The sequence below is a fragment of the Budorcas taxicolor genome, chromosome 22, assembly GCF_023091745.1.
Source record: "Budorcas taxicolor isolate Tak-1 chromosome 22, Takin1.1, whole genome shotgun sequence".
Taxonomy (NCBI): Eukaryota; Metazoa; Chordata; class Mammalia; order Artiodactyla; family Bovidae; genus Budorcas; species Budorcas taxicolor.
The window spans coordinates 28,856,899-29,145,256 of NC_068931.1; the positions used below are offsets into that span (position 1 = coordinate 28,856,899).

Here is a 288,358-nt window from a genome sequence, read left to right on the forward strand (position 1 = left end):
GTTTTCCTCCCAACCTTGCTCTCTTCACCATGGAGACAATTCTTCCAGAACAATAGATCCTCAGTGGCTGTTCATCACATCAGTATCACAAGCACCACTCTAAACACCTTTTTATCTTATTTTTTTTTTTACATTTTTTTTAAATTTTTTTACTTTACAATACATTGACATGAATCCATTACAGGTGTACATGAGTTCCCAACCCTGAACCCCCCTCCCACCACCTTCCCCATATCATCTCTCTAGGTCATCTCAGTGCACCAACCCCAAGCATCCTGTATCCTGCATCGAACCTAGACTAGCGATTCATTTCTTACATGATATTATACATGTTTCAATGCCATTCTCCCAAATCATCCCACCTTCTCCCTCTCCCACAGAGTCCAAAAGTCTGTTCTTTACATCTGTATCTCTTTTGCTGTCTCACATACAGGGTTATCATTACCATCTTTGTAAATTCCATATATATGTGTTAGTATACTGTATTGATGTTTTGCTTTCTGGCTGACTTCACTCTGTATAATAGGCTCCAGTTTCATCCACCTCATTAGAACTGATTCAAATGTATTCTTTTTAATGGCTGAGTAATACTCCATTGTGTATATGTACTGCCACTTTCTTATCCATTCGTCTACTGATGGACATCTAGGTTGCTTCCATGTCCTGGCTATTATAAACAGTGCTGAGATGAACATTGGGGTATACAAAGCAATCTTGAGAAAAAAGAATGGAACTGGAGGAATCAACCTGCCTGACTTCAGGCTCTACTACAAAGCCACAGTCATCAAGACAGTATGGTACTGGCACAAAGACAGAAATACAAATCAATGGAACAAAATAGAAAGCCCAGAGATAAATCCACACACCTATGGACACCTTATCTTTGACAAAGGAGGCAAGAATATACAATGGATTAAAGACAATCTCTTTAACAAGTGGTCCTGGGAAAACTGGTCAGTCACTTGTAAAAGAATGAAACTAGAACTTTTTCTAACACCATTCACAAAAATAAACTCAAAATGGATTAAAAATCTAAACGTAAGACCAGAAACTATAAAACTCCTAAAGGGGAACATAGGCAAAACACTCTCCGACATAAATCACAGCAGGATCCTCTATGATCCACCTCCCAGAATACTGGAAACAAAAACAAAAATAAACAAATAGGATCTAATTAAAATTAAAAGCTTCTGCACAACAAAGGAAACTATAAGCAAGGTGAAAAGACAGCCTTCTGAATGGGAGAAAATAATAGCAAATGAAGCAACTGACAAACAACTAATCTCAAAAATATACAAGCAACTTATGCAGCTCAATTTCAGAAAAATAAATGACCCAATTAAAAAATGGGCCAAAGGACTAAATAGACATTTCTCCAAAGAAGACATATGGATGGCTAACAAACACACGAAAAGATGCTCAACATCACTCATTATCAGAGAAATGCAAATCAAGACCATAATGAGGTGCCATTTCATACCAGTCAGAATGGCTGCGATCCAAAAGTCTACAAGAATAAATGCTGGAGAGGGTGTGGAGAAAAGGAACCCTCTTACACTGTTGGTGAGGATGCAAACTAGTACAGCCACTATGGAGAACAGTGTGGAAATTCCTTAAAAAACTGGAAATAGAACTGCCTTATGACCCAGCAATCCCACTGCTGGGCATACACACTGAGGAAACCAGAATTGAAATAAACACCATTTTAAAATCACCTTTTAAATGTAATTGAAGAAAAAAAAAGTGAAGATTGAAGTAATCATCAGAAAAATAAGAATATCATATCAAAATGAAGGCTCTGTACATTCAGTTAACAAGAAAAATTAATCTATCCAAATTGCAGAAAATCTAGAATTAACAAAATCATTTATATTTGTATGGACTTGGAGATCTATGGACAGATTCTACTTTAAACAAATATGTAATTATTCTTATCAGACTGAGAATTATACTTAAGCCACAGCATGATGACATTTAACCATGTTATTATGTCTGTGTCCTTTTTTGACATGTGGGTACAAATGAAAAATATTTAATAGTCTCCACCATGATATGCTTTACAAAAGAGGGCTTATTTTAAGAATCTGTGTCCAACACAAAATCTGACATAGAAATTACATTAGTAAACTTCATAGATGGCATGAAACTGTGGTGTCTGATTCTGGAGACCATGCTATTGAATACCAGGACACTAGCTTTTCATCAGAGAATGAACAGGAGGTTAGAGGCCCAGGAAGAATCCATTTCAAAGGAAGACTGGCATCTCAATTATATAGAAAGTGACACTAACTGAGGTTATTATTACTTTTCTCTTGGGTTTTATTATAGCTTTTTTTCCCTTTCCCTCCTATGCTGTGCTCAGTTGTGTCTGACTCTTTGCGACCCTCATGGGCTATAGCTTGCCAGGCTTCTTTGTCCATGGAATTCTGCAGGCAAGAATACTAGAGTGGAATCCCATTTCCTACTCCAGAGGATCTTCCCAACCCAGGGGTCAAACCTGAGTCTCTTGTAACTCCTGCATTGGTAGGCAGATTCTGTACTACTAGTGGCACCTGGGAAACCCATTTAATTCCATCTTCATCTCATGACCACACTGATTTTCCATAGAGCATATCTCCAATCATTTAACTTCATTTAAAAAAATTGAGTGTCACCTGTATAGCATTATTTCAATATATCTCCCTGGTTTCAAATATGCAAATACATTCAGCTATCAAGCCAATTTAAATGATTTATTTTATTTCATTTTGTTCCATTCCTCTCACCCACCCATTCTAGAATGAATTTTCTGAGTCCCATTTTCACTGAGTAAAATTATATGGAAAGTATAAAAATGTACCTCGTTGTGTGGTTTTCAGTGTTGGACACACTGGAGATCAAATAGAGATTCCATCTTATTATCTTCTTTTCATCTTGGAGATAAAATTACACGAAAGTCTCTAGTACTTCCTGAAAGCATGAAACTGGGCTAGTAATACCCTTTTTGCATCTATGTATCCGGGAGAATAATTTAGATTATCAGCTTGTAGGGAAGATTAATGAGCTGTTTCTTGCAGTGCTCTTAGTCTAATTCCAAGCACATAGTACGTTCTCTATAGATGTCAACCCTTAATAATGTTATTATTACTAGAATTATTTGTTTTGAACCCCCAAAGAATACCTTCTTCATTCACAATACCTAATTTACCCTTCCCTATCTCAAAGCAATGTGTAAACCTGTATGTCCTGAGAGGGAAGTAAAGAAGCATGGTTGTCAGTTTTAAGAGTTTAAATCTTTTATTTGATGGTATGTAACTGAGTAAACAGAAAGATGGGGGAAGGGATAGTTGCGGAGTTTGGGACAGATATGTACGTGTGTGCTAAGTGGCTTCAGTCATGTCTGACTCGGTGCAATCCTATGGATTGTAGCCCACCAGGCTCTTCTGTCCATGGGATTCTCCACACAAGAATACTGGAGTGGGTTACTGTGCTCTTCTCCAGGAGATCTTCCCCACCCAGGGATCAAACCAGGTCTCCCACACTGCAGGCAGATTCTTTACCAGCTGAGCTACAAGGGAAACCCAAGAATATTGGAGTGTGTAGCCTATCCCTTCTCCAGCAGATCTTCCTGACCCAGGAGTCAAAGCGGGGCCTCCTGCACTGCAGATGGATTCCTTATCAACTGAGCTATCAGGGACGCCTAATAGATCTGGTATCCCTCCCCAACCTGAGGCCTTTTAAAATCTTATGTAGACAGTACAGCTTGATAGTTTCACTCCAGGAATCCTTAGTCACTCCACAAATATTTATTGAACGTCTACCATGTGTTAGTAGTGTAAATATAAGTGGGAGAGAAAAAAAGCTAATAAGGAAACAAGTGAATAATTATAGATTACAAATGCTGTGAATGAAATGATCTGTTAAAGAAAGAGGAGAAGATGCAGTATGGGGAAAGATGATTTTTTATTCTACACACCATCCTATATCTAGACTATTTTCACTTATAAATTGATAAAGTATGAAAAAGGACAGGTGAAGCTGTAATCATTTCAATAATTATTTCTCCAAAGTTATATCATGTGTGTGTGTGCACTAAGTTGTTTCAGTCGTGTCCAGATCTTTTCGACTCTATAGACTGAGGCCACTAAGCTCCTCTGTCCATGGGAATCTCCAGGAGAAATAGTGGAGTGAGTTGCCATTCCCTCCTCCAGGGGATCTTTCCAATCCAGGGATTGAACCCATGTCTCTTATGTCTCCTTACTTGGAAGGCAAGTTCTTTATCACTAGTACTACCTGAGAAGCATAAAGTTATACAATATTGGCCATTTATCCTAATTTCTGACATCATGTTTATGGCAAATTTAATTTCAATTAGACCATGTTCCAAAGCCTATAGAGTTTCAGAAAAATAAAATAAACCATTAGTTTTGCAGTGTTTTAATGAGGTATCTTGATAGATTCTATTAAGGTGCTATTCCATTCAAGCAAGTTAACAGCTTTAAAAATTTTGTTTTGAGAACATATATTTAAATTACATGTATGTACACACATGCATATATAATATAAACATGAGTATATATAAATATTTAGTAATGAATTTATAAGTCATGTAACAACATGGCTTGGGCTGTTATTTAGCATCCTTTGTTTATCTTCATGAAGAACTTCTTTCAAAGTGTCATAACAATAACTCTTTTTCAAGTATTATACCTTGCTCTCAACATATGTGTGTTTCTGAGAAAATTCTTAAAAGAGTCTGTTTCCCAGAACATTTTTTTACTTCATTTGCAGAAATAAATTATGAGAGATAAATCACCACAAAGACAGAAAATAAGAAATAAATAATATCCTATGTGTGATTGATTTACTTTTTATCTCTAGAAGCACAATTTTTCCTTTATCTCCTGTGATGCTATGGTCAAATGGCCAGTAATATAAAGTGTTTATGGTTTTCTGGACTGGAATTACAGTTTCTTGACCTATCTGATTCAGGTTAGGGCCCTGTCACAGTTTTTCATTTTAATGAAGAGAGAAAACTTCTGAAGATGCTTAGACTCTGATTTTCTTTTTACACTGGAACCTCAGAGAGTTCAAAACAAAATTCCTCTTCCAAACATAACTACAATTTCACAGATTGTATTCATTTCCATAAAAGAACACAGAACATTTTTCAAAGTAGCCTCTGGTTCTCAATGGAATAAAATAATGAGTTATTTTCATAATGTCTTCCATTTTTAATATCATAAACTTTACTTCCTTACTCATTCTTCCAAAATAACACATAAAGAACTGAAGATATAAACAACTTCATCTAATCTTTTCTCTTTCCCACAAGAATTTTTGCCTTGATTTCCAAATTTTGTATTTGAAGAAAGTAAGCCATTCCAAATTTATTTGCTTTTACTACATTTATCATTCTCATTTATATACAAGTTCTTAAAATAATGTTATTTCACTTTGTTCTCTTGTTTGCTGTCATTTTGGTCTCCTCTAGGACTAATTGTATATTTCACAAAATGACAGACATAAGAAAAATAGACTGAAATGAAGATTACCACCAAATCTTAGGCCCCAAAATGGTATATTATTATATTTTGCCTTAAAAAAAAGTTTAACTGAGACACCAAAAAGAAAGATTAATGATAAAGATGGCAGTCATAAATTTTAATAAAATATCATGTTGAAATCAAATATTATGTTCTTATTAGTAGCACCTTAAATTATTTTCTAGCAATTCTGGAATAGTATGTATGTATATATGTGTGTGTGTATATATGTGTGTGTGTATATATGGGCTTCCCTGGTGGCTCAGATGGTAAAGAATCTGTCTGCAATGTGTGAGACCCAAGTTTGATCCCTGGGTTGGGAAGATCCCGTGAAGAACGGCATGGCAACCCACCCCAGTATTCTGGCCTGGAGAATTCCATGGACAGAGGAGCCTGGCCAGCTACAGTCCGTGGGGTCGCGAAAAGTCGGACACAACTAAGCAATTTACACACATACATATATATAATTAGAAATAATATATATAATATCAATATATAAGCTATATATGTATATGCAAACATATATCTGATAAAATTCCTACAAGCTTTTCCTTAGGGAAAATCAGGAGCCATTACACACAGAATCCTAAAAACAGACAAGGCACTGTCTTATTGCAACCCTTGTCATTTGAGGCATGACAGAAAACAGAATTTGAAGTGGAGATGGACACACATAGTGAAATTTCTTTTCATCACATTTCCGCATTCACTGACCTATCCTTATTGAGGTCTATAAGTTGGAGTTAAAAAGTATTTCATTAACTGCTCAGCATGTATGATAAAGAAATAGAATGCATATTTAAAAATAAAATACTGGAAGCCATTTAAGTTCTTGCCTATATTGGATGACGACTAGATCACCATTAAGAAGATACCTCACCCATACTCCCCACTTCTGTCCTTCCCTGCTTTCTTACTTAGGAATGCAACATCCATCTTTTTAGTCAATAAAATATTAACCAGATTGAAATGAGCTTCCATGTTTAAACTTGTCTTTTTGTCATTACTGTGAAAAGAATATGCCCCATATAGCTTGCTGGTTCCTGAGTTTTAAGAGGTGTTTAGAACAAATCTAAATCTGATCCATAGCCTAATACCAAGCAGTTGAGCCCAGCCTAGATCAGTTGAACCACAGCCAATCTGCAGATACATGGGTGAGAAAGTGTCTACATTAAGACTTTGGCATTAGCTAATGAACACAAGCAGTAGCTACTGAATAAACATTTAGGAAAAGGTGACTGACTCATACATTTCAAAATGGAAGTAAATAGGCAAACCTGTTAGTACTGATCTTCTAAGATAAGAAATTTTCTTTCAAGTTTCTCTTCTGAACATTTTTGTTTCTCATACATGTCACCATCTCTATGAAGAGGAATAATATTATTACATATGTCATCTCTAATCTTCACAAGGATACTTCATACAAGAAGGCATGACTCCCATTTTACAGAAAAGAAAACTGGCCCAGTAAAGTTAAGGGAGTTTTCATTGTCCACACAGGTGATATAACATACTCTACTGCCTCAGTTGATGCAGAACCCCATGGAAATGCACTTTAAGAAGTTGAAAAGAGAGATCTAGGTAAGATATGCAGTGAGGAAAGCAAAACTCTTCTGGATAATTATTGTAAAACAGTAGAGACCAGACAAACATCTGTAATCTGATATTCATCTTTAAGTCTAAGATGACAAAAAAGAAAGTTTACTCAGATCACTTCAGGGTTCATCATGCAACCATGTTCATGATATTCTCTATATAATGATATTTGAGTTCATTAAAATGTAAATCATGGAATGAACAATAAGAAAAATGATACCACTGCAAAGATACATAAGGGGCAGAAAGCTGTAAACACATAAGACTGTTCTAGAATCCAGTATTTTCATAATCTCATTTGAACTGTGCATCCAATTTTATCTGAAACTTTATTCCTGGTTCCCAACCATCCAATCCATCTTGAATTCTCTAGTGAAAATTATGGACAATAATTACTAATTTGCCTTAGTAAATTGCTACTGTTTCAGAGATCAGAATTATTTCTTATTGTCTTAGAGAGCAGAATTTAGAGCAGAGAATTACTGTGCTAGGCTATTTTACAAATGAGAGACCATGGGGTCAAGTCAGGTCCACTTAACAGCAACTGTTGATCAAAGAATAATCTAAGCTGTCTGTCCAAACAGGATGCTGTGAACAATGCAACCAAGGTCTACGGGACACCCCAGATGCTGAACTAAGTCTATTTGTCAGTGACAGTGATGCTGAAGAACAGACTGTTTTGTAGAAGAACACATGCATTTATTTCCTCACACCTAAGTGGGTTCAGGTCTAAGCAGTTTCTTCTAGCTTTTAGTACTCTCGATATTTCTAAATACAGGACAGCATAGAGAAAAAAATAAATGTCTGATTTTTTTTTTTTACTTTTATTGACGTATAGTTGATTCGCAATGTAGTGTTTCTTAGTTAAAGTCACTCAGTCGTGTCTGACTGACTCTTTGCGACCCCATGGACTATGCAGTCCAGGGAATCTCCAGGACAGAATACTGGAATGTGTAGCCTTTCCCTTCTCTAGGGGATCTTCCCAACCCAGGGCTCAAATCCAGGTCTCCCTCATTGCAGAAAAGTTCTTTACCAGCTGAGCCATAAAGAAAACCCAAGAATATTGGAGTGGGTAGCCTATCCCTTCTCCAACAGATTTTCCTGACCCAGGAATCGAACCAGCATCTCCTGCATTGCAGCAGATTCTTTACCAACTGAGCTATCAGGGAAGTTGTCTTACTCTTAATTATAACTTAATTATAACAAGATGCACCATATATAAATCTTACCATCTATAAAGCAGGAATTTCATAACAGAATAATTGGTACTCCCTTCTAATTTCTAACAGCTTCCAAAATATGCACATCCCTCCCCCCAGAATCAAGACATTTTTTTCAACCACTATGACACTTTGACAGGAAGAATCACCAGCGTGTAGGAAAGATTCTGTACACCAGTGACGTCAGCAATTCTGCTGCTGTTACTTTAAGCCTTCTTCAGGTGCTCCAAGATTAATTTGCCATCAGAGCAACTGACAAGCATTCATTTACCGAATAACGATCTTCTAAATCCATAATTTATCATGTTATATGATGTCACTAATTAGGTAAAACTATAATTTACAATGGTGGAAATTTTTTTCAGAATCACTCTCATTCGCTTGAGGAGTTGGAAAGGGAAATGAGTATTTCTCTATACAATGCATTCTAGAATTTGAAGCCTGGACTAAAATGAAAGCCAGGGTCACAACTGTTCTGCCCCCATCATCATATAAATCGCATTATGAAGAACTTATCTATAAATATGAGTCTGCAAGGAATATTAAGGGAAGTAGAAATGTGACCCATATGGCTGTTAGGAGAGCATGCATAAATGTTGTAAAATATTCTCTAAGAAGGCAAGATATATAAGAACAAAAATAATAAAACAAAGAATGTCGTGAAAAGCCAGTTCAGAAAAAGAATTGGAATGGGGTTTTATCTAAAAGCGTTTTAATATGTCCATAGCCCTTGGTTCATCATATTCATAGTCTGCCTTTTAAAACCACAAAGAAAGGCAGTATGCTAAGAAATCTAATAACCAGTGCTATAAAAGTAAATCTCAACCCAGGCTGAGGGTGGCCTTTACACAGTCTAAAAGTTTTAGTTTTAGAAAGTTTTGTCTTCAATATAGTAGTTTTATGTAAGAATATAATCAAAAGATGCTACCTCCAAGGAACATACATTGAGCTTATGCTTCAGACATCATGGAAAGAAATGATTATGTTGGTAGCAATGTTAGATTTCTGCAAAAGCAGTCAAGGAACACTACTACAAGATGTTTGGAAGCATTTTATAGAACAAGTGAAAAAATATAATTGGTAATTGAACAAAATGATCCTTATTATTTCATTTATGGATATTAAATTCTCATTAAGGGAAGAAAAGGCACTATATAGTTCTTCCAAAATTGCTGGAAATTTTTTTAACCTGCTACATTAAGACTTGTATGGACGTTTCCTGACTAATAAACTCCGAAGTCATGACATTCACATCAATATATAGATCAGGGCAAGTGAGTATTGTTAAATTCAATCATAATATTATATAATTAATTTGATTCTTTAGAAAAGCTTTTTTATATTCTTGGTGACATTTTTTTCAGAGAAATACTTTGCAACTTTGTTAATTAGTTCTGTTTTATGGGACCTTAATATACCCCCAAAATGGGCATGAGCTTTATGTTGCTGTTTCTTGCTCTTTTATAGCTATTGCACCTTTTAATATCTTTACTTAAGGTAGGATAATAACCTCAGATATGCAGATGACACCACCGTTACGGCAGAAAGTGAAGAGGAACTAAAAAGCTTCTTGATGAAAGTGAAAGAGGAGAGTGAAAAGTTGGCTTAAAGCTCAACATTCAGAAAATGAAGATCATGGCATCTGGTCCCATCACATCATGGCAAATAGATGGGGAAACAGTAGAAACAGTGTCAGACTTTGTTTTTTTGCTCCAAAACCACTGCATATGGTGACTGCAGCCATGAACTTAAAAGACACTTACTTCTTGGAAGAAAAGTTATGACCAACCTAGATAGCATATTAAAAAGCAGAGACATTACTTTGCCAACAAAGGTCTGTCTAGTCAAGGCTATGGTTTTTCCAGTGGTCACATATGGATGCGAGAGTTGGACTGGGGAAGAAAGCTGAGCGCTGAAGAATTGATGCTTTTGAACTGTGGTGTTGGAGAAAACTCTTGAGTCCCTTGGACTGCAAGGAGATCCAATCAGTCCATTCTAAAGGAGTTCAGTCCTGGGTGTTCTTTGGAAGGAATGATGCTAAAGCTGAAACTCCAGTACTTTGGCCACCTCATGCAAAGAGTTGACTCATTGGAAAAGACTTTGATGCTGGAAGGGATTGGGGGCAGCAGGAGAAGGGGACAATAGAGGATGAGATGGCTGGATGGCATCACCAACACGATGGATGTTGAGTCTGAGCGAACTCCAGAAGTTGGTGATGCACAGGGAGGCCTGGTGTGCTGCAGTTCACGAGGTTGCAAAGAGTCGAACATGACTGAGCGACTGAACTGAACTGAATACATAGGTGGTGCTAGTGGTAAAGAACCTGGGTGTCCGCCAGTGCAGAAGACTAAGAGACACAGGTTCGATTACTGGGTCAGGAAGATTCCTTGGAGAAGGGCATGGCAACCCACCCCAGTATTCTTCTTGGAGAATCCCATGGACAGAGGAGCCTGGCAGGCTATAGTCCATAGGGTTGCAAAGAGTCAGACACAACTGAAGTGACTTAGCACACACATAAACCTTGAGAACTATTTTGTAAGTCAACATATTAGAGACCTTCCCCTGCTTAAAAAAATATGCTTACCATTTATATTCTCTAATTAGTATTCAGAAAACAGTATTTTCCCAAATCCAATTCATACTAATAAATTGGCCAAGCTGCATGTGTTACTGGTATTCTGATATTCTATTTCCTCCAAGGAGAGAACTTAACTTCACAGCTGAAAATAACTGCTAGCAGCATGGTGCAGTGTTGAAGGTCCATCTGACTGAAGAGCATTTATGCAGATCACTTCTAGATTCTTAAACTTTTAGAAGTTAAATTATATCCCATTAGTGAATAAATTAACCACAGAATGTTTCTGGATGCAAGCACTGTGGTAAGTTTTATGAAAACAAAACACAACGCAGGGAGATGTACCATCCTTTAAATCTGGTAAGGAAAACAAGATGACTAAATAAATCATTATTGTAGGATATAATATATTTTACAGACAGTAGATAAAAGGAATTGTAGAGCCCAAATTTGGGAGCCTTTATCTGGTGAGATGGAAATCAGAGATGCTTAGGGGAGCTGCACAGAAAATGGCATTTTAGCTGAGTTGAGAAGGGTAATTGTAGTTTATTAGACAGATAAAAAGTAGGGAGGAAGAAATTCTGAGCAAAGAGAACAGCCTACAGAAAAGCACAAAGACATGGGGGATAAAAGTATAAGCTTTGGCTGAGGAAGATTTGAATTTTATTCTACTTTCATCCACCTATTCTTTCTGCCACATTGGGCAGCTTATGTAGCCTCTCAAAGCCTCTATTTTTTGCTTTTAAAATGGGGATAATGATTATACTTCCCTCTTAAAGCTGAGCAAAGATTAAATGAGATAAAAATGTAAAATATGTGATCCATCCTCCTATGAGTCTACCTCCCAAATACTCCTTCCAGTCCCCATGGAGGCACTGAAGCAGGTAATGTAACTAGATAACTGCAGGGCAGTGAGGGGGTTGCAAGAAATGAGCCTGAATGATAACTGGTATTTGGATGTTTGTGGTCACAGACAGGAGGGCCAGTATAAACTCCAAGCAGGGAAGAGCTGTGATCAGGCTTTTGTTCCAGAAATCTCACTCTGGCAGTGTGAATGATGAACACGTGAGGGAGGTGAGCGAAGGGAAAGACACCACAGAAATAAGGAGGGAAGTGAATGAAGGACATATGCATCAGGGCAGAGTGAGGTCGGATCTTCTCGAAACTTAGTAAATGATTGCCTGGAGAGAGAGAAATGAGGAGAGACAGCAGGGCACAGAGAGTGGGAGTCCAGAAAATCTCCCAGATGTCTGAATCCAGCACCGCAATAAAATGGGAAGCAGATAGTTATAAAAAGTAGAGTATAATAAACTACGAAATGTAATGAAGGTCTACCTGGTAAGACTATAGGACCCAGGCCTGGAAGTGGTTACTGGAAGCTAGAACCATAAGAGGGACGACCTCACAGAAGAAGACAGTCTGAATCAAATTCAGAGTTGAATTTGATATATGAATACGATGCACATGGGTGACGGGAGAAATGAAGTCGTGAAACAGATTTATGATATAAATATGTTAGGCAGGACTGACATGACTGCAGGTGGAACATGTGCTTATTTGTATATTTAATTATGAAGTTATATTTAATTATTTTGCTCTTGATTTCATAGAAAACAACCAGTGGTTTCTATATACCAAACCTTAATTGAAAGCATTAAGGATAACCTAACACACTCTGTGGAAAAGATAAATTAAAATACAAGTGTCAAATAATATAGTACAGCAGTACTTAGTTTACTAGCAGTTGCGAAACAACTTATTTGGCATTGGTTACTTGGAATAAGGATAGTTGGCAATCGGGAGGTAACCAAGCAAAGCTTCAGGTAGGAATCAAGTCTAGGAATAACAGTTTCACTTAGTCAGTCAGTTCTATCATACTCAAATTATAAGCATATATCTATTATCTAAGAAAAAATTAATACAGACACTATTTTCCATGTGTTGTCTTTGACATGACAGTGGTCATTAAAGAACATTTTATTAAAAGTCCTACTTCTTTGCTACTTTTCAGATTAAATCGTATTCTGTGCTTACTAATGGAGATTCTATATGGAACTAGAGTACTTGGGCTGTGCTAAGTTGCTTCAGTCATGTTTGACTCTTTGCAACCCCATGGATCATAGCCTGCCAGGCTCCTCTGTCCATGGAATTCTCCTCTGTGCATGGGCAAGAATACTAGAGTGTGTACTGCCATACTTAGCAGAAGTTAAATGTGAACTGATTAAATAAATAAGCAACCCAGCCAATCACAATGAAAGAAGTAAGATTTTAGTCTACATCAGGAAAACTAGAAATGTGAGGGACTCAGGTCACGTAATATAGTGAACGATGAAGCAGCTAGAGACATTACACCCAAGCAGGAGAATTTTTATAAGGGGACATATTAGTTGACAGACTTCCCTATAGCTCAAACTGTAAAGAATCTGCCTGTGAGGCAGGAGACCAGGGTTCAATCCCTGGGTTAGGAATTTCCTCTGGAGAAGGGAATAGCAACCCACTCCAATATTCTTGCCTGGAGAATTTCATGGACAGAGAAGCCCAGCGGGCTACAGTCCATGGGGTCACAAAGAATTGGACACGACTGAGCGACTAACACACGCACACACACACAGACACACACACAGATTAGTTGACCGAACATTCTTGAAATGATTTAATCAGAAATTGGGACTGTATGCATTATGCAACCACGAAGAGTAAAATAATTTTGTGGTTGGTATTACACATTGGTTTGTTTCAATAAAAATATAGATAAGAACTTCTAAAGAAATGTCACCTATGAATGAAATGATTACATCTTATGGCACTTAGGTCCATTTTTGAAAGTTCAAGAAAAGCTGTTGTTGTTGTTTAGTTGCTAAGTCATGTCTGACTCTTTGCAAGCCCTGTAGCCTTCCACACTCTTCTGTTCATAGTATTTCACAGGCAAGAATACTGGAGTGGGTTGCCATTTTCTTCTCCGTGGGATCTTCCTGACCCAGGGATTGAACCCACATCTGTGGCATGCAGGCAGTTTCTTTAAAGTTGAATCACCTCTTTTCTGTATGTTATAGAAGGAACACATTCCAACCCAAACTGACCACTCACCACTCCACCACTCACCAGCAGGAGCTGAACCACTCACCAGCAGGGACACCTTAAACACCGTCTATTTCTTTTGAGCTTCTTAGTGAAATTCAAAGTGAAGTCCTTCAGTCGTGTTGGATTCTTTGTCCATGGAATTTTCCAGGTAAGAATAGTGGATCTGGGCGGCCATTTCCTTCTCCAGGGGATCTTCCCAACCGAAGGATCACACCCAGGTCTCCTGCATTGTAGGCAGACACTTTACCATCTGAGCCACTAGGGAAGTGGCTCACAGTAAAACTGCAAAAATACCACATATCCTGCAGGGTCATTGTGAGGATTATAATTGATTAAGCATCAGAAGTTTCCTAATACATAATGGGCCCTGAATATGAATGTTAGCTGAATATGAATCTGAAATATTCAACCAAGTTTGTGTCAACCACTGGTTAGAAGATAACTCGAGGAACAAAGCAAAGTTTTTAACAGGACCTATTAAAACGTTTGCAGGTGGAGAAATCTGTATGTGCCTATTTTATCTAAGTCTTTTGTATCTTTCATTAAGCTCTGCAGTTTTGTCATTACATATATGTATATAAAAGGTGCAGGACAAATATTTCTTGCCACAGCTCAACAGAAATCTAGAGCAGGAACTGGACAGATCCAGTAGGAGTTAAGTTCACCAGCGTCAGCAGGTGGCGCTAGTGGTAAATAACTCGCCTGCCAATGCAAGAGGGTTCGATCCCTGGATAGGGAAGATCTCCTGGAGAAGGAAGTGGCAACCCACTTCAGTATTCTTGCCTGGAGAATTCCATAGATAGAGGAGCTTTATGGGCTACAGTCCATAGGGTCGCAAAGAGTCGGACACGACTGAAGTGACTGAGTATGCTGCTGCTGCTAAGTCGCTTCAGTTGTGTCCGACTCTGTGCGACCCCATAGACGGCAGCCCACCAGGCTCCCCAGTCCCTGGGATTCTCCAGGCAAGAACACTGGAGTGGGTTGCCATTTCCTTCTCCAATGCATGAAAGTGAAAAGTGAAAGTGAGGTCGCTCAGTCGTGTTCGATTCTTAACGACCCCATGGACTGCAGCCCATCAGGCTCCTCCGTCCATGGGATTTTCCAGGCAAGAGTACTGGAGTGGGGTGCCATTGCCTTCTCCCATAAGACTGTAAAAAAAGAAAAAAAACCCAAACTCATAGTTAATTAAACCGTAGAAATTTCTTTCTCTGTTAGAGAAAAGAAACTCCTATTAGACAGTCTGGTATTAGTGTGGCAACTCTCTTTTCATTGGGCTCCCAAGTTATTCTGACCACTTATAGTGTATTATCTCATTTTCTGGTCATAAATTTTGCATTTTAGTCATTGAGAAGGAATAATAAAAGGGTCCAAGAAGTAAATATTTTAGAAGTTACACACAATATCTCCAATTACAACTCAATGGCCAAATCTTGGTCATTGGCTATATTTATCCATGAGGTGAGGTGAAGTCGCTCAGTCATGTCCAACTCTTTGCGACCCCGTGGACTGTAACCTACTAGGCTTCTCCGTCCATGGGATTCTCCAGGCAAGAATGCTGGAGTGGATTGCCATTTCCTTCTCCAGGGGATCTTCCTGACCCAGGGATTGAACCCGGGTCTCCCACATTGGAAGTAGACGCTTTAACCTCTGAGACATAAGTGCTTCTAAGAAATAAAATAATTTTGCTCATGGGCAAAATGCCCACTAAAATATTAAGGGTCTTATTGTAATAAGGGGGCAAAGAATATTGGATTAGCACTTCTGCCATGAGCAAAATCTCAACTGTAGGCTTTCCTTTAGGAAGGAACTTTGGACCTGTTTTAACGTCTGAACAAATGTGGACAAATTCCCAGTTTCCTACCAGGAGGTATGCTGCTAAGTCACCTCAGTCGTGTCCAGCTCTGTGCAACCCCATAGACGGCAGCCCGCCAGGCTCCCCCGTCCCTGAGATTCTCCAGGCAAGAATACTGGAGTGGGTTGCCATTTCCTCCTACAATGCATGAAAGTGAAAAGTAAAGTGAGGTCGCTCAGTCATGTCTGACTCTTAGCAACCCCATGGACTGCAGCCCACCAGGCTCCTCCATCCATGGGATTTTCCAGGCAAGAGCACTGGAGTGGGGTGCCATTGCCTTCTCCACCAGGAAGTATGGTCAGCATTATTTTCTCCTGGAAAACTTTCAAAACAAGAGTGATAACTAATCCAAGGAGATACCAGAAAGTGTCCAGTCTCTCAGTTTACCTGGGTTTCCCAAGTGGCTCAGATAGTAAAGAATCGGCCTGCAATACAGGAGATAAGCGCTTGACCCTTGGGTAGGGAAGATTCCCATGGAGAAGGAAATGGCAACCCACTCCTGTATTCTTGCCTGAAGAATCCCATGGACAGAGGAGCCTGGTGGGCTAAAGTCCATGGGGTTACGAAGAGTCAGACATGACTGACAAACATGTACCTCAGTTTACATGATGCTCAGAAATCTGACTTGACACCATACTTACTAAGATCCAAATATCCTCTACTTCCAATGAAACTGAAATTAAAAGATTTGTTATGTGGAGTTATTAGATATAAATCACTTTGAGGATTATGAAACTATCAAATACAAGTCTCATAGTTTTGGAAAAGTAAGTTATTTTTTCCTTAGCAGGCTATAATAAAATCAAATATTTCTATGTAATTCATTCCTTATGTTTAATGGCCTTGTTGAAATAATTTTAATAAAATGATTCTTTAATTTTATTAATATCTCCTATAAGTTTATGGCATGATTTTATGCCATAAGCTTTTAAAAGACATTTATTCTTACTTGTTTGGAGAGTTTGTTTAAAAATGATTTCAATTGAAGCAGTTGAACTGTAGGGGAGGAAAAAATAATTTTCCTTCTACCTTCTAAATTTTCTGTGGGGAGCCCTGTAATAAAAGACAGACTCAAAAGAAAAGCAAACAGAAGTTTACTAACGTGTATACATAATGTATACATGGGAGATATTCAGGGGAAAATCAGTAACTCTCAAAGTTGGCTTAGAATACTTGGAAAGTGAAAGTCAACTCAGCTGTGTCCAACTCTTTGTGACCCTGGAATTCTCCAGGCCAGAATACTGGAGTGGGTAGCTGTTCCCTTCTCCAGGGGATCTTCCCAACCTAGGGATCAAACCCAGATCTCCCGCATGGCTGGCCGATTCCTTACCAGCTGAGCCACCAGGGAAGCCCTTAGAATACCAGGCTTAAATCCATCTTTGGCCAAAGAGAGGGAAATATATAGGAGGCCAGTTGTGGGAAAGCAACCAGGAGTGTGTAGTAAACAAGAGTAAGACATACTACGTGCTCAGTCGTGTCCAAATCTTTGTGACCCCATGGACTGATCACACCAGGCTCCTCTTGTCCATGAATTTTTCAGGCAAGAGTACTGGAGTGGGTTGCCACTTGCCTATTCCAGGGGATCTTCCCCACCCAGGCATCTGGCCCATGTCTCTTGAGTCTCCTGCACTGGCAGGCAGATTCCTTACCACCAGTGCCACCTGCGAAGTTTACTGTAAGTAAAATAAAGTGTTAGTTGCTCAGTCATGTCTGACTGTTTGCAACCTCATGGCCTATAGCCTGTCCATGGGATTCTCCAGGCATGAATACTGGAATGAGTAGCCATGCCCTTCTCCAGGGAATCTTCCAGACCCAGGGATTGAACTCAAGTCTCTTGCATCTCCTGCATTGGCAGAATTCTTTACCACTAGGGCCACCCGTGGAGAAGGCCATGGCACCCCACTCCAGTACTCTTGCCTGGAGAAATCCATGGGCGGAGGAGCCTGGTGGGCTGCAGTCCATGGGGTCGCTAAGAGTCGGACATGACTGAGTGACTTCACTTTCACTTTTCACTTTTCACTTTCATGCACTGGAGAAGGAAATGGCAACCCACTCCAGTGTTCTTCCTGGAGAATGCCAGGGACACATTCTGGTGGGCTGCCGTCTATGGGGTTGCACAGAGTCAGACATGACCGAAGCAACTTAGCAGCAGCAGCAGAGTCACCTGGGAAGGTTTATTAAATGGATTTAAGTTGTGGCCTTCTCCACTGAGAAGCTTCCTTGTAGCCTATTCATTCTTCTCTTCCTGGTACAGAGATGGAGACATTTACAAATGGAGATTTCCTTTATAAATGGAAATTTTCTCTACCAAAAAATAATCATTATTTTTAAAGTTTCTCCTGTGTCTGCTGCTTTTGTAATTATCAGCTCAAAACAACCCTGTCAATGAGATATTCTCTAGGTGGCATATTCTTACCACCCTTCATTCACAGGAACAATCATCTATTTTAAAATACAGCATTATTTTACAGGACTCAGAGTAGCCTTCTTATCTCTTCAGCTAAAATTTCTCTCTACTGTGATTCTTCTGTTAGTGTTTACATACAATGAAGCCATATCCATACTATCGAGGAAAAAATATAACTTTAATCCCTATCTTCCAAAAGTAAACATTATGTGCATCTGTTTTAAAAAAATTTAGTATTTTCAAATAAAGACATTTTTTAATAATTCACAACCATTTAGAAGACATCGGTCACCTAAAATTTTAACAAAGAAATCAAGTCTTGATCTTTCCTTTTTGTATTACACACATCATGAATTATTCTCAAAAAATAGATTTACAGTATACTATAAGTCTCCTTCCCAACACATTTTAAGAATTATTTAATGAAATTAACTTTAAAATGATAAACATTTTAAACTTCACTCAAACTAATAAGGCACACCTGCCTTTGAAATATTACCATCCTATATACTAAAAAGGAATGAGCTATGAAGTCATGAAAAGACATAGAGGAACCCTAAATGTAGGTTACCAAGTGAAATAATCTGCAAAAGGCTACATACTGCCTCAGTCCAACTATACAACATTCTTGAAAAGGCAAAACTATGGAAACAGTAAAAGGATCAGGGCTTGCCAGGGTTGAGGAAAGGAATAGAAGCATAGAGTGTTTTTAGGGTAGTGAAAATGCCAGATAGATGGATACATGTCATTATACATTTGTGCAGACCTATGGGATGAACCACATAGAGAGGGAACTGTTATGTAAACTATGGACTTCTGGTGATGATGACACATCAGGAAAGGTTCCTCAATGGTAACAAATGTACATCTCTGATGACGGATGTTGATAACAGGGGAGGCTATGCACCTGTAAGGGCAGGGGTTGTTTAGGACATCTTTACTGTGAACCTAAAACTGTTTCAGAAAAATAAAATCTTAATTAAAAAAAAATCCACATTGACACACAGTAGTTTTGGATTATCTGTCCAATTCTCTCCTTCAATGGAACAGAAATTTATTTGGGATAGATATTTTCATAATATAAAAAGAACTTTCAAGGAGCTTGAAAGACACCCATTATCTGAGACATGAAAAAAATTTTAAGACAAAAGCATATTTGAAAAGAACCTTTAGAAACATGTTTAGCATAAATGGATATTAAATCTGCATTGAACTCAGTGTCATTAGCGAATGATAAACCTCTAAAATTAACTATCCTGTCATCTGCTTAAAATGTGAGAGAACTCATAAACACTCAAAAATTTCATTCTTTGACTTTAATGTAATACAGTGAAAATTGCATTATAATGTAATGTTCAAAACATTCCTGAGATAGAGAAACTACATTTACTTTAAAGAAACTACACGTACTTGAAAAAATTAATTTTGCTATTAAGCTGACATTACAGGTTTGATCCCTGGATCAGAAAGATCCCCTGGAGAATGAAATGGCAACCCACTCCAGTGTTCTCGCCTGGGAAATCCCATCAACAGAGGAGCCTGGTGGGTTACAGTCCATGGAGTCACAAAGAGTCAGACACAACTGAGCAATCAACACACACACAGTTGGTAAACAATTTCAGATAGGAGTTACTGAAGTTTTTAATGGTTTCCTTCTTCAAAACATGTTGGTTCATTTCACTGAAAGTGTATTATATTTCAAACTCCAAAGTTGAAATTGAAAAGTTCAATTGAAAATATTTAAAATTAACCATGTTTACAATGAACAATTATAAATAAACCACCTTAATAGTTATCTTTCCAGAAGATTTCCATAACAGCTCAAACTCAATCTCCCATCTCAAGCTCCCTGAAAGTGATAACGAAAAGGATCTGACAGGACAAAATTTGGGGACATTTTAGAGTAAATTTCATTCAAATATATCAAATTAGCCAATACAATTTTTTGATTTATGTGTAAACTACTGAAAGAGAAGGTTTTGTTTTTGTTTTTGTTTTTTTCTGTATACATCTTTATTGACTATATTGAAATTCCAAGTTGAGAAAATAACAATCACCATCAATTGCAGAGCACATATTAAATTCTGCTTTCTGTATTAATTGCTACATCATTTCACCTTATTCTTATATCACCAAAAGAAAGCCATTGCTCTTCTAAAACAGAAGCTTTCAGAAGTTACTAAACTGGACTTAGCTTTTGTTGTTAATAATTAATGGGTGACTGTGAGTCAAAGCCAAATACATAATTCCAAATGATGTTTTCTTAACCATTATATTCTGTTTGTGTGTGAGCACGTGTCCAACTCTTAGAACCAACTCAGTCATGTCCAGCTCTTTAGAACCCCATGGACTGTAGCCCACCAGGCTCCTCTGTCCATGGGATTCTCCAGGCAAGAATACTGGGGTGGTTCGCCATTTCCTTCTCCAGGGGATCTTCTTGACCCAGGGATCAAACCTGTGTCTCTCGTGTTTCCTGCCCTGGTAGGCATATTCTTTACCACTGCCCTATCTGGGACACTCCCTTATATTCTACTTAGCTATTTTTAACAAATATAAGGATTAAAAGTTAGTTTAATGTATCTGCATAATCTGTTTAATAACAAGATTTTTTTTTAATTTTACATTTAATATTTCTAACCATTAGAGACTTTTAAGGTACACATGAAAGGGAAGTAAATTTGAAACTGTTTCCCTTGAAGCGACTAAGTTTAACATGGTTAGGTGTTAAGAGATGAGTTCTCAAAATAAGACTCTTCAGAAATATACTAAACAAATAAAGATGATATAATCTCATTTTAATAATCTGAACTGTTCTCATTTCAAGGTTGCTTCCTCTTATAGATATATTTTGTATTGATTCTACATCAGAGAGTATCTATCCCATCTCTTATTCTTCAAACTTTGGAATATTATGAAAGTTACTAAGATTTTAGCGATTTGCCACTTCCAATGAGAAGACTGGGTGGGTTTAGAGTCCCCTGGGGCCTCACCAAACATCTGGGTTTATTGTGGTCCTCACTGTTTTACTCTTATGGCAAGAGGTTGCACTTCTTTCTTATGCATAAATTTGAAGTGCTGGTCCCCACCTGTTTTTATTAACTGGGAGAAAAAAATGGATGAAAAAGATTCTGTGCTTTCACTTTATTTTACCACCCTTTACTAAGCAGTGTGTTAACTGCATTTTAAACATGATGAAATAGGAAGAATTTATATTACATGTGGTTGACAATAGGGGAGAGAGCAAGCTGTAGGCACAGCTAAGATCCCATTTCTGTTTTTTCAGCTGCTTCAAAGCAATGGTCCAATTGATCACTGCCCAGGAGCAAGAAGGCTTAGGTTCCAGTGACTCTGCTATTAATTGGTTATATGTCTTGTAATAGTGGGTCAATCTATTTGGATCTTATGTTCTTTAATTAGAGATGACAGAGTTGCATAACTGACATATGAGGTATCTTACTTTGGAAATCATACTGATAAAATTAATTTCATGCTTAAGAATAAAATGATATTCAGTATATTTCCTTTACAGGTTTACTTTCATTTCTGTTCAGTAAATGCATGTAGATCACTAGCCATTTCACCAGGCATAATGGAGAAGACAAAGATATGGAACTAGAATTCAAAGCTTTCCTTAAATTGAAGTATTTGTTTCAAGTAACAAAACACAGTGATTCAACCTTTTATTTGTTCTTATATTTTTTGATAAAATTAGAGAGATCTATAGGAAATATTGGCCAAAATAGTTACAATTTCTACACATTCTTTGTTAGTTTTAATAAACAAGTCAAAATAAGTTGAATATCTTGTCAAATGAGCATTCAAAGTATGATCCTATTTAATAACATTTTCTATCCATATCAAATGATCTCTTTATGTATCTCCTCTTCTAACTGCACATATGAAGAGAATAACATCTGAAAGTTAATACTAACAATAGTTATTTTAGGAATGTTTTTTCTTTGTATTCTAGTCTATTGTGTGAATTCTTCATAATGAAGATGAATCATATATAACTTTAATGTTAAAACTTAAAGAAAAGGAAAAGAAAAACTAGTAACAAAAAGTTGTCTCAAAGGAGAACAAAAGGAAAAACACAAATACTTATTCATGTCAATAAGGAGAACATAGTCCAAATTTTTTGTTGTACAGTTGGCAGATTTTTTCCAGAATATCTGAAATCCATGACTATATCCTCAGATTAGTGTGAGTTAGGCCCCTGAGCTGTTTATCACAAATGTTATCATCTTGTTCTCCCTCTGCTCATTCTTGATGCAACAGGAAGACTGTGGTCAAGTCTGATAAACATCATGTCTATATCTTGTACCCTTGAACTCCATCTTCTCAAGACGCTTTAACATCTTATTCCCCTCACTTGATTTCTCAGTATCAGCTGGCGTGCCAGATCTCACTGTAGGTCCAGAGTGGTCCAGGCAATTTATGTTTATCCACTTCCATTAAAATTTCCAATGTTTATCCAGTCAAGCTCAGCATGCCCCTTCCATTGCACTGTATCTTTGCCCTGGTCTTTTCTAGATTTCTGTCTCTCACCCCACATCTCACAATTGCCTTGTTAAACTGCAGGTTAACTTCTGATCGTGTCCTAAGGTCTCCTTTGCTTTGATAAGCGGTTCGATGTGATTCTCAGCATGCACTGTGGGCTTGGTTCTGGTGTCTGCCTACTTCTGGGCCCTGGTACGGCTAGACAGCTCTACTACTTCTGCCCGAGGTCCCACTGGCATAAGGCACAGAGGGCAATTCCTGAGGGATCTGTGTGATAAATAAAGATGAAACAAAGTGTTACTCAAAAGTGTTTATAGAATTAATCTGTGTGTACGAGCTCAGTTGTGTCCGACTCTTTGCAGTCTTTGCAATCTGATGGGCTATAGCCCACCAGGCTCCACTGTCCATGGAATTCTACAGGCAAGAATACTTGGGTGGGTTGCCATGTCATCCTCCAGGGGATCTTCCCAACCCAGAGATCAAACTCAGGTTTCCTGTGTCTCCTACAAAGGCAGCTGGGTTCTCTACTACTGCTCAACCCAAGAAGCCCTTGTAGAATTAATAATCAAAGACAGAAAGAGTAGCCAAGAAAAAGAACTAAAGCAGCAGACCACATAAAAAACCATTAAGCCATTGGAGTGAGAAGACATAAACAGATGAATGGACAGGTCACTAATAGAAATGATATAAGAAATGAATGAAAAATAATTTTAGAGTGGCAGTGAATTTAGGTGGTTAAGAATCAAAATTGGAGGATTATTTTAAGCCTTGCATATGTGCATCCTAAGTCACTTCAGTCATGTCTGACTCTTTGTGACCCTATGTAGACTGTGGCCCACCAGGCTCCTCTGTCCATGGGGATCTCCAGGTGGAGGAGTTGAATCTGTACTTATAGGAAAAAGTGCACAATCCTTGGCACATTTAGGATAGACTATGTGAACCAGTTTAAAGTTTGGCTCCTGCAGCTCTGGGTCTGGCTTAAGATGCTGGAATCCATATATGCAACCAAGTCTGATGTCCAGTAGGACTTCTAAAATGCACAAGATATTTGGTGTAGAATGAAGCATATTAGAAAAAGCGTGGTGCATATCCATCAGCCTTTGATCCACTAAATGAGATCTCAGAGCGCCTGTGTCATCTAAAATGGGGCAGCTGAGGGTCTAATTCCAGGTCTTTTAGTCAGTTTACTCTTTTCAGTAAGTTCCCATCTAGAGAAGTCCAAGGTTTCCTCTCAACCTTGCTCGTCAGATGGGTGCAGGTGTAATTGGGGCAGCTCTAAAGAGCAGTACACCCGCCTCTCATAGACTCTTGGGCGTTGCTCGCAATTGGCTCCTGACACTGAAAGCAGCACATGAAAACTTTTTCTCTAGCAAGAAGGGACTGTTTCCAATGTTTATTACATGGAAGATCACAATCAAGACAGCAGGTGGAACTTCTTTCCTCAGGGTGATTGTTGAACTGTCTCCTTGGCAGCTCTTCTAAATTCATCTAACAGACACCTGGTACCCAAGTCAACCTCTCGATAGCTAGTTAGCTAGCTAGCTAGCTAGCTAGCTAGACAGATCTGAATGCAGACAAGTGAGGAAGGGTCTTCAACTGCCAGGTGACATGAAAACCACCCCTCCAAACATAAGTGGTACTTTGTGAGAACTGCTTTCCAGATTTTATGTGTGGATATGATATTCTTGTTCCCCCATTCAAAAGACTGCTGCATCCCACCTGCAGTCTATTTGTGGCATTTCCTGGGATGCTTCCCAGATTTCTGGAAGCAGGGGATGAACAAACCCTTCCTGGTGGCAGGGAAGAGATCTCTGAAAGACAGAAGGCTTGGGGGAACTAGATAAATAGCAGGCAGTCAAGGACAGCGTTCCCAAGCAAATGCAGCAACCACCCATCTCTGAGGCAAAGAGCAGGCTGGTATCTGAGATAGCAGGACGGAGACTAAGCAGCCAAAGCAAAGGGAATCTTTCCTGATGCCACTGCTCACCTTACGGTACAGGATTTTGCTTAGCAGTTAAGAGCACATCCTCTGAAATCAAGCTCGGAAACAAGGACAACTCTACCACTTTCTGGCTGTGTGAACGTGGGCAAATTAAACTCCCTGTGCCAGTTTCTCCATCTGTAAAAAGAGGCTAATCTTAGTACCCACCTCTAGGTATCAAAGAATGTTAAATTAGAAATTTGTACAGAAAGAAGTGAATTTCAATCAAAAAGAATAATCAGGAGAATCACAGAGAACCTGACATTGCATCTTATGAGCTTTATACACCAACCAGACTCGGAGAGCACAAAGCCAGTACTGGGGAAGCAGTTGTTGCTGCTGTTCATTCGCTAAGTCATGCCGATTCTTTGCGACCCCATGGACTGTAGCCCACCAGGATCCTCTGTCCATGGATTTCTCCAGGTAAGAATACTGGAGTAGGTGGCCATTTCCTTCTCCAGGGGATCTTCCCCTTCCAGGGATTGAACCCACGTCTCCTGTTGGCAGGCAGATTCTTTACTGCTGAGCCATTCACTGAAGCCTTTGGGGGAAGCAGGAACCATCCTAAACTCCTGTCTCACTACCCACCCCAACCAAGGAAGGGTCAGAAAGGCAGCTTAGAGAGTAATGAAGATAAATGAGAATCAGAGGAAATCCAGTTGCACCCCCTTCCTGAAGGCAGGCAACTCACCTGAGAAAGGCCATAGTGGGGAAGTAAAGAGGTTGCCTTCACTTTCATTGATAAATGAAGTGTTAATATAATGGAACTGCCATCCTATGTCCAATAGAGATGATATTCTGAGACTTAAATAGCCAAATGATTTTACAGTCTGAGAATCACCAGAAAAATGATGGGCCTTTCTGAGTTTTTATTCAGTGTGAAACCGCTCTCAAGGGAGACTTAATGGATTGTATGAACAGACAGGTAGCTTCTGGTTTCCTTCCATAGGTCCTGCTTGCTCCCTATCCAAAAAGCATGCTATGAAGACTAAATTAGCTGATTCATGTGAGTTGCTTAGAACAGTACCAGGCACTAATAGCGCAGAAAGCTGAGAAATAGCATCATCATCATAGCAACTAAGGCTTATTGTAATAAGACATGTTTATGCTATGCATTACAAAGCTTAGGTTCTGTGACTTTTCTCCTCACCAACCAAAGTCCTGCCCAACAAAAATGACATGTTTTCCAAGGTAGACAATGAAGGTAGATGGTTTTCTCTACCTTCCTTAAATCTAAGCACCTCCTCCTTTCTTTTCCTCTTAGTTCAAGTTCAGGTTTGAAGCTTGGTTATGCCGTCTTTGAGCTGAGAAAGACTTTCATGAGGTCACTTTACCTCTCTGAGCCTTGGTTTCCTCTTCTCTAAAATGGATGCATTAATATATAATTTTACAGTGGAGTTAACAGTTGAGTTACTGTGTTTTAAATGCACACTGCCTGATAAAATGCTACTGTTTCTCATTTTGTTTCTTTAATGTGCTCAGATCTCTTAGCTTAGCTTTTACTGAATTCATGAATGAAACAAGCGTGTTTAATAATAATGAAAAAATACCGGCATTTCAATGGCCTAAAGACCCGCGGGGGAGACATGGCCCCTGTGAACACATATTCTTCCTGCTCATTCTTCTATAACCACTAAAGAATGTTGAAATTATGTCACTCTCCTGCTCAAAATCATCCTGTGTTTTTCTGTCTCACTCTGAATTAAAGCTAAAATTCTTCTAGTGGCCTATGAGGCCCCATGGGATTTGACATTGCTTCACATGATCTATAAATCATTCCCTCCTATGCAGGTTCAACCCCCTTGACCTTCTCCCTTCACGGTACTAACTAGGTCAACATCAAACTTGGGAAAAGTTGGTTCTCTATTAACCCTTGCCAGTACCTGGACAATTGAAAATGGCTATTTAAAACACGGTCATGGCGACCATAATACAAACCTTAAAGGCCTGTTCTCATCATTCTTCATAGATAGACTGTAGTCAATTTTCTTTCCCTTTCTTTAAACATCTTTGTCACACTTCTCTCCTCAAAACATCAACAACCTTTGGCCCCCTCATCACTTTCAGTAATCAAAAATGCGCTTCCTTTTCTATTCAGTTCAGTTCAGTCACTCGGTCATGTCTGACTCTTTGTAACCCCGTGGACTGCAGCACTCCGGGTTTCCCTGTCCATCGCCAACTCCTGAAGCTTACTCAAACTCACGTCCTTCGAGTCAGTGATGCCATTCAACCATCTCATGTTCTATCGTCCCCTTCTCCTCCCACCTTCAAACTTTCCTGGTATCAGGGTCTTTTCCAATGAGTCAGTTCTTTGCATCAGGTGGCCAGAGTATTGGGGTTTCAGCTTAGCATCAGTACTTCCAATGAATATTCAGGACTGATTTCCTTTAGGTTAGATTGGTTGGATCTCCTTGCAGTCCAAGGGAGTCTCAAGAGTCTTCTCCAACATCACAGTTCAAAAATATCAATTCTTCGGCATTCAGCTTTCTTTATAGTCCAACTCTCACATCCATACATGACTTCTGTCCATCAAATCCACCAGTCTATATATGTATCTATAAGTGCTTTCTTTTAGCTGTAGCAGATGAATGCCCTGTGTCCTAAGATCCACTTTTCTACTGAAATCCAACCTCAAGGACTTTGCCCCTTTAATTATGGACAATCACCTTGGCTTCATTTCCATCAATATAAACTCTTACTGTAATTTCTCCTACATTAAACAAGAAGTCTCGGAGCCCACATCCCCATCTAGCTCTGAAATCTATTTACATTCTAATACAGGAAATGCTTCATAAGAATTGTTTGCACAGACAGGAATGATCTCGTCTTCCATTCCTTCTTGAGTCTAATCGACTGAGGCTTTGTTTTCAAATCTCCACAGATAGCATTTTCATTGAGGCCATCCACACATTCACACTGGCAAACACAATAGTCAAGGGACTCAATCATTCATTTTGAGACTTCCATGTGAAGTCTTTTAGGTGAAATTTGCTGTGAACAGTGCCCTTAGAAGGGTTTCCCAGGTTGCTCAGTTGTAACGAATTCACCTGCAGGAGATGCAGGTTTGATCCCTGGGTCAGAAAGATCCCCTAGAAAAGGAAATGGCTACCCACTGCATATGCTTGCCTGGGAAACACCAAGGACAGAGGAGCCTGGTGGGCTATATCTATAGGGTTGCAAAAGAGTCGGACACAACTTAGCAGCTAAACAACAACAACAAAGCCCTGGGATAATTTTTTAGGACTTAATTTTTAGGATCAACATTATTCTGTTCCATTTCATATTGCTTCACATAGCTAAGTGTATTTATTACACTGTTGAATAATATTTGGCTGTCTGAATATATCTGTTTACTTACTCTTTTATTGACTGAATTTTTTCTTATTTTTCTGTGCTGTCTGAATATATCTGTTTATTTTTTATTGACTGCATTTCCCCTAGTTTTTCTATTAAAGACATTGATAAATGTCTAATAAAACATTCTTGAATATGACTTCTTGTATGTATGTGCAGTGTTTTCACTTAGGCATATCTTAGGAGTCCAACCATATAGTCATTTGGCATGTGAACATTTACCTTTACAAGATAGTGACAATGAGTTTTCCAAAATGATTGTTTATAGCAATTAATAAAGCATATTTTAAAGGTAGAGCTTCTCCAACATTTTTGTAACATCAAACTTTTTTTTTTTTTGGCAAATGGAATGAATATAAAATAGCATCTATTTATAGTCTTGATCTGGGTGGCTTCTCTGATGGCTCAGCAGTAAAAAAAAAAAAAAAAAAAAAATTGCCTGCAATGTAGGAGATTCAGGAGATATGGATTCAATCCCTGGGTCAGGAAGATCCCCTGGAGAAGGAAATGACAACCCACTCCAGTATTCTTCACATGGACATGGGAGCCAGGCTACAGTCCATGGGGTCACAAAAGTGTCAGACACGAATAGATGACTGAGCACATGTAATCTTGACTTACATTTCTCTGATCCTCAGAACATACCCCACCTCTTGACTGACCAAATGCAATTTATCTTTTGTGAAACTTTTTGCCCATTTCTCTAGTGAGCTGAAGATTTTTTCCATTAATTTAAATTTTTTATTTATAAATACTTGACATGAAGTTTTATCAGTGATATAAGTTGTAAACATATTATCTTGGGCTTCCCTGATAGCTCAGTTGGTAAAGAATTCGCCTGCAATGCAGGGACCCAGTTCAATTCCTGGTTTGGAAAGATTCGCTGGAAAAGGGATAGGCTACCCACTCCAGTATTATTGGGCTTTCCTTGTGGCTCAGCTGACATGAAGTTTTATCAATGGTATAAGTTATAAATATATTATCTCAGCTTGTAAATTATTTTTCTTTTTTACTTTCTTTAAGCTGTTATGATAAATTGTCCACATTTTAAAAGTAAGGCTAAAATATGGGCAGCATAACCTTCTGAAATCTTTCAGGGGTAAGGACCATCCAGTGATTACCAGGAGAATATATACTTAGTTAAACTCACTAGTTGTTGTTATTTAGTCGCTAAGTCATGTCAGACTCTTTGTGCCCCACAGACTGTAGCCCACCATGTTCCTCTGTGGGCTGAACCCTGGAGTAAGTTAACATTCCCTTCTCCAGGGGATCTTCCCAACCCAGGGATTGAACTCACTCCTCCTGCATGGCAGGTGAATTCTTTACCATTGAGCCACCTGGGAAGCTGTAAGCTCACTACTTACCATTATTTAAATACCAGAGATTTTGAGAAGTTTCAAATTAACTTGTGGATGCTGGTCTTGTAGAGATGAAGATAATTTGATGAGTTGATGATGCCATCCAACCATCTCATCCTCTGTCATCCCCTTCTCCTCCCATCTTCCAATGAGTCTTTTCCAATGAGTCAGTTCTTCACATCAGGTGACCAAAGTATTGGAGCTTCAGCTTCAGCATCAGTCCAGGACTATTCAGGAATAGTTCAGGACTGATTTCCTTTAGGACTGACTGTTTTGAATGTATATACAATAAGTATAATTATTGACTGGTATAGAAATATTGACTGGCAGGGAAGTGTATATATATATATATACTTATTATATCATACATATAATACTTACACATAGACATACCAACACATATTTTAAAAGTCTTTTTGATTGGTTTTAACATTATAATGCTTTAGTCATTATTTAATAAGGTGAATAAAATTTTTGAATGTGTTCATTTTATATTTGAATAAAAATAATGATATTACTATTTTAAAAGTTATACTTCACTGGGTTTTGAAACTTCCACTAAGAGGCCCAAGTATTAAGAAGACCCACCTGATGCAGCCCAGTAAACTCTTGCTAAAGAAGTTGTTGTTCAGTCACCAGTCATGTCTGACTCTGCGATCCCATAGACTGCAGCACATCAGATTCCCATGTCCTTCATCATCTCCCAGAATTGCTTAAAACTCTTGTGCATTGGGTCAGTGATGACTGAAGGCAGGAGGAGGAGACAACGGAGGATGAGATGTTTGTATCACCATCATCGTCACCAAAGAAGTGTTCACATACAAAGAGCAAATGGGTATTTTCTTGCCTTTCAGGGTAAACTCTGGGGATTTTAATTATGCGTTTTAATTTTGTTTTTATTCTGCCTGTGATTCTGTGTCTTATTTATGCTTTTGATTCAAACAGGTGATAAATTATTCCACATCTGTGATAACAATAACTAAGGATTTGGTTTTATAGGTGACCATTTGGTGAACTGTTGGATAGATGTTTGCAACCATATTCCTTAGAGTGAGAGAAGACAGAGAATCTAGTTTGTTAGTCATTTTGTTTATATATCTATTTATAATTTCAAACTGAATGAAAATTTATGTTCACTAGAAACAGCCATCTTTGAGATCTCGACTGGAGATTTTTTGTGAGTTTATGTTTACTTGTAATTTGTGGCTAATGTGGTAGAACATACATGGTCTTTTCTATAATTTAGAAAAGGCTTCACATGTCTGTGAAAGTGTAAAACATTTTTCTACATCTGGAAAGTTCTAATAAAATAGATGATTTATAATAGCTTTTAAATTGAAGGAGCTCTTTTGAAATTGCCTTGTAGAGGTTAAATAAGTGCTTATATAAATCAAATATACCAAAAATTCACAGAAAATACTGGAACTAGTCTATTATTTTCAGCATGCTAGCTTTTTTTTTTTTAAGAATTGGTTAGGGCATTTTTAGTTTTACAGCAAAGTTAAGGAGGAGGTACCGAGATTTCCTATATATCCCAAGCTCCCATACATGCATAGCCTCCCCTATTATCAACATAATTCACCAGAATGGTACATTTTTTACCAAGAATGAACCTACATTAACATATCATAATCATTCAAAGTCCACAGCTTACACAAAAATTCATTCTTGGTGTTGTATGTTCCTTGGTTTGGACAAATGTGTAATGATAAATGTTCATCATTATAATATCATAGAGACCGTTTTCATTGCCCTATCGATCTTTGCTCCATCTATTCATCTCTATCCCTGATCCTCTAGCAATCATTGATCTTTTTATGGTCTTCATAGTTTTATCTTTTCCAGAATGTCATGTTGTTGGAATCATACAATATGTAGCCTTTTCAGTTTGGCTTCTTTCCCTGGTAACATGCATTGAAGGTTCCCTCGTGTTTTTCCATGGCTGGGTTGTCCATTTTAGTGTTGAATAATATTGCATTGTTTGAATGTGTTATACTATATTCATCCATTCGTTTACTGAAGAACATTTGATTGCTTCCAAATTTTGGCATTTATGAATAAAGTTGCTATAAACATCTGTGTGCTAGTTTTTTTAATTTTCAACTCCTTTGAGTAAATACCAAGGAGTGTGACTGGTGGATCATATAGTAAGAGTATGTTTGGTCTTGTAAGAAACTGTCAAACTGTCTTCCAACGTGTCTGTACTATTTTTTCATTCTTGCCAGCAGTTTATAAGAGTTCCTGTTGCTTCACCTCCTTGCCAGCATTTGGTGTTGTCAGTGTTTCAGATTTTGGCCACTTTGATAGCTGTGTATTGATTTCCCATTTTCATTTTAATTTGCATTTCCCGGATGACATGAGGAGGGCTTCTTTTCATATGCTTATTTGCCATCTGTATCTCTTCTCTGGTGAGATATCTGTTACAAGTCTTTGGCCTATTTTATAATACAGTTATATGCTTCCTTACCGTTTCGTTTTAAGAGTGTTTGGTATATTATGGATACCAGTCCTTGATGAGATGTATCCTTTACAAATATCTATCACATTTGTGTCATCTCATTGTCTTGACATTCTCTTTTGCAGAACAGAAGTTTTTAATTTTAATGAAGTCCGCTTATCAGTTATGGCTTTCATGGATTGTGTCTTTGGTATTGTAGCTAAAAAGGCATCACCATCCCAGGTCATACAGGTTTTTCTTTTAAGAGTGTTATAGATTTGCATTTTACACTTAGGCTTCTGATTCCTTTTGATTTAATTGTTTTCTGTCTCTCCCATCTTCAGGGGAGTGCTGTGCCCTGCATCTTCCCTTTCTTATGGATCCAAAATAAGATCTTGATTTTTCAGTCTGTTCAGCTTTTCACTTGCAGTTAGGATGGAGTAGAGACTTCCAAGCTCCTTCCTTGCTATGCTAGTCTTTTAAGAGGCATGGGTTGGGGGCGGGGGGGGGGGGGGGGGGTGTGGTGGCGGCGGGTAGGAAGCTATCTTATAGAACCTCTGTCTTAGAAACATCTTAAGTATTTCCCTGCATTCTTAGTTACTCACTCATGTCTGACTCTTTGTGATCCCATGAGCTATAGCCAGCCAGGTTCCTCTGTCCATGGAATTTCCAGGCAAGAATATTGGAACGGGTGGCCATTTTTTCTCCAGGGGAAACTTCCAAACCCAGGGATCAAAACTGTGTCTCCTATGCCTCTTGTATTGCAGGCAGATTCTTTACCCATTTAAGTTCACACAATTAGGGCAAGTCTTTGAATTAATTAGTTAATCTATGCTTACTAAATTTCTTATATTCATTGATGGATTAAAAGAGATAGCATTATTTCTCAACGATGTTTAAGATTATGAAAACATAATTGAATCATATTTCTGATCAATATTTTTATAAAATCAATTGTTTTCTGTCAACCTAAACATAATTTCTAAGATCCTTAGAAAATCTTGAAACTTGAATCTCCTTTTTTTCTTGTTTTATTTTTATTTTATTTATTTTAAAATTATTTTTCTTTCCCATAGTATATTTTTTTATTTTACTGTTAGAATATATGGCTTCCCAGGTGACACTAGTGGTAAAGAACCCACATGTCAATGCAGGAGACATAAAGAGACATGAGTTTGATCGCTGGGTCGGAAAGAATCCCTGGAGAAGGAAATGGCAACCTACTCCAGAATTCTTGCCTGGAGAATCCCCTGGATAGAGGAGGAGCCTGGCGGGCTACAGTCCATGGGGTCACAAAGAGTAGGATACGACTGAAGTGACTTACCACATTAGAGTATAATTGCTTTACAATGGTGTGTTAGTTTCTGCTGTACAACAACATGAATCAGCTGTATGTACAAATATATCCCCTCCCTCTAGAGCCTCCCTCACACGCCCCATCCCACCCCTCTAGGTCATCACAGAGCACTGAGCTGAGCTCCTTGTGCTATACAGAAGCTTCCCACTAGCTGCCTATTTTACACATGGTAGGTACATAGATCAATGCTATTTTCCTAATTCATCAGCCCCTCCCCTTCCCCTCTGTGTCCACTGAGTTACATATGAATAAAGTTAAATAATAAATAAGCTTTGGATATTTGGATGATTTTTAAAGAAAAACAAAGCTATGAAATAATGACAACTAAGCAGAATTCGATCTTGTATGATACTTTCTGTGCTTATACTGCTTACATGCTATAGAGGGTTATATCTTTAGTCATGTTAATAAAAGTATTTATATCTGTCATTTTAAGAAGGCATAAAAAGAATGCTATCACCTGTGGAAAGTATTCATATGTGTCATTTTAAGAAGGCATGAAAAGAATGCTATCACCTGTGGAAAATATTCATATCTGTCATTTTAAGAAGGCATAAAAAGAATGCTATCACCTGTGGAAAGTCTTGATAAGAGTCTCCTGAGTTTTGCTAATCTGTGAAAATGTTTGTATCTGAAACTATTCTCCATGACCTATCTTCTAGCTTTTATCCATGTAACAGAAATTATTATTTAGATTAAAACTAAAAATTAACATAGGTTAAAAGTAAAAATTAACATAGTTGGTTGTGACTATACTAAAATCTATTTGGTTCAGTGCAGTTCAATCACTCAGTCGTGTCCGACTCTTTGTGACCCCATCAACCGCAGCACACCAGGCCTCCCTATCCATCACCAACTCCTGGAGTTTACTTAAACTCCTGTCCATCGAGTCGGTGATGCCATCCAGCCATCTCATCCTCTGTCATCCCCTTCTCCTCCTGCCCCCAATCCCTCCCAGCATCAGAGTCTTTTCCAATGAGTCAACTCTTTGCATGAGGTGGCCAAAGTATTGAAGTTTCAGCTTTAGCATCAGTCCTTCCAAAGAACACCCAGGACTGATCTCCCTTAGAATGGACTGGTTCCATCTTCTTGCAGTCCAAGAGACTCTCAAGAGTCTTCTCCAACACCACAGCTCAAAAGCAAAGCTCAATTCTTCAGCGCTCAGCTTTCTTCACAGTCCAACTTTCACATCCATACATGACCACTGGAAAAACCATAGCCTTGACTAGACAGACCTTTGTTGGCAAAGTAATGTCTCTGTTTTTTAATATGCTGTCTAGGTTGATCATAACTTTCCTTCCAAGGAGTAAGTGTCTTTTAATTTCATGGCTGCAATCACCATCTGCAGTGATTTTAGAGCCCCCCAAAATAAAGTCTGACACTGTTTCCACTGTTTCCCCATCTATTTCCCATGAAGTGATGGGACCAGGTGCCATGATCTTGGTTTTCTGAATGTTGAGCTTTTTTTTGGCCAACTTTTTCACTCTCCTCTTTCACTTTCATCAAGAGGCTCTTTAGTTCCTCTTTACTTTCTGTCATAAGGGTGGTGTCATCTGCATATCTGAGGTTATTGATAATTCTCCCGGCAATCTTGATTCCAGCTTGTGCTTCTTCCAGCCCAGCGTTTCTCATGATATACTCTGCATAGAAGTTAAAAAAGCAGGGGACAATATACAGCCTTGACATACTCCTTTTTCTATTGAGACATAAAAATGTGTGCAATAGATAATAAGACGGTTTTATTTTTCAAGGGGAAAAGAGAGTTATTATACTACAGTGAAGTGTTAGTTTGTCCCACAATATGAAAAAAAAATGCTGAACAACAAAACTTCAGAAAACTTTAGAAACTTTAGAAGGTCTTAGAAGGATTGAGTATAGGGAATTCTTTGTGCCTTAGTTTGTATTCACTGAGCCTGAAAAGAAGCTATGAAAAGTATTAAAAATTTAGCAGAATTCTCTCCATATTAAAGGCCCATTTAGAAAATAATTTTTAAGAGAAACTCTTAAACTTATAATGCCAAATAATATAGCCATGCAAAACTAGAATTTGTATTTTTCTTTGTTGAGAATATAAACTGATTTTAGAATTCTCAATAAAAGATAGTAAAAGGTTATTTTTTAACATGCAATATAATTTGCTCAGAGAGCAGTTTCCATATTTTACCAGAATAATGTTTGCTGCTTCTTACTCATTTTATCATACTCATGCTTAATAAAAAAACAAATAGTTCCTTACTTACATAAGAGCTAAAGTTTCTCACAATTGTGCTTCTTTCTTCTGTGTTTAGTTTTAAAATTTAACACACTTTAATCATTACATATTGTTTTCCCAACATCCATGAACTTGACTTCATCAAGTGATCTAGTCTGACAGGTGTTTTAGATTTTGACTTTTCAAGATTGGATCACAGAAAAAGAGAAAGTGAAATTGTAGGATAGCTTTCATATCTCAAATTATTTTTGATATCTCCCCTAGAAGCCATTGAAAAAAATCACAATGATTTGTTATAAAAGGAATAAGGCTAGAAATAATTAAGATTTTTTTTCTACATATTTCTTCATTAGCTGAGAGTATTGTCAAAACAAACTCAGATTTCCCAAGATTAAGTTTGTATATTTAATGGGCAGGCATAGGAGATTTGGGGAGATTTGTTAACATCCTTGTTTCAATAAATTCTTAAAGAAGATATTGATCCAGCTGTTATGAAATAATTATGTATTTTATCTCAATAGAGGTTTTAGTCTCCTCAATTCTAGGTTACTGTTATAACTTGTCAACTTTTAGTCTTACTATGAAATATATTTGCTCCTCTCTGAGTTTACTTGAAGGATCCGCTAAAGGTTATAGGATAGACTTATGTGTGTGTGTCTGTGTGTGTGCTTGATCATGTCCAGCTCTTGCAACCCCATGCTGCTGCTGCTGCTGCTGCTAAGTCACTTCAGTCGTGTCTGACTCTGTGCGACCCCAGAGACGGCAGCCTACCAGGCTCCGCTGTCCCTGGGATTCTCCAGGCAAGAACAGTGGAGTGGGTTGCCTTTTCCTTCTCCAAAGTATGAAAGTGAAAAGTGAAAGTGAAGTCGCTCAGTCATGTCTGACTCGTAGTGACTCCATGGACTGCAGCCCACCAGGCTCCTCCATCCATGGGATTTTCCAGGCAAGAGTACTGGAGTGGGGTGCCATTGCGACCCCATGGACTGTAGCATATGAGGCTCCTCTGTCCATGGAATTTTCCAGGCAAGAATACTGGAGCGGGTTGCCATTTCTTAGTCCTGGGGATCTTTTTGACCCAGAGATTGAACCATGTCTCTTGTATCTCCTGCACTGGCAGGTGGATTCTTTGCCATTGGGCCTCCTGGTATATCAAGCTTCAAAAAAAGATTATGCTAGGTCTTAATACCATGAAAGTATTAATGCTTCAAAAAAGAGACTGTTGGAAAATCAGCCATAATTATACATATATCACCTCCCTCTTGAGCATCCCTTTCCTTCCCACATCCTAACCCTCTAAATCATCACGGAGTGCTGAAACTGACACAACGTTGTAAAGCAATTATCCTTGGATTAAAACAGAAATTTAAAAAAATAGGCTTTTGTTAAAAGCTCACAAATTGACATACCTTAGATAACTTTCACACCATATCAGCAGACTGATTAAAAGTTTCTTGATTTATTTTTAGTTTACAAGGAGTCATTTAAATTTTAGTTATTTTAATAGATATGTAGTGGTATCTCATGTTTTCAATTTGCATTTATTCTAATGAATAACTAATGATGTTGAGCAATTTTTCATGTGCTAATTTACTATCCATGAATCTTCTCTGAAGTGTTTATTTAAAGCTTTTGCCTTTTTTAGTTGTATTTTTTATAATTGAGTTTTTTAATTCCTATAAATATTACCAGATCCAGGTAATTTGTCAAAGATAGGACTTACAAATATTTTCCTAAATGTGATGCTAGTCTTGCTGTTCTGTTAACAGTGATTCTGTTTGACTTAATGAAATCCAATTTATTTTTTTTTCTTTATGGATTGTGCTATTAGTATATATATATACTAATATATATACTATAGTATATAGTATTATACTATAGTATACTATTATTATATATAGTATATTATTATAGTATATAGTATATACTATATATTATATATAGTATATAGTATATTATTATAGTATTATACTATAGTATACTATTAGTATATATATATACTTCATATACAAGAAATGTCTAATCCAAAATTACAAAAATCTTGTTTGTTTTTGCTTTTAAGTTTTAAGTTTTACATTTAGGTTTATGACCCATTTTGAGCCAGCTTTTATATTGCACATGATGGATCAATGTCAGTTTTTTTGCACATAGTTGTTTAATTGTTTCAGCACCATTTACTGAAAATTAACTTTTTCTCACTGAATTGAATTTGAATTCTCCTTAGTTTAGACTGTAGTAAGATCAGGTATGATGAAATAATATAATTTGAATGCAAGCCTTATTAAGAAAGAATGCCATGGAATATTTTTAAAAGATTCTTTATCTTCTTTTGCTGGAAAGGTAGGGTATTTTTATCTGACTTTCATTATAACCAACAGATAGAACTCCTGGAAGAACAACTTACAAAAGTAAGGGGGTCGCTCCATGATGGGTCCCCTGAAATTTTTGACTCAAAGTTTGTCACAGGCTCCCCAATTATAGTTCAGATCTTCCTAACCCCTTACAAGTTTCTGGGAGACTCCTCCTTGTGGGTTTCTGTTCCAGTGAGTTGTGATTCTCTGCACTTAAATGTCTGTCTCTCTAGTTTGAGGGGTAGTGGCTTCCCTGTTACCTAACTTCTCTGATGGATCTTAGCAGAGTTCTTGATTTTTCCGTTTGTTCAGCTTTTTAAGTATTAGCAGGGAGTGCAACTTATAAATTCTTCATATGCTGGACCAGAAATGGGAAGCCTTTTTTAAATTGTATCATCTCTATTATCTGTAGTGTTGTCGCTGCTCCCATTCTTGATATTGGTCATTTTTATGTTGCCGCCTTTCTTCATAGAGCTTCCCTGATAGCTCAGTTGGTAAAGAATCCACCTGCAGTGCAGGAAACCCTGGTTCGATTCTTGGGTTAGGAAGATCTGCTGGAGAAGGGATAGTCTACCCACTCTGGTATTCTTGGGCTTCCCCTGTGGCTCAGCTGGTAAAGAATCTGCCTGCAATGCAGGAGACCTGGGTTCTATCCCTGGGTTGGGAAGATCCCCTGGAGAAAGGAAAGGCTACCCATTTCAGTATTCTGGCTCATGGACTGTACAGTCCATGGGGTCCCAAAGAGTAGGACACAACTGAGTGACTTTCACTTTTGCTTTCTTCATAATCAACCTGGCCATAATTTTATTGCTTCATTGATCTTGAAAATTTAGGTTTAGTTTCAGTAATTTTCTCTACTTTTTCTATTTCATTGATTTTTACTCTGCTCTTTATTATTTCCTTTTATCTGCTTATTTTGGGTTTTGTTTGCTCCTTTTATTCTAACTAGCTTTTTATTCTAACTAACTAGCAAGTAAGTCCTTGCTGATTTTACAGCGTACCACTTAGCCAAAGATTTGTTCTACATTTTGTGTTAAGTATGATTCAAATTCTCTGCTTCCATGCTAGTAGCTTCCTCAGTTTTTTTGACCTAATTAGAAGTAACGTGGGGCTTCCCAAGTGGTGCTATTGGTAAACAATCTGCCTTCCAATGTGGGAGATCCAAGAGACACAGGTTCAGTCTCTGGGTTGACCTCTGGGAAGATCCCCTGGAGGAGGAAATGGCACCCTACTGTAGTATTCTTGCTTGGAAATTTCCATGGACAGAGGAGCTACAGTCCATGGGACTGCAAAGAGTTGAACAAGACCAAGTATGCACATATACACAGAAGTAACAGGAAAACCAGCTAACTCTTAAATGAAAACTATGCTTTCTCAGTTTGGAAGGTAAACATTTCCCTTCTATAGGTACAGTTAAAGCCTTAGATAAATTTCGTCCCATTTGAAATGAAGGTGAAAGAAAATTTTAAACATCACATTTACCACCTCCTCTCTCCTGAATGCATTCTTCTATTGATATTTTAAGTCCTTCAGTTCAATTCAGTTCAGTCGCTCAGTCGTGTCTGACTCTTTGCGACTCCATGAATCACAGCACGCCAGGCCTCCTTGTCCATCACCAACTCCCGGAGTTCACTCAGACTCACATCCATCGAGTCGGTGATGCCATCCCGCCATCTCATCCTTGGTCGCCCCCTTCTCCTCCTGCCTAAATAGTAATTTTAGCCAATCTGGATCTCTTGTTTTCTTAATAGGCTTAAATTGATAAGCTAGAAGTTTGAAATCAAATTCTAAAATTATCTAATTCATTTTATATAATGAAACAATGAAGAAATACATAATTGTATAAGACAAAAATCCTTGACATCACATTATTTTTAACAAATTAAAATTCAAATACACTTGTATCACAAGTTATGAAATAATGAATAATATAATGAATGAGTACTATAGTACCTATTAGACTGAACATTTGCACACCTCAAAATTTATACATTGAAATCTAATCCTAAAGGAATAATAATTGACAGAATGAATTAACCAAGATTACTTGGCAAACCATTCAACACCACAGTAATCCAAGTCTATGCCCCAACAACGGATGCCAAAGAAGTTGAAGCTGACTGGTTCTATGAAGACCTAGAACACTTTTTAGAACTAACACCAGAAAAAAAAAGATGTCTTTTTTATCATAAGGGATTTGAATGCAAAAGCAGGAAGTCAAGAGATACCCAGAATAACAGGCAAGTTTTGCCTTACAGTAGAAAATGAAGCAGGAAAAAGGATAACAGTTTTATCAAGAGAACATGCTGATCATAGCAAACACTCTTTTCAAACAACCCAAGAGATAAGACTACACATGGACATCACCAGATGGCCAATACAGAAATCAGATACGTTCTTTGCAGCTGAAGATAGAGAAGCTCTATAAAGTCAGCAAAAATAACACCTGGAGCTGACTGTGACTCAGATCATGAGCTCCTCATAGCAAAATTCAGAATTAAGTTGAAAGAAATAGGGAAAACCAGTAGGCCATTCAGGTATGACCTAAATCAGATCCTTTATGATTCTACAGTGAAGGTGACAAATAGAGTCAAGTGATTAGACCTGGTAGACAGAATGCCTGAAGAACTGTGGATGAAGGTTTGTAACATTGTACAGGAGGCAGTGATCAAAACCATCCCAAAGAAAAGGAAATGCAAGAAGTGAAATGGTTGTCTGAGGAGGCTTTACAAATAGTTGAAGAAAAAAGAAAAATAAAAGGCAAGGAAGAAAAGGAAAAATACACCCAACTGAATGCAGAGTTCCAGAAAATAGCAAGGAGAGATAACAAGGCCTTCTTAAGTGAACAATACAAAGAAATAGAAGAAAACAATAGAATGGGAAAGACTAGAGATCTCTTCAAGAAAATTGGAGACATCAAGTGAATATTTCATGCAAGGATGGGCATGATAAAGGACAGAAACAGTAATAACCTAACAGAAGAAGAAGATATTAAGAAGAGGTGGCAAGAATACACAGAAGAACTGTACAAGAAAGGTCTTAATGACCTAGATAATCATGACGGTGTGATCACTCATCTAAAGCCAGACATCCTGGAGGGAGAAGCAAAGTGGGCCTTAGGAAGCATTACTAGGAACAAAGCTAGTGAATGTGATGGAATCTCAGCTGAGCTATTTAAAATCCCAAAAGATGATACTGTTAAAATGCTGCACTTCATATGTCAGCAAATTTGGAAAACTCAGCAGTAGCCACAGAGCTGGAAAAGGTCAGTTTTAATTCCAATCCCAAAGAAGGGCAATGCCGAAGAACGTTCAAACTATCATACAATTGTGCTCATTTCACATGCTAGCAAAGTCATGCTCAAAATCCTTCAAGCTAGGCTTTAGCAGTATGTGAACTGAGAAATTCCAGGTGTACAGCTGGATTTAGAAACGGTAGAGGAATCAGAGATTGAATTGCCAATATTTGTTGGATCATGGGGAAAGCAATGGAATTCCAGAAAAATATCTGCTTCATTGATTACACTAACGCCTTTGACAACGTGGATCCAAACAAACTGTGGAAAATTCTTAAAGAGAGAAGGGAATGCCAGACTACTTTACCTGTCTCCTGAGAAACCTGCATGCGGGTCAAGAAGCAGCAGTTAGAACTGGACATGGAACAACTCACTGGCTCAAAATTGGGAAAGGTGTATGATGAGGCTGTATATTGTTACCCTGCTTATTTAACTTATATGCAGAGTACATCATGCAAAATGCCAGGCTGGATGAATCACAAGCTATAATCAAGATTTCTGGGTGAAATATCAATAACCCCAGATATGCAGATGATACTACTCTAACGGCAGAAAGTCAAGAGGAACTAAAGAGCCTCTTGATGAGGGTGAAAGACAAGAGTGAAAAAGCTGACTTGAAACTCAACACTAAAAAACTAAGATTATGTCATCTGGTCCCATCACTTCATGGCAAATAGAAAAGTGGAAGCAGTGACAGATTGTACTTCCTTTGTCTGCAAAATCTTTGCAGATGGTTACTGAAGCCGTGAAATTAAAGGATGCTTGCTACTCGCAAGTAAAGCTATGACAAACCTAGACAGAGTATTAAAAAGCAGAGAGCTTGTTTTGCCAAGAAAGGTCCGTATAGTTAAAGCTATGGTTTTTACAGTAGTCACATATAGATATGAGAGTCGCAACATAAAGAAAGCTGAGTGCCGAAGAATTGAAGCTTTCAAATTGTGGTGCTGGAGAAGACTCTTGAGAGTCCTTTGAACTGCAAGGAGATAAAACCAGTCAGTTGTAAAGGAAATCAACCCTGAATATTCACTGGAAGGACTGATGCTGAAGCTGAAGCTCCAATATATTGGCTACCTGGATGGAAGAACCAACTCATTGAGAAAAAAAAAAAAAACACCCTCATGCTGGGAAGCATTGAGAGGAGGAAATGGTTAGATAGCATCACCAACTCAATGGACATGAGTTTCAGCAAACTCTGCGGGGTAGTGAAGGATGGTGAAGCCTGGTGTGCTGCAGTTCATGGAGTGGCAGAGTCGGACATGACTTATCAACTGAACGACAATCCTGGAGTTGAAGGTATTAATATTTGGATGTTAGGATCTTTGGAAGATGCTTAGTTCATAAAAGTGAAGCACTCATGAATGGGATTAGTGACCTTATAAAAGACATTCCAGAGAGCTCCTCTGCTCCTTCCACTTTTTGAGGACAAGAATATGGATGTCGATGAACCAGAAAACAGGCCTTCACCAGACACTGAATCTACCAAAGCCTTGATCTTGGACTTTCCAGCCTCCAGAACTGTGAAAAATGAATGTTTGTTGTTTAAGATATTCAGTATATGGTATTTCAGTTTCAGCAGCCCCAACTACTCAAACAATAAGTTAAGGCCAAGAAGTTAAGGCTTATTATTTAGTGTTCCCCTCATGTGAAAAAAAAAATTCCTCAAGAAGGGGGAAAGAGGTTGGGATACACTGGGAGACTGGAATTAATATACGAGCACTGCCATGTGTAAAACAGATAGCTAATGGGAACCTGTTGTACAGGGCAGTGAGCTCAGCTTGGTGCTCTTTGGCAACCTAAATGGGTGTGATGGGGATGGTAGGAGGGAGGTCCAAGGGAAAGGGGAAAGTTATGTATATACATAACTGATTTCACTTTGTTGCACAGCAGAAACCAACACAATATTTTAAAGCAATTATGCCCCAAGTTTAAAAAAAAAATCCCCAAAAAAACCTGCTCTGGGAAATTTGGTAATCTGCAGAAGTATTTTCTTCCTAACATAGTTATGTTTATTCTAATTTTCTATAATTTTGTTTCATCATAGAAACCATGAAGTTCTAAAATTCTTAGGGAGTTTGCAGTTCTTACATGTGCCTTCCTTCTGTCTACCAACTCCTGCTTCCTTCAACCAAGAGCTCCGTAAATAGGCTATGATAACTAGTTTCTAACAGTAGCTCCCAACAATGCTTCCGCTTCTTGTATGTGATGACCACTCCTGACTTCAGGTGGTATAGGATGTGTTTGCTCCCCCTTGACTCTGGATTGGCTGCAAAACTTGCTCCAGCAAGTAGAATGCAATGGAAGTGATATTTGGGACATCCAGGCTTTGGTCTTAAGAAAAGGGAAGCTTCCACTTTCTGCTTTTTGGAACCCAGTTGGAAATTCACAAAGAAATAACAAGGGAAAGGGAACCAAGGTCCTTCTATTTACAGAACACCACCACCAACTGCCAGCCATGTGACGTGCCATCTTGGACCTCCTAACTCAGTTCATTCCCCTCATGACTTGGGGCAGAAAAGCCATCCAGTTGAGCCCAGTCAATCACAGAATGAGAAGAGATAAGAAAGTGCTTGTCATTTTAAGCCACTTGAGTGTTAGAATTGCTATCCAACAGTAGAAAACTAAAATATAGGCTGACTGAATATAGAATTTTAAATTTATCATTAGAAAGACTTCAAATAGAAATTCTAAAAGCTCTGCTTCCTTCTCCACAAAAACATAAGTTAAACATAAGAGTTCTCTTAAGATTTTTGTTTTGAGCATGAATAAATGTGAGAATTTTTATGAACAGGCTAATATTTGTGTCATAGTTATCTGTGCATTGCCAGGACTGTAAGACATAACATGCAAAAGAGAAAAAAAAAAAAGTCTACAAAATAAGATTAAAATTTTGTCTGCTTGAAAGTAGTTTTATTGCCTAAGAAAGTATTGATACATAAATATTTATATGTGTTAAGTAACAAAATACATTCAAGGCTTTGGTTTCTTTTCTATTATAATTTCCATGCTTATCAGTAAAATGAATCAAAGTTATATGTCCAAACTCACTTGTGTTTCATCTTTTTTTAGTCACAGAATAATGAGAAAACTTAAAATTAGAATGGCCTGCATTCTTGACTCAAAATTACATACAAATAAAGTCTGATTCAAAATTTATAGTTACTTATTATATTTATAATTACAGCTGTTTTATAAGAAAACAAGTAGGAAGAAGCTGTGCTATATAGAGTACAGAACGCTTTGAAAAAAGATTGTATAACAGGCCAACATCAAGTAATTAGAACTAAAAAATTACTAAAAAATATAAAAAATTACTAAAAAATATATATCTAATTCTGATATACTATGTATGGTAATATAAAATAAAATGATTTTTGAAAAATTGATTTTTAAGAGATTGAGAGATTTAGTATTAAATTGATAACAGGTCCATAAAAAAGGAACAGGGTCTAAACTTGCCTTAAAATGATTTCCTTTATGCTTTTCGTAGACATTACTTACTTGAGCAATTCCATCAGTCTCACACATGAATCATTTCTGACCTCGACTGGCAGCATATGGTCATGAAACATCCCACTCTAAAATCTTTTAGCTCCTAGTTCTGGAAGAGAGGTAAGTGAAGGCTACCAAAGCAGTAAATTATGTTTAAGCAAGAGGGGATATGATTCTAAACAAAAAAAAGCATATTCACCCTGAGTAGAGTGGAGCATTTTAAGGTATATATGAAACAGGTTAGGAAAAATAAACAGCAGGCCCATTCATTTGGACAATATTACATTTAGAGAAAATTTCAAAAAGCGTGGGAGAACAACTGGCAGGTTTGTACAAAGTGCCTGTAAGTCCCTCTTCAGCTTAAGTATAAAATGAAAGCTTGTTGTTTAGCTCTGCTGGTCAAAAGTTTGTGGCGGATTCATGTTGATGTATGGCAAAACCAATACAGTATTGTAAAGTAAAATAAAGTAAAAAAAAAAAAAAAATAGAATGCACATACGCTTTGACCTACATATTCCATTTCAAGGAATTTACTCCAAGAATATACACACAAAAGTTTTTCAAGATGTTTTTATAAGGATGTTTACTGCAACATAATAGTATTTTGTAATAGTGTTTATTAATACTATTTATTAACACTATGAAATAAAGTTTTCATCAAGAAGGGACTTTTTAAAATAAACTGTCATCCATACAATGGAATAATATGCAATCATAAAGTACGGTGGGATAGATCTATCTGTAAAAATATGGAAAATTATCAATATACCAAAATCTAAGGGGAAAAGCAAAATGTAGGAACAAAGCAATAGTGTAATTCTTTAGGGGAAATGTAAAACAATTCTTGAATAGATACATGTATGTAGGTATATGCATTTATTTTATAACAGAAAATGACTAAAAAATTCCTAATGACAGTTACTTTTAGGAAGACAAGGTAGAATGGAGAGGATATATAATTTACATATTATACTTTTGGATATGGGTCCAATGTTTGAACATTTATTTGTATTGTTATTAATTAATAAAATTATATGGTGGGGAAATAGAAGGCTACGTTTCTTCTTTGAGATTATCTATGTTAAAAATATTTTTCTAAATTAAATATACAAATAATACTTCATATTTAAAGTCATCTCAATCACATTTGAGTTTCCTTGGTGTCTCAGTAAAAAATCTACCCACAATGTGGGAGACACAGGTTCAGTCTCTGGGTCAGGAAGATCCCCTGGAGAAGGGAATGCCACCTCACTCCAGTATTCTTGCCTGAAGAATCCCATGGACAGAGGAGCTTGGGGGGCTAGAGTTCATGGGGTCACAAAGAGTTGAATCTCACTGTGCAACTAACACCTACACTTTCAATTTCATTTTCATCCTCAATTTTGACTTTTCCTATGAAAATATCAAGTATTTGGTTGAGCCAGCCTCAGGATGTGTGGTTTCTTTAATGTGTTTCCACTTGACATGGCTCTGCATCAAGACATTGAAGACGGTTTCAGTTAAAAATGTCTTCTATCTTTCAAAAAACATTTATTAACCATCTACTACGGATTAAGCGCTAGATAAGCATTGTACGAGACATTTAACCTAGGTTTTTAAGATACAATGCATTTTCTAGGAGGTAATTGTGAGACAGATCATTCCGAAGAGAAGGGATGCAATATGCACAAAATACATGTCATGAAAGAGGTTACATGTTCAAAGAACAGCACATTTCATAAAACTGCATGAAGTAAAATCGTAAGTGAGAAAATCACTAAGATAGCTTGAGGTCATACTGTTCAGTATTGACAATACTTGGACTACCTTATTTCTCTGTTAACTCATTCATTCAATAAATACTTATTGTGTGTTCATCTCAATTTTGGTTTCCAAAAATAGACCTGGAGACAACACTTTGGGTAAAAGCAAATATATTTGGGACATGATTCCAGGGGACACTGTGAATGAATGGGAAAGCAGACAGAGAAGGGAAGGAAGCCAGAAAGCATGTGATGACAATTTTGAACCTGGAGCTCAGTTTCTCTTAGGAATCTTCTGACACTTTGTGGACCTCACCTCAGAACTGTCTCACAGAGGGTCAGAAAGCTGGGAACTTAACCAAATACTGAGTGAGCGGGTGAGTGAAAGTCATTCAGTCGTGTCCGACTCTTTGCGACCCCATGGACTATACAGTCTATGGAATTCTCCAGGCCAGAATACTGGAGTGGGTTGCCTTTCCCTTCTCTAGGGGATCTTCACAACCCAGGGATCGAACCCAGGCCTCCCACATTGCAGGGGGATTCTTTACCAGCTGAGCAACAAGGTGAAGTCTCTCAGTCATGTCCGACTCTTTGTGACCCCATGGACTGTGGCCTACCAGTCTTCTCTCTCCATGGGATTTTCCAGGCAAGAATACTGGAGTGGGTTGCCATTTCCTTCTCCAGGGGATCTTCCCTGACCCAGGGATTGAACCCAGGTCTCCCACAGGGGAAGCCCAAAATAGAAATATGATTGTTATTTTCAAATTAGATATATGTGTCTATAAGCTGAAAGTGAAAGTCACTCAGTCACATCTGACTCTGTGACACCATGGGTTATACAGTTCATGGAATTCTCCAGGGCAGAATACTGGAGTGGGTACCCTTTCCCTTCTCCAGGGGATCGTCCCAACCAAGGGATCGAACCCAGGTCTCCTGCATTGCAGGCAGATTCTTTAGCAGCTGAGCCACAAGGGAAGCCCAACCAAATATTGATTTTCATTATAAACAGAAGACATAAATGAATCATGAATAATGTGGATAATGAATAAACAGGTGGGAACATTTAGTCCCTGAGAGAAAGAAAACTGAAAAATAAGAGAAGCAATAATAGAGTTCCCGGGAATACTGAAGTTTATGGGACATACTAGGGAGAGAGTGACAGTGAAGGGGTATGCGTGTGCATGCAGGCTAAGTTGCTTTAGTCGTGTCAGACTCTTAGTGACCTTATGGAGCCAGGCTCCTCTGTCCATGGGATTCTCCAGGCAAGAACACTGGAGTGGGTTACCATGCCCTCCTTCAGGGAATCTTCCAGACCCAGGGATCAACCCCTCCTGCATTGCAGGAGGATTCTTTACCACTGAGCCACCTGGGAAGCTGGAAAGGGTTGAAAGCATTTGTATAAACATGGAAGAACATGGAAAAAGCTGAGTTCTGGAAGTCTGGGTGAATTTTTAGACGAATTGGATCAATAACAATCAACATAAATTTAAATGTTTATGAAATGGCCACTATGGCCTAGCTTCTGTGGGGTCAGCTGTGGATATAGTCAAAAATGTTATGTCCCCTCCACTACTATAGGTTTTACTGGCAAGATGCACCAGAAATGCAGGTATATAAAGAATCACAGATGTTGGTGTAAAGTGTCTCAGAAGACCAAACAGTGAATCCAACCACTATAGGGAAAGTTAATGACCACTACACAGCCAATAGATTGAAGGAAAAAAAGGGACTGAAGGTCTGAATGTCATTATGAGATAAAACAGCAATTGAATTTTGAGTGTTAAGACAATCACAAGCAGTAACCTAAGACATCCATTCATTAATGGTTCAAATAACAGAATATCTTCTATAAACCAAGAACCATATTAAGCACTGAGTAAAGACTACAGCAAAGATTGGCAACACTTACTTTCTGCCCTCAGAATGCTTTCTTGGCACTGTCAGAATTATCTTACCTCTGCCTCATGCTATCCTGTGACGTAGAAACTATTAAAACCTTGTAGTATAAACCTTGGCTAATCAGTGGAAGCAACTTGCTCAGTGTCCCTGTTGTTTGTATTTCAAAAGGTTGTTCTGACCCCAGCATCCAAGCTTCTAAACACAGGAGAGACTGCCCATTAAAAATACAAATGCACAAAATGATTTCAATCTGATATTTTTAACTTATTGTTTGGTTTGCTTCCTGGATCCCACATCTGGATAATCCTATCATCTGTCATGAAAAATTATCTGTAATTTTATCAATCACAAGTTGGCAGTTAACCATGATAACATTATGTAAATAGCAAACATTTAGCAATCAGAGTACTAAATAAAATGTAAGAACCCAAAATAGAATTAAGAAAGTGTATTTTGACTTTCAAAGTAATGCTTTGGATTGTAGAAAACTAAGATTGTGTTTTGATATTTCAGTGACGCCTTTGAAAGAATATAGTAAGTGATATTTTGGGGAAATATACATAGCTATTTTACTATTAGTTGGACTTCATACAGCGGATTTCTATTTACCTCCAGACGACATCTTAGCTTCTTTTCTCATTCATTACCAGTTCTTTATTCAACATCCTTTTGATAAAAATGTCTCTTCTTTTAATTCATACTCAGTTACCTAACTGCAGAAGTCAGACTGACTCATTTGTGCAATACTGCACGGCACAGTTTTGCATCTAGAAACGCTCTTACCAGCTGTGTGCCTGGGAGTTCATCTCCCCTACAATTCATGTGTTTATTTGGACTTTCTCCAAAATCCTACTACCCCCATGGCTTTATGCAGCATCCAGGGACAAGTCACAGGTCTGGGTTATTGCCTGGCACCCTGTGGCTTAGGAATGGGATACCCCATTCAAAACACTAATTTATCTTCTAGAGAATACACTTTCAGATGTGTGTCTTAAGTGTTTTTATAGCCTGCATATATTTTTAAAGTGTCTACTTTTTAAAATTTTCCATGTTAAATCAAGTCAGCCAGTTGCTTTAGAAAATTTTAAGTCCTTTGGGAGATATTTTTAAATTAACAGTTAAAAGAATAGCCAGACCAGAACTGTAATTTACAGACCTTACCTGCATGCGCAGATTATTGGGTGGCAAAAATAGTTATTTACCTCCCTTATCGAGCAGTTCAAGGTTCCTCATGATTACTTCAATCTTAGTGATTAGAATTGATTGTGAAACAGCTAAAATTTCTCAGTCATTCTGCCTACAACTGGGCCTACGAGTTGTTATTGCAGTTGTAAATACCATAGGTCCAAGCAGTTTCAGAAATAATCAACTGTTTCTTCAGTAGTTTATATTTTCTGACTGCCCACGGTATACAGAACACCAGAGGAGACACTGCTATGCAAATATTCAAAAGATGAGTGAGAAAAACATGAAAATGGCAAGACCCCCATCCTTACGGTTTCATCCCATTGACAACTGGCTGATTCAGGACATTTTCTCAAATGATCTAGAAACTATTTATCTATCTTTTTGACACTATCTGCCATGATTCAAAAGTTTCACCCAGGGACTGGAGTCACTGAGGCTACAGTAAAGGAGTAGAATAAATTAAACAAAAGCAATGTTCAAAAATCCAGGTATTTATATTATTCATGCCATTTCCTCAGTCTCCAACACAAGAGCTAATATGTGAAGTATGATGGATACCACTTCCATACGTACTATCTCCCATCTCTTCTTTCCTATTAAGACAAGAGACTGATCCTGACAAGGTGGGAGATACTACTGCCCAGGTACTGCCCTTTCATTTCCATTTAGCTAATGCTGTATCTGAGCTCTTAGATCCACAGGATACTGAGAATCTGCACAGTATGACTGTGTCTTAACAATTTTCTGCCGGCTGGACCTGCCAATGACTGAGAGAGGAGTATTGGAATCTTCATGTCAGAGGGCATATATGTTGAGGATTGTTTTGTCTTCTTGAAGAATTGTGCCCATTATCATTGCATAATGTCCCTCTTTATTCCTGATGATTTTCTTTGCTCTGAGTTGCTTTTGTGTCTGAAATTAAGTTACTCTTTGCTCAGCCACTTCAGTCATATCCTACTCTTTGCAACCCTAATAATTGTAGCCCAGCAGGTTCCTCTGTCCATGGCATTCTCCAGGAAGAATACTGTAGTGGGCTGCCCTGCCTTTCTCCAGGGGGTTTTCCCAATCCAGGGATCGAATCCACATCTCCTATGTTTCCTGTATTGCAGGCGGATTCTTTACCCATTAAGCCACCTGGGTAGCTTTGTTTTTATTGATGTTAGCATGGGATCACTTTTTCCACTAAATATGGGTTACCTGTAGACAACATATAGTTAGGTCATATTTTTCATCCACTTTGACAGGCTCTGTTTTAGTTGAAATGATTTGACCTTCACATTGAAAGTGATTATTTATATAGTTGGATTAACATCAACCATTATTCCCATTGCTTTGTAGTCATTGCACTTATTCTTTTTTCTTTTTAAAATTTTTACCTTCTTTTGCTTTCTTCTCTGATTTTAATTGAGCATTTTATATGATTCAATTTCTTTTTCTCTTAGCATATTAAATTTTTAGTTTTATTAGTGATCACCTGGAGCTTGCAACATACATTTACAACGAATCTAAGTTTGCTTAGAGATACTGCTTCATGGGTAGCCCATGTACCTTATGAGTGTAGTCTTAATTCCTCCCTCCCATTTTTTGTAGGAAGGGAAATTTCCCACATAAACCCCTACTAGCGTTCCTGGATTACCAAAGGGATGAGATGAAGCTGAAAAATATTGAAAAAGTGAAGGTTAAAACTCAGGGGTACAAACATTATAAGACCGAGATCTAATTTTTCCCTAGTGGCTCACATGGTAAAAAATGTGCCTGCAATGCAGGAGACCTAGGTTCCATCCCTGGGTCAGGAAGATCTTCCAGAGAAGGGAATGGCTACCCACTCCAGTATTCTTGCTTAGAGAATTCCATGGACAGAGGAGCCTGGCAGGACTATATAGAGGAGCAGGACTATAGTCCATGGGGTCACAAAGAGTTGGACACAACTGAATGACTAACACCATACCAACCTATTGAAAGACTGAAATCCAATCCCCCCCTACACTTTGTAACATCACATAAGCCGGGCTCCTCAATAGCAACAAGGGATCATAGCCAAACGAACTGAGAGGCTCAGATTTTGTTTAAGAATAAGAAATCTAAAAATAAACCCAAAGACAATAGGGGAGATGAAAACAAGGACTTTAGAGGAACTAGTCTCTGACATATACAGCTACAGTAAATGGTAAATGCAGTCTGACTCCTAGTCAGACACACAGGAAGCCTCACTTTAAAAGCCTAGATACTTCAGTTCCTATTAGTCAATGAAATATGTCTGTTTCCAACAACAACAAATGACAAGGCTTCCTAAAAGGTAAGAAAAGGGAATTCTAAAGAGACAAAGCAAACATGAGAACCAGACTCAGACAAGACGAGTATTTTAGAATCACCAGGCCAAGACTTTAGAACTATCACTAATATGCTAAGAGCAATAATAGAAAAAACAGACAACGGGTAAGAACCAACAGACAATATAAGCAGAGAGATGGAAATTCTAACAAAGAATCAAAAGGAAAAATTAGAAATCAAAAACATGGTAGGAGACATGAAGCATACTTTCGACGGATTCCTCGGTATACTCAACACAGCTGAGAAAAGAAACAATGAGCTGGAAGTTAATGTCACTAGAAATGGACAAAACAGAAATGCAAAAAGAAAGACAAATGACAAAAATAAAGAAGTAATTAAAACATAATATGCAAGAAGTATGGGACAATTCCAAAAAGTACAACATACATGTAATGGGGATATCAAGGGTAGACACACAAGAGAAAGGACCAGAAAATATTCTTAAAATGACAGGAACTCTGATGTAGCTTTTATCTGTGTTCCTCTTTAGATAAGCTGTTTCTATCCTCTGGACTTTCTGAATAAATCCTCTTTGTTTGAACGTGATATGCCTAAATTTCGATTTCTGGCATTTAACCTACTGAGTATTCTCTTAGCCTCTTGATAGGTGGTTTGGTTGCTGTTATTAATTTTGGCAAACTCACAGCCATTGTTTCATGATGACAGTAGGTAAACTACCCATATAAAATGCATACCAGCTCTCTATTTCAAACACTGCTATATTGCTCAAATAAATTAACATTTTCATTCAGGGAAAGTTCATCAGAGTTAGCAAAACACAATTTTACTTTGTAATTTAAATGAGAGCTTATCCCTAATTATAAATTTTATTTTTATTTCTATTTCAGGTTTCTAATACCTACACAAATGAAATCCCTTACTGTTATACAGTGGGAGTGACAAATAGATACAATGGATTAGATGTGATAGATAGAGTGCCTAAAGAATTATGGATGGAGGTTCATGACATTGTGCAGGAGGCAGTGATCAAGACCATCCCCAAGATAAAGAAATGATAAAAGGTAAAATCCTGTCTGAGGAGGCCTTACAAATAGCTGAGAATAAAAGAGAAGCTAAAGACAAAAGAGAAAAGGAAAGATACACCCGTTGAATGAAGAGTTCCAAAGAGTAACAAGGAGATAAAAGAAAACCTTCTTCAGTGATCAATGAAAAGAAAAGAAGAAAACAATAGAATGGGAAAGACTAGAGATCTCTTCAAGAAAATTAGAGACACCAAGGGAATATTTCATACAAAGATGGGCACAATAATGGACAGAAATGATATGGACCTAACAGAAGAAGATATTAGGAGATGTGGCAGGAATACACAGAAGAACTATACAAAAAAGATCTTCCTGACCCAGATATCCACAATGGTGTGATCACACTCCTAGAGCCAGACATTCTGGAATGCCAAGTAAAGTGGGCCATAGGAAACATCACTACGAACAAAGCTAGTGGAGGTGATGGAATTCCAGTTGAGCTATCTCAAATCCTAAAAGATGATGTTAAGAATGTGCTGCACTCAATATGCCAGCACATTTGGAAAACTCAGCAGTGGCCACAGGACTGGAAAAAGTCAGTTTTTATTCTAATCCCAAAGACACACAATACCAAAGAATCTTCAAACTACTGCACAACTGCACACATCTCACACACTAACAAAGTAATGCTCAAAATTCTCCAAGCCAGGCTTCAACAGTACATGAACCGTGAACTTCCAGATGTTCAAGACAGATTTAGAAAAGGCAGAGGAAACAGAGATCAAATTCCCAACATCCGTTGGATCATCAAAGAGCAAGAGAGTTTCAGAAAAATGTCTACTTCTGCTTTATCGACTATGCCAAAGCCTTGGACTATGTGGATCACAACAAACTGTAGAAAATTGTTAAAGAGATGGGAATACCAGACCACCTGACCTGCCTCCTGAGAAATCTGCATGCAGGTCAGGAAGCAACAGTTAGAACTGGACATGGAACAGACTGGTTCCATATCAGGAAAATAGTACATCAAGGCTGTATACTGTCATCCTGCTTATTTAGATGCAGAGTACATCATGCCAAAAGCAGGGCTAATGAAGCCCAGATTGGAATCAAGATTGCCAGGAGAAATATCAATAACATCAGATATGCAGATGACCCCACCCTTATGGCAGAAAGCATAGAAGAACTAAAGAGCCTCTTGATGAAAGTGAAAGAGGAAAGTGAAAAAGTTGGCTTAAGACTCAACCAGTCCATCCCAAAGGAAATCAATCCTGAATATCCATTGGAAGGGCTGATGCTGAAGCTGAAACTGCAATACTTTGGCCACCTGATGTGAAGAACTGACTCATTTGAAAAGATCCTGATGCTGGGAAAGATTGAAGGTAGGAGGAGAAGGGGACGACAGAGGATGAGATGGTTAGATGGTATCACTGACTCGATAGACATGAGTTTGAGTAAGCTCCAGGAGTTGGTGATGGACAGGGAGGCCTGAAGTGCTGCAATCCATGGTGTCACAGTCAGACACAACTGAGTGACTGAACTGACTGAATACCTACACAAGCAACTTTTTATCACAAGCACACCAAATCTTACTGATCTTAATTTTCATATGATGGGAATTGAGAAGGAAGGGATTGAGTGTTAACAGGTGACCTGGCATGTAAGTTTCCATCATTGGCTCCTATTTTGGGTACTATTGCTGCCCATGAGAAATAATTCCAAACAATGAAAAAGAATAAAAAAGTACCCTCTTTTAGAGCAACCTTCACAACTATTTGTAACAGTAAAAATAATTTATTTTATTTTATTCTAATTATTTGCAGTCTCCATTATAATCAAATTCTGTCAGTGGTGAACATGAAATAACCAGTCATAGAGAGATATCTAAATATCCAGAACTTAAGCAAGGCTACTCCTTGTCATTTGAACTATAGGACTAAAAGATAACAAATGTAGTTAACACAAATTGTTTAAATTGTTGAAATGTTAGTTATTCTGTGGCAGCAGGAACTTTCTTTTAATCTAGGCATGGCAAAAATTTTGTGAATTCTGTTATTTCAGTGGATAACCTTTTCTTGCTGTTCATGGGGTCCTCAAGGCAAGAATACTGAAGCGGTTTCCCATTCTGTATGCCTGTCAGGAAGCAACAGTTAGAACTGGACAGGGAACAAGAGACTGCTTCCAAATCGGTAAAGGAGTAAGTCAAGGCTGCATATTGTCACCCTGCTTATTTAATTTATATGCAGAGTACATCATGAGAAATGCTGGGATGGATGAAGCACAAGCTGGAATCAAGATTGCCGGGAGAAACATCAATAAATTCAGATACGCAGATGACATCACCCTTATGGCAGAAAATGAAGAACTAAAGAGTCTCTTGATAAAAGTGAAAGAGGAGAGTGAAAAAGTTGGCTTAAAGCTCAACATTCAGAAAATGAAGATCATGGCATCTGGTCCCATCACTTCATGGCAAAGAGATGGGGAAACAGTGGAAACAGTGAGAGACTTTATTTTGGGAGGCTCCAAAATCAGATGGTGACTGCATCCATGAAATTAAAAGGTGCTTGCTCCTTGGAAGAAAAGTTATATACAATCTAGAAACCATATTAATAAGCAGAGACATTACTTTGCCAACGAAGGTCTATCTAGTTAAATCAATGGTTTTTCCAATAGTCATATATGGATGTGAAGTTGGACTAGCAAGAATGCTGAGCACTGAAGAATTGATGTTTTTGAACTGTGGTGTTGGAGAAGACTCTTGAGAGTCCCCTGGATTGCAAGCAGATCCAACCAGTCCATCCTAAAGGAAATCAGTCCTGAATATTCATGCTGAAGCTGAAACTCTGATACTTTGGCCACCTGATGGGAAGAACTGACTGACTCAATGAAAAACACCCTGATGCTGGGAAAGATTGAAGGCAAGAAGAGAAGGGGAAGACAGAGGATGAGATGGTTGGATGGCATCCCTGACATGATGGACATGAGTCTGAGTGAACTCCGGGAGTTGGTGATGGACAGGGAGGCCTGGTGTGCTACAGTCCATGAGGTCACAAAAAGTCAGACAAAACTGAGAGAATGAACTGAACTGAACTGAAGTGGATAGCACAATTCATCAGAGCTAGTTCAATGACTAGCTTTAAAGTTGGTTATCTATAGAGGGCTTCCCTGGTGGCTCAGCGGTAAAGAAATTGACTGCAATGCAGGAGACTCAGGTTCAACCCCTGGATCAGGAAGATTCCCTGCAGAAGGAAAGGGCAATCCATTCCAATATTCTTGCTGGGAAATTTCACAGACCAAGGAGCCTGGTGGGTTACAGTCCATGGGGCCACAAAAACTGGACATGACTTACCAAGTGCTGATGCTGCTGCTGCTGCTAAATCGCTTCAGTCGTGTCTGACTCTGTGCGACCCCATAGACGGCAGCACACCAAGCTCCACCGTCCCTGGGATTCTCCGGGCAAGAACACTGGAGTGGGTTGTCATTTCCTTCTCCAATGCGAGAAAGTGAAAAGTGAAAGGGAAGTCGCTCAGTCGTGTCCGACTCTTAGGGACCCCATGGACTGCAGCCCACCAGGCTCCTCCGTCCATGGGACTTTCCAGGCAAGAGTACTGGAGTGGGTTGCCATTGCCTTCTCCAGCCTTAGCAAACTAAAAAACAACAAAAAGCTTATCTAGACAGTAATTAGAAATAAATGGCAACCCACTCCAGTGTTCTTGCCTGGAGAATCCCAGGGACGGGGGAGCCTGGTTGGCTGCCGTCTATGGGGTTGCACAGAATCGGACACGACTGAAGCGACTCAGCAGCAGCAGCAGTAGCAGCAATGTGGAAGAATGCAATATCCCCAAAGAATGCCATAATATTTTCTTTTTCAAGTTATAATATGTATACTTAATGATTAAGCGATTCATTAGAATTTTTAATAGACAATAAAATAATTAGTGAATGCTGCAGAAATTTCAGTCACACATTTATACAATATTAGTATATCAAGGCTCAATGGTACTCCATGAGTTGAATATCATATAGCTATTTTTGAATGGTATAATCATGCTTTTATAAGATAGAGTCTATTGACACTAATCAATTGTGTGCCTGCTAGTTGGATTAGTTTAAGGAACTATGAAAAGTACACATATACCCACAATTCAGGGAAATGAAGTGTGGTTAATATGAAAGGCCTGGAAAACCTCAAAAAAGACAAGCTATTCTAAGATTAAGCTAAAATTCTGGGCATTGCTCCATTTATGACTCCTCTAAGTTTTAACTCTAAAATTGGTTTACAGTGGTATAAAGTAGGAAATATTTTTGTTCACTTTTTTCCTACAATATTTGCTATATAACTTATTATATTCTGTGGCAATACACACACACACACACACACACACACACACCCTAAATTGTCACAACTATGTTGTTTTTAAAATTGAGACATAATTGACATACAACATGGTATACAATATAATGATTTGATATTTGTATATATTTCAAATGGTTACTATAATAAGTATAGTTAACATCCATTACCACACATAGCTATAACTATTTTTCTTGTGATAAGAACCCCTAAAATTTACTTTCTTAGCAACTTTCAAATATCAAATCCAGTGTTATTAATTATAGCCACCATGCTGTGTGGCTTTATATTTTAAACAACATGCCATTAATCAATACAGTTTACCGAATTTACTTGAAACATAAATGGAAGTATCTTACTAACTAACAAATATGGATATATCTAATCTTCCTGCTCCCATATGTGGACAAATCCAAAGCTATCAAAATTTGACTTTAATTATTTTTTTATAAAATATAGACAATGAATAGTTACAGCCTCTCTATTTAATTTTAGAGTGTATGTGTTGTGTGCTAAATCACTGAGTTGTGTCCAACTTTTTGCAACCCCATGGACTGTAGCCCACCAGGCTCCTCTGTCCAGGGGATTTCAAGAATACTAGAGTGGGTTGCCATTTCCTACTCCTGGGCATCTTCCCCACCCAGGGATCAAATCTGCCTCTCTTGTTTCTTCTGCATTGGCAGGCAAATTCTTTATCACCAGGGAAGCATTAGACTTTGCACATGAATCAAATACAGTCCATTTTAACCTTGGAATTTTAACTGTAAAATGGCTTTAATGAACCATTAAAAGGATTTTAACCATTATAGTTTAAGGAACCCATGCCCCTAAACCAACAATGTAAACTAAGCACTTTTACTGGAAAATACCTGTGATAAGATTGTACAATAAATTTTCCCTGAATTTTATTTTCATAACCTTAACATAACTTGATTCTGTTGAATAAATAGTATAGCAAAATCATCTGATAACTAATACTCAGGTTATAGAATTAGCCAAACACACAATTCTTAATAATTCTTAGAGAGTGACATTAGCAATAAGAGCTCTCTTACAGACCTGGTTTCTTCATCAGTAAACTAGGGTTAATAATAGAATTCAATTCATGTGGCTCTCATAAGGGCTATTTACGTATAATAGTGCCTATAAAGTACTTAGCACGGTGACTGGTAGTCAGCTATTATCGCCTATTATTTGCTTTTGACTGGAGGAGGACATGGCAACCCACTCTAGTATTCTTACCTAGAGAATTGGACAGAGGAGCCTGCGGGCTGCTGTCCGTGGGGTCACAAAGAGTCATACCTGACGGAGCAGCTAAGCACCCATGCTCTTGACACTGTTATCCACAGACAGTAAAGAGCTGAGCAAGTAAAGTGAGGTAATATTGAAGGAAAATGCACAAGAGTCTTTTTTAGCAAACATGGTCAGTCTTATACAAGGATGAGTCAAGGGACTCTCAAGACTCTTCTCCAACACCACAGTTCAAAAGCATCAGTTCTTCAGTGCTCAGCTATTTCACCTGTCACATCCATATATGACTACTGGAAAAAAAAACCATTGCTTTGACTAGAGGGATCTTTGTTGCAAAGTAATGTCTCTGCTTTTTAATATGTTGTCCAGGTTGGTCATAGCTTTTCTTCCAAGAAGCAAGTGTCTTTTAATTTCATGGCTGCAGTCACCATCTGCTTTGATTTTGGAGCCCCCCAAAATAAAGTCTCACTGTTTCCAATGTTTCCCCATCTATTTGCCATGAAGTTAGGGGACCGGATGCCAAGATCTTGCCTGAAACATAATTTATTATGCCCACATGTGGATTCCCTGACTTCATGGTGGTACCAGTCAGATGACTGAATTCACATCCTGGGTCCAAGAGAGGAAGCATGCATTGTAACTATGAACTCTTACACTTAGCCTCTTATGCAGGCTCATTGCATCTCTTTGTCTTCCCATAGAGTGGAAATGCAGTCACTTCTATGTTTCAACGTGCTTTCTCCTGAGGCTACCCTTCATTATTCCTGGCAGGAACCATGGGGCCTAAACGTGCTCTGGCAGTACGCTTGGATGAGAGATGTAAATCTCCACTGCTAAGTTTGGGAAAGTCTACTTAGAGAAGGGGCACACATCACACCTAGAACAACAGTAGGAATTCAAAAGCTAATAGGTGGGAAGAGAAGGCTTCATGTAGGGGTACTATTGTGAATAATGGAATGAAGGCTGCATGTGTGCAGAAGGTGGAAACAGCTTCAATGCAGTTGAAAACTGAAAATGATGACTGCTGCTGCTGATGATGCTGCTGAGTTACTTCAGTCGTGTCCAACTCTGTGTGATCCCATGGATGGCAGCCCATCCGGCTCCTGCGTCCCTGGGATTATCCAGGCAAGAACACCGGAGTGGGTTGCCATTTCCTTCTCCAATGCATGAAAGTGAGAAGTGAAAGTGAAGTCACTCAGTCGTGTCTGACTGCTAGTGACCCCATGGACTGCAGCCTACCAGGCTCCTCCGCCCATGGGATTTTCCAGGCAAGAGTACTGGAGTGGATGGCCATTGCCTTCTCCAAATGATGACTGAGTGGAGTAATAAAGTCTAGAAAAGTAAGTTCAAGGATATTTGAGCAATATACTAAGATTGTTCCAGGCTGCCTGGAGTGATATCCATCAGCAAAGGTAAGTGATCACATTTCCCTTGGATACTAGGAGACCCTCAGTCACCTTTCTCCACCAGAACTTACTCTACACACACACAAAAATAAACACTAGTAAATTTCTACCCCAGAGTGAATGAATTCAATATACTACTTCTCTAATTAGGGAACAAAAGCTTCATTTGCCAGTTAAGATTAAACAGAGATTTTTTTGTTCAACCGAATACCTTCACAAACTAATAGCCAATATTTGTGAGATTTGTATGCAATTTGTGAATTATCTTGTAAGAAGAGTTTTTACACATATTATTTTATTTTGTCCTTTCAGTAACCCCGTGAAGTGTTCATTCTATCTAGAGTTGAATCACCTGAAGTTTAGAGAAGTAATGTAACATTCCCAAAGTTATCAACTAATATTGGCAAAATCATAGTTGGATCACTGACTTATCAGAGGCCAGAGCCCATTGACCCATTATGTTTATTACCTGCAATCTGGTAAAGATTTTCCATTAGTGCTTTTTTAAAAAAGTGTATCATAGAGTTTGATTTTAGAATTAATATCACTAATCTTTTGTTTCAGAGCCAAGAATCTGGCAATTTTCATCAACTGACATTTGGTATCTAAAAATAAATTCATTACTATTCTCATTCTTCTATCTGTATATATACTTTATATTCAGTATTTCGTGTCTAAGGCACAGTGGTGTATCTCTAACTTTACTTGAGTGGATTTTTCAAAATTGCCTCCAAAAAGGATTACTAAGACAAGTTTATGGTTTATGTTGAAATCCATTTTCCACATACAGCCAATTATCATTTTAAAAGTTAAAAAAAAAAAATGACTCTCTTGGAAAATCTCATTTGTTAACATTTAGGAAACAGCAGGGGGGGAGGAACTCTTATTGAAAGCACATTCCCAAGGCTTATAATATTTTCATTTGATGATGAGTTAATTTCCATTCATTTTTGTCCATTTTTTTCTCTAATATACAAGTATCAATTAGTCACATTGAGGTATGTCCCTCTTTTAAATAGTTCATTTCATTTGCGCTGCCGCTTGTGCTGGAATATCTTAGCGTGTGATTTTGGCTGTCTTCTCAGCTTCTTTTCCATCACATTCCCTTCTCATCCTTACAGCCCCTTTCTATTTTATGTGTGCAGGTACTTTGGGAGTTTCAGAGTTGGCTTATCACATCATCAAGGGTGGGAGATTGAATATAAAATGGAAAACAATTAATCATAATCAGCATTAACCGATGCCAGTACTCATCCAAATAGTCTTCAATTAAGAAATAATATTTTTTTCTAAAATGTGTTTATTGCTAGTATACGTTTTCATTTGCCTTCAGCCTTTTTTTCTTTTGAATCTCAGTAAATGCTACTAAGCTTTACACATCCTTCTTCAAAGCATAATAAAAAAAAGCCAAAAATGTAGAAATAATGTAATCTTACAGAAAATTGAAAAACACTGCCCAAAACTCCCTTACCAACTTTATCAGGATTCCTCTACTGTAAACATTTCACTTCATTTATTCTTTCTCTCTGTCTCTCTTTCCCTCCCCGATCTCTATTACTAGTAGTAATAGTAATTGTGGTAGTATAAGTCTTTTCTGAAAAAAAAAATGAGAGCAAGCCATATATATGAAGCATTATCGCTTCACGTATATATACATCCCCAAAGCAAAGACACTCTTTTTTATCCTCATAAAACCCTTGAAGCCAAAAAAATCAACCGTGATACATCACCATCCAATAGATAGACTCCATTCAAAGTTCTATAATGTTCACGAAAATGTCTTATCTTCCTTTCTGTCCTGGGAACCCATCCAAGAAAATGCATATCATGTTGATTTTGTTTCCTCCAATCTGGCAGTTTCACAGTTTTCCCCTGTTTTTCTTGTCCTTGACTGTTTGAAAGAGCACAGGCCACACATTTTATAGAATGACCTCTATTCTTTCTGAGCACCCTGACAGTACAGTGATTCTCACCTGGGATAAATTTGCTCCCCATGGGTGAGTTGGTTTGTCTGGAGTAATTTCTGGACTATTAAAACTAGAGGATGGGGGAAGGAACTACTGACCTTTTCTGGTAGAGTCCAGGGTTCTACTAACATCTACAATGTACAGAATATCTCTCAGTAACAAAGAATTATCTGATTCAGATGGTCAATAGTTCAGAGGTTCAGAAAACCTGTCCAGCACACTGTTTATTGACAAATGTTCAAGGGAAGTAGAAGAAAGAAAAATTATAATACAATATCACAAGGAACATAGATGTGAAAGTTGAAATAAAATATTAGTAAATCAAATTCAAGAATAGACAAAATTGTTACAGCTTCATGAACAAGTTGGGTTTCTCCTAGGAGAGTAAGATTGTTTAACTTCAGAAAATATACAATTTCAAAACTTATAAAGAAGTATAAATATTTTTAGACAAGATTAACACCAGATTAAACCCACTTAAAGAACATAGTAATGAATTCTTAATATAACTCAGAAGAAATGATCCAAAACTCAGCACACACAGAGTCAAAAGCTGGAAAATATTGAGATATTTACATTTAGAGAGATCAGGGATGGAATGATAGGGTCTAACACATCAAATAATTTTCAAAAATAGAGAAAAGTTTATATTTGAATATGTAGTGTCTGAACATTTTCCAGAAGTTATGAAAGACACTCAGATTCAAGAAGCCAAACAAATTCCAGAAAGGTTAAGTGAAAAGAAATTTGCAACCAGATCTTGCAGAACACCAAATTTAAAAAGCCTCTAACAGCATCTTGAGGGAGAGAAGAGATAATGTTTCAAGGAACAACAATTAGACCAACACCTGACTTCTCAATGACAACAACAGAAGCCAGATAGAGAAAATTATTGTCAACCAAGAATTCTTTAGTTAGAAAAACAATCTTTTAGTATTAGGGCATTGAAAAAAAGGACATTTTATAGTCAAACAAAAACCTGAAAATTTCAACATTCCCATGAAAAGGAAATTAAAATGCCCAAAAACATATGAAAAGAGGCTCAGACTCATTAGTAATCAGGAAAATATAAGCCTAGAACAAAATGAGAGAAATACTGCATATGTACCAGTCTGAAATAAATTTCAAAAATTTATATATCAATGAAGATACAAAAAGCTTTAAAAACAGGACATTTATACACATGTGGTGAGGATTGAAAGTATCCAAACACTTTGGAAAATATTTTAGCATTATTTTATATAAATGAAAGTGAAAATACTATATGACCCTGCAATTCAATCCCTTATGTCAATAAATTAGAGACAATTTTGCATGTGAGCAGCGAGAGATAGGTATTTTCATAGGTGTGCTATTGATAAGAGGAAAAAACTTAAAAATACTCCTACTGAAAATGAATAATTCAACAAGCAAGTTCTGAGATATTCCTCAATGAAATAACAAACTGGTGAAAATGGCTTCCCTGGTGGCTCAGTGAAGAATTTGTCTGCAATGCAAGAGGTCTGAGTTTGATCCCTGGGTTGGGAAGATCCCCTAAGGAGGGCACGGCAACCCACTCCAGTATTCTTGCCTGGAGAATCTCCATGGACAGAGGAGACTGGCGGGCTATGATCAGTGGAGTCACGATGAGTTGGACATGACTGAGTGACTAAGCGCAGCACAGCACAGAGCTACACACATGACTGAGTCTTAGAAAAAATCATGGAGAAAAGAAAAACATGTTCCAAAAAAATACATAAGCATGATTCCATTTAAATAAAGTTTAAAACCTCCCAAAGTTACCCAATACATTACTAGGAATACAAATATATGTGAAAAAAAAAAAAAAAACTTTTTTTTTTTTTAAGTAAAGTGACAAAAAAGACAAGATCAGGATAGTACTTATCTCTCACCACACCAGGATGGGCTAAAGAATGAGGTAAGGATGAGAACAATTAACAGCTTCAAAATGAATGGCAATAGTCCTTTTTCACAGAACTGCAGTGTGTATTTAGGTATTCATTGTACTATAATACATTTTCCCAAGCACATATATTATAAATATCATTTTTATTTATTTAACACCTAATTTATACATCAAATAGCTAGTAATTATTAAGCAATCTCTGGGCCAGGCACTGCATGTGTAGAATCCAATTTGATTTTCATAACTCTATCATTGTTCTCCCTTCATAAAACTTTCTAGGTCAAAAGCTTTTTTCCTAATCCAGATAGACAAGAGAAATATCTTCTCAAATTTCATTAAAAAATTTTGTTCACATTACGAATCGGATTTCATTGAATAGACTGATATTGGGGAAAATGTCATTCTAACAATACTATTAATCTTTTTCAGAAAAAGTCTGCTTTCATCCTTCTATTCAAATAAATGTACCGATACACATCCTCTGAAAAACTTCCCACCTTTTGGCTCTAATTCTCAAACAGATGGATAGGAAAGGCATGGAGCCCTGCCATAGTTTTGTTACTTAAAAAAAGATGCTGCAACTTAGTAAGTATTGAAACTCTCTTTGCTTTGATCTTATGGCACTCTCACTTAAGAAGGACAAATTCTTTGATCTTACTGGGGAACAGAAAAATAGTCTGAATTTCCTCTTTAGTGTGGGCCCCAAAGATTTTCCATCCTGAGGACAATGCTGCAGAGGAAGATTCAGGGTTAAGCGTTATGGTTTCTACAGCCAGCTCCTCATGCCTCACCTATTCTTCAGTTTACAGGAATTTTACAAGTCAGTTATTAAACACAACCACTATAAAAAAAAAGTTATAAAAAATAATTCTTTTTTTGAAAGATGATTTTTCAAAACTATAATTTTAAATTATTTTACATTTTGCAATTATCTGTGCTCTTGAGATTATCTATGCTCATTGTATTGCATGGTAGAAATGCTTTGCAATTCTGTGTTCAGTGACTTCATTATATTGGTAACAAATTTACGTACTCCCAAATCTCTATCATTTATCCTACCTCAGTCTATTGGATCTTTCAGGTTATAAAAGGTGCACCTTGATTTTTCACAACATGACTGTCATCATATATTCCTCATATCATTTTCAGTTTGCTGTATATATTTTGATGTTGTTTTGTGAATAATGACTGTTGTTTAGTCACTAGGTTGTGTCCAACTCTTTTGTGACCTCATGGACTAGAGCCCGTCAGGCTCCTCCTCTCTCCATGGGATTTCCCAGGCAAGAATACTGGAATGAGTTGCCATTTCCTTCTCACAGTCTCCTGCATTGGCAGGCAAATTTTTTACCACGGAGCTACCAGGGAAGCCTAAATAATGTTTGAAGTAAAGTGAAGTGAAGTGAAGTCGCTCAGTCGTTTCCAACTCTTTGCAACCCCATGGACTGTAGCCTACTAGGCTCCTCTGTCCATGGCATTTTCAGGCAATAGTACTAGAGTGGATTGCCATTTCCTTCTCCAGGGGAAAATGTTTAATGATGGGTAAATCTTTTTGGTTAATTGTAGTTAGCTTGAATGGAGAAGGAAATGGCAACCCACTCCAGTATTCTTGCCTCGAGAATCCCACAGACAGGGGAGCCTGGTGGCCACAGTCCATGGGGTCACAAAGAGTCAAACACGACTGAGTGACTAAGCAGCAGCGGTTAGCTTGAAACTGCCTTATTTAATATTTTGCCTTATTTTTTACTTTCTCCAATATTAATATTTCTATGTTTAATATTTCTCTTAAATATCATGTGACAGTTTTGTCTGTCACATACAGCTAGATTTACTTTTTCTTAATATGAACTGTGGTGTTGCAGAAGACTCTTGAGAGTCCCTCAGACGGCAAGGAGATCCAACCAGTCCATTCTAAAGGAGATCAGTCCTGGGTGTTCTTTGGAAGGAATGATGCTAAAGCTGAAACTCCAGTACTTTGGCCACCTCATGTGAAGAGTTGACTCATTGGAAAAGATTCTGATGCTGGGAGGGGTTGGGGGCAGGAGGAGAAGGGGACGACAGAGGATGAGATGGCTGGATGGCATCACCGACTCAATGGACATGAGTTTGAGTGAACTCTGGGAGATAGTGATGGACAGGGAGGCCTGGCCTGCTGTGATTCATGGGGTCACAAAGAGTCGGACATGACTGAGCGACTGAACTGAACTGAACTGAACTGAATATGAGATTGTCCATTTTTTTCAAAGAAAAATGTAACACTTTTACATATAGTTTTTATCCTAATACATTTGATATAATTCATACATCTGTAATTTTGCTGTAGTACATTTTCAGATGATTATTTTCAGGTTCTTTCTCTAGAATATGTCAAAGTAGGGTAAGATTCCTCATTATACATTAATTATCACTGGGGAAGAAAAACATGGAGATTTTCTAAACTTGAAAACACATGTTGAAGTAGAATGACATTTTTAATTAGCAGCAGAGACCAAATATCAATAATTCTCAAGAAACTCCTTTAGTCTCCACTATAATTGCTACCAAGAGAGTAACTGCTTAGGTTAGCATTATGGCTTAGGTCAATTTGGAACTCTGATGGCCATCTAAAAGCTGGCAATATTGAAATCCAAGTGTAGCTCTCTACAGGATCTTTCATCACTCATGAAAACCTTTCAGAGACATTGTACTGAAGATACCATTAAAACAGTAATATCCTTAATCATCTGAACTGCCATGGCACATATGTTTCAAGGATATTGTCACTCCTTTGAGCTTTCCTGTAGTTTAATATGTAATCTATATTCTGAGTCTCAAAGACACATTTTCTTCCTCTAAACACGAGGTTAATCTCACTGCTTTCTGTAGATGTATTATAACTGGCAGCATGGATTGTATATTTAATCCTGTGATCCAGTAGTATTAATTAGCATTACATTTTAATTCACATATCAGGAAAATACCTGTACTGTGAAAAGCTTTTTGCCTAGGGTGAAAGCAAAGTCTATTCTTCATAAACTAAATCTAGCTGAACACTGCAAGATGATTTTTCCCTTATACACTATAAATATGCTGCAAGGCATATAGTTTCTTACTGTTGCATTTCCACATAGATCCCTTTGTGATAGGAACTTACACAATTAACAATTCAGTGGATTTATAACAATTAACTGGGTGTCAGAAATCCTGACATTTAGCACCCATTCTGGCATCCATCAAGGCTGGAGGAAGCACAAGCTGAAATCAAGATTGCCAGGAGAAATATCAATAACCTCAGATATGCAGATGACACCACCCTTATGGCAGAAAGTGAAGAATAACTAAAGAGCCTCTTGATGAAAGTGAAAGAGGAGAGTGAAAAAGTTGGCTTAAAGCTCAACACTCAAAAAACGAAGATCATGGCATCCGGTCCCATTACTTCATGGCAAATAGATGGGGAAACAGTGGAAAGAGTGGCTGACTTTATTTTTGGGGGCTCCAAAATCACTGCAGATGATGATTGCAGCCATGAAATTAAAAGACGCTTACTCCTTGGAAGGAAAGTTATGACCAACATAGACAGTATATTAAAAAGCAGAGACATTACTTTGCCGACTAAGGTCTGTCTAGTCAAGGCTATGGTTTTTCCAGTGGTCATGTATGGATGTGAAAGTTGGACTACAAAGAAGGCTGAGCACTGAAGAATTGACACTTTTGAACTGTGGTTGTTGGAGAATACTCTTAAGAGTCCCTTGGACTAAAAGGAGATCCAATCAGTCCATCCTGAGGGAGATCGGTCCTGAATATTCATTGGAAGGACTGATATTGAAGCTGAAACTCCAATACTTTGGCCACCTTATGTGAAGAGCTGACTCATTTGAAAAGACCCTAATGCTGGGAAAGATTGAGGGCAGGAGGAGAAGGGGACAACCGAGGATGAGATGGTTGGATGGCATTACCGACTCAATGGACATGGGTTTGGGTGGACTCCGGGAGTTGGTGATGGACAGGGAGGCCTGCCATGCTGTGGTTCATGGGGTAACAAAGAGTTGGACATGACTGAGCAACTGAACTGAACTGAACTGAACTGGCATCAATAACCACATAACTTCAGAGAAATTACTTACAGTGCACACCCACACTCTAAAATGGATTGACTCTTCAGTGATATTTAGGTTTCCAGGACTGGATGCACTTTTTCTGTCCAGAACCTTCTTGCATTCTTCTCTCCCTTTAGGCACAACCTTTAACGCCTTATCAATTTGGACAACTACAGTTGTTGTCTTGAGCCTCCAATCAAATATTTGCCTTCTCTTGCAAGCCCTTCCTTGTTTATCCAGGAAGGGTCTGACTGTGGATAAGCTGAAAATTCCCTAAGAGTAGATACTGTGGATTCTCATTTTTACATAGTTGGGACCTAGCCTAACAGAACATGGTACACTTAAAAGTATTTAATGACAAATCAATGAACATATGAATATAAACATCTTGTATTATTAGATGCTATGTGACTAGGAAATCATTTTGGTTAAATCTAGCTTTTCTATTTACAGAAGGTAGTCCAGTGGGCAACAAGGGTTCAGCTTGCATTTATCAACGTTTGAGAGCTCCCACCTTCGTAATGCTCACACACTGGCTTTGGTTTAACCAGCTAAATGAAGTTCTCATAGCAACTCCAAAATGGGTGTGGAGGCTTCCCCACACCAACAAGCAATTCTCTGACACCAGCAGGGTGTCTAAGAATTCAACCCAGTTCTAACAGTCTCTACCTGGAGATATCAGATTTCCACAGGTAAAGGGCTCAGTCCTATAAGACCACCTTCTATTTGACACACCAGTTGAAAGCCTACATTATTACCTATGTTTCTCACCAACTGAATTCAGACTGAAAGGTCTGTTAAGTCCTTCCAAGTCAGGATGCCAGCTGCAAGTCCAGGTTGTTAACTGACTTCTGACCAACTGGCTGTACATCAGAGGTTCTCACAATAGCCTTCTTGTGTTCAACTAATTTGCTAGAACAGCTCACAGAACTCAAGAAAATCTGTTTATATTCACAAAATAACTGGTTTTTGTGGGGACATGAATCAATAGCCAGATTAAGAGATACCTAGGGAAAGGCATCAGAGAAGGCAATGGCACCCCACTCCAGTACTCTTGCCTGGAAAATCCCATGGGCAGAGGAGCCTGATAGGCTGCAGTCCATGGGGTCGCGAAGAGTCGGACATGACTGAGAGACTTCACTTTCACTTTTCACTTTCATGCATTGGAGAAGGAAATGGCAACCCACTCCAGTATTCTTGCTGGAGAATCCCAGGGACGGGGGAGCCTGGTTGGCTGCCGTCTGTGGGGTTGCAGAGTCAGACACGACTGAAGCAACTTAGCAGCAGCAGCAGCAGGGAAAGGCATGGAGAAAAGCACACCACTCCCCTCAATCTCAACGTGTTCATTCATCAACCCAGAAGCTCTCCAAACCCTGTCTTTTGGGGGTTTGTGGACAATTCACTACATAAGTTTGATTGATTAAATCACTGGCCATTCACAACGGATTCAACCATCAGCCTCCCTCCCCTCCCCCGAGGTGGGAGCCATGGGGAGGACTTCTAATCCTCTAACCACAAAGTTGGTTCTCCTAGCAACCAGCGTCCACCTCTGAGTGGGGTCCAAAAGCCACCGTCCCTGAAGCGTTTTCAGGAATTGAGGACAGAAGATCAAATATTATCCCATTGCTCTTTTGCTCAGGAAATTCCAAGGGTTTGGTAGCTGTGAGACAGGAACTTTGAGTGAAGACCAAATATACAAGAGAAATTCATATGTTGGTCATTAGAATGACCATATATATACATATATATTTCTTATAAATCACGGTATCACACTAGTTAAACATTAAATTAGTGCCAGTGGTGGAGAAAACATTGTTTTAAATAAATAAGCAACAGTGGGTCCAGCACTTAGAAAGCTGAAAAGAAGACTAAGCTTGGATCTACACACTGAGAGCTTTTCTTTCTCTTGCTTATGATAAGAACTATAATGCATGGCCAATAGTTTCCCAATCTCAAATTAAGTTCTTTAGTGCAAAGAGGTTGAGATGAGGGCTTTTACATTTTAATTAGCAAATGACCTAAAGCCTTCAGTATTCAAAGGAATGGCATGATAATGGAGAAATGACAGCTACCAGGTTATTATTTTGTATCAGGGACCTTGCCAGAAACACGTCACAACTGAACACTGAGTCTGGTTGACTCAGTGCAAAGTGGCATCCAACATAGCCACAGGTGGCCAACTATCATTATCTTAGGAACTCTCCAGGGAGAGAAATGTTCCATGTATTATTTGACAACAATATGATATACTTAATTCTATGGGGTCGCACAGAGTCGGACACGACTGAAGCGACTTAGTAGCAGCAGCAGCGGCAGCGGCAATAATATATATGCCATTTTCATGTCCATAATAAGGGATAGATATAAAAAAATGCACTTTACCCAAGTAAAACTTTCCTTAGTTTTGTTATTTTTATTATAGATATGATCTCTCTTGATAAGTTATAACACAAAGAAATTATATATTGGGTAATTAAAATAATTTTAAAAGTATCACTTGTGACCATTTTCAATGCATGTATGCAGAACAGCTTTAATTAGCAGCAATATATTCAACTTGATGTTTATAAGACATGTTAAAAGATAAAAGTGATATGTTCAGAGTAGATTTTTGATTGTTGTATAACCTTTTTTGGATAATAAAGAGGTTCATTACTTTAATAAATGAATATGTATATTAATAAATACATTGATAAAGTAAGAAAAATGTACATGCAAAGAAAATGTGATTATCAAGTTGACAGATCCAACATACTTAGATGATCCTAAGTATTTCCACAGCATTATAAATTCTGATTGTTATTCAGAAGCATATTAATATTGTCATTAGAATCACAGTCTGACAGCCCCAGGAGAGGAGAAAATTATACAGACTAACAATGGTAATAGAAAAAGCTATTGTCATGTTGATATCAATGGCAATATCAAATTAAAGTCACTTCTGAAATTTACAATTAATACATTGTTCACCTTTTTGACAATTAGAATTCCAATTAACTGATGTTAATAATTTAATATTGAAATACTCAACACAGTTTATTAATTACAAGCTGAGAACTCAAACCTTTGCTTGAGGGGTCTATTAAGAGGAAAAAAATTAATGACATTTTTATATAAAAAGGATAAAATTGGTGCTACAAAGGAATGTTTGTTCCCAATTTTTTTAATATTTCTTTAAGTTTTTCTTCAAATTCTATCATGGTATTTGTGTAACCATATAAACAGCAAGTTAAAGAACAAACAGCAAATGGTTCACTGTCATCCTTTGAATATTGATTGTGATTATGGATTATCTCTATGTCTTTAATTATTTTGAGGAAGTTATCTTTTTCTATAATGACCATACACTGTCTTACCATATGTCTTAAACATTTTCAAAATGTTTTTTGAATCTTGGAAAGCTGTGTGCTTTTGGAATATTTTCCTCTTAGTTTTGTATGATGGAGTAGATGAGGAAAGCCTCTCTCTGGGCACTTTCGGGGCTGACAATCCCACTTAATGAGAAAGCAAAGGTGCCAGAAGGTACCATGACTCTGGTCAACTCTTGTCTTTCTATACTCAGCCTATTTACATTTTAATTACATTATGTATGTACTCATCTAGACATAAATGATCCATGTGACTCTCTTAGCTTTTCAGAGTCCCATGATAAGACAACAAATTAAACTTTAAATCAAATTAAGCGTAGACTTACTGGCTGTTGCTATTTTCCTAACAGGTTGGCATCTACCTAACCAAGCCAGCAGTCTTGCTGTTGCTTTCATTCCATCACAAGAAGGAACAGCAAATACTAGGGGTCCAATCCTTTTTGTCCAGCTGAACCAGCAGGTCCACTATTTTTAAGGGCCAGGGTCGAAGTTCTTAGAGGTTGTGTTTTGCAGCCTCAGGCTTTCAGAGGACAAATGCAAATCATAACCAAGAAAAAAGTCAAATATTATATCCATAAGGCCAAGCCAAAGAAGCCACTACCTTATTAGGTAAGGGCAAGAAATTTTCAGGGAAGGGAACAGGGAAAGATCTGGAATTAAAGGGCAAAAGGAAAAAATCCAGTACATCAGCTATAAAATATGAGAGGTACTGGGAACTCTTTCTTGCTAAATGCCGACCTTGTTACCTGGGGGAAGTACCTCATAACTATAGGTACAGAATCAGGAAGAAAATAGACAGGTTAACCTAAGTCTGCCTGCATTCCTAGAGTGGTCCAAATCAATTTCAATGATGATTTTTATATTGGTGTATGAAGCACAGCATTTAATTATGTAGACTTTCAGATGAGACCTTCAAAATCTTTTAGTGATCTATTTATTTTTCACGAGTCCCATTTCATATATAAAATACATTTAGTGACAGGCAAGAGTGTAAGAAATGAGATGTTGTTTAATAGAACAACCTGCACTATGAAATAATGTTATAATCCTTACAATAAATTCCTGCAGCTGCCCAAGAATCTACTATATGTTGAAGAATGTCTTGAGTGAAGTAAAACTTCCAGAAATTAAAAACATATCCTGGGGAAACATACTTTAAACAAAAAAAAAAAGATAGAGTCCATCCATGTTACTACAAATGACGTAATTTCATTCTTTGTTTGTGGCTAAGCAATATTCCACTGTTTGTGTACCACATTTTCTTTATCCACTTATCTGTTGATGGACACTCAGGTAACTTCCATGTGTAAACAGTGCTGCCAAGAACATCAGGATGCATGTATCTTTTCTAATTAGAGTAGATGGACTTACAGAGTTTCATATTAAGAAGCCAGACAGAGAAGACCAAATATCATATGATATGGCTTATTTGTGGAATCTTAAAAAATATATGTATACAAATGAATCTATATACCAAACAGAAAACAGATTTACAGACAGAGCAAACAATCATGGCTACCAAAGGGAGAAGCGGGGGGATAAATTAGAAGTTTGGAATTAGCAGATATAACCTACTATGTATAAAACAAATAAACAACAAGGGCCTACTATATACAGCACAGAGAATTATACTCAGTATTCTCTAATAACTTACACAAGAAAAGAATATGGAATAGAATGGATGTATGTTTACATATACTTGAATCTCTTTGTTGCACACCTGAAACTAATACCACAGTGTAAATAAACTCTATTTCAATAGAAAAAAAAAATTAAAGGTAGAAAACGAAGAGTACAGAATCAGGTTTGTACACAACCTATATATCACATAAGCAATATATCAAACACCGTGCACTGCTTCTGGGTTCTCAGAAAGAAACCTTAGAGAAGCACTCAGATCCACTAGGGATGGAATACGGGGACGCGATTCTAGAAACATATGCTGTGCTAACAGGAGAATGCCGGACACTCAGCTCATATGACATTTTTTCCAGTGTACTCTTTTCCTCTGTAATTACTGCACCAGTTTCCGTGGCTTAGTTACAAAGATTATTTGTGGCAAGTGTATATGTAACAACACGATGCAAGTGTACTGTGATTATTTGCTGTGGTTTCATTTGTTTCGGGACAAAATAGATATGATCAAACTCATGCTTCAAACCAACATACAGTGTATCCACACAATGCCAATTTGGGGGAGTCACTCCTAGGTTTTGGTATAAATAAATTAAAATATAATCTATTTTCATTCTATTTATTACTCACTAATAGGATCACAAGTGGAATAAAATGCCTCCGTGTTTCTCACACTGGGATTTTTGTTTTAAGTCCCCATCTACTCAAGGGTGAGATTGAGACTCGAGTGGGAACAATCTCTGATATTCTCTTCTCAGAAGGGTTTTGTTTCCCTTCCCTCATCCACGGTAATAACCTCTGATTCTATTTCATAATGAGATTGAAAGGAAGCAACTATATAAGCTGAAAGCGAATAATTGTATTATTCTTTAAATGAGCCCATTGAAATGGCAAGGAAGGGACATTATAAATATTTTTTTACTGGGATATATATTGAACTTTTAAAGGCCTAAGTCTGTGAAATGCTCCACCTTATTACCATTTTCAAGATCCCACTGAGGGCTACCACAGTAATAGTAATCACAATAATTATAGGCGTAGACAGCAACTATCTCCTAATCAGTCAGCTGTCTCTAAGCAACCAGGTTTAACAAGACTAACAATTGCCACCTCATAGATTCATGTAAAATTAAGACTCTCCGAATTCAGTCATTACAGAACAAATGCCTTAAACCTTCTGACCTCTAATGGATTTGTCATTTACCTCCAATGCCTGAGATTTAAACCAGCTCTTCCAATTCATAGTGATGATCATTTGTTCCCTTTGTGCCAAACACTTGATGGTTAATTCAGATGTAATTTTTTACTAAAAGTCAGACATGAGGCTTATTAAATCCATAATAAACTATTCTTCCCAAACAGAAGATTCCTGCTGGGAGTTAGGATGTATATAACCATATGCCATAGCACAGTTATCATATGATGCAATCAATGTGCCTGCCAGTTCTAAGTCATGGGGATCTATTCTTCAGGCCACATCTCTGTATTCAGGAGTTTGGACTAAACTAGCAGGATACTTAATCACAAAATTTAAAGGTTGCCGTGAGAAAGTTGGTAGCCTCTTGCTGGCCAAGCACCTTCTGTCCTTTGTTGTTGTTCAGTCACTTAGTCGTGTCCAACTCTTTGTGACTGCAGCACGCCAGGCTTCCCTGTCCTTCACTATCTTTCAGAGTTTGCTTAAACTCATGTCCATTGAGTCAGTGATGCCATACAGCCATCTCATCGTCTGCCGTCCCCTTCTCCTCCTGCCTTCAATCTTTCCCAGTATCAGGGTCTTTTCCAATGAGTTGACTGTTCACATCCAGTAACCATTGGAGCTTCAGCTTCAGTGTCAGTCCTTACAATGAATATTTAGGGTTAATTTCCTTTAAAATTAGCTAGTTTGATCTTGTTGTCCAAGGACTCTCAAGAGTCTTCTCCAGCACCACAGCTCGAAAGCATCAATTCTTCAGTGCTCAGCCGTCTTTATGGTCCAACTCTCACATCTGTACGTGACTACTGGAACATCATGGATCAGAATATTTAACCCTAGAAACCATAAGCATATTTTTAAATATCAGTGGAACCTGTATTTGTATAACACTTTATTTCTTTTTTGGGCTTTTTCACATATGGAATCTCACTTGATTCTTAATCAACCCTGTAAATTAAGCAAGGCAAGATCTTTACTCTGAATTTACAGGTAAGAAAAATAAGATGCTAAAAGGTCATATGTCTATCTAATGGCATATAGTCTACCCAGGGTCAGCATAGCAGAGTTAGAATGAATACCCACGGGACCTGAATCCTGCTCATTCCTTTTTCAGAAATACCACACTGATTCATTTGCTATACAACAAGGGGCTGGGCATTGGAGAGGGGAAGGGGAAGTCTATACTCTGAGTTCACCAAGCAGACAGAATTCCTTTCTTCCTTCTGTGTTCACATACAATCTCATCTGGTTCCAGAAGCTGAATGTCAGATTGAAAAACTCACGCTTTTCTCCTAATACCATGCCTGCCTTTTGGTTACAGGAAGTCAATCCACTATTGCATTAAATAGTGTCTATGAAATCTTCCTTTGTTTACATAATCTGGACAGTTCTGCAGGGACTTCCTTCTTATTCCATGGCTCACTCACTGGGAAACTCTGTGTGACTGTGCTGTACTTTCATGGTCTATTTAAGTAATAGCAACATTTGTCAAAAGAAAAGCCCTCCCTTTGACCACTCTTCATTCTGTCAATACAACTGCGTACACACAAGGGAAGCCAGACTGGGACCTGTGCTCTCCTCCACACTCCCTTTTTACTGTTGGAAATATTTCAAACAGAATAGCTGCAAGTGGTCATAAGTGCAGTCATACCCAGCATTTGTCTTCATAATTAAATCTACTCAGTCTGGTACCGTAGATATGTGCTGAAGGTCAACTTTATGTTAGCAAAGCTACAACAGGTCCCAGGACAACAATGACCGTGAGTCTATCTGCAGTACTTTCCCTTTTCTGGATCTCTGCTCTGCTTAAACAGGCTTCCCTGGCAACCAGTGCTGTTGGATCCCTGCTAATCTATTATGGCAGATGGAGAATTTCAGAGGGATTTATTAGAGTCTGCTAATTTAACTAATTCTCACTGAAGTGTTAATGATAGCTCTAGTGACGCATTTGAGTTTTAACAGTGGTTTTGGAGCTTTATCATAAGATATGATTTGGGGTGATAGAATATTTAGTAATCTGTCACAGAGATGTCACATATGTTGGGGCACAGTTGGAATTTCATCCCTCACATAAAATCCTTAATGCTCTTATAATGAGTCATGTTAAAATACTCAGCCATAAAAAAGAACAAAATTGTGCCATTTGCAGAGACATGGATGGACCTAGAGACTGTCATACACAGTGAAGAAAGTCAGAAATAGAAAAGCAAATACCATATATTAACACATATATGTGAAATGTAGGAAAATGGTACAGTTGAACTTATTTGCAAAACAAAAAATAGAGACATACATAGAGAACAAATGTATGGACACCAAGGAGGGAAGGGGAGATGGAATGAATCGGGAGATTGGGATTGACATATATATATGTCAGTACTATGACATATATATATATGTCATGTATATAAATTGACATATATACCTATATATATATATATATATATATATATATACTGCTCTTGTGCATGCTAAATCTCTTCAGTTTTGTCCAACTCTTTGCAACCCCATGGACTATAGCCTGCAGGCTCTTCTGTCCATGGCATTCTCTAGGCAAGAGTACTGGAGTGGGTTGCCATGTCCTTCTCCAGGGGATTTTACTGACACACAATCGAACCCGTGCCTCATGTGGCTTCGGTATTGCAGGCAGATTCCTTGCATGGAGCCACCAGGGAAGCCTGTATAAACACTACTGTGTATGAAGTAGATGACTAATGAGAACCTACTGTTTAGCACAGGGAACTCCACTCAGTGCTCTATGGTGACTTAAATGGGAAGGAAATCCAGAAAAAGAGGGGTATATTTATCCATATAACTAATTGTTTTGCTGTAGAGCAGAAACTAACACAACACTGTAAATCAACTATACTCCAATAAAACTTTTTTTAAAAAATTCTGCACTGTTTTAAAACAAAAGATTCTTATGGCATGGGAGAGCCACACATATGTTCTAGCTGAATGCTGCTCAGAAAATGATATAGACACTATTATTTCCCCTGATGAAACTTTATTCTGTTTTACATCTGCTTCCTAAATTACTTTTTCTGAAATGGATATTTTTGGCTTCAAAATTTGGGCAAAATTAACTCACCCTCTGTTTTTCTAACTCTACTTCTTTTTGTCAGATGTGCCTAGTAATTAATATAAGTTTCCTCTGAAAGGAGGCAGCTATGGTAGTCAGATGCCTTCACACATTCTGTGACTACCAATGCAGATTACATACCTACACCTTACAGGACCCCTAGGTCAGGCTTGCTGGCCTCAGGTTGATTTTTTGTTGTTGTTTACTCGCCATGTCCTGTCCCCTTTTGCAACCTCATGGACTGTAACCTACCAGCCTACTCTGTCCATGGAATTCTCCAGGCAATAATACTGGTGTAGGTTGCCATTTCCTTCTCCAGGGGATCTTCTAGACCCTGGGATAGAACTTACATCTCTTGTGTCTCCTGCAATGGCAGGCAGATTCTTTACCACTTAGCCACTAGGGAAGGTTTGCATACTAACATTATGTAGATGCAGCCTGCACTTCCCACACAAATAAGAAGGTTTACTATCTTCTTCTTGGTTGTTGACTCTTGCCTTCCATCTTCTTCCATTGCATCTTCTCCAGGGCTGTACATCTAGCATTTAATCTTTTTTTGATTTTTTCCCCAGTAACCACTTGAGGTAACTTGGTATGGAAGTTCCTTCTAGTATAAAATAGGCACACAGGATCTACTTGGTCTTCTAATATCGGGATCCCCAACCTGAAAGATCTAATGTCTGATGATCTGAGTTGGAACAGATACATTAATAACAGAAATAAAGAGCACAATGAAAGTAATGCGCTTGAATCATTCTAAAACTATCCACCCCTATCCCATTCATGGAAAAACTGTCTTCCACGAAACCAGTTCCTGGTGCCAAAAAAGGTTGGGGACCACCGTTCTAACAGTTTAAACATTTAGTATTCACATGGAGCAACCATAATGAAATATGAAAGTGAATTATGCATGTGATTGTCCTAGATCATGGCACAGAAGAATGTCTACAATTTCATCTTAAGGAGAAAGCAAATGAGAAAAACAGGCAAAAAAGTGTAGAATAAGGAAAAAGCATGGAAACACTAAAGTGCATTAAAAGTGCAGTGGTGCTCGAACCTGGAATCCATTCAAATTACCCAAGGAGATTTTTAAAAATTCTATTTCTGGGCTCTACCGAAAAAACAGTGAATCAAGACCTTAGAAAGGTGAGACCTGAAAATCCATATTTTATAGTAATGGTCCTGCTGGCCTGGCCACCTTTTGAGAACCGATGGTCTAGTTTGTTGGATACATTCATCTTTTCAGAAATTATTTACTAACCTCCTAAGATGCATCAGACATGGTTTGAGATGCCTAGACGAATAGAACAAGAGCCTATGTAAGAGAGATCCAATTCCCTGTGCAATACATGGATTAACTAAATTCTTCTATACTAAAACCCTATCAAGTCTTCATTTCCCGTATGAGCAAAGCTAAGGCACAAAGAGTTTAAATAATTAATCTAAGGTTACATAACTAGCAGAAAGGGGACCTGGAATTCTCAAATGCGATCTTACTCCAGTGCTCTCATGCATGGCCAGCTACATAATTTGCAGAACCTAGTGAAAAATGATAACGTCAAACCACTTGTTCAAAATGCAAGAAACACTGCTGTTAAAGGTAGTAAAATATTAAGCGTTTTACTTTCTTTCATGGCCTCTCTTGCAACTTGTGTTTTTTTTTGTTTTTTGGGTTTTTTTGGATATATAAAACGTCATTCTAAGAAAGCAAAATTAAATTGTAAATGATTATCTGACTGTTACCATTCATCTTTATATTGTTCAATGCCAGTTTTAAATGCAAAAATAAGAGCACTTAACTCACACACAGGATCACAGAAATGACAGTTTGTATTTCGTAGCTTATACATTCTTGCCAGAAGAGCAGAAATGTTGGCATGGAACCAAGTCAACTATTTTTATTTTTCTTCTTGATAGATACACATATTCTACTAACACTCTTTACCTTGGAGCTGCTGCTGCTGCTAAGTCGCATCAGTTGTGTCCGACTCTGTGCAACCACAGAGACTGCAGCCCATCAGGCTTCCCTTGGGATTCCCCAGGCAAGAACATTGGAGTGGGTTGCCATTTCCTTCTCCAATGAATGAAAGTGAAAAGTGAAAGTGAAGTCGCTCAGTCGTGTCCGACCCTCAGCGACTCCATGGACTGCAGCCCACCAGGCTCCTCCGTCCATGGGATTTTCCAGGCAAGAGTACTGGAGTGGGGTGCCATTGCCTTCTCCACCTTTGAGTTAGGAATGAGTAATGAAGGACTGAAAGAAACTATGGGTGGTTCTTTTTTCCCTTTGCTACTAAATGGTTATTTTCAGTGTAAGTGGCCTGCTAACACAAGGCCACTAGTACAAAAATAAAGGAATGGGACTTCCCTGGTGATCCAGTGATTAAGAATCAACCTTCCAGTGCTGGACACATGGGTTTGATCCCTGGTCCAGGAAGATTCCACGTGACATGGGGCAACTGAGATCTATGTGCCACAACTATTGAGCCACCCACCTAGAATCCATGCTCTGAAATAAGAGAAGCCACCTTACTGAGGAGCCCACACATGACAACAAAAAGTAGCTCCCACTAGCCATGACCAGAGAAAGCCCTCGCTGCAATAAAGACCCAGCACAGCCAAAAATAAGTAAATGAAATGATTTGACAGATTCCTTTGTCATTCATGAGTTTTTGAGTCATTACCTTCTTCAGTGTTTGAAAAATTCTGGTTCAGATAGAAGGAAAGCCTCTCTTGGTTGTCAGCACACAGATTTAGTCATTGCAGACATAAGTAGCATGCTTACCTCTAACTCACGTGGGGTTTGGTTGAACTTTCACACATGGTGGGCCCACCAGGTTTCTGTGCTCATGGTGCCTCATGACTATTTGGGAAATGATGGAAAGGAACAACAGACATGTGTATCTTGCGTAACTTCTCTACTCACACACATGCTCTATTATCCACCAGGACCTCAACAGAATACCAGTGGAAAGATGAAATTATGCAAAATTTCAAGATGGCAGAGCATTAAACCAAGCATGGCCCTTCTGAACTTTTCTATCACATATGCACGTTGACTACGGCTAAGTACCCATGAGGCCAGACCTACCTAACCTTAACCATCGCTTTATACAGCAAGGCCTCTACATATGAACCTTCAAGCTGTAAACTTTCGAAGATGGGAACTTCCCCTGTATCCAGCTGTTGTACTGTACTACTGTACTTTTCAAGGTGCTGTTCTGTAAGATTACAAATATTGTCTTTGTTGTGTGTGTTTGTTTTTTATGTATTATTTGTGTGAAAAGTATTATAAACCTCTTATAGTATAGTACTATATAGCCTTTTGTGTTAGTTGCATACCCAGGCTAACTATGTTGGACTTACAAACAGATTGGGCTGAACAAATGCATTCTCACTTGTATGTAGGGGACTTACTGTACTGCGTTCCACAAGTAACACCATCATTCTTGTCTTTCTTGCCTAGGCTAATTCTTGTTTGAAAATATCCCTTTGAAGTATAACAACTGGAATTGAACAGAATACTCTAGTTCTCCTGTTCTCAGAATGCAAAGCATTTTTATTTCCTTTCTTAGACCCTCACACTAAATGCCTCCCAAGTTTTCTAACTTAAACAGCTGAAGTGTTTCACCCCATTCTCCACCATTCATCCCCTCTACTCATCATACTACTGTGGTTGTTGCTGTTTGGTTGATCAGTCATGTCCAACTCTTTGTGACCCCAGGGACTGTAGCACCCCAAGCTCCTCTGTCCATGGGATTTCCCAGGCAAGAATACTAGAGTGGGTTGCTATTTCCTTCTCCAGAGGATCGTCCTAACCCAGGGATCAAACTCAAGTCTCTTGCGTAGCAGGCAGATTCTTTACCACTGAGCCACCTGAGAGCAGAAACTTTTCGAAGTTCTTCACATAATGCTTCTTTTAATCCATACAGCAATGCTATGAGGTATATACTATTTGTAGTAGATAGAATAATGCTTTCTCCTACAATGTTCTTTTTCCATTCTATTATTATCCTCTATTTCTTTGCACTGATCACTGAGGAAGGCTTTCTTATCTCTCTGTGCTTTTCTTTGGAACTCTGCATTCGTATGGGTATATCTTTCCTTTCCCCCTTTGCCTTTAGCTTCTCTTCTTTTCTCAGCTAATTTGTAAGGCCTCCTCAGACAACCATTTTGCCTTTTTTTCATTTCTTTTTCTTGGGGATGGTCTTGATCACTGCCTCATGTACAATGTCATGAACCTCCATCCATAGTTCTTCAGGCACTCTGTCTATCAGATCTAATTCCTTGAATCTATTTATCACTTTCACTGTATAATCATAAGGGATTTGACTTAGGTCATATCTGAATGGTCTAGTGGTTTTCCCTACTTTCTTCAATTTAAGTCTGAAATTTGCAATAAGAAGCTCAAGATCTGAGCCACAGTCAGCTCCCAGTCTTGTTTCTGCTGACTGTATAGAGCTTTTCCATCTTTGGCTCCAAAGAATATAATCAATCTGATTTCAGTATTGACCATCTGGTGATGTCCCTGTGTAGAGTCTTCTCTTATGTTGTTGGAAGAGGGTATTTGCTATGACCAGTGCGTTCTCTTGGCAAAACTCTGTTAGCCTTTGCCCTGCTTCATTTTTGAACTCCAAGGCCGAATTTGCCTGTTACTCCAAGTATCTCTTGACTTCCGACTTTTGCATTCCAGTCCCCTATAATGAAAATGATATCTGTTTTGGGTGTTAGTTCTAGAAGGTTTTGTAGGTCTTCATAGAACTGTTCAACTTCAGCTTCTTCAGCATTACTGGTTGGGGCATAGACTTGGATTACTGTGATATTGAATGGTTTGCTTGGAAACAAACTGAGATCATTCTGTTGTTTTTGAGATTGTATCCAAGTACCACATTTCAGATTCTTTTGTTTACTATGATGGCTATTCCAGTTCTTCTAAAGGATTCTTGCCCACAGTTGTAGATACAATGGTCATCTGAGTTAAAGCCACCCATTCCAGTCCATCTTAGTTAACTGATTCCTAAAATGTCTATGTTGACTCTTGCCATCTCCTGTTTAACCACTTCCGATTTGCCTTGATTCATGGACCTAACATTACAGGTTCCTATGCGATAATGCTGTTTACAGCATCGGAATTTACTTCCATCATCAATCACATCCAAAACTGGGTGTTGTTTTTGCTTTGGCTCCATCTCTTCATTCTTTCTGGAGTTATTTTTCCGATGATCTCCTGTAGCATATTGGGCACCTACCGACCTGCAGAGTTCATCTTTCAATGTCCTATCTTTTTGCCTTTGCATGCTGTTCAAGGGGTTTTCAAGGCAAGAATACTGAGGTGGTTTGGCACTCGGTGATCAATGCAAAGAAATAGAGGAAAATAATAGAATGAGAAAGACTAGACATCTCTACCAGAAAATTGGAGCTACCAGGGGAACATTTCATGCTAAGATGGGCACAATAAAGGACAAAAATGATATGGACCTAACAGAAGAAGACATTAAGAAGAAGTGGCAAGAATATACAGAAGAATTATACAAAAAAGATCTTCATGACCCAGATAGCCACAATGGTGTGATCATTGTCCTAGAGCCAGACATCCTGGAATGTGAAGTCAAGTAGGCCTTAGAAAGCATTACTATGAACAAAGCTAGTGGAGGTGATGGAATTCCAGTTGAGCTATCTCAAATCCTGAAAGATGATGCTGTGAAAGTGCTGCACTCAATATGCCAGCAAATTTGGAAAACTCAGCAGTGGCCACAAGACTGGAAAAGATCAGTTCTCATCCCAATCCAAAAGAAAGGCAATGCCAGAGAATGTTCAAACTACTGCACGACTGCACTCATCTCACACACTAGCAAAGTAATGCTCAAAATTCTCCAAGCCAGGCTTCAACAATACATGAACCGTGAACTTCCAGATGTTCAAGACAGATTTAGAAAAGGCAGAGGAACCAGAGATAAAATTGCCAACATCCACTGGATCATTGAAAAAGGAAGAGAGTTCCAGAAAAACATCTACTTCTGCTTTATTGTCCACATCAAAGTCTTGTACTGTGTGGATCACAACGACCTGTGGAAAATTCTGAAAGAGATGGGAATTCCGGACTATCCAATCTATCTCCTGAGAAATCTGTATGCAGGTAAAGAAGCAATAGTTAGAACTGGACATGGAACAACAGACTGGTTCCAAATAAGGAAAGGAATACCTCAAAGCTATATATTGTCACGTTGCTTATTTAACTTATATGCAGAGCACATCATGAAAAATGCCAGGCTGGATGAAGCACAAGCTGGAATCAAGATTGCCGGGAGAAATATCAATAACCTCAGATATGCAGATGACACCACCCTTATGGCAAAAAGTGAAAAAGAACTAAAGGGCCTCTTGATGAAAGAGGAGAGTGAAAAAGTTGGCTTAAAACTCAACATTCAGAAAAATAAGATCATGGCATCTGGTCCCATCACTTCATGGCAGATAGGTGGGGAAACAATGGAAACAGTGACAGACTTTATTTTTTTGGGCTCCAAAATCACTGCAACATGGTTGCAGATGGTGACTGAAAACATTAAATTAAAAGACACTTTATCCTTGGAAGAAAAGCTATGACCAACCTAAACAGCATATTAAAAATCAGAGACATTACTTTACCAACAAAGGTCCATCTAGTCAAAGCTATGGTTTTTTCATTAGTCAGGTACGGATTTGAGAGTTGGACTATAAAAGAAAGCTGAGTCCTGAAGAATTGATGTTTTTGGACTGTGGTGCTCAAGAAGACTCTTGAGAGTCCCTTGGACTGCAAGGAGATCCAATCAGTCCAACCTAAAGGAAATCAGTCCTGAATGTTCATTGGAAGGACTGATGATAAAGCTGAAGCTCCAATACTTTGGCCACCTGATGCGAAGAACTGACTCATTGGAAAAGACCCTAATGCTTGGAAAGATTGACGGTGGGAGGAGAAGGGGATGACAGAGGCTGAGATGGTTGGATGGCAGCACCAACTTGATGGACATGAATTTGAGTAAGCTCTGGGAGTTGGTAATGGACAGGGAATCCTGGCGCTTGCAGCCCATGGGGTAGCAAAGAGTCAGACACAACTGAGGGACTGAACTGAACTGAAGATGTTTCTGTCCTAAACCCTGGAACCTGTAAATATGTTACATTACATAGCAAGAGGTAATTAATATTACTGATGGAACTAAACTTACCAGTCAGCAGATCTTAAAATAGGGAGATTATTCTGGATTATCTGGGTGGACCCAAAGTAATCACAAGGGTCCTTGAAAAGTATAAAGGGAGAGAGAAGAGAAAGTTGGAGTGATTCAATGTAAGAAATACTCAACCTGTCATAGCTGCTTTTGAAGATGGGAGGCAGTCATGAGCCAAGAAATGTTGATGGCCCCTAGAAGCTAGAAAGTCAAAGGTATGGATTCTCCCCTAGAGCCTCCAGGAAGAAACGCAGACTTGACAACACGTAGATTTTATCCCAGTGATGCCTGTAGCAAACATCTGCCTTACCAAACAAAGGCCTTGCATTGATGGTTCTCATCATTATATTTATAATCCTATTGGATAAAACTGATATGGAACATTGCTTATAAATAGGAGCTGAATAAATGTTTTTAAATAAATGATCACTTTCAGCAAAGAATAGTCTTGCCTGTGAAATATTTATAATGTAATGATATTACACTATATATCAATACTTAACATATGCCTCTACTCCACTAATGAAGAGCAATTGAACATTATGAATTAAATTGCATTTTTGTGTAAAAAAAAAAAAGTAAAAAACACAGCAATAACCACAGGCAAAACATTTTTTGCATTCTTCATCTTTTTTGTTTGTTTTTCAAATTATGCTTCAAGAAGATATTGCATTCATCATTCTAAAATGTGAAAAATACATGCCACAACAACTGTCAAGGGGGCATGAAGATATATATTTGCCAGTGTGCTATACACTATTGCCTTTCTGATGGACTGCTGGGAAATGTTTTAAAGAAAGAAAATAAAGGATATAAGTAAGACTTTTGGTGCTTGCAAAGGAAACATCAACCAAGAGTTGTCCATTTTGTTGTGAACCAAGCAATTAGCTGAAGTTGGTAATTATTTAAGAAGCTTCTTATTGTACCTGCCAGCACAGTAGTCTCAACCCCAGGTTAAATGAATGCCTCTCTCTTCCAAGTCTGGCTTTTAGACTGTATGTTTAGAATTTTAGTCTCCCAGTATCCTGTGCAATCCACACAATTTTTTTTTTATGTCTCTTGTTGCTTTATTGCATGCTCCCTCCTTCCTCCCAACACTGCTCTAGTTTCTGCCAACGCCTGGGAGCAAATAGCCAGTTTTCACTATAAAGAAGCAACCAATCCAATATTTTCTGCATAATTTATATGGGCAGCAGGGGGAAATTAACAGCATAATTCCATTGTGTCATTTCCACAGTTTTACTCAGTTGCTCTTCCCTAAAGGCACCAGTATTTTCATTTCTAAACACTGCCTTTTCTTCCTCTGCCTTCCATTCCCTACTTATGTGCTGGGTTGTGTTCCTATATCCAGGACGGTCACTTGAAAACCTTTCTGAACTGGTCTCTGATATTCAGTCTCAGCTTGTTGTGACATCACAGGCTAGCATGAGGCACCAAAGAAACATGGTCTTTGCTTTTTCTGAAGAATCACAAAATAGGCAAGCTCTAGGTTGCTCTGTTGCTGCGCTTAGTCATGTCTCTTTTGCAACCCCAGGGACTGTAGCCTGCCAGGCTCCTCTGTCCATACGATTTTCCAGCCAAGAATACTGGAGTGGGTTTACTGCTGCTGCTGCTAAGTCACTTCAGTCGTGTCCGACTCTGTGCGACCCCATAGATGGCAGCCCACCAGGCTCCGCCATCCCTGGGATTCTCCAGGCAAGAACGCTGGAGTGGGTTGCCATTTCCTTCTCCAATGCATGAAAGTGAAAAGTGAAAGTGAAGTCGCTCAGTCGTGTCCGACTTACTGAAGTTAAATTTTCTAAAGATAATTTTCTTTTTATCCATCTACAGTGTTGACTTTAGACTTTAGCTTTAAAAATAAAATCCTCTTGCTAATTACCATTTTATGCTTGGATTTAAGTTAAATCTGATTTATGAAGCTGATCACATTGTCACGGCCTATTCAAATCCTCCACCTGTAAACACCCTTCTCCACGGTCCTTCTGAGACTCCCCCGACCAGGTCCTCTCTCTTCCCTCGGCCTTCCTGTTATCCTTTGGGTTTTCTTACTTTACCTTCACCATAGCCATAAGTGCGTGCATGCTAAGTCGATTCAGTTGTGTCCAACTCTTCGTGACCCCACAGACTGTGGCCCACCAGGTTCCTCTATCCATGGGATTCTGTGGGCAAGAATACTGAAGTGGGTTGCCATTTCCTGCAATACTCCCATCTCAGGGATCAAACTCATGTCTTTTATGTCTCTCATACTGGCAGGCGGTTCTTTACCACTAGAGCCACCTGGGAAGCCCATAGCCATAAGCATACTCAAGTAGTTATATTTATTGAGAAAGTTCAATCTTTGGGTTCACATACATTAAGCTGTGGAGGAGGCAATGGCAACCCACTCCAGTACTCTTGCCTGGAAAGTCCCATGGAGGAGCCCGGTAGGCTGCAGTTCATGGGTTCAAGAAGAGTCGGACCCGACTGAGCAACTTCACTTTCACTTTCATGCACTGGAGAAGGAAATGGCAACCCACTCCAGTGTTTTTGCCTGGAGAATCTCAGGGATGATGGAGCCTGGTGGGCTACCATCTATGGGGTCGCACAGAGTCGGACACGACTGCAGCGACTTAGCAGCAGCAGCAGCAGCATATGAAGCTGTATTGTTTCTTCCTGTGGTCCAACTCAACTTTCTTCTATTAAATTCCCCTTTCCCATTAATTAGTGGGTCAGCTTCCTTCATTTTGCCAGCTGCCATACCTTTTCAGTGACTATAATTGCTAGCATAGGTGCATTTTATTATTTAAGACTCAGTTCTGTCCATTTATTTAATAAAAACCTCTACCTCAAGCAATGGTCCAAGTTCATTTTCTTCTTAATACATCAGGCTAATGCACTGACCCCCCACTTCCTGATGAAGAGAAAGAGACAGGCATGGTTTGGCTCTGAGAAAATTTCCTCTCCTTTCCTCTCTTGGGCAGTAATCATTCTAATGTTGAAGACTAGGGGAATGGATAAAGAGGGGTCACAGAGAGGTACTTACTTGACCACAGGCACTTACTGAAGGAGAGATATTCATGCCCTAATTCTGTTTCTGGCATATCAATTTCATACAGGTGGTTTCTGCTAACGTGCAGATTTGTGGCAGGGTAACTCCCTGGAAAGGTGACCTGTGCAGTTGTACAAAGCCTCGTAGTCAGGCAGGTTTAGCACTTGATTGAATGGTCTTTGGTTACCATCTTGAAATTCTCAATTTTTGAACAAGGATCTCCATATTTTTCACTGGCCCCCCTGAATTTTGTAGCTGGTCTCTTGCTTTGCTCTGAAAGCTATTCAACGCTATTGGGCACCTTGTTTTATTAAGAATCCCCCTCAGAGGGGAAACCTTCTCCCTCTGCCTATGTCAGTTATAAGAGCCCATTAACCACACTCTGAGCTAAGGTTCCCATCTCTTGACCGAGGTAGCCATGAAGCTATAACCCCCAGGAATTCTTCACATTAGCCTTTGGAACTAATCAGATCATTTTCTATAATTACTAAGGACTCTCAAGAACTGGGATAGATGAGGGCTGCCTCCATCTTTGTTCCAGACCTAATATAATGCATTTCCTTCATTTCAATAAGAAATAAGAAGCTTAATCAACACAGACGAGTGTTTAGTAATAAAAAGATTTTTATTATGGCAATTTTAGCAATTTATTTAAATGCCTTCCTAGTTATATGTCAAAAATCACCCCAATGCTCTATCAGCCATAATTATTTAATAATCTATCAGATGACAACTTGTTTAGGTTCTTTTTCCATTCATTAAAAGTGAAGAATTAGAAACAATCTAACTTGGGGATGTATGGGTTAGCTGTTCATCAGAATCATTCACTTTCTTTTTAACTTCTTCACAAATACATTTTTTCCCCTTGGTGTTGCATAAGATTGGGTACCATAAGCCATGAATGCACAATAAAAAATGCGAATATATGAAATATATGATTTTCTTTGGTAAATTTGGAACAGATAACTGTAAAAAGGGTGAAAGAATAGGATGACATTAACTTAGGAAACAATGCCATTGGTATATTTCTGAGTATTAGATCATGCTCTGAGATATAAAACAAAAACTCAGGTCCATAAATAGTAAGATACTTCTAAAGATTCCACAGCTATTTGATTCTTCTAACATGAAAACAACAGTTCAATTCAGTCATTCAGTTGTGTCTGACTATTTGTGACCCCATGAATCGCAGCACGCCAGGCCTCCCTGTCCATCACCAAATCCCAGAGTTCACTCAGATTCACGTCCATCGAGTCAGTGATGCCATCCAGCCATCTCATCCTCTGTCGTCCCCTTCTCCTCCTGCCCCCAAGTCCTCCTAGCATCAGAGTCTTTTCCAATGAGTCAACTCTTCACATGAGGTGGCCAAAGTACTGGATTTTCAGCTTTAGCATCTTTCCTTCCAAAGAACACCCAGGACTGATCTCCTTTAGAATGGACTGGTTGGATCTCCTTGCAGTCCAAGGGACTCTCAAGAGTCTTCTCCAACATCACAGTTCAAAAGCATCAATTCTTCAGCACTCAGCCTTCTTCACAGTCCAACTCTCACATCCATACATGACCACTGGAAAAACCATTGCCTTGACTAGACGGACCTTTGTTGGCAAAGTAATGTCTCTGCTTTTCAATATGCTATGTAGGTTGGTCATAACTTTTCTTCCAAGGAGTAAGCGTCTTTTAATTTCATGGCTGCAGTCACCGTCTGCAGTGATTTTGGAGCCCAAAAAAATAAAGTCTGACACTGTTTCCACTGTTTCCCCATCTATTTGCCATGAAGTGATGGGACCAGATGCCATGATCTTTGTACTTTATACACCAAGAGATGAGGATTTTGAGATGAATACAATATATTTCCACATTCACAGAATTTAGAGTCTGGTGGCAGATATTGATTTTTTACCCTGAACCTTCCACTTTTCCATGAAATTCAAGCAGAATATATAATTTCTGCTTGTTTCAGTATATGCAAAATGGAGACGCTGAATGGATACAAAAGACAATCAGAGTAATAAAATCAGAGTACCTTAAAAAAGTTGTGTGAGCATCCTACTTATTATTTCCAGGTTACAAATGAAGGTACACAACTCAGACCCAAGAAAAGTAAGTGATTTTCCCAAGAACTCTCAGTAAAATCGTCTCCATGGTTTTTGTCTACCCAGAGTTCACAGTTCCTCCTTCATTTGCTAATGGCGTCCCTATTTTACTTTGAGGAATTGGTTCTTGCGCACTGACTATAATCACGTGGTCACTGCCAATCAAGGAAAAAACTGCCCTCCTTAGACAAGCACAAGTATGCATTCCAGGCCAAGACAAGCAACATTTTACCACAATTGGGAAAAACTGGAGGTAACTCCTCTCACAGTTTTCCTGAAGAAACTCTCTACTGTTCATGTGATAGACTAAGAGGGACCACTTACAACCCGTCCCAATAAGAATCAGCCATGTCTTCACCCTTTGAATCTGGCTGGCCTTTTGATTTGTTTTGACCCATAGTATGTTGCTGAAATGATGAAGGTCAACTTACAGACCTAGTCACCACAGAACCTGGGATCTTCCTCTCATCATTTTGGAGTTCTGTTGTCATGTGAAAAAATGCAGGCTGTTCTCCTTTAAGAAAAACTACATGGAAAGGGAGGCCCAGTTGACAGTCACCGCCACCACCAGACGTGATCGAGGCCATCTTTTACCCAACACATGCAGAAATTAGCTTCAGCCACTTCTGAGTTTTAAAAACTCATACAAGTTTTTAAAAAGTGAACGATTCTAATGAACAGCTAATAAATCCATTTCCAAGTTGAAAGTGAAAGTCACTCAGTCGTGTTCAACTCTTTGAGATCCCATAGACTTGTAGCCTGCCAGGCTCCTCTGTTTTTGGAATTTCCAAGCCAGAATATAGGTAGCCATTCCCTTCTCCAGTGGATCTTCCCAACCCAGGTATCAAAACCAGGTCTCCTGCATTACAGGTGGATTCATTACTGTCTGAGCCGCAAGAGATTTCCAAGTTAGATTGTTTCTAATTCTTACTCTTAACTAAATGAAAGAAGAATCTAATCGAGTTATCATCTGAGAGATTATGAAATATCTGTGACTGATATTATGAATTTTGGCATATAACTAGCAAGCAATTTAAGTGACTGGAGTGTAATCCAAATTACTGTCCCGTAGAATCATGAACAAATAAAATCATTCTTGTTTTAAGCCACTAACTTTTGGTAACATTTCTAACCTGTCTGAAATGTTGTTCAATTATTCTTTTTAGTCTGTTATCTACTCTACTTCTGCAATAAACTTCTTTTTTGGCTACAGCGCCAGAGTCAGATTTTCTTGCTCACTATCAAATAACCCTCAAGGTACACTCTGATTAAAAGGAATTATTTCCTGGGTTTCCTGGCTGACAACCCAGAATTCTCTCACATGTTTTCTGTTGATTTTCCCAAAATGCACAAGTTATGCAGAAATCAAATACATATAACAGAAAGTTCTTTGGGAACAAAGTAAGAAGTCAGTGAGAACTGAAAGAGGAGCAAATTAACATAACTCAGAGACATACTATGTTAGTCCTCATGTCAACATGATCGTCCCAGGACTCCAACCTGTTTGTTTAACTCTAAGTGCCTCTGCATAAATACAACCTCATTTTAATTAGATTCATTTTTTGGTGCATCCTAATATCTGGTAGGATGAATCTCTTAGCCTCATTCTTTCTTTTGATAGCTGTCCCTTTAGTTTTACATAGGAAATTTAGAATCAGATTGTAGAATTTACTAAATAACTAGTTACAGTGTTGGTTGAGAAGTTTTTTAATTTATAAATTAAACTTTGGAAGCTTTATATATTTACAATATTGAGGCTTCTTACCCATGAAAATTATCTACCTCTTTTTAATTTAGATCTTCTTGAAATCTTATAAAAGAGTTTTGTAATTTCTTTTTTACATTAAGTGTTTGCACATTTATTACAGATTTATTCCTGTGTATCTTAGAGTTGCTAATGTCATTTTTGCTGCACTGTCATAAATGTACTATCATATTAATTTTCTTGGATCATTCGTTGACAATTACCTTCTTGTAAAGACAATTTTGCCTTTTTTGTTTTAATTCTTTGCCTCTAATGTTTTAACTCTACTGCTTTTTCTTATCTTATTTTGCTGCCTAAGAAGTCTGGAACAACACTGAATGGGATTATTATCAGAGAGCATTCTTGTCTTTTTCCTGAAGTTAATAAGAAGGTTTATAATATTTCTCCATGAAATATTACCTGTGCCTAATATTTCTAACTCGGTATTGTTTTTGCTATGGCTCCATCCCTTCATTCTTTCTGGTGTTATTTCTCCACTGATCTCCAGTAGCATATTGGGCATCTAACAACCTGCAGAGTTCCTCTTTCAGTATCCTATCATTTTGCCTTTTCATACTGTTCATGGGGTTCTCAAGGCAAGAATAATGAAGTGGTTTGCCATTCCCTTCTCCAGTGGACCACATTCTGTCAGACCTCTCCACTATGACCCACCCATCTTGGGTGGCCCCACAGGGCATGGTTTAGTTTCATTGATTTAGACAAAGCTGTGGTCCTAGTGTGATTAAACTGACTACTCTTCTGTGATTATGGTTTCAGTGTGTCTGCCCTCTGATGCCCTCTTGCAACACCTACCATCTTACTTGGGTTTCTCTTACCTTGGACGTGGGGTATCTCTTTATCCCACCCCAAAGCGCAGCCACTGCCCCTTACCTTGGATGAGAGGTATCTCCTCACCGCTGCCCCTCATGACCTTGAACGTGGAGTAGCTCCTCTAGGCCTTCCTGCACCAAATCTGCTGGTGTATTTATCTTGAACTTTTAGCTTCCAGCCAGTTGGCCCTTCATATCTTCAAGTTATCCAAGGAAGGAAAATATTCATGGAAAAAATTTCCAAAAAGTTTCCTAAAGCGAAACTTGAATTTGCCCTGTGCAAAGACTTCCCTGGTGACTCAAACAGTAAAGAATCTGTCTACAATGAGGGACATCTAGGTTCAATCCTTGAGTCAGGAGGATACCCTGGAGAAGGAAATGGCAACCCACTCCAGTACTATTGAATCCCATAGAAGAAATGGACTAGCCATCATGGTCAACAAAAGAGTCCAAAATGCAGTACATGGATGCAGTCTCAAAAACGACAGAATGATCTCTGTTCGTTTCCAAGGCAAACCATTCAATACCACAGTAATCCAAGTCTATGCCCCAACTCAGTAACACTGAAGAAGCTGAAGTTGAACAGTTTTATGAAGACCTACAAGACCTTTTAGAACTAACACCCCAAAAAGATGTCCTTTTCATTATAGGGGACTGGAATGCAAAAGTAAGAAGTCAAGAAACACCTGGAATAACAGGCAAATTTGGCCTTGGAATACGGAATGAAGTAGGGCAAAGGCTAATAGAGTCTTGCCAAGAGAACGCACTGGTCATAGCAAACACCCTCTTCCAACAACACTAGAGAAGACTCTACACATCTACCAGATGGTCAACACCGAAATCATATTGATTATATTCTTTGCAACCAAAGATGGAGAAGCTTTATACAGTCAGCAGAAACAAGGCCAGGACCTGACTGTGGCTCAGATCATGAGCTCCTTATTGCCAAATTCAGACTTAAATTAAAGAAAGTAGGGAAAACCACTACTTCAGGTATGACCTAAATCAAATCCCTTATGATTATACAGTGGAAGTGAGAAATAGATTTAAGGGACTAGATCTGATACATAGAGTGCCTGATGAACTATTGACTGAGGTTCATGACATTGTACAGGAGACAGGGATCAAGACCATCGCCATGGAAAAGAAATGCAAAAAAGTAAAATGGCTGTCTGGGGAGGACTTACAAATAGCTGTCAAAAGAAGAGAAGCAAAAAGCAAAGGAGAAAAGGAAAGATATAAGCATCTGAATGCAGAGTTCCAAAGAATAGCAAGGAAATATAAGAAAGCCTTCCTCAGCGATCAGTGCAAAAAAATAGAGGAAAATAACAGAATGGGAAAGACTAGAGATTCTTCAAGAAAATGAGAGATACCAAGGAAACATTTCATGCAAAATGGGCTTGATAAAGGACAGAAATGGTGTGGACCTAACGAAAGCAGAAGATATTAAGAAAAGGTGGCAAGAATACACAGAAGAACTGTACAAAAAAAAACTTCACAACCAAGATAATCACGGTGGTATGATCACTCACCTAGAGCCAGACATCCTGGAATGTGAAGTCAAGTGGGCCTTAGAAAGCATCACTATGAACAAAGCCAGTGGAGGTGATGGAATTCCAGTTGAGCTATTTCAAATCCTGAAAGATGATGCTGTGAAAGTGCTGCACTCAATATGCCAGCACATTTGGAAAACTCAGCAGTGGCCACAGGTCTGGAAAAGGTCCGTTTTCATTCCAATCCCAAAGAAAGGCAATGCCAAAGAATGCTCAAACTACCACACAATTGCACTCATCTCACACGCTAGTAAAATAATGCTCAAAATTCTCTAAGCCAGGCTTCAGCAATAAGTGAACCATGAACTTCCAGATGTTCAAGCTGGTTTTAGAAAACGCAGAGAAACCAGAGATCAAATTGCCCACATCTGCTGGATCATGGAAAAAGCAAGAGAGTTCCAGGAAAACATCTATTTCTGCTTTATTGACTATGCCAAAGACTTTGACTGTGTGGATCACAATAAACTGTGGAAAATTCTGAAAGAGATGGGAATATCAGACCACCTGACCTGCCTCTTGAGAAACCTATATGCAGGTCTGGAAGCAACAGTTAGAAGTGGACATGGAACAACAGACTGGTTCCAAATAGGAAAAGGAGTACATCAAGGCTGCATATTGTCACCCTGCTCATTTAACTTATATGCAGAGTACATCATGAGAAACGCTGGGCTGGAAGAAGCACAAGCTGGAATCAAGATTGCTTGAAGAAATATCAAAAACCTCAGATATGCAGATGACACTACCCTTATGGTAGAAAGTAAAGAGGAACTAAAAAGTCTCTTGATGAAAGTGAAAGAGGAGACAGAAAAAAGTTGGCTTAAAGCTCAACATTCAGAAAACTAAGATCATGGGATATGATCCCATCACGTCATGAGAAATAGATGGGGAAACAGTGGAAACAGTGTCAGCCTTTATTTTGGGGGGCTCCAAAATCACTGCAGATGGTGATTATAGCCATGAAATTAAAAGATGCTTACTCCTTGGAAGAAAAGTTATGACCAACCTAGATAGCATATTGAAAAGCAGAGACGTTACTTTGCCAACAAAGGTCCGTCTGGTAAGGCTATGGTTTTTCCAGTCGTCATGTATGGATGTGAGAGTTGAACTGTGAAGAAGGCTGAATGCCAAAGAATTGATGCTTTTGAACTGTGGTGTTGGAGAAGACTCTTGAGAGTCCCTTGGACTGCAAGGAGATCCAACCAGTCCATTCTAAAGGAGATCAGTCCTGGGTGTTCATTGGAAGGAATGATGCTAAAGGTGAAACTCCAGTACTTTGGCCACTTCATGCAAAGAGTTGACTCCTTGGAAAAACTCTGATGCTGGGAGGGATTGGGGGCAGGAGGAAAAGGGGAGGACAGAGGATGAGATGGCTGGATAGCATCACCGACTTGATGGACATGAGTTTGAGTGAACTCTGGGAGATGGTGATGGACAGGGAGGCCTGGCGTGCTGTGGTCCACGGGGTCGCAAAGAGTTGGACAAGACTGAGCAACTGAACTGACTGAATATTTCTAAAATAGATACTCTATCAGATTATGGAGGATTTCCTTTTTCCTTGTTTTCTCAGTCTTAATATATTTTTGAAATATCTGTTGCATGTATGCACGTATCTATTTATGTTATGCCCTAATTGTCATTAAATATTGTATTAAGTGAGCCATGACATGAAGTCAATCCTGATGTTATCTATGAAGGCACTACTCTCAGAAACTATAATTACAACTGGGAAGGCAATCATCCTTGTTATTCATTGCCCACTGCAAGGATGAAAATCCTGCTAACTGACCTAAGGAAAGTGCCCGATCATTTGCAAACTTAAATATGATCCTGATCATAATTTACCTTCAGTATTATCAATACAGCTTTGTAAAATATTTTGCTTCCAGGAACATTCTATGGCTTATGTAGGAGTTTCTGTGAAGTATAAGTAAATATTTTTTCCCAGTTTAAATCATGTTCAAGTTAGAAATTATTGGAGAAATAATGGCTTAAAACTGAATTCATTAGGAAAATTTTAATGCATCTCAGTCACTAAAAGGACTGAGAATTAGCAACTTAGCATCATCCAATAACTATAATTTATTATATAAGTAACTAAAAAAATATAATTATTGCCCTAATGAAAAAAAAACTGGTGAAAACAGCATACTATTAACAGTAAACTGTCATTATGAAATTATCCCATATCTTCTTATAAACAAGGAGTACTAGTACAGGAGTCTTTTATCTCAGTCAGGCTAAAATGCTAATTTATATTTTATCAATAAAGCAGTAATTTGATTCCTTAAATTAATAAAGGGATTTTATATTTTATATTCATATAGTTCTGCAATATTTCTTTTAGGAGACTCTCTGCAGATTGCAAAAGAACTTTATTTGAGTAAACTGAGTATGTGAATACCCTATGGAGCCATCATTGAAGAAGGAGTAATTTCCCTTTGCCCTTTTCCACTACTTTTATTATAGCTTTATGGAATGTTATAATATTCCTAGAGACAGAGAAGGATGCTTTGAATAGCTAAAATTACTGAACACATAAAGATTTAAAGGTTAGCCTTGAGGGACATTATTATACTTCAGGTCAATAATACCTACTAACCTTTCCCATATCTACTGTGGATAAATAAAAGTTCCATAATACTGAATTTTGCACGAACTAAAAATTTCTAGAAAATCAGCTTTGAGGTTAGGAACTTAAGCAAGTGTTCCTAAGAGAATTTTATATAAGGAGACCAAGCACATATGGAAAGCCAGCCGTCTCCCCTCACGACGTCTCTGCCTTTAATTTAGAAAGAAAGCGATGATGGCACTATTTGCTCCCAGTAAAACTTTTTGAGACAAATCGGCTGCCAGACTGGTTCCTATCGTCTTTTAAAGTGGTCCATTTTGGAACACGCTGTTGATAAAATTGCTTATTTTATGAGTTTTTTTTTTAATTGGTTTAGTAAGAAGGAGTGTGATAGCTCCTACAAGCTACTCTCTTCTCTATGCGAAGAGGCTAGCAAAACAGCCATGTCCGGTTTCACTACAAGCTGACTTCGCTTTATTAATTGTGAAATCACATCAGGCCCAGCAGAAGCTGTGTGAAGACCACACGGGAGATCTCGATGCTGCCCAAAGGTGGCAGCACTGAGCAGGGGACGATTAGAGACTGCCCGCACCTCCCTTCCACCACCAACTGCAGGCCACTCTGAGCCTCAGTCTTTTCATTGGTAGGTTGCTGGATAAGAAGTAGTTTGAAGATACTTCGTGTTCTAAATTATTACTATGTGTTCACTTTTTCAGGTTTTAGTATTCTGACATGCATGCCAGTAATTAATACAGCAATTCAGTGTGATGGGCAAACTACAGTCCAGGGAACAAATCTGGCCTGTGGTCTGTTTTCCTACTGCTTGGGAGCTAATAAACATTTTTACATTTATATATATAATGTTCTTATTTTTATTATTGTTTTATTTTTTGCCGCATGTATTCTGTAATTAATATAGTAGCTCCATGTTATGAGCAAACTCTAGTTCAGGCAACAAATCTGGCCTATGGTCTGTTGTTTTACTGCTTGTGAGCTAAGGATGGTTTTTACATTTACGACAGAGGATGAGATGGCTGGATGGCATCACTAACTCGATGGACATGAGTCTGAGTGAACTCCAGGAGCTGGTGATGGACAGGGAGGCCTGGCGTGCTGCAATTCATGGGGTCACAAAGAGTCAGACACGACTGAGCGACTGAACTAAATTGATAGATATAAAATATATATATAGTATTTTTATTCTTCTTTTATTTTTTGCCACATTGCACATTTTTAACCACTGTATACACACACATACATAAAGTATGTTACAGAGATCATATGTGACTCACAAAATGCTAAAATATTTTCTATCTGGCCATTTACGAGAAAAGTCTGATGACTCTTGCTAGGTAATCACAGTTTAGTTACCTTCTAATTTATCCGTTTATGCCTTCTTGTTATTTTGGTCAACTTGCAATATTTAGATATTCTTTTTAAAAATGGATATAATTTTTCACTCTCTGGTTTTTCTTTTATTCCCCATTTTGTGTCCCTTGGTGATAGACTGTGTATGTTTATTTCCTTTACACTGTTCACTTTTTTCTCTCAAGAAATGTTCTTTCCCTGAGGGAATAGAACTATTCCTATATGGTTTTCCAACATTTTTATAATTTTGCTTTTGACATCTAAGTCTTGAATCCACCTGGAAATGATATTTGGTTTTGGAAGGAAGTAGGGATTGGGATCCAGTCTGTTTTTTTCTCGCTGTGGTGAACGAATTACCCTGTACCTTTTATTGATCTGCAATGCCTTAACTCTCATAAATCAAGTTCCTATGTTCACACAGATTATTTTTCTGAACTTTTTGTTCAATTAGTCTGTGTATTCTTTGCCAGTACAAAGTCTTTAAGTATTATTGCTCTGTGGGACTATAAATAGGCACTGTCATGTTGGAATATAATTTGGTATTATCTAGAAAAGCTGAAAAAGTACCTATTTTAAAACCCAGAAGTTTCATTCAAGAAATATATCCTAGGAAACATCTATCAGTTATTTTTATATTTAAAATAAACTATAAATAAATGTACAGTAAATTATATGCAGACATATGAAATTCGCCAACTCCAAATGCAACACACTCACCATTAGATTGATTTAAGTATATTAAACTTCAGAGATTATCAAAATACAAAATATTTTCTTTCCATTAAACCACCATAATATTATACTAATTAGCATATCTTCTGCCTGTATTATATACCATGCACAATAGAAAAGGTTTTATAAATATCAACTCTAATCTTATTACTATCCAGATATGCAAAGCAAGGATTATTACATACATTTGGTAAATGACAAAATCACAACTCAGAAAAATTAAGAACTTGCTCCAGATGCAAATTTAAATAGTAAATGGTATAATTGTCTTCTGTCCTGCATATATTTGGTTCTCAATAATGTGCTCTACACAGTTCAAATGTACAGTTCTGATGCATTATAAGACACAAAGTATAAGATTTGCATAATACTATAAAGCTTAATTTGAAATATCAACACAACTGGGTGGGCCACGAGGATTTGAGAAAAAAAAAAAATGGATTGAGATTGGAGTCCAAAACTTGGAGATGTTTGTTCTGATCTGGTCTCAGTTTGTTCACTGTAAAGGGCTTTTTAATTATCTCTACTTACTCAGGTGAAGTAAATGCAAACAATCTGAAATAACTAATGTTTGGCTGCAGAATATAACCTTAATTTGTGGTAATGTCAGCTGCTCTACAAATTCCATCCAACGAAAAACTTACATGTAGTTGGGAAAGTTTATCAATTCCATAGTCCCACTCTCTTTTGGCCACTCCTGATGACCTAAACAATGGGATAAACTCAGACTGAATATATATTTATGAGACTAAATGTGTCCTCATCTCCAGTCTCTTCGAGAAGTCTTCATGGTTAAACTTTTGGGTTTCAAAGGATGTTCTTATAGGAACATATCTATGAGCAAAAGAGGCAAAAAGTAGAGAACTGACCGATTGTCTTTTGATGCCCTACCACGTGTCAGGTCATCTGTCAAATCTTTTCCATCAAATACTAAATTACCCCCCCCCCAGCTTTATGGGTTAAGGACTATCACCCAATCTTTACATTTGAGAGAAAAAGATTCAAGTTAAGCTCTTGTCCAGTAAGCTTCACATGGCAGTGACAGGGCCAGGGACCAACTTAACTTTTGCCTTTTTAATGTTGCTCCATAACTTTATTTGTAACCAAATATGTAGTATCAGTATAGTAGCCAGCAACCACTGGTGGCTCTTGACACTAGAAATGTGTCTAGACCAAACCGAGTTGTCTTATATTTAATGCACACTGGAGTTCAAATCTTAGTAAGAAAAAGAAAAGCAAAATACCTCATGAATATTTTGCATTGATTACATGTTGAAATGATAATTTTAGGATATACTGGATTAAGTGAAAAATATTATGATAACTATTTTTATTGAGTTCTTGTTACTTTTTAAATATAGTTACCGGAAAGATTTTAAATTACATAGGGGTACGGAGAGGGCAATGGCACCCCACTCCAGTACTCTTACTTGGAAAATCCCATGGACGGAGGAGCCTGGTAGGCAGCAGTCTATGGGGTCGCTAAGAGTTGGACACGACTGAAGCAACTTAGCAGCAGCAGCACATACATTTATTTCTTTGGGGCAATGTTGCTATAAACTTTTCCATAAGGAGCCAGGAAAATTTAGTTTGGGGAAACATGCTTCTTGCTGGTCAGAAAACCTTGAGCAAAATCTTACTTTAACTGAGACTTGCTTTTTCATGTAACAAATATGGATAATAATATACGCTCTATATAACAGGGTTAATGCTAGTATTGGAGGCAAATTTTATAAGGCATTCTCCAAGTATCTGGAACATGATAGGCACTTGGGAAAAGGTAATAGTTTTATGTTAGTGAATTTTATAGAATATCAAAATTTTAATAATAACAATCTGTATGAAACTTTAAATACTGTATTTTGCAGCCTGTTGGATTTCAAACTTCTTTCATTTCTCACATTGGTTCCTGATAAAAAAAAAGACTTGACTGTGTACCTTTAGCATCATGAGACCTCAAGAGGAAAGAGAAAGATGAGGATATCAACATTTCAAATAAGCAAATGGTTATGAAATGCAGATGCTCAAAAATGAAACATAACAATAAAGGAAACTTTGAGTTTGCTAGGTAGACCTTGACGCTAGCCACCTGTGGTTCTTCAGCCCTTGAAATGAGGCTAGACCAAACTGAGCTGTGTTATAAATCTCAAGTGCACATGGGAATTCTCCAAGTTCTCAGTGGGTATTTGTTGCTGACAATAAACCTTTCATCGCTGTTTACCAGAGATAATCTGTCCACAGATAGTCACTAGTTAACATTTCCCACATATGCTTTGTTCACTTAGATTATATGCAAAATTATTCAAATAGTGGTTCTAAACTTGCTAATGAGATATATAGCTATATGTTACATAGCAATTCAAAGTCAACTCAGGCAGAACAACACAAGTATCTTGCCTGAAGGAGCCAACGGGGGCTATCACCATTCTTGTAATGGTCCTTGAAATTTAGGATTTGTGGTATAAATTTAAACCCTTTCTGATGTGGATGATTATATGTACATTTCAGGGTTTTCCTGGTAAAGAATCCACCTGCCAATGCAGGAGACACATGTTCCATCCCTGGGTCAAGAAGATTGCCAGGAGAAGGAAATGTCCACCCACTCCTGTATTCTTGCCTAGAGAATCCATGGACAGAGGAGGCTGGCAGGCTACAGTCCAGAGGGTTGCAAAGAGTCAGACACAACTGAGTGACCAACACTTTATATGTATAAACTGAAGAAAGTAGGGAAAACAACTAGACCATTCAGGTATGACCTAAATCAAATCCCTTATACAGTGGAGGTGAGAAATAGATTTAAGGGACTAGATCTGAAGGATAGAGTGCCTGAAGAACTATGGATGGAGGTTCATGACATTGTACAAGAAACAGGGATCAAGACCATCCCCATGGAAAAGAAATGCAAAAAAGCAAAATGCCTGCTGGGGAGGCCTTACAAATAGCTGTGAAAAGAAGAGATGTGAAAAGCAAAGGAGAAAAGGAAAGATATAAGCATCTGAATGCAGAGTTCCAAAGAATAGCAAGGAAATATAAGAAAGCCTTCCTCACCGATCAATGCAAAGAAATAGAGGAAAACAACAGAATGGGAAAGATTAAAGATCTCTTCAAGAATATTAGAGATACCAATGGAACATTTCATGCAAAATGGGCTCAATAAAGGACAGAAATGGTGTGGACCTAACGGAAGCAGAGATATTAAGAAGAGGTGGCAAGAATACACAGAAGAACTGTTTAAAACAGATCTTCACAACCAAGATAATCACAATGTTGTGATCACTCATCTAGAGCCAGACATCTTGGAATGTGAAGTCAAGTGGGCCTTAGAAAGCATCACTATGAACAAAGCCAGTGGAGGTGATGAAATTCCAGTTGAGCTATTTCAAATCCTGAAAGATGATGCTGTGAAAGTGCTGCACTCAATATGCCAGTAAATTTGGAAAACTCAGCAGTGGCCACAGGACTGGAAAAGGTCCGTTTTCATTCCAATCCCAAAGAAAGGCAATGCCAAAGAATGCTCAAACTACCGCACAATTGCACTCATCTCACACGCTAGTAAAGTAATGCTCAAAATTCTCTAAGCCAGGCTTAAGCAATACATGAACCATGAACTTCCAGATGTTCAAGCTGGTTTTAGAAAAGGCAGAGGAACCAGAGATCAAATTGCCAACATCCACTGGATCATGGAAAAAGCAAGAGAATTCCAGAAAAACCTCTTTCTGCTTCATTGACTATGCCAAAGACTTTGACTGTGTGGATCACAATAAATTCTGGAAAATTCTGAAAGAGATGGGAATACCAGACCACCTGACCTGCCTCTTGAGAAACCTATATGCAGGTCAGGAAGCAACAGTTTAGAAGTGGACATGGAACAACAGACTTGTTCCAAATAGGAAAAGGAGTACGTCAAGGCTACATATAGTCACCCTGCTCATTTAACTTATATGCAGAGTACATCATGAGAAACGCTGGGCTGGAAGAAGCACAAGCTGGAATCAGGATTGCCAGGAGAAATATCAATAACCTCAGATATGAGGATGACACCACCCTTATGTCATAAAGTGAAGAGGAACTCAAAGCCTCTTGATGAAACTGAGAGAGGAGAGTGAAAAAGTTGGCTTAAAGCTCAACATTCAGAAAACTAAGATCATGGCATCTGGTCCCATCACTTCATGGCAAAGAGATGGGGAAACAGTGGAAACAGTATCAGACTTTATTTTTTGGGGCTCCAAAATCACTGCAGATGGTGACTGCAGCCCAGAAATTAAAAGACACTTACTCCTTGGAAGAAAAGTTATGACCAACCTACATAGCATATTCAAAAACAGAGACATTACTTTGCAACAAAGGTCCTTCTAGTCAAGGCTATGGTTTTTCCAGTGGTTATGTATGGGTGTGAGAGTTGGACTGAAGAAGGCTGAGTGCCGAAGAATTGATGCTTTTGAACTGTGGTGCTTTTGAACTGTGAAGAAGACTCCTGAGAGTCCCTTGGACTGTAAGGAGATCCAACCAGTCCATTCTAAAGGAGATCAGTCCTGGGTGTTCTTTGGAAGGAAAGATGCTAAAGCTGAAAATCCAGTACTTTGGCTACCTCATGCAAAGAGTTGACTCATTGGAAAAAACTCTGATGCTGGGAGGGATTGGGGGCAGGAGGAGAAGGGGACGACAGAGGATGAGATGGCTGGATGGCATCACCGACTCGATGGATATGAGTTTGAGTGAACTCCAGGAGTTGGTGATGGACAGGGAAGCCTGGTGTGCTGTGATTCATGGGGTTGCAAAGAGTTGGACATGACTTAGTGACTGAACTGACCTGAACTGAACTTACATTTATATAGAGGAAAGGAAAGTTTGCCTCTAATATGTAAGCTCAGGTAAGATAAGTTCAGCCTCTAATAAGCTCTTGTGACAGCAGACAGGATACCTCAGCTGTTGTGGCTGCCTGCTTTCTCCTGCCTGTGTAGAAAGCAAAGATGTTTCTCTCTGCTTTGGCATGGATTCCCAAAACTAACACCTCAGTACTCTGCCTCCTGCCTGTGAATGAATACAAGGTTCCGTTATGGAGTGCCAAAGGCTTGACAATGGTTAATCTCTTAAAAGAAGCAGGTGGTCCTTGCCACTACTATTTCTATGATTGTCTGCTTTCCCCCTGAGCTTCTGCCAATTGCTCGCCTGTCAGATTTGGCAGAAATCGGAGACTGAATGACTTCGTTTTTTTCTCTTTCATAATTCTTTTTAGTGTTCATCTTTTTCCATGTTGTTTTTCACTGTCAGTGTCCAAAAATATCCTTGAATAATGGAAGCTCAAGTTTGAAAAGCACGTCTCATGCTTTTATTTTTTCCTTTTACTCCATTAGCCTCACTCCAGGACCCATATCCCCACTCCTCTCAGGGGGCAGGCCAGCTTCCTCCTGTATCCACATATACCCGCTTTGAATGTATTCTTATCTTCATGGAAAAGTGAAGATCCATGTTGACCATGCGATACAAACTCCCCGGTCTCAGCTTTTCATTGGAGGCAAGAAGGTATCACAATAGTATTTTCTCCATTAGCCATTCTCTCTCTGATAAAACATATGGATTGCCTTCTATTTTCTTCTCTGGCAAACAAAACCTCAATGAACACACTTTCATATGCCTTCTTGAATCTAGAGATTTTGAGGTAATTTACCCAATAAAGAATTGTAGGATAATGAGGTATACACATTTTCTGGATATTGTCAAGAGATAATAGACCAAATTTACACCCCCCCAACCAGCTGTATCATTCACTTTTACCAATAGTTAATAGTCTTTTTAACTTTTATCAATCTGCTGCTGCTGCTGCTAAGTCGCTTCAGTCATGTCTGACTCTGTGTGACCCCATAGACGGCAGCCCACCAGGCTCCCCCATCTCAGAGATTCGCCAGGCAAGAACACTGGAGTGGATTGCCATTTCCTTCTCCAATGCATGAAAGTGAAAAGTGAAAATGAAGTCGCTCAGTCATGTCTGACTCTTAGCGACCCCATGGACTGCAGCCTACCAGGCTACTCCATCCATGGGATTTTCCAGGCAAGACTACTGGAGTGGAGTGCCATTGCCTTCTCCAGCTGATAGCTACAGACACAGGCAAAAAATAATTTTAGAAAATGATATACTCTTTGCCTTCAAAGAGCTCATGGTCTAGTTAGGCAGACAGACACTGTTTGGCAAACATAAAAGTGTTCAAAATACAGATGCAGCAAAGAACCAGGATTTATTAATACTCACCTCAGTTCAGTTGCTCAGTTGTGTCCGACTCTGTGACCTCATGAACTGCAGCACACGAGGCAGTCATCTCCATCACCAACTCCCAAAGGTTGTTCAAACTCAGGTCCACTGATGCCATCCAACCATCTCATCATCTGCCATCTCCTTCTCCTCCTGCTTTCAATCTTTCCCAGCATCAGGGTCTTTTCAAATGAGTCAGTTCTTCACATCAAGTGGCCAAAGTATTGGAGTCTCAGCTTCAGCATCAGCCCTTCCAATGAATATTCAGGATAGATTTCCATTAGGATTGACCAGTTTGATCTCCTTGTAGTCCAAGGGACTCTCAAGAGTCTTCTTCAACACAACAATTCAAAAGCATCAATTCTTTGGTATCAATTTATTTATGGCCCAACTCTTATATCCATACATGACTACTGGAAAAATCATAGCTTTGACTAGATGGACCTTTGTCAGCAAAGTAATGTCTCTGCTTTTTAATATGCTATCTAGGTTGGTCATAGTTTTTTTTCCAAGGAGCAAATGTCTTTTAATTTCATGGCTACAGTCACCATCTGCAGTAATTTTGGAGCCCAAGAAAATAAAGTCTGTCACTTTTTCCTTTGTTTCCCCATCTATTTGCCATGAAGTGATGGGACCAGATGACATGATCTTTGTTTTTTGAATGTTGAGTTTTAAACCAGCTTTTCACTCTCCTCTCACTTTCATCAAGAGACTCTTGAGTTCCTCTTCGCTTTCTGCCATAAGGGTGGTGTCATCTGCATATCTGAGGTTACTGATATTTCTCACAGCACTCTTGATTCCAGCTTTTGCTGATCAAGAGGAAGCTGATCATGATAGCCTGTTACAAGTTCCCCATGTAACTACAATGAACATGGCTGCACGCTCTCCTGGCAATGCTAGATGACAGCTCCATGACATTATAGGTGGACCAATGCTTTCTGGTTCATCAAGCATTTTAAAATTATTATTAACTTATCATTCTATATGCTCAGTGAAGGAAATGAGTCTCATAAAAATTTAAGTTGTCTAGAGTCATAGAACTAAGATATAAAACTCATCCTTCATAGAAGTCCTTCCATTTTCCTTCTTCTAGAACTTACTTCTCAATGCAAATATTTGCCCATAAATTATACAATACAGACATATGATACAGCTAGTAGGAGTGTAAATTTTATCCCATACATAGACACACATACACACACACATATAATTAATAAGGGATTCTTGATTATCCATTGACTATCCATTCTTCTATGGCAAGCATATTAGAGAAGTATGAAAGCGATACAACTTCAGAGGTACACCTTTATACATACTGTTCTCTCCATTACATTTTGTATTTATCTTCACGTTGGCTATTTGGGGTATATAGTTAAAGCTTAGAATTGTTGTTTGTGTTGTTCAGTTGCTAAGTCGTGTCTGACTCTGCAACACCACACTCAGCACTCCAGGCTTCCCTGTCCTTCACTATCTCCTGGAGTTTGCTCAAACTCATGTCCATTGAGTCAATGATGCCATTCAACCTAGAGCTTAGAACTGTAAATTACATTTAATAAAGTTGATGATTGGCCAAAAACATTTCAGCCAGGAAGGGGCTATAACCGAATTAATAAAAGTGAGCCGGGAGAAAAAAATGTCCAAAATGTCATTTTTATTTTTCCTTGTAATGAACAGTGATTTAATGATGCAATCTGACAAAGAGACATGTCTATGCATCCATCCAACAAATATTTTTTGAGAATTCACTATATCCCAGTCAGAGTTAAGTATTTTTCATAAATTATCTCATGCTAATTTCAATAGCAGCTCTATGATATTGGTATTTTTAACTCTTAAGAAAATGAAACTGGAGGTAAGGAGATCAAATAATTTAATCAAGGTTATACATCTTTTAAGGGAAAGAATTAACCCCAAAGCTTATTTCTGATCCAACATGTTGTACACTAGAATATATTTTCTGACATTTTAACAATAATTTTCAGCTCCATGGACTTCAAAATCATAGATCTCTAGAGAATAATAAAGATATTCAAATATCTACATTTCTACATCATAAAATCCTAAATGATATCATTGATGAATAATTACTAACAATTCAAATATTTAAAAACATGGTAGAAGAATTCACATATTTTAAAATGAGGAAATGATTTTGTATGTACAATATTGGTTCTTGCCAAGTAACTGTTTGTATTATTTTACAGTTTTCAAAGCATCAAAGCAATAAGAGTAATAAACAATATTGACACTAGAATGTGGTGTAAGTATTATTTTGTGTTTATTTCCATGAAATCAAACCAACCTGCATATGATGAAATGGAAATGTGTTGTAAAACGTTGTAGATTTACTTCCTAAAGTGGTGTTTATTTGATTTCTGTGTTCATTTGAAATATTCTACATATGCACCTTATAATTTTTGCATTAAAAAAAAAAAATAAAGCCACTGGTTATTGTAAAAGGTCACCTTTCTAATTGGTGTAATAAAGTCCAGCTGGTGAGCCAATCTCCGGAATAACTCGGGGCTAGCACAGCAGTGGGAGAGTGAAGAATGCACTTGGTGAGAGGGAAGTGATGTTAGCATGTGTCCTTTATTTGGCATATTTGTGACTGCCAGTTACCAATATCAAATTTTATTTAAGGTAAAGCATCTTTGAAGGTTCAAGTAGTCTAAACTGCAAACTATGCCCTCATGCTAAACATAGAAAGGTAGACTTATCATGATGAATATAGAAAGGAAAGTAATTGATTCCTTGGTCTGAATTTTTCTCTCATTTAATAGATTGCCCCTTTAGCAACAACAAGGCAAGCAATAAGGAAGCATAGCAGATAACTACAGTACATCTAGCTCCAGCCCTGCTAGTCACTAAAAGCTTATCTAGTATTTCCAGCTCTCTTCATGAATGCTCCTTCTGCTCTGTGTTTAGAATAATAAAATCTTGTAGCTCCATAAATGTTAACTTCATCTTGTAGAAAAAATAATAAATATGCATTTGGCACGATGCATGATTCTCTATTTTGCCTCTTGACATTTAAGAAAATCGTTACAATGATATCTATTCAGATAGAGACATGCTGCCTCCTTTTAAAATGTGATAATGCTTAACAATTATCAATATAATTCAGAATCCATACGAAATACAGACTAGGACTTTTCCACTGTAATATATTTTTTAAAATACCTCAAAGGAGTCCTGGATATTTCATCAACCTTGAAAATACTGCCAAAATGTTTTTACAATATCAAAAATGCTTTAAGATGACATTACGATATTTTTATGGAAAGTTTGATTTTTTTTGGTTTGTTTTCAAAAGTTTTTTTAAACTATTTCAATGCTACAGACAAAATGAATTTGTGTATAAATACACTGAAAATCTAAGAAAACTGGAAGCAAATATAAACTGAAAAAAGAGCTATGATCATAGGCTTGCAGATAACATTTCTTTAATTCATTGTATATTAGCTATCCTGTATTTGTAGCAATTTAAGCAAAGCTATGTACATGATTAAAAAAATAAAATAAAAAATAAATCATGTAGAGTGAGGCTGAACAGAAGCATAGCTCACTGTACAAACATAGAAAGTAAACACTGAAAGACTAAGTTCCAAATTACTCAATTCTCTTGAATATCTCATGTGGTTCTCTATTCCTTTACCTCTTAATCAAAATTATAAAGTATTATTTCATTTACTACTCAAGTGGTATCTTTATTCCAAATCAACATTCGCATCAACTATACTTTTTAACATGGAAGGATCCCAATGCAAAGTCAACTAGATCAGCCATTTCCCACAATATTCATATGAATGGAGTATACCACACAATATAGACACACAGTGGAGAAAGAAAGAGATTTGTAATCCATACTAATTTTATCTGGATAGTTAAGTTTTGGTGATTTCTCTACATTCAGCTGAACTTTTTAATACTTTTTATTACATCTAAAACTTTTTATAATTCTTGCATTTTTATAATGAAGATACAGTTTTGAAAAAAAATCATCTCTGAAAATTTTACTCCAATATTTCCTCAATACATCAAAACCCTGAGGTGACAGGTTGTGAATATTGCAACAATGGTAGTGGGAAATTTCAAAAAGTAATTTTCTTTTTGAAAAAACTCATATAACTTCTGTTTGATAAATACAAACAGAAGGCATTTTTTTTTTAAGAAGGAACTTTTAAGTATCGAGAATTGTAAGAGAAATCCCTGGTGGTCTAGTGGTTAGGACTTGGCACTTTTACTACCTGCAACTGGGTTCAATCCCTGGTTGGGGAACTAAGATCCCATAAACCACATGGTTCAGCCAAAAAATATATGCAGAGAACTGTAGCATGTACTTAGATGAATGAAAAACTATTCCAGATGAGGCTGGAGAATATTCTAGTTATTCCAGTCATTTACAACCATAACATTTTATGAATCTGTAAGTAACACCTTACAGTAAGTTATAACATCTTATAGCTACAATGAATATCTGGGTACCAGTGATTGGAAATCCATCTGTAAGATATTTAGGGATACTGTAAAAACAGATTTATGTTCTATATTTCTTGGCAAGCAGGGCAAATTCAGGCAAGAATGTGGAGGAGGCAGTTGCTCTTTCCTCAAGACAATCTCTCTTTTATACTCATTCACTCACACTATCTCCCATCTAGTCTTAGGCATTTCCATCAAATAATTAAAGTCTTCACTTATTTGTACCCAAGATGTTTTGCTGTGATATGTTGTAGAACAATGATTATAAGCTCTTGTGGTATTCACAAATATTTTCCCAAGTTTAAAGTATAAGATAATCATAGTTTCTTTATCACAAATAAAAATTACATAATATTCTGGTGGTTTCCTAAGAAGGCAGAGAGCTCACTGATAAATCCCTTGTATTGCACATTATAGAAAGGATCATCCCATGATGGAGAAAGGCCATATCTCCCCTTTATTTCCATGAACTATTTCAGCAAGTTATCTCTTACGACCCCTCCTTCCATCCACAGAAGATCCAAGGAAAGGTCATCGAGTTTCAAGTGTGATACATATTTTTATCCCTATGTAATAATTTCCTCTAAACCATATTTCTGTACCTCTGAGCTTCTCAAGGTGAAAAAACAAAAGCAAAAAATGTGCCCTGTTTTTTCTGAAAATCTCATTGTTTTAAATTTTATGCTATTAACTAATAGAAATAGCAAAGGGGTGACAAATGGTAGAGCAAATCAACCCTCGTTTTGAAAAAATCCATTTTCATAATTACACAATTGTCAAATCAGTATTACAGTTAAAATGCTCTTGCATTTTTCATGAATATAATCACTTATGCAAATTAGAAAAATCGAAATCAACAGATCCTCTGACATGTCCAGATAAAGGAAATGTTCTGGAATGTACTTTAATAGTAGCCACAGCAGAGCTCAGATAGGGATGAAAGGAGGAAGGGGATGAATATAGAAAAGGGGAGAGGGGTGCCCTGGATTTATCTCTTTGGTAGCAGTTGTCAGAGGCACGGACTTCTCGATACAAGAGAAATTTCCTCCCTAATTGCTACCTTTAGGCTTGAGAATTATGACAGGTAGAATCTGATGGTTTGATTAACTTTAAACCTGATAACATGGGCTCAACCAAATTTACTATTACAATTGGGAAATGTAGACCAGCAGAAAGATCACTGGTTTCGGCCAGAGAGCCCAGTATTCAAAACCTAGCTCTTCATTTACTTTAAATCCTCTAAGTTACTGAATTATAGTTTCACCTTCAATAATATATGAATAATAAGATTTCTCAGTTAATTGTCATAAATAGTATTTTGAATTGGTTGGCCCTGTGCTTAACGCAAAGAAAGCACTTATTAAAGAATCCAATATCATCACTGCTATTGTTGTCTTGTGACTATGTAGTTGACTCTCGTTGCTCACCATATATGAACTCAATGAAGCCACCACGCCTACCACAAATACTAAATGAGTGAATACTGATTATTAATCTATGGGAAATAACAGAGTTAAGTTCCTCCAGGCATCTGGTCACTTTTTTTTTTTTTTGGTCAACCAAAATGTTATTTTTATTATATAAATTCATTTGCCAACATCCTTGTAAAACAAGCCAGTCTGATCAATGTTGAAAACATTCCTTATATACCTTTTCCTGTGTAACATAGAAGATACAGTCTATGGCCATTCTTCAAGGATTTCATATTGGCTAGCCAAAAACTTTGTTCCAGTTTTTCATACCATCTCATGGAAAAATCAGAACAAACTTTTTGGCCAACTTAATACTTGAAAATTTGCCTATTCACTAAAATTTATTCTGAACTCCAAAGTCAATCATGACAGTACATTTTCTGTTATTTGAAGACATGGAATAATAAACAGTGGTGAAAAACCTGGCATGTGATGTGTTCATTCCCAGGTTGTGAGGTTGAACGAAGTGACACCTGCCTTCTTGTCTCAGCTCTCCTGCTGTAAACAAATGTCTTTCTGGCTATTTAGTGCCAAGCTTTTTGCTTTTCTGTGCTTTTTGTTAGTGAGTTCACTCTTTCAGATGTGCTCCAAACACAGGGCCAAAGTGTAGTCTAGTATTCCCAAGCACAAGAAAACTGCAATGTGCCTTATACAGAAAACATGTGTATAAGAGTCTTCCTTTTGGCTGTTTGTTGACCACTCAACATTTTCTTGCTTCCTGCAAGAAAGAAGTAAGGAAAGAGGAAAGGGAAGATAAAAGGAAAGAAAAGAGGACAAAAGGGTGGGAAGACAGGAGAAAGGGAAGGAAGACGGAAGAAAGATAATCTAAAATGTATACTGCCAAGTGGGAAAACTATGCAATATATTTTATAAAAGTAGGTAGACATAACGTATAAGGACTTTAGTACATCAATACTTCTTCCATGCCCACACAAAATAGAAAGATGATCAAGGATGGTGAATATCTGCTGGCTTAGAGGGTAAAGAATTTGCCTGAAATGCAGGAGACCCAGTTTCGATCACCAAGTTGGGAAGATCCCTCAGGGAAGGGAATTGCAACCCACTCCAGTATTCTTGCCTGGGAATTTCCATGGACAGGGCAGCCTGGCAGGCTAAGTCCATGAGGTCACAAAGAGTCAGACCTGACTGAGCAACTAACTAATGAGGGCTCTAAGATGGCTCCCAATAATTCCAACTTCTGTTATTCATGCCCTTAGGTTATCCTCTCCGAATATGGACTGTACATAATGAATGAAATACAGCAAAAGTGATAGAGCTCATTTCCAAAATAAATTAGAAAAAGATAGTGACTTTCAGCCTTCACTCTCTAACTCACTCACCCTTGAGAAAGCCAACCACCATGTCATGAGACAAACCTGTGGAGTACACATATCACAGGGCTGAGGCCTGGCAGAGCTTGGGTGCAGAACACAGATGAGAATTCATATTACATTGTAGCCTTCCTGCAAACCTTATGAAGGACCTTGAGTGAAAGCTCTCGTACAACCTGTACCTGTAATTATCATCCATAGATTCTCTGAGATCATTAAGTCTTATTTTTAGCTAAATTTGGGAGTGATTTGTTACACAACAGTAGATAACTAATAAAGGATATTAGTGGTGAGGTGATTTACCAAAAATATAACTCATCAATGATTTATGAAAATATGTTCAACATCATTAGGAAATTAATAAAAACAAATTAAAAAGGCAATGTCCACTTTTTCACCTTAAATTGAATAGATATAAAAACTTTACAGAGTGAAGTAAGTCAGAAAGAAAAACACCAATACAGTATAATAACACATATAAATAGAATTTAGAAAGATGATAAAATGACCCTATATGCAAGACAGCAAAAGAGACACAGATGTAAAGAACAGACTTTTGCACTCTGTGGGAGAAGGTGAAGGTGGGATGATTTGAGAGAATAGCACTGAAACATGTATATTATCATATGTGAAATAGATCACCAGTCCAGGCTCAGTGCATGAGACAGGGTGCTCTGGGCCGCTCCACTGGGACAACCCTGAGGGATGGGATGGGGAGGGAGGTGGGAAGGGGGTTCAGGATGAGGGACCCATGTATACCCATGGCTGATTCATGTCAATGTATGGCAAAAACCACTATAATACTGTAAAGTAATTAGCCTCCAATTAAAATAAATAAATTAATTTATAAAAAATATTGAAATTTTGTATTCATTAGGTTTTTAACATTTGTGTTTTCAGAATGACTCTGCATGTGTGTTCTAAAGATATAAAAATTGAAAATTTTGATTTATTAAATTTCTAAAGGGAAGAGGACTGGTGTACATATGGATGTGGATGTGCAATTGTATTGGAGGTTGGATGTGTTATAATAACAATGCACTCTGTCTCATAAGAATAACTTAGAAATATTTCAAAATTTACTTGCTACACTGTCACTCTGGATTCTCTCTCTTCCATGTGGTAGGCTGGAATAAAAAAATTAAGTTGTGAGTTCAAAACTTCACTTGTACCACTCTTTAACTTTGTGAACCTGTATACAAAAGTTATCCTGAGCCTTAGTTTAATTTGTATGTGAAGTTAGCATGAAAGTGAAAGAAAGTGAAAGTGAAGTTGCTCAGTCGTGTCCGACTCTTTGCGACCCCATGGACTGTAGCCTACCAGGCTCCTCCCTCTATGGGATTCTCCGGGCAAGAGTACTGGAGTGGGGTGCCATTTTCTTCTCCAGAGGATCTTCCCCACCCAGGGATCAAACCCAGGTCTCCCGCATTCCAGGCAGACGCTTTAACCTCTGAGCCACCAGGGAAGCCCATAATATCCAAAGTTTCTGCACAAGGTCATAAAAGTGAGTAAGATAATATAAGTAAGAATGCACTGTAAATAACAAAGTGATATGTACCCAGGAGGTGTTACCATACTCTAAGGTCTTATCTTCCAAACTACTGTTGATTCTCAGATAAAACCATAATCAGTGAAGGTAAGCAACTTGGCTTCCCTGGCAATGAGTTCTAATATTAGTCAATTACTATTCTTGAGCACTTCTAATTTTGAATGAGCAGAAAACCCTAAAACTCATTAAAATTTAAAGATCCATGCCCACATGTCCAGATAAATATCTTATACTCACAATAAGCTTAAAGATTTATTCTAGTGATAAATTATATCAGTAAATCACAGTCTTTAAAGATAGTCACACATTGCTACATATTGGATCTTCACCATAACTCTGGTAAAGGCAAGAACCACTGTTTTTGTTTAGACATGTTTAAATTTTGTTTAGACATTGTTTAATTAAGGGGATTAAGTGAGTTGTTCAATGTCACATCCTCATAAAAATTAATTTGAGTGAAAAATTGTGACATCTAAGAAAGTGTTCACCGCTGTGTTTTTCATAATAGTGCTTACAGTTATGAATGATTGGAAGCAACTCTCCGTCCAGGAATAGGGAACTGGGTAAACAATTTGTGGTATATCAATAAAGCAAAATTTGGTGTAGATATCCAAAATAACAACAAAGAATGACACAGTCAATTGCATGTTAGGTACCTTCATAATTATTTTATGGTAATTATTCCTTCAGGAAACTAGCTGCAAATCAAAAGGAAAAAGAAAACCAGAAAATGATACTATAACACTTTCTTTCTTTTCTTTTCTTTTTCATTTCCCAGCCTTATTAGAATGACTCTAATATTTATACCATAAGTTTCCAAATTAGATGTTTTCTTGAAAATGCCTATTCTTGGCTCACTTTAAATTTTATGTGAACCATCTCTCTATTCCACCTGTGCTTTGGCATTTAGAAAGAAAACACTTCTCAGAAGAAGCCTTGCAGGAAATATTTCTCCAAGACAGCACAGTTCCCAGAAAAAAATAAGGTGGTCTGAAATTAGTCTTCTGAGAACACATAAATGAAAGGATATTATTAGGGGAGAAATAGTCTTTTCATGGTTAATCAGGTTGTTTCAATAGCTGAATACAATACAGATTTCACTGAAGAAATCTAAAATCTTGTTCTTAAACATTTATTATTTGGTTTCACCACAGATCATCCTTAATGGGTCTTTATTTTCCCTAGAAAGGTTATTCACACCGAGATAGATTTCTGAATATATCTAATTAGGAGACATCACTTCTTTCTACCTTTGTCATCTCTTTTCATACTAAGAGGGTAGTTCCCTCACCTGAAAATTTGTGACCTACAGTATAAACAAATAATTTACCTTAGTATGGGGTGACTGGTGAAAAGATTTCTAAAGAAAATGGGGGAAGAAAATGTTGGGTGTTTGGGGAGCAATTTTATCTGTATGCTGTATTTAAGATGTTCATTTCATTGACTGTATTTCCTTGACTTCTAAAACACTTACTTGGTATGGTGACATGCAAGAGGAAAGAGAAAAGCAAGCACAGACAGCTTCTCATGTCCTTGAAATAGATATGCCTTGATTCTGCAGCTCACATAATAACTGATAGCAGAGAACACTTTGCTTTTTGAATTAAAATAAAAAATGAAGCAAGTCCTTAAAAAAAAACAACTCTGAATATAAATGTTCATCCAATTAAGAAAGTGCATTCACTTTCAGGCCACAATGTGGTAAGGGACAGATAATTACAGCTGTCTATGTCAAGCTTGTACAGAGCTTTCTAAAATCATTAAGCATTTAGAAATTTTATTCAGCTTGCAGGATTGTTCTTAGCTGTACTCACACTTATTAAAACCACTCCCTGACCATTTCCACCCACTCTTAGAGCCCTCCATATCATTAAGTTTAGACCTGGCAACCATTTTCCCACACCAGATAATGGTATTTTTCTCACCAACATAAATTTCCATCAGGATCGGAAATGAAGGACACTAGAAAGATGTCTCCGAGAATGTTAAATTTCCCTCAGGACTAGATCATGATGGTATTAAAATAGCCTTATTTTAAATATATTTTTCATTTTGTATTACATATGCCATGTAACTGAGTCTATACAGATTTTCATGGAAATGATAATTTGCTGTGGTGTCAGACAGATACAGGATGAGATGGCTGGATAGCATCACCGATTTAATGGATATGAGTTTGGGCAAACTCTAGGAGACAGTGAAGGACACGGAAGCCTGGTGTGCTGTAGTTAATGGGGCAAAGAGTTGGACATGGCTTAGCGACTGAACAACATATAGATACAATGCACATTTCCTATCAGGTTTCTATTTTAGTTCTGTTTTCTGAGTGATATGTCATGTCCATGTGGTCTAAAGTTTATTTTTCATGGTGAAGCCATATAGAGGGCACATTAGGAAGATGGCATAGAAAATAACTAAAGAAACAAATAGTTTCCCTTATTGCCTGCTGTGCCTTTTCCACTCCATCCTGACATCCCATGTCAGTAGCTCTTTATTCTGTGCTTGTTCTGGTGAGGTTGTTTCTCATCATGGGAGTTTCCTGTATTTTCTCCCTCTGGCAATACCACTATCCTGAACAAATATCTATTGTTAAAATCGAAAGTTGCAGACTTCTATTCATTGCCAGTTGTTATTCTGAAAGACATTTCCCTCCTAATCCAGTATTCTCATTTGTATTTCCCACATCAATTTGGTAATTAAAGTGAGCCAGAAAACACTAGAATTCCTCTTACTACAAATTATAAACTTTAAAAACAACCAGGACACATCCCAGTGGCCTCCAGACTGCCCGAGGTTCAGTTGCCACTGTGTGCATTTTGCTATCCAACATTCACTGCCAAGCCAACTCCTGCTGGACCTTGACTGCATCCTCTGGGTATGTGAGTGAGTAGCAACATTTAAAATCCGCATGCTGTATTACCCAGCCATGGCCATTGCTGGAGATTCTGTTTTTAGACCAGAAAATGCAGCATACTAGAATAACAAGACATTTTCTCCTACTTCTGAACTGGAAATGAAATCTGAAAGGAACTTTGTTTCTCATTTTCCAATGAGATTTTAAGAATAGGGCATTTCTAAGACTTCTTAGCAATTCATTTTGTTGTCTGCGACAAATCCCAGACAACAAAAGTCAGACTTTCAGCAGATGGTACCCGGAGATGTGGTCAAAAATCCTTCCAGTGCAACACTGTGGGTAATTTCTGAGATGAGAAGGGTGATGGCGGGAGTGATGGTGATAATAGTCTCTGAAATGTTTATTGATTTTTTTTTTTAGACATAACAGTTAAGTAAAGAGAGCACCTCTGTTTGACATTTGGTCAGAATTCCCTCCACATATGACTTTCAGAAAGAAATAATACATTGTACTGCTTACACGTAGTCTATTTTGAAGCACAAAGTTTCCATTAATCATTTTCCATAATAGCTGTGCAGCATCTTATAAAATAGCTTATAGATCAAATATAAACATAAAGCACAGTCCAAGACAGATGAGAATGAAAACCTGGCCAGTATGTTTTAAAGATGATAAGCCAAAAGGTTTTGGTTATCTTTTGGGGAGATCCAATTGCCTGAATTCCTCTGAAACTCAGTTTCATTTGTCATATGCATAGAGTTAAACTGGAGCACAGTGAAGGGTCAAGAGATTTAAAAAAATTTTTTTTCACCTTTACATCCCCAAATATAAACATTCATTTTGAAGATTCTCTGTTTTATGTCTAGAAATCAGCGAAAATTAGTTTCCCAGTCTGACTTCACCTACACTAGCTCAATTTAGTTCAGTTCAGTCGCTTAGTCGTGTCCAACTATTTGCGATCCATGAACTGCAGCACGCCAGGGCTGCCTGTCCATCACCAACTCCCGGAGTCTACTCAGACTCATGTCCATCAAGTCAGTGATGCCATCCAACCATCTCATCCTCTGCCATCCCCTTCTCCTCCTGCCTTCAATCTTTCCCAACATGAGGGTCTTTTCCAATGAGTCAGTTCTTCGCATCAGGAGGCGAAAGTATTGGAGGTTCAGCTTCAGCATCAGTCCTTCAAATGAATATTCAGGACTGATTTCCTTTGGGATGGACTGCTTGCATCTCTTTGCTGTCCAAAGGACTCTCAAGAGTCTTCTCCAACTCCATAGTCCAAAAGCATCAATTCTTTGGCACTCAGCTTTCTCTATAGTGCAAATCTCACATCCATACACAACTACTGGGAAAACCATAGCTTTAACTTAGCTGGACGTTTGTTGGCAAAGTAATGTCTCTGCTTTTCAATAGGCTGTCTAGGTTGGTCATAGCTTTTCTTCCAAGGAGTAAGCGTCCTTGAATTTCATAGCTGCAGTCACCATCTGCAGTGATTTTGGAGCCCCAAGAGAACAAAGTTTGTCACTGTTTTCACTGTTTCCCCATTTATTTGCCATGAAGTGATGGGACCAGATGCCATGAACTTAGTTTTCTGAATGTTGAGTTTTAAGCCAACTTTTTCACTCTCCTCTTTCATCAAGAGGCTCTTTAGTTCTTCTTCACTTTCTGCCATAAGGGCGGTGTCATCTGCATATCTGAGGTTATTGATATTTATCCCAGCAGTCTTGATTCCAGCTTATGCTTCATCCAGTCCAGCATTTCTCATGATGTACTCTGCATATAAGTTAAACAAGTAAGGCAAAAATATACAGCCTTGACGTACTCCTTTTCTGATTTGGTACCATTCTGTTGTTCCATGTCTAGTTCTAACTGTTGCTTCCTGACCTGCATACAGCTTTCTCAAGAGGCAGGTCAGGTGATCTGGTATTCCCATCTCCTTAAGAATTTTCCACAGTTTGTTGTGATCCATACAGTCAAAGTCTTTGGGATAGTCAATAAAGCAAAAGAACATGTTATTCTGGAACTTACTTGCTTTTTCAATGATCCAACATATGTTGGTAATTTGAACTCTGGTTCCTCTGCCTTTTCTAAAACCAGCTTGAACATCTGGAAGTTCACAGTTCACGTATTGCTGAAGACTGGCTTGGAGAATTTTGAGCATTACTTTACTAGCGTGTGAGATGACTGCAATTGTGCAGTAGTTTGAGCATTCTTTGGTATTGCCTTTCTTAGGGATTGGAACGAAAATTGACCTTTTCCAGTCCTGTGGCCACTGCTGAGTTTTCCAAATTTGCTGGCATATTGAGTGCAGCACTTTCACAGCATCATCTTTCAGAACTCGAAATAGCTCAACTGGAATTCCATCACCTTCACTAGCTTTCTTCATAGTAATGCTTCCTAAGGCCCACTTGACTTCACATTCTAGGATGTCTAGCTCTAGATGAGTGATCACACCATTGTGCTTATCTGATTGTGAAGATCTTTTTTGTATAGTTCTGAGTATTCTTGCCACCTCTTCTGAATATCTTCTGCTTCTATTAGGTCCATACCATTTATGTCCTTTATTGTGTCCATCTTGCATGAAAATTTCCCTTGGTATCTCTAATTTTCTTGAAGAGATCTCTAGTCTTTCCCATTCTGTTGTTTTCCTCTATTTCTTTGCATTGATCACCGAGGAAGTCTTTCTTATCTCTCCTTGCTATTCTTTGGGACTTTGCATTCAAATGGTTGTATCTTTCCTTTTCTCCTTTGCCTTTCACATCTCTTCTTTTCATAGCTATTTGTAAGGCCTCTTCAGACAACCACTTTGCATTTTTGCATTTCTTTTCCTTGGGGATGGTCTTGATCCCTGTCTCCTGTACAATGTCATGAACCTCTGTCCATAGTTCTTCAGGAACTCTATCATATCTAACCCTTGAATCTATTTGTCACTTCCACTGTATAATCATAAGGGATTTGATTTAGGTCATACTGAATGGTCTACTGGTTTTCCCTACTTTCTTCAATTTAAGTCTGAATTTGGCAATAAGGAGCTCATGATCTGAGCCATAGTCAGCTCCCAGTCTTGTTTTTGCTAACTGCATAGAGTTTTTCCATTTTTGGCCGCAAAGAATATAATCAATCTGATTTCAGTATTGACCATCTGGTGATGTCCATGTGTAGAGTCTTCTCTTGTGTTGTTAGAAGAGGGTGTTTGCTATGACCAGTGCATTCTCTTGGCAAAACTCTGTTAGCTTTTGCCCTGCTTCATTTTGTACTCCAAGGCCAAACTTGCCTGTTACTCCAGGTATTTCTTGACTTCCTACTTTTGCATTCCAGTCCCATATGATGAAAAGGATATCTTTTTTGGATGTTAGTTCTAGAAGGTCTTGTAGGTCTTCACAGAACCATTTAACTTCAGCTTCTTCATCATTACTGGTCGGGGCAAAGACTTGGATTACTGTGATACTGAATGGTTTGCCTTGGAAATGAACAGAGCATTCTGTCATTTTTGAGATTGCATGCAATTACTGCATTTCGGACTCTTTTGTTGGCGATGAGTCCACAGTAATTTTTACAGATGAACTGTGATGTTCATTACCACTTCTTGGAGCCAAAAAGAGCTCAAAAACTGTTCTTTAGAATGTTTTGGGGGCCAGTTTCAGCTGATTGGGCTTTGGACCAAGTACAGGTTCCTGGTGTCACATGACCCCCTCCTGCATGACTAGAGGCTGCTGGAACGATGTCTTCTACCTACAGGATAGATGTCATACGGCAAAACCATCAGTAGTCTTGTTCCTCAGAGACAAGCTGTTGAGTGGGCTATTTCTGGTAGCAGCATGGAACAGGAGGCAGGCAGTCCCAGAAATCATTAGAGAAGGGAAGTGCCAAGAGAAGCCACACACAACAGCTGGAAAATGTGTGGAGGCTTTCAGACTCAGTACTCAAAATCATTTGTAGAGCACTATAATCAAAACTCCTAGCCAAGCTTGGAACCCTAAGAGGAATGAAGGAATAAAAGGTCCTTGGCAACCATTCAACGTCCCTTTCAGGTAATATGGCAAAGAGACCCATTAAGAAGTAGAAGATATTGGAAGACAAGGTTGATTGTCTACTTTCAAGATCTCCTGCGACTGTAAACTGGGTGTTCTCACACTGTTATGGGGGGAACCCAATTGTCTCCCTCCAGAAAGAGTGAAGTCAGCTGCCTTTAGTGTGAAAGCAGCAGATACCCGAGAACCTCAAGTGAGGAAGCTGGTGAAGAGAAGAGTCACAGGGTGTGCATGCAGTCACACACACACACACACACACACACACACACACACACACACGAAATAGGAAATGCAATGGGGTCTCATCAGTGGAGCACCCATAGCGGGCAGTGAAGCCAGAATACAAATATATATCTGTATCTCAGCTTGAAGTTGAGATCCCCGAAGGGACAAGAGGGAGAGGAAGAAAAAACAAAAAAAGCTTAAAACACTGTAATATAGCTCTAGTTTACATTTTACATTTTATTTATTATATTTATTGCTAAAAAACATGGCCTCAACATTTCTGAGTGTGAGATAACTTTTTCAGCTTTTTGTTTCTGTGCAACTGTGCCTTCAGTCTTGCTTTAATGGGCTGACTCACTATACCGTTAGTCAACTCAGAATGCCAACTGTAGCCGAAGGGAAACACCTCAGGAGACCTGATGTTCACAGTGGGGTTGAATGTAATCTGGTTTTCCAAGCCAAGAAGTACAAACATTACAAGTTGGTGAGGAAAATCTCCTTCTAGTTGAATGGTTTTGATATCCTGTTATAGGCTATCTCAAGCGCTGTTTCAACATCTGGATGCTTCTCTCAGTAGAAAGGAGGATGGGAAACTTTATCCAATGTATCATGCCTAATTGGCTGACAGTCAATTTGGAGTACATAGATCTTGTTAGTCGAGGTATGACTAAAGTCCACACAGTTTTGATTTCTGGATTAGGAGACAGATTCTGTTTGGCAGGTGTTTGCTGAGCTGCCTGAGCCAGGAGAGATAGGGAACACCAATCTTCTCAACTAGAAAAGATTACCTTTTGTGACTGGTCAGGAGAAGGAAAACTAAAGATGGGTCTGCAGCCGAGGTGGCAGCCTCTGAATTATATTGTGCAAGGTTTTTAACAGGGTTTTCCTGGTGGCTCAGATGGTAAAGAATCTGCCTGCAATGCAGGAGACCCAGCTTCAATCCCTGGGTCAGGAAGATCCCCTGGAGAAGGAAACAGCAACCCTCTCTAGTATTCTTACCTGGAGAATCCCACAGACAGAAGAACCTGGCAAACTATAGTCCATGGGGTCGCAAAAAAGCCACACACAACTTTTAATATTTTTAATACATATGCCAGTGCTAGTTTTTGTTTTATTTTTATAAGTCAGTTTGCTTTTGATTCAGATACTTGTATCTTACAGTCACATGTTAGAACTCCTCTATAAATTTTGCTTGTAAGCAAAACGTTTGGGTCATTTGATATGAAAATATCATCTATTGTTGACTTTGAATTCTAGAAAAGTGTTATTTTAATTTATCCTTTGGTGTGTTTCCATATTTTTCATTAAAAGAGACAGAAAATACCCTGAGCTAATAAAAGATGACATCTTTTTCCTTCATCATTTATGATAACAAACAGTTTTCAATTCCTGTAAACTAAGTAACACTTAAAGCAGCAAGGAGAAATAAAAGGTGCATTGGGCAATACTGTTTTATATTTCTTTTATTTTAATAATGGAAATGGTCTCATTAATTATCTATTTTATGCATATACCCATAGAGCCAAAGAATTGATACTTCTGAACTATGGAATTGGAGAAGACTCTTGAGAGTCCCTTGGACAGCAAGGAGATCAAACCAGTTAATCACAAAGGAAATCAACCCTGAATATTCTTTGGAAGGACTGATGCTCAAATATTTTGGCCACCTGATGTGAAAAGCTGATTCTTTGGCAAAAACCCTGATGCTGGGAAAGACTGAAGGCAGGAGGAGAAGGGGCTGACAGAGGACGAGATGGTTGGATGTCATCATTGACTCAATGGGCATGAGTTTGAGCAAACTCTGGGAGACAGTGAAGGACAGGGAGGCCTGGTGTGCTGCAGTCCATGGGGTTGCAAAGAGTTGGACATGACAGAACAATAAGCAACAACAGAAACAACAATCAATAGTGTGTATGGGTCAATCCCAATCTCCCAATTCCTCCCACCTCCTACTTCCCCCCCCTTGGTATCCATGCATTTGTTCCCTATGTCTGGGTCTCTATTTCTGCTTTGCAAGTAAGATCATCAATACTATTTTTTAGATACCACATCATCAGTGTGTGTATCTGTATCTTTGTCAACACTTGGTAATGCCCATTTTTATGTTTTAAATTTTTATTCAGCTATAGTTGATTAACAATATTATATCAGTTTTAGGTATAAAACATAGTGATCAAATATTTTAAAAGATATAATCTATTTTAGTTATGAAATATTATAAAATATTTTCCCTATGCTGTACAATACATACAATAAGTGTAACTTGTTCATTTAAAAAAAATTATGGAAATAGCAAATGCATGTGTGCAGGGCATAATCTAACTGGTCTCCAGGAGAAACAAAGATAGCATGTGATGATTATCTATGGTAATGAAAAATCTAGTTTCCCCTTTATCTCTAATGTGTAGGTAACTACTTACACACAATAAACATTAATTTATCTTGTGACATAAACTTAAGCAGAGATAGCATTTACCACTTCAGCTCACTAAAATTGAGAGTTCTAAGTGTGCCAGCTCATCAACACATGATCTACAAGCTGTGGCTTCTCTGAGCTGCTTGTGGTTAAACGATTTAATCTTTAAGCATGCACATCAAATATCTTTGTGTTTTAGGAGCCTTAACCAGAAACAGCCAAATCATCTCCATATTTTAAGACAGCACTCTCTTAATTTAAGGGAGGGAAACAAAAGTATTTTCCATTTGAAGATATAAAGAATCACAAAGTTCTGAGACTCCTACAGTTAAAATGTTGCTTACATATGCTGATATATACATAATCCATAAAATCAGTGTTATTATGCAAAATGCTATGTTCTTTCTGAGAAGACTCTTCAGTAAGTTTGATCAAAAACATTAAATATGAAAATAAAGAAAAACATTTAATTGTTGAAAAGTAATTAAAAATATATTTCACCATATGTTCATCTGCTGTTAGTTCACTTAAGCAAAACAAATTCCTAAAGCATTTATTATCCCCCATCATTTTTTAAAGAGGCCTAATGTTCACATATGGCACTAGTGCCACACAGATAAAAATGAATCAGCTCTGGAACAAACTGGAGAAAATTCATTTGCCCAGATTCAACAGATGATATGTAATGAGTCAATGTACATGTCCTTTCCCCTTTTATAAGGAAATTGCTAGAGATCATCTCCACACATGGATCACTCAGACGATATTGACTGAAGGTCATTTAGAAGGCAGAACAATCTGTATCATGCATTTAATAATGTGACGCAGGAAAATATTCTGCTTAATTAGAAATGGCAAATCAAACACATAGCTTTCATTTAAAATCCTATAAAATACCTTTAAAAGAAATGTTCATTTTAGGAGTTTATCCAACATGATTTTTGAATTCCTGGAGAATATTCAAAGGAAGTGTTTTTCTTTAGGTGACAAGCAAGCTTCGTGCTCACAGAATATCATGTTTGCCAAATAAAACAAAAAAAAAGAAAATATGAAATAATGAATTGTTTTAAAAATGTGAACTCTGGATGAAAATATCTCCCATATCTTAAGTACTTATAGTCCATAATTAAAGACAGGAAACTTCCTCCTCTGGGAATGGCCTTCACTATGGCGCTATGGCCTTGACTCTTCTGTCACTGTGTATGGGTGTGCGTGTGCGTGTGTGTGTGCGCGCATCTGTGTGTGGTAGTCAATCAGTGGTGTTTGACTCTTTGCGACACCATGGACTGTAGCCTGCCAGGCTACTCTGTTCATGGAATTCTCCAGGCAAGAATACTGAAGCGGGTTGCCAATTCCTTTTCCAGGAGAGCTTCCTGACCCAGGGATCAAACCCAGGTGTCCTGCATTACAGGTGGATTCTTTGCCACCTGAGCCACCAGGGAAGCAGCTTTGTCACTGTAACCAGCTTCTGTTCAACTTGCCTTCTTTTCTTAAGATTCACTCCTGCAACTGAGGTTTCAAGAAGATAAGAGTCCAAATTCTGACCCTGTATAGTCTGTCCACATAGTAAGCAGTCAGGTCAACAGACATGACATAGGAAGGGAAAGCATCCTGTAAAAATATGGATTGAGAGACCACTTAACTCAAGGAGTAGTGTTAGTCACTCAGTTGTGTCCAATTCTTTGTGACTCAATGGACTATAGCCTGCCAGGCTCCTCTATCCACGGGATTCTCCATGCAAGAATACTGGAGTCAGTTGCCATTCCCTTCGCCAGGGGATCTTCCTGACCCAGGGATCAAACCCAAGTCTCCTGAATTGTAGACAGATTCTTTACCACCTGAGCCACCAAGGAAGCCCTACAAATAATTATAAACTTTAAAAAAATCACTAGTAAATTAGAAAAATCCTAATACAAATTAATGCTGTTTTGCACATATAATCCGAAAGTGTAGAATCAAAATTCTTCTTGTAGGTTGAAAAAGTAAATAGACGAATGAAAATCCTCCAAAAAAAAGATTTCTATTTCTTTCTAAGAATTTTCCCTCTAGAATTCTATTTTCCGAGACCTTAAGAGGAAAATTTAAACATGTGATGCCACTGTACAAAGAAAAAAGATCTACTTCCTCCAGGTGGATGAGGGCTGACATCTTGCCAAGGCATTTGGTCTAGGTTATATACCCTCACCCCTTCGCCATGGAGAATTTTTTTTTTTTTTGCAACACACCACCCTACCAGTGCCAGATGAATGGATAGATGGACACATGGATACTTGAATAGGTGATAGACAAACAGACAGAAAGATGTACAAATATGTATAAAACCAAAAGGAAGGGCTTTTAAGAGATACACTATAAAGAGAAAAAAAATGACACTCTTTTGTCTGTCTTTTCTTAAAATTAAAAATCAAGAAAATATAATCTCAGATGATGATGTCCAAAATTACCGCTGCACAACTCAGTGAGCCTGGAGTCAGATTTCCCCCAGAAGAAGGAGTGAGAGGCAAGAACTGGATAAGAGAACTAAAGGTCAAAAACAGTCATCATTATGAGTGTCAGCTTTGCATATTATTGTCAATAAAAGAACACTGCCTTAATTTCAATGGTCATGTTGATTGTTTCCAGCAAGATAGTCAAGAAAAATCAATCTGGTCAGATGTTACATTTTTTCATTTTCTTATTCTGGATTCAGTTTTATCCCACCAAAATTTATATGTTGAAGTCCAAATTCCAATATGACTATATTTGGAGACAGTCTTTAAGGGGGAAATCATAAGACAGTCTTTAAGGGGGAGATCATAAAGTTGAGGTTTTAATTTCACAAAATTGAAGTTCTTGTGAAAAGAGAAGAGGGACTTCCCTGGTGGTCCAGTAGTTAAGAATCTGCCTTGCAATGCATGGGACATGGGTTCGATCCCTGGGTGAGGAGCTAAGATCCCATGTGCCACAGAGCAACTAAGCCTGTGCGCTGCAACTATTGAGCCCATGTGCCAGCATAGAAGATCCTGCATGATGCAGCTAGGAACCCAGACAACCAAATAAGCAAGTACATATTTAAAACAAAAAATAGGAAGAGACACCAGTGTTCCCTCCCTCCCTCTCTCTTTTACTCTCTCTCTGTCATTCTCTCTCTCTTTTTGTCTCTCTCCCAGTATATGTACATAAAAAAGGCCATGGGAGGCCCAACAAAAATGTGACCTCTACAAAGCTGAGGAGAAAGGTCTCACTTTAATTCCAAGGAGAAATTCACCCTGCTGGCACCCTGATCTTGAACTTCCAATTTCCAGCTGTGGGAAAAAAAGAAAAATGTCTATTGCTTAAGATGTCTGTTGTGCTGTGCTCAGTTACTCACTCATGCCCCTCTCTTTGCGACCCCATGGACAGTAACCTGCCAGGCTCCTCTGTCCATGGGGGTTTCCAGGCAAGAATACTGGAGTGAGTTGCCATTTCCTCCTCCAGGGGATCTTTCTGACCGAAAAGAGACCGAACTCACATCTTCTGTGTCTCCTGCATTGCAGGCAGATTCTTTACCCTAGTCTGTAGTATATACAATGGGACAAATATTACACGATTCTACTTATATAAAATAACTACCAAAGCCAAATTCATAGTGACAGAAAGATGAGAGATAATCAGGAGCTCACAGGAAGGTAAATGAGAAGTTACTGCTTAATCATTAGAAGACCTTCTGTTTGGAGTAATGAAATGACTTTAGAAAGAGTGGTGATGGTTACACAGCAATATGAATATAATGAATGCCACTTGATTCTAGACTGAAAATGATTAGTATGGTAAATTTTGTTATATACTTTACCATGATTTAAAAATAAATAAAAACTAATGTTAAAAAAATCAGTTTCATACTTTCACACACCTATTTCCTTAAAACGTTCTTATGATAAGCTTACCATGAAAAACTATATTATAACCAATAATCCCACTGAAATGTAAGGGTATTCCAAAAATATTTACTTTTTACCTCTTTTTGATGGCAAATGAAAGGTAGTTACATGTGCATCATGACACCATCCACAGCTCAGGAAGCAATGGAACTTTACATAATAAACAAAATCAGTCGTCTAAGAAATGCTTGGACATTTGACCTGTGCATTCCCAACTGCTCACCTTTTAGCAAATAGAAATATACATCAAAGCTAGACTTTTCCAATGCATCTATTACTTGGGCATTAACATTATATGATGTATTTCTGTGATTACTTTCTTATTGTACATTTTTATGCACAAATTATGGGCTTTCTAGGTGGTGCTAGTGGTAAAGAACCCACCTGCCAATGCAGGAAATGTAAGAGATTTGGGTTTGATCCCTGAGTGGAGAAGATCCCCTGGCGGATGGCATGGCAACCCACTCCAGTGTTCTTGCCTAGAGAATCCTAGGGACAGAGGAGATTGTTGGGCTACAGTCCATTGGGTTGCAAAGAGTCAGACACACCTGAAGCAACATAACACACATGCACGAACATGCACAAATTATACCAATCTGTATTCTCATTGTAGAAAACTGAAATCTGAGACAGAGCAAACACCCTCTCCTCTTCAAACACACTCCTCATGGCCACTTCTGAGAATAAATGACTGTTTTCAGTTTGTTGTTTACTCTTCCAGGTATCAACACATATTCTGAGGTTTTGTTCTTATAATATTATGTCTATTTGATTAATTTTATGGAAAGCTATGAAAAAAGCTCAGAGGAATCTATTATACTTTGAATCCCTGCTACAGATACTAAATATTTTATATGCATTATCTTCTTTAATACACCAGACTTCAGGGTACAAATTGTTATTCCGATTGTGAAGATTGAGAAGGAGTTCAAGTATATTTCCTATAGCCACATAAACTAGTAAATAACAGAACTAGAACTTTCTGATTCTAAACTCTATGCTTGTAACTCAACTATACTTCAATGATTTTTTTAATTACAAAAATAAACTCTGATTGTTGAACTGTCCACTCTAATCTGAAGGGCAGGCTAGAGCGAGCAACCCATTACTAAGAGCTTGTTCTGTCTTATTAGAAACAAAACCGAGAATGAAGGGTGCAGAGGACAAAGAATGTTCTATTCCACTCACACAATAGTTCAACATCTAGAAGTGCCTTGTGAGGTATTTGCAGTGTTTTCTCTGCAGACCTATTTTTGTTGGGCATAGAATTTCTGCAACATGAACAGTGGTGACTATACAGAGGACTTTGTCTATAAATCTAACTTCTTTATCAATCTATGGTGGCAAAATAAAATATGATAGAGAGGATATAAATAGATAGGAGAAATCAGTTCTATTTGATAATCTCCAATAGATACAAGAAAATGTAGAGGCACTTTCTGCTCGACCAGAGGTAGCTAAAGAATTAATCACGCTCATTTAACTGAGAAGATGGTAACTTAGTTGATGAGAAAACACAGAAGGTTTGAACCTAAATGATTACAATATGATTCTCCAGATATTCACCATTCCTCCCTGTATGATGGGAGATTCTGACCTTATTTTTGAAACTGGAAATGATGATCCAGGACAGTCAGAATAGCAAGAGTTTGATATGAAATGGAAGCTGATCTTTGATTTTTAAAATGAAGTCATCAAGCAGACTTAGTATAGCAGGATCTTTTTAGTCTTGATTTAATCAGGCTTCCATGGTGGTTCAGTGGTTAGGAATCTGCCTTGCAATGAAGAGGGCACAAGTTCAATCCTTGGTCCAGGAAGATCCCACATGCCGAGGAGCGGCAAAGCCCGAGCAGCCACAACTGCTGAGCTTGTACCCTGAGAGCCCATGAGCCGCAACTACTGAGCCCATGCAACTACTGAGTCCATGTGCCACAACTACTGAAGCCGGAGTGCCTAGAGCCCATGCTCCACACAAGAGAAATCACTGAGCCACTCAGGCAATGAGAAGCCCGAGCAGCTTGCTGCGACTAGAGAAAGCCCAAGTCAGCAACAAAGATCCATCACAACCAAGAAGATGAATAAGTAAAATAGATAAATAAATCTTCTATTTATAAAGAAAAATCTGATTTATCTATGGCAGAGTAATCTCCAGTCTCCAGACTGGAGAAATTATTTGGCCAAGATTTAAAACAACTGCGTTTGCTCTATTCAGCTAGTTCCCCAAAGTGAGAACATGTTAACTCTGGTCTCCGCTAAGCACTTCTCTCTACTTCACTGTATAAGTGTGTGTGCCTTTTTCACCCAGAACAACAATATTTCAATTTTTAAGTAGGTGATATTACACTTATTGGACTAACTTAATTTACATGGTGACAAGTGCTTAGAAGAGTCCACTGTGCACTTCTAGAAAGTTTCATATTAACAAGATTCAGTATTCTATTTACCAGAGTGAATGTATTTGGGTTTCTGATTAAATCTCATCCTTGAGGTTAACAGGAGTTCCCTTATATCTATAATATTCAATTTATATATATATGTATATAAAGATGTAACATACTAAAAGGAAAAAATTTCAGTCTACACCCTTTCCTTGTTTGTTTTGCTTGTTTTATTTTGTGGAGGTATGTCATCATTTTCAGTAGCTGGAAAACAGTAGCGCTTAATCTCAATAATCCCTGAACAGAATTCCTAACTCAACTGGGCTCTGTGCTGCTAAAATAGCAGATGTGGCCAAGAAAGAACCAAACTGGCTTTCCAAAAATTTATTTGTTATGGAGAAAGCCTACATTTTCTCTACATTCCTCATCCTAGTCTGGAATTCTAATGAGATGAAAGGACATAAGACCTACCCACAAATCACTTCATTCTTATTATTTAGTTGCAGGGACAGTTCTCTTGAAAACAACCCTTTATCATATATCAGAAGAAAATACGAAAACTTCCCTTTTTGTCTCTAATGGCTGTGAATCACATAGCTCAATTTAACACTTAATTGTGGAGCTAATAGCCTACAGCATTACACTGACCTTCTCCAATTTTATATGTCAATAATGTTCTTATGTGAATTGCATTATTGTATTTATAGTTTTACTATGTCACTTCAAAGATATTTTTGAGACACTTGAATTATAAAGAATACAATAAATGTCTTAGTATATTATCATTTCCAAAAGGAAAAATCATTAACAATATTTCAGTTCAGTTCAGTCCCTCAGTCGTGTCCAACTCTTTGTGACCCCATGAATCGCAGCACGCCAGGCCTCCCTGTCCATCACCAAATCCCAGAGTTCACTCAGACTCACGTCCATCGAGTCAGTGATGCCATCCAGCCATCTCATCCTCAGTCGTCCCCTTCTCCTCCTGCCCCCAATCCCTCCCAGCATCAGAGTCTTTTCCAATGAGTCAGCTCTTCACATGAGGTGGCCAAAGTACTGGAGTTTCAGCTTTAGCATCATTACCTCCAAAGAAATCCCAGGGCTGATCTCCTTCAGAATGGACTGGTTGGATCTCCTTGCAGTCCAAGGGACTCTCAAGAGTCTTCTCCAACACCACAGTTCAAAAGCATCAATTCTTTGGCACTCAGCCTTCTTCACAGTCCAACTCTCACATCCATACATGACCACTGGAAAAACCATAGCCTTGAGTAGATGGACCTTAGTTGTCAAAGTAATGTCTCTGCTTTTGAATATGCTCTCTAGGTTGGTCATAACTTTTCTTCCAAGGAATAAGCATCCTTTGATTTCATGGCTGCAGTCACCATCTACAGTGATCTTGGAGCCCAAAAAAATAAAGTCTGATGCTGTTTCCACTTTTTCCCATCTATTTCCCATGAAGTGATGGGACCGGATGCCATGATCTTCATTTTCTGAATGTTGAGCTTTAAGCCAACTTTTTCACTCTCCTCTTTCACTTTCATCAAGAGGCTTTTTAGTTCCTCTTCACTTTCTGCCATAAGGGTGGTGTCATCAGCATATCTGAGGTTATTGATATTTCTCCTGGCAATCTTGATTCCAGCTTGTGTATCTTCCAGTCCAGCATTTCTCATGATGTACTCTGCATAATTTGAATAAGCAGGGTGACAATATACAGCCTTGTCGTACTCCTTTTCCTATTTGGAACCAGTCTGTTGTTCCATGTCCAGTTCTAACTGTTGCTTCCTGACAGAAACCATAATTTACAAGAAATAGTGGATCATTAAGAATAGATTAAATAATTAAAGCCACTTTGGAATAGTATCCATAAGAGTCTGTATCTGCCTTAGAATATGACACTTTCCAAAACATTATCACTTTCTAAAGGGTGGTGCCATGTAGACCAACCTTTAATTCTCTAGGTTGAGTGATTCAAACCAAATCAAAAGATTAAAAGTGATGAAAGACCAAGGAACAGAACTTTGGGTATAATGGGAAATAATGTCTACTAAAAGGAGAAGCTTGTCTTCATGATGACTATTATCATAAGTAAATGATAATAAAAGATATTTGGATTACTGGAATCTTTGGTAAGGAATCCAGGACCCCAATCTTTTACTTGTCATTTGAATACTTATTTAAAAGACAAAATAACTGTACCATAAAAAATTATTTCATAAAAATTCATAATGGTATGGCATTCAAATCATTACTCAAGAATAGATGCATAAATGTTTGCCCATATTATTGAGGGCTCTCATATTTTCCATAAGAGATCATAGCATTCTCTGTCTTTCTTTCAGTCCTGCAATTGCTTGGAGTAGGGGAGCAAGAAGAGAGGAGAAAACTGACCTCTGGCTTCTGGTCTCAGTGTTCTCTACAGAAGTGTTCCTTTTCACTTTAATGTAAGCTACACACAATGCAAAGAAAGCCCCATTTACTTTAGCCCTTCCTCATTGTTCCTTCCTCCAGCATCAGACACTCACCAGCCATTCACAGTCTCATTACGTGCTAAGTTCAGACTGCTGCTTCTAGTATAAGGAAGAACACATTTGAAAAAAGCTTTCAGATGACAGGGCTCTACTTCTTCACACCATCATTTAAAAACCTTTTAAAGAGCAGTCTGAGCCTCTGATGGTAATGTCTTGCCTAGCAATTAGCGGTAGAGGTGCTGGGCTTTAAAAGGCTTTTAAATTCTGTTATGAAAGGTCCTCCTACAATGGGCTTTCACTACACGGGGTGAAGTCCCCGACTCCACCCATTTCTGGGGCACCACTACTAAGCGCTTCTCAGGGAGTCACTCACAAAGATTGATGGCTTGAAATTCACTAGACACAAGATTTTCAGGATAAGGTGGCTGCAAAATGACACCCAATTTCATATGGAAATTGCCTTTTTTCTTTGAGTGGACTAACGAGCAAACTTCAAAAGTTTCTCAGATTTGATTCCTGCTTATCTGAAGTCTATCCAAGGGCATCTGTAAGACTTTGAACTGAAAAAAAAAAAAAAAAAAAAAGGCAGGATTTTTCTTTTTTCTTTTTCCAGTAATAGGCCCAAAGGCTGGAAAGCTCAGAACTTGTCCAACTGCACCCCTGGCAGTTGGTGAATCGGCTAGAATAGACTTGTCAGAACTCTGAGCTGCCCCAGCGCATGAACGACAAGAGGAGGGCACCTCATACACCCTGCCAAAGAGCAGACACAGCTAAAAAATGGCTAAGTTCTTCTCAAGCAGAACCAGTGCTTTGAATGGATTTGTCAGTGATTTCCAGTTACATTGAAGGAGCTCTTAGCATCTCCAATTTCCTCTAGTGGCGTTTTCACTTTGCTACTTAGAAGAAGTAGCAAATGCTACTTACAAGAATTAAACAATGTTCTGAGTAATTGGAAATGTTCAAGGCAGATCTGGAAACTGGCTTTGCAATCTAAATGTAATGCCTTTAATTCTCTTTTGTTTCTTAATGACTGTGATCTTGGTTGTAAAGAAAAATATGTCAACTAGGCTGAAGTTGACCCCTCATCTGAGCAACTGGAAGAAGAAATATTTAAAAATAAATAAATAAAAGGAGCTCAGCTCCAGGATATTGGGACCAAGGCTTTCCCCCCACCCCCACCCCCGCCAAAGGAATCAATCACAGAACCCAATGTCCTCAACAGACGACAGTCTCTTAAAATCAAACCCAAATGGTCATCATTCCATTCAGAGAGACCTCCCTAGCACGCCAGGTAATAAAACACCATTTCCCCCTCGGCTATCAGCCTCCTAAACTAAGACATCCTTTCCCCCTTTTGATGATTTATTTTTTGTAGAGAAAGAGTAAATTAGCCAAGACGGTGTGGCCAGGCTCTCTGCCCCACCACCTCTCCCTCTTGCCCCACATTTTGTAAATAACGATTATGTAACAGCTGAGATCACTTATATGCTGCATGCACATCATGAGGTACTGGCCTGGTCACAGGCTGCTTTGTGTGGTACGCCTGTATGAGCTTCACAACGAAAGCCCTGCTTGCTCCTGACTACACTGGAGCAGCGTCATGGCTATGTTATATGAGGCTATGTTATGGCTGCTGCGACAGTTGCTGCATCAGCCAGGAGAGAGGCTGCCTTATGGCTGCCGTGCCAGCCAGGAGAGAATAAATGCGTCTACAGTTCCTACAGCTCCGGCTCCTTGAGTCTCCTTCCAGCCTCTTAGTCAGTGCCTTGCCTACCCTGGGTTCAGGGAACAGTGCAGACAGTGTGAACAGTAAGACAACTGGCATCAAGAACAGGATCAGCGACACAATTTTTGGTAGAACTTCTCTAAGCAAAATTGATTTTTTTATATCTGTCTGCTAATTGGTCACTTCTGTTTGCTTTGTAAGGTTGATAATCAGGGCCCCAGTGAGTATTCCTGTTAACATTTCAGGAAGTACATTTTGCCTTCTCAGTAAGAGTGAATTAGTAGTCAGAAATCCTGAGGTTTTCTCTGGGTTTGTTACTAACAGCGTTGCTACTGCTGCTAAGTTGCTTCAGTCATGTCCGACTCTCTGCAACCCCATAGACGGCAGACCACCAGGCTCCCCCGTCCCTGGGATTCTCTACGCAAGAATACTGGAGTGGGTTGCCATTTCCTCCTCCAATGCATGACAGTGAAAAGTGAAAGTGAAGTCGCTCAGTCTTATCCAACTCTTAGCGACCCCATGGACTGCAGCCTACCAGGCTCCTCCGTCCTTAGGATTTTCCAGGCAAGAGTACTGGAGTGGGATGCCATTGCCTTCTCCACTAACAGCTTTGGTGAACCTCAAATTTGGGGGAATTTTCTAAGCCTCAGTTTTCATTTATGATTAGATCAAAATCATTATTATGTTTTCTTTTTCTACTATCATAATTTTTAAAGAGTTTTTATGTGGGTCAGTTTTTAGTCTTTATTGAATTTGTTACAATATTGCTTTTATGTTTTCGGGTTTTAGCCCTGAAGCATGTTTCCGGTTTTTGGCATCTTTTTAGCTTCCCAAACAGGGATCAAACCCACACCCCTTGCATTGGAAGGCAAAGTCTTAACCACTGGACCACCAAAGAAGTCTCTACTATTATAATTTTGATAATGGGCTTTGTTGCCCAGCTGGGAAAACATCTTATAGAAAGAAAATACAACATCTTTTTTTTTTTCCTCAAAAAAAAGGGTAACAAATCTTACAATGTGAACTCTATTTGTTTTTCTTTTCCTTATATCCTTTAATGTATATCCACATGCAATAACTACTCTGCTATTTTTGAATGATTATATGAGTAAAAATAATTATCAAAAAACCTTTATAATTTGAATAGAAATATTGGATAGTCAATCATCTTCAATTATTCCCAGGGGAATTTGGCTTAATTTCTGATCTTCTTAGTGGCTTTGATTTCAGAGCAGTAAGTTGATCTCCCTCTTGTTCTTGAAAGAGTACAAATCAAAGACAAGAAGGACTTAATCCCCAGTGGACTCAGAAACTCAAGACAAAACCCACAAGAGTAACCGTATGTCTGCTAAGGAAGGATAACAACAAGCAATAAGAGAGACTTGTAGATTTCCATGAAAAATAATAATAATAAAACACAACTATTTTCCATTCCTTTTTTCTTTTGGTGGAAATGAAACTTTACTACAAGATTATATCCATTACTGAAAAGCTGTTTCAGCAACTCAAAATCTTATTCCTGACTAAAATAAAGTAGATAACAGACCTCTAAACCAGAAGTCATTAGCATACGTTTCTGGTTCTTAGACACAAATAACATTCATAGGATTCCATGAATTGCTTGAATTTTTGAGCTTCAATTTTCCAATGTGTGGATTTGATTTAAGGCATTGTTCTCCTCTATTCTAAAAGTTTTTAGGAAAGATATTTTAAAATTATAAAAATATTTAAAAATATTTTAAAATATATATGTCTAAGCTCTCCACTGGGCTTCCCTAGGGCTCAGTAGTAAAGAATCCACCTGCAATGCAGGAGACCCACGTTCAGTCCTTGGGTCAGGAAGATCCGTTGGAGGAGGGCATGGCAACCCACTCTAGTATTCTTGCTGGAGAATCCCCATGGACAGAGGAGCCTGGTGGGCTACAGTTCATAGGGTTGCAAAGAGTCGGACACAGTAGAAGCAACAAAGCATGCACACCTGCAAGCAAATCTTTACTATATGATTATGCAAGTGAATGTATACACTACCAAAAATGTAAAAAAAAAAATGTTTACAGAGTGAAGAATCAACAAAGTATTATGTATCCTCTCAACACTTATGTCAAGATTAATCAGTTGTTAATTTAAGCAAGATATTATACCTTGATCGTACACAGGTAAGAACATAAAATACTGAACAAGCTGTGCTACTAATTTTATTTTTCTACATTTTTAAAAACTGAAAAATAGTTAATTTACAATATTAGTTTCAGATGTACAGCGTTGTGATCCAGTATTTTTACATATTGTATTCCATTTAAGGTTATTACAAAAAAAAAAAAACAAACTTGATTTTCATGTGCCATACAGAGTATCTGTTGCTTATCTGTTTTAGACACAATAGTTTGTATATCTTAATCCGATAACCCTAATTTACAAAATGCTTCAAAAATGTTTGTGAACATTCAAGAATATTCCTTTTGATTATTTAAGGACAGCATTTTCAATTTAAAAAAGTTGCATGCTCTAATTATAGCACTGGATTAGAACTACTGATATAAAAAATGTCCATTATGATCAATACACCTCCTCAGAGCAAGTAGCAGCCAATGCTGTTCTTTTCAAAAATATTTATTTCGCTGCACTGGGCCTTGGTTGCAGTGCTCAGGCTCAGCTGCCCTGCAGCATGTGGAATCTTAATTCCCCAGCCGGGGATCAAACCCATGGTTCCTGCACTGGGAGACGGATTCCTAACCACTGGACCACAGGCAAAGTCCTGCCAGTGCTCTTACCTGTTTTCCCCACAACAGCTAGCCTAACTGTAGTATTCAGAATCCTCCTTTTCCAAATTCTTTTTATTTCTTCAAGGAGATGAATGTTTACTGGAAAATAACTGGCATTTTTAAGATAATCCAGCATGATTTTTTATAAAGTATTCCCAATAATGGAAGATACCTCAGGAATATTATAGATGCTGTGTGCGTTAGTCAGTCATGTCTGACTCTCTGCAACCCCATGGAGCGTAGCCTGCCAGGCTACTCTGTCCACAGAATTCTCCAGGCAAGAATACTGGAGTGGGTTGCCATTCCCTTCTCCAGGGGATCTCCCTGACCCAGGGATCATACCTGGGTCTCCTGCATTGCAGGCAGATTCTTACCATCTGAGCCACTGGTAATTTAACAGGTATAGGTAGAAGCCTCCAAAGTGTGACAGTATAATAAAAGAAATACGGTTTAAGAAAGAGAAGAGTTCCTAATTCACACACCTTTGCTTATGTCTCTCACAAAATTTTATGGCCTACCTTGAATGTGTCCTACCAGATAAAATGACAGTCTTTCTTCAGCTCATCTGTTTCCTGGGATGTCACATTGAGATCTCCAAAAGCAGTCGTTTCCTGGCAGGTGTTGCTTCATAAGGGCTCACTTACCATGGCGGGAGCAGAATCGTGAAGAAAGATGACAGGAAAGGTGACGCGCAAGGAGAGTGTTTCTTAAAAATTATTTCATCCTCAGAAGCAAGTGAGGGCCATGAAAATTGGACAGAGATAATCAGGAGGAGTGCAGAAATCCTAGGTCCAGAGAAATAAAAGTTGAACCAATTCTCAACTATTTATTTATTTGCATACAAATGCATTAAACCAGATGCTACTAAAATCGTTCATGACACACCGTATCTTGATTGAATCTGATTATAAGAAGCACAAACAAACAGCCTTGCTTCTTCTGCATCTCAGATTTGGTACTTAATGCTCTTCTTTAACAATATGCCTTTCTTACCAGTTACTAAGTGGAGTAACTTATTATTCTCAAAAGAACTAATTGTTTGGACCACATCATTGCAGGACAGAGAGCATGCTATAAGCAAGGCTTCACAAAAGGCAGGGATGACTGCATTTCATTAAACAAAAACATGTATGTTTTATGGTGCTTCCCTGGTGGCTAAGTGGTAAAGAATCTGCCTGCAATGCAGGAGACCCAGGTTTGATCCCTGGGTCAGGAAGATCCTCTAGAGGAGGAAATGGCAACCTGCTCCAGGATTCTTCCCTGGAAAAACCCATGGACAGAGGAGCCTGGTGGGCTACAGTCTCAGTTCAGTTCAGTTCAGTCGCTCAGTCGTGTCCGACTCTTTGCGACCCCATGAATCGCAGCACGCCAGGCCTCCCTGTCCATCACCAACTCCCGGAGTTCACTCAGACTCACGTCCATCGAGTCGGTGATGCCATCCAGCCATCTCATCCTCTGTCATCCCCTTCTCCTCCTGTCCCCAACCCTTCCCAGCATAAGAGTCTTTTCCAATGAGTCAAATCTTTGCAGTCTATGGGGTTGCAAAAGAGTGGGACATGACTTAGCAACTAAACAACAACATAAATAGTTCATGCCTCTGAGATGCTCAATATGTGGCAGTCTTGGAGGGGATCCTGTCTACATATTTTTCCAGAAATCATGCAAACTTTCTGTAAACTGATTCTTAAACCCTGAGATCAGTAGAACAAGAAGAAGAGTACCATCACAAGAGTTTGGAACAGATGAGCTAAACTGCTGCTGCCGACTGTGCAGTCCTGACTTTGGAAGTGTCTAATGATGGTTTACTTCTCCAAGCAGGGATTCAGAAGTACTGCTGGGGAATCTAGGCTATACTGAATCCCAGGACTCTTGCCATGAGCTTTTGCAAGTGTGGCTTCTGAGAGGAAGGGCTTCTGGAGACAGTGGAACAGTTGAGGACTTGTTCCAGGGGTGACACTATGACACAGATTTCAGGGCCCCAACTCTGGTTTGTGACCACCATGGAAACTTTACTTGGATGACTGGTCGCCTGAACCTTAGTGAGCTTAACCATGGTAAGACGTCCTAAGGAAATCTGTTAGTACATAGGTGGTGGCAATGATCTATTACAAAAAGGCTGAAATATCAAAGCTCAGAACTACTTCTGGCACAACTATTACCCTTGAAAGAGGTGTTAAAACCTAAACCCACCATAATCAGGGATAGGGGTTTGGATGTGTTAACCTAAACCCTTAATCTAGACCAGGAATCAGTAAACTTGGTCAGTAAACCTACAGTAAGCCTGTAGCCCAAATCTGGCCTACTGACTATTTTTGTAAAGTATTATTGGAACAGATTCACATGTTCATTTCCACGTTGTCTGTGGCTGCTTCCTGTCTACCATGGCAGAGTTGAGTTGCTGGGGTAGCCTGCAAAGCCTACTATGTACTGTTTGGTACTTACAGAAAAAAAGTGTGTTCACCTTCTAGGCTAAACTTTCAGGGAAATTCAAGATCAAGGCATAAGGAGGAGAAATTTAACACGTTAATAGAATAGACAACCATCCCCCAAGGAAAGCTTGCTTACAGCGAGTCTTCCTTATGTCATAGTCTCAAATGCTACGGAACAGTTACTCTGGGAAGGACCTTCCTAACTAATTCTGCATTTCAACTCAATTTCATTTTTGTTATCTCATTCCTCAGCCATTTATTTGGAACCTACTGTATATTGGCTCTGAAACTAACAAGGTGACAAGACATAGATCTTCAATGACTTCAGGAAATGGTGAGACAGACATTTTAGTAAACAACTGCAGTGCTGTGCTCTGGGTACTGTCAGAGATTAAAGGGAAAGTGCTGTGTTCACATGGCAGAGAGAGCTACGGGTGAGAGAGAGAGAACTGCACACAAGGAATAGACGAGGTGGCCCGGGTTGTGAAGAGTGAACAGGAATTATGCAGTGGTGAGTCATACTTGGCAGAAGGACGGGCAGATGGAAAGCACATACGGTGGACGGGAAAACAGATCTCTGGGGATCATAGGGAGTAAGAGAGAATGTCAAAAGCTGATATAGGAGAAATACACCTGTATCAAATCAAAAAAGTCTTACCTGACATGCTAAGAGGTTTGGACTAAATTCCAGACAAATATTTCTGAACATGTCATTGCATCATCAAAGTTGTTGATCTTCGTCTTAAACAAAGGGAATGTGATAATCTTATCTGTATTGCATAAAGATAATTCCATTTGGTTTTTCTTTCAGTTCAAATGATAACCTTTATTTTTTTAATGTTTTTATTTTATATTGGAGTATAGCTGATTAACAATGTTGTGATTGTTTCAGGTGGACAGCAAAGGGGCTCAGCCATACATATACATGTATCCACTCTTCCCCAAACTTCCTTCCCATCAGGGCTGCCACATAACATTGAACAGAGTTCTCTGTGCTCTACAGTAGGTCTTTGTTGGTTATCCATTTTCAATATAACAGCGTGTACATGTTGATCCCAAGCTCTCTTGGGGCTATTTGGATAATGGATATATGAGGAAAACATTTCAAGCTGCAGAGACCAGCTATCAGGCTTTAAAAGAGCAAAAGGAAATGATAATAGAATCCTGGATGCAATGCTTAGAGAAAAGTCCAGAGGAGTGAGAGGTCATTCTGAAGCAAAATCAACATACTAGCCCACGTGGAGATGGTGAGGTAGACGAAGCCTCCATTAAAAAATGACTTAAAAGAAGTAACAGGTCATCAAGGATTCATTTGTCCAAATTACTTTGACTCCAGTTGTACAAAATGCTGAAGGAATGAGCCAGAAATTAAATCATTTTTCCCTAGAGGCAAATAGGAGCAAAGTCATTGTCATGGAGAGTTAGAAATGCCCCTGGACATCACAGGAGAAGAATCAGAATACCCAATAAGGAGGCTCAAGGCACTTTCTGGGATTTTGAAATGAAGGAGACAGATTTTGAAAAGAAGATGAAGAAGACCACCAAAGAAATCTTTCTCTTAGTTTGCTTAAAAGTCGGATTTCAATGGGGGAAAAAATTACAATTTGGGAGAAGTATATGTTCTGTAAACTTTGCCCAATACTATTTTGATTAGGCAAAAACATTTTTCAAAATGCAAAAAAAAAAAAAAAATAGTGAAGGCAAATACCAACAATTGGTATTGTGAGAGTTGGACTGTGAAGAAAGCTGAGCGCCAAAGAATTGATGCTTTTGAACTGTGGTGTTGGAGAAGACTCTTGAGGGTCCCTTGGACTACAAGGAGATCCAACCAGTCCATCCTAAAGGAAATCAGTCCTGGGTGTTCTTTGGAAGGAATGATGCCAAAGCTGAAACTCCAGTACTTTGGCCACCTCATGCAAAGAGTTGACTCACTGGAAAAGACTCTAATGCTGGGATAGATTGGGGGCAGGAGGCGAAGGGGACGACAGAGGATGAGATGGCTGGATGGCATCACCGACTCGACGGATGTGAGTTTCAGTGAACTTCAGGAGCTGGTGATGGACAGGGAGGCCTGGCGTGCTGCGATTCATGGGGTCGCAGAGTCGGACACAACTGAGCGACTGAACTGCACTGAACTGATATGACCTTTTAGATGTCAAACCATCAGTGACAGTATTTTTTGTTTCATCTGTGCTAGTTCTTCATTGCTACACAGGCTTTCCTCTAGTTGCAGCAAGCTGCGGCTACTCCAGTTGCAGCGCACAGACCTCTCATTGCGGTGGCTTCTCTTGTTGCGGAGCACGGGCTACAGAGCAGAGGCTCAGCAGTTGAGGTGTATGGGCTTAGCTGCTCCATGGCACATGGGATCTTCGCAGATGAGGGATCGATCCCACATCTCCTGCCATGGCAGGCAGATTGTTTACCACTGAGCCACTAGGGAAGCCTGACAGTATAATCTGTACTCAAAAAATTTCCCTCATAAGATAAACAGCATTTAGTCATTTTATTAGATCAGCTATATAAAAGCATTAAATAGTAAATAAAATACAGCAACCAGGGACGCTGCTGTTATCGTTGTTCAGTTGCTAAGTCATGTCTGACTCTTTGTGACCCCATGGACTGCAGCATACCAGGCTCCTCTGTTCTCCACTATCTCCCAGAGTTTGCTCAGATTCATAGCCATTGAGTCAGTGATGCTGCGAGGTATATCTTGTGACTATTTTGTTATACTCCTTCTTCATGCACAGATATAGACTATTTTTAGGACATTCTACCTATGCTGTTCTGTTATTTTCCATTTAATGTCTTACTTTCCCATATTATTAAAAATAGTTTGTCCAAGTCTCCCAGTTGGCCATCCTTTTCCTTGTCTCTTAAGCTAAAATTGGCTCAGACACCAAATTACTTACAAGTAACAAATCTAACAAATATGCTCTATATTTCTGGAAATTCTTAGAATTTATCTTTCTCCAGGACAACCAGTTACTGCTTCCAGTGAATTCTTGCTCTCTTCTTTCTTCTCTGGGACACATCCTTCTTCCTATATAATATTGCTCTGAACATCCTCTAATAACTTTATTTCACAAAGCTTACCAGCTCAAGATTGTGTGATTAGTATGCTTTACTGAAGATCTAAAACAACAGAAGCAATTATATCTTTTGACAGTACAATAAAAGCTGTAAAACTGAATATGAGACATTTCTGTTCTTCAAACCCTTTCAACCATCAAGGTATCTTATTAATCTAAAATCGCTCTCTTCCTCAGAGGAATTCTACCATCTGTCCTTAAAAAAAATATTTTTACTACCTACTAAAAGAAATAAATCATAGTTCCCCTGCTCAAGATCATTTACACTAGAGCATCAGATATATGTAAACAAAAAGTTTAAACTTAATATAAGGGACTTCTCCTGTGATCCAATGGTTAGGACTTTGCCTTTCAATTCAGGGGGTGCAGGTTCTAGTCCTGACTGGAGAGCTAAGATCCCATATGTATTGTGCCAAAAAACCAGAACATAAACAACAGAACCAATGCTGTAACAAATTCAATAAAGACTTTAAAAAATAAACCTAATATGATCAATCCGGTAATTCAGATTTTCATGGGTGTTTTGAGAATACCATGAAAGAAAGAATACTTAGCTCACCCTGAGTTGGAAGAAGGACCAATAACTAATGATCCAAGATTGAGTCTCAGTTGAGATTGAGAGGAGAGAAGAGGGCAAGCCAGGCTGAGAGTGCAGGGTGAGGAGAGACAGCCTGGTGTTTCCAGAGATGACATGAGCTGTGTTAGCATGGAGAGGGATGGAGGCAAGAAGGAAGTGATGGCTCAGAAGCTTTGTCCTTCATCTGTGGGTGTCTGTGCCATATGCTATGAATAAGCAGTCATTAGAAAAGTTTTGGGAAGAGAGCAACACATTTGCATTCAAGCTGCCTCTCAGTGGCAACATTCTGGAGTATGTTTGAGGGAAACTGGACTGGAAGATAGGTTTTGGAAGCTAAAACAGGAGCTATTTGAGACAAAGGATAATAAAGTTCTAAATGGGAGCGATGGTGACACATGTAAGAGAAGTCCAATTTGAAAACATGCAACGTTGTAAAATTGATAATGCTGGGTAAATGGATAGATATGAGTATAGAATTCATATAAGGTGACTGATGGATGAAAGAGATAAGCTGACAAAATAGTGGATTAGTATCCTTTACTTGGTCAGTAGACTACAGAACAGGCTGGAAAGATACTTTCTTAGCTTCCTTGTAGAATGCTGAGATCAACGTTAGTTATTCATAAGCTCCAAAGAACATCTTAAAGCTCTTTTCACTCATTATAAAAGTTATTTATTAATGGGACACTCCAGAAACACTTTTTAAAGTTGATAGGAGTTGGGTAACCATGGAAAGAGTGCATTTTTTCCCTTGGACTTTCATACTTACTCCTGTCTGTGTGATAGCACAAGTCATTCACGCTGCTAGGCATCCTAGAGGTGATCCAATATCGTTAAAATACTTTTACTCTCCCCTAGCTTTACCATCTCTAATGGGACCCTAACTTACCTATTCCCTTTCATTCTTCGTTATTTTTTCCAGGAGAAAACATGCCTGAAGCACTTTCTGTACTCCTGCAATCTCTTCTTTCAACTTTATATCTCTCTGAGAAAGAACTTTTACAAACTGGGTTGTATAAGAATATCTCAGATGTAAATGTCAACAGGAGAGAGAGAGAATGCACTTGAGAAAACAGCCTTTAAAAATGCCCACTACACCTTCACTGAAAATAAGAAGCTGCTATCAGATTCCAGTGTAATTACTCAGCAGAGGGACATCAACATGCACTTTTCTGAACCAAAACTCCTCAAAACTAACCATCGCACAAAGGGAGTCAATATATATATACTTAGTTGTTGCTTTAGTTCTTAAGTCATTTCAGACTCTTTTGCAACCCCAGGGACTGTAGCCTGCCAGGCTTCTCTGTCCATGGGACTCTCCAGGCAAGAATACTGGAGTGGGTTGCCATGCCCTCCTCCAGGGGGTCTCTCTGATCCAGGGATCGAACCTGCATTTCCTGCATTACCGCTGAACCAGCTGGGAAGCCGCAATGAATACTTAGGAAAATGCAGATTAAGATAAGATATCACTGGCAAATATTTGAAAAATGAAAAATAAGTGTGGGTGGGAATTTGCAGTTATAGGAGGCATCTGCTCTGCTGGATATGTAGGCTAAGGCAACAAATGACAGGAAGCTCTCATGTTCAGTTCAGTTGCTCAGTGGTGTCCAACTCTGTGACCTCATGGACTGCAGCACGCCAGGCTTCCCTGTCCATCACCAGCTCCCAGAGTTTACTCAAACTCATGTCCTTTGAGTCAGTGATGCCATCCAGCCATCTCAACCTCTGTCATCCCCTTCTCCTCCCGCCTTCAATCTTTCCCAGCATCAGGCTCTTTTCCAATGAGTCAGCTCTTCACATCAGGTGGCCAAAGTATTGGAGTTTCAGCTTCAACATCAGTCCTTCCAATGAACACTCAGGACTGATCTCCTTTAGGATAGACTGGTTTGATCTCCTTGCAGTCCAAAGGACTCTCAAGAGTCTTCTCCAACACCACAGTTCAAAAGCTGGCATGTAGTTTAAATCAATACACACCAATGTGTATTTATGACCCAACATTCATAAGGTGTGTGTGTATCCCGAGTTTATACCACAGGCCACTCAGAGGTATACACCCCACTGTTTTTGCTGGGAAGGAATCTGGAGTAACCTGGATGTATAAGCCTGGAAGTGGATGAATAAAACATGGATGGTATTACATTGCAATTAAAAAAAAAAAAAAAACAAATAGATGCACACGTTGCAGGCAGATGAATCTTAAGGACATATTATTTTAGTCAAAAATGTAAACAGAAGAAAATGTCTATCACAACATTTTTGACACAAACTGAGACACCCAGCACATAAAACAGTGCACATTTTGCAAGAACACATGTAATAAAGACAAACACATGTGGAGGAAGTCATGAATTGTGAATTGGACTAGAGAATAAAGGATAATAAATACATTTTATGTCCAAACTGTCATTTTTCTGACTCTCTGCATTTTTCTGTCTTTGATTCCTGAATTCCTTTCACTTTCCTGTCCTTATCCTCTGTAATTCTACCAACAGTTTCTCTCAAATTGAGAAATAGAACTTTGAAAAGAATGTGTCCAAACTGACTGACATGGAAATCAGACAGGAAAAAAGCATATATATTTGTTTAATATAAGTTTTATGTGACATGGGAGCCTTCCTAAGGAAATGTAGGGCAGAAATAACAGACCTGAGGACTCTGACACTGTATTTGATGAAGAGTGGGCAGTCATAGAGGAATAGGACAGCTTAAGGATTATGAGGTAAATGCCGTAAAATGGCAGGAACTCAGCAAGTCCTGTTTGTTAGGATTCTTCTTGGTATCCCTTATCTCTTTGGAGATACAGATGTTTCTTTTCTCGGGATCTAGGGAGGAAACCTCTCACAAGAGGCTTCTATGTCCTGTCTCAGGGGAGAAGGGCAGGAGGAAGGTCCAAGAGACCTTCCTGCTTCTGCCATTGTCTCAAACTTCTTCAGTGGAAAATGTTGAATATCCAAGATGGGGGTGGGTTTCTTCTGCCCTTCATTTCTTTATGAAGGCTCCTGTATCACATAAACTTATAGTAAACAAACATATATACCTTGCTCCTGTGGATGTCAATTTAATTTTCAGACTCATCCAGGGACCCCAAGAGGGTGGAGGAAAACTTTTCTCTCCCCTATACCTCCTTATCTTCAATTTTCTGAGTTAGAGCAACCCCCAAAATATCCAATAAGTGTCATTTTGAGCATCTCTCTTATTTTCCATTGTGATTTTATATATACCTATGAAAGTGAAAGTGAAGTCACTCAGTTGTGTCCAACTCTTTGAGACCCTATGGACTGTAGCCCGTCAGGCTCCTCCTCAATCCCTGAGATTTTTCTAGGCAAGAATACTGGAAGTCAGTTGCCATTTTTCTTCTCCAGGGGATCTTTCCGAGCCAGCGATAGAACTCAGATCTCCTGCATTGAAGGCACTCTCTACCCTCTGAGCCACCAGGGAAATCCTTATATATGTATATACATATATATATATATATGCTGCTGCTGCTAAGCCACGTCAGTCGTGTCCGACTCTGTGTGATCCCTTAGACGGCAGCCCACCAGGCTCCCCCATCCCTGGGTTTCTCCAGGCAAGAATACTAGAGTGGGTTGCCATTTCCTTCTCCAGTGCAGAAAAGTGAAAAGTGAAAGTGAAGTTGTTCAGTTGTGTCCGACTCTTCGCGACCCCATGGACTGTAGCCCACCAGGCTCCCCCAACAAAATGCTTCAATCAGCTGAAGGCATTTTGACTGTGATCCCACCTAGATCAGCGTGAGCTCCTTCGAGCAGGCTGCAGGGTCTTTTTGGCCCAAGTTAGGCAATGTTGAATTGCTTATTTGCTTTCCAGCAAAACAATCTGTCCTGGGTTCACTTTGTATATTTCCTACATCAGATCTGCTACCGTGTGGACCCAGATTTTGAGAGGCAGATCACACAATTTAGGAAAAAATACAAAATTGTTAATACAAAATGAAGTATTAAAATGTTTATTTAGAATGATGAAACAAATCACAATGTTCTGAAAGAAGACACCTTAAAAATGTTGCAAAATCCATTAAAAAGACATAACATGTTTATTAACGAACTATTCCAATACCTCTGTAATACATTTCACTGCACTTTGCCTGAATTCTCTTGAACGATTTTCTGATATGAGTTTGGAAAAGTAACCCCATCTCTCCTCTATAGTGATTGAATAAAATGTGATGATGATGTGATGGTGATTAAGGATGGCTATTAAATTGGGGGAAACTACTATAAAATTTCATCCAGAATTACACTATAGGGGCTTTCTTGGTGGCTCAGCCAGGAAAGAACCCACCTGCCAATGCAGGAGAAAGTGAAAGTGAAAGTGAAGTCACTCAGTCATGTCCGACTCTGTGACCCCATGGACTGCACCCTTCCAGGCTCCTCCGCCCATGGGATTTTCCAGGCAAGAGTACTGGAGTGGGTAGCCATTTCCTTCTCCAGGGCATCTTCCCAACCCAGGGATTGAACCTGGGTCTCCCACACTGCAGGCAGACGCTTTACCATCTGAGCTACCAGGGAAGCCAATGCAGGAGACACAGGTTCAATCCCTGGTCCAGAAAGAGCCCACATGCCACTGAGCACCTAAGCCCGAGTGCCGCAACTATTCAGCCTGTGCTCCAGGGCCCAGGCACAGCAACTACTGAAGCCCATGCACCCTAGAGCCTACACTCTGCAGCAAGAGAAGCCACCACAGTGAGAAGCCCAGGCACTGCAACTAGAGAAAGCTCACACAGCAACAGAGACCCAGCACAGCCAAATATATATATATATATATCAGTTCAGTTTAGTTCAGTTCAGTTCAGTCGCTCAGTCATGTCCGACTCTTTGTGACCCCATGAATCACAGCACGCCAGGCTTCCCTGTCCATCACCAACTCCTGGAGTTCAGTCAGACTCGTGTCCATCGAGTCAGTGATGCCATCCAGCCATCTCATCCTCGGTCGTCCCCTTCTCCTCCTGCCCCCAATCCCTCCCAGTATCAAAGTCTTTTCTAATGAGTCAACTCTTCACATGAGGTGGCCAAAGTACTGGAGTTTCAGCTTTAGCATCATTCTTTCCAAAGAAATCCCAGGGTTGATCTCCTTCAGAATGGACTGGTTGGATCTCCTTGCAGTCTAAGGGACTCTCAAGAGTCTTCTCCAACACCACATTTCAAAAGCATCAATTCTTCGGCAGTCAGCCTTCACAGTCCAACTCTCACATCCATTCATGACTACTGGAAAAACCATAGCCTTGACTAGACGGACCTTAGTCGGCAAAGTAATCCCTCTGCTTTTGAATATGCTATCTAGGTTGGTCATAATTTTTCTTCCAAGGAGTTAGCGTCTTTTAATTTCATGGCTGCAGTCATGTATATATTTTTAAAAACACTTAAAAAAATACAATGTAATATATGCGATTTCCACAGTTATCTTCTGACTCAGTACATCTCCAATTTTGATTCTCCATGCTATTCACATGGTGTCATGGGCACTAGAACATGCTTCATATTCTCATGACTTCAGTCTTGCACCTTATCCTTATGACACTGAGTGTTGGGGATGGGGACAAGTATATCCTACCACAGTACAGTTAGCAATAATGTCACTATACTTAGAAGGGACTATAAATATACATAAGTATATTGCACTGAATATACCTCTACTCAAATTTCTGTAAGCATGATCTCCAAAATGCCCACAGCCAATCCAAAGCCACCTAACACAAGAAGAATTACAACAAAGGGAAAATCAGAGTAGAACTAATTGCAGTTTAAAACATCTTATTTTTGAGCATTTTTCAATGAAACAAAAAGTATCGCCAGGAGTGCTCATTACAAGGGTGCCTCCCAAGGATTTGAAAAGGATTCATGCAAGAGAAGAGTCCCGCAGCTTAAGCTTTTTAGAATCGCAGTAATTCCAGTTAGCTGGAATCAGGCATTTTATACAAGGATCTTAGTTTTCTTTTATTTATGAATACTCTTGGCTACTGAGTAGTCATTGCGCCCAGATGTTTTCACTAGATAAAATTAGAAAATATGTGGTTTTAAAAGGAGAAAAATGTATCATCAATTTGCAATAATCTTTCCAACTCTAAAACTGCAGAGATTTTCCTTAAATCTTTGATTTTTTTTTTTATACTTGTATGTCTTTGAGCTAATACTGAAAATCTTGGTCTCTCATGATAACATTCAAGATAACTTACTTGCTGTATTCTACAACAGATACAGTACAGATTCTAAGTAATAATGATACATATATTACTACCAACATAAGCTGAACTGAGTTTAAAAGAATGAATAAAATTAACTAGGGTAAAATCTAGAAGGAAACTGAGAAGGAGCGGCATGCTTGAAGTTTAAAGTTTCAATGTAACTGGAATAAAGAATATATTTGGCTAAGACTCCATAATCCCAGTGCAGGGGGCCTGGGTTTGATCCCTGGTCAGGAAACTAGATCCCACATGCTGCAACTAAGGGTTCAAATGTCACAGCTAAAGATCTTGCATGCTATGATGATTGAAGGTTTTGCATGTCACAATGAAGACATGGCACAGCCAAACAGACAAACAAACAAATATTATAAAAATAAAAAGAAGACACACATGATAACAGATATGAAATCTGTTAAGTACCAAGTTAAACAGTTTTCATGTTATTGTGAATAATCTCAAAAGCAAGTAATTTTCTCATGAAGAGAATAAAATGATCTGATTTTAATTTTCAAGAAGAACCTGGAGTGGGAGAGACAGCAGACTGGCAAGAGGGCAGCATGGTGTGAGGACTACAATAGGGGAGAAGCCCTGAGTGACTATGGAAATCAGACAGCAACCAAGTCAGTGTGAACACTTTCTTGGATTCACTGGAGCAATAATCCAGGAGACAGGAAACAACAGCTGTCAGAAAGTAACTGGATTTGCTCACAAGGTTAGGTTACTATGAAAAAATTATCAGAAATGAGAAAGGAGGGAAAGTAGTACTTCTCATTTCATCTCACTCCTATTAGTCAATAAGTATCTATTGAGATTTTCTTTATGTCAAAAATTAGTGGAAATATTACATGGAACAAGACATTGTCCTTGCATTCATGACGTTTGCAATCTTGCACGAAGAAAGGGTAAATGAACAAAATTGATGAGGTTCTCAAAGAAACCTTTTAAACTCTCATTGTGTTGGATAATTTCAATGTTGTTGTGGTTGTGGTCGTTATGAATCTATATTCCAGATGTTACACAGGCAAAATAGCAAAGCCATGACAATTTGGGACCACCTGTCTGTTCTTCCATATGTCTGCTTATCTCTCAAAATTATGCATATTTCCCCTGAAAGTGATCTACAATTTCTCTTATTCTTAGAGCCAGCCTGAAAAGGGATTAGATCAGCAAGCAAATCCAATAAACTAATGCTTTTGATGCTTATTCAACGTAATTATCTTTTAGAGATGACTCTGTTAAAAATTATCCCCAACACTGTGATCTAATCCCCTTTAGGATGATAGGAATTTCCAACCATGGTGTGCAGAAGAGAAGAGGAGTTATTTTGAGTAAAGTGGTATATTTTATAGCCTCTAAAAACACAGTAGCATAGAAGACAATTTTTCACTTCTCCTGTGGGGCAAGCCTGACTATATTGAATGCCAAAGGTAAAAATCTGTCTTTGTATCTTTTGCAGTTACTCTAAAGACTCACCTTGAAAAGACATCTTTCCTCCAGGTTGTCTCTTACTTCCTGATTGAGTCCAAACAAAATATCACTGATGCTCTTGCTTTATGAAAATAAGTATGTATATAAAAATTGAGTAACAAGATGTTGAAAGATCATTTTTAAGATCTCACACTTGACATACGTTAAATTGAAAACCAGAATAAGCAAGGAAATTCACACTAACTAATCTTGATTTTCTATAAAACGGGGAGAAAATTAAACCCCTGAGTAAATAGAATTTGAAGGCTTGAGGAAGAGGTTATTTGAATCACCTGTTAAAGAAATTGTGATATGGGCTTCCCTCATGGCTCAGATGGTAAAGAATCCATGAGAATCCATGGGTTCGATCCTTGGGTCAGGAAGATGCCCTGGAGAAAGGAATGGCAACCCGTTCCAGTATTCTTGCCTGGAGAATCGCATGGACAGAGGAGCCTGAGGGGTCCATGAGGCCAAAAATAATCAGATAGGACTGAGTGACTGACACTACGATAAACAGCAATACTGTATTAGGCAGAGTGACCAGAAGGGGCTAATTCTCTTGATGGGGAATATAAAGTGATAGGAAGACAAATAGATTCTATTACGGGTTTAGAGATTCTGGTAGATAACAGTAATCTCTGACATTCATTGAATGTTATGTGTGAAGTACTGCTTAACATAACAATGTGGTGGGCATTAACTTCAGATCTTATCTACAATAGAGAATTTCAGTATCTTAGCCAAGCCATACCATTTGTAAGCAGCATAACTTGGACTCACACTCAACTCTGTCATCAAATTTCATCATTATAATGATTACACTCACTTGTTTTGCTTCCTTTTGTGCTACTTGCTTGGCTTCCCTGGTGGCTCTGCTGGTAAAGAATCTGACTGCAATGCAGGAGACCCTGGTTCAATTCCTGGGTCAGCAAGATCTGCTGGCGAAGGGATAGGATACCCACTCCAGTACTCTTGGGCTTCCCAGTGGCTCAGCTGGTAAAGAATCTGGAGACCTGGGCTCAGTCCCTGGGTTGGAGAAATCTCCTGGAGAAGGGAAAGGCTACCCACTCCATATTCTGGCCTGGAGAATTCCATGGAAAGTATAATCTATGAGGTTGCAAAGAGCTGGACACAACTTAGCGACTTTCACTTTCATGAGATACTTATTATATTAAATTAAACAAAGAGAGTCTTGGTTATTATAAGGTATGATAAATGGAAGATCCTATATATGAAGCCACAATTGGGAAAAAAGCTGAGTGGCAAGTGAGGAGCTGTAAAATTACTAAAGAACATGTCATCAATATGAATCAATCAACAAATGTTTGGGGGACAATGAGCATTCATGACCCAAGTTAAGGTTTTGAAGGATTTCAGAATCAAAAAGACATCCTTGAAAACCTATGTGTAGGAAGGATGAATAGGTGGAACTCAGGGGATTTTCAGAGCAGTGAAAATACTCTGCATGGTACTATAAAGATGGATGCATGTCATTATACATTTGTCCAAATTCATAGTATGTACAACACTGACAGTGAACCTTGAAATAAGCTATAGATTTGGGAGATGGGTGATTGCAATGTGTCAACATAGACTCATCAGTTGTAGCAAATGTCCCACTCTGGTAGGGGATTTTGGTAATGGGAGGCTGCACACATGTGGTGCAGGAGTATATGGGAAATTTCTGTACCTTCCTTTTAACTTTGTTGTGAATTTAGAACTGTTCTAAAAAATAAAATAGTTTTAAGAACAAAATATATATGTAGGAGTTATGTCATAATAGAGAACAACTACAGTGCCTTGTAAGGAAAGCTATGACAAATCTAGACAGTGTATTAAGAAGCAGAGGCATCACGTTGCCAGCTATGGTCCATATGGTCAAAGCTGTGGTTTATCAAGTAGTCAAGTATGGTTGTGAGAGTTGGTTCATAAAGAAGGCCAAGTGCTTAAGAATGGATGCTTTTGAATTGTGATGCTGGAGAAGACTCTTAAGAGTCCCTTGGACAGCAAGGAGATCAAACCAGTAAATCCTGAAGGAGATCAACCCTAAATATTCATTGGAAGGACTGATGCTGAAGCTTAAGTTCCAATACTTTGGTCACCTGATGCAACGAGCTGACTCATTGGAAAAGACCCTGATGCTGGGAAAGATTGAAGGCAGGAGGAAAAAGGGTAGAGAGCGTCACTAACTCAATGGTCATGAATATGAGCAAACTCTGGGAGATAGTGAAAGACAGGGAAGGCTGGTGTGCTGTAGTCCATGGGGTCACAAAGAGTCTGAAAAACAATAAATAGTGCCACAGCCTATATGAAACCCAAATGTTAAGAAACTGTATTATTATTATTATTTTGGCTAAATCTGTTGTCATTTCAATACTTTTATGTATTTGTTTTTTTCCCATTTTCTTTCTCATGATTTTCATCTACTTTAAACTAATTTTATGTTACAAATTTTATACTACTAATTTCTTTTGGCTTATTTATTTTGCTCTCTACTTGAATTTTACGCTTAGTTATTTTTTTTATTTCTTGCAGCTGGGAGTGTGAATCAATACAATCACTTAAATGGTAATTTGGCAAGTTGTATTTGAAGCCTTAAGAATATTCAGAAACAATTAAGTGTGCAATTTTACTTCTAGAATTCTCCTTCTATATAGAAATAAGAATAGATGTGCATAAAGATTTAGCTTCAAAGATATTCATCATGACATTTATAATACTGAAGCATAGAAATGCCTGCTTGCTCAACAGGACAATGAATAAGCAACTAATTCCAAGTCTTAGCAAACATAGATCTCTCTCCCTAAAATGTCTGTCCTGCAGATGTGAGACCAGAATGTTCTCTGGGCCTCACGTGAGTCTCTCTTCCTAGAAACCTCCCCAGTTACTCCCACTTGACTTGGCTGACATATCTTTAATAGTCATCTAATTCTGTCCTAATGTTGGCACTCAATGTGTAGTATGATCGTTTTTCTCTTTGCATGACTAATCTCCCTTTTTCTAGATTATGAGGTCTTTGATATCAGGAAAATGTCTTACTCATCTTTTACAAATCTTACCTAGCAGCATATTTAGCATATAGTTGACATTTAAAAAATCTTTATTGGATGACTAAGTGAAGGAATGGATGCTGGTTGAGCAAATATTTCTGATGACATTGAACAGTGTTAGAATATCAAATACTGTTAATAAAAACATACTTCTTAGTTTAGTATGGTAAATATTAATTGTCTTTTCATAATTAGACAACTAGAATAGGCTTATTCTAGGAAAGATAGAAAACAGGCAAAATTTTAAAGCAGAGAAAATGAATTTCCCATAATTTCAGAGGTATACTTCTTGGTTGATTTTCTTCTAGTTTTTTCCTAAGTCAAGGTAATTAACTACCTAGAGATAGATGATGGATGAATGGATAAACAGATATATAGATAGGCAGATGGATACAAATAAAAATAAACTGTATATGTCTATCTATGCATAAATAAACACAGATAGACTCTTTTCTTTTAAGGATTTTCAAAACATCTATGAAATATTCCAAGATTTTTTGGTCATCATGTTAACATGTGGAAATGCATATTTCATTTGAAAATATTTACAAATAGCTTCTTTTTTATTTTACACTTCAAATAACTTGCAATGCAGAAATATTCTCACAGTCTAGAAATTTTCTCACTGTTTATCTGAGGGAAAATGTTGAAAAATGTAGTTTGACAACTAAATCACACTGTAGGTAATTTTCTACCTTCATTTACAATGAGCTATTTAGTGCCATGAGCCTCTTTGCTGGTAAAATATGAAGAGGCACCTTGATATCATTAGTAATCTACATAGTAATGGAGGACTTAGGTATCAAGATTACACTCATTAGTATGCACCCATTCATGGATTATGTGTTGTGCTAAAATTTAACCAGAATCAATAGAGGCCCTGCCTATGCTTTGGTTTCTAAGTTACTGATGTCAATGGCCTAAAGAATTCAAAATACTCACTAAGATTTCCACAACCACCTGGTGATTTAGAACATGTTTCCTAGTACCTCTGACTGTGGTATTCACAAAGGCTATTTGTCGTTTAAGCTACCTAAGCCAAACATAAACTCCTATGTTTTTACTTATTACCAAAAGAAAATATACAGTTATACAAAGCAGTTTTTACAACTATATATTTTATTTAAATATTAGCAAGGGAGGGACTTCCCTGATTGTCCTGTGGCTAGGACTCTGAGCTCCCAATGCAGGGGGCTTGGGTTTGATTCCTGTCAAGGAACTAGATCCCACATGCTGCAGCTAAGAGTTATCATACCATAACTAAAGATCCCACCTGCTGCCATGAAGAAAGAAGATCATGTGCGCCACAACTGAGACCCAGTGCAACCAAATAAATAAGACAGGGGAAGGATTATGAGAAGTGGCTGAAGATGGGCTGAAAATTTAGAAAGAAGCCAAATCACAGAGGCAAAGGGGACAACAGAGGATGAGATGGCTGGATGGCGTCACACACTCAATGGACGTGAAAGTGAACGTCACTCAGTCGTGTCCAACACTTTGCGACCCCATGGACTGTACAGTCATAAGTTTGGGCAAACTCTGGTGATGGTAAAGGACAGGGAAGACTGGAGTGCTGAAATCCATGGGGTCGCAGAGAGTCGGACACGACTTAGCAACAGGACGACAGTCTTGTTGACATACTGGCTCTGTACTTTATGAATACAGAACAAGGTATCATTCAGAGAGCATTAAGCAAAGACAGAAGCCAAATTCAAAAGCAAGAACCTGTAGAAAACTTCTGAGTGGTGTTGCTAGATTTTGCAAATAAAAACACAGGAAGCACAGTTGAATTCAAATATCAGATAAACTACTCTTTTTAGTCAGAATATGCCCCAAATATTGTTTGGAGTACACTCAAAAAAGGAAAAGAAAATAGTGTGATTTATCTGAAAGTCAAATTTAACTGGGCATCCTGTATTTTATCTGGCAGTTTTATTCCTGAATCCTAGTCATCTTGAGACCCTCACAAACTTGGACACACACAAACTGTGACTTAAACGACTGGTCCTAGATTTAAGTAAACCCAAACTTCAAAATAATTTGGCAGCAAGTTCATTTGGTAAATTTATTTTGGACTAATTGATGCATGGCATTAGAATATCTATAACATGCAGAAAAGAAGTTTTTAAAATTCTTCCTGGCCAAGACTTGAAAGCAAAATTTTGAAACTGTATACTCATATTAGTATTACGATTATAAAGTGAGCCTCCATCTAGTGTGGTTTAAACTATTAACAGCAAAATCTCAGAGGAATGGCAAGAAAAGTACCTACTTTTCCTGAAAAGTTATTGGAAATAACTATTTTCCAGTTAGATGATGGATGAATGGATAAACAAATATATAGATAGGCAGATGGATACAAATAAAAATAAACTGTATATGTCTGTCTATGCATAAATAAACACAGATAGACTCTTTTCTTTTAAGGATTTTCAAAACATCTATGAAATATTCCGAGATGTTTTGGTCATCATGTTAACATGTGGAAATGCATATTTCATTTGAAAATATTTACAAATAGCTTCTTTTTTATTTTACACTTCAAATAATTTGCTTCTGGGCAGTAGAGTGAGCCCTTTCGGGGGAATTCAGCAGAGACTAATCAGATTGTAAGTTGTTATATGTGTCCGAGAATGCTCTTCAACTTTCCATCAAAAAGCAATTCCTAGGCTGACCCAGGAAGGATCCAAAGGCATTTTCAGAAATGATGGGCTTATCCACCAAAACTAAGATGGAGCTCTTCCCTTTCACACAGGAGAACATGGAGTTCATGATTATGCTTCCCACTGAATCTCTACCTTCAAGTCTGACTGTTCGGGAGCTATCAACAGAGGTTGATGTTGGTCTAGAAATAGCATTCAAGCCTAACATTAACAAAAGTTTATGTCGGTCAGTGTGTCTCCTAGCTGCTGGGACTGCGGGTGGAAGGCACATCTCAGCTGTCAGCCCTCTTTGGGGACTGACTCAGATGAAAACATATGCTTTGATCAAGGTCTGTTCTTCTTCCAGAGGCAGCCCCATCCCATCACCAGTCCTCTAACATCAACTCAAGACAACTCTTGGGCCATCTAAATTCCAAAGCTCTGCTTCGGCTCAGCTAGGGTTCTACTCCCTCTATCAGACTCTGTAATCGCAAGAGCTCTTCCTAATAAATGCCCTGCATGCTAATCTCTGTCTCAGTCTGTATCCCAGAGAAATTAAGCTGTGACAATGTGACCTGGAGAATAAGACAACCGGTACCTAATTTGGAAGCACATGAGGACTGGACCAAAGGACTAAGTGTATAACGAAGAACTAGGTATTTCACTTGGTGGATGTTTTCACCAATACTCTAGAGAGGACCTATTGGCAGTTCATAGCATATCACACTAATGCTACTTCATATCAGAATGTTAGACAATATATCTGAATATTTTAATCAACCAATTCAGTCAGTTCAGTCGCTCAGTCATGTCCAACTCTTTGCAACCCCATGAGCTGCAGCACACCAGGCTTCCCTGTCCATCACCAACTCCCAGAATATACTCAAACTCATGTCCATTGAGTCGGTGATGCCATTCAACCATCTCATCTTCTGTTGTCCTCTTCTCCTGCCCTCAATCTTTCCCAGCATCAGGGTCTTTTCAAATGAGTCAGCTCTTTGCATCAGGTGGCCAAAGTATTGGAATTTCAGCTTCAACATCAGTCCTTCCAAAGAACACCCAGGACTGATCTTTAGGATGGACTGGTTGGATCTCCTTGTAGCCCAAGGGACTCTCAAGAGTCTTCTCCAACACCACAGTTCAAAAGCATTAATTCTTTGGTGCACAGCTTTCTTTATAGTCCAATTCTCACATCCATACATGCCCACTGGAAAAACCGTAGCCTTGACTAGACAGACCTTTATTGGCAAAGTAATGTTTCTGCTTTTTAATATGCTGTCTATGTTGGTCATAACTTTCTTTCCAAAGAGTAAGCGTCTTTTAATTTCATGGCTGCAATCACTATCTGCAGTGATTTTGGAGCCCAAAATAATCAACCAATTAATGCTATTTAATTAAAAACTCACTATAAAGCAGATATATGTGAACATGTAGATTACTTCTTACAGTTTCTCATAATAGCTGTCTAGTCTCATCATCTGTAACTTACCTTAAAATACTTCTGTGTAGACAATGTAATATAAATATGTGTTCATTTAATTTACACCCTAGGGACTTTAGTTAACATATGAAGTACCCTAAGCAAGCATCCACACCTAAGGGTCAATGAATACGGATTTGCAAGACCATAATCATGAATCCACACCACACAGGCTAGAGGCAATTTAGAACATTTCACATTTTCTGAACTGCATAGGTAGACAGGTTCCAACTCTTTGTGACTCCTGAACTATATATAGCCCGCCAGGCTCCTCTGTCCGTGGAATTTTTTAGACAAGAATACTGGAGTGGGTTGCCATTTCTTATTCCAAGGGATCTTCATGACCCAGGGATTAAATGTGTGCCTCTTATGTCTCCTTTATTGGCACACGGATTCTTACCAATGAGCCACCTGGGAAGCCCTGTATATATAGACAGCTCTTGCCAATTAAAACAAAGGATGTTCAAATATTCTTCACTGAAGTGTGCTTTTCAGGATATACATTTTCTCATAAATATTATACTGGCACTTCTGCCTTTGATACAACTTGGAATAAGAATCTGACAAGTCCAGCCGTCTAATACCCAAATAACACATAAAAAACTCCATTTCCTCTGCATTGCACCAGTTAGTGGAGAATTCCTTTGCCTGCTCTAGAAGGTTTGCAGGAAGCTTGCACAAGTGCCTACAAGCATAGTTTTACTGTTGTCAGGCATTCTCACTATTTCTTTAAAAAAAAAAAAAAAACTGAGTTATTTTTCTTCCAGTGAATTTACAATCATTTTATCCATTATCTGCCCTCCAAAGATTCCATACATTACATTTGCACATAAATTTTGAGAATTTGTTATCTTATCAAGTCACCTCATTCAAGAAACACTGTATTTACATGTGAATGTAAGAACAGCTATTATCATATCATATAACAACATTGACTTCCCATTGAAGATGTTATGCCACTCAGGCTAGACAGGGGTAGTGTCGTTTAATGCTTAAGGGCTTGAAACTGGGACCAGATTCCCCTGGATGCAATTCCTGACTCTGACACTTAGCTATGTAATCTTGAGGAAGCTATGCTGCCTCTATTATTTTTATCTTCTCTTCTTTAAAATAGGAATAATAATAGCACCTGTTTCAGAGGAGCCAGAGTATTGAAAAATAAGTGTAAAGCTTGGTCCATAAGAGACACTATGTGTTTGCTATTATGATTTTACTTTATGTACTTCAATAGGATTTCATAGCTTTTCTTCGTATTTATATGTTACCATTCTTTTCAAATTTATTCATAAATACCTTATAGGATTCATTGTTATTGTGGGTGACAGTTTTCCCCTTTCTGCTCTTGTGAAGTGAAAGTCACTCAGTCGTGTCTGACTGTTTGCAACCCCATGGACTATACAGTCCATGGAATTCTCCAGGTCAGAATACTGGAGTGGGTAGCTTTCCCTTCTCCAGGGGATCATCCCAACCCTGGGATCGAACCCAAGTCTCCCACATTGCAGGCGATTCTTGATTTTTATATTGATTGTATGTCCATCATTTCCCCCAAGTTCCTTTGATAATTCAAGATAATTTTGGCTAGAATCTATTGGATTTGGGAAGTATACAATTATATCATCAATAAAAAGAAAAAGAAAGTAAAACAATTTGAACACTTCCTCCCTGATTATATCAATTGTTTCAAACATCCCAAACAATGCTGAATAGTGTTAATGATAGTATCCATATCCTATTTCAGGTTTTAATGGAATAGTTTTAGCAGTTTATAATGATGTTTGATAATACAGAATGCAATAGATGCTATAGAAATCTTCTTAAAATATAATAATATATGTCTATTTTACAAGTTTCAGTTCAGTTGCTCGGTTCTGTCTGACTCTTTGTGACTCCATGGACTGCCTGGTTTCCCTGTCTATCATCAACTCCCGGAGCTTGCTCAAACTCACGTCCATCGAGTGGGTGATGCCATCCAACCATCTCATCCTCATCCTCTGTCGCCCCCTTCTCCTCCCACTTTCAATCTTTCCCAGGATAAGGGTCTTTTCAAATGAGGCAGTTCTTTGCATCAGGTGACCAAAATATTGGAGCTTCTGCTTGAGCATCAGTCCTTCCAAATCCTTTACAAGTTTATTTCTCCTCTTTTTCATGGAGATTTCATTAAGAAGGATTGCTGATTGCTAGTAAGTGGTTTTATTGCCACTTGTGTCATGATTATATAATTTTCTCTACTTGTATTTTTATTGAAATGAATTATATTGATGTTTTTCTTGATAACTGAATTTCTAAAATAAATCCTACCTGGTCATGGTCTTTTGATACAATGCTAGATTCTACCCACAATGTTCAGTTTAGAATTTTTGTATCTACTTTTAAGGGTAAGATCAAGCTATGGTTTTGTTTCTCTTACTACTTTATCAGGTTTCATATAGAAGTTTTTTTAAGAAACTACCTGTAGCTCTTCCTAATATATGTCTTTGTTCTAAATGAAGTATGTCTTTTGTTAATATCTAAAAAGTGATTTGATTTGGAAGAAATGCTTATGAGATTTGATTAGGAGAAAATAATTATGAAGAGCATCTCTCTAGTATTTCAAATCTCTCCTCATTATATTCAAACTATTTTCAGGTTTTATTCATTTATCATAACATGGATGTGTTCTTCAACAAAAACAAAACAAATACAACCAAGACTACCTTAGCATGAACTGGTATACAGATTCTTCCTCCAAGTTTTGGTCGTCATTGTTACAAGAAGAATATAGATATGAACTGTGATGAAATTTCTTACAGAAAGTTGAAGTAGAGAATTGAGCACTTTCCAGAGCCCTAGCTAACCTCTAGGACTTCATCATTCAGCTCATCATTCCTTGTTGTTTTTCAGTTGCTGAGTCTGACTCTTTGTGGCCCCACGGACTGCAGCACACTAGGCTCCTCTGTCTTCCACTGTTTCCTTCAGTTCAGTTCAGATCAGTTCAGTCGCTCAGTCGTGTCCAACTCTTTGCGACCCCATTAACTGCAGTACGCCAGGCCTCCCTGTCCATCACCAACTTCTGGAGTTCACCCAAACTCTTGTCCATCAAGTCAGTGATGCCATCCAGCCATCTCATTCTCTGTCGTCCCCTTCTCCTCCTGCACCCAATCCCTCCCAGCATCAGAGTCTTTTCCAATGAGTCAACTCTTCGCATGAGGTGGCCAAAGTACTGGAGTTTCAGCTTTAGCATCAGGTCTTCCAAAGAACACCCAGGACTGCTCTCTTTTAGAATGGACTGGTTGGATCTCCTTGCAGTCCAAGGGACTCTCAAGAGTCTTCTCCAACACCACAGTTCAAAAGCATCAATTCTTTGGTGCTCAACTTTCTTCACAGTCCAACTTTCACATCCATACATGACCACAGGAAAAACCATAGCCTTGACTAGATGGACCTTTGTTGGCAAAGTAATCCCTCTGCTTTTGAATATGCTATCTAGGTTGGTCATAACTTTCCTCCCAGGGAATAAATGTCTTAATTTCACAGCTGCAATCACCATCTGCAGTGATTTTGGAGCCCAAAAAATAAAGTCTGACACTGTTTCCACTGGTTTCCCATCTATTGGGTTTGCTCAAATTCACGTACATTGAATCGGTGATGCTAACTAACCATCTCATCCTCTGCAGCCCTTTTCTCCTTTTGCTTTCAGTCCTTCCCAGAATCTGGGTCTTTTCCAATGAGTCAGCTCTTTGCATCAGATGGTCAAAGTACTGGACCTTTTAGCTTCAGCATCAGTCCTCTCAACGAATATTCAGGGTTGATTTCCTTTAGGATTGACTGGTTTAATCTTGCTGTCCATGAACTCTCAAGAGTTTTTTCCAACTCCATGATTAGAAAGCATAGATTTTTCAGCCTTCTTTATGGTCCAACTCTCACATCTGTACATGACTACCAGAAAAATCATAGCTTTGACTATATGGATCTTTGTTGGCACAGTGATGTCTCTGCTTTTTAATATCCTGTCTAAGTTTGTCATAGCTTTCCTTCCAAGGAGCAAGCATCTTTTAATTTCTTGGCTGCAGTCACCATCCGCAATGATTGTGGAGCCCAAGAAAATAAGATCTGTCACTGCTTCCACTTTTTCATTGTTCTTTAGCTTTTGCTTATTTTAGGCTGGGGTCACCAAGATCTAGGAAGAAGGAAAAGAGAGAATGAGGATTTATTCCTCACCTCCTCTTTTGCCACTCTGATTTTGACAGAACTGCATCCTTTGATAGCAAATCCCTTGTGGAATGGTCCTATTTGTCACAGGGTCCAGCAGGAAGGGTAGATAAACATCATGGGACTGGAGAAGTACAAAACATAGCCTATATTCATTTCACAAATCACTCGGTTTACTGCACACAATCAGCACACAACACATGTTAGTCAAAGTAGGGAAAGGAGAAGTCTGGAAAGGAGTCATCTCATCAGGGCAGGAGTCTCCAGTTTGGCAATGGGTGTCCTAACGAGCGTGAGCAGGAAGTCACTGCCTTCTCCTACAGGGCTCTAGCAGCAACAATCTGTACGAGTCTTAGCAGCTTGGAGTTGGTTCCTCCAGCGAAGAACTTTTAAGTCATGCTGCTTAGTGGCTTCCTTTCAAGAAGTAATGGTAGTTGCCTCTTCTGTTCCAATGATGTAAGCTGCCCACCAAATACCTAATCTAAGGTTACACTCTCAGCTTATCTCTCTAAGGCCCTTGCAGTCATACAGTGGGGCATCTCAAAACAACTGATACGGAATTCACATTGGCCACTGTGACTCTATTTTGAACTGCTTAACATAGCTTACATACCATAAGTTTTACATAAGGTGACTAGGAATCCTAACATAAATGAAATCACATCATCACACCCCCTTCCACATCAGTAGCTCTCAAGCAGGCTCCAGACTCCAGGGATCGGACCCATGCCCACTGCATTAGAAGCACAAAGTCATAACCATGTCCCTGGTGGCTCAGACAGTAAAGAATCCGCCTGCAATGCGGGAGGCCTGGGTTCGATCTTTGGGTTGGGAAGAACCCCTGGAGAAGGAAATGGCAACCCACTCTAGTATTCTTGCCTGAAGAATCCCCATGTACAGAGGAACCTGGCAGGCTACAGTCCATGGAGTCACAAAGTGTTGGACATGACTGAGCGACTAAGCACAGCCCAGGTAGGGAAGTCCCAAAGAGAATGCCTTGACACTAAGAGATGCAAGAATCTCCAAGGTCAGGCAGAAGAAAGTTTTTGAAAGATAAACTAGGCTTGAAGGAACCTGATATGGGGCCATGGGATAGGCCTGAAAGAAAGAAAGAAAGGAAGTGAAGTCGCTCAGTCATGTCCGACACTTTGTGACACCGTGGACTGTAGCCTAGCAGGCTCCTCCTTATGACCAAATAGTTGAGCAGAAAATATTTATCCTGGCAACAATTTAAAAGGCTGTTAAGGATGAATTGTTGCACATTCTCACTCTGGCTCAGGCTGAGTGTAGGTCAAAGTTAAGAGGCTTGAGGAGAGCCAAGAAGCTTAACTAGTTTAGTCGAGTCAAGTTAGGAGCTATTTTGTCCAGATGGTTAGTTAGTACCAACGATTCTTTCAGTTCAGTTCTGTTGCTTAGTCCTGTCTGACTCTTTGCGACCCCATAGACTACAGCACACCAGGCTTCCCTGTCCATCACCAACTCCTGGAGCTTGTTCAAACTCATGTCCATTGAATCAGTGATGCCATTATTTCATTTATGGGGAAAATATCCTTTTAGGATGGGAAAAAGGCTTTGGGTTTGAAGTTTTGACTAGAATTGGTTGTCTTCTTTGTGAGGGGCAATTTATGCTTTTTTCAATGAAATCCATTTAGTTCAAAATTAGATTCACTTTTTCCCTCGGAAATACTAACTGCTATCTAAAAAGTATATTAAGTAAGGTTACATGACTCCTCTGGTTCTGATTTTTTTAAATAGAACTTCCTGGATGTTTTAAATGCCCTTGGTTGGGAAGAACTGACTCACCATATCTCATGAACTAAGGCTGGAGAAAATTTATAGATAGAGGAGATCTTATCATGCTTTAAGAAAGGAGAATGCTGCCATATTAAAAGTGGCACCTCTCAGGAAGGAACAGATTCACAGTCCTTCCAATCAAAAAAAATTACTGTTATGTGTGAGGAGATAAGAACAAAAGGCAGTTAACATCTTATCACAGCCTCGTGCCCAAGGAACTTCTTCAAAGACAAAATTCCAGTTCTCATTCTTGTTAACCACGTCAAAGTGGACAAGTTCATTTAAACACTCTGACTTCCCATTTTATTTCTTGGGAAAAAAACAGAGGGTAAGAAAATATGCATACCAAATTTGTAATTCTTGTGAAGATAAAAAATGATGGAACTGACTCTTATAACTTGTAAAATTGGAATATCAATGTAATGCATTACTAGAGATACTTAACAGTGTTCCTCAAAATGTAAAATAATTTATCTGAGGACACATAACCCTACATGGTTCTGACTTGACTGAAAAACACCTGCTTCACCTGTGTTTGAAATCTTAAATAGTAAGGATTAGATGCCTGTATTCATTAGAATTTGAATACAGACGTGAATCTTGATTTCCTAGATTTTTAATATGAACTTCCCCCATTCTCAAAATTTGTTACACAAAACTTGGAGGAAACAAAGAGTCCCTATGTTAATAAACAAAGATGTTGCAAGTTTTCTTTTCTTTTTTTGGTCAGTGCTGGGTCTTCATTGCAGCTTGCAGGCTTTCTTTAGTTGTGCTGGCACACGAGGTTTCTCTCTATAGTTGCTCAGGCTCTGTAGTTACGGCAAGCGGGCGGGCTTAGTTCCCTTGTGGTGTGTGGGATCTTAGTTCCCCAACCAGGCATCAAACCCATGCCTCCTGCATTGGAAAGAGGTTTCTTAACCACTGGACTACCAGGGAAGTCCCCCAAGTTTTCTTTGTTTATCTATTTTTTTTCTGTTTAGGAGACATTCATTCTTTCAAAAATAGGTCTGCTAACAACAAATTCTCTTGCCTTCTTTAATCTGAGAATCTTAATTTCCCCTTTACTGCTGAACAATATTTTTATTGGATATAGAAATTTCGATGGATAGCTCTTTTCTTTCACCATTTGATAAATGTCATTTATCACTCTTTCTGGGTTGTATAATTTCAGATGAGAAATTAGTTGATAGTCTAATTGCTTTTCACCCACAGGGAAGGTGTCATTTCTAACTGCTTTTAAGCTTTTTTGTCTTGTCTTTAGTTTCAGAAGTATCACTATAATGTGTGTTGGTGTGAAATTTTTTTTGGTTCATTTCATTTGTGTTTCATTTAGCATCTTAAATCTGTGTGTTCATATATTTTGTCAAATTTAGGAAGCCTCAGCCATTATTTCACTGAATACTTTTTCAGCTCTACCCTCTCACTTCTCTCCTTAAAATGTCATGAAATGAACATTCTTTTGTGATACTTAGTAAGTCCCTGGGGTGCTGTTAATTTTTTTCAATTTATTTTCTCTGTTCATGTTGGCTAATTTCTACTGTTCTATCTTCTAGTTAACTGTTTGGGTTTTTTTTTATTGTTTTTTCCTCTGTTCTCTCCTTTTTGTGTTGAGCCAACTCAAGGGTTTATTTTGATTGCTACATTTTCAGTTCTAAAGTTTCCAGTTGCTCCTTCTTTACCACTTCTTTTGATTCTTTTTTGTTTGTTTTGTTTTAAGCATGTTCATAATGGCTCATCGAAGCATTTGTATGATGGCTGTTTTAAAATCTTAGATTTAACAGTGCTGCATCTCAGTGTTGGCATCTATTGATTATCTTTTTTCACTCAATTTGTGATCTTCCTGGGTTTTGGTAAGAGGGACAACTAAAACCTGTGCATTATAAGTATTATGCTATGATATTTTGGATCTTATTTAAACCTTTTTTTTAAAACCCACCTTCTTCTAACACTACTCTGGCAGGATAAAGCAAACAGGGGTGTGGGGTACTGCCTGTTACAGCCAAGTGGGTGCAGAAGCCAGGTCCCCGATTTTGCCCTCATTGTCCCCCGAGGGAGTAGCCCCTACTTATTGCTGGTGGGTCACATTGCTCATGTGACCTCCCTGACACTGTTGGGAGACTGGAGGGTCATCACTCCCTGGGAGGATGAATGTTCAGAGTCCTCACTAAGTGTTTTTTGATACCACCCTCAGGAAAGTTGACGTGTCTCATTATAGTCTAGCAAGGGTAAAACCTTAAGCTTCCACTTAACCTTTGCTGACTAGGGAAAAAGGGCATAAATTTTTTCCTGTGGTGTTTGGCTAGAGTAGAGAGGTTTCCATTTAAATGTTTTTCATCTTGTTAGGTTGCCTCCACCCTGGTCCTTTGGCTAGAGAGAGAGGAGACTGCTTCCAGTCTTCAAGTCCAAGTCTTAGATATAGATACAAAAAGAAAACCCAGAGAATGAATGCCTCACAGTTTCATTTCTTGGAGTCTGAGGTCTGCAGTCAGTTTTCCTTCTTTTCTCCGTATTTCAGAATCTTTTTACCTTGTTTTATGTATACAGTTGATTGTTGGGCAACTTGGGTTTGAACAGCACAGGTCCAATCATCCATGGTTTTTTTCAATAAATTCAGTACCGGCACTTTCATTTTATAATAACAACCTTTAAATTGATTAAGTGTGAGGAAAAGTTTGTGTTTGATTAGAGATCACAGCATATGGAATCAAAAGAACTAGGATGTGAGTCCTGATTCTAACCAGACTGTTTCAGCTTCCTGCCCTTGGGTGAGTTGTTTATTGATTCTTTTGTTTTTGAGGCAAAAATAGCAGTTTTCACATTTGTAATTGTTTGAGGGTTGGCACCCCTAATACCTACATGGGTCAAAAGTCAACTATAATATTCAAGGACTTTAGTTGAACTGAAGGGGAAGAATAGAAAAAAATATGTCTGATACAAATCATATTAATAATCTGCATATTGATGCATAATCATTATATAAACACAGGAAACAATGTCTTTCAAAATATGTTTTTTAATTAATATATGCAGCTTTAGCCAGCCAGTTCACAAAATGAAGAATCTTCTCTGGGACTGCTCAGTCCAAGAATCAAAGTTCTAGAGATATTGAGGTTTCAGGATCTGCATCTAAAAAAATGCCAGATCTCTTATGAGGGAACGGCAGGCCCAATCTTGGGTCAACCACAATGCTCTCATCTGCTGTCTGCCCCTTAAGACCCATCAAACCCTTCTCACTTAGTCCTGTTGAAAGACAATGATCAGCCACTTCTCAAACTAGCCTGTAAGGAACTTATGTAAGTTTTGAAGCAGGAAAAAAATCACCTTACAATTAAATTTCTCAAATTTGAAATATGAGGGTGTGATATGAAGAAGGCTGAGCACCAAAGAATTGATGCTTTGGAATTGCAGTACTAGAGAAGATTCTTGAGAGTACCTTGAAGAACAGGAGATCAAACCAGTCAGTCCTAAAAGGAAATCAACCCTGAATATTCATTGGAAGGACTGATGCTGAAGCTGAAGCTCCAATAATTTGGCCACCTGATGCAGAGTCAATTCATTGGAAGAGATCCTGATGGTGGGAAAGATTGAAGGTAAAAGTAGAAGGGGGTGGTAGAGAAGCAGGGTTAGACAGCATCATTAACTCAATGTACATGAATCTGAGCAAATTCCAGGACATAGTGGAAGACAGAGGAGCCTGGCATGCTGCTGTAGTCTATGGGGTTGCAAAGAATCGGACATGCTTTAGTGACTGAACAACATGATAGCTTTTTGTTTTGTTTTTGTTTTCTTGGGCACCTGTATGTGACTTAACTCTTTCTTATGCTTCATATTAGAAGGTGCACTGCACACAGTAGCTGACTGGCAGTGTCCCCTTTTACCATCACGATGGAGAGTCACCGATGGAGCTGAAAGAATCATGGGGCAGGTTTCCTCGAGCAATCTTTCCCCTTGCTCCTCGGCAGCAAGGTCACCTGCCTCTGGCTTAAATATATGAACTAATCTAAACACACAACACACATACACACTTTACGAAAGCACCTGAAGTAATTTATACTTTTTAATTATTCCAAAAGTTCAACAAGGAATTACAAACTATTTTGAGAGACAAATTACTAGGGAGAAAGGAGAGATAAAATAAATAATCAGGAGCACATAAAATTATAAATCCTATAATTAAACAGTTTCAATTAGACCGATTAGTCACCTGAAAGGAAAAATCAATTATTCTGGTAAGGAAGGAAAGAAGAGAAAGGATCATTTGCTCAGTGCCTCCCACGAGCTCAAAGAGTAAGCAATGCTCTTTCACTCTCTCCTTTTAATTTTCACAAAACCACAAGGTAGGCATGATTATCCCATATTTACAGCTCGAGAACACTAAGGTTTAAATTCACTGGGTAAAAAGCGACTATTGGACACAGCTCAGCTGTTTCACCTGGTAACATGACCTATATTCTTTCTGCTTCCTCTCCAGAAGATGTGACTCCAAACTCAAATTTAAATAATAAAGGGGAATATTGTGTGATTTTCCCCTTAATGATCTCTCTTCGTGTTACAAATATCTTTTATCATTTAGCCCAATCTAAAAGTGTAATCCCACACTTAACGCTCAGGAAAAGAAAAAAATCCTCTGGAATTAAAAATTATCTCCCAGATAACTGAATGATTTAGCTGTGAGAGGTTAAAAAGAGTGGGGCATTCATGGCAATAAAAATTTGTTATAAATTAAATCAAGGGTAGATATTTGATTAGTTTCTCTGTATAGTTCTTCCTTTCCTGCTTTTCTGCAATTAAAAAAAAAAGCTTTTATTTTGTATTAAAAATACAGATTTGTACAGCTGATTAACAATGTTGTGATACTTTCAGGTGAACAGTGAAGGGACTCAGTCATACATGTATCCATTCTCCCTCAAATTCCTCCCACCCAGGCCACCACATAACATTGAGAAGTTTCCTGTGCTATACAATAGGTCCTTGTTGGTTATCCATTTTAACTACAGAAGTGTGTACATGTCCATCTCAAATTGCCTAACTATCCCTTCCCCCCAGCAACCATAAGATTGTTCTCTAGGTCTGAGTCTCTTTCTGTTTTGTAAGTAAATTCATTTGTACCATTTCTTTTTAGATCCCACCTAAGGGAAGTCATACCACATTTCTCCTTCTCTGTCTGTCTTACTTCACTCAGTATGACAATCTCTAAGTCCATCCATGCTTTTCTGTATTTTAGATAACTCTAAAAATTGCATGACATAAAATAAATAGTTCAGTTATGAAGAAAATTTGTCAAAATGAGAGGGGGATAAAAACTCCAAAGCCCAGTTCTTTTTACCTGGCAAGGGGGTGGAGAAAAGATTAAGAACTTTCCTTGTGCATGCTCAGTTGCTTCAGTCATGTCCACCTCTTTGCAACCCTGTAGAATGTAGCTCACCAGGCTCCTGTATCCAGGGAATTCTCCAGGCAAGAATACTGGAGTGGGTTGCCATGCCCTCCTCCAGAGAATCTTCCTGACCCAGGAATCAAATGCATGTCTCCTGCATCTCCTGCATTGCAGGTGGATTACCCACCAGTCCACCTGGGTAGCCCAGTCTTTCTTTACAGGACTCAAAGTTTTTACCTGGAGGCAATAATTTCCCATGTCTTAAGTGTAGAAAGTAAGCAATAGAATTGAGGAGTGTTCCAAGAGGTATACACAGTGTCATTGGAAGGTAAAATAACCTCTGTTTCTGGACTCCAGCTTCTTTTGCTTTGAAAGCTCTCTTCAATCTGAAACACAACATGTTGACAGATATTGTCTCGATCTGGCCTGATGTATCAAAACAGCAGCCCAATATGGTTCTCAAATATTCAGCACGAGGAAGGCAGTACAAAAGTTTAAAAAGTAGAATGATTACTGCACACAATTCACCTATTAGCCAGTATAAAGCTCCATATGTCTCTATGCATCATCCATTTTGGAGAAGGAAATGGCAAACAACCCTAGTGTTCTTGCCTGGAGAGTCCCATGGACCGAGGAGCTGGTAGGTTGCAATCTATAGGATTGCAAAGAGTTGGACATGACTGAACCAACCTAACACACACACATCATCAATTTACGCACTGAAAAGATATACTTAATGATATGATTTGGCATATTGAGGAAAATACATTAAATCCTACTCTAAGGGAGTTTGGGAGAGAATGGATATGTGTATATGTATGGTTGAATCTCTTCACACTTCACCTGAAACTACATAACTTTGCTAATCGTCCCCACCTCAATACAAAATATTTTTTTTTAGTCTACTTTATTTGATTAGAAGAAAACTGTAAACTAAACTGTAAACTAAAACACTGCTTTTCCTGCTGCTGCTGCTGCTGCTACTAAGTCGCATCAGTTGTATCCGACTCTGTGCAACCCCATAGACGGCAGCCCAGCAGGATCCCCCATCCCAGGGATTCTCCAGGCAAGAACACTGGAGTGGGTTGCCATTTCCTTCTCCAATGCATGAAAGTGAAAAGTGAAAGTGAAGTCGCTCAGTCGTGTCCAACTCTTAGCGACCCCATGGACTGCAGCTTACCAGGCTCCTCCGTCCATGGGATTTTCCAGGCAAGAGTACTAGAGTGGGGTGCTATTACCTTCTCCAACTGCTTTTCCTAGGAGTCACCAAATTGAAATTACTGCTTTCAGGTGGGGAGCTCCCTAATGCTGTAGGGAATATGGAGAGTCTCTCAGGGAGGCAGCAGAGGTCAAAAGACCTGACACTGACAGCTAGCTAACATGATCAAGTGAAAACTATTCAACAATTCTCCCCTCTTTTCACATCATCCTTCATCTCTTCTCTCCACATACAAATATATAAGACATGATGGTTCACGAACGCAGTAAAGAAGGCGCACAAAATTCACAATACATTTAGAGCCGTTTGCGCCCATTCCATACATCCTTTCCCTCCCTCCCACTCTCTCTCTAGTTTTTCATTTTTGCTTTTGTTATTGTCTTTCTTTCTTTCTTTAGTTATTTATTTTTCGACCATAGCCCTATTGAAGTTATTTTCTTCTAACTCTGGATGAAAACCAAACCACTCCCACTACATTTCTGATCACTTTTAGGACACAAAATACTGCTTCGATTTCATAATTATAAAAGCTAGATCTATTTAATAAAGACTGGTTCTATTTAATAGTCAAAATGAAATGAATTTAGTGTAACAATTCTGTATAACTAATAGGAGTCTGGGATAATCAGGAAGTCTGCAGCTGGATACAGAGGGCACAGTCCTGCATCTTTTGGCAACTTGAGCTTGACCTTGACTCCTCCTTCGCTCGGACCTCTCAATTAAGGCACATTCTGATGTAATCTACTGTCACTGCTCTCAGAAATTGATAAGATGTCTGAAATGTACTCTTTCTCCTGTGTTTAGCGGGTTCTTTGGAATTAACCCCATTTCTGCTTACCTTTTTCATGCAATTCCTAGGAGTTGATATGAATATTCAGCCCCTTTGTGTAAAATACTAAGACAAGTAAAAGTTATTTAATTATTTCTTTATACAGTTCTTGGTCCCAGGAAGATAAACCAATTAATACAGATTATACACCAAGACAATTCCAGTACAGTTTGCACATCAAGATTTTCTTTATGATGATGCTTTTGCTCTGCACTCCAATCTAAAGCTGTGAAACCTACTCAGCCTCAGCCAGTGGCTGCCTTAAAATCATCCAGCCTGGCTCCTATATATATATTCCCTTTTCCAACTTTCCCTTTTTAAGGCAATGTTAAGATTTTGTCAAGATAATATCCTCTCTTGCTGGAATAAGTTTAATAATCTCCTCTTTGCCTGATCAGGGTTTTCTTTGAAGTCTTTGAAGTCGTAGTACAGAACTTTGATGTCCCTGTGACCTAGGTTGAGGCAGTTGTGTCCTGAGTGGTTACATGTTCCTTCCTCAGCCCCTCTTAACCTGGGAAACCTTCAGCTTCTCTCAGCTCAAGTTTCTCCATCTTTCCAGGCAACCCTGTTGCTCAGAATCTTGAGCAATCTTTTCTTCAGGTGTGAATCACCTTTACTCTATAAACAACACCATTTTTTTTTTTCTGAACAAACCCACAGTATGCACAGTGATCTCTAGCCTTTGCACACTTCAAGTGGAAGGCCACTATATTCCCTGAAACAATATGGGGCAAATGTGATGCTCTGTAGCCTGCTTGGACACCATCTCCTGAGACCTGGGGTCAGGAGTTGGCAGCAATATACAATTGTCCTCTTAGTGTGTCACAACTCAGGGGCCTTAAATGATATAGTCCTCACAAATTCTTCTTTAATTTCTAACACATAAATCCTTATGTCCTTAATATGAGTGAAACCTCCAGGAGGCCTCTAAACAGCTCTGGCTATCTGTATTATATAAATTTTACAGGGAAACTTGTTTCACAACTCATGGATCATAGATAAAAAGGCATATATAATTTTAGAGCCTTAGCTAGCACATCCATTTTCATACATGTTATGGGGTAGCTTATTTTACCAATGGAATGCTCCCCTTCTTCCATGATAACATATTTTCATTACACATCCTGAAGACCCAGCTAAAGACTGAACTTCCTATCCTCCCTTGAAGCTAACTGTGACTATGTGTCTAGGTTCTAACCACTGGAATTTTAAAGACATGCTGTGGAAAACTTCCTCATTACCTATAGAGAAGAAACTTCTTATCCTCCTCTACTTCTTTCTGTCACATGAACTAGAACATGGATACAGTATGACTCAGTTTCACCCAGTCCTCAAGGGAATGCCAGAAGAGTAGGATGAGAGAAAACTGGATCGCCAAAGAGCCAGGTCAAGCAGAACTTCTCAAATATAGATCACTAACCTGTGTGAGGAAAAATAAAATCTATATACATTTTTTGTCCAGGTATTACAACAGCCCAACCTGCATACTAACCAATAAATCTTCAATTTTGTATATAATAACGGAGTTAAAATCTGAGCACTATGTTATCCCAAAGGAGGTTAATTAATGTATGGAGAGCACTCAGAAATAATCAATATAAATCAGCACTTAATAAGACTTTTCTCATGATCCATTGGGTCAGACTCCACGTTCTCAATGCAGTGGGCCTGGGTTCAGTCCCTGCTCAGGGAACTAGATCCTATATTCCACACAAAGAGTGAAGAGCCTGTGTGCCCCAACTAAGACCCAGAGACCCAGAACAGTCAAAAAAAAAAAATATATATATATATATATTTTTAAAGCACTTAATAAATATTTATTTACAATGAGATTGTTACCCAGCTTGTAGAGGAGAGGAAAACATGATTCTGATATAGAGAATAAAATAGCATCTCCGACCCTTATTTTCATCATCTATTACATGAGATTATACTAAATGGTAAAGTGGTTCTAGTCCAAAATTCCAGAGTTTAATTTCCAATATTACAGAGGTATTGGGAATGGCAGTCTTTTTGCATCATTCTTACGCCCTTCCACATACACTTTCTGGGCTATAGATTGCCTCTGATTTTGTGACTCTTCTTTTCCCTTGCTTACTTTATCCAGCATTATTTATTTAACAAGATTAAGAATGGAAGACCCACAGCGTGGTTTGTCCCACTTCTAAGTCACCTCTATGGTGTTGTCAAATACAAGCTGTGGGGACAATTTCTAACTGACCACATGCCAGGAGGAGGAGCAGAGGCTGTGTGAGCAGAAGAGGGAGAGGGAATCGAACTCTGAGGCCACTTCTCAATTATGTGAATCTCGAATGCTTCACCTGAACGTAAACTCAGAATCAGACATGCTTCAGAATATCTGATGCAACAGAAAATACATGTACCCGTCATCGGTTTGCTTGGGAATTTTTTGCTAAAAGAAAAGAGATGAAATTGCTTGGAGAATCTCTGGTAAGGACTGGAAGGGAAGGATACAGAGCGTGGAGAGGGCGGTTCAGTGCCCATTAAAAACACTGACTGACCTGGCTCAAGCCGAGATCTGGAGTATGATCTTTACACAGAGTTACGAAGGTGCAGGAGCCGCTTTCATTGAGAAGCCTCACTGAAACACAGGCCACGGGGCTTTAGTAACCAGATGACAAGACACAGCAGGGGGTGGAGGGGGGGACAAAACTGCATCACATCAAGGATGGTTGGGATGCTCTTCTGTCACCTCAAAGGCTTTTAGTCTAAAGATCTGTGATTATTGAAGACCTAAACTTAAGAAGCATTTTTTTAAAAATCCTAATGCCTACCATATCTTATAATTCAGGTTGCTCCATATAGAAAGTGTATCTAACTCTGAATATGGAAGCAAGGATGTGAATTGAGACTAGGTGAATACTGAACTTCCCCAAGTGGTAGGCTCATTCACTATGATCAAGGAATTCAGATATTACTATAATCTTGGTTACCCTATGGGAAGTACATGATGGGGACATTGTGTCAGTCAATGTCAGAGCAGCAGATCAAAGATGGACTATAGATAATATAAATCTCTAAAGCATCAAGTTGAGCTGCCTAGAACCACAATCATTATTTGTGTAGTTTCCAAATAAGTGCTCATAGGCCAAGACGTCTTCTTGTTTAGCTGTTGGTTTTCCCATCGGTTCTTTGCCATAGCAAATGAATCCTGCAGAGCACACCTTAGCAAACAAGTGCTAAATAACAACAAATTTGAATGGAGCTGAGGACAACACAGAAATATACATTTCTGAGGCAATAAATGTCAGTTTGCTCCTAAAAAGTTAACAGACAAGCTGGCCTTGAATAATAAGAGGCTGCGAGGTGCCTCTTCACCTCAGCCTCACAGTGTCAACAAAAGAAGTTCAAGTAGCCTCCTGCTTTCTTTCATTTTCTCCATGAGACATACACAAAAATAGGTCCTCTCACTCTTAGTTTCTAAGGTTATATAGCAAAAATCACACTTCCTTAGAGTTATAATTTCTGTAACTTTCCATTTCAGTGAATCCACAGCATCGATATTAACAAACTAGACATCTGAAATCTGCCTTAGAACCTATGATCCCAAATTGTTCAAGTAGCTAGATTCCATCAATATAAATTACATTTGAATATCACTTTATGTACTTTAGACTTTCTTTTATCATTTATTGTCTCATAATTATTTGTTTTTAAGATTAGGCCTAGAAATGTATTTAGCTGGCATTGTTGAGTCACCCTTCCTTTTTCCTAAGAATCTCTTGCTCAGACAAAGGAATCTTATTTCTGAATGATCTCAACAGTACACAATGTTCATCTATGCACTGCTTTGTAGCTCTGAAGAAGTGTTTCAGAATAACAAAGAGAAAATACAGTTTCTCATAATTTCTGTAGAAAAAAGCCTAAAGGCTTGACTAACACAACAGCTGTGCTGAAGTACTTGATTTAGTCAATTATGAAATATTTAGGAGGCCTTTAGAAAATGCCTCTGTTACACTGATACATTAGGACTTTGCTTCCCAGCAATTCCAGAATGAGTAACGGTAGCACCTCAGGTGGTCAGCGATTTTAAAAACGTCATCATGGATATTCCATGGCTGGCTCAAACAAATTCTGGCTAAGAACTCCCCTACTATATCACAAGACATCTGTCAGTCAGATCTATAGCAGCACAGGGACTTTCCTGGTGGTCCAGTAGTTAAGAATCTGCCTCGTTATACAGGGGATATGGGTTTGATCACTAGTGGAGGAATACCCCACATGCCACACCCCACATGCCACAGGGCACAGCTACTGGAATCCACGTGCCACAACTAGCGAGTCCATGCACCACAGCAAAGGATCTCACCTCATGCAATGATGATCCCTCGTGATGAAATTAAGATCTGATGCAGCCAAATAAATAAATAAAATGATAAATAAATCAAAGCAGCACAGAGTTCCTTCCTTGTAGTTACCTTTTGTTGCAAAACCAATTGCTCCAGAACTTAGTGAGCCAAAAACAGTAATCACTCATTATCTCTCACAGATTCCATGGGGCAGGAACTAAACAGGCAGGGGGCAAGGGTGGTTTGGTGGCAGTTCTGGTTCAGCATCTCTCATGAGATGGAAATCAGAGATCGGTGAGGACGAGGGTCATCTGAAGCTTGAGTGAAACTACAGGGCTTGCTTCCCAGGTGGTCCCTCACATGGCCGGTTGGTGGATGCCAGTCGTTGGACAGAGACCTCAGTTTCTATCCATCTGGGCTTTTGTAAGGGCTTCCCGGGTAGCTCAGTGGTAAAGAATCTGCCTGCCAATGCTTGAGTGTCACAGTCTGGTCACTGGCTTCCCCCAAAACACATGATCCAAGAGACCAAGGCAGAAGCTCTCAAGCCTTGTATGATCTTGCCTCAGAAGTTATACTGGCGTCACATTCACTGTGTTGTACTGGTCACACCAGCCACTCCTGATACAATATGGGAGGGAACTAGACAAAGGTGTAATATCAGCAGGAGAGAGTCACAGGGGAGCATAATAGGAGAGTAAACAGCCAAGAAAGATTATTCAAAGCACGTTATACATGTTAAGTCTCTTCAGTCGTGTCCCACTCTTTGTGACCCTATGGTCGGTAGCCCGCCAGGCTCTTCTGTCCATGGGATTCTTCAGATAAGAATCCTGGAGTGGGTTGTCATGTCCTTCCCCAAGGGATCTTCCCCACCAGGGACTGAACCCACGTCTCTTAGGTCTCCTGCACTGGCAAACATTACCACTATTGCTACCTGGGAAGCCCAAAGCTTGTTGTACTTCATGGTTTTATTGTTAAAATGTAGAACTGTTTGAAAAGCTAAAAATTTCTACCACATGCATTCTACTCCATAAGTTTAAAAGAATATATTTTCTAATGTATACCCTTCTCACCCCTTGAATGACTACAGAGAGTGAGAGAGAGAGAAATATAGATTTCCCTGAAAATAAGGATCTTGTGATATATAGTGCTCTGAAACAAACACTTGAATTTTATTAAGGAAGGGAATATAATAGCATTATAGACAGTTCAGTTAATCTTAAAAAAAAGTCAGCAACTGAAATACTCTGCAGCACAACTCTTCATTTTATGTATTCTCATTTTTTTGTTCCTATGTATAAATATATTATTTGCATGGTCATAGTAATAGTGTAGATACGACTTACATCCTGCTTATTTTTTCTTAACATTTATGCAATATTTTCATGTTCCACAACTATCATATTAGTTGAACAAATTTAAGATAGTGCTGGGAAGGTTTGGTGTAGGTGTATAAGGGGTTACTTGATTTGACTCAGTTATTAATCAGTGAGAATTCATATGACCACCAAATCATCTCCCTAGTTTCTCTGCTGCTGCTAAGTCGCTTCAGTCATGTCCGACTCTGTGCGACCCCAGAGATGGCAGACCACCAGGCTCCCCTGTCCCTGGGATTCTCCAGGCAAGAACACTGGAGTGGGTTGTCATTTCCTTCTCCAATGCATGAAAGTGAAAAGTGAAAGTGAAGTCGGTCAGTCATGTCCGACTCCTAGCAACCTCATGGACTGCAGCCTTCTAGGCTCCTCCGTCCATGGGATTTTCCAGGCAAGAGTACTAGAGTGGGGTGCCATTGCCTTCTCCACCCTAGTTTCTCTAATAATCTAGAATCTTGAATATAGGACAGAAATACTTTTATTGCATTTAAATAGGTAATTTAATAGATAGTACACATCTGGTCCCATCACTTCATGGGAAATAGTTGGGGAAACAGTGGAAACAGTGTCGGACTTTATCTTTTTGGGCTCCAAAATCACTGCAGATGGTGATTGCAGCCATGAAATTAAAAGACACTTACTCCTTGGAAGAAAAGTTATGACCAACCTAGACAGCATGTTGAAAAGCAGAGACATTACTTTGCCAACAAAGGTCCGTCTAGTCAAGGCTATGATTTTTCCAGTAGTCATGTATGGATGTGAGAGTTGAACTGTGAAGAAGGCTGAGTGCCAAAGAATTGATGCTTTTGAACTGTGGTGTTGGAGAAGACTCTTGAGAGTCCCTTAGACTGCAAGGAGATCCAACCAGTCCATCCTAAAGGAGATCAGCCCTGGGATTTCTTTGGAAGGAATGATGCTAAAGGTGAAACTCCAGTACTTTGGCCACCTCATGTGAAGAGTTGACTCATTGGAAAAGACTCTGATGCTGGGAGGGATTGGGGGCAGGAGGAGAAGGGGATGACAGAGGATGAGATGGCTGGATGGCATGACTGACTCGATGGAAGTGAGTTTGAGTGAACTCCGGGAGACAGTGATAGACAGGGAGGCCTGGCGTGCTGCAATTCATTGGGTCGCAAAGGGTCGGACACGACTGAGTGACTGAACTGAACTGAACTGAACCCTGATCATGTTGTAGTATAATTTCCTAAAACTGTTGCTTCTTAATAAACTTTTTTTTTTCAATTGTTGAAATATGGCAATATTTGCTTAACAGTATTTATACACATTTTTATGAAAATGAGAAATTTTAAATCCCAGATATTTTCTTAATTTGTTGAATGGTAAACATAAGGGATTCTCAATTTAATTGGAAAGACAAATAACACATGCTGTCGACAAGTGACAGGGACAAGACAGTTTGTGCCAGCAGGGAAGAAGTAGTGTAATAAGAAAGAAAACTCCCAACTTCATCTAATTTAGAGCCCAGAAGGGCTTGAGGATTGTCTGAGAAGTAATCTTTCCATTTATCCAGAATGAAAGGAGACAATTATGGTTAAGAAAAATAAAATGGAAATGAGCAGATTTTTTCCAAACAAATAATATTCTACCCAATTTCCTAATAACTGAAGGTTCATGAAGCTGAATCTAGCATTAGGATATTTTATACTTATTTTTTTACGGAAAGAAGAAAAAGGGATTTGAGGCTGCATACATTTACATCAAAAAACAAAATGGATAATCATCCAAAACTGTCAAACGTGAAAATCAGATGTGAAATTAACATGATGTTTTATAATTACTGGTTTATGTGCCTTTTTTCCCCCTATTCACCTGGAAGTTCAATCAGAGGAAGATACATCTTGTCACCAAGAACACTGTTTAGCACTGAGACAACCAAGAAACCCTGGCCAATTTAATTTTTAAATTGCCTTCTAATTTTAATGGAAATAGAGAGTTTAACTACATGAATCTATAACTTGTCTCTCCCTAAACTACTGCTTCATTCTGTTAATTTCAATATTTTAAATGTTCTGACTTTGGCCATTGACACAGTTAGTTGTCTCTCGTAATTGATTGGAGATGGCTTCTAGTATTATTTCCTACAATTACTTAAAAATATATCATCTAACATTCAAGAAAATATATATACACACACAAACACATGACCATGTTCAGTATCAGTTCAGTCACTCAGTCACATCTGACTCTTTGTGACTCCATGGACTGTAGCACGCCAGGCCTCCCTGTCCATCACCAACTCCCAGAGTTTGCTCAAACTCATGTCCATTAAGTTGGTGATGCCATCCAACCATCTCATCCTCTGTTGTCCCCTTCTCCTCCTGCCCTCAATCTTTCCCAGCATCAGGGTCTTTTCCAATGAGTCAGTTCCTCGCATCAGGTGGCCAGAGTATTGGAACTTCAGCTTAAACATCAGTCCTTTCAAGGAATACTCAAGACTGATTTCCTTTAAGATTGACTGGTTTGATCTCCTTGCTGTCCAAGTGTCTTCTCCAACACCACAGTTCAAAAGTATCAATTCTTTGGCACTCATCTTTCTTTATGGTCCAACTCTCACATCCATCCATACATGACTACTGGAAAAACCATAGCTTTGACTATAACCATGTTAAGAACTAATAAAACAGGACAGAATGCACCCTTTGCATCTACATCTTAAATCTCACTCTGAAATCAATCTTTTTAAAATATTTATGTTTTACCTCTTTTTGATGGCTTCTTCCACTTCTCTAAATAGTAAGTTTTTATTACTTTTTCCAAATTTGTTAACTTCAGACCATTTATTAATTTGCAATCATGAAACAATTTGATTTTTCCTTTCCCCACTCTTTGAGAGTTACATTTCATTTCCAGTTACTCTATTGTTTACATTAGGAACTTTGATAGGTTTCTACTTCTATTTTTTTTCTTTTTTAAAATTAATTTTACTGGAGTACAGTTGCTATGCAATGCTGTTTTTCTACTGTGCAGCAAAGTGAATCAGCTATATGTATACATACATCCCCTCTTTTACAGACTTTGTTTCTGTTTAAGTCAACACAGAGCTTTGAGTAGAGTTCCCTGTGCTATATAATAGGCTCTCATTGGTTATCTATCTTATACATAATATCAATAGTGTATATATGTCAATCCATATTTTCTGTTTCCTTAATACCAGTTAGTATCTTGACTCCTTTTGGGGAGAGACAGGCTCCATGGGTTTCAACAGAAGAGCCACACTCTTCTGTTGGTTAAGCTAAGAAAGCTAGACCCTGACTGTTTTCTACCAAGGCTGCATTGCAGTGAGCAACCTTGAGGGATGAGGTAGTGTCTCCTCTGGGGCAAAGAGTAGTCTTGCTTAATGCCTGCTATAAAAGACATGGATCCACCAAGTACAGTGTCCCTCACCTGTTATGCAAACCCACTGTTTGCACAGCCATCCTGCTAGATCCATGTATATGGCCCTGGGGAAGTGAGAAAATCTGACTCAGACAAGATCTCACCCTGCTTGTTGCGCTGTAAGCAATAAGTCCTTTGGCTCTGATCCAGGAGATGTGAGTCTTCTGCCTGGATGTATAAAACAGCAATAGGCTAGCTTAGCTTGTAAGTTAAGGTTCTACTAAATCACGAACTTGACACTCCTATCTATGGAGACCCATGTAAAATGTAATTGGTCTCCTTGTCTTTCTTTCAGCTTTTTTCAGCTCATGTTCAAAGCCCAGACACACACGACACCTCAGTCAGCCACGTTCTAACTTTATTAACATTTTTTAACATTCACTTGGCTTCCCTGTTGGCTCAGTGGTAAAGAATCCTCCTGCAGTGCAGGAGCCATAGAGACGCAGGTTCGATCTCTGCATCTGAAAGATCCCCTGGAGAAGGGCATGGTAACCCACTCCAGTATTCTTGCCTGGAAAGCCCAAAGGACAGAGGAGCCTGGCAGGCTACAGTCCATGCGGTTGCAAAGAATCGGACATGACTGAGTGACTTCATTTTCTTTTCTTTTCTCACTCTAAAACATTAATTAAACTTTCTGTGCTTAGTTCTAAATTAGCTATATAATCTAAAATTTGATAAACAGGATCAGATTTTATGTCTTTCTAAGTCCAATGTTATATTCCATGAACCAACCTGAAGACTTTTCAGAGCATTGGGAACCCTTCCTTCAGTGTGAAGATTGACTCATTCCTTGGAAGGAAATCAATTCTTTTCCTGATATTTTCTTCCATTTTCTCTGTTCTCTTGCCCTTTACTCTTTCTAGTTGATTGTAACAATGACTCTTCACCTATTCACCTGCTTTTGACCTCTTGATTTTTGCCCTACGTTCTTAGAGATTTGCTTAACTTAGGTTCCACAACTTTAAATTTAATTTTTATATTTTCATATTATTTTTTAATCTATAATAATGTTCTTGTTCTAACACAAGTTTTACAATCATCTAATTCTAGCTTTATTGATACAACAGTCTGTTGCATCTGTTGGGTTGTTAAGAGTTTCCCCCCAGTCCTATTTAATGAATTGATTTTTTTCTTGCAGGATAGTAGTTTTCCATTTCTTAAATTTTCTTCTTCCTATTTCACACTGGCTGATTCCTCCTATATATGTGGTGGAGCATGCTATGGTATGTCAATCGTATTTCCCCTGCAGAATTAAAGGATTTATTTCCCCCAGCTACTGAGATAGTTGTCAGCTGACCTCTCTCAGCTGTCAGCTGACCCCTCACAGCTATCAGTCCACAGTTTGAATTGCCTCAGCTAGATGTTCCATTTAGCCAAAGGTCATGAGCTTTTCTTAGGGCAGCTCATATGCAATGTCTAATCAACAGTGGAACATAAAGTCTCAGAGCACTTGCTCCAGAACCTTTGAAGGACTATCCTGGCTTCAAAGTCCCCTGTAGGGTCAGCTGTATTCTTGTGGTAGATAGATCACAGCACCTTTCCTCCCTTTACCTTTTCTCCTTGCACCTTTCCTTATGCTACAGGTGTTGATCCCAAGATCTCTCCCTCATAAACTCCCTGCTTGATACTCTATCTTAGTGCTGGCTTCATAGTGCAAACTTCAACATATGATTGTTGGTTCCCCAGTGTGCTTAGTTGCTCAGTCGTGTCTGACTCTTTTCCACTCCATGGACTGCAGCCTGCCAGGCTCCTCTGTCCATAGGGATTCTCCAGGCAAGAATACTGGTGTGGGTTCCCATGTCCTGCTCCAGGGGATGTTCCCAACCTAGAGATTGAATCCAGGTCTCCCGCATTGCAGGCAGATTCTTTACCAGCTGAGCCACCAGGGAAGCCCAAGAATACTGGAGTGGGTAGCCTATCCCTTCACCAGAGGATCTTTCCAACCCAGCAATCAAATTGGGGTCTTCTGCATTGCAAGTGGATTCTTACCAGCTGGGCTACCAGGGAAGCCTTTGTTCCCCAATATGTAAGAACTAAAATTGAGTGTTAAGAATCCTCTGCTACTAGGTAAAGTGATAGATGTCCTTATAAGTCCTCCCTCTGAATGACAGACATTTCTGGAGGGACTGCATAGCATCTCATTAGCTGGTTTCACCCTAGGATAAAGGCTTCTCTAGTGGTGCTAGTGGCAAAAAATCTGCCTGCCAATGCAGGAGATATAAGAAATGTGGGTTTGATCCCTGGGTAGGGAAGGTCCTCTGAAGGAGGGCATGGCAATCCACTTCAGTATTCTGGCCTGGAGAATCGCATGGACAGAGGAGCCTGGTGGTCTACAGTCCATAGAGATGCACGGTCGGACATGACTAAAGCAACTTAGCATGCACACAGCCTACAGTAAGAAGAGACAGCATCAGATATGTCAACCTTCAGATTCTAGAATGAGGAAGGCTCCATTGTACGAAGTACAACAACCACTCTAGAGGTCTAGACAGTTCCCCAAATTATTTTTGGTTAAAGTTCCCAAACACTGTTTGTGCGATGCCAGGTAAATTCATGGGATAGAGGAATCAATATTTCTATATAAAGAACTTCAGTGAAATTCCTGATTCACTTCATTGTACCACAGAAACTAACACATCATTGTAAAGCAATTATACTCCAGTAAAAAAGACAAAAAACAAGATTTGGAGAACATTCTTAAATATTTGTGATGATTCCAAATTTAGGTACACATCTATACAGTAAAGAATGAACAACAAATCCAAACTTTATATTTTTATAACAATTGAAGGCTAATATTCAACTTTAATGATTTGGAGGATAAAAGATTTAAATATCATTTAGATCCTGACTATAAGTAGTATTTAATAACTTCACTAGGTAAACTAGAATTAGCCCAATTTCTGAAGCGGTCACTCGTATCTCCTGGTTCTTTAAATTATCCCTTCAGCTATCTGTCGCTCATGTGTCCATAAGCCAGTTATTGATATGTTCCTGGAAACTCAGCTTTCTCTAATTGTAGCTCTGTTTTTCAATCATAAGTGAATTTGTGCATTCATGTATGATTTGGTACAGATGAGGGGCATTTCACAAGCTTCATTTGCTCTTAATTTGGGCATCTCAAAGATATTCTGGCTTCAGCCCCTATTACATGCCAATTAAGCTTATTTTTATGAATATGAGTCATCTGCAATTTACTGAGCATAACATGGAAACAAATTATTTTTTAAAATGAGCAAAATTGTGTCACAGGTCAAACATGAATAAAGTCTTTATCATCTTTCTTGGAACATTTCTGTCAATTAATAATTGAAATGTCTAATACAATTCCAGCCTTTTTTTTTTTTTTTTTTTTTTTGGCTGTGCCAGGTCTTAGTTATGGAACATGGGATCTTAAATTGCAGCATGTGGGATCTAGTTCCCTGATCAGGATCTGAACCTGGGCCCCTGCATTGGGAGTGTGGAGTCCTAGCCATTGTATCACCAGGAAAATCCCTATTCCAGCCTTTTAAATGTTAGTCATGCATGTGGGATCTAGAGAAAAAATACTGTAGAATTTCTGCTCCACTTTATTTGCTGCAGATTATTATAATAAAGCTTTAGATTCTTACTGCGAATAGGTAGGATTTCCACATAACTAGAAATAGTATTATAACATTCCTTCAATGAGATCTCATTTATGAGCTGATAGGGACCAATAATGACCTCTCACTGTGTGACAATATTGAGCACTTTGGGCTTTCAAATTCATTTCATAGGAAAATCTTTGCATATGTATTGAAATTGAATGTCATAATTATTTTTCTAAAATAGTCAAGGAGGAAATGTGTAGAAACATTAAATATCTTAAATTTAAGGAAACTATAACACATACTTAATCTTTAAAATGTAGCTCCCAGTAAAAATTTCCCAGGTCATCTACTTCAGATGCCCTAAAAAGAGTCCACAATATTCCCTTGTAATCATTTCCAGATCCAGGTATCTTTGACTTTTGAAAGTAGATTTATAGTATCCAAATAGAATTATTTTCACTATTTATTTAATTTCTTCAATTATGTTATTGACTGTGGAGCCAAAACTAGATTTGGAAACCAAAGCTGTTATAAATTACATTAAAAACTACAAAACCAGTAAAATTCATACCAAGAACATCAGTGCAATGTAATGAATGATACATTTGCAAAAAAAATTCAAGTGCATTCAAGTGAAAACACTCAAGTGCAGGTCCCTCTGAATATGTCATGTCTGTATATTACCATATGCCTTGTGAAAACTCAGTTCTCCCACTCGTCTATGCTCAAACCAACAGGATGTCCTTGCTTACAGAGCACACAAAGACACTGATTAGCAACTGTTGATTTATATATGCTACAAATATTATCATGTAGAAATTATATTTATATAAATTATGATATTATATATTATATTATATATGTATATATTTTAAGTTTTAATATATAATTATATTTGGTTTAATTTCTATATAAATTATTTATATTCTATATAAATAATTAATATATAATTAATTTTATAATTCTGTGTATTTACATACCAATTTCTCTTCTAATTTCCTTTCAACATTTAAGGCAGCCCTTCTTGCTGCCAATATCATAAGCAAAAATACAAATAAAAAAATGAAAATAACATAACAGATGATCCTACATACAGTTAGGTACACATGCACACCTATTTGGAGAGAGAGCAGGACGAGGAGTCCAGACTGTTGTCAGCCAGGCCATGGCTTTCCCTACTGAACAAAAACAATTTCACAGAACACCAGCATGGAAAAAGACTTCTCTGTGACCATGACGGAGCAGACACAAGACCACTTCACAGTCATGTTGGAGCACAAAAAAAAAAAAAAAAAAAAAAAAACAAGAACAGACAAACACAAAGTGATGCTACAATGAAAAACCAAACAATAAAAATGATCAAACATCGCATCCCCCCAGCTAACATCAGTGACTGTTTCCTTACCAAATAGGGTTTTAGCCTCACCCTGTTGCCCCTGCATCCCACATAAAACATATTAAAATAATAATTGATAGAATTATCTCTTTTCTGAGAGCACCCAACTAAAGCTTCACTAGACCATTAAAAACCTGGCACTAAGTCTGATCCTATAGGAAGCCCTTCCTAACACCTCTTTTCTGGTTCCCTACATTGTGTAGTCTCTCTTATTGCAAGAAGCACCAATAAACAAAACTTTCAGTACAAACGTGTTACTGGAGGTCTTGACCAGTGTATATTAAACATATAGGTGGATAGATAGAGCATGGATGGATAGATAGATAAATCAGTTCAGTTCAGTTGTTCAGTCATGTCCCACTCTATGTGACCCCATGGACTGCAGCACCCCAGGCTTCCTTGTCCATCACAAACTCCCGGAGCTTACTCAAACTCATGTCCATTGAGTCAGTGATGCCATCCAACCATCTCATCCTCTGTTGTCCCCTTCTCCTCCCACCTTCAATCTTTCCCAGCATCAGGGTCTTTTCAAATGAGTCAGTTTTTCACATCAGGTGGCCAAAGTATTACAGTTTCAGCTTCAGCATCATCAGTCCTTCCAATGAATGCTCAGGGTTGATCTCCTTTAGGATGGACTTGTTGGACCTCCTTGCAGTCCAAGGGACTCTCAAGAGTCTTCTCCAACACCACAGTTCAAAAGCATCAATTCTTCGGTGCTCAGCTTACGGATCATACATACATGCGTAACTGCACACTTATGTATATTGCTGTTTAGTCACTGAGTTGTGTCCAACTCTTTTGCAACCTCATGGACTGCAGCCTGCCAGCCTCCTCTGTCTGTGGGATTTTCCCAGGCAAGAATATTGGAGTGAGTTGCCATTTTCTTCTCCAGGGGATCTTCCCCACCCAAGGATCGAAATTGCATCTCTTATGTCTCTTGCATTGATAGGCATATTCTTTACCACTGAGCCACCCAGGAAGACCTACATATATACATATTTGTGTGTATATATATACATACATATATATATATATATATATATATATATATATATATATATATATATTTGTTTTAACCTAAAGATTTTAGTTCTCTCAAAACGCCAAGTGAGAAAAGGAAAGAAGCAGATTACATCATGTTACTGATAGACTTAAAGGTCAGGCTGAAAACTTTATTCTAGAGACAATCCTTGAAAGAGAAGATGCAGGATTAAATACTAGAAAAGTTAATGGTTTATGTACACTCTCCATCCAAACTTTATTTTCCTCAATATTTTCCTAGGTGTATTTCCATTTCTGCTTCAAGTGTTGCTTATTTTTTCATAAACCATTGGAACATTCAGGCTGTAGAATGCTTCCCATACAGACTATCTTTTTTATTTTGGTCCAAAGATATATATTAATGTATTAGGGTAAATATGACCTATATGATATATGTATTTATATGACAGGAACCATATCATTAACAGGTATGGAAGGGAAAAATAGACATAATCCTCTTCCATTTGATAACACCAAAATAAACACAGAACTTTGAAAGATGCTTGAGTCATGCACATCATATTAGCTATTTTGCCTCTCTTGCCAACCACCTACTACCCACAGGCACTAAATGACTGCTGTGCTATACTTGATGATTTAGCGAGAGCAATCTATTAACAACTCACAGGCTACTTTAGAACATAAGAACCCTGACTCCTTTCTTCAACTGTTTTTGTTTACTAGCCGTCATTCATATTATGTTTTAATAGGGTTAACTGTTATATGTATATTTACACCTGTGATACTAAACTTGAGATTTAAAATCTGCTCCTATATGCAACATCTAAGCAAAATTATAAGCCTGGGGAGAATGATGTTTAAGGTCTGGAGTTATATTAAGATAAGCTTAATGATCTGGAAGGTATATGTATGCAAGTGTGCTAAGTCATTTCAATAGTGTCTGACTCTTTGAGACCCTATGGACTATAGCCCACCAGGCTGTCCATGGGATTCTCCAGGCAAGAATACTGGAGTGGGTTGCTGTGCCCACAGCAGGAGATTCTCCAGGGGATCTTCCCAACCCAGGGATCAAACTTGCATCTCTTACCTTTCCCGCACTGATGGGGGTTCTTTACCACTAGTGCCACCTGGGAAGCCCTGGAAGGTATATAGTGCTTAATAAAACTGGTAGCATTTCCAAAAGACTTTCTGTGTTGGTCAGTTCTGAAAGGAAGAAAATATTATGCAGAAGATGGGTAGATATTCAGGAAGAGGAACCTGAAGATACATCATGAAATCCCAAATATCCATTTATTAGGAAAAAAGAAGACAAGAAAAATAAAAGAACAAAAAATATTGTATTTGCCAAAAGTCAGTGCTAAGACCAAGATTCAATATTCTTACTCCAAATAAGGAAATGGATGTTGGTTACAAAAGGTAACAAAGATTCAAGTGTCACAGCAAATTGAAGTAAACTCAAGGCATTTCAAATGACTGGTATCAGAAAATGGAGGCAAAATTAGGGGTTCAAGGAGAAAAGACATATTATTAATATCTACCAAGACCATCACTACAGTAACAAGGCCAATGCAGAAATTTTCTTACCAAAATCTTTCACAGTCACCTCGGTCTTTGACTCAGTAGTACGTGCATGCTCAGTCATGTCTGACTCTTTGGAACCCCGTGCACTATAGCCTGCCAGGCTCCTCTGTCCATGAAATTTTCCAGGCAAGAATACTGGAATAGGCTGCCATTTCCTTCTCCAGGGGATCTTCCTGATCCAGAAATTGAATTTGGGTCTCCTGCATTGCAGACAGATTCTTTACCACTGAGCCATGAGTTGGTTCCAAATTCTGAGTTAGGATTAAAGCTGTAAGTACAGTGCTTCCCTGATGGACATATGGTAAAGAATCTGCCTGCAGTGCAGGAGACCCAGGTTTGATCCCTGGGTCAGGAAGATCCCCTGGAGAAGGAAATGGCAACCCACTCCAGTATTCTTGCCTGGAGAATCCCACAGACAGAGGAGCCTGGTGGGCTACAGTCCATGGGGTCCCAAAGAGCTGGACATGACTGAGCTACTTAACACTTTCACTTTCTATAAGTACAAGTAAAGGTGATCTTGACCACGAAGAACAGAAAATGTAGAAGCAGAGCCAGGCACTCCAATACAATATAATTAGGAATTTTTATGAAAATAACTATTATAATTATAGACAAATTAAATCTTGGCTATAAAAGTATTCCACTTCAAGTGAAAACAACAGTGATTAATCTGTGTAATTCAGCATTATAAGAGTTTACTCATCTCTCCCCTAATTAAGATTACCAGTTGGTCTACCTGGCTTCATTTCAAAGTAAGCTGGTATATTATTAACTAAATAACACAGATTTTCTCTGTCTCATGTCTTCTAATAACAGTGACATAAATTTAGAGAAGACTAATTAGCTGAGGCATCAACATATATCTCAGAAGAATAAACTTACCACTTCATTTTCTCAGCCATATGGCTCACAGATCACACTAGACATGACCTTTCCAGCAGCGAGGTCAGAATTTCATTTATAAATAGATAATTGGAAATTCATCCATCTGAGATTCCATGGTGCTATAGAACTAAGTTTTTCAAAGATAGCCATTAAAAGACCAAAAGGATCTTCTTTTCAACACCATATGAGCTGGCTTGGCAGAGAGGGGTGGAGATTTTGGAATACTTCAGCAAAAATTATATGAGGTTATATGTTTGTGTAAATGTATGTTTTTTTTTTATAATTATATCTGTGAGCATGAAAACTGTTTATAGTAAAACTAATTAAACCATGTGTTTGCCTGCGTGTGTGCTACGTCGCTTCAGTCATGTCTGACTCTTTGCGACCCTATGGACTGGAGCCTGCCAGGTTCCTCAGTCCATGGGATTTTCTAGGCAAGAACACTGGAATGGGTTTCCATGCCCTCGTGCAGCAAATCTTTTCCGACCCAGGGATAAAAGCTGTGTTTCCTGCATCTCCTACATCAGCAGGCGAATTCTTTACAACTGGGCCACCTGGTAAGCCCTTTTCAGGCTCACTGTCAATCAATGATTCTCAACCTTGGTTGCACATTAGAGTCACCTTAGAGATTTTATTAAAAATTGATATCACAACCTACTACAGAGATTTGGATTTAATTAGAGTATCACACTGGTATTTTTCAACCGTTTCCTACATGATTCTAATATATGGTCAAAGTTGAAAACTGGTCTAAATGATACGTGTGATGGACGCAATGATGTGCCCTCACCCCAAATCTCCCTCCAAGAGAGGATTCTCTGTCTAGCTGTAAGAATTGAGATCAGTGTATAGCTCAGCAATCGGCTCTTTGAGAGTTTGCTTCAGCTGCTAAAAGCCTTGCCTGGAGCCATGCCCTTCCCAGAGGTGAGGGTAATAAAGTCCAGGTATAAATGAGACAAGTTAAGTGGCTTTAGTTATGTCCGATCTTTGGATCTTATGGACTCTAGTCTGCCAGGCTCCTCTGTCCATGGGACTTTCCAGGCATCTCCTGAGTCTCCTGCATTGCTGGTAGAATCTTTGCCACTGAGCCACAATGAAGTTTAGATGGTAAAGAATCTGCCTGCAATGATGAAGGCCCAGGTTCAATTCTGGGGTCAGGAAGATCCCCTGGAGAAGGGAACAGCTACCCACTCCAGTATTCTTGCCTGGAAAATTTCATGGACAGAAGAGCCTAGTGGGCTACAGTCCATGGGGTCACAGAGTCAGATACAACTCAGTGACTAATGCTCACTCACTCATAGTTGAGACAAGACAATTCTTCCTGATGGGCAAAATTTACTCTAGATTCTCACTAAGCTGACCAAGGCTTTATCAAATGTGTATCAGAATTTGACTTCTTCTGCCTAAATCCCCTCCCTACTCCTAACTTTCACAGATGTGGATCCCAAATAAACTTTTATTTTTTCCACCTCAAACTTCATCAGAGCCTCTGCTTCTAGAGAATTCACTCTGTGATAAGAAATGGTAGGTATCATGATGCCATCACAGATGATGGTAAGATCTGCAAATTTTGCCTGCCCCTCATTTTTAACCTAGTGTTACTTCAAGATTATGCATTCAGACTCTAGAATTAAAATTCTTGAATTCATATCCCACTTCTCTGTGACTTTATTACCAATTATTAACTTATCTGTGCCTCAGTTTTTTCACCTATAAGATATAATTGTTTTTCCTTAATTGCAAGATAATCATAAGGATTAAATGATATAGTCTAAAAGAATCATGCTTAGCACAGTGAAGGGCACATATCAAATGCTTCATAAATTGTAGCCAGTTCCTGGCTGAAATTAGTTCTATGTGAGTTGAATAGTAATGGCCTCAACCCATGCCTAGATTCAGTGATGGACCTGTGACTCAAGGCTTTCAAAATTCTTTCTGGGGAGAGAATTCCCTGGTGTTCCAGAGGTTAAGAATCCGCCGTCTAACGCAGAGGATGCAGGCTTGGCTGACACAGCCAAAGATAAATAAATGAATTAAAAAAAAAAAAAAAACCAGCAAAGTTCTTCCTGAGGTGGGTTTTTTTTTTTTTTTTTGAAGAGTTTATTTTTTCATTTTCCATTGGAGTAGATCTATTTCTGTGGGAAGCTGAATAACGGCCCCCAACATACCCAAGTTCTAGTCGTTGGAACCTGTGAATGACAGTTTAATTGGCAAAAGGGACTTGGCAAGTAGGATTCAATTGAAGATTCTGAGATGGGACTATTACCCTGTATTATCCAGGTTCAGTCTTAAACACCATCACAATGTGTCTGTGTAAGAGGGAGACCCAAAAAAGGTCATATGACAAGGGAAATATAATTTAGAGTGATGAACTTTGAAGATGGAGGAAAGGGCCACAAACCAAAGAATACCAACAGCCACTAGAACCTGGAAAAGGCAAAGAAACTGATTTTCCCTTCAATGTCTTCAAAAGGGTGGCTCAGCAATAAAGAACTCGTCTACAATACAGGAGAGGTGGGAGATGTGGGTTTGATCGCTGGATCAGGAAGATTGCTGCAGAAGGAAATGGCAACCCACTCCAGTGTTCTTACCAGGAAGATCCCATAGACAGAGGAGGCTGGTGGGCTAGTCCATGGGGTTGCAAAGAGTTGGACATAACTTAGTCACTGAGCATATACACACACATCTTCAGAAGGAATCAGACTGACTGACATCTCGAATTTAGCTCAGTGAAACTGATTCTGGACTTCTGACCTCCAAAACCATAAAAGAGTAAATCTGTGTTTTTTGTTTTGGGGACTGCACTGGGTCTTCATTGTGGTGCATGGGCTCCTTGTTGCGACACGTGGGTTTAATTGCCCCTCACTGTGAAGGATGTTAGTTCCCTGTCCAGGGACCAAACCTGCATTGGAAGGTGGGCTCCCAACCCATCAGGGAAATCTCTCCTGTCGTTTTAAAACATCGAGTTTGCGGTAATTTGTCACAGCAGCCATAGGAAACCAATAGAGTGCCCTACCTGTTTTAGAACCACCCCCCACTGCCTGGTAGGGCTTCCCTAATAGCTCAGTTGGTAACGAATATGCCTGCAATGCAGGAGACCCTGGTTCAGTTCCTGGGTTTGGAAGATCCACTGGAGAAGGGATAGGCTACCCATTCCAGTATTCTTGGGCTTCCCTTGTGGCTCAGCTGGTAAAGAATTTGCCTGCATTACGGGAGACCTGGGTTTAATCCCTGGGTTGAGAAGATTCCCTGGAGAAGGGAAAGGCTACCTACTCCAGTATTCTGGCCTAGAGAATTCCATGGAGAGTATGTCCACGGGGTCACAAAGAGTCAGACACAACTGAGCAACTTTCACTTTCCCATTGCATGGAAACTGCTGGAAAGCAAGGCCTTGTCTCCCTTTGAGGAAAGAAAGAGAGGTATTTTTTTTAAGCCATCCTAGGAAACAAGTGTCTGAGATACTGAGGATTCTTGATAGTAAATCAGACTTATATCAGCTAGCTTAAGCAGATATGAAGTCAATTGAAAAACTGCCAAGAAGCTCACAAAAATATGTTGACAAGACTTGGCGCAACAACATATAAATCTTGTCACATTAGCTGATTTGTCTACCACCTCAGTGAGAGCCTAATATACACCAGCAGTGACCAAACTTGAACCCCCTACCTAAGAACCACCAGATGTCTGAGGATGAGTATTAAAAGCCTTTAATGCTTTGCACCTTAGAGAGAAGCAATTTGCCATCACTAGAATAGAAATTGAATTCTAATTTGGATTTTATCTTTCTGCAAACCATACCAGTTATAGTCTTATCGTTTGCCTTCTATGCCAGCATTTTATGCTAGCCTCATTACTTACGAGGAAGAAGTCATTGCACAGCAAAATAAGTAAATAATTAGACTGGTAGTCCAAAGATTCATTGATTTCACATGAAAGTCAGACAAAAACAGTTGGTTTTACAGAAAAATGGAATGACATATAGAAGACTTAAAAGAATGTTCTCATTTGAAGAGAACACTGCTCACCAATGGTTACATGAAGTTCAAAGTTGAGACCGTTGGACCTTTAAGTCAAACAGGAGATAAGATAACAAGATCATATAACTTCTAGGGTTATGGTATTGACTATCAGTTAGAAAACAAACATTGCAACTTTACAATGGAAGAAAGAAGATGTATGAATGAAATAAAGAGATTGCCTGAGACAACTCACTATATAACCATGTTCGGTAGTAACCGTGAATGAAAAACTGCAGCAAACCTAAAAAGTAAAAGGCTACCATATCCCAGGCTGCCCTGATAGTTAAGTTGGTAAAGAATCTGCCTGCAATGCAGGAGACTCCGGTTCAATTTCTGGGTTGGGAAGATCCCCTGGAGAACAGATAATCTACCCACTCCAGTATTCTTGGGCTTCCCGTATGGCTCAGCTGGTAAAGAATCTGCCTGCAGGGTGGGAGACCTGGATTCGATCCCTGTGTTGGGACGATCCCCTGAAGAAGGAAAAGGCTACCCACTCTAGGATTCTGGCCTAGAGAACTCCATGGACTCTTTAGTCCATGTGGTCAGAGTGGGACACGACTGAGTGACTTTCACTTTCACCATACCCCGGAAACTACATCTATTTCACTCCACTGAATAAAGAACTTTGCTGAGTTACTAGTTGAAGGAAAATGAGACACAAAGTAAACTATAGACACTGACATTATGAAGTCACTCAGTCGTGTCCGACTCTTTGTGACCCTATGGACTGAAGCCACCAGGCTCCTCTATCCATGGGATTTTCCAGGCAAGAGTACTGGAGTGGGGTGCCATTTCCTTCTCCAGGGGATCTTCCTGACCCAGAGATAGAACCCAGGTCTCCCGCATTGCAGGCAGATGCTTTACCGTTAATAATAGCTCCAATCTCAAAATTAGTTAAGAGACAAAGACTATGACACCTTATTATACTTCTTCCCTTATTTGATCTGTCTTCTACGTATAAAACACTCAAATTGATTTTACCGTCCTCTTTACCAAAATGGTAGACTTTAATAGATATTCGGCAGCTTCTGCTACATGGTGTTTGAAAATACTTCCTATTGGATGGACTCTTCATTGGCAGGAACCACTTGTGAAATCTAAAGGGGGTACAACACCTCTTTATCTGCTCTCTGGCAGTTAAGACACAGGCATGACATCCAGAATACTCTAATCAGCTGCTGCTGTCAAGAAATACTTAAAGACTTTTTTGGGTTTAGTTTGGAGAACAGAAATTACTGACCCAATTCTCTATTGTCCAGTGCTAGAAGAATCAGCAGCAGTAGGGAATGACTGGTGGTGGCTTAGCCTCTGTGTCTTATATCCATTTATCCAGGTCAGTCCTCTAGACTCAATCCCCTCTTCCATTAATTTGGCAGAATACTGAATAGTCTTCCAATAAATTTGTTCTTTACTTAAGTTTTGCAGTTAGCTTGTTTTGTAACAAAGAATCCTTTTCGGTACATGTGATTTTGTAAACTCATGCAAATCTTGAATTGATAATGGTGATTTTATGCTATATCAAACTATTGTGTCTGTGAAAGGAAAACAGAGAGAGGTCTGAAAATACAATGAAACTGTTGCAGCTAGTACTGCTTGAAGCCATGGAACTACCAATGGATTTTTAATTCAGTTACATGGCCAATAAACCCCTCCCATGTCAGAAGCAGCATGACCAATAAAATGATTCATCACATCTGACAGTCCAAGATAAGTATCAAAAATCAATGTCTGTGCATTGTCAGATACACAGGGTAAATGAGACTAAAAGGCTATGGGGTCAAATGAAAGAAAGGGAGGCTCTTGGTACCATCTCTGGTACATTTTCGTACTTGCTCCCATGAACATTTTGCAGGTATGCTGAGTGTCTCTCTAAAGGGGCTGAGAGAACTGAACTAGCAGGTGAGTCTATCATAGCAATGTTGATTGTCAGTGACTCTTTACTGATTGTTTTTTGCCTGACTAGTAAATAATTGACGTTTAAGTTCAGTTCAGTTCAGTCACTGTCATGTCTAACTGTTTGCGACCTCATGAATTGCAGCACACCAGGCCTCTCTGTCCATCACCAACTCCCTGAGTTCACTCAAACTCACGTCCATCGAGTCGGTGATGCCTTCCAGCCATCTCATCCTCTGTCGTCCCCTTCTCCACCTGCCCCCAATCCCTCCCAGCATCAGAGTCTTTTCCAATGAGTCAACTCTTCGCATGAGGTGGCCAAAGTACTGGAGTTTCAGCTTCAGCATCGGTCCTTCCAAAGAACACCCAGGACTGATCTCCTTTAGAATGGACTGGTTGGATCTCCTTGCAGTCCAAGGGACTCTCAAGAGTCTTCTCCAACACCATAGTTCGAAAGCATCAATTCTTCGGCACTCAGCTTTCTTCACAGTCCAACTCTCACATCCAAATATGACTACCAGAAAAACCATAGCCTTGGCTAGATGGACCTTTGTTGGCAGTGTAATGTCTGCTTTTGAATATGCTATGTGGGTTGGTCATAACTTTCCTTCCAAGGAGTAAGCGCTAATTTCATGACTGCAATCACCATCTACAGTGATTTTGGAGCCCAAAAGAACAAAGTCTTACACTGTTTCCCCATCTATTTCTCATGAAGTGATGGGACCAAATGCCATGATCTTAGTTTTCTGAATGTTGAGCTTTAAGCCAACATTTTCACTCTCCTCTTTCACTTTCATCAAAAGGCTTTTCAGTTCCTTTTCACTTTCTGCCATTAGGGTGGTGTCATCTGCAGATCTGAGGTTATTGATATTTCTCCCAGCAATCTTGATTTCAGTTTGTGCTCCTTCCATCCCAGCTTTTCTCATGATGTACTCTGCACATAAGTTAAATAAGCAGGGTGACAATATGCATCCTTGACGTACTCCTTTTCCTATTTGGAACCAGTCTGTTGTTCCATGTCCAGTTCTAACTGGTGCTTCCTGACCTGCATATAGGTTTCTCAAGAGGCAGGTCAGGTGGTCTGGTATTCCCATCTCTTGAAGAATTTTCCACAGCTTATTTTGATTCACACAGTCAAAGGTTTTGGCATAGTCAATAAAGCAGAAATAGATGATTTTCCGGAACTCTTTTGCTTTTTCCATGATCCAGCAGATGTGGGCAATTTTATCTCTGGTTCCTATGCCTTTTCTAAAATGAGCTTGAACATCTGGAAGTTCACGGTTCATATACTGCTGAAGCCTGGCTTGGAGAATTTTGAGCATTATTTTACTAGCGTGTAAGATGAGTGCAATTGTGCGGTAGTTTGAGCATTCTTTCGCATTGCCTTTCTTTGGGATTGGAATGAAAACTGACCTTTTCCAGTCCTGTGGCCACTGCTGAGTTTTCCAAATGTGCTGGCATATTGAGTGCAGTACTTTCACAGCATCATCTTTCAGGATTTGAAATAGCTCAACTGGAATGCTATCACCTCCACTAGCTTTGTTCGTAGTGATGCTTTCTAAAGCCCACTTGACTTCACATTCTAGGATGTCTGGCTCTAGGTGAGAGATCACAACATCGTGATTATCTTGGTTGTGAAGATCTTTTTTGTACAGTTCTTCTGTGTATTCTTGCCACCTCTTTTTAATACCTTCTTCTTCTGTTAGGTCCATACCATTTCTGTCCTTTATTGAGCCCATCTTTGCATGAAATGTTCCCTTGGTATCTCTAATTTTCTTGAAGAGATCTCTAGTCTTTCTCATTCTGTTGTTCTCTATTTCTTTGCATTGATCGCTGAGGAAGGCTTTCTTATATTTCCTTGCTATTCTTTGGAACTCTGCATTCAGATGCTTATATTTTTCCTTTTCTCCTTTGCTTTTTGCTTCTCTTCTTTTCACAGCTATTTGTAAGGCCTCCCCAGACAGCCATTTTACTTTTTGCATTTCTTTTCCATGGCGATGGTCTTGATCCCTGTCTCCTGTACAATGTCACGAACCTCAGTCCATAGTTCATTAGGCACTCTATCTATCAAATCAACAGAAATAGAGTCACAGACATAGAAAACAAACAATATCAGAGGGAAACAGAGGGGAGGGGAAGATAATTTAGAAGTGTCGGACAAACAGATACACGTTACTATATATCAAATAGATAAACACCAAGAACATATTGAATAGCATACTCAATATCTTGTAATAACCTGTAATGAAAATAAACATGAAAAAGAGTATATATAGTAGCTGAATCACTTTTTGTATACCTTAAACTTACATATTATAAATCAACTATACTTCAATTAAAAGAATTGACATTATTAATAACTGTGTTGAAATGTCTTATTAAGACAGGTCAATTTCTTAAGAGTTCAAAATTTCACAATTCTCAGCAGCAGTCCTTCACTCCAGATATCTCCAAAGCCTTCGTCTTACACCCACCTGGCTCTCTGTGTCTTATCAATCCTCTTCCACACAGACATTCTTACTGTAAATTTCCTCCTATGTAACATAATATCCTTTCCCTCAATTTCCTCATTCATAATCCTATCTTGCTTTGGTGCAAACAAAAGGATTTTCTTTACAACTCACCTTAGCAAAAAGAAGGGAGGAGTTTACAATATTTGTTCTGTTCACTTTTATTTGGGGGTAATTTAATTGTTTGTGTTGTCACTTAAAGATATACCAACATATACATCATACAGATACATGAATACGTCTTTATACAGTAGGACTCGGATCTAAGGGCTTCCCAGCTGGCTCAGTGGTAAAGAATCTGCCTGCCAATATGGAAGCCTTAGAAGATGTGGTTTTAATCCCTGGGTGGGGAAGATCCTCTCGAGGAGGAAATGGCAACCCACTCCAGTATTCTTGCTGAGCTAATTCCATGGACAGAGGAGCCTGACAGGCTATAGTCCATGGTGTCACAACTGAGCAGCTGAGGACACACACATGCACACTAGGATGTAAATACCTACAAGGAATGGGCAGGTTAACTCTGTGAAGCAGGCAGAGTTGCCTGCTCCAGGGTACAGTGCTTGGTCTGAGTCTGGGGCTGGAGAGGCCATGGCCGTGGATATTCACCAGGATCGGTGATGTGTCGATTCTTCCATCTTGTTCCACATATATCACACTGCTTTGTGGTGGTAAGAACAGTTTTAGTAAATGAAATAGCAGGAACACAGTGCCTATCTATTGGCAACTACTTAAAAATTCAGATAAAGCTTTTCAGTAAACAGTATGTCTGTGTATCAAGATTAGTTATATTTGTACTCGATGAGCATCCAGTAATAAACCCTTTTTACTAGCCATCATCTCAGTGTGTGGTATTTATTAGCTGCTAACAGTCAAGGCTATGGTTTTTCCAGTGGTCATGTATGGATGTGAGAGTTGGACTGTAAAGAAAGCTGAGTGCCGAAGAACTGATGCTTTTGAACTGTGGTGTTGGAGATGTACTCTTGAGAGTCCCTTGGACTGTAAGGAGATCCAACCAGTCCATTCTAAAGGAGATCAGCCCTGATGTTCTTTGGAAGGAATGATGCTAAAGCTGAAACTCCAATACTTTGGCCACCTCATGCGAAGAGTTGACTCATTGGAAAAGACTCTGATGCTGGGAGGGATTGGGGGCAGGAGGAGAAGGGGACGACAGAGGATGAGATGGCTGGATGGCATCACCGACTCGATGGACGTGAGTTTGAGTGAACTCCGGGAGTTGGTGATGGACAGGGAGGCCTGGCGTGCTGCGATTCATGGGGTCACAAAGAGTCGGACACGCCTGAGAGACTGAACTGAACTGAACTGAACATGTAAAAAAAAAAAGTGTCTTCCAATCTTGACGACACCATATTGAGACCTCTTTGAATCTATTACTGGTTGCCAAGTACAGTCTTGTGTAGCATTTTGAGTCCTTTTACTAGCTGTCACAGTCAACTTTAATTGATTTTGAAACCTAAGGAATATAAATTTGTGTTTTTTTTTTTTATCCAGGCTGCCTATAGTTAAATCAAGGTTTTAGAAGCGTTATAGCTGTTGTTCTCAAATTGGGGCAATTTGGGCCCCCAGGAGACATCTGACAATGCATAAAACTAAGTATGGGTGTCACTAGCATCTGAGACCAGGGGAGATGCTAAATATCCCACAATGCACAGGACAGCTGCCAGAAACAAGAATTATCTGGTCCAACCTATCAAGTGCCAAGGTTTTAGTGCTGAGGTTCAGAAATCTTGGGTTTTGTAAGGAAAGACATATAAATATGCTGTTAGGAAGAAAAATATTTCTCTGAGTGTCATGAGAAAAGTGATTCAGCTTTTCTACCCTTTTCTGCACATGTCCCTTTGACTTGCTATCCTGATTTCTATTTCATTCTAAAATGAATTTTGCATACTAATTCAGATTCACCAGGTCTGACTGCACATCATTTAAAAATTAGAAAGACAAAGGTGGTCTCTCAATTAAAAAAAAAGGAAAATCTTCCTTCAAATACAAAAGATTAGATTTAATGCTTCAACGGTTGTAGAGGAGGAAGGTGGAAAGAGGGTATCAGAAGAACAGTTGTTAGAGATGAGCATGCTCTATTTTTCTCATTAGGAAAGAAAACATGTCTGCCTAATAAAATGAAACAATCCAAAAAATAAAGCCCATTACAAAGATCAAGAATTGCTACACCATGGTACAACTCAATCCATCACCAAAATCAGATACATTAAATATTTATTAATCTCGCAGTCGTGTCCAGCTCCTGAGTGTAGCCCACCAGGCTCCTCTGTCCATGGAATTCTCCAGGCAAGAATACTGGAGTGGGTAGCCATTCCCTTCTCCAAGGGATCTTCCCAACCCAGGAATTGAACCCTGGTCTCCTGAATTGTAGGCAGATTCTTTGCCATCTGAGCCACCAGGAAAGCTCTAAATATTTATAGTAAGCAGTGTTATTATACCAGGAATAGCAAATAAACTGGCATTTCCCAAATGTGTCCCTGTATCTAAATGCATACGGAAGGCATTAAAGGAAATCTGCTATGTTACGATGAAATGGATGAGAATTTGAACTAGGCTCTTAAATTCTAGTTTTCTAAGAAGTAGACCAGGCTGAATAACAATATAATACAGAAATAAGCAACTTATGATTATAACATTGTCAGCAAAATTACAGACTTATCAAATTGGTATGTAGTCCCATAATAGAAATCAAAATGTCCAGGTGCATCAAAGAAGCAGCAAATTAGTTTTACTAAACATTTATTATTTCTATGCCTAAAAATGTCTGAATAATTTAAGAGTGGCTGTAGGAATTTAAGAGATACTTTACATGTCAAAATTATACCTTGGATTGCCCTCTCCATTTAAACAAAAGTACAAAAGCTTCTTGGAAGCAATTATTATGAATATGGAGTCCCAGTTACACCAACTAATTCTAAAGACTATACTCTGTAAATATACTTTATGTTGTCAAGTACCTCATTTACAGATCTCTTTTCAAAATTCTAATTTTTTAGTAATCAAATATCTATTAGAATGAGCCATATGAAACTATCATTTTTATAGGCCAAAAACTATTCAGTTTTATAGGCCAGCAATTTCAGTTGGTTGCATCTATATTTCCATATTGCTAATAATCCTGTTCTACTTCTCCTATTATTTTTATGTAATTTGATACTAGCAAATGGGTTACTGATTAAAATATGACTATTGGATACTCTCAAATTGTAACCAGATATTTCATTTTGTCTTTATTTGGAGAAGGAGATAAATGGTGTCATAGAGTGTGGTGTGTGAGAAACAGTGACCCAGTTTTCTGTCTTGACATTTGCATGAGAAAATGCCTCTCTGAACTACTGTAATCTACTTTTTAAAATGGTCTGAAGGTGCTAACATTCATTTTTTCTTATTAAAGGCTGGTTTAATCCAAATCTTTATTGTTTCCTACTGTGTACTATCTTATTCATTGGTATATAATACATATTATAGAGTTTTAAACATATATTCATTTGTTAAAGATTTATAATAACATTGTTTTTCTATTTTTCGATTGTGATGAAATACAGAATTGAACTACCTTAAAATTAGTTTTAAGTGACAGCTAAGTGGTATTCTTTATAATGTTGTGCAACCATTAGCACCATCCATCTCCAGAACATTTTTCATCCTGTAAAACTGAAACTCTATACTCTTTCAACAACAGTCCCTTATTCCTACTCCTGGAAACTCCCTTCCTGTTTTCTCTATGATTTTGACTACTCTTAAGTGCTCCATATACGTGAAATCATATACTATTTGTCTTTTTGTGACTGGCTTAATTCACTTCCAAGTGTTAGACAAGAACCCAGTTTCAGGCCCTGGGAGGGGTCCCTCTTCCTGCAACAAATGGTGACTCTGGCGGGACTCTTCTTCGCTGAGACTGACATCCTGACCACTCGGGATACTCACGGGCCAGCTCGCCTGCCAATGGACCAGACCCAGCGGCCGCAACTGGGACCCTTTTGTCCCTGGTCTCCTCCTGATGCGGACAACTAGCCAGAGTGCCCCGACCGGTAAGGAACAAGAGACTTTATTGACCTCTCTCCCCTTCCCTCTCTCTTTCTTCTCCTTAACCCTTCCTATCCTTCCCCATTTTTCTAATCCCCCGGTCCTGGATGCAGGAATCTGGTCGACGGGCCCTCAGCCTGAGCTGAGGATTGGAGACTGATCACCTCCTCTTGGCAGAGAACTCGAATTCTGGTTCTGGTCTGGTCTGATTTCTGGTAGGGCCGAGTTCCAGTCCTCCTCTGGAGGCCCAGAGAAAAGTCCCATAACGCCTGGGTATCTGTAGGTGGCAGGAGACGTCTGTAAGGCCACCCCTTTCGCCCCGCCTCTCCCGCCTCCTCCTCCTTCTGTCAACCTGGCTTCCTTTCCTCCCTTGAAATCTTTGATTCTACTAGTACTTAGATCTGAAGTTCTGTGTCTCTATAGGAGGTTTTCTGAGAGACTGTATTCTTATATTTAAGGGCTTCCCCGGTGGTGCAGAGGTTAAAGCGTTTGCCTGCAATGTAGGAGACCTGGGTTTGATCCCTGGGTCGGGAAGATCCCCTGGAGAAGGAAATGGCAACCTCCTCCAGTATTCTTGCCTAGAGAATCCCATGGACAGGAGAGCTTGGTGGGCTACGGTCCACGGGTCTCAAAGAGTCAGACACAACTGAGGGACTTCACTTACTTTTCACGTTTAATTCATTTAGTCATGTTCTCAAGGTTCATTTGTGATGTAGTACATGTCAGAGTTTTCTTCACTTTTAGGTATGAATAATATTCTGCTTTATATATGAAACACATTTTGTTAGTTCATTTATCAATTGCTGGACCACTTGGCTTGCTTCCACATTTTAGCTATTGTGAATAATGTTGCTTTAACCCTGGTTGTACAGATATCTCTTGAGACCATGGTTTCAATTCTTTTTGGGTTTATACCCCAGAAGCAGAATTACTGGGAAATATGGTAATTTTATTTTTAATTTTTTTGAGGAATCATTGTACTATTTTCACAGTCGCCAGTACCATTTTACAATCCTATCAATAGTGCACAAAAGTTCTAATTTCTCCACATCCTCACCTATACCTGTCATTTTGGTTTTGTATTATTCTCTGGGTTTTTTGTTGTTTATTCTTTGATAGATGCCAATCTAGTGGGCATGACGTGTAATTAAAGTGCAGCTCTGATTTTCATTCCCTGATGGTTAGTGATTTCAAACATCTTTTCATGTGCTTATTGGTTACAGGGGTATCTTCTTTGGAGAAATATCTATACAACCCTTTTGCTCATCTTTTGAATTGAGTTGTTTTTGTTGTTGTTTTTCAGTTTTAAGAGTTCTTTATGTATTCCAAGTATTAATCCCTTATCAAATATGAGAATTGCAAATATTTTCTCTCATTCTGTGGGCTGCCTTTTTACTCTTTGATATTATCTTTTGATGCATAATTTTTAAAATTTTCATGAAGTCAAATTTGTTTTATTTTTCTTTTGTTGCCAATAACTCCAGTGTTCTATTCAGAACATTATTGCTAAACCTGATATTGTGAAGCCCTGCCCTATGTCTTCTTCTAAGCGTTTTGTAGTTGTAGGTCTTACATTTAGATCTTTGATCTATTTTGAGTTACTTTTTGGATACGGAGTTAGGAGGTCTTGTAGCTTTCTATTATTTTTATTTTGTGTTTTTCACTAAGTATAATCTGTTTACTCACTCCGAATAGTTTTCTCTGGTTTTAGACTGTAAGTTCTAGTGGGATAGGAGAACATAATTGTTTTATCTTTATATCATCTTCAACCATCATAAAAAGAAATTAATAGTTATCAAAATATATTTTTAGTTTATAAAGGAATGAATTAAATAGCTGATCTCAGATTTTAAACTCCTATTCTTTTAAAGTTATTTAGGTTTAGCTCCTCTTCTCTGGACCTATTCCTGAACTTATTGGGGGAAGAAAGTAATGGGCAAGTGTGTAAAGCAACACTTTAGTATGTATGATTCTAAAGAGTACATCTATTATGGATGATATTGGGATATTTTTAAAACTTGATGGAGAGAAATTTATACCAAGGGGAAGCTTTTCTCACTCCCCTCCCTCTGACCCTAAAATCTAAGAGAAGAGGAATAGTGAATTAAGAGAAAAGTTCTAAGGTACAGAGCTAAGAATTTGTTCTCTGTGAATAAAAATGTTTAGCTGTCTAAGAGACACATAAATAAGTTACAGATTTGTTAATGTCTAACAAGCCACATTTTCTCATACATGCAAAATCTTTCAAGTCATGATTCTCGTTGAATTTAAAATCATTTTTCTGATATCTGCTCATGATGTGCAATTAAGAAAACACAAATTATAAGAATAGAAATGACAAACATATAATCACAACAAAACACTGCTTACACATGGCTGCAATTTCTTATCTTTTTTATGTGGACACATGTGTATATTTTGCCAGCAAAGGTCCACATAGTCAAAGCTATGGTTGTTCTAGCAGCTGTGTACAGTTGTGAGAGTGGGACCATAAAGAAAGCTGAGTGACAAAGAATTGATGCTTTTGAAGAGTGGTGTCGAAGACTCTTGAGAGTCCCTTGGTCAGCAAAGAGATCAAACCAGTCAATCCTAAAGGAAATCAATTCTCAATATTCATTGGAAAGACTGATGCTGAAGATCCAATACTTTGGCCTCCTGATGCAAAGAGCCGACTCACTGGAAAAGACCCCGATGCTGGGAAAGATTGAGGGCAGGAGGAGAAGGAGACGACAGAGGATGAGATGGTTGGATGGCATCACTGACTCAATGGACATGAGTTTGAGCAAACTCCAGGAGATAGTGAAGGACAGGGAGGGAAGCCTGGTGTGCTGCAGTCCATGGGGTCACAGAGAGTCAGTCATGACCTAGCTACTGAACAACAACAATGAGTAACTATGAAAAATATGGAGAGAAATACATTTAGAGAGATCATGTTTGGTAGTGCAATCACAATAGAAAAAAAAACCAAAGTTAAAGCAGCGGCACAAACTATTCAAGGTAAAAGCAGAATAGATTCCTACCATAGACCTATGCTCTGCTTTTTCCATTTAAGCATTCCCTTGTTACTGGAAAAGTTTCTAGGTGGTTTCAAGACATTTCTTTTCAAGAATATATCATACTTAATTTAGTTATTTGTCTATTGTTGAATATCTGCTTATTTCTAATTTTTTCATATTAAGCTCATGTTACAGTGGACTCTATACACAAAGCTTTGTTTTCATGGTGTTTTTTTGTAAGAAAATTTCTTACAAGCAGAATAAATGGATTAAAGTATATGAATCCTTCAAATTTTTTATATATAGTACTAAATTTTTATGTTTTAAATGGTGATGATTTACACTTCTACAAGTAATAGGACAATCTTACTATATTCTTACCAATGCTGAATATTATTATACTCTTAAAATATATTTGCAAAGTTGACTAATGTAAAGCTCTATCTCAGGATTTTGGTAATGGTTATGTTTTTGATGAGAGCTCATTACATTTAGGGGCAGCACACCATTCCTAGGAAAGAAGATGCAAACAGTAAGCCTTTGTCTACAAGCCCCCAACACATTTTACTTGTTGTCCCATTGCTTTTTGAAAGTTATACTTTTTTCACTGGATAGAGAAAGTGTGTGTCTTTTATTTTTTTTCCCCTGGGTGGGAGAAAGTAGAGACATAAAAAGAACCCAGATTGTCACAGGAAGAGTATCCATGCTATAAAAATAGAGTTGTCTGGTTTTATGATTTACCTAGATTGCCTGGGATAGGGGCAGGTAGATGAATAAACACAAAATATCTTTTTGATCTTGTTCCTGGGAGACAATGCTTCTATTTTTTGAAGAAGAAAATGTCTGAGTGAGACATTGCTTTTTTAGTGAAACTCTTTGGAAAGGTTTCTTTTAATTTTCTGTGCTGTGAATTTCAACATTTCTTATATTCAAACTAGTGGGAAACTTGGAGATATTGTATATAGGTTTTGGATAAGCAATAGTTTCAGCTACAAGTAAGAAACCCCAACTACAATGATTTAACCAAAGGCACCTTTATTTTCCTCCCGTAACAAGGAGTCTCGCCTTGACAGTTGCTGACACTTGTTCAGCTGCTAAAAGATATAAAGCAGGAATGGGCAGACTATATCCATTGACCAAATCCGGTTCACCATCTATTTTCTAAGTGAAGTTTTATTGACATATGGCCATATCCATTTATTCAAATATTGTGTATGAATACCTTCACAACAGGACAAAGACGAACTGAATGTTTGTGACAGAGATGGCACAGCTTATAAAACCTAAAACCTGGCATTTTACAGAAAATCTTGCCAATCACTGATATAAGTTTTGGAATCTCTGTGCTTTCTCAACATTTTCCAAGGTTGCAAGATGGAAACTGTGGCCATCCAACCCCATCAGAGAGAAAAACAGAAAACAAATAATTGATAAAACTAACTATATCTGGCCTCTATCATCAAAAAAATCTAAAGCCTTCTCAGAAGATCCTATCAATACTTACATCACATTAGCTAGAACTTAGCTATAAGGGAGGTTGAAACAGTGAGTATCTAAACTTTGAACGAGGAAGGAGAGGTTAAGAATTCCCGTTGTCTCAGTCCATAAACAATGGCTTTCATAAGCTGTTTTTAATTTTTAAAAGTTATTGAATATCTTAGTTTGGCTTCTGTTCACTTGTTTTTTCCTTCTCTGTGTGATTATATGGGCAACATTATTAGCAAAGAAAAACAAGAAATACTTTAAATGACAGAGTTGATCATAACTCTCTGGCTGTTATTTTCTGGATTGTTAATAATTCATATACATCATGTTAAGACTTCTGCTTCCCTCTTGGTACAGTTTAAATCCCTGGGCATTACCTATAAAACATACAGAAGATTACCCAAAAAATGAAAACAGCAGACAGGCTAGAGACCTGGGAATTCAAGGAAGAACACAGCAGTGAATTCTGTTTTCTTTTTGCCTCGAATGTCTGAGACTAAATGTTGGAGAAACAAGGAACCAGAAATGCCAACAGGCACAGACAAAAGAAGCCCAAAGAAAGCTTGTTTTCTCTGTTCAAAGACCAGTAAAAAGGCAACTTAGCATAACTGAAAACTTTAGACAAAAATACTTTATTTCAACCAAATTTGTTCAGATTTGCTTTTAGGAATAACATGCAATCTATTCTAGGGCGTATTCCATGTAGGCTTAAGAAGAAGGTGCACTCTATTGCTTTAGGTTGGAAATATTTTGTATACACCTATCTATCAAGCTTATTTGCTCAAAATATAAAGTTCAATATTTCCTGGTTTTTGTTTTTTGTTTTTTTTTGTCTAGATGACCTAGTCATTACTGAAAGTGAGGTACTGAGGTCCTCTTTATTTTTGCATCACTATCTATTTTCACTGCAGATCTATTAATACTTGCTTAGTATATTTAGGTGCTCCCATGTTGTATGCAAATATATTTACATTAAATTAAATGTTAAATGTGCTTGACAAACTGACCTCTTTACCATTATGTAATGACCTTCTTGGAGAAGGCAATGGCACCACACTCCAGTACTCTTGCCTGGAAAATCCCATGGACAGAGATGTCTGGTAGGCTGTAGTCCATGGGGTCGCTAAGAGTCGGACACGACTGAGCGACTTCCTTTCACTTTTCCCTTTCATGCATTGGAGAAGGAAATGGCAACCCACTCCAGTGTTCTTGCCTGGAGAAACCCAGGGACTGGGGAGCCTGGTGGACTTCTGTCTATGGGGTCACACAGAGTCGGACACGACTGAAGCAACTTAGCAGCAGCAGCAGCAATGACCTTCTTTGTCTCCTGTTACAGATTTTTTATTTAAGTCTATTTTTTTCTGATATAAGTATGGCTACCCCTGCTAATTTTTCTTTCCATTTGCCTGAGATATCTTTTTCCATCCCTTCACTTTCAGCCTATGTGTGTCATTAATGCTAAAGTTAGTCTCTTATAAACAGAATATAGCTAGGTCTTGATTTTTTATCCATTCACGCATTATATGTCTTTTGATTGGAGAATTTAATCCACTTACATTAAAAGTAATTATTCATTGGTAAGAACTTACTATCACCATCATCTTAATTTTTTCCAGGTTGGTTTTCAGTTCCTTTTTTCCTCTTTTGCTATCCTTTGTGATTTGATGATTGCCCATGGTGATTTCTTTTTCTTTTCTTTATCTTTTGTGTATTTACTGTAAGTGTTTGCTTTGTAGTTACAATGAGGTTTACATAAAACTGAACTACTGAGTGAAATCAGCAATGTCACATGTTCATTTATAAGATCAACATACAAAATATCAATTGTGTCTATTTACTAACAATGGAAATCAAAAAAGCACCATTTATAATAGCTTAAAAAAGACAGAAAAAGGAAAGAAAACGTGTACATCTAACAGAAAATGTGCAAAGCTTATATGCTGAAAATCACAAATTTTTAATGAAATCAAAGAAGATTTAAATAAATGGAAAGGCATAGCATGTTCATAGATTGGAAGATTCAAATAGTAAAGATGTCAATTCTCCCTAAATAGATAAACAGATTTCCTTCAGTTTCTATCAAAATATCAGCAATATTTTTTTTTAGGTATATGCAAGATTATTCTAAAATGTACAGAAGGGAAAAGGAACCAGATAGAATAGCTAAAACAATTTTAAAAAAGAAAGAGTAAATGGTAAAAATTGGTCCACCCAATTTCAAGACTTATTAGCTACATTCATCAAGATGGTGAGATTATTAGCAGAGGAACAGGCATTAAGATCAATGGAACAGAATAGAGAACTCTGAAACAACAAAAAATACATTCAACTAACTTTTAAGAAAAATACACAAAATTCAATGGAGGAAGGTATTCTTTTCAACAAACAGAAGTAGAGCAACTGAAAGTTCATAGCCAAAAATATAAACTTTAATCTAAAACTTACACCTTATACAAGAATTAACCTGAATGAATCATAGATTTAAAAATTAAACATAAAATTACATATCTTCTAAAAGAAAAACATAGGAGAAAATGTTCAGGACCTATGACTTGGTGAAAAATTCTTAGACTTCATACCAAAAACAATTACTAAATTGTACACTATCAAAATTAAAATATTTTTGCATTGTAAAATACTTTTTCAAAGAGTTAAAGGTGTAGTTTGTAACAACAAACCACAATCTGGGAGAAAATGTTTATGAACCACATTTCTAACAAAGGACTCATACCTAAAAATTTTTAAGTACTCTCAAGACTCAAAAATAAAAATAATAATAATCCAGTTAGAAAGCAGACAAAAGATATAAAGAGACACTTTCCAGAACAAGACTTATGGATAGAAATATGAGCACATGAAAAATTGTTCAACATCCCCAGCTATCAGAGAAATGCAAAGTGAATATGAGATATGACTATACTCCTTTCAGAACAGTCAAAATAAAAAATAGTGACAATACTGAATATTGGCAAGGATATTGGATGAGGAAACTGGATTCCTCACCACTTGCAGGAATGTAGTATGAAAAACAGTTAATTTCCTTAAAAATAAAAATAAGTTTTAAACATACGCTTATTATATAACACAGCAATCTCACTCCTGGGCATTTATCCCAGAGAAATGAAAACATATCCACACAAAACTTGTATATGACTGTACATAGCGACTTTATTTGCATAGCCACTAAACTGGAACAACCAAAATGTCCTTCAATAGATGAATGGTCAAACAAACTATGGTACATCTATACCATGGGATTAAAAAAAAGCGTACCAAGGAAAATCAAATAAATAAAAAAGAACTTTTGATACATGTGACAACTTGGATCATTCCTAAGTGCTGAGTTTAAAAAGCCAATCTCAACAAGCCACATCCTACATGAATCCACTTGAAAATACGCTTAAAATGATAAAATTATGGATATGGAGAGCAGATTAGGGGTGACAGAGCTTAGGCATGGTTAAAGAGCGATGGTAGGGTAAGAAGGAGGATGAGTGATCAAGGTAGATCACTGTTGCAAGGGAACAGTTCATTCTTGACTGCAGTGGTTGTTATACAAATCTGCACACATGATAAAATGGCATAGAAACAGGACTACACAGTGTGCTAATGTTCATTTCCAGGCTTTGTTATTTTACCATTGTTATGGCAGAAGTAGCCATTGGAGAAAACTGGTTGAAAGATCTAGGGGATTTGTCTGTACTATCTTTGCAAGTTCTTTTGACTCTATAATTATTTTTTTTAAATTAAACTATGTAGCCTAAATAGTTTCAGGTCTCTCTCTATCCAATTAAATACTACTCAATCCTCAAAGTCATCTATATCTGGATAAAGAAAGTTTTCTGATTTTCTTTTATTGTTTATAAAAACCATTTTCTGAAACCATTTTTATGGTTTATCATTGTAGAAACCATAAAAAAAATCTGTTCATAGCAACTTTTAAACTCATCTGCAAGTGAGATTTGGGTAAAATCTTTTGCCCTCAAGGCTCTCTAACTATTTTCTTTCTCTAGTTGCGGAGAATAGGGGCTACCCTCAATGCATGGACGTGTGGCTTCTCTTGCTACAGAGCACGGCCACTAGGCCTATGGGCTTCAGCAGTTGCAGCACGTGGGCTCAGTAGTTGGAACTTGCTGGTTCTAAGGCTTGTAGGTTTTGGTGGTTGTGACACAGGGACTCATTAGCTGTGGCTTGCGGGCCCTAGAGCATAGGCTCAGTTGTGGCACATGGGCTTAGTTGCTCTGCGGCACGTGTAATCTTCCCGGATCAGGGATCCACACCCGTGTCCCCTGCACTAGCAGGCAGATTCTTATCCACTGCACTACTAGAGAAGTCCAAGGCTCTCTAATTTTAAATGAAAGGTTTTGATTACATATTATGAATATAAAATATTTAAAGATGAGATACTTGAATAGATATCTATGTAACTGTAGACCATATAAACTTATGTAATGATGGGTCTTGAGTATATTTTTTTAATGTAGACATATTACATACAGTTAAAACATCAGCAAATGTATGTGGTGGTTTTGCATGTCTACTTAATTTTTAATAAGTTCTTTACGAAATTTCATTATATTGTATTAAACCACATAATAATTATTACTTACTGTTTAGTTTAATTGGGTATTAGCAGATAGTTAGGAACTGCAAGCTTACTAGCACATGAGTGCTAATTCATGTAATTTTTAAAACAGACCCTCAGTGAAACATAGACTAATTTTGTCAGAAAGCCATAAGTTGGCTATCCAGGGACTCAATGATCTCTTAGGACCTGCTAGCTGTAAAACACTGTAATAAAGACTGTGCAACATCAGGCGACATTTTTGTCTCAGCAGGACAATTGAGAATAGCTTAATTAGTGAATAGAAATAATACAATTCTACTTGTCAGAGGCTCTCAAATTAGACTTTTTAATGCAGCTGTATGTTGTTAACAAAGATATAACTAATGCAAAATTTAAAAATTATGAGTTCACATGGTAGCCTAAATACTTGCATTTATTTTAACTGCTTACTCCAAATCCAACTGCAATACAAGGAAGATATAAAGAAGATAATAAACCTGTAACAATACTAAAAATGAGAAGAGCCCTTTAGCAAACATGATATTTTGACAAATATCTGGGTGACAGAACAATTGAAACCACATTGACAAAGAGGCTAAAACAGGCAGAGGAGAAAATGAAAGTGGAAGAGACTTCCATTTTGAAGTCTATCTCCATTTTGGTAGTGTTTTCAACTATTTTGTTTTCTTTGGCTCTATTGTTACATTTACCTTTTTTAAACTTTTTGCTGAATTTGTTGATATGTAGAGATACATCTTTAATCTTTTTCCCATTGGAAGGACTGATGCTGAAGTTGAAACTCCCAATACTTTGGCCACCTGATGCAAAGAACTGACTCATTGGAAAAGACCCTGATGCTGGGAAAGATTGAAGGCAGAAGGAGAAGGGGACAATAGAGGATGAGATGGTTGGATGGCATCACTGACTCGATGCACATGAGCTTGAGCAAGCTTTGGGAGTTGGTGATGGACAGGGAAGCTTGGCATGTTGCAGTCCATGGGGTCACAAAGAGTCAGACACAACTGAGTGACTGAACTGAACTGAACTGAGCTGAGTAGTCACATGGCCCATCTGACTTAGTCTGGGTTCCTCCCAAAGGGAGAGTCTGGGACACAGGTTATCTACTTTGGGGGAGTATCTGCTCAAGGCGCAAGAGTGAGGGATGAGGGTCAACACAGAAAGACTAATAATCAGTTCAAGTATTACCCAGGGTGCCATAGTTTCTGGGGACTAGGTATCAGTGAGGGACACAGAGGTGCCTTCAACATGTGACTCAACTGAATCTCAAAACAGAGAAGCATTCATCCATTAGCCTCCCATTTCTCTCCATGTGGCGTGGATCAAGGACAAGTATACTCAAGTAGGATTATCAGAAAAGCCCCAGCACAGAAAACATCTCCTGAAACTGAGCACATACTTGTGATGAGGAGCGGATAGCAAGGAGGTCAAACTTGTGCAGAACAATGACCCAGTGAGGCCTGGAATCACAGGTCATGCCAAGAGGATATAGGACAGCACTCTGGTGCTGTCAGACACACCTTCCATTCAGCACTGATTTGAAGCACTCAACCACATATTGGGTTTGATCCCTGGGTCAGGAGGACCCCCTTGAGAAAGAAATGGCAACCCACTCCAGTGCTCTTGCCTGGGAAATCCCATAGACAAAGGAGCCTAACAGGCTATATAGTCCATGGGGCCACAAGAGTCAGACACGACTTAGAGACTTAAACCACCACCAACCACACATTAAATTTCCATAGATATATAAAGTCTTGATTATGTTCCACTGGTCAATTTTATTATTGCTGTGCCAATAAAGCTGTTTTCTTTTTTTAGTCCCTTCATTGTATAAGTTGATATATAGCGGGAATAAATCTCATGATTATACTATTTCAAAAATGCAATGGCTATTTCCTGTATTTTATATCCCGAGCATACTTCAGAATCACTGTCAGAAAACACACCAAAAAATCCTGTCAGGAGTTGGTGTTGTATTGCTTTGAACCCACAGATTAATTTAAAGAGACTTGAGAACTTTATGACATTATGCTTCCCCATCCAAGAATATAGTTTTTTTGCCCCATTCATTCTAGTCTTCTTTTAATCCTTTCATTTAAATTGTATATATCTGTTTGTACATGTTTTGCATATCTCTTGCTAGGCTTATATATAGGTACTAGGAAGCTGATTTTTTTAAATCACATTTTATAATTGGCATTGTGTTAAAAAGCTGTGGAATTTTTTTTATGTTGATTTTTTTGGTGTGACAATCTTATTAAACAAACAAGTCATCTGTTTTGATCATTTTCCATGTTGTTAATTCAGTGGAGATTCTAGGTATTCAACCTGACACTACAATTTCTTTACATTTAAACAAGTAGCTCAGTTGGTAAAGAATCTACCTACAATGCAGGAGACTCCGGTTTGATTCCTAGGTTGGGAAGTTCCCTTGGAGGAGGGCATGGCAACCTAATCCAGTATTCTTGCCTGGAAAATCCTATGGACAGAGGAGCCTGGTGGGATACAGTCCATGGGGTCACAAAGAGTCGGACACAACTGAGCGACTAAACATAACAACAAATTCATTTTAATTTCAATAAGCTTATAAACCTGTTCTTCCTAAAGTCATCAATTGCTTCCCTGTTTCAAATTCATGGTTACTTCTTCAACTGTCCCCCTATTTGCTTTTTCACCTGAATCTCACAGAAATGACCAATTCTTCCTTCTTGAAATATTCTTTTCTTGGTTTCAGTGATAACAGTCTATTTTGATATTTCTTTTATTTTTCCAGTCACTCTTTTCCAATCTCCTTATCCATCTTGCAACTGAACTTTGAGATCCTCCTGATTTTGTTCCAGGCTTTTGTTCTCACAAAGCTTCCCCTTGTAAAAGTCCTATCAATCCATATGTTTCAGTTCAGTTCAGTTCAGTTCAGTTCAGTCGCTCAGTCGTGTCCGACTCTGCAACCCCATGAATCGCAGCACGCCAGGCCTCCCTGTCCATTACCAACTCCCAGAGTTCACTCAGACTCACGTCCATCAAGTCAGTGATGCCATCCAGCCATCTCATCCTCTGTCGTCCCCTTCTCCTCCTGCCCCCAATCCCTCCCATAAATTTAAATACTATCTATTGTATGTTAACCCTTAAATTTATATTAGCAATTCAGTGACAAAGTAAAATTGTGGCAGCACAGAATTGCCCCCATTGTAGGTAAGAAAGAGCTGTTTTGCCTGAAGATAATTTAAAATAAAACAAAACAGACTAATAGTTTGTTAGGGGAAGCATGATGACTGAAACCACCCACCATTGTACCACAGTAACCATTTGCATGAGTTACTTTACAATAGGAGGTACTGGTAAGAAACACAGAACTGACAAGCCACCATCAACCAAAGAGTTTGGGGAAGGGCAAAAGGAGCTGCCACATGACCTACCATCTCCCAGAATACCTCTCACTGGCATCCATCTTGGTTGAGCAATGGGTATGCCACCAAGAAGAAGCCTGCATCAAAACCATTGGCCAAAGACAACCCAGAAATTAATCCCATTACCATAAAACCCAACTGTGAGCCACATGGCAGAGCAGTCTTCCTGTCTTCGCTTACCTTACTGCCATCTGCCTGGGCACTCCTTCCCAATAAATTCTCTTGTTTTGTCAGCACATGTGTCTCCTCAGACAATTCATTTCCTAGTGTTAGGTAAGAGCCCACTTTGGGGCCTTGGAAGGGGATCCCCCTTCCTGCAACGTCTATTATTTATCACCATTCACTGAAAATTTTAAACATCAGTGATAAAATACTTCTTTCTGAAAGAGTTTAACAACAAAATTTGATGGGTTAAGTTCTAAACAATTGCTGTAATTATTGTTGAGTTTCAATAATGTATATGTAAGCATCAAACTACCACATCATAATTTCATACCCTTTAATAAAGATTATATTCCACTGGAAATTAACTGGGTCAGCCCCTGGTTTACCTGGAGTCACTTAGACATATTGCTTTTGAGATTGATTTTCATAAAGGTTAAAAATAAGTTTGAACTTGATTCCTACATTCTCCAAATCCAATGGTACAGCAAACATATTCTCACTTTTAAATAGCAGATTCCAAATAGCCAGTGATAGCGCAGTAATTATAAAGATGAAGAAACAGAACTTGAGTTATTTCAGTTCTGTCATTCTGTGTGACCACTTGATATTTTAATTCAGGTTTGCAGGTTTTCAACTGCAGAAATATTTCAAAACCTCTATAAACAATCCTGAAGAAACAAAGACATGAACATTATTTTAATGTTTAGAAATTATTATGAAATGGGATTTTTATGACTCTACCCCAAACTTAACATTACATTTAAAGTTCTCTTTGTGCATCTTTTGCTTCATGGGAAAGAAGCTTTGTGACAATAAAATGAATAAAAAGAATTTTTAACTATCCAGGAGGAACATATATTACCAAATTTTGCTGCTCTAATTACTGAATGAAGCATGTATGATAAATATATGTATTTTCAGAAAACCTTTGATAACTTTGTAGAAAGTTCAAAAACAGAAACTATAATGTCATTATCCATTATATTTGCAAAACAATGAGTAGGTACAACTCATTCCACTTTTCTCACGATATTTTAATTAAAAGTATTGTTATATTACTTTTTCTTTCTGTGAAACAGAAATACAATTACTCAATAAAAATGTTTTCCCTGTAATCTTTCTGGCTATTTTTATTATCTGTTTTGTACCAGAATTAGTACTGAAACTAATTTGGTCTTATAGAGAAGAGGATCATTTTAAAATATTATCCCTCCATCTTGGTATATGGTGGTCAGAACCAGACCTTAGTAGTCAACCTCTTTTTCTTGACATTTCCATTCTAAGTCATTTCAAGTCTAACATATCTTAAACTGGACATTTGATATTCTTGCCAAAATCCACCCCTCCTGTGTTTTTTCTAATCTCAGTAAATGATATTTCCGTCCTTCCCTCTGTCTATTTTAGAAAGTGAAGAGGCGTATCTGATTCCTCTCCTTCCCTCACGACTCCTCATTTAACATCCATCACTAACTTCTGTGGCTTCTTCCTCCAAAATAGACCCGTGCTCCAGCCCTAACTCTAATAAATCTAGTCTAAAGAATGTTAGTGGTGACCTAAAATAAGGAGAAAAGAGAAAAGTACATTGTTAAAAAAAAAAGTGAAACCAAAGTCATTTTTTTTTCTTAAAATTTTCTGAGATCCATAGTGATGAGAGACCTTAAGGGCACACAAGGTAAGACTGAGTGTGGGTGGGAGGGAAAAAGTGAATGTCCTTCCCAAGATGCCTCACCCTCCTCCTCTCCAACAGATCCCTCTAATTATACTGAAAGCTTAGAACTCTTTTGAGATATCAACATAAAGCCCATTAGAAAAGTACAACTCAAGTGACATAAAGAATTATAAAGGGAAGAAGAAATAAGTAGAAACAAGGACATGAAGAACAGATGTGACAAAGGAGAATATAGTCCACTATATTGTTGTGGGGAAATAAAAGTTCTTAGAATGAATAATTTGTGTAAGTGATTTGCACGGCAAGCCTAGATATTTCATTTAGCTTCAGAGCACTTCAGCTGTATGTGTTTGCTTTACTGTTATAGTCCCACGACTTAAGGAAAAAGATTAATTTTGATCGTCTTTGCCTTTTGGTATATCAAAGAAATAAAACACTGCTAATTGCTCCTACAAAAACCTTATGTATACCCCACTGTAAGTCTCAGTTCTCCATGCTGAGCTTTTTATTCTCAGGTATTTTGATGCTCAGATATGCAGATGACATCACCCTTACAGCAGGAAGATAAGAGGAACTAAAGAGCCTCTTGATAAAGGTGAAAGCTGAGAGTGAAAAAGCTGGCTTAAAACTCAACATTCAAAAAACGAAGATCATGGCATCTGGTACCATCACTTCATGGTAAATGGATGAAGAAAAAAATGGAAACAGTGACAGACTTCATTTTCTTGGGCTCCAAAATCAGAGGATGGTGACTGCAGCCATGGAATTAAAAGACTCTTGCTCCTTGGAAGAAAAGCTATGACAAACCTAGAGAGCATATTAAAAAGCAGAGACATCACTTTACTAACAAAGGTCTGTAAAGTCAAAGCTATGGTTTTTCCAGTAGTCATGTATGGATGTTGAGAGCTGGACCATAAAGAAGGCTGAGCGCAAAGGATTGATGCTTTCGAACTGTGGTGTTGGAGAAGACTCTTGAGAGTCCCTTGGACTGCAAGGAGATCCAACCAGTCAATCCTAAAGGAAATCAGTCTTGAATATTCACTGGAAGGACTGATGCTGAAGCTCCAATACTTTGGCCCCCTAATGCCAAGAAGCAACTCATTGGAAAAGATCCTGATGCTAGAAAATATTGAAGGCAGGAGGAGACAGAGATGGCTAATGAGGAGATGGTTGGATGGCATCACCAAGGCAATGGACATGAGTTTGAACAAGCTCCAGGAGATGGTGAAGGATAGGGAAGCCTTGCATGCTGCAGTCCATGGGGTAGCAAAGAGTCAGACACGACTGAGCAGCTGAACAACAATTTTGATGTTGCTTAGAATTTAACCTAGTAAATTTCCACTGGACCAAACCCAGGTTGAGAATGTTGATCATGAGTCTCTTAAAATTCATGAAAAATTATCAAGACTAACTTTGTTACACTTCTGACCCAGACATTAAGCTGGGGGCTGACTTTGAGGGATCTGGGATGGCTTTCAGAAGCTTTGTGTTTATCCGCCTCTCCCCATGGAGCTTCACTCAGAAACAACAGCTGCATCGAATTCCAAAAAATAAACATCTAAACCATGAAATCACTAGACGCTAGGTGAGTTGGGCCAACATTCTTATTTGAAAGAGAATTATAAATTCAAGCAGCATCACTCTGGCACTACTCAAATGTGATGTGTATTTTATGGTTCATAATTAAGAGTGTGAATGCATTTATGTCACCAGAGACCACACGTTCAATTTTTACTAAATTGGATTCATAGAACTTGTATATATGAGGGTTGTATTAAAGCTGGACAATAAAGCAAAGAAAATCTTACTTTTTTAAAGTGTAAATTGCTTGAAGAGAGAGCCTCAGAGGACATTGGTTCCTTTTCTGTTTTTGCTTAAAATTTACTAGACCTTGGTGATAGTTTGCAAAAAAAAATGACACAATTCTTCACCCTTCCACGTACCTCCTAAGACCTTCACTGTAAAATTTTTTTTTAGATTTTTTTATATGGACCATTTTAAAAGTCTTTATTATTTATTTTGTTACAATACTGTTTCTGTTTTATGCTTTATACTTTGGGATTTTTTTTTTTTTTTTTTGCCACAAGGCATGTGGGATCTTAGCTCCCTAACCAGGGATCAAACCCTCACCCTCTGCAATGGAAGGTAAAGTCTTAACCACTGGACCACTGGGGAAGTTTCATCACTGTAAACTTTGTAGGGTTCTCCTACTCTGATGCTGAGTCTGGCCATGTCATTTGGTTTGGCCAGTGGATCTCAGCAAACATAACACAAACAGGAGCTTGAAAAGCGCTTGCATGACTGGGCTTCTCTACTCCTTGCTGCTGTAAGATTTCCAGGAGAATATTCCCAGGTTAGAATAATGAGAGTCACTGTAGTCATTCCAGACTATCTAGGTCTGCCAGCAGCCAGCCAATCTCCAGACACATGAACTAGTCATATCAGGATGAGCACAGTTGCCTAAGTGACCCACAGCTGACTGCAGACAAGTAAGCCAACCCAGCCCAGATCAGCTAAGCCCCTCCAACACATAAGCTAGCTAAATAAACAGTTGTTGTGTGGGTATAACTGAAGCTTCATAACTGGGTGTCATACAGCATTATTGTGGCATTAGATATATGATACACCCTTCTCATCTTTTAAACAGATTTCAAAGTACCTTAATAGGTTCCGCAATGTTAATATGATGTAATAAAGACAGAAATATCACAGAAGAATCCAAACTATCTTAAGTCAGAGGATTCACTTTGAGTGCCTGCTCTGCTACTTACTAGTTTTGTGACACATGGAAAAGCATTTAAATTCTCTGCACCAGCCAACTGGGTAATTGTGCGGATTAAAAGCTGTGTTATACCAAACTTATTGTAGGACCCTGGGCAAATTACTTAATCGGTTAATCTTACTTTTCATTAGTAAAATGAGGTTTAGAATGGTTGTTTTCCCTCTAGAGTAATTGTGAAGGCTTTAAAAAAAAAAAAAAGGATATAAAGCACTTAACAGAGCTTAGCAGTTAGAAAGTGCTCAATATATATTAAAATTTATCATTTTATTATTATTGTTTTATTATTTATTTAACCAGTGAAAGTGCTGAATTTGCATTAAAAAAACTAAAATACTTTAACTTTGCACTTTAAGGTTTGAGTTTTACTCTGCTGAAATTAATGCTAAGCTGATCAGCCCTGAAAAATGTTTTATTTACACAATCCTGTTAAACAATATAACTTTTATATAAATTCTTTTTCATCTCTGTTGTAGCTGTGTAAATATTTTTAAAATGCATTTTTTAAGTTTTTCTGACAAAATTCTCCCCCCAAACAGCATTTCCAATGGTGACAAATTGTGTACTCATATATTCCCTAAATCTGAACACTTTTTGCTACCTCACAGGAAAATAGATCTTTCATGTTAAAAATAAAGTCTGTTATTTTATTTTATCTGTTAACTATACTTTTCATTTTGACAACAAAAGCAGGGCATGGTGGCTGAAAGATTTCTGCTAGAATGCACTTGTTACTCAAGGAGGTCTTCAGGGCCCCAAGTGTGAGAATCTGTCTCCCATGGCCTCCTTTTATTGGCACAATGAATTGTTTGACAACAAATTAGCTAACCGTCGCTTTAGAAGCTAAAAAAGTCTCCATAGCACAAATGAACTTTAAAATCTGGTGGTTTAACCCAGAAAAGCAGAGAGGTACACTATCTTTGTCAGCCAGAGGGCCCATCTGCAATACCTTTCAGGAAACCTGAGGTGCTAAGAGCCCTGTGGGTGAGACCTAGGACAGAAAAGGCCACCCTGAGTATTAGGATGCTGAAGGGGGAATTGAGAGGTGAAATTAAATAATCCTGGTGAATCATTTTAATGAAGGTTTTTAATAGTTATTTATCTATTATTTATCTGGCTGCATTGGGTCCCAGTTGCATCATGTGGGATCTTTGTTGCAGGCTCAGTGGAGCCCAGGCTTAGTTGCTCTAAGGTATGTGGGATCTTGGGGCTTCCCAGGTGGTGCAAGAAGTAAAGGAGACATAGGAGACAGGGATTCTTTCCCTGGGTCAGGAAGATCCCCTGGAGGAGGGCACAGCAACCCACTGTAGTATTCTTGCCTGGAAAATCCAACAGACAGAGGATCCTGGTGGTCTATGGTCCACAGAATCGCAGAGTCAGACACGACTGAATCAACTTCACACACACACACACACACACACACACACACACACACACACAAATGTGGGATCTTAGGTCCCCAACCAGGGATGGAACCCGCATCCCCTGCAAAAGAAGGCAGATTCCAAAACACCGGACTGCCAGGGAAGTCCCTAATGAAAGTTTTAAAGTCAATATTTCTGAAATTTTTGTGACTTTCTTTTACCCTGCATAAAATAAAGCTAGTTGTATGAGGGTTCCTATGAGATGGCTGATTGCTACTACAACTGATAGAATTTGCGCCTCTAGAAAGTCTATGCTGGTAACGATATAGGGTGACAAAGACGAGTGTCCCAAATCAAATGTAACAGAGAAGGAAGAATGAGAAAGTCTACAGAGCTCGATAGAACCAGAAACAGACAGGAATCCTTTTCAGCCTAGAGGCAGATAGGTGTTATAATATTCAACAGCTCTAGTATCTGAAGGCAGGCAAAATAAAAAACAGTTGGCAATCAAATCCCAGAGGCTAACTGAGCCCTGCAAGACCTATAGAAAGGATTTCTCCATTTTTGTATTCTGGGGATAATGCTTAGAAATATTTTAGGATTTTATTTTTTACTGTGTGGCAATATGAGGAATAATGTCATTGGGGGGAAATAAATACCCAAGAGAACATCTTTTCTACCTCTGAACGTGAGCTGGAGCTAGGGAGATCCCTCCAGCAAAAAGTGCCCCAAGCTCCAAGACCTTCCAAGACGAAAAGCAAGAGACATAGTTCTAGAGGGCAAGAGGCTGCCTCTGATTTAATGCACACAAACACAAGTGGTCCAGAAGCGAGGATGAGGACAGCAGGGCTAATGAGAAAAATTCTGTAAACAACAGAAGAGCTAATTATAAGGAAAGCATCACAACAAGACATATGATTTAAGAAATAAACAGTCACTCTTATAAGTTCTCTTTCGCTTGTGCAATTAAAAGCCTTCATCTGCTACCGCTGATCAGCGACTCCGTAGATCAGAATCACGTTATTCCCACTCCATACCTAAATAGGGATGAGCCATCATCACCTACTCACTTCCTCTAAGACTTGATTTTTTTGGTCTGACTTTAGAGTTCCAAGCTGAACGGGTCTAACTTGTCTTAAATTTGATGGGGGAATCAATTACAATCAAACCATCTAAAAAGAAACAGTAAGAGGTTTTGAATACTAGTCCCAGAGCTGTGAACAGCCTGAACATGGACATTTAATTTCTCCTGGGTGAAAGCAAGGAGGCTCAATTAAAGAGATGTTATTTGTTAGTAAGTTTATGACCAGAAACATAGCTCTATAAAAACGCTGCAAGGCAAGAATCAAAGGCAGCACAGAAATTATCACAGGAGTTTCTGTTTATAAAAGTACAGAAAATCCAGAAGTTTTTTCCATGCCTTCAACAACAAGGTGGCCCTAAAATTTTAACATGGATTTCCATCCATCCATTTGGTTGCCATAGAGATAGATAACACTGTCAAACTTATTTTTTTCCAAAAGGGCTATAATCTTTAAAATACCATTTTCCCCACAATCATATACATACTAACACTATAACTGAACTTATTAATTAATTAGTTCAATAAACATTTTGGAGCACCTGTTGTATGTATTATTTTATGTGTTGGGGATAGTTCACTGAAACCAGACAAATACACAAAAAAGAAAAATCCTAATTTTCATGGAACTTGCATTCCAATGGGGTGAACTGAACAAATACAAATAATTCAGAAATTATTACTTAACAAACAGACGTAAACAAACATATTAGAAGGTATAAGTGTTTTGGAGAAAAATAGAGGGTCAAGGGGTCATGAGATATGTGAGAAAGAATCCAAACTGCTCAAGGTGAGTTTCATTGACCTTCAAAGAGCCACCTACAACAGGGTGAGGGAATGAACCTTCCATGCAAAAGGAACAAGAGGCTGTAATGATACTGAGTTCATAGAATTGCAGTCAGACACGATTGAGGCAGCTTACCACACACACATGACAAGCCCACAGCTGACACCATACACAGTGGTGAAAAGCCAAAAGTGTTCCTTTTAAGATCAGTAACAAGATAAGGAGAATATTGTGTCTTGGAAGTCAAGTGAAGGGAGGGCTTCAAGGAGAAGGGATTTAGGTGGATCAACTGAGAAAGGGCCATGAGATTCAGCCACATGAAGGAGGTAGAGTGTTGAAGGAGCGCTGTTCTCTCACTGCAGAGAGAAAAGCTATCAGCTGAGAGAGAGGGGAGGGAAGAGGTACTGGGGGGTTGTGGAGACAGGAAAGTATACAGCTGTTTCCCACGGAAAGAAGAAGAGGGAATGGGCGAGTGGTATACAGAGTGGCTTCTGGTTTCAGGATTCCACCTGTGCCAGCAACCAAGAATTTCAAGTGGGGACTTCCTTGGTGGTCCAGTGGTTGAAAGTCTGCCTGCCAGTTCAGAGGACATGGTATCAATCGCTGGTCTGGGAAGATTCCATATGCCCTGGGGTCAAGTGTAAGCCCGCGTGTGCCGTAACTGCCGAGACTGCATGCCCTAACTATTGAAGCCCGCACACACCCAGAGCCCATGCTCTGCAAAAAGAGAAGCCACCACAATGAGAAGGCCACACCCAACTAGAGAAAGACCATGTGCAGCAACAAAGACCCAGCACAGCTGAAAGTAATACATTAATTAAATTTTTAAAAAGTATGTCAAGTGGGATGAGTCAGCCAAAGTATATCTTTTCCTCCAAACACACTGAGCCGTGGAAGGTACCCTGGGAGTAAGCAGACAGTGGGATTTGACCAGCATTGAGATGAGAGTGAGGAAACGAGAGAAGAAAGAGGAAATGAGAGAAGGCCAAGGATGTCAAACATCTGTGCAAGGGCGTGATGACAAGTGCCCACAGAATGGAAGGTGAGAAAAGAGAAATGAAGATGAGAAGGGAAGGAAGGCAAGTGAAAATCAATGTGTTTTTAAGCCCCAATGAGAAGAAAGGAAAGACTGCTGACATAAGGGCACCAGAGGAAGTGAAAACGAAAAACAGGTGGTAGTTTGAATGTGGGATACTTAACATTAGAAGTGTGGAGTCATATTTATGGGAAGTGCCAAGACCAAGGGTATAAGCATGAGTGTGAGGGGTGGAAGGAAGTTGTTGGACAGGATCTTAGGAGGAGAGGAAGTCAAAGAAGTCCAGGGTATTGGAGAAATGATTTACATGGATGTGGAAATCATGATAGATTGTGCCAAGAGCAGTGTTTGCCATGTTAGGGGGAAGAAAAACACACGAAGTTCTTGAAATTTATTTTTTTTAATAGGTGCCCAAGAATTTTTAAAATGACTTAAGGGACTAGATTAACAAGGAGCACACGTCATACTTTTCTTTGAATTAATTTAGGGGAGAAGCTTTAAGTTGTGCTCATATCCCTCATTGTTAAGCACTTGACTCTCTCTGTTGCTTTTCTCCATGTGCTCTGGGCAACATGTTTTATTTTATTGACAAAAATCTCATTTACAGTTCAATTAATGCAGTGGAGAAAACAAGGTACAAGCCAAGCCCTTCTATTCTTTATAGTCTGCACTGTGATTCTGGTAAGCCAAAGCCAATTAATTCATAAGAGAAGGCAAAGGAGAGAAGAGACTTAGTTCATTCTTATTAAGAGCCAGTAATTCCTCCTCCTCATAAGAAAATCTATGGAAATATTGACACCAAAGTTATTGTATCTGAGAGTTCAGGACCCTTTTGAAATTTTAGTACTTTTCTAATGAGATTTATTAAACAATACCAGCCACAAAACTTAAACTTGTATATATACATGCAAACACAGATAGGAAGCACAATGAATAAAATATGTCATATTTTATTCTCTTCATTGAATAAGTTTTCATTCATATGCTAGTCACTTACTAATATTTCTTTTCACAGTGACTAGGACAATTTACTGTGCTATGCTGTTGCTAACAGGTACATATACCTAAATCAGCTGTGCTAAAAATATAGATGTAAAATAAGGTGCTTGATATCATTCAGCATATAGCATCCTTTGAATATTATTTGATTTTATCCATATTTCCTTCATTAGAGATTATATCTACTATACACAGTACGCTATCAATTTTGATGCAAAATTTCCTGTCAAGAGACTTCTTACAAATGAGATATAGTGATATAACTGATGTGTTTTCTCTCTACTAACAACTATATAAAATAATTGATTGTTTTGCTTCCCCTCTGTATGAAGGGAAAAGATGAGGTTTGAGATAAACAACAGTTATATTTATTAATGCATATCCACTTAAAATAAAACCAACATAAGCTGTGGATAAATAAAGATGCTAAGCTATATGTCCTTGAACTGTTAAAGATGGTTTGACATCCTATAATAAAATCTTACTTTCAAATATTTCTTTGTGATATAGACAGGATCACATAAATTTTTTAAAGTGACTTAAAAATAAATGGTAGTGTATCAGATTCAGGGTCAAATTGTAAGACATTTTCCTAATTTATTTTTATTTGTCAGAAAGAAGGGCTATTTAACATCCAGATAAAGTTGCTGATGTGAAAAACTTATGAAATTATAAAAAGGATACAAGTTGATCAATAATATCAAAAGAAAAAAATCAGTATTGAATTTCATCATATAAAGCATAACAGTAAAAATTTGAACAAACTTTAGAGGAAACTAAATTGTATTTAATTATAAAAGGGATTTATAATATTATATGAGATTTAAAGATAACCAGTAAATTAAATAGTAATTGAAAAATAAGAATTGTTTGTTTTTGCTTTACCCCTCTAATTAGAACAAAGTTAATGGAGGCGAAAGGTAAGAGAAACCCAAGTAAGATGGTAGGTGTTGCGAGAGGGCATCAGAGGGCAGACACACTGAAACCATACTCACAGAAAACTAGCCAATCTAATCACACTAGGACCACAGCTTTGTCTAACTCAATGAAACTAAGCCACACCCTGTGGGGCCACCCAAGACAGGTGGGTCATGGTGGAGAGGTCTGACAGAATGTGGTCCACTGGAGAAGGGAATGGCAAACCACTTCAGTATTCTTGCATTGAGAACCCCATGAACAGTATGAAAAGGCAAAATGATAGGATACTGAAAGAGGAACTCCCCAGGTCAGTAGATGCCCAATATGCCACTGGAGATCAGTGGAGAAATAACTCCAGAAAGAATGAAGGAATAGAGCCAAAGCAAAAACAATACCCAGTTGTGGATGGGACTGGTGATAGAAGCAAGGTCTGATGCTGAAAGGAGCAATATTGCATAGGAACCTGGAATGTTAGGTCCTTGAATCAAGGCAAATTGAAAGTAGTCAAACAGGAGATGGCAAGAGTGAATGTCAACATTCTAGGAATCAGCAAATTAAAATGGACTGGAATGGGTGAATTTAACTCAGATGACCATTATATCTACTACTGTGGGCAGGAATCCCTTAGAAGTAATGGAGTAACCATCATGGTCAACAAAACAGTCCGAAATGTGGTACTTGGATGCAATTTTAAAAATGACAGAATGATCTCTGTTTCCAAGGCAAACCATTTAATATCACAGTAATCCAAGTCTATGTCCCAACCAGTAATGCTGGAGAAGCTGAAGTTGAACCATTCTATGAAGACCTACAAGACCTTTTAGAACTAACACCCAAACAAGATGTCCTTTTCATTATAGGGGACTGGAATGCAAAAGTAGAAAGTCAAGAAACACCTGGAGTAACAGGCAAATTTGGCCTTGGAATACAGAATGAAGCAGGGTAAAGGCTAATGGAATTTTGCCAAGAGAATGCACTGGTCATAGCAAACACCCTCTTCCAACAACACAAGAGAAGACTCTACACATGGACGTTACCAGATGGTCAACACCGAAATCAGATTGATTCTATTCTTTGCAGCCAAAGATGGAGAAGCTCTATACAGTCAACAAAAACTAGACCGTGAGCTGACTGGCAGAGATCATGAGCTTCTTATTGCCAAATTCAGACTTAAATTGACGAAAACAGGGAAAACCACTAGACCATTCAGGTATGACCTAAATCAAATCCCTTATGATTATACAGTGGAAGTGAGAAATAGATTTAAGGGACTAGATCTGGTAGATGGAGTGCCTGATGAACTATGGAATGAGGTTCCTGCCATTGTACAGGAGACAGAGATCAAGACCATCGCCATGGAAAAGAAATGCAAAAAAGCAAAATGGCTGTCTGGGGAGGCCTTACAAATAGCTGTGAAAAGAAGAGAAGCAAAAAACAAAGGAGAAAAGGAAAGATATAAGCATCTGAATGCAGAGTTCCAAAGAATAGCAAGGAGAGATAAGAAAGCCTTCCTCAGTGATCAATGTAAAGAAATAGAGGAGAACAACAGAATGAGAAAGACTAGAGATCTCTTCAAGAGAATTAGAGATACCAAGGGAACATTTCACGCAAAGATGGGCTTGATAAAGGACAGAAATGGTATGGACCTAACAGAAGCAGAAGATATTAAGAAGAGGTGGCAAGAATACACAGAAGAATACACAAAAAAAGATCTTCATGACCAAGATAATCACGATGGTATGATCACTCACCTAGAGCCAGACATCCTGGAATGTGAAGTCAAGTGGGCCTTAGAAAGCATTACTATGAACAAAGCTAGTGGAGGTGATAGCATTCCAGTTGAGCTATTTCAAATCCTGAAAGATGATGCTGTGAAAGTGCTGCACTCAATATGCCAGCACATTTGGAAAACTCAGCAGTGGCCACAGGACTGGAAAAGGTCCGTTTTCATTCCAATCCCAAAGAAAGGCAATGCCAAAGAATGCTCAAACTACCAGACAGTTGCACTCATCTCACATGCTAATGAAGTAATGCTCAAAATTTTCCAAGCCAGGCTTCAGCAGTACATGAATCACGAACTTTTTGATGTTCAAGTTGGTTTTAGAAAAGGGAGAAGAACCAGAAATCAAATTGCCAACATCTGCTGGATCATCGAAAAAGCATGAGAGTTCCAGGAAAACATCTACTTCTGCATTATTGACTATGCCAAAGCCTTTGACTGTGTGGATCACAATAAACTGTGGAAAATTCTGAGAGAGATGGGAATACCAGACCACCTGACCTGCCTCTTGAGAAACCTATATGCAGGTCAGGAAGCAACAGTTAGAAGTGGACATGGAACAACAGACTGGTTCCAAATAGGAAAAGGAGTATGCCAAGGTTGTATATTGTCACCCTGCTTATTTAACTTCTATGCAGAGTACATCATGAGAAACGCTGTGCTGGAAGAAACACAAGCTTGAATCAAGATTGCCAGGAGAAATATCAATAACCTCAGATATGCAGATGACACGACCCAAGTATGGCAAGTTCAACCAAGGATGGCAGAAGGTGAAGAGGAACTCAAAAGCCTCTTGATGACAGTGAAAGAGGAGTGAAAAAGTTGGCTTAAAGCTCAACATTCAGAAAATGAAGATCATGGCATCCGGTCCCATCACTTCATGGGAAATAGATGGGGAAACAGTAAAACAGTGTCAGACTTTATTTTGGGGGGCTCCAAAATCACTGCAGATGGTGACTGCAGCCATGAAATTAAAAGAAAAGTTATGACCAACCTAAATAGCATATTCAAAATCAGAGACATTACTTTGCTGACTAAGGTCCGTCCAGTCAAGGCTATGATTTTTCCTGTGGTCATGTATGGATGCCACAGTTGGACTGTGAAGAAAGCTGAGTGCTGAAGAATTGATGCTTTTGAACTGTGGTGTTGGAGAAGACTCTTGAGAGTCCCTTGGACTGCAAGGAGATCCAACCAGTACATTCTAAAGGAGATCAGTCCTGGGTGTTCTTTGGAAGGAATGATGCCAAAGCTGAAACGCCAGTACTTTGGCCACCTCATGTGAAGAGTTGACTCATTGGAAAAGACTCTGATGCTGGGAGGGATTGGGGGCAGGAGGAGAAGGGGATGACAGAGGATGAGATGGCTGGATGGCATCACTGACTCGATGGACTTGAGTCAGAGTGAACTCTGGGAGATGGTGATGGACAGGGAGGCCTGGTGTGCTGCGATTCATGGGGTGGCAAAGAGTTGGACACATGTGAGCGACTGAACTGAACTGACTGAATGGAGGCAATGGAATTCCCGATGAGCTATTTCAAATCCTAATAGATGATGCTGTTAAAGTGCTGCACTCACTATGTCAGCAAACTTGGGAAACTCAGCAGAGGCCACAGGACTGGAAAAGGTCAGTTTTCATTTCAATCCCAAAGAAAAGTGAAAGTGAAGTCGCTCAGTCGTGTCCGACTCTTTGCGACCCCATGGACTGTAGCCTACCAGGGTCTTCTGTCCATGGGACTTTCCAGGCAATGGTACTGGAGGGGATTGCCATTTCCTTCTCCAGGGGATCTTCCCAACCCAGGGATCGAACCCAGGTCTCTCGCATTGTAGACAGACACTTTACCGTCTGAGCCACCAGGGAAGTCCTCAATCTCAAAGAAGGGAATGCCAAAGACTGTTTAAACTACTGCACAATTATGCTCATTTCACATGTTAACAAGGTATTACTCAAAATCCTTCAAGCTAGGCTTCAACAGTATGTGAACCAAGAACTTCCAGATGTACAAGCTGGATTTAGAAAAGGCAGAGGAATCAGATGTCAAATTGCCAACATCCATTGGATCACATAGAAAGCAAGGGAATTTCAGGAAAACACCTCCTTCTGCTTCATTGAATACACCAAGATTTTTGAATGTGTGGATCACAACAAAATATAGAAAATCTTACAGATATAGGAATACTAGATCACCTTACTTGCCTCCTGAGAAACCTGTACACAGGCCAAGAAGCAACAGTTAAAATGGGACATGGAGCAATGTACTGGTTCAAAATTGGGAAAGGGTGGCTGTATATGCTACCCTGCTTCTTTAACTTATATGCAGGGTACATCATGTGAAATGTCGGTCTGGATGAAGCACAAGCTGGAATCAAGATTGCAGAGAGAAACAGCAATAACTTCAAATATGCATATGACACCACCCTTAGAAAGCTAAGAGGAACTGAATAGCCGCTTGATGAAGGTGAAAGAGGAGAATGAAAAAGCTGGCTTAAAACTCAACATTCAAAAAATGAAGATCATGGCATCTGGGCCTACCACTTCATGGCAAATAGGTGGAGAAAAAATGGAAACAGTGACAGACTTTATTTTCTTGGGCTCCAAAATCACTGCAGGTGATGACTGTAGCTCTGAAATTAAAAGACACTTGCTCCTTGGAGGAAAAGCTATGACCAACCTTGGGAATATGCCCTGGAGAAGGAAATGGCAGCCCACTCCAGTATTCTTGCCTGGAAAGTCCCATGGACGGTGGAGCCTGGTAGGCTGCTGTCCATGGGGTTGCAAAGAGTCGGACATAACTGAGCAACTTCACTTCAGACAGCATATTAAAAAGCAGAGACAGCAATCACTTTGCTGACAAAGGTCTGTAATGTCAAAGATATGGTTTTTGAAATGGCAACCCACTCTAGTACTCTTGCCTAGAAAATCCCATGGATGGAAAAGCCTGTTAGGCTACAGTCCATGGGGTCGCAAAGAGTCAGACATGACTAAGTGACATCACTTTCATGCACAGATGGGAGAGTTGGACCATAAAGAAGGTTGAGCACTGAAGAATTGATGCTTTTAAACTGTAGTGTTGGAGAAGACTCTTGAGAGTCCCTTGGATGGCAAGGGGATTAAACCAGTCAATCCCAAAGGAAATTAGTCCTGAATAGTCATTGGAAGGACTGATGCTGAAGCTGAAGCTCCAATACTTTGGCTACCTGATGCAAAGAGCTGTCTCATTGGAAAAGACCCTGATGCTGGGAAAGATTGAGCACAGGAGAAGAGGATATACAGGACGAGATGGTTGGATGGCATCACTGAGTTAATGGACATGAATTTGAGCAAGCTCCAGGAAATGGTGAAAGATAGAGAAGCCTGGTGTACCACAGTCCATGGGGTCACAAAGACTTGGACCTACACTTAGCATCAATTTAAATACACCTTTTACTATTTTATGACTTAAATAAGACTATGATTCAATTCCTAATAGATGTAAATCTTCAGGTTTTTTTTTTTCTGCTGTCCATCATTTTTCTATTGTAAAGTGCAAAACAACAGATGGGGAACCTATATTCTCAGGAATCTGAGCCATCACAATTTCCTAATCACCCTGTTTGCCTGACTCAGAACCCCATCAAGCTGTGGGCTACTGGATGTTTAATTCATACATATTTGGCAAGGTTTATCTCATCTGCAACTTGAATAATACATTCTCCTATAATTCAAATTTGTGTTACTACTACCAACACAACAATAATGTAAGTGCAACATCTGGTGTATGAAGTGGAAAGGCTCTAAAAAGGAACACTTGAAAAACAAAAGTATAAAGCCAAACATCTCAACTGTTTCCTGAAATCTGTGCCAGGTCTAACATTGGGTCAAATGCAACTGCCAACCTCTCCTGCTTTTGAAGTTCCACATGATTCATCTCTTCTTTCTTTGGGCTACAAGATCTGTTCCATCTTACATCTCCCATAATAGGAGTGAAGCAAAAATGAAGACTCTCTGCCACTCTCCAAATCTCACTAACCCTTTGGAGTTCTACAGCAGGGAGTCCACATGGAACCCAGTTCTGTACAGGACATTGTCAGCTAAACTCATAGGCAACAGAAAATACTGGCCAATTTTTTTTCAATTCCACTATCACGGCCCATCGTGAGTTGTGAATTATGTAAAGCTAGGAAGTGACTGACCATAAAATCGCACCAAAGCCTATACTGATGCTCATTCACTCTCAAAGTGCTGTTCCAACTCTGAGTAAGAGGCTAGGGAAGTATTCTAGTTCTAACAATGTATCCCTACTGAACTGTCCCCTTTCTGATGTGAAATGTGGTGTCCTGGATTCCAGGCTTTGATAAGAACTGCTAAAAACAGGAGGAAACCTCAAATCAAAAAAGAGGAACCTCTACACAGGCATGGTGAAGTATGTAAAATGGACAGTTATGTGCTATTAATTTCCTGTTCTTACTGAGAAGTTGAACCCCCAAAAGGCAATAGAGTGCATGGGCCCCCAGAATCAGGACCACACAGATCAGCCTTCGTTGTGAGTCTCAAGTTCTAGTCAACGCAATACATCCAGAAGTAGTGGTGAAACTTTTAGGAAGTACTGTGCTGTCAAAATAAAGATGAAATGGCTGAAGCTGAAAGAGGCATTTTGGACGTCAAAACGGAAGTTGATGAAGAGACTAGGTATATGAAGGTGTATAGATAGATACATGTATATGTACGGCTGTATCTCTTTTGCTGTCCATCTGAAACTATCACAGCATTTTTAATCAGCTATACTTCAACACAGGATTCCTAGGTGGCTTAGTGGTAAAGAACCCACTTGCCAATGCAGGAGACATGAGAGATGCAGGTTTGAGCCCTGGGTCAGGAAGATTCCCTGGAGGAGGGCATGGCAACCCACTCCAGTATTCTAGCCTGGAGAATTCCATGGACAGAGGAGCCTGGCAGGCGACAGTCCATAGGGTCGCAAAGAGTCAGACAGGACTGAAGTGACTTAGCAGACACGCACATACACCAATACAAAATAAAAGTTAAAAAAGAAACTAGGTAGAAGAAATCTCGATCTGAATGATCATGGAAGTCCTGGATCTCTTATCCAGACGTTTACATAAGAGAAAAATGATTGTGTCTTATTTCAGCCATTGTTATATATGTTGTTTGTCACAGGCAGATGAAACTAATCATAACTAATACATTAGAGAAGGCTAATTGTCTCATTTTATTAGACGGATTCAGAAACAATTATGAAAAACTCTGTTTCCCAGGTGTTCCTATGAGACGATTTCAACATTATATGCATTTCAAGGAGCATAATAACACTGGAGAATGTAATTAATTCAACCCATTTTGCTCCCTCATCCATCTTCTCTGAATCCTACAGTTCCCTTTTAAGCTTTTAATGCAGTGTGGTAATCATTACAAATGTTCACAGCATTTCCGCTTCACCTTCCTGACATCTGTGGGCTTGCCCTTCCCTGACCACTTGAATCAGGTGGCTCTATGGCTAGGTTGGCCAATGAAATATGAGCAGAAGTAACACATGTCACTTCCATGAGAATGCTTTAAGAACCTGTGTGTCTTTCACAATGCCCACTTCCTCTCACAGTAGAGATTATAAGGGTATTTACCAAGATTGTGCCTCTGTCACTTTGAATCCCTAAATAAATGTTATGATTGCCTTTGGCAACCCACAGAAAAGAATGATGCAAAACAAGAACTAACCTCTATTTCACTGAAACACTAATACGGGGGTGGGGGGTGGGGGTGTTCTTGCAGCAAAAATTAGCTTATCCTGACTGATACATGCAATTCTCTGAGCAGATATTATGATGCAAAAATCATCCTGTGCATGACTGTATATGGAGGAGCAGTCAGAGAACTGAATTTAACACTTTCTTAAAGATTGAACCAACTGAAATGTCAAATTTCTCTCCTAAGGGTTTTCTGTCTCCACTGGACTCTCCAGTACAACCATGCACTTTCGGGTCTCTCTTCCAATATGTGCCTTTTCAAGACACTGACTCATGTATATTCTTAGTTTTGTTTCAAAATACCTTTGAAGGTAACTCTCTACTACCTCCTGCCACCTACTCAAGGCTCTCATCATTTATATCCAGATCATTCCCAAATCCCCTGCAATTCTTATCCACACCACTCTGCTGAAAATATCAATGACTTCATACTTACCAAAACTACAGGCTTCATCCTCCTCAACTACTTTGCCCCTTGGGCCCCTGATGACATTTCTCCATAGTTTAATGATAAAGCTCCTCTAGAGAGGCTTTTCCTGGTCCTCTTATCTCTCTAACCACTTTTCTCCATCTTCTTCCTGATTGCTTTTTCTAACCTCAGCCACCACCAAGATTCTCCCATCGATCTACTTTATATTTACTCCTTTTTAAAAAAATCTCTCCAGATGGGCTCATCAACCCAATCATTTATGAACTGATGTCTCAAAATCTGTATCTATAGCCCCCAAATCACTCAGCAATTATTCACAAACTTCACAGAGCTCTAGGTTCTCATAACTAAAGCAGAAATCATTATCTTCTGCCTCATCTGGGCTATTTTCTGGGCTTCCCTTGTGGCTCAATTGGTAAAGAATCTGCCTGCAATGAGGGAGACCTGGGTTTCATCCTTGGGTTGGGAAGATCCCCTGGAAAAGGGAATGACTGCTCACTCCAGTATTCTGGCCTGGAGAATTCCATGGACTGTATAGTCCATGGGGTCTCAAAGAGTTGGACCTGACCGAGAGACTTTTACTTTCACTTCTATTTTCTATCATACCTCAACCTAATACGTTAAAAACCCCAGTGATTCTGGACTCCTCTTTCTCCCATCTCCAATCAGGTCCTTCAACCTATTTCTTTCTCTGCATTATAACTGGTAATTCTTTTGTTCATATTTGTTTCATCTCTACTTGCTCTCTGCATCTCCTTACTGATCTCTCTGCCTCTTTGTTTACTTATGTGAACTCATTTATGAGATCACCTAAATTATCTCCCTCAATTTTTGATTATATATTCCCTATAAAAGGAAATGCAAATTATCATTGCATTACAAAACTCTTTTAAACTGACTTTGTAACATTTTTATTTTATGTCCTACACTACCCAGCTAAGAGTTGGACATGACTAACCGAATATCACCACTCATCTAATGCTGTAATCCAAAACCTCAGATAACTCTATGCTTCAAATCCCTATGTAATTCTTAAGGTTCCTCTTTTTTTGTAGAATGTCTTTAGTAGCCTTTATGTTTCCATCTCCCTGTCTCATCAACTAGACCATGAACTACTCTCTGTCTCATCAAACATGGTATTTGCAATATGTGATCTATCTATCTATCTATCCTAAGCAATAAAAAATTCTAAGCTTCTATCATTTTTGTAACAAAACAAACAAACAACAATAGCAAAAAAAAGCCTGCCATAATTTCTTTCAACTTTACCACTATTTTTTTGCTTTCAGTCACGCTCAATGTAAAAACTAGTTTTCACTCTTTGTGAAAGTTCATGTAATTAAAAGTAATTATTTCAAGTAGGCAAAATGTATTTTATGATCTTTTATAAAAAAGGAGAGTCAGTGCTGAATTACTTAGAAATGATTTCAGAATGATGTAAAGTAAGAGCTGTAATGAATTTGTCCATACTTTGTATGCTGAGACTTTTTTTTTTAATTTTTATTTTTACTTTATTTTACTTTACAATACTGTATTGGTTTTGCCATACATTGATATGAATCCGCCACGGGTGTACGTGAGTTCCCAAACATGGACTCCCCTCCCACCTCCCACCCCATATCATCTCTCTGGATCATCCCTGTGCACCAGCCCCAAGCATCCTGTATCCTGCATCAAACATAGCCTGGTGATTCATTTCTTACATGATAGTATACATGTTTCAATGCCATTCTCCCAAATCATCCCACCCTCACCCTTTCCCTCAGAGTCCAGAAGTCTGCTCTACACATCTGTGTCTCTTTTGCTGTCTCGCATACAGGGTCATCATTACCATCTTTCTAAATTCCATATATATGTTAGTATACTGTATTGGTGTTTTTCTTTCTGGCTTACTTCACTCTGTATAATTGGCTCTAGTTTCATCTATCTCATTAGAACTGATTCAAATGTATTCTTTTTAATGGCTGAGTAATACTCCATTGTGTATATGTACCACAGCTTTCTTGTCCATTCATCTGCTGATGGACATCTAGGTTGTTTCCATGTCCTGGGACCCGGGTTCGATCCCTGGGTCGGGAAGATCTCCTGGAGAAGGAAATGGCAATCCACTCTAGTACTATTGCCTGGAAAATCCCATGGACAGAGAAGCCTGGTAGGCTACAGTCCATGGGGTTGCAGAGTCAGACACGACTGAGCGACTTCACTCACTCACTCACTCAAACTGTATTGGTGTTTTTCTTTCTGGCTTACTTCACTCTGTATAATTGGCTCTAGTTTCATCCATCTCATTAGAACTGATTCAAATGTTTTCTTTTTAATGGCTGAGTAATACTCCATTGTGTATATGTACCACAGCTTTCTTGTCCATTCATCTGCTGATGGACATCTAGGTTGTTTCCATCTCCTGGTTATTATAAACAGTGCTGCGATGAACATTGGGGTACATGTGTCTCTTTCAATTCTGGTTTCCTCTGTGTGTATGCCCAGCAGTGGGATTGCTGGGTCATAAGGCAGTTCTATTTGCAATTTTTTAAGGAATCTCCACGCTGTTCTCCATAGTGGCTGTACTAGTTTGCATTCCCACCAACAGTGTAGGAGGGTTCCCTTTTCTCCACACCCTCTCCAGCATTTATTGCTTGCAGACTTTTGGATCACAGCCATTCTGACTGGTGTGAAGTGGTAACTCATTGTGGTCTTGATTTGCTTTTCTCTAATAATGAGTGATGTTGATGTATGCTGAGACATTTTTGAGCAAATCTTAAAAAGCAATGATAGGAATTTAGTCATGAGACTTTCATCAAGATTAATGGGAGCAATGCTCCTTAAATCTCCTGACACAGGTCTGAAAACTTGCCAAGTGCTTCAGGGATGTCTTTGTGACTTAAAATTCTGGCTTTAGTTTCAGGTTGCAGATTTTAGGAAGCAATGATTGTGTTTGACAACCTTGTGGCCTCAATTATATAATAACAGGATATCAGGTTTTGATGATAACCTAGAGGCTATTCTGTCTGATACTTGAATTCTTTCTAAAACACTAGTTAAGTGATCATGCTATTTCTATTTGAGCAGGAAAATCATTGCCTCCCAAATGCCCATTTCATTTAGACAAATCAAAGACAAAGATGAAAGTAATCTATGATGATGAAATATATAATTTTTAAGACTTTGAAAAATTTTTTTCTTCCAAATACCCAAGCTTCCCAAATACCCCAGTAAAGCTTCTAATGATAGTTTCAGAACACATAAAAATGATAGTTGCAGGACATAGATTTATTTAGTGTGGGCCCATTAATGTTGGAACAGTCTTGGAAGAGATCTCTCTACAGTTAACTGGCATGGGATAGCTCTTGGTCACAGGTATCCTTGTTATTGTTGATCAGTCACTAAGTTGTGTTCGACTCTCTGTGACCCCCTGGACTGAAGTGCATCAAGCTTCCCTGTCCTTCACTATCTTCTGGAGTTTGCTCAAACTCATGTCCATTGAGTCGGTGATGCCATCCAACCATCTCACCCTCTGCTGTTCTTTTCTCCTCTTGCTCTCAATCTTTCCCAGCATCAGCATCTTTTCTGATGAGTTGGCTCTTTGCATCAGGTGGCCAAAGTATTGGAGCTTCAGCTTCAGCATCAGTCCTTCCAATGAATATTCAGGGTGGATTTACTTAAGGATTGACTAGTTTCATCTCCCTGCTCTCCAAGGGTCTGTCAAGAGTCTCCTCTAACACCACAGTTATCAGCTATCCTTAAGATAAGACATTTGTAAAAATTTCTCCCCAGATGGCATATCTTCATCTGTTTCTAGTTGGTAGGAATATTCAGGAAATTTAACATAAAAATTCTTTATTTTGAAGAGCCAACATGCTCTGGAGTTTTTTTAAACTAATATTTTCCTTTCAGGGATCTTCCACATAACCAAAATCATTCTTAGATTCAATAGAAAACTCTGCACACTCTATGTGAGTCCTGTTTTGATTTATATATGCAGAGAGGTCCAGCAATTGTGTAAAACTTAACAACCAGCATTCCAGAATTCCCCATTCTTTTACCTTGGTAGTCAAGAACTGAAATACATTAATGTTTGAAAAAATGTTTCTTTCTGATCATATTTATGGCACCACTTTTCTCTTGTCAAAATCATCTTAAGAAACTTCTGCAACACTAAACTTCCACTAAATGTGCCACCAATTTAAGCCAAAAGCATGTCAACAGCAAACATATTTTAACATGAACTATAATCTATATCTCCATAGAGATGGCTGTTTCTAATGCAAGATTCTGCCAGAGTGCCAACCTAAGAAAAAGCAAACCAAGTCTATTTTAAGTGGAGGAAAAAAACTAGAGTTCAAAGAACGGCAGCTACAATCTGAGCATTTTATAGTTTGATTCATAAAGTAACTACAGAGTGTGCTTTTGAAGTATTATTGCTTCCCTTAGCAATAAGCAGAATCTTTGTATCTTAAAGGCAATCATAATCCCTAGTCTAAATTATCTTAACTTGAAGTTGTCCTTTACACAAAGATCATTATCACTTAAATATCTAAATTTTCAATAAAACCTTCTTGGGAATGAAACAGGAAACTCTCAGATTGAAATTCTGGGCCTTTGTAGGGAAAACTCACCATGGTAACAATGTAGATTAAGAATGTATATTGAAAAATACACGTTCTTTTAAGAGAAACATTTTCCAAGTTCTGTTGACCCAATAGGTCAGGCAGATTAACAAATAATGCCACCAGGAACAAACAGGAAAGATGATAGAGGAAGTTTTCTGGATTTCTGGAATATTTAGGGCAGGAGAAACAAGGACGACAGATGAAGGAGAAGATAGAATACCCTCTCTAAGACATTTCTCCTGAAGAGTGAATGAAGAAAGGGCTATAAGGTATTAAAATAGACCCACAATTGGACTTCAAATGCCTATGAGGAAAAGTGTGAGACACAGAGATGCCCCACCTTTAGGAACCAAAGTAACTGAGACCTGGCATGCTTTTAGTCACATTCTCTGTAAACAGATTTGACCCAGAGTCATAGCAGCCAAAATATATTACAAAATCTTTAGCAGAATAGCTCATGATTGGATAGTTAAAGCATAGACAGGCATTGTGGGAGAAACTGACATACAGGTTAGGGGGATGAAAAAGGATGCAATGAAATTAAAGTTAAAAGTTCATGTGATTAGTTTTGTTAATTTATGCCTACCCTAGTTGAATACAACAGAAACAAAATTTTATTTATTCTTCCTTGACATATATATGCCTATTTTTGTTGTTGTTATATAAGTGTTATCATATGCTTTAGTGTTCAGTGGGATGACACACGTGTTTGTCTTGGTGACAAGCTAAGTGAACGTGGGGTAAGTATTTTAGGCAAACCCTCCAAAGAGGGGAGGTGGAGCAACATTATTTGAATGTTGGTGACTTAAATGGAAGCTGAACATTGGTACCCCAGATTTACGCGGGAAATTTTTTTTTTCAAACATAACTTACACCCTTTAGGCAAATGATTAATTCACCTTCAATGTTGGAATGCTGTGTCTATGTCATTGTGAACACTTAGAATTGTATATCTGTTTCACCAAGTGACCACTCTAAAGAAATATATAGAACAAAACATGAGCAAGTTATTATTGGTCCATAACCTCAACAAACTGGAGTAGCCTTTACATGCTACCTAGTTTTAGCAAAACCAAAGTACAGAGGTTCAAAGAAACTTCTAACATGTATAATTATCTTTGTCCGAGATTATACTGGTAATTATGTAATTGAGATCACAGGGCCATGGTGGAGGGGAATTCCATCTAAAACTTATCCCAAATCACTCTTCTGTGTGCAAGCTTTCTCTAGCCACTTTTCACAATCCAGCAGGAAGGTTGCCTAAGTTAGTCTAGATTGTAGCGTTCTCAAGTAAAAATAAAGTTCTTTAAACCATAGCTACGGAGGAAAAATTCTTCCTAATTTATACAAGCGCCAGAATTTTAAACTTTACAGTTGATCAGGTTAGGTATCAATAATAAATAGTACTTATAGATGGTCTTTAAATTGTGTTCTGAGTATTGCAAAACAAAGTTTCACTCTCACACTCTTTTTAGAACCATATACATTTTTATGCCTACTTACACAAAGTAAACTATAAGGTTTTTATAACAACTTCTGGCTCCTCTTGCTAAAAATAAAAAGTAAAATGTTCCATCATGTGGTTACATTCTAAACCACCTGGATGTTCTTCTGTCTTCATTAGTCCTGGTCTTCTTCCTTAGGGTCCAGTCTTCTCTGAAATACAGACTTTGCTTGTCACTAACTGTAGGCTTCATGGGAGTTGATTGTAAACGCAGGAATGAATGCATATGGCTTCCATTTCTTTGTTGCTTTCCTGTGTGTTTCTTTGCTCTGTTGGCTACAATTATTTGCCATTGTTAGTCACTGTATTCAATGAGAAGGGAAATATTTCTCTCCATTGAAAGAGTCACTTTAAACTTGATGGGGGAAATGAAAAGGAGCTCCTTTGTAAGGCTATTATACTCTTTATATAACATATCCCTGGCAGGGGTAGGTATCACTTTTCTTAAAGAGAATACAATGAGGTGACTCATTTTTATCCGAAGAATATTGTGAGGTGGAAGGTGCAGCAGATGCCAATTCTTTTCCTCCAGTTCTTTTTCTTCTTCACACGTACCTATGGGAATTTCATTCACACAGATACACAGGCAGTCTGATTCTTGTGGGAGATTGCATACCTTCTGTGACTTCACGCTATGGTGATAGTTCACTGATTCTGAGATGAGCACTGGACCCCAGATGGGCCTGTATGAGTACTTAACTGGAAATTTTGCAACAGGGACTGAAGAACTCAAATTTAGCTTATATGATAAAAAGGAAGGGAGTTGGTCATAGGCTGGTGCCATTGACTAAAGAAGTAAAGGAATTTGTGATAAAAGGAAAGAATGAGTCAAACAAAACACAGTATGGCAAGGGTATTAGAATAATGTTTGATTGTTTTAAATATCTAGCCGCATTCCTCTCCCCAGGTTTGGCGATACTTGGATTTTCCTATCCCCCCTATTTTGAACTGGTTGAATGTTACTAGCAAACAAAACAGTCTGAAATGAAACACGAGCATATAGCTCATGTCACCTTAAAAGGCAAGATGGATGTCTTACTTTCAGGAAAATGGTACCCACTAGTGTATTAGATTCTAACTAACTGGACCTCCTTCTCCTTAACTCAGGAGATGCAGCTGACTTTAATGAACAGGAAACCATGAGCCTATCACCCCCAGGAGCTTAACTGCACTGTTCACCAAGAGCCAGATGTTTCATGGTCCTATTACACTCAGTGCTTCACTCTCAGGATGATAGTGCTTAACGTGGACTAATTCATAGTTCTTAGCAACGTAGCCTGAACCAAGCAGCTAAGCGAATTCTCTAAAAGAGCCTCCAGCTAAGCCTGATATAAGATAGACTGATACAATAAATTTCAGGTAAAGATACATGTGAAAGACACTGAGTAGCAAAAGCAAGTTTTACTAATAAACACAGGATAATATTTTTAACCTTAATACCAAATACTATGTAGATAACACTGGCCTGGCCTTTTCTAAATTTTCTTTCCTTACAGTTGCTTCTGGTTGCCTAGCTACTAGTTACAGGGTTCTCTGTAGTGCTACCCTATAAAATTTTCTACTCTGAGAGGTTTAAGGTGGATCTGGGTTTGGATCTGTGCTTTATAAGCCAGGGCCCACAGCAAAATCCACTCAATCCCAAGACTTAAGTTAATGAAAATCAATTTAGAATACATGCCAAGAGGGGTAGGATTGACTTACACATCAAAGAAAGTGCTCACACGATGTGATTCCAGGTGGCCCTCTTCAAACCCCTTCCTCACCCATTGATTCATAAAGAAATTCTATCATTCTCTTAAAAAGTTAATCCATTATGAATGAAAATCCCCAACAAAAGGCAATGTATTACACTGTTTTCTATAATACACACCTTGATGGAGATGAACAATCTGAACATTTATTGAGGAGTGAAGGGAGGGGGACCATGTACATTTCCCAGACCTGTGGGTTGATAAAACAGTACCAAACAGGGAGACTGAGTTTGCCAAAAGTAAATTCTTTAACTTGATGAATTTTACTTATTTTCCACCTTACTGGAAGGGCTTAAATGACATTTGTGAACGTTTTAAAGACATGAATGGAGATCATCTACAAAATTATATTTGCTTTAAATACTCTGCCAAAAGTTTCAAGAAACTGATATCCCTAGGTGACAACTGTGACTGAATTACTGATCACTGTAGACCAAAAGACCATTTTTAATGTAGGTATGATTTAATGAACATATATTTATAATGCACAAGGTGTGCATTATAGAAAACAGTGTAATACATTGCCTTTTGTTGGGGATTTTCATTCATAATGGATTAACTTTTTAAGAGAATGATAGAATTTCTTTATGAATCAATGGGTGAGGAAGGGGTTTGAAGAGGGCCACCTGGAATCACATCATGTGAGCACTTTCTTTGATGTGTAAGTCAATCCTACCCCTCTTCGCATGTATTCTTATCATCTTAATCACATAAACATAAAATTATTGCTAAACTATTAAAGTGCAACCTCCTTCAAAGGGGAACTGTGTAAGTTGATTTCTATTTTTCTGACGTGACTAGAACGGAAGCTGGGAAACAGAAACACTAAACACTCCAACTCTTGAAAATTATTTAAAACAAGATAGTAAAGAATCTAAACACTCTAGGTTCAATGAGGTTATTTTATATTTAATCTTCTTCTTAATCATAATCTTACATTTTCTTTTCCCTAATTCTTTAATAAGATTATGAGACATGGGAAATCATGCCACCCACTGGAAATATAACCTTTTTTGAATGTTATACTATTTTGTGAAAGTCAAATAGTTAATATGTGTGCTTTCACCTTGACCCTAACACACAGAATACTAGGGAAGATTTTCTTGACCTTAGATACAGCTATAAACCCTTTGAACACAGAACATGCATTAATCACTCACAAAATTCATGTTCTCAGAAACATAGTTTTGAAAAGACTGGTTTAAATTTCCCCAAATTTTTTCACCAAGAAATGCATCCAACTATCTCAACACTTTCCTTCCTAATACTGAAGGCTTCATTTTCTTAACTGGAACAAAAATGATCATGACCGCCCTCCTCCCTTCTCACAACGGCTGTGCTTGCAACATGAAGAAAGATTTTCTTCTGGCTTTCTGTTCTGGAGCCATACCTCTCAATAAAGAGCTTACCAAAAACCTAAATAAATGTTTTAACACTTCAATGTTGAGATAGATGACTTTATTAAGGGTTATAATTTTAAAACCCACTTTTAATTTTTGAAACTGATATGTTTCAAAACATATTATGAAAATTCCAAATCTGAGTTACTCACAATCTCACAAGGACTCCAGCATCAGGGCTGCCTATATTCACACCCCTCACTCTCACTGTTTCAGAATAACCTCACTTCCAAATATTTGTTGGAAGTCTTTTATGACTCCAGAAATATTTTCTGTACTTGAAGATATACAAGGAGGAAGGCAAGGTAGAAGATAAGAAGGAGGCAGGCAATTCCCTGCCCCCAAGTGTTTTATAATAGGGGCTTCCCTGGTGGCTCAGACGGTAAAGAATCTGCCTGCCAATGCAGGAGACACAGGTTCGGTCCCTGATTGGGGAAGATCCCCTAGAAAAGGAAAAGGCAACCCATTCCACTATTTTTGCCTGGAAAATCCCATGGACAGAGGAGCCTACTGGGCTATAGTCCACGGGATCGCAAAAGAGTTGGGCATGACTTAGCGACTAAACAACAGTATAAGTATCTTACAACACACTAATGAATAGACAATTAGCAAGGAAGTAAACCTTCTACCCTAAATTTTCCATCCCCCAATCTATTACCAGGGAAACCTTGCCTCTGATGGTTATACGCTGTCACTGGGCCTCTGTTATTTTGGGATCTGATGACTCCCTTTGCTATCGGCGAGCCCAGTTCTGGAATTTTGTCCCCTCCTTTCAGTCCTGGCTTGTAGATGACAGCTGCCCCTTCTTGATGATGCAGGTGGCCCTTGGACTAAGGCATTCCCAGTGATTCTGGCAGACGGTGTCCTCTCCCTTTGAACATGACCATCTGGAGAGATTCCCGGCCTCATGTGGGTTTTGTGAGCCGCCTTCTACCATTTTCAGCAGCAGTTCTGGCATTCTTATCACACTTAGAAAGGGCCAATACTCTCTTCAAAATTTCAAGAGTCAGAGCAGCATCATGTCAGTTCCATGGCCTTTGCAGGTAATTAAATCTTCTAGTATGGGCGAATGCTCTGTATCAACAAATTCTTCTTTATCTGGCCTTCAGTAACAGTTCTCTTGTTCCAGTACTCTCATAATCCAGTCTGAAAGATACCATCAGATCCCTGCCAGGGGGTTTTGGCTAGGACTTTCAGCTGTTTATTTCCTCCTTTTACAGGCTCAGCACTTCATCTCTCTAGCCAGTTCATTCTATGACTTTACTCTAGTGACCTAAGGGAGAGGGGAAGGGTTATATTCTAAAGGTCGGGGTGGGAATCTGTCCCATTTTGTGAAGCAGAGGCTTTTCATCATCTTCAATCAAGTAGAAATAGGAGGCATGAACCACTACTACAAGCACAGATGGTTCACAAAAAGCTTGAACTATCATGTTTTCCAGTATATACTTACCTGGCAGGGGAGGTACCATGATCAAGAAGGTGGTTCTCCCAGGGAGAGGCTTAGCCATTGCACTGTGGGTATGTCGACCTCTGCGATTTCCCCAAATGTGGGAAACTTCATGGCATAATTTCTGGTAGTGGGGGACTGCTTTCACGCTCTCTCTTTTTTTTTTTAAGGGCTTCCCTGATAGCTCAGTTGGTAAAGAATCCACCTGCAATATAGGAGACCCCGGTTTGATTCCTGGGTTGGGAAGATCCCCTGGAGAAGGGAAAGGTTGCCCACTCCAGTATTCTGGCCTGGAGAATTCCATGGACTGTATAGGTCATGGGGTGCAGAGTCGGACATGGCTGAGTAACGTTCACTTTCACTTTCCAGTATATCAATCCAGACTTTATTGTTGTTCAGTTGCTAAATTGCATCTGACTCTCTGTGACCCCATGGATTGTAGCATGCCAGGCTCCTCTTTCCTCCACTGTCGCCCAGAGTTTGCTCAAATTCATGTTCATCATCTTTTCTCTTTGGTGACTGAGACATCAGTTACTGGAGCTATGTCCCCTGCCAAGTCTGTCTGCTGAGGAGAGAATGGATGCCCCAGAGAGAGGAGCAGAGAAGAAAGAGGAAAAGTAGATTTTACACATTTCCCTCTCTGGATTTATTTGTCTCTAACACCGACATGGAACAGACTCTTCTCTAAGTGGGTCATACATTGTACTTTTTCTATTACTCTGATTCAAGTTGGATGTGTGTCCCTTGCAGCAAACATATTCAACCTAGACACATATTTAAAGTAAACCCATTTCAAGCAGTGGGACAGTTCCAGATCATATTCTTGAATATTTAAGAAGAATGTCCTTGAAAGGTCGTCTAAGTCATTCCTTTGCCTTCAAGCAGAATGACACAAACTATCCAAGAACGCATGTGTATTTTTAATAAATGCCATCTGTTGGTGACATATGCCTGTGGGATTTGTATGTGTAAATTATAATTATGAGACACTCAAAAAAAAAAAGAAAACAAGACAACTATACATTTCTATCTCTTTCTCTGGAAAGTGATGAGTCATGTTAAACAGGGCCTACTTTGTTTCTCTTTCTAAAAGGGCATCACCAATTACTTCAGCAAATGATGTAAAGCAAAGCTAAAACTACCTTAATGAGACAATGTCAAAATTTCTGCTTCTAAAAAATATATTCAACTATCAAAAATTTTTCAGTTTTACAGTCTTATCTTTGACAAAGACTTGTTTTCTGCCATTATCAGTGCCTTATGGAAGAAGAAACAAAAGTTCACGAAAAACACTCTTCCCAGAACTGTATGACCTCATTTCTGACATTATCAAAGATGCTTCCAGAAAACACTTCACACGCCAGAGCAATGTTGACGTTTCTTCCGTGAGAGCCAGGACCAGTGATCAATGTTCAACAAATAAGACAGGATTTTCTAAAAGGTAAAGAGAAAGGTTTGTTTAGGATCTCAAAAGAGAACCACCAATAACAGAGGGAAAAGGATGAAATCACATCAAACTATAACACGTGAAGTCATTTACTATTCCATTGTTGGTAATACCACAGGAAATCGTAAGTGTATTAACCGTATTTCAAATTAGACTGAGTCTATCTTAAGGACTGCATATCCAGACACAAATAAATGCCTATTTCAGGCTTCATTCTGTGAGGAGGGCATATATGGAGACTAGTCATTCTGCAAGTTGAAACAGACCAAGAAATCAGTGGAATCAGCCCCATTCAAATCCTTTCTACAATGCCCAGTGTTGCCTGAGAGAGCTCTTTGGGATTTGATACATTAAAAAAAAAAAAAAGAGGGGAGGGGTTAAATGAAACTTAATGTCCTCTTTCTGTATAATACATAATTTATGTAGCAAATTTTAAAATATGTCTGTTTCAAATTAAGTGTAGGCTTATATGTGTATAGTTGTCTGCGTATTGTGTATATGTTTGTCTCCCTGAGACTGTCTCACTATTTTCAAAAAATATCACAGTGGGAAGAGTGTTATAGCCTATTTTTCTCAGAATTCTCCAGACCAGAAAGGCACTGTGGCACTTCAGCTGTAACAGACACAAGCCACTGATATGACTTAGCAAAAATAAAATGTGATATCCAAATCAAATAAGAAAACTCATTTCTTTGTGCCATTTACATCTTTCTATATAATAAAAGGAATCATATTTTCTTCACTTGTCTTAATTCAATAAGCAATTGTCTCCTACTTCTGGTCGAAAGTGAAGCCAAGCTATTTCACAGTCAATAGTTCTAAGAAATAGCATTTTACATTTTCTTTTTCTATAAAATATATGTAATTTGTTAAAAAATTAAATAAAAATGATATTTTTGTATACTTTGAATTTTTCTCTATTACATGTACTATGTTATGATGCTAACAATTTATAAGGAATTTTAATTTAAATGTTGTACCTTTACCTATATTTTCCAAAGTGAATTTCACAGAATTCTAGTCACAGGAAATACTTTGCAGAGTTTTCATGAAAAACACATTGGAAAATGCTTTTATGTTCTTACCCCCCCCCACCCCCCGCCCTGCTGGTTGAATGTTACTAGCAAACAAGAGCCTGAAATAAAACACTAGAGTATAGCTCATGTGACCTTAAAAGGTAGGATGATGTATGTCTTGCTTTCAGGAAAATGGTACCCACTAGTGTATTAGATTCTACCTATCTGGCCCTCCTTCTCCTTAACTCAGAAGATGCAGCTGACTGCAATGAACAGGGTGCCATGAGCCTCTGTCATACCCAGGAGCTTAACTGCACTGTCCACAAAGAGGCAGATGTTTCATGGTCTTATTATGTCCAGTGCTCCACTCTCAGCTTGATAGATATTGAAATCCCTAAGATCTGCACTCTCATGCACACATTTATGTAACTCCATATAATCCAAGATTCCCCAAATTTATGTTTCCATAGAGCACTCTAAGTAATCGCTCAGTTGTGTCCAACTCTTGTGACCCCCATGGACTGAAGCCTGCCAGGCACCTCTGTCCATGGAACTCTCCAGGCTAGAAAGAATACTGTAGTGGGTAGCCATTCCCTTCTCTAGGGGATCTTCCTGCCCCAGGGATAGAACCCAGGTCTCCCACATTGCAGGCAGATTTTTTTACTGTCTGAATCACTAAGAGAAATACCATAGACTACCTTGAGGGAAACACCATTTCTATTAACTTTTATTTATTTTCTTTAATATATTGTTTTTGGCCACGCCACAGGGCAAGTGAGATCTTAGTTCCCCAAATGGGGACTGAACCCATACTCCTTATACTGGAAGCACAGAGTCTTAACCACTGGTTCACCGGGGAAGTCCCTCTATTGACTTAAGTTTGAAATGGACGTCTACTATTCATAGAAATAAACTGCATGAAAAAGTGCTAAAACAAACAAACAAACAAAAAGACCCTTCACTTATACATAAATGGTTGTGCGAACACTCCTTCCTCCCTGGAGAAACCCTTGGCCAAGGATGCCTGGGGCCGTGGCCCTCCTCATCTTGCACTTCCCCCTCACGCCTGTGGCCCACACTGCTCCCCACGCCCCACCATGGTTATTTCTGTGTATCATACCTTGTATGCCAATTACAAAGAAGTCTGTCTTGGACATACATGCCTGTGCTCAGTCACTTAGTTATGTCCAACTCTTTGAAACCCCATGGGCTGTCACCCATCAGGCTCCTCTGTCTATGGAAATCTGCCAGGCAAGAATACTGGAGTGGGTTGTCATTTCCTCCTCCAGGGGATCTTCCCAGCCAAGGATCGAACCCGCCTCTCTTGCTTATGCACTGGCAGATGGAAACTTTACCACTGCACCACCTGGGAAGTCCCATATTAGAGGTACATTTTCATTAATTTAACTTAATACCAATAAGAGGAGAACAAAAAGGAGTCAGAGAGAACACAGGCTGTGTTTTAGGTAAGACTTCAGTGTAGGATTTGCCCTGACGTAGGAGGCCCAGCTTTCATGCACTCAGAGGTCTTTATGATTGAGAAGACAAAAATGTAAGTTGAACTTTTTTCTTGTTCCAAACAGACCTTAAATGCACATTTTATATTTTTCTTAGCATTTTTCTAAAGCATTTCCTGGCTCTGTCTGGACCTTCTGATAGTCTTCTCAGATATCACAGGTGTATGCCACACTTGTCTCTTCATCCCGTGTTCTTCTAACTAACATTCAAATACAAAGTTTTTAAATACCTGATCATCTGAGAGCAAACTAATCAGCCAAAAGACCTCATCAAATCCTGCACCTTTGCCGTCTCATCAGCTCCTTTGTGACGACATCCCTCTCCTGATTACTTCTAACTGGATCATTTCATCTTCACTAACTTCTGAAATTTTGAATGCTCACCCATCAAACTTTTTTTCTTAAACCTTCGGTTTTTCAGCAATGCAAAATCCAAATAAGTGAGAAAATAAATACTACTAAAGAAATAAAATCATCATCATCATCTCAAAAGACATTATTAAAGGAGAAATGTCCCATAACAGAACCCAGAAGCTTCAAAGTTAATTTCCAGGTTCTACATTACTTCACTGTTTTATATTTTTGTAAGTTCTTCCAACAGATAGAACAATAAAGAGAGATAAAGCCATGGGTCAATAAACAATGATTACAAAAAAATTACTTCGCTATGTCATAAATGCTCTAACAAGTAAATAAATTATATCTTGGAAGTGGTTTGAATTGATTGGCTCAGATCTTCAGTGCTTTGCTAAAAAAACAAGAATATTTTAGGTTCAAGACATCTAAGGGATCAGGAGACTATGGACAGTTTCCTAATCAGAAGCAACACACATAATCCAAGCCAGTCAGCTCATGACTGTCTGGTCAGCTGGTTGCCTGGATAAGAGAATATGGATGAATCCTCACAAAAGGAAAACAAAACTGCTATAATAAACATCTCACTGAGGAAATGTCATTTTCATACATATTTGCAGAGATTTTTATTCATTCAAATTAGATGCTTCCAAAATGTTTGTGTTGATTCAAACCCAGTGGAATTTGTACATGCAAATTCCTTCTCCTAGTTAAGTCATTTACGCTACTTTCTTTGAAAAAGGTCAAATGCAGCTTCCTTCAAGAACATACTCATGACCTTCTCTCTACCTTCAGGAAGAGTTAAGGGCATCTTCTTCTTGGGGAGCTCTCACTGACTTGCTCACATTTCCCACCCAACTATGGAATATGAATGTTTACATATCCAGTGGCTCAGTGGTAAAGAATTTGCCTGTAATGCAAGAGATGTGGGTTCGATCCATGGGTTGGGAAGATCCCCTGGAGGAGGGCATGGAAACTCACTCCAGTATTCTTCCCTGGAGAATCCCAAGGATAGAGGAGCCTGGTAGGCTATAGTCTACAGGTTGCAAAGAGTAGGACAGACTGAAGCAACTGAGTACATGTACTCTACACATAATTTTTGAAATGCCATTTAACAATAGCATCCTCATGAACCCAATGACATAACTATTTGTATTTTGTCCCCAGAAGAAAGTGCTTTCCTGAATGGCAGAACTGGGGATTTCCCTCTGTGTTTTCATTTCATAAGACGTTTTCTCCACAATATTGGGACAAAGATCTTTACACTGAGATTCAAAAATCAACAATAGAAAGAAAAGAATATATCTTTTTAGTTTGTAAAATCATATCAACCAACTCTGAGTCTTCATATACGTATCTGATAGTCTGAAAATTAGCCCTATTAATGGAGAAGGAAATGGCAACCCACTCCAGTGTTCTTGCCTGGAGAATCCCAGGGACGGGGGAGCCTGGTGGGCTTCCATCTATGGGGTCGCACAGAGTCGGACACGACTGAAGTGACTTAGCAGCAGCAGCAATAGTATATTATGGGAAAAGGCTCCCAAATCACTGCAGATGGTGACTGCAGCCATGAAATTAAAAGACGCTTACTCCTTGGAAGGAAAGTTATGACCAACCTAGACAGTATATTAAAAAGCAGAGACATTACTTTGCTAACAAAGGTCCATCTCGTCAAGGCTATGATTTTTCCAGTAGTCATGTATGGATGTGAGAGTTGGACTGTAAAGAAAGCTGAGTACTGAAGAATTGATGCTTTTGAACTGTGGTGTTGGAGAAGACTCTTGAGAGTCCCTTGGACTGCAAGGAGATCCAACCAGTACATCCTAAACAAGATCAGTCCTGAGTGTTGATTGGAAGGACAGATGCTGAAGCTGAAACTCTAATACTTTAGCCACCTGTTGCAAAGAGCTGACTCATTTGAAAAGACCCTGATGCTGGGAAAGATTGAGGGCAGGAGGAAGAGGGGACAACAGAGGATGAGATGGTTGGATGGCATCACTGACTCAATGGAGATGAAGACTCCAGGAGCTGGTGATAGACAGGGAGGCCTGGCATGCTGTGGTCCATGGGGTCGCAAAGAGTCTGACACGAGTGAGCGACTGAAGTGAACTGATGGGAGAAGGCATTTCTCCAGTTCTCTATGATCATGCAAGAAGAGTCCCAGGGCCAGTTCTCTATGATCATGCAAGAAGAGTCCCAGGGGTTTTAGACAGACCAAAACAGCCAAGTAATATCCTGCTCTCTAATCTACTCAGGACACATTTGATACCATCTGAACTTACAGAGCAGCCCTCTGCCCCCTGCTAAGCCTGGACACAGAAATCCTTTATGAACAGTCTCGAGGTCTCAATGGTTTAATGTTCAGGCCATCAGCATCCCTGTGTCAAAAATCAGAGGCTCTTTATATTCTTAGAATGCTGTATGAGAGCCCATTCCAGGTACCCCACATGTGTGCATGCAGGCATGCTAAGTTGCTTTAGTTGTGTCTGACTCTTTGCAACCCTGTGGACTGTAACTGCCAGGTTCCTCTTTCCATGGGATTCTCCAGGCGAGAACACTGGAGTGGGCTGCCATGTCCTCCTCCAGGGGATCTTCCTAATGCAGGAATCAAACCCTCGTCTCTTACATCTCCTACATTGGCAAGCGGGTTCTTTACCACTAGTGCCACCTGGGAAATCCATAGGTACCCCCACATGCACTCCTAATTGTCCACCTAGTGTCTAGGGGGTTTTTTGTTTGTTTGTTTGTTCATTTTTGGTTTTTTGGCCACAGTGTGCAGCATGCAGGATCTTTATTCCCTGACCAGGTGTCAGAACTATACTCCCTGCAGAATCCTAACCACTGGACCACTAGGGGGCTTCCCATGCGGCACTAGTGGTAAGGAACTCGCCTACCAATGCAGGAGAGTTGAGAGACACGGGTTTGATCCCAGGGTCAGGAAGATTCCCTGGAGAAGGAAATGGCAACACACTCCAGTATTCTCGACTGGAGAATCCCATGGCCAGTCGGACCTGGCGGGCTACAGCCCATAGAGTCGGACATGACTGAAGCGACTTTCGCATGAGTGCATGGACTGCCAGGGAAGTCTCTCACCTCAGTTCAGTTCAGTCACTCAGTCCTGTCCGACTCTTTGTGACCCCATGGACTGCAGCATGCCAGGCTTCCCTGTCCCTCACCCACTCCCACAGCCTGCACAAACTCACGTCATCAAGTCAGTGATGCCATCCAACCACCTAGTCCTCAGTTGTCCACTTCTCCTCACACCTTCCATCTTTCCCAGCATCAAGGTCTTTTTCAGTGAGTCAGTTCTTTGCATCAGGTGGCCAAGGTATAGGAGTTTCAGCTTCAACATCAGTCCTTCCAATGAATATTCAGACTGATTTCATTTAGGATAGACTGGTTGGATCTCCTTGCAGAAAAAAGGACTCTCAAGGGTCTTGTCCAACACCACAGTTTAAAAGCATCAATTCTTTGGCACTCAGCTTTCTTTATAGTCCAACTCTCACATCCATACACAACTACTGGAAAAACCATAGCTTTGACTAGACGGACCTTTGTCGGCAAAGTAATGCCTGCTTTTTAATATGCTGTCTAGGTGGGCTTCCTTTGTGGTTCAGTTGGTAAAGAATCTGCCTGCAATGCGGGAGACCTGACTTCAATCCCTGGGTTGGGAAGATCCCCTGCAGAAGAGAAAAGCTACCCACTCCAGTATTCTGGCCTAGAGAATTCCCTGGACTATATAGTCCATGGGATCGTGAAGAGTTGGACCCGACTGAGCAACTTTCAGTTTAGTTTGGTCATAGCTTTTCTTCCAAGGAGCAAGCATCTTTTAATTTCATGGCTGCAGTCACCATCTGCAGTGATTTTGGAGTCCCTCAAAATAAGGTCTCACTGTTAAATTGTTTCCCCATCTATTTACCATGAAGTGATAGGACCAGATGCCATGATTTTAATTTTCTGAATGTTGAGTTTTAAGCCAACTTTTTCACTCTCCTCTTTCACTTTCGTCAAGGGGCTCTTTATTTCTTCTTCACTTTCTGCCATAAAGGTGGTGTCACCTGCATCTGAGGTTGATATTCCTCCCAGCAATCTTGACTCCAGTTTGTGCTTCATCCAGCCCAGCATTTTGCATAATGTACTCTGCATATAAGTTAAATAAGCAGGGTGACAATATGCAGCCTTGACATACTCCTTTCCCAATTTGGAACCAGTCTGTTGTTCCATATTTAGTTCTAACTGTTGCTTCTTGACCTGCATACAGATTTCTCAGGAGGCAGGTCAGGTGGTCTGCTAGTCATCTCTTGAAGAATTTTCCACAGTTTGTTGTGATCCACACAGTAAGGCTTTGGTGTAGTCAATAAAGCAGATGTTTTTCTGGAGCTCTCTTGCTTTTTCAATGATCCAACAGATGTTGGCAATTTGATCTCTGGTTCGCCTGCCTTTTCTAAAACCAGCTTGAATATCTGGAAGTTCACGGTTCATGTGTTGTTGAAGCCTGGCTTGGAGAATTTTGAGCATTACTTTGCTAGTGTGTGAGATGAGTATAATTGTGCAGTAGATTGAACATCCTTTGGCATTGCCTTTTCTTTGGGATTGGAATGAAAACTGACCTTTTCCAGTGCTATGGCCACTGCTGAGTGTTCCAAATTCGCTGGCATATTGAATGCAGCACTTTCACAGCATCATCTTTTAGGATTTGAAATAGCTCAACTGGAATTCCATCACCTCCACTAGCGTTTGTAACTCTTGTAGGTCTCCACTAGGCTTTATAAGTCTTCTATTTCCTGTGATTTGAGTTCCAGATTTACCCCCAAAACCCTTCTACAGGCTTCCTCTGTAGTTCTGCTGACGAGGATAAAATGTGACAGGCATGCCTGAGTGCTGATTCCAGCCTGCATGACAGTTTGTTTTCTTACAGTGGAGTAATAAGTTGGCATTCTGGTTCTCTAATAAGTTGGCATTTCACTAGGGAAGTTTGTCTCTTCCCTCTTTTTCCCTTTAGCCTAGATCTCCCTTCTCTCTCCTCAAGGTGAACTTTCCCCTGGGGGAGAGGAAGTAGCGTAAGGACAATTTACCTGATACAGTGCTGGCTGCTCTTTCCCGATGTGTAAGTGGGAGAGGAGAGGTTAACCACAAGTAGTTTCTTTTTATTTTCTATTAGCTCACTTGTTAAGCATCCTTCAGAGGAAAGGACTAGTCAGTCATGTCAGCAAAAACAAAAACAAGGGCTCACTGAGGCAAGTGCTGGAAGCACCAATTCAAAAACACACCGGAGAAGAGGCAACCTCAGCTGAGCGTCTTCAGGGGTTGTAGCTCCTCTGCAGCACGGACACGTTTGTGAAGAGTCACTGTGTTAGGTCAGCATTCAAAGACTTCTATTTCCTGTGAATGAGTTCCAGATTTACCCCCAAAACCCTTCTCACTGTAGCTTGGCTTCCTCTGCAGTTCTGCTGACGAGGATAAAATGTGACAGGCATGCCTGAGTGCTGATTCCAGCTGCATGACCGTTGTGTTTTCTTACAGTGGAGTAATAAGTTGACATTCCAGTTTTGTAAATTAGTCTCAGGAGCTTTGATAATGTGCACCTTCGTCTAGAGAAATGGATTCCCTATGTATGGCTGACAATACAAGGGAGGTGGAAGCCCAGATCGGGGTCATGCTACCACAGACAGCCTTGGGAGACCACAGGGAAGCTGTCCCCACAGGCTCTCCCAGAGTCAGAGGCTCTTGCTTCATCTCTTTTTCAGTCTGAACCTATACAGGAGCTCGGTAGCCTTGAATTGTTGAATGATTAACCCTTTTCCACTCTGCTGCCTCAGCAGTAAAGAATCTATCTGCAGTGCAGGAGAAACAGGGGATATGGGTTCAATCCCTGGATCACAAAGATCCCCTGGAGAAGGAAGTGGCAACCCACTCCAGCATCCTTGCCTGGAAAATCCCATGGACAGAGGAAACTTGTTGTTATTGAGTCACTTCAGTCATAGTCAACTCTCTGCAACCCCATGGACTGTAGCTCACCAGGCTCCTCCGTCCAAGGCATTTCCCAGGCAAGAATACTGGAGTGGGTTGCCATTCCCTTCTCCAGGAGAACTTCTCGACCCAGGGGTCAAACCAGCACCTCTTGCAGTGGGAGGCAGGTCCTTTACCACCGAGCCACCTGGGAAGCCCACAGAGGAACCTGTCAGGCCACAATCTGTGGGGTGCCAAAAGAGTCAGATACAACTAAACAACAACAACAGCACTGTTTAGGTTACAAAACAAATCCCCAAGCGTTATCTTATTTTTTTAAAAAGCCTGTATTTGTTCAACTGTAGTTCAATGCAAAATCTCTGCAATGATCTCTGAAATTTTATTTTTTTAATATTTATTTATTTATTTGGCTGTGCTGGGTCTTAATTGTAGCATATGGTATCTTAGACCTTCGTTGTGGCCTGCAGGCTCTAGTTCCCTGACCAGGGATCAAACCTTGGGCCCCCTGCATTGGAAGCGCAGAGTCTTAGCTGTCGGACCACCAAGGAACTTTCGAGCATTATCCTTTTTGATTCTCGACAATATTAAAGGGGCATATGAAAGTTTATATATCCATTTTATAGATGAAACAACTGTGCTATAATGTTTTGTTGATTTGGGGTCACAATGAAAGCAATCAACCAAGCTACAACACACTCAAAAATTTGACTGCAGATATTTTTAACCTGGACATATCACTAATGCCTTGTTACCAAAAAGGTGAAACTCAAAACACATGTAAATAAATAATAATAAAATAACTAACAGTTATGCAGCACTTACTAAGTGAAAGGTACTGTGCTAGGCAATTTACATGCATTAATCTGTCCAGTCCTTATGAAGTTAGTACAAATTATTATTCTCAACATACAAGTGAGGGAAACAGACCTCAGAGAAGTTATGTAGGTTGTTCAAGGTCACATGGTTAGGAAGTAGCAAAGCCGGAAATTAAACCTGAACACCCAAAACCTATGGTTTTGCCCAATGTTATACTAGAAATATATGAAAACCCTTGCCTGGCTAGACACCATAAATCTTGAATTCTTCTTCCAGCTTGATTTGTCATGTGCAAAATGCATCTTTTCCACTTGGTTTAGTAGCCAAGTTTGAGATTTGGTTTCTATGCTCACAACTCATCAGGCTTTTGCTAGGAAATCTGTCACTTCCTCCAACTCCACCACATGTGCCAATTTATACTTTCTAAGATAAGGACAATCCCAAGAATTGACACCTAAACTCCCAATTCTAGATTTCCTTATTCTGATTCAAACTGCTTCTGAGAAATCCCAGTTATGACAGACAACATGAGATGAAATTTTATGCTATTGAAAGACAATTCCATCAGAATACCAAGCACTGAATAATGCCCCACCTTCACATTTCTCAGATTTCAGATCTACTTATTAGATGTCTGGCTGTATTTCAATTGAAATAGGTATCTCATGTAATGGAAAGTTTTGTGATATATTTTAGAGCATTCTCTCCCCCAGGCCACCCACCAAAATCATCTACATTACTCTTTCATTCAATAAATATTTATTATTTATATTTACTTATATATATTTATATTTATTGAACCACTAATTCAATAAATATTTATTGAACCACAAGTTTAGCTGATTCCTTTCAGAAACAAGGGAAAGGCATAGTCATTGTTGTCAACCTCTTACTACTTAAAATATGTACGAAAATGAGTATTAAAAGCATTACTAACTGTGGGGCTTCCCTGGTGGATCAGCAGTAAAGAATTCACTTGCAATGCAGGAGATATAGGAGACATGGGTTCGATCTCTGGGTTGGGAAGTTCCCCTGGGGATAGGCACGGCAACCCACCCCAGTATTCTTGCCTGGAAAACTCCATAGAGAAAGGAGCCTGGTGGGGTACAGTCTGTGAGGTCATGAATAGTTGGACACAACTAAGCGATGGAGCACATTATTAATTGCAGAAGGTGAAGGGAATGGCAACCCACTCCAATATTCTTGCCTGGAGAAAATCCCATGGACAGAAGAGCCTGGAGGGCTACAATCCATGGGATCACAAGAGTCGAACACAACTTAGCGACTAAACACCCATGTATTTAAAAACTACAGACGTTTAGAGGAGGGATTGTGCTCTGTAAAGAAAGCTGCATTTAAGTTGGAGTACCAAGGAAAGACGCTATTCCAGGTTAAGCAAAAATCAAGATCAAAAGATGGGCTAAGACAAAGCAGAACATTCACCTAGCTTGGTTGGAGCAGTGGATGGATTGAAAGATGTAGCAAGGAATCATCTGGAAGCCACTGCACCTTGAGTGTACAGACCCGCATTTTACTCTGCATTAACCAGTGGAAGGGAATGGCATTCTTTTTGTTACACAGCAAGTGGTTAAAAAAGAAATGCTGGAGTCAGACAGATTTCCAGCTTCACCAGAGTATTTCAGTGACTCTGAGAAAGTCACATAACCATTCTAAATCTGCGTTTCCTCATGTGTGAAATGAAAATGGATATAAAAACTATATGTCAAGAGGTTGTGATGATTAAATAAAGCAATGATTACAAAAGGAGACTTAACATTGAGGTTGGTGACAGTAGGTTCTCGGAAATGTTGTTATTTAGTCACTAAATTGTGTCTGACTCTTTTGCAATCCCGTGGACTGTAGCCTGCCAGCATCCTCTGTCTGTGGGATTTTCCAGGCAAGAATGCTGGAGTGGGTTGTCAGTTCCTTCTCCAGACTAGGAAACAATACTAGTGTTAAATTAGTAAACAGTCAAAGACTTACATTTCTTATAACTGACTCTGCGCACACTGAAACAACTTCTAACTCATTTTTGCCCCTTTGCTTGTGACAAAAGGGCTTCCATGTCTGTTCAGTTGAGCGTCTATGAATACTTCTGTCCCTTCAGCTCTCTTCCTATTTCTGTGATTGCACTGGCCTTACTGGCAAACACACCACACTGATATTTTATATTAATCTTCTATTTAGGTAAAACCTAAGGGACTTTTTGTAAATACTATACCTGTCACGGCCAGCCTCCTGAATCCTGTCCTCGTGTGATTATTTTTTTCCTAAATGTAGAAATTTACACCATCAATGTTCATTTAGTTTTGTTAATTTCAACCAAACTTTTGCTTACAGAACTCTTCCTAAAAGTACTAATATGATCTAATATTTTAACTATAGATCACCTGAACGTTTGATAAGCACTGGAAAAAAAAGTGAGTATTAGTCTTCCAGTTGTGTCCAACTCTGTGACCCCATGGAATGTGGCCTGCCAGGCTCCTCTGTCCATGGGATTTTCCAGGCAAGAATATTGGAGAGGGTAACCATTCCCTTCCCCAAGGAATCTTCCCGACCCAGGGATCGAACAGATCAATCCCTGAGTCTCCTGCATTGCAGGTGGATTCTTTACCGTCTGAGCTACTAGAGAAACATTGAACTTATCACTAAAAATAGGTTAGAGCAAAAAAAAAAAAAAAAACTTCTGAACTAGATGGCTTTATGGGTCCCCTCTGTTTTATTAACCCATTAATCAGCACTGCTAGGCTACGATCATTCAACTGGCTAGACTTTTCTTAATGTTTGCACATCTTTTTTGTTCAAAAGGCTATCTGGACACTGGGATCATATACGCCACCCAACTAGGATGTAATTTACCTGCCCCATTATCTATAAGAAAAAGGAAAATTAGATGTTGTTTCCATGATTGTTCTTTGTTAACATGAGCTGCATTTCTGTGATCACTGTTTTCTTATCTAAACATTTCTCAAATATTTGTTTCATATCCATGCTTTTCACAAAGTTCCCAATGTACACACAGAAGAAGGCTAGCTCACCAGGAAGGATCTGACCAAATGTCCTTACGGGAGCTTTTCCAGGGAAGTCAGTATGGATTCTTGAATTTATAAATTACTATGTGGGGAGGTAGCATGGAGTTGGCTCAGGAGACAGTGCAAGGCTTTTAGCTATATCTATTTAACACAACATGAAAAATGTTAATCTACAAAACCTTTTATGAGGCAGACTAACTTAGGTATTATTTGTTTTATTTTTAATGCATATTTGGAGGTATTCTGCAAGGAAGAGGACATATTCTAAGACCTTAATTTTTATGTGCAACCATTATATATGCAAAGGAGGAATACTACAATCAATTCTGTTTTAGAGGTCATTTCATTCAAAGACAACAGCTGGAAATTCTGCTATTTAAAAAAGGCTTTAACAATTAACAGTATGTTAAAAAAAATTGAATGCAAAGATTTTATTTTACCCAGCAACCAAAAGGAGTTGCTCTATCAAAAGGAGTCAAAAGGAGTCAAAAGAGACTTCTTTTGACCCTGACCACGGGTTCCCTTTGTACTTCATTGTCCCAAATCTCTTGTCCTAAAAAGTCTTCACAGAGCGAACACCTTGGTAGCTTGTTCTGTCACCTCTATTGCACTTTGTCCCATAAATTGGGTCAATATACTTCCTATTCTCAGCCTTTTCTTCTGACTCCACAGGATGCTGGCATCACTCCAAACCTGCTGGGTCCCAATCCTGGTTTTATAGAAATTTTAAAAAAAAAATCAATGAGAGAGAAAAAAAAATGTTTCTAGATAGCTCAGCTGACATAGCCACAGGCAGGACCTGGCTGGTGCAAGTCGGTATTATTCACATGACCAGTCAGAGACTTTGTTATTTCACAGCACACCTTGCCATCCACGTCTCTCAATTGTTGCAATCAGTGCTAGTGCTTCAGGGTGAAAATACATAAATAACAAATGTGGGCTAGCTCAGGTTCTGGCTGATGCTGGGAATACATACACAACAGCAGTACAGCCTGCCGGGGTCTAAATCGACTAATCAATTCTTGATTTTTTTTTTTTTTTTTTGCCTTTTCTTTCTTTTTTTGTTTATACTTTGTCAGCTAATAGATTGTGACCCATGAAATTGCTTCTTTGAAAAGGAGCTTGCTCTAGGTAATACTTTTCTCTCTGAAAAGCAAATCTACTGACTATGACATCATTGGGTGAGAGCCCGTAGCATGGGTTACTGCAAGGCAAGGGAAAAAAAGGGTAGGGTTATCTAGAAAGTAAGGAGAGACTCCTTACTTTGAAGTAGGTGAACTCTTTAAAGGATGTTAGAAGCTACCTTCCTATGCAGTAGCCTAGGGAGGCTAAAATGCATCCAAAGAGCCTCATTCAGGATGGGAAAAATAAAAATATGAACCTATCCAACTTGGCATGACAAACATAAATGGTTTTGAATAATTGAAAGCAACCAGACTTTACCATATTGCAGCCAAAACTCAAAACAGCATGCTGGCTCCTGCTACACAGAAAAGCAATCTAGGGCATTATCTCCTATGTCATTCTTTCTCCTTTCCTAAGAAACTCTAGCAAGAGGATTTGTGTTTTAAAGATCAATGCCAGATATGAGCACTATGAAGAATGAGTAGGCATATCTTAAAGTGTTGAAGAGGTAGGTTTTGACGAGAAAATAAACCTATTCATAATTTGAAATCCTGTCTTTCCTCTGTTTGTGCCAAGTAACAGGCTTTGTCATCCATTACAGAAGCACAGGATGTTTAAATGTTAAAGGAGCAAGAGGAAAAGGAGGTTGCTAGAGGCAATTCCATTTTTATAATCTGTTTTAAAAGTAAGAAGAGCATCATTTTAATAACAGAATGAAATACCCGTTTTCACCAAAAACAGTAGAATTTTATGGCTTTGTTTCACTATGCTAACCTCTCCCAAATCAGTTCTTATTTCCTGCCACTGCACTGCAGCACAATCCAGACTTTGTACAAAATATAACATATATTTTCCTCATGCATGATGTCCAAATTAGAGTCACAATTTGACAGCAGTTTAAATCACACAACCAAGTAGGTTTCCTTTCTAAACAGAAATTTTGTCAGCTTTGTAAGGTAAGAGGAAAACTATAAAAACAGTTGGTGAAGAAATAACAAGAGCTGATGGATTGTCACTAGGACACAGATTGTTTGGAACAAAAGGTTAATTCCATCAACAGAAAAATTACAATCAGAGCAGAAATGGCTGTAATCATACAGAATTAGGTAGTAGGGACAACACATATTGGAAAGCAATAGGAAACTGAATAGAAGTGGAACAACTGGCAGATAAAAACTTGTTATTGAATAAGACCAGAGAAGAGAATATATGACCAATAAATTCCAATTTGATTAAGAAAGTTATAAGCATCTGGGGAAGAGAAAGAAGATGGCTCTTTACTGACTGTGGAAGGGGTGCTTGTTGATTGCATAGCCTCTGAGCTTGTCAAGTGTTCCAGGCTAAACAAAACACTTCATCACACCTCCTTTTTCTCTCTTACCTGTCAAAATGCCATCTACTCCCACTTTCTATAGGTGCTTCCTCTACAAAGAGTGACATGGCTCATGTCTGAAAGCTAAGCCGATGAAACCTAGGTGTAGAAAAGTCCATCACGATTGGTAAAATAAACCAGGTGTTCTCTTTGATTAACCACTTGTTTCCTCTACTTACTGAAATGGAGTCACCTCTCAACACTTCCCCTAGAGCAGGAGGGTGCCCACTGGCCTGGGCCCAACACTATCTACCAATGCAACAAGGGTCCCTCCCTACAGTGGGCAGCAAGGTGTCCCAGTACAAGGTGGGGCTATATCTAAATCACTGAAGATGATATTTCAAACCTTACAGGCCTACCACACAATGGCACCCTAAGGATATGGCTGTTCCATTGGTTGATAAAGTTCAGCTAGCATCTATAATTAGCTCCATCACGTCTCATTTTCACCTTCATTCCATGAGGAGAAGGCATCCAAGACTGAAGTCCAGAAAGGAGAAAGATTAAAAGGAAATTCATATTTATTGTGGCTTATTTTTACACTTTCAAAAGTTGAATTTACACAATTAATGGATCTAAACGAGTTGTCTCTATTTGTTTTATAGGATTCTTAAAATTTAATGAGTTGGTTTCCTTTTTATATAAATAATGTCAAGTGAAAAAAAAGTGAAAGAAAAGAATATTTAGTATGAATTTATAGATTTTTTTTTCAGTTAGACATAGCAGAAAAGTCACAATCTATAAAAAAGAAATTTTACTGTAGATTTTAGTTGTTGTTAATCTCATTATTCTCTTTATCATCAACTAATTTCATTAAGAATTTAGAAGAAGGTCTATTAAATGGGGTCATTATACTTCAGACTAGATCAGCTGGTTTCATAATATGATATTTGGAAAAATACCTTTTAATTAATTAACTAATTAACTGGTCACTCCATGAAGCCTCAGGATTTCTGCCACTTACATAATTTTCTATGAACTCATTTTTCTTATTCTAAAGCTTCAGTTCAGTTCAGTCGCTCAGTCATGTCAGACTCTTTGTGACCCCATGGACAGCAGCATGCCAGGCCTCCCTGTCCATCACCAACTCCCACAGTTTACTCAAATTCATGTCCATTGAGTCAGTGATGCCATCCAACCATCTCATCCTCTGTTGTCCCCTTTTCCTCCCACCTTCAATCTTTCCCAGCATCAGGGTCTTTTCAAATGAATCAGTCTTCACATCAGGTGGCCAAAGTATTGGAGTTTCAGTTTCAACATCAGTCCTTCCAATGAGTATTCAGGACTGATATACTTTAGGATGGACTGGTTGGATCTCCTTGCTGTCCAAGGGACTCTCAAGAGTCTTCTCCAACACCACAGTTCAAAAGCACCAATTCTTCGGTGCTCAGCTTTCTTCACAGTCCAACTCTCACATCCATACATGACTACTGAAAAAACCATAGCTTTGACTAGATGGACCTTTGTTGGCAAAGTTATGTCTCTGCTTTTTAATATGCTATCTAGGTTGGTCATAACTTTTCTTTCAATGAGCAAGTGTCTTTTAATTTCATGGCTGCAGTCACCATCTGCAGTGATTTGGGAGCCCCCAAAAATAAAGTCTGACACTGTTTCCATTGTTTCCCCATCTATTTCCCATGAAGTGATGGGACCAGATGCCATGATCTTAGTTTTCTGAACGCTGAGTTTTAAGCCAACTTTTTCACTCTCCTCTTTCACTTTCATCAAGAGGCTCTTTAGTTCTTCTAAAGCTTAAGCCTTTCCAATTTCACCTATAAGTAGTGAACCACAATTATAATATTTGACTAGGTAAGTGGATTGACATTTCCATTTTTTATCAATATTTCCATCAAAGGTAGTATACTGGTGTCAGGGATGATTAAAACAGATATTCTTTCCCACTGTCATTCCTCTGTGATTATTTGATTTGATGTGAGCTGTAAACCAGACAACAATGGATCTAAGATCAATATCAGTTTGTGTCTCAAATGTGCATTAGGCTGTATATTTGTGTGACCCATCCAGGAACTTGAAGAGAAAAAAAAAAAAAAAGTGAGCATTCTGTGTGAATTCAGATGTGCAGACAAGATGGACTGAGATGTGCAAAAGATTTATCGGGGGAGAGAGAATATGATGCAGGTCTGACACCTGCGAAAGGAGAAAGATAACGGAAGGTGATTGGATAGAAAGAGTTTCCAACTGTGACAGTGTTTCAAAAGTTTCAGCAAGGTTGATGGGAACTCCTCAAGTCAAAGTTACTCATAAAAGCAGTCCTGTATCTCATAGGAAGGAGCTACCATAGTAACTTCATTCTGCTCAGTCATTGGCTGGGAGAAGCCCACCAGGAAGCACAGTCTCAAGGCAAACATCATGAGGGAGCCAGTGGGGCAGCTGCTAGTGCTGTCAGTAATTATGCTCCACCAGCAAGATCTGATGGGTGTATTTTCATGGCCACCATAGTTAGTGTAATTTTGCAACATTTCATTTTAGCTCAAATAAGAGATTGGCTAAATTACTGATGTCAATCCATTTAAAACATAAGTAATACCAAGGATGTATAATGGAGATTCATTTCTTTCATAAACTTTTAATAAGCACATACAATAAACAGTTACTAAGCCAGTTGCCATGGATAGAAAAGTTATTAAAACACAATACCAGCCTCAAGGAACCTGCGCATACAGTTTTACATGACAGAAAACAGCAAGCAACAGATGTGCATGCATGCTATAAAACAAATAAGATATATTCTATCATAACATGGGAATCTTTTAACATGCTTATGACACATTCACCCAATGAAACATTTAATAAAACACTTGAGTAAGAAGAAAAGAAAACAGTTATGTCAGCCATTTTCTAAAACCAGGCAGTAAAGCAAATGATACCAAATAGAAAAATTAGTAGATTCATTTTTAAACTTAGAGCATTTCTATTAAAATAACTTAACATTCTGCAAATGATACCAAAATTTTTTATAGTTAATGAGTTATTTTCTGTTAATTAGATCTGCTTATAACAAATATGTGATCTCAGCTTTCTTTTCCCCTTAATTTCAGCCATGTATCTGAAAAGCTAGAAATTCCATGATTTCAAATGATAATACCTCACATGTGTAAGAAGGAGGATTATAAAAAATTATTCATAAGGATGAAAGTCACCCCAAGAATTATTTATTGAATATTAATTCTTTGCCAGATACTTCTTGAGATATTAGAGATATAGCAGTGAGGAAAACAGGTAAAATTCGTACCTTCATGAAGCTTACATTCCTGTTGGGGGTAACAATAGAGAGACACAATAAACAAGATAAATAAACTATAACATGATAGGAAAATCCCTGCTCAGGATAAAAAGAAAGCAGAAAAAGGGAGGGTAGAAATTTAGAGGTGCAAAGATGTACGTACTAGAATTTTACATAGATGGACCAAGAATGAAAACTTTACTGAATTACAGTAATAATAATGAATTATAAAATGTTTCTTCATTTTTGCCAACAAGCATTTTTGGTAGGTACCAGGTGATGTGAACCCAGAAATGAATAAGTCAGTATCACTACCCTCACATTGACCATTAAGTAGAGACAGAATATCAACAATCAGCAATTACTTTCCAAAAAAACGCTAATACATGAGCTAAAAATAAAATATCAAAGTGTCTTTATTTTCATATTTCTAAATAAACTGGTGATGAAAATGTTGATATATTTCACCTTATAAACAAAAGCTGAAGGCTTCTGATATCAAATAAACCAGTAAATTGGCAAAGTGACGATGCCAGCAATATACTTTTTAAAATATTCCCCCAAAACTCTCCTAGATAATAAATCAGGAGTATTAATGGAAACAAACAAAACTTTGGAGAATACCCTCTAAATAACGAGGTTCCCATGAACTTCAGGATAGGCGTGACTGAAGCCCTTGCACCAACAGCTGTGTGCCCCGCATAGCATAATAATCGTGTGGTTGGAGAACTGAGGAGTGAAGAGTGAGACCCACTTATACCACAAGCCGTGGGAACCAAATCTTACTCCAAAATAATCACAACCAAAATGAGACAACCCTACAGAAGCAGAGACTAAAGGATCTGGGAACAACCTAAACGTCCTTACAGGATACAAGATTCACAGAGAACAAATAGAGCTTTTGAAAGTGAGCAGACCAAACACAGCTTTGTCAAGGTAAGCCCTTGAGAAATATGGGACAAATACTCATTTTCAGAAGTGAAAAAGCTTCCTCTCAAGGAACACTGTTGGAAATACATGCTAAAGTAAGTGGAAGAGGAATCTTGAGGGTAAAAAAGAGAGTGAAGCTTCAGAGAGAGGGTGGGGGCAACCTAAAGGAGGAAGCTGCTCCTGAAAAGCAAAAGGTAAAATTATGAGAATAAATCTGACAGGTCTACATAGCTCAGGGTTGAAGGATGCAGTTGAAGACAGAAAATACTTCTGATGAACACACATATAAAAACCAGAAAAGCAGCTACAAAAAGCACCCCCCCTTTTTTTTTCTTTTTACTATTTTACATAACAACCAATAGAAAATTCTCAACCCAAGCAGCTCTTCACAAGAATATCTTCCTAACAGCCTATGAAAATCCAAAACGATGATATATGGGTGGGGGAAGCTTACAGGCTATATAGTCTTTCAATATGAAAAATAAATAGACATGACAACAAATGTACACACAAAAATGGCTTCATGGCTGGAGTATTTTAAAAGGCAAATTGTAAGGAACTCAAAGTTGAATGACACAGGAATATTACCCTGATATTACGCTGCTGCTGCTGCTGCTGCTGCTAAGTCATTTCAGTCGTATCCGACTCAGTGCAACCCCATAGACGGCAGCCCACCAGGCTCCCCAGTCCCTGGGATTCTCCAGGCAAGAACACTGGAGTGGGTTGCCATTTACTTTTCCAACGCATGAAAGTGAAAAGTGAAAGTGAAGTCACTCAGTCGCGTCCGACCCTCAGCGACTCCATGGACTGCAGCCTAGCAGGCTCCTCCACCCATGGGATTTTCCAGGCAAGAGTACTGGAGTGGAGTGCCATTGCCTTCTCCTGATATTAGGCAGTAATTTTAAACTAAATGCACAAAGACTTGGGAAAATGCACCACAGCTTTAGGCTCTTTCAAATTTTCATGACACAGCTGTAAAATGTTTATTTTGCTAACCAATTTTATTAATATACAATATTCCACAGTTCTCTATCTCATAAACAAAATATCCATTGGGGTGTCCCTGAGAGTGTTTCTGTGCCCTTCCTTAAAATATAAATCATCTCCACTCATTCTTTTTCAAGAAATTGTATTTTTACTTAACTAATGAACTATATTCTCTTTGCTAAAAACACAACAGGACAGGACAATACCTAGCATCTGAAGCATAACATAAAGCCTCATTTGCCACCACACCAGCCCCTATTCCTTATCTCAGAGGAAATCAGAGGGTGAATCCTTCTAGTCTACTTTCCACAAATTCATATAAATGCAAAATACACACATATAGATATATGTTTACATGTTACATATGAGAATGGTACATATGAGACCTATCTGTATACTCATATACACATATGTATACATGTATACATACACACAACACACACACATAAGACAGGCAAATATATTTACACCAATCCAATGATATCTTCATGTAAAACTTCTGCCCATTTTCAAAGACTTCACTAATTTATATCCCATCGACAGTTTTTGCTCACATTCTGGCCAAACAGAGTTCTCATCAATTATTTCAAATTTGTCAACTTTATGGAAGAAAAATGTCTTTAGTATTTTAATTTGCATTTAGAAGGGTATTCAATTTCCCATGTTTATCATCCATTTGTGTACCTTCAACAATAAATTGCCTGTCCATTATTCCTTTTCCTATTTGTTTATCTTTTACTTTAAATCCATAGTAGCCCTTTATATTTATACTAATTTATCCATTATCTATTAATGTGGGGCCAACATTTTTTCCTTTTTTTAATTTTTGAGATATTTTTAATAGAAGTTTTAAATTTTATATCAAAAAACTGCCAGTCATTTTTAAGGCTTTTGTGTTTTGTGGTTTTTAATGAAGAAATTTTATTATTATGTTAAAAAAATAATTGAATTATCTTCTCTTATTATTTTATTGTTTATGTACATTATCTTTTCAACTTCCTGCCTACAATTTCTAGGGAAATACCTATTTTTTCTGGATTTTTCCACTTTCCACACAGTTTATCCATTATTTTTAGATAGTGCTTTAATCACGTCAATATTGATAAATAAAACCATTCTAGTTTCTAATTTTAAAAGGATTTATTCCATGTTTCACCAGATCAGATTTGCCAACGTTAAATGTATTTTATCGATTTTTTTTAAAGCATCAGCTTTTAGTTTCAAGGGTAAAATAACTAAAAATAATTCAGGGGCTGGCCCTGCGCAGTGGAGTGAAAGCGGGGTCGCAGTACCTTTTCTTGGAAGCAGAGGGGCGGGAAGCGGCGCCCGGAAGGAGATGGTCCTCAGGATCCTGAATTTAAGTCTGGACAAGAGCTACCGCATGGGGGTAGTTCTGGGGCCTTTCTGCAATGGCTCACCAGAGCAGGTGCCTCTCTGGCTGACAATCACTCGAAACCACGAAAAGTCGAGTGGACGGACGCAGAAAAGCTGGAGAAGATGAGGGATCACGAACGAAAGGAAGAAATATTTCTCCCTGGCCTGACTCTTACTCCCAGAAACTTACCAAGCCCCTGCTAAATTAGCCTTCAGACACCATGCAGATGGCACATGAGATCCGGGACATTCACGTAGCAAACTCCAGGCAGCACAAGCCAGGCCGGATAACTTGACCTTGATGGAGGTTAACACCCGCGGGCTGTCTTCCCACCAGCGCTCCATCCCAGCAACAAACTCCGCACACACCTGCAGCCTTCTGAAACTGACCCTTCTCGATACTTCGAGGGAGAGGCTGGCCTGTCCAGGCCGGCAGGAGGCTCCCAGGTGGCGTGTGAGCGCTCAGGACCGGAAACAGAGGCTCACATTTCTGGAGTTCTCCAACTGAACTGCTATGGAACGTCTGAAAAAAGAGCCGTGACTCAAGGAGAAGTTTTAGAGCATTGTTGGAAAGCAGCCTTTAGCAGCCGGCTTGTGCTTAGTCCTCTACACCTTCTGTAATTCCATACTTGCCCCTAGGAGCCGACTGACCTTTCATGCGGAAAGAAAAAAGCTTTGGCAGACAAAGGGATTTCCCCAGCAGAGCCTCGGGTCTCCTCGCAACTGCCATGGGCAGGTGAGTGTTCCCACTTCGGAACTGTCTTGCGCAGGTGAATGTTGGATGAAGTCACTTGTTGCTTTCACAAGCAGCCAGAGTAGTGATGTTGCCAAGACCGTTTTTCTTTTTTCTTTTTTTTGTCTGCTTAATCCTGATCTTGCAATAAATTTAGAATCTCCTACACAGGATGATCACGAGGAGGAGAGTAGATGAGTGGCTTGTGATGGTTGACCCGTGTTTATCATCTAAGTTAAGCCCTGATACCCAGTGAAGCTATAATTTTAAAAAACGTTCAGAAATACTTTAAATTTTGTCATTAATTTTATTACTGATTTCATTCTATTTTCCTAGTTTTATTTTTTTCCTAGCATCTGAATTCATGTTAATTTCTTTTTATACTCAGTTTTTCTTATTTTTAAACATATATATGTTTTTTATTTAAATGGTATATTTAAAACTTTATCTTTCTTCTGAATAGATTTTGAGCTATTTTGATATCAAAATAATCCTGCCAGTGGCATCTGTGTTTTGATATTTGCACACAGTCTGAGAGTTGCCTATTAACAGAAAATTTCAAAGTATTTAAATATATTTTCATGATTAATATGTCTGGTTTTCTTTAATCTAGTTTTATACTTTAGATTTATTGCACTTCCTTTATATTATGCTTTATTTAATTTTTCCTTTTTATTTTAAAGGTAAACATCCTGGTTTTGTTTTATAACTGTTAAGCTTACATTTTAGAAATATTAGACTTCAAACGTCTTTATTTATGAATATTAATGATTTGAGGGCCTATCCTAACCTCCTCTATGGAGAAGGAGAAAATTACCATTTTATTCCACTTCTACTCTTCTATTCTTTAAAATTTTTGTTATAATCTGTATTTAAACCTTGATTATCATTTTTAAGCTATTTTATTACTAGAACTTTGATATAATTTTGCAGTTTTCCATCATTTTTTCTGAACATCACAAATTCTTCGTTAAAATGTTAGCTTAATTGTGTGCCACTTGACTTAAACAGGACTTTAAATTCCTAACAGTTGTTTTCAGAATAGAATGACTGCTGGCTTTTTAGTCTTTCCCTTTACTTTTCCCAATATAAATGGAAACTTGATTGGGTTCAGATCTCTTACATCACAACCTGTTCTTTTAAAATCCCTCATAACAAACCTTTCAACCTGGTGTGTCAAGAACGGGTTTAGGAGTGCTGACAGGGCAGGAATCCACTCAGCCTGAAGGTGGCTGAGCGAACACCTAGGCAGTTGGGGCACCACGCTAGTCACCAGACTGCAAACGGCCCTGAGCACTGAGCAGGTGACATTTCATTCTTCTGGTGCCATGTTGCAAAAATGTTGAAAAATTCTGCTATAGGTCTTGAACAGTTGCTTTCTTTATAGTTTTGGAGAAGTTTGAAACCGAAGTAGTTTTTCTTTCATTCTATTTAAATTTTTTCTTCATCCTAGATGCTTGCAGTTTCTTTTTTATTGTTAAGTACCCCAACTTTATCAAAGTGTGCTTATATTCAGTCCCTTTTAGTTTGAATCTGACAACTTATGGGCCATTTGAGTCTACACAGTAAGTTTATTCTTCAGTTTAAGTGTTTTATCTCATAATAGTTTTACATATTTCTCTTAGGTCATTTATTCTGATTCTTCTTTGGAAACAAACAAGTTTCCATATTTTTTTATCTTTTGTGCTTATCATTTTTCCATTTATCATTTGCACCTCTTTTTGTTTTCCCCTGCCTAAAATGCACCACGTTAAGTTAATCTTTTAGACAATTCTTGATCTTCTGCCATGTCCATCCTATTCTTTACTTTGTCAACAACAGGTAAAAATTTATTTCCATTTTTTAATAAATGTTATGACATTTTTATTTATTGTACTTTATCTTTATATTGCATTATATCTCTTGGTCCACACATTTTTTTATCCCTATCACCTTATGTCATGTCTTTTTTATATCATCATATATAAATGCAATATTTTATAAAACTTGCTTGGTTTTAAAGTTTTATATTGACTAAACTATAACAAAATATGTATTTATTTATTACGTATGTGTTATTTATTTTTTCTTTTTGTTACCAAATCTCTTCATAGGCATAAAGTGACTTTATTTTGTTTTTCCTTCATATTTGCCAGAATGGTGATATTTCTAGACAGGCATCTATTTTTTTTGCAAAACTGAGAACTATATGATTTGCAGAACTTTCATTCTTTGATTGAACACCAACAATTTCCTCTCATTCGATCGAAAGTTGGACAATTAGTTGATTGGTTGTTTTCTCAGTTATCTGAAAGCCTGAGGAATACAGACAAAGAATTTTGGCCAGTGGGAAAACTGTCTTTCACTGTTTCTATAAATAGAAAAGATAAAAATCTCTTATACTGCACATCAGATCCAGCATCTTAGTGTTATTACCAACTGCCTCAAGAAAGAATTTCTGTGTTTCTAAAAAGGAAAACTAAAAGAAAAAACCTGTCAAAACCTGCTTACCCTCTATCTCTACCCTCCACCTAAGCTCCGGCCTTCTGGCATATATATACACTCAATTCCACCTGGTTGCCATCAGTCTCACCACAGAAGAGCCCTAAAGGTTTGGCAGTTGCCTTTTCCTTTCCAAAGTGAAAACTCTAGAGCACATGTTTAACTTTGTATGTAACTTAATTCCATGCTTTTGTGTTTTTTGTTTTGTTTTGTTTTTTCCCTACTCTGGTAAACTGCTCCTCAGACTGATATGAGGGATACCTTTAGAATAAAGGTCAAACCTTGCTTTCTGTCCCCACTGTACCCAAACATTGCTCGACAGATAACTGTTGATTATTTGTTTGCTTACTTACTCTCATGACTGATAGGTTGATCAGAGAAGCTCCTATTACTACCAGCAGCCTGGTGTATGGGATTCCCATTTCAAATGTAGATGCATACTGCTGATTTTAAGGAGTCTTGAAGCTTAGAACCTGTGTTGATTATATTTCAATCCACCAGTAAAAGAAAGAACATGGAACTCATATCTCAGTACACATCCCAATGCTTTGTTCTGTCTGATCTGCTATATTTCACTTTATCCCCTTTGAGGCGATAAAAAGATAAGTGACCAGTAAGGAATCTGTAGATACAGCTGTAACATTACTTTAAAAAGAAAGCTAAGTGTGGGTACTAGATCAGAAGTGAGGTCTGTTCAGAGCCAGGACCTTTCCTGCTGGGCTATTTATTTGGTCAATGAAACTCTAGTCCAGTGCTGGCTTATATAACTTCGGGCAATGATGGACATGCTTTATATCTATAAATATGACACAGTAGCCATTGGCCACATGTGGCTGTTGAGCCCTTGGAATGTGCCAGAATGACTGAGAAACTGTATTTTTAATTTTATTATAACTAGCCACATGCATTGAACAGCAAACACCTTGGCAAATCCTTGACTTGTCTTTAGTCAACTTGCCTCTCATAAAATCCAGTCCTTCAGCAATCCCCAGTTTATCTCAAGGAGACTTGAAGCAAGTTGTTAACTTTCTCACAGCTTTGTGGTTTTTGTTTGGTTTCGTTTTTTGTTTGTTTGTATAGATAGATGGATCACTCTAGATCTTAAAAGGCCAAGTGCGTTGGATCTGGAAGGCTGAAGGAAGGAAGTGTCAATCTCTTTCCTCCAGGAATTCTGGGTCTTGTCTCCCAGCTACACCATAATTTATGGTCAAATATGAATTAGTAGGCTGATTTGAGGACACTGAAGTTTGACAAAGACTTTAGGAAGAAACTGGGCTCTTTTATCTTCACATTGTCTTTTATTCCCTCAAGTCACTTCCATTCGTGGAAATATTCTAAAGAGTCAGCCATCAAGTGATCTCGCTAGTCTTCATCATCCCTTCCCCGAAACTAGCAAGATCTGCTCTCATAAAAACAAACACCTAAAAAAAATAAAATAAAAACAAACACCTAAACCTCAAGCTGTTTGTTAAATGTGTGAGTTTTGCAGTTGCAGATACTCAATTTCTAATCTCATTGTGTCTCTAAAATACTGCATTTTCACTGCTACTTAGTATATTCTACTTTTGAGTTAAAAAATTGTTCTACCTAATGACCTATTTTATGCAGAGCATGTGGTTAAAATTAAAGTAATACTGTTCATTCCACATACAAAATATTTTTCATATGGGGAAAAACATTGATTATTCCCAGAGAACACTGCTGCGCAGTAGTTACTACTTTACCATTTTGCAGATGAAGAGGGAGAAGAGGATATGAAGAGCGACTAAAAAGGAGAATGACTGTATGTGGAGCCCTAGCTGGAATCAAAAGGTCTGTGATTTTTCATTTCAACCTCAGACCTGTCCTCACGCTATTTAAAATTAGAACTAAATTCACTCTCAATTAACTGTGAGTATGTTTTATATAACAAACAGGCTTCCAAAAGAAGAAAAGAAGGAAGAGAGAAGGAAAGAAGGAAGGGAGGGAGGAAGAAGGAAAGAAACTTATAAGACATTATTAGTAGCCACATTGTGCTATTAATTACATCAAATATTTTGTTGACTTGTTCAATAGGAAGAACTCAGAAATAAATATGTATGGAACAAGGGATACCCCTTGTACTTCCTCCACCCTGGTTTAGTCACCTGGAAAATACCATGAAACCACACATCACTTGGTTTATAAATCATCCACACACAGAGATTAGCCTTTGCTCTCAAAGCTATTGCCTGTATCACCTGCCTTATCACTATAAAGATAACTATACCTAATGGTATATGGATGGATGTGTGTGTGTGTGTGTGTGCACGTGTGTGTAACTATTTCAGGAATCTTTACATTCATAAAAAAGAGAGGAAGTTGTTTCTCTTCTGAGAACCATTTTGAAGATGTTATTCCAGAGGAGAGTTGTGGATATAAATATCCTGTCCATACAACTTCAGCTATCCCAATGCCTTTTCTTCTTAAATACATTTTCTTCTTTAATATGTCTCAGAAATCCCTTCTCTCTGTTATCATCCCTAAAATTCTGCCAAATGGAATTACATTTTAGTTAACAGTAATTCTCTTTTAAAACCCAAATATCTTTGAGAATATTATAGATCTGTCCCTCCACTGACACCCCAATGAGCTTTAAGGAAATTAATTTGTGAGGGCTTCAGAAGAACAATTATGTGCACTAGAGCAAGCATGGATAGGCATGCAAAATGTAGACTAGCGGTCCTCATGCTTTTTTAAAAACTTTTTATTTTCTATTGGAGCATAGCCAATTAACAATGTTGTGATGGACAACAAAGGACTCATCATAAATATACATATGTGCACTCTTCCCCCAAACTCCCTCCCATCCAGGCTGCCACAAAACATTGAGCAGAATTCCCCATGCTGTATAGTAGGTCCTTGTTGGTTATCCCTTTTAAATATAACAGTGTGTACATATTGGTCCCAAACTCCCTAACTATCCCCCTACCTTTCCCCAGGTGACCATAAGTTCAGTCTCTAAGTCTGTGAGTCTGGTTCTGTTTTGTAAATCAGTTCATTTGTACCACTTTTTTTCAGATTCCACATAGAAGGGATGTCATATTTCTTTTTCTGTCTGACTTACTTCACTCAGTCTGACAATCTCTAGGTCCATCCATGTTGCTGGAAATGGCATTATTTTTCATACTTCAGAATGTGTAACATCAAATTCTAGACTTGGGGAAAATGCAGAATTTGGGGCTCCAAGTCAGAGATTCTAAATTGGTAAGTTTGAGGTGTGTACAGGGATTTGCATTCAAACAAGTGTCTCTAGGTGATGCTAATGCGTGTCATTTGGGTCTAGGAAATGGTATGCCCTGCAGGTGTGCACCCTACATGGTGCTCTGCGCTCCCCATTTTCATAAGGGTTTAGGGGATTTGAATACACAGACCATAGGGGAACCTGAGAAAAGGGCTGAAATGGAGGGAGAGACGAATATTTGAAAATGACTCAGTGTCATTTCAAAATTTCATCAAAGGTTGGCTTTGCATCCAGGAGAGCAGCAACCTCCCAGTTTTCTTCCTCCTCTTCTTTCTTCTCCTGGTCTACTTCTAAAAAACTCACTACTGTTGCAGTCTAGAATCTGTCTTGCACAAACTGATAGTCTATAGACAAAATATTTTTTTCTGTTACCTTGGGAATCTGTTGATCATTTTAACATTACTTCAATAAGAAAATTTGTAAAGTGTAAGCAATCCAACACACCCCTTCCTAAAAAATAGAAACTTAAATGTATACTAAAAAGGAAATCAGATGGACAAAATGCCAAGAAAAAAAATAAAGCAACTCTACTTTGTTAAGAACCAGCATGTAAATTGATTACGTACCTGCTCAGTCACTCAGTCATGTCTCACTCTCTGCACCCCCATGGACTGTAGCTCACCAGGCTCTTCTGTCCATGGGATTCTCCAGGCAAGAATACTGGAGTAGGTTGCCTCCTCCAGAGAATCTTCCTGGCCCAGGGATGGAAACCACATCTCCTGTGTCTCCTGCATTGGCAAGTGTATTTTTACCACTGAGCCACCCAGGAAGCCCCCCAAAACTGATTATATTGCCTATCAAAATAATTGGAGTTATTAGGAGTGTATGAGAGGATTATTGCCACACTCTGGGGTTTCCAAAGTCTTTGTAGCTGTTCCTTAAAATATTTCAATTAAAGTGCTCTAAATTTTTTAAATGTAATATAAATTCACAATCAGATAAGTACAAGAGAATATTCTGAGGCCATTTAGCAATGATTTTGGACTATTCTTCTGCTGCTTTCCATTAAGACAGTCAAACTGTTACATCTTTATTCTTTTGTTATATAAAATATGGAACTCAGACTTGCAGTATCACCCAGGAATTTGTTAGGAATGAAGAATTACAGTCCCCACCTCAGATCAACTGAGTTCATACCTACATTTCAGCAAGATTTTTAGTGACTTATATGCACATCAACATTTGAGAAGCCTTGTGTTATTTCACAGCATGACTTGCCTCTGAAGGAACTCAGAGCCTGTGTGTATGGATACTCTCCAGTCTTGGTGATATTGATTATCTTGAGTCTGGGTCTGAAATATTCAGACATTATGACTTTAGAATTGATTTTTAGAAATAAATCCATTTTTATGAATGCAGACTTCTACCAAAAAATTAAATTATTGACATTTGAATTCCTACTAAGGAGTCTAAACAAGGCAAAATTCCTCAATTTGGTAGTTGACCAGTAGGGAGAGATAATGGCAGTCTCCCTTTTCTTTGTAAATATTATTTCTTTATTTGGCTGTGCCAGGTCTTCGTTGTGGTGCTTGGGATCTTTCATTGTGGCACACAGGCTTCTCTCTAGTTGTGGTACCTGAGCTCCAGAGTGTGGAACCCAGTAGTAGCGGTTCTCAGGCTTAATTGCCTCACCCGTATGGGATCTTGGTCCCCAGACCAGCGATCGAACCTGCTTCCCCTGCATTGGAAGGCGGATTCTTAATCACTGGGCTGCCAGGGAAGTCCCCCAGAGTCTCTTCCAATATAGAGTAGGACCAAGAATCTTACTAATTAGGATTTTTTAAATACATATTAAAAAACACACAAATACTGTAAAATAAATGCGTTTTCCACCCTTACCCATCTATCTGATGGCTGGGCACTTTCAATCAAAATGTAGAAGAGAAAACTGTTACCTTGAGAGTCCATAAACTCCTCTACATGCCTTTGGTTATAGAATCCAGAAAGAAAGAAAATGTAGTCGCTCAGTCATGTCCGACTCTTTGTGACCCTATGGACTGTAGCCCTGGCAGGCTCCTCTGTCGATGGAATTCTCCAGGCAAGAATACTGGAATGGGTAGGCATTCCCTTCTCCAGGGGATCTTCCCAACCCAGGGATCAAATTCGGGTCTCCTGCACTGCAGACATATTTTTTACTGTCTGAGCCACTGGGGAAGCCCCAGAAGCAAGAGTTAATTCCTTACTTCATGACTCTCCATCTCAAGCATCTTAAATCCTCAATAAAAGATATCAACAAAGTTTGAAAATGCACATAATAAAATGGAGGGAAAAAAGAGATGGATAAAAGAGGTCATTCATAAGTGACATTTTAAAATTTGTCTTGTTAGTTTATAAACTATTTATTTTGCTTGGTCATTAGCTCCTAGAAATCAGGCTCCAGATCCTGAAGCCTATATAGTTGGCTTTCCTGGTGAATTAATCCTGTTATCAGTTGTGTTAAGTAATTATTGTACCCTGGATCAAGGACAGAGTTTCTGTCCTTTGAGGACCCTTTCCCCTACATAATTCCTTAACAGTTGCTGCAACCCATACCCAAGCCCACTAGCCTGGAAATACATGCTTAAATATTAAAAGCAAGTTGCAGCAGAATAGGTAGATGAACACAAAGTCATCAGCATAGTCAAATAATTCAAAGCACGTCCCTTTAATAAATTCATGATGCATGGGATGAAAAAGCTTTTTATTCACCATAATAAAACACTATACAATTTTGATGACCTAATTTTTGCTCACTTAAATTATCTTTAACTTTGATTTCTTGATTTCTTATTGCTAACTTAGCATCATTCCAATTTATGATTGTCTTTATGACAGTTTTCTCATCATTTTTACACAGTTTCATCCATTTCAACACTCCCTTTTCCACCATTTCGATGTTTTGTGATCAATTACAAGGGGTTTGCTGGTGGCTCAGTCATAAAAGATCCACCTGCCAATGCAGGAGATAAGGTTCGATCCCTGGTCTGGAAGATGCCCTGGAGAAGGAAATGACAAACTGCTCCAATATTCTTGCCTGGGAAATCCCATGGACAGAGGAGCCTGGCGGGCTACAGTCCATAGAGTCACAAAGAGTTGGACATGACTGAACGCCCATACAGGCACTAATCAATTACAATATTGTAGGTAATCATCTTCTCAAGGACAGAGCTTGACCGTATCATTAGCATGGAAATGCTGCTACATCTCTTCGACAGAAAAAAGTCACAATTTAATTAAAATTAATTAATCTTTAATGAGTATGTACATTCTCTTATATGAATAGAATAAATGGAAATCAATATCTGTGATTTAGCTTATATAATTCAAAATCTTCATTTGTGCTGTTTATCATTACATATATTTGCTGTTATGAATAGCTAGAGGGTACAGGCAGCTAGACACAAAATTTAAACAGAAAGAAACATAGCTTGAATTTGTATGATTTTGCCTTTATTTGCAGTTGGTAGCTTACCTACCTCTTTAAATACACAAGCAGGCCTATACAGCCATATGCAGTGCTTGTAGAGTTTCTCAGTGTCTATCATGTAGCTTAATGCTATCAAAGTACTCCACCGATAATGAAACTCAAGGCTCAAAGGACAGTAAGAATATTATTCCATATAATGTATTATGCATCAATAGTTTTAGCTGGGCAAATCCTACCAGCCTCTCAGGCCACCACAACAGAGCTAATGCTAATGAAAAGAATATTAACTGATTCAAGAAATGGGAAAGTAGAAAGAAGAAAGGGAGACCAAAGGGAGTAAAAATATAGCAGTAAAAACACAGACTCTTCTTTCTGGCCTTTTTTTTTATTCTAGTCTTCTTTGTCTGTCTACCTTTTGTTCCGCAAATCTACTCTGAATCCTCTGCTATTATCCCTCACTCTCCATTCTGCAAGCCTTCTTTTGCCTCCACTCTTCTCTCTGTTATTCTGTTTTGTTGTTTATTTGTCATCAAGTTTAATTCAAGGTCAAAGTTAAATACTTACTTGTTGCCACTCAGCTCCAGATATTTACTTATCAAATGAACACTTCTAATTCAAACCAATTAGTTTACACACCAATTCAAACACACCAATAACCAAGTGTGTTATTATGATCACACACTAATTGTAACCCTAATTAATATATGTATGTCACAGTCCATGACATTACCTCCACCTGAGAAATATCTTGTTGTTGTTTTTTTTCTGCATAGGAAAACTGCTCTGTCACAAACAGCAAATTTTATAGAAAATTTTCTGAAGTCCCTTTGCCCTATAATAGTGCCTGTTGTCATTTTCAAGAAAGATAAATTGGATCTATTACCAGGAAATAGTTGCTATTGCCAGTTTTTTTAACACCAAAACTGTACCCTGGTCTTTAAAATCCCTTTCTATTGATCTCTCTCAAATCAGGTTGTATTAGAAAGATGTATTTTAGACAGTTTAAGATCCTTTCTCATCATTGCATAAGAAATGAAACAGAGAGTTTTACTGATGTTTACTCAAAGATACATGCCTCATTTCTGCGGTTGTTGTTTTTGTTGTTGTTCAGTCACTAAGTTGGGTCCGACTCGGCAACCGCATGGAGTGCAGCATGCAAGACTTCCCTGTCCTTCACTGTCTCCCAGAGTTTGCTCAGATTCATGTCCATTGAGCTATCTAACCATTTCATTTTCTGCCTCCCTCTTCTCTTTTTCCCTTCAGTCTTTCCCAGCATCAGGGTTTTTTCCAATGAGTCGGTTCTTCATATCAGCTGGCCAAAGTATTAGAGCTTGAGCTTCAGCATCAGTCTGTCCAATGAATATTTAGGGTTAATTTCCTTAATTAACTCTAAATAGGGTTGACTGGTTTGATCTTGGAGTCCAAGGAACTTTCAAGAGTCTTCTCCAGCACCACAATTCGAAGGTGTTAATTCTTCAGGTCTCAGCTTTCTTTATGGTCCAACTCTCACATCCATACATGACTACTGAAAAACCATAGCTTTCATTTCTTGGGCACTATATGAAAGAATAACACACCCTTAATATCAGGCAGATTACACAAATTTGCACAAGTATTTTGAGAAGATGACTTAAGAAAATGTTTGAAGTAACACAGAGAGAAGTTTTTTCAACTTCATTATTTTCCAAACAGCAAGGATTACCAGCACTGCAAAACTTTCTCCATTGAGCTTAAATATCTACATACTCAAGTGTTTTAACATGTGGATTTTTAAATTCTAAAGAAAGATTTGCCCCCAAATAACTTAATTAAACTAACCCAGACTTTTCTAGTGGTGTAGTAGTTAAGAATTTGCCTGCGAATGCAGAGGGCATGAATTCTATCCCTGATCTGAGAAGATCCCATGTGCACAGAACAAGTAAGCCTGTGAATCTCAGCTACTGAGCCTGTGCTTTAGAGCCCTGGAGCCACGAATACTGAGCTGTTGTACTGCAACTGTTGAACCCTGTGTGCTCTAGAGCCTTGCTCCACAACAAGAGAAGCCCCAGCACTGCAACGAAGAGTAGCCCCTGCTCACTGCGGCTAAAGAAAGCCAGAGCAAAGTAAGGAAGACATGGTGCAGCCAAAATAAAAATAAAGAATTCCCTGGTGGCTCAGCTGGTAAAGAACTCGCCTGCCAGCGCAGGAGATTTACAAGAGATGCGGGTTCAGTCCCTGGGTCAGGAAGATCTCTTGGAGAAGGAAATGACAACCCACTCCAATATTCTTACCTGGAAAATCTCATAGACAAAGGATCCTGGTGGGCTATAATCCATGAGTGACTGTCCGACTCCTTAAACCAGAACTCTTAAATCACAGCCATGTATTCTGAGGGTCCCTTTTTGCATCCCACCTCTTTGAATTACAGTCTCTACTCAGATTGAGTTTCATCATCAGGCACATGTCACAGTAGGTGTGTGTTCATGTCTGCTCATCTTTTTCATAGTTGCTGCTCACATAAAGATAGTTCCACTCATGAAAAATGGTGCAGGAGAATATCAATTCAAAATTTGGAGAACAGCGAACTTTAAAATGTGCAACAAGAATGCTATGGAAATTTTGTAATGTAAATTTGGTGGGTGGTATGGAGGAGTGTAATTGTATTATGTTTTATCTTTGGAAAAAGCCTTAACATTTTAGTCAAAGTGACCCCTAATGAAACAATACCACGTGATCAGTTCAGTTCAGTCGCTCAGTCGTGTCCGACTCTTTGCAACCCCATGAATCGCAGCACGCCAGGCCTCCCAGTCCATCACCAACTCCTGGAGTTCACTCAGGCTCACGTCCATCGAGTCAGTGATGCCATCCAGCCATCTCATCCTCTGTCATCCCCTTCTCCTGCTGCCTCCAACCCTCCCAGCATACCACATGATAGATAGACAATAGATGGTAAATAGATATATATTTAGATAGATAGATGATACATAGGATAGATGTGTGTATGTATATATATATATACATACACACACAGAATTTGAATATGTATGAATTCAAACATGAATGGAGAAGAAATTGAGAAGACAAGCTTCTTACTCCTTCAGCTCCCTGGGTAAAGACCTCACTTGCCTTCCTAACACTCTGACTCCTAATAGCATCTTGCCCACCTTCCCCTACCCCTCTGTCCCCTCTGATCCAAGAATTGAATGTTGCAACCCAATAATATGCTTTAAGCATTCTCTGTCACACAAGTAACATTACTATGATCATGAAAAAAAGAGTCGTCAATAATATAACTATTACCTCCCTTCTGTTACTGCCTTTCAAAGCCATTTACACTTTTTATTATTAAAAAAAAGTATTTGACCTCACCTATTTTTTTAGAGAGAATACAATTCAATACACAGTTGAAAAACTTTTGCAAGCTAGACCTGAAATTATACATTGAGTTGAAATTATGTTTGAAATAGGTTCCTTTATATAGTGTAGAACAAATGGTTTCCAGATGAGAGTCAAAACTCAAAAATAGAGCCTAGAATTCAGAACTGTTCCATTGGATTATGGAATCTGTAGGCTAAGGCAAAGTGAAGGCTCAGAATCTGCCAAAAGCCTATATTTTTGGTCTCTTGGCTCCTTGGAGAATGTTTATCATGGATGCTATAGAATTTCTGTCAATTCCTAAAACAACCATAGTCTACTTTTGGAGACCTAAATAAATAGGAAACACAGCTTTTTTTTCATGGAGCATAGCATCAAGTTCAAAAGGAAAGTTTGGGGCTAAATCCATTAGTTGGAACACTACAGGGCAGATCCAGGCAAATCATCTGTATTGTCTCTGTGTTCCTATTCTTTTTCATTTTTTGGACATTTTTTTTGTATTACCAGATGCAGTGTCTCCTGCCTTAGGAAAAGGAAATATAAAAAGAGTACATGTGCTTCATTCTTTCACAGAATGCTTTTCTCTTTTGAAACCAAAAAGTATTCAGAATCATAAAATAATTTGAGATTTACATTTTTTTATGACAAATCCATCCCTCTTTAGCACAGTGAATGCATGCTGCAGCTTACTGATATAGTAACAATGTAACAGAAAAGAGAAAAACCAGAATTTTGATCTGGGAGAATTGGGGTTGAATTCTAATTCCAATGCTTACTAAGTAAGATCTCCCTCAGTTTCATTTTTCTCCTCTGTAAAATGGGAGTAATACCTAGCTTTCAGGGATGTTGGGAGGATGAGATAATGTGTATAAGTTGATAACACAGTTTTTGACACTTAATAGGTCAGTGCTTCATCACATTGCTGATATTCTAGGAAAAAGTAGAATTCACATGCCTGCCCTCAGATTTAGTCAACAGTACCTCCTTGTTTATATCCAAGAGCATCACAGGTATCTCTGTTCTCCTTCTAAGAAGAAGCCAGGTTACACTATGGGTTTAGGTGTGGATTGGAACTTGGTGGTCACAGTTCTGAAATAAATGGAAACTGTATGCAGGTCGAGAAGCAACAGTTAGAACTTTACATGGAACAACTGACTGGTTCAAAATTGGGAAAGAAGTATGACAAAGCTGTATATTGTCACCCTGCTTATTGAATTTATATGTAGAATACATCATGTGAAATGCCAGGCTGAATGAAGCACAAGCTGGAATCATGATTCCCAGAAGAAATATCAACTTCAGATATGCAGATGACATCACTCTCATGCCAGAAGGCAAAAAGGAACTAAAGAGCCTCTTGATGAGGGTGAAAGAGGAGAGTGAAGAAGCTGGCTTAAAACTCAGCATTCAGAAAACTAAGATCACGGCATCAGGTCGCATCACTTCATGGCAAATAGATGAGGGAAAGTGGAAGCAGGGACAGATTTTATTTTCTTGGGCTCCAAAATCACTATGGATGGTGGGTGCAGCCATGAAATTAAAAGACACGTGCTCCTTGGGAGCAAAACTATGAGAAGCCTAGACAGCATATTAAAAAGCAGAGACATCACTTTGCTGACAAAGGTCCCTCTAGTTAAAGCTATGGTTTTTCCAGTAGTCATGTATGGATGTGAGAGTTGGACCTAAAGAAGGATGGGCACTGAAGAACTGATGCTTTCAAACTATGGTACTGGAGAAGACTCTTAAGAATCCCCTGGACAACAAGGAGATCAAACCGGTCAAGGATCAAACCAGTCAATCCTAAAGGAAATCAGCCCTGAATATTCATTGGAAGGATTGATGCTGAAACTGAAACTCTGATACTTTGGCCATCTGATGGGAAAGTGGACTCATTAGAAAAGACCTTGATGCTGGGCTGAAGGCAGAAGGAGAAGGGGGTGGCAGCGGAATAGATGATTAGATAGCATCTCCAGTGCAATGGACTTGAGTTTGAGCAAACTCCGGGTGATAATGGAGGATGGAGGAGCCTGGTATACTACAGTCCCTGGGGTCCCATGGTGTCGCAAGAGTGGAGCACAGCTTAGCCACTGAACACAACAAACTACTGTCACATGAAAAATGGCCCATCCTCTTTTCCACTTTCTCCAATGTTTTCCTGTATGCAGCATTCATTTAACAGCTCTTATCATAATTTGTGTTTAAAGAGGCACCAATCAATTGTAGATAAATATGTAAATGTAGTTCAAAATTGTTTGAAGAAAACTACTCAAAACTTACTGGGAAATAAATCTCTGACAAATCGGTGTCCCCTTTTCCCATATTTCTCGTGTTGTCTTCCTTGTCCCTCTTTTATCACTGGAAGTCACAATTCTATCCATTTGTGAACCTCAGCTCTTCCTTGAAAGACAATTCCTGTCTCCTTCATATTAGCTCAGTTGGTAAAGAATCCACCTTCAATGCAGGAGACCCTGGTTCGATTCCTGGGCCGGGAAGATCTGCTGGAGAAGGGAAAGGCTACCCATTCCAGTATACTGGCCTAGAGAATTCCATGGACTGTACAGAAGATCCGCTGGAGAAGGCTGCCCACTCCAGTATTCTTGGGCTTCCCTTGTGGCTCAGTTGGTAAAGTATCCACCTGCAATGCGGGAGACCTGGGTTTGATCCCTGGGTTGGGAAGATGCCCTGGAGATGGGAAAGGCTACCCACTCCAGAGTACTGGCCTGGAGAATTCCATGGACTGTATAGTCCATGCGGTCACAAATAGTTGGATATAACTGAGCAACTTTCACTTATAACTATCACTGTAATATAATGACATATATTGTTACTGTAATTATTCTTTACAAGCAAGTACAATGTTGTTGCTTCTATATTGACACCTGCCAGAAACCTGGGGATTGCTTTCATCTCCTTTATTTCATCTTCTTGCAAGTCATCCTGAGACCACATTGGGCTGCCATGTACTGGCTGTTATCTCTGTTGCTTCCTTAATCCATGACCTTTCATGGACTGCCACTCCTCACTTGACCCATCGTAAAACCTCCAAATTGGTCTTCCTGCCTCTAGTCCTGCACCTCTGCAGTTTTTCTCCTCACCATTAATAAACTGTTTTGTTTAAACCACAAATCTCCCCATAGAACCAACCTGGTAAATCTTTTTTTTCCTTTGTCGGCTTAGTGAAATTCCAAGTCTGGGACATGACTGCCTGTTCTCTCCAGAGAAGATAGGTTTGCACAGGGGCCAGAGTTTGGGTTTTAGAGTTGCCAACTCCTTGGCTTGCAGCCCTTACCAGCCGTGTGTCTCTTATACTGATCCAAATTCTTTAGCTTTGGTTTCTCTCTGTAAAATTAGGATTATGTGAAGCATTAAATACACTGATGAATTTACAGTGACTAGCAGAGGGCTTCCCACATAGAAATCATTTGACAAATGGTTATCACTATTTTTTTAAAAAATTTCTTTATTTGCCTGCATCAGATCTTAGTCGCAGCATGCATGGTCTTTCAGTCAGTCAGTCAGTCAATTCAGTCGCTCAGTCGTGTCTGACTCTTTGCAACCCCATGAATCGCAGCACGCCAGGCCTCCCTGTCCATCACCATCTCCCGGAGTTCACTCAGACTCACGTCTATCGAGTCAGTGATGCCATCCAGCCATCTCATCCTCTGTTGTCCCCTTCTCCTCTGGAGTGCAAACTCTTAGTTGTGGCATATGGGATCTAGCTCCCTGACCAGGCCCCCTCCTTCTGAGAGTGAGGAATCTTAGCCACTGGACCACCAGGGAAGTCCCTATCACTATTCTTAGTGTTGTGACCTACCCCTATTGTCAACTTCTCCCTGTCCACCTCTGCCCATCAGAGATTTCCTGATGGGGTTAACACACTCGCAGACCTCTTCACCTTACAACGTATAAAACTTCTGCCTTGAGGATTCTCCATCGCTGCTCACTTTATTATTAACAATTATAGTAACATTAACAATACAAAGCTCATATGAATCGGTGCCCAGTCTCGGCCGTGCAAAAAATAAGACATTTTAGTGTAACTAGAATTAATTTTCTTTTGTGACCTCCATTTTTCTAAGGAGTGGAAACTTACTATCAATCAATGCCTGAATCCACCTCCCTTTTATCTTCTGCTCGGGGCTGTGTTGGGGCTTCCCAGGTGGCTCAGTTATAAAGAATCTGTCTGCCAATGCAGGAGCCTCAGGAGACATGGTTTTGATCCCTGGATCAGGAAGATCACCTGGAGAAGGAAATGGCAACCCACTCCAGTATTCTTGGCCAGAAAAATTCCATGGACAGAGGAGAGTGGCGGGCTACAGTCCCTGGGGTTACAAAGAGTCAGACGCAACTGAGCACATATGCACGCAGAGCTGTTCAGTTCTGAGACATTCACATTGCACCAGAGTGCTGGGAAGGGGCAGTTGCAGTGATCTTTATCAGCCTGTGCTTGAATCGCTGGTTATTGTACTGTCTTCATCTAGCCCTTGGTCATCGATCAGGCAATCCTGGGAACTCCGTGCTATTTCCCTCCCCTTCTTGGTCACTGGAGTATTTATTCTGCTTCTTCTGCCTCCCTGTGAAACTGTGAGGCAGTCTGGTATTTCTGCCTAGATCCCCCAGCTAGTGATTTCTTCTCTGGAATCCTGTCATGTCTGCATGAAGATGCACCAAGTCTTCTTCAAAGCGTCTGCCCACCCTCTCCTGCCAGGACTTAAACATACAAATATTCTATTCTTTTTTTTTAAGTTTATTTGTAATCGGAGGATCGCTTTACAATGTTGTGTTGGTTCCTGCCATACAACAACATGAATCAGCCTTAAGTATACATGTTTCACTGCAAATGTCTTACTTTCACTGGCCTAAGTGCCTTAAGAAGAAAGAAAAAAAATTTTTTTTTTTCTGACATCAATGACAATCCCTAAAATATAGCATGGTGACTGAATGAATAGATAAATGAATAAATATCTCTTCTCCCCTGATCAGGATAATTCTTTAAAGAACCATCCTTTCACAGATACATAAGCTAATTTATGATATCATCCTTCTTTTTCTGATAAAATATGTGTTGTTTAATCATGACATTTCATAAGTAGTACCCTAGCATTTGTCAAATTGAAAGAGTCCTGATTTGATAGTGTGAATTTTAGTCATAGCAAGATAAAAGGAAAAAAGGAGTTTGTGGAAGTGTGATAAAACATATACTGTATCTGTTTGGAGGCAGAGATATCTATGAAGTTTCCTAACTCGTCAACTAGAATTTGCTTGAGTTGAACACAAAAGTTAACATGAATTTAGCAGGAAATCCCTACGCATGCTGCTGCTGCTGCTGCTGCTAAGTCGCATCGGTCGTGTCCGACTCTGTGTGACCCCATAGACGGCAGCCCACCAGGCTCCACCAGCCCTGGGATTCTCCAGGCAAGAACACCGGAGTGGGTTGCCATTGCCTTCTCCACCCTACACATGACCACATCTAAAATTCATGTACAACCTAACATATTTTTTGGCCAGAATAAACTTTTCTTGTTTTGAACAAAGCAAATGTATATTGATAAATGGGAGCTGAGTATTACTTAGCTGCCACAGGCAGAGGGACAAGCCAGCTGTGCAGTCAGTCCACTTCACAAAGACCCTTGTTCCATAGTGGGGCAGAGATGGCTTTTCTTGCTAAACTTAAACCTTGACATGGGGCTGTGTGTACCTGAAGAAAGGGTACTTTTTAAATTCAAATAAAGGTGTAATTAATAGACCTAGAAGGAAATGACCCAAAGGAACCACCTTTTTCAATTTACTGAAAGGTCTCTCTGGATCAACTGCAGCCTTGACCTCAAGCTCACTTCAAATTCAATATATTCAAATAAGCTGTCCATCCTATGCCTCTCTCTTTTTAATTATACAGTCATCATCCTCAGCTTGTTTGTTCAAAAGCAGAGTATTAGTTTTGACTCTACTCACCCCTTTAGCCCCTCAGTCAATCACCAGTTTTGGTGCTCTTTGTGAACTGAGGTGAAATTTAAATAAATAAATAAATAGTGTACCAGGGAATATAGTGTAAAAAGTTGAGGAAAAGTTAAAAAAACAAAAAACACAATGTGAAATGAAGACCAGGTTCTTAAAAAGCAAAGCATTTAGTTTGGGACACAATATATAAAGATATGGAATGATAAGCACAAAAATAAGCATCGTAATGCCCATGTCCCTGACTCTAGCCCTCTCCTTGTCCTTCCATCCTAATTAGTAACCTCCAGCCCCACCAGCCCCCTTCCCCTGTTGCCACCACTATAGTAACTGATGTTTTCTAAATCTTGTGCAAAAAGTCAATATGGACATTTTTAGAAAAGCTTGTTTTCAGTCCTGAAAAGCATATAAGCTGAGTGCAAGCAAAGCATGTAGTATGCAAAGGAATTTTAAGGACAAGTCCTTCCAAATATCTTTTCCACATACTTCCAGAAACAGTTTTTAAAAGGTATACAGCCTCCTCATATTTTTAAGTTGACATCTAAAACTTTGCTATGTATCTTCAAGTAGTTGCAAAGGATGTAATCTCTAGCAAATTGCATATATTTACTTAAGAGAAAAAAAAATTATCTAGCTTATTTAAATATATATCCAATGGGAAATTATTGTAACAATTTCATACCCTCCAATATCCATTTAAAAAGTGCATGACCCAGAAACTAATATAACATTGTAAAGCAACTCTCCTCCAATTTAAAAAGAAATTTTAAAAAAGTACATGACCAAACGGTTGTTTACACCATTTTTTTTCTCCTTAATTTCATATTTCCATTCCATTTCACTGTAGAAATTTAACTTTATGTAATATATTTTTATGCATGAAGTTTTATATTGGTAACCCATCCATATATTTTTGTTTTCTAGGACAATTAAGATTCTAAATATTTTAATTAATATTTTAATAATTGGTGTATAATTTGTCAAACCAACATAAATGCATCTGATATTTTGATCAATAATTAGTAAGCATACAATGTAAAATATTACCAGTGAAGGAGATGAAACTTTTTAATAATTATCTTAGTATCTCTGAACACTTATTAATTATTGATAGAAAAAGACGGTTATATATCAATTCTATTCTTTTTACTTATTTGCAGAAGTTAGCATTCAGTAGCCTTGTTGAATTAAATAAGTAGTTGAGAATAGAAATCCTTCTTTTTTCCTGTAGTAACATCACTCAATTATTTAAACTGCCTCCAAGTTTTATGTGAAAAAATCATACCCTATCAAAATCAAGATTAATAATCAAGTGTCCACCTGGGTAGGTTCTTTACATTTTAGTGAAAGAAATACATTGGAAGCTACTTGTCTTGTAAAGAATTTCTTACCAGGCCCTTCATTAGCGATGCTCACTTTCTTAACATCAACAACAATATTTCAGATTGTCTCCTTGTTTGACATGCAGGGCGTTTATTCACCCCAGAGCAGTACAGCAGAATGAGATCCTGGATTGGGAAGAGGAAACCTGTTCTTTTTTAAAGTAGGAGAAGGGTCATGGTGAGAATCTTCATGACACCTCAACCACAGATAAATTTTCAGAAAAGTAAAAATGGAAGTTGAGGACTGAGAAGCTAATTTCCATAGAACCATGAAAGGTCTATGAAAGGGCTCCATGGAACCTCAAGGATACAAGTACCCCATTTTGAAGACTGCTACCCCTGCCTACGCCTTTGCCGTCAGATTAGGTGGCCGAAAGTGAAAGTGTTAGTCTCTCAATCCTGTCTGACTCTCTGCTACTCTATGATTGTAGCCCGCCAGGCTCCTCTGTCCATGGGATTATCCAGGCAAGCATACAAGAGTGGGTTGCCATACCTCCTCCAGGGGATCTTCCCAATCCAGAGATTGAATCTGAGTCTCCTACACTGCAGGCAGATTCTATACCATCTGAGCCACAACAATTCGTCTAAAAATAAAATATCACCAACCACTTTCAGTTCAGTTCAGTTCAGTCACTCAGTCGTGTCCGACTCTTTGTGACCCCATGGGCAGCAGCAAGCCAGGCCTCCCTGTCCATCACCAACTCCCGGAGTTCACTCAAATGCATGTCCATTGAGTCGGTGATGCCTTCCAGCCATCTTGTCCTCTGTGGTCCCCTTCTTCTCCTGCCCCCAATCCCTCCCAGCATCAGGGTCTTTTCCAGTGAGTCAGCTCTTCGCATCAAGTGGCCAAAGTATTGGAGTTTCAGCTTCAACATCAGTCCTTCCAATGAACACCCAGGACTGATCTCCTTTAGGATGGACTGGTTGAATCTCCTTGCAGTCCAAGGGACTCTCAAGAGTCTTCTCCAACACCACAGTTCAAAAGCATCAATTCTTCGGGGCTCAGCCTTCTTCACAGTCCAACTCTAACATCCATATATGACCACTGGAAAAACCATAGCCTTGACTAGAAGGACCTTTGTTGGCAAAGTAATGTCTCTGCCTTTTAATATCCTATCTAGGTTGGTCATAACTTTCCTTTCAAGGAGTAAGTGTCTTTTAATTTCATGGCTGCAGTCACCATCTGCAGTGATTTTGGAGCCCCCAAAAAAATAAAGTCTGACACTGTTTCCATTGTTTTCCCATCTATTTCCCATGAAGTGATGGGACCCGATGCCATGGTCTTAGTTTTCTGAATGTTTAGCACTCAGTAACTCCCAATACTCCTCTAGTGCTTAGCATATAAACACATAGACCCATGAATCAATCTAAGTGGGAACCTTGACCCTTTCCCTTGGCTTCCTTCTTGGGAATCTAAAATAAGCACCCTCTGCTCTAGTCATCTGGCTCTCCTCCCCACAGTGCTTCTCACTTTCAGATCAAGTCTTTGTCCCTGTGACTTCCTCAGCTTGGACAGCCTCATCATCTGTCTTCCTTCCTATTTTGTTGCCATCATCTCAAATCCCTTCCTCCAGGAAATTCCCCCTTCCCACTGCAGACTCAACTGATCAGTTAGTGCTGGTGAACTTATATACAAAACATGGCTGTAAATATTGGGACTACTTCTTTCGAGGAGAGGGGAATTAAGAAAAAATAGTTGAACTGCCTAAATAGATGATCTATTGCTTGTTACTCTTTCATAATTATTAATTTTGCATTTCCAGTCAGGTGGTGGTAGGACAGTGTTATAGAACAGTGTTATGCATCTCATACTAACAAACTAGGAGCCTAGAAAAGGGAAGGCAAAGAAAGGTTTGTTTTGACCCATACACAACCACCGAGCATAAAACAGCCTTTCCTTGGGAATCTTTTTGGGTTTTTTACATGTCTTTCCAAAAGTCCTTTGGGCATCAAAAAACCAAAAGAAATGTAGCAGGTGAACTAGTGAAGTACTTTTCACCACAAGGTTCAGTGAATGGGGACAAAAACGGTTTCAACAGGTAAGTTATCATGTAGCTGTTGATCCCCAACTGGACAGTAGACGCACCTACATATCAGTGAGTTGCAGCTGTAAGATTCTACCAGAAGAAAGTCTCCTAAGTAAATGGATTTGTGGGCTGCGAAATGAGTTTTTCTCTTACAGAGAAAATTGAGTCTCTGATCATTACAACAGCACCTTGGGTCACTAGTCTTGGTTTAAAATAAAAACGCTTTCTTGTTTCCTGCATGCTGTTACCAAACAGACTAGAAAATGACCAGACAGAGACGGAATTTAAACACATCGAAACCTAACTGAAACCTCTACACTAACATTATTAACTTTGAGTTTGTTTACCACTGCCAACTAACATCCTCATCCAAAATGAATTGCCTAGGGCAAGGCCATGTGGTTTCTTTGTGGTGC

General features: G+C 38.7%; 1 non-coding gene across 1 annotated transcript; it reads left to right on the forward strand.

The window, feature by feature from the left end:
* The first annotated feature begins 242,153 nt into the window (after nucleotides 1–242,153).
* On the forward strand, nucleotides 242,154–242,317 carry LOC128067583 (U1 spliceosomal RNA). Its single transcript, XR_008201399.1, has one exon. It is a non-coding gene; the product is annotated as a U1 spliceosomal RNA (small nuclear RNA).
* The last annotated feature ends 46,041 nt before the right edge of the window (nucleotides 242,318–288,358 follow it).